This window comes from Copidosoma floridanum, unplaced genomic scaffold (assembly GCF_036245765.1).
Source record: "Copidosoma floridanum isolate Cflo_tuat_1 unplaced genomic scaffold, Cflo_Japanese_pri ptg000020l, whole genome shotgun sequence".
Lineage (NCBI taxonomy): Eukaryota > Metazoa > Arthropoda > Insecta > Hymenoptera > Encyrtidae > Copidosoma > Copidosoma floridanum.
In genome coordinates this window covers 30,696,037-30,984,394 of record NW_028321897.1, presented here as the reverse complement: position 1 = coordinate 30,984,394, position 288,358 = coordinate 30,696,037, and the positions used below count along the sequence as shown (strand labels likewise).

The following is a 288,358-nucleotide window of genomic DNA, read 5'->3' as shown; positions in this document are numbered from 1 at the left end:
CGCGGGAGACTGCGGGTTCGTTTCCCGGCCAGTTTGACTCTCCCGAGCAAGTACTTCTGTGAATTATCACATGTGTTTTTTCACCACGCAATGCTCCTCGTGAAGGGTTTGAGCGACTTTCTCGCAGCAAAAATTGCCTACCACATAGATCCTTCGCTCTCGAGGTGGTCTATGTGACATCATCACTGAACCAACAAAAACTACAAAGTGTATCCAATAATGTGTAACTAATAATGTAATATGTAACCAATTACTTGTAATATGTAACTATTATCATGTAAAATGTGCCTTACTGTACCAAGACTGTATGTACTCGCTTACAATAAAGCCTAAAAAATAAATATACTAAGTAAGTAGGTATTTATTCAAAAAAGAAAAAAAAAAAAAAAAAAAAAAAATTAAAGACAATGATCTGACAAAAATTTGTTTAAGTTCTATTCAAGATCATGCTCCTTTAAAATTTTTGTTTAAAGTTATTTGTCAATGTTTGTATCCCTCAAAATCCGTATCATTCTAGGAAAGTATACGTCTTAATTTTTCATGCTATTACTTTTTGGAAAAAAATAGTATTTGACAAAATGTAAGAATGATTCGTGACTTCAGATGATAAAGTTTAAAAAAATATGTAATAAACAATAATACAAATGTTTCCAATTAATTAGTATGACATTATTTTGGTGATATAAATTATAAATGTTTTTTTTAAACAAAAGTGCATTCAGCAAAAAAATTATTAAAAATCACGTCAAAATTTTCTTACAGAATCAAAATGAAAATCGGATTGCCATAATTTATGAACATTTATTATATATTACGAAAACATATTCATTACCAAACTAAGGAATGTATATTTTACGTAACAAAAAATTAAAAAAGAAATGAATAATGAACTGATGGCAGCTAAATGAAGTGCAATGATAGTATCAAAATCTGACACAATTAGAAATTTTGACGTTTGTTATTCCCTAAAAGATAAGCCAAATAATATTCCAAATCATGCATTCTGGAATAAGTTTTCATGGTTTGTAGGCTCAACGGTTTATCTCTCATTGTTTTCGTTGGGATACCTGCGTTGGACCTCAAACATTTTGAACAATCATGAGTAAGATAAAGATATTTTGATTTATGCTTATTGTGACTACTCTTAAAAACTAAACAAAATTGGTTCTATTAACAAGAATTTATATAGATTCATAAAGCTTATAGCAGTAAAAAAAATATTAATATGTCTTGCAATTACCCAGTAATGAAAACACTAAATTTTCCTACCTCGGGTTGTTTTTTTTTGACTTTTGGACACTTACAGTGCCCGTTGTAGGAAAAATAGCTCCAGTGATGATGGCGCTTGTATAACGAAAACTATTATTTTTTAAATATTCTTATCTCTCTTACAACTATATTGCAAGAATAAATATCCGTGAATATAACCTTAATCATCAATGTACGTTAAGAGTTTAAGGAAGGTAAATATCTGACATGTTTCTGTGACCCTCTGACATAAGCCTCTAGTATTTTTATATTATTATAATAGTTAACTAGTTTAACTAATAACAGACCTAAAAAAGCAATTATAACAAAGCAATTAAAGCAATCAAGTATACGAATCCATAATTTGTACAGATAAATGAAAAAGCATAGATGAAGTGAGATAGTGTGAGAACACACTGTAAATCAAAAAATTGCAGTTTTACAACTTTTTTATAGTACCTCGCTTTTCTTTGCTAACAGTTTAACACTACTCATCCGTAGTGCAACACATGACTTATACTTATTAAATAAGAGTTTGAAACAAACAGAACAAATTTTGATGTACTACATTTTGATACACTATTTTTACTCGTAGTACATTACTAAAAATTTTAATAAGCATTTAGTTTAGACTACAAAAAATTTGTACTCATCGAGTGTTAGTTGAGAAAAACAACAACAACAACAAAATTACAAATATTGAATGCCACTACAACAAAAGTAGAGCCCACAATGCTCGAAAAAAACACCTCTACACCTATTGACAGAAATCAAGGACTGACTGTCGCACACTAAGTTCGACGTGCGATTGATAAAATACAGCCTAATCTTTCGCAAAATAGGTGTCAGTTATATGCTGTCATTCTTGCAGATCATGACAATATTGATTGTTATTTACAGAATCGTATACTGCTGGTCTGTGCTCTTATTTCGCTGGAATTGGCATATCTACTCTAGAAGACAATATATTTACCGTTACCGAAAGTGTGTTCAACCACGAGAATTTGTCAACAAAATTAATAAATGAAACAACCATTAATGCCTTCAAAAATTATATTACATGACTGCTGCCATTATTATTTCACAAGCAAAATCTGGGTGGTAATGTAACACCAACTCCGTGTTTATACGCCTACATATATCTGCTTCCAGATACCAATAGTATTCTCAACAATTGACCTTGCTTTTCTTAGTGCAGTTGAGAAGCAAAATTTTGCAGTTCCACGTTGTGTATCGGCCACAGCAGTGAGTAGAATGGCAGAGGGGGTATAACTATCATCCGCTGCAAATAATAAGCATTTTATGACTCAAGCTTTTATCGTTTCAAGAGGTACGTAATAACTGTAAGCTTTTTTTGAGTTATCTTATGACATTATATATTTGAAACAAATATTTTTATTCTTACCATATAGGGTATACGAAGCCATACATACCAATCAAAAAATATTTTAACTCCTCTTGTGTGCTATTGAGATTGATTCGTAAATCATACTTATGAGTTCGCATATTTTTGGGGATTGTCGCGGGTGAGCCAATTCCCGGTGTTCGAGGAAGTCGGAGGAAGCAGCTTGGGTCGACGAGAGAAAAGATGGCAGTTACAAGCTCCACCATCCCATTCGACTGCTGGTGATAGGGCGTCGTACGGATGCGGTTCGAACCAATCATCTTGGCCAGCTCTGTGAAAAAGGCCGACTCGAACTGTGCGCCTTGGTCCAAGGTGATGGTGAGAGGCGTTCCGAAGCAGGCTATCCAGTGACTGTACAGAGTCCTGGCGACAGTCGAAGTCTGATGGTCTGATATGGGCTGCTACGGGCCATCTGCTGAACCTATCGATGACGGTCAGGCAGTATTGGAAGCCCTGCTTCAGAGGCAGCTTCACGAAGTCGATGTGGATGTGGTCGAATGTGGAGCGTCAAAGTCACCCAGAGCTGTGCGATTGTGCCTGTGGACCTTGGCGCGCTGGCAGGGCTTACATCACTGGGCCCAGTGGGACACGTCTTTGCGCATCTTGGGTCACATGAACTTCTCAGCGACAAGACGCACAGTTACTCTGATGCTGGGGTGAGCGAGGTTGTGTAGAATCTCGAAGGCGGTTCTGTGGAGACTTTTGGGCAGGTACGGCCTCACGTTCCCCGTCGAAACGTCGCAATAGATGCTGTGACCGTCGATGATCAGCGACTGAAGACTGAGTCAAGGATCGTCGAGCAGATGGTCGAACTCGGTGTCGATTGCTTGTGCATTGGCTATGACCTCCGGTTCCAGGATCTAGGGCATGGCCACTGCATTGATGCGTGACAGCGCGTCGGCGACGACGTTTTCCTTGCTCTTGACGTGGGAAAACGTCACCTGGTGCTGCAGGATGTAATCGAGCTGTCAGGCATGTCTCACCGAGGCCTTGTCGGAGCGCTGGTGTGCTGCAAACAGGAGCGGCTTGTTGTCCGTATAGACGGTGAAGGGGCGTCCCTCCAGGATGCGCTCGAACGTCTTGATGGCGGCAAAGATTGCCAGCAACTTCCTGTCGTAGGTGCTGTAGCGCTTTTTGGTTTCTGACAGCTATCTGGAAAAAAAACTTAATGGCCTCCAGGTACCACGTGGGTGCTCCTGCTCGAGGACTGCGCCGATTGCAGTGTTGGAGGCGTCGGTTCTTAGGGGATCGAGGTGTTGCTCCTAAGGAATGTGGTTGTAGAAGCCTTGGCTTGTGCATCCTTGCACTGCTGGAAGGTGCTGTCAGCTTCGGGCGTCCACGTGAGTGAAGCCTTCTTCCTTTTAGAAGAAAGCTCTCGCAGCAGGTCGTTGAGTGGGGCCATAACGTTGGTGGCTATAGGTATGCAGCGCCTGTAAAAGTTAAGCATACCCAGGGATCGGTGGAGCTCAGCAGAGTTTTCTGGTTTCGGAAAGCCCTGGATGGCCTGGATTTTGTGCGTTGGCGGCCGGACTCCATCGGTAGAAACGATGTAGCCTAGGTAGTCGACCAGGGGTTGTCCGATTGCACACTTCTGCGGGTTGATGCGGAGCTTCACTTTGCGCAGGACGTCGAAGAGCTGGCGCAGGTGCTGCAGATGTTTTTTGTGGTCCTTAGAGGCCACGAAGATATCGCCGAGGTAGCATTTGGCGAAAGGGAGACTGCGCAAGACGTGATCCATCGTCCGCTGGACAGATTGAGCGGAGTTTCGTTGACCCATAGACGACATCGTGAGCTCGTACAACCCGAACGGAGTTGTTACCGCCGTCTTGGGGATGTCTTCCTCGGTGATTGAAATCTGGTAAAAGGCTTTTCTCAAATCTACGACAAAGAAAATCTTTCCAGACGCCTCCTGCAGCAGATCATCGATGATTGGCAGAGGGTAGTGGTCCGGAGTGGTGCAAGCGTTCAGACGCCTGTAGTCTTCGATGACTCTCCCTCCAACCTCCTTTAGATTTCTCGACGAGGTGGAGATGGCTCGCCCATTGGCTGGACGAGGGTCGAACGATGCTTTGGTCGAGGAGCCGCTTAATCTCGTGCTTGGCTGCCTGCAGACGAGGTCCAAGCAGGCGTCGAGGTCGCTCGAAGACTGGTGGGCAGGCAGGTCCGGAAGGGCTGCGGCCGTCGCTTCCGGTGAGCAGATGTCAGCATACTCGGCGAGGATATCCGAGTAGCAGCGCCCTAGGTCTCCTTCAGATACATGTGCTGGAGCGGTGGCCACTGCTACGCTGTTTATATCTGCGGGCTCTAGCGAGCCAAGCGAGGAGAGGTTAGTTGTCGAATCGATAAGACGCTTACCCTTTACGCCAACGAGATATCCGTAGTGAGTAAGAAAGTCGCCGCCAATGATGCCGATCTGGGTGTCTGCTACGATGAAACTCCATGAAGCTGCACGTCGGAGGCCTAGCTCGATCGTCATGTTGTGGCTGCCATAGGTAGCGATCGGTGAGGCATTGGCCGCTGTGAGCGTCAGCGGTTGAGGCTGCAACTTGCGGTCCTTCATGAGGTCCTTGGGCAGCAGCAAGACGACGGAGCCGGAGTCTACCAGGAACGTTATCCAGGACTCATGGTCGTAGAAGTGGAAGCGGTTCTCCGAGGGTTTATGTTGGCCCACCTCCGCCACTGGAGGCAAGGGGGGCCTTACGGGTTTCTCGTATCAGTCGAGGCGAAAGTACAGGGCGCGCGGCACTTCCTGGCAGATGTCCCGAACTCCTGGTGGAACCAGCACCAGTCGGGCTGAGAGGCTGGATCGGATGATTGGCTGGAACGTCGTTCTTTAGAACGAGACCTGGATCGGCTCCAGCTGGATTGATGCTGCTTGTCGGAGAGCAGTTAATTAAACATCTTTCACATCTCGGCGACCTCTTGCGCGAGGCCGGATCTAGCAGGGTACACTGGCGCCGTCATTGGCGCAGGTGGAGCGACCACGGCGTTGACACTAGGCAAAGAGCACGTGAGGTCATCCACCATGGTGCTGAGCTTGTCGAGGGAGGTGGCCTTCATGATTCGGAGAATACCGCCAACTTGCTGTGGGAGGAGATCGAGCCACCTTACCTTGAGGATGTCGTCAGAGACCTTGCCAGCGGCCAGGCTCTTCATTTGACGAAGGAGCTGCGACGGCTTCGAGTCAGCTAACTGAAGCTGCCCGAAGAGTTTGCGCAGCTGCGCGTCAGCTGAGTCCTGGAAGCGGGACAGGATGGCGTCCTTGATCACCTTGAAGCGGTTGGTCATCGGAGTATTGGCGATGATGTAGGACAGCTCCAACACCGCCGGTCCGGTGAGAGCGCTGACAAGCACGATGTACCACTACGAGTCGTCTGTCGTGCCGTTGGCCTCAAGTATGACCTCGGCTTGAGCCACCCAAGCTGCGGGAGCTTCGGCCCAGAAACGAGAAATTTTTTGATCGGTCATGACGGTCGCAGTTGGATGCTGCGCATTAACGGGAGCGGCTTCCTGGGTTGTTAATGTCGTTGCTTGCTCGTGACTTTCCTCTCCCTGCTCTTGTTGTTGCATGGCGAGGAGGGCTTGTTGAAACTCAGCCTGCTCCCTCTGCTGCTGTTGACGCTGCCACAGCGTGGCCGAAGGCCGCTTTCCGTGGCGAAAACTCCAAAATAAAAGTTTTTAGTCAGGGTTTTTTTGTCATCAAGTTGGCTAAAGGAGTCCCCTAAAAGACGAAAAATGTTCGGAGTGAGGTCCCTTGCCTCGAATCCCTTCCATAATCTTAGTCTGAATGTGGCCGTTACAGCACGTGTAGCCACGTGTAGGGAAAATCGAATAATAAACGCTTGCAGTGAACACGTGTGAAAGTTTTTACTGCCAAGTAAATCTTAAACAAAAAAATGAATTCTATATCTGAAGGTAAGTACAGTACTTTAAAAAATTTCTGCTCATGAAATACAAAATAGTAAATTGTTAAAAAGAAATATGCCCAGACTATGTTTTATTATTATTATTTTTTTGTTATCTACATAGTCAAGTGAAAACTTTTTTATCCTGATAGATCCTGCTCTCTAAGTTATTGAAAGTTGTTAATAATATCATTATGTGCCAAAAAAAAAAAATTAGCTACTCGTAGCTGCCCGTTGAGTTTTTTTGTACATTTATTTACAAGAATCAGCAAGTGAGACGGCGCATATACGCACCTGGAACTACCTAATATAACTGTGATGTGCGTGATAGAATAGAATAGAATAGTGATCTAATAAAATAGAAGATAAACAATCTTATGACAGTTCTTCCGCTTCTAAAACAGACATGGATGAAGATGACTGTGACCGATATGAGATAGGCAATAAAAAAATTTTCATGTAATATTTAATAAATTATAAATATTTTATTAATTTAAATTGAATACTGTACTTCTAAACTAAAAATTTATAAATTACTCTTTAATTTCAACAAAAATATATCAATACATAAAAAGAAATGTTTTTTCATTAGATAACATCACCATAATGTCTTTCATCGTTTGGAATTTGTTAATTTTTTATAAATTTTTAGCTACTTAACTTAAAAATTTAAAAAATAATTTTTATTTAATTGTCAAAATTCTGTGATTTTTATAAGTTTTTTCATATGACACGACGCTATATTAGGTCGGTCATTTATAATTCACTATTTCTGATAACAGATTTATGATAAACGACCTTAAGAACCCCTATATACCAATTTATAGATCATTGCAAGTTATAGATCATCATCAAATTCGTAATCACCGACCCCTAAAACCGATAAATTGACATGCATCTTGATTATGTTAAATAATATACGCTATTTCATGCAAGGAGGTAGTCAATAGGGGAGGAAGGGGATAGTTTTTCAAAATTTTAATATCAAATTCGCAATCAGCAACTACGCAAACCGATAAATTAACATGCATCTTGATTATGTTGAATAATATACGCTATTTCACGCGAGGGGATAGTCAATAGGGAAGGAAGGGGGTGGCTTTTCAAATTTTTAATATCAAATTCGTAATCAGCGACCCCAAAACCCCCCAAGCAAGGAATTTTAAATCAATCACTCTGCTCGTGGGATGAGTTGTTGCTTGCGGCGCGAAACTTTCTGAGAGTTTTGGATGGGGCAAGACGCCACATATCTGAATACTGCCACATGAACTGATCACCCATTAAACCATTGGTCATTCTAATATTTATAATGTGGTAGTTCATATCCAATACCTTAAGTACAAAATTGTTTGATAAATAAAATAAATAATATCACACATTTACAACCAAAAAATTATTTTCAACAAGTCATTACCTTAATACCTTGCTTCAATAATTTCTCTTTCCTTTCTGTTTTGTGAAAAAGCAATACAGTCATCTGTGCAATAAAATCATCAGTACTAACAAGTTGATAAGATTTCTGGCTACATATGTTAGCAAACGATACAGTCTTATTCTACACGATAAAAATATACGACTAGCGCCCCCCCCCGCCCCCCGCACAGTGGTCCCAAACGCTGAAAAAATTATCAAAATTCGTGCTTCACACGAATTTTCAATCAATTTCATCAATTTTGGGCTTATTTTACTCCTAAGGCCATAACCTTCAAGAATCCGTTTCCCTCCGTCCTGTGACGACTTTGTATATGTATGATTTTTATGTATATATATAGCGAATTTCGATAGTCACATTACTGTGTATACATAAAAACGTTGTTAAAATCAACCAATTTGTACCAAACTTAGTGTACGGGGGTTTTTGGGGTCACTGATTACGAATCTGTAGTTGGATTTGCGAAATTCAAAATGGCGGATCCAAGATGGCCGACAAAGTTTTCAAAAATCAACCGATTCGCACCAAATTTGGTGTACGGGTGTTTTTGGGGTCGCTGATTACGAATCTGTAGTTAGAATTGCCAAATTCAAAATGGCGGATCCAAGATGGCCGACAAAATTTTCAAAAATCAACCGATTCGCACCAAATTTGGTGTACGGGTGTTTTTGGGGTCGCTGATCACGAATTCGCACACTGGGAGAAGGATTTATTAACTGTTAACATTTACGTATATTGGAAGAAAATTAGTTGGCATATTCATAACTACCATGATATATTTTTTATCTGAATAGCCAACTGTTACTTTACAAATTTTCAAACTGTAATGGTAAACAGACGGTATCTTAATATTTAATACACCAAAGTTGAGTTGCACCTGGATCACGCTAGGTACGGTACGCGAGGCAGCAGAAAACTGGCTACAGTGATTCAGGAAGCCGAAAAAATTATCAAAATTCGCGCTTCCTGTGATTTTTCACTCAATCAATACGAATTTGGGCTTATTTTGTTCGTAAGATCATAGGTTACAAGGATCCGATTTCCTCCGAAGTGTCATCCATCATTATATATATGTAATCAAGGTATATATATAACAAATTATAACAATTCGCATTATTTATTGTAATAAAACAATGAAAAAGTATAAAAACGACCAAACACATGAGTTTCATTCTGTATATCGATGAAAACATCCCAAATTATGACTTAAGCGGGCTACATATACATATGTATGTAATAATGGACACACACACACTTACATACATATATGGGACGTTCTTTGTGAAACGGAACAAAGATCTGCCCAAAATTCTATAAGTCGTAAGAAATGTTTTATGGGCGCAAACTGTAGCTTAGTTAGGAGGCTTTCTTTTGCCGTCTGGCTTTTTTCCAAAATTAAAAATGGCGGACCAATATGGCAGCTGCAATTAGTCAAAATCACTCTAAGGTAGCTGTTTTACTTGATTTAAAATAATTTTGGACTTTCAAAAATCCAAATTAAGGCTTAATCATATGTATTTTTCATCGCTGATTACAAATTTATACTTATTTTTGATCGAGCACATCACTAATTCTTCCTAACCTCAATAAACTTCGAAAAAAAGTAGTTTTGCGTAGTTTTTCAACGTTTTGAACGTTAAAAAATTCTTAAAAAATGATTATCATGCGTATTTTTTATACCAAAACATGAATTAATACTCTTTGTTTGTCTACCTTATTGCTGAATTTTCCTAACCTCAAAAAACTTCGAAAAATGTCGTTTTGCGTAGTTTTTCAACGTTTTGAACGTTAAAAAATAATTATCATGTGTATTTCTTATACCAAAACATGAATCGACACTTTACTTTAGTCTAACATATCGCTGAATCTTCCTAACCTCAAAAATCTTCGAAATAAAGTAGTGTTGCGTAGTTTTTGATAGTATTATGCGTCAAAAAATTCTTTAAAAAATTAACCATCATGAATTTTTCATAGAATGATGAGAAACATTTATTATTTTTCATTGCGCTGATCACTGATATTTCCTAACCTCAAAAAACTTTAAAATAAAGCAATTATGCTTTGTCTTTGATTGTTTTAAAAGTAAAACAATTGGGATCTTGCATGAAAAATTCCATTTTCAGCTCGATTGGTGCCTGACCGTGTTCGGAAGTACAGCCATTTTTTTTTTTTTTTTATTGAATGATATTCACACTATTCGTTTGTCAATAGGATCGCAACAAATACGGACATTTTCCAGAGGCTTATGATACACTCAGATCCGTTCTTTTCCATGTGTCGATCAAGTTCGAAAAAAAGCCATAAACATTTAACAGAAGAAATGCTTTCCTTGCTAAATTTTGAAAAGGTAACAGCAAATGAATCTTCAAGGGGAAAAGTGAATAATGATTTGTTGATTGGAAAAAAAAACATAAGGAATGTGTCAGACGATCGAAGCGATAATGATTTTAATTATGAAGGGAATAGTAATGATGATGATGATGATGATGATGATGATGATGATGATGATGATGATGATGATGATGATGATGATGATGATGATGATGATGATGATGATGATGATGATGATAATGATGTTTAGAACAAAAATAAGATGTAAATTAGATAAAATATTTATACAGTGGAATTTTTTATAAAAATACCAGAAATATAATTCATAATAAAAATGGTGTGAAAGCTTCAGATAAAAAATATATCATGGTAGTTATGAATATGCCAACTAATTTTCTTCCAATATTCGTAAATGTTAACAGTTAATAAATCCTTCTCCCAGTGTGCGAATTCGTGATCAGCGACCCCAAAAACACCCGTACACCAAATTTGGTGCGAATCGGTTGATTTTTAAAAATTTTGTCGGCCATCTTGGATCCGCCATTTTGAATTTGGCAAATCTAACTACAGATTCGTAATCAGCGACCCCAAAAACACCCGTACACCAAATTTGGTGCGAATCGGTTGATTTTTGAAAACTTTGTCGGCCATCTTGGATCCGCCATTTTGAATTTCGCAAATCCAACTACAGATTCGTAATCAGTGACCCCAAAAACCCCCGTACACTAAGTTTGGTACAAATTGGTTGATTTTAACAACGTTTTTATGTATACACAGTAATGTGACTATCGAAATTCGCTATATATATACATAAAAATCATACATATACAAAGTCGTCACAGGACAAGGGGAAACGGATTCTTGAAGGTTATGGCCTTAGGAGTAAAATAAGCCCAAAATTGATGAAATTGATTGAAAATTCGTGTGAAGCACGAATTTTGATAATTTTTTCAGCGTTTGGGACCACTGTGCGGGGGGGGGGCGCTAGTCGTATATTTTTATCGTGTAGAATAAGACTGTATCGTTTGCTAACATATGTAGCCAGAAATCTTATCAACTTGTTAGTACTGATGATTTTATTGCACAGATGACTGTATTGCTTTTTCACAAAACAGAAAGGAAAGAGAAATTATTGAAGCAAGGTATTAAGGTAATGACTTGTTGAAAATAATTTTTTGGTTGTAAATGTGTGATATTATTTATTTTATTTATCAAACAATTTTGTACTTAAGGTATTGGATATGAACTACCACATTATAAATATTAGAATGACCAATGGTTTAATGGGTGATCAGTTCATGTGGCAGTATTCAGATATGTGGCGTCTTGCCCCATCCAAAACTCTCAGAAAGTTTCGCGCCGCAAGCAACAACTCATCCCACGAGCAGAGTGATTGATTTAAAATTCCTTGCTTGGGGGGTTTTGGGGTCGCTGATTACGAATTTGATATTAAAAATTTGAAAAGCCACCCCCTTCCTTCCCTATTGACTATCCCCTCGCGTGAAATAGCGTATATTATTCAACATAATCAAGATGCATGTTAATTTATCGGTTTGCGTAGTTGCTGATTGCGAATTTGATATTAAAATTTTGAAAAACTATCCCCTTCCTCCCCTATTGACTACCTCCTTGCATGAAATAGCGTATATTATTTAACATAATCAAGATGCATGTCAATTTATCGGTTTTAGGGGTCGGTGATTACGAATTTGATGATGATCTATAACTTGCAATGATCTATAAATTGGTATATAGGGGTTCTTAAGGTCGTTTATCATAAATCTGTTATCAGAAATAGTGAATTATAAATGACCGACCTAATATAGCGTCGTGTCATATGAAAAAACTTATAAAAATCACAGAATTTTGACAATTAAATAAAAATTATTTTTTAAATTTTTAAGTTAAGTAGCTAAAAATTTATAAAAAATTAACAAATTCCAAACGATGAAAGACATTATGGTGATGTTATCTAATGAAAAAACATTTCTTTTTATGTATTGATATATTTTTGTTGAAATTAAAGAGTAATTTATAAATTTTTAGTTTAGAAGTACAGTATTCAATTTAAATTAATAAAATATTTATAATTTATTAAATATTACATGAAAATTTTTTTATTGCCTATCTCATATCGGTCACAGTCATCTTCATCCATGTCTGTTTTAGAAGCGGAAGAACTGTCATAAGATTGTTTATCTTCTATTTTATTAGATCACTATTCTATTCTATTCTATCACGCACATCACAGTTATATTAGGTAGTTCCAGGTGCGTATATGCGCCGTCTCACTTGCTGATTCTTGTAAATAAATGTACAAAAAAACTCAACGGGCAGCTACGAGTAGCTAATTTTTTTTTTTTGGCACATAATGATATTATTAACAACTTTCAATAACTTAGAGAGCAGGATCTATCAGGATAAAAAAGTTTTCACTTGACTATGTAGATAACAAAAAAATAATAATAATAAAACATAGTCTGGGCATATTTCTTTTTAACAATTTACTATTTTGTATTTCATGAGCAGAAATTTTTTAAAGTACTGTACTTACCTTCAGATATAGAATTCATTTTTTTGTTTAAGATTTACTTGGCAGTAAAAACTTTCACACGTGTTCACTGCAAGCGTTTATTATTCGATTTTCCCTACACGTGGCTACACGTGCTGTAACGGCCACATTCAGACTAAGATTATGGAAGGGATTCGAGGCAAGGGACCTCACTCCGAACATTTTTCGTCTTTTAGGGGACTCCTTTAGCCAACTTGATGACAAAAAAACCCTGACTAAAAACTTTTATTTTGGAGTTTTCGCCACGGAAAGCGGCCTTCGGCCACGCTGTGGCAGCGTCAACAGCAGCAGAGGGAGCAGGCTGAGTTTCAACAAGCCCTCCTCGCCATGCAACAACAAGAGCAGGGAGAGGAAAGTCACGAGCAAGCAACGACATTAACAACCCAGGAAGCCGCTCCCGTTAATGCGCAGCATCCAACTGCGACCGTCATGACCGATCAAAAAATTTCTCGTTTCTGGGCCGAAGCTCCCGCAGCTTGGGTGGCTCAAGCCGAGGTCATACTTGAGGCCAACGGCACGACAGACGACTCGTAGTGGTACATCGTGCTTGTCAGCGCTCTCACCGGACCGGCGGTGTTGGAGCTGTCCTACATCATCGCCAATACTCCGATGACCAACCGCTTCAAGGTGATCAAGGACGCCATCCTGTCCCGCTTCCAGGACTCAGCTGACGCGCAGCTGCGCAAACTCTTCGGGCAGCTTCAGTTAGCTGACTCGAAGCCGTCGCAGCTCCTTCGTCAAATGAAGAGCCTGGCCGCTGGCAAGGTCTCTGACGACATCCTCAAGGTAAGGTGGCTCGATCTCCTCCCACAGCAAGTTGGCGGTATTCTCCGAATCATGAAGGCCACCTCCCTCGACAAGCTCAGCACCATGGTGGATGACCTCACGTGCTCTTTGCCTAGTGTCAACGCCGTGGTCGCTCCACCTGCGCCAATGACGGCGCCAGTGTACCCTGCTAGATCCGGCCTCGCGCAAGAGGTCGCCGAGATGTGAAAGATGTTTAATTAACTGCTCTCCGACAAGCAGCATCAATCCAGCTGGAGCCGATCCAGGTCTCGTTCTAAAGAACGACGTTCCAGCCAATCATCCGATCCAGCCTCTCAGCCCGACTGGTGCTGGTTCCACCAGGAGTTCGGGACATCTGCCAGGAAGTGCCGCGCGCCCTGTACTTTCGCCTCGACTGATACGAGAAACCCGTAAGGCCCCCCTTGCCTCCAGTGGCGGAGGTGGGCCAACATAAACCCTCGGAGAACCGCTTCCACTTCTACGACCATGAGTCCTGGATAACGTTCCTGGTAGACTCCGGCTCCGTCGTCTTGCTGCTGCCCAAGGACCTCATGAAGGACCGCAAGTTGCAGCCTCAACCGCTGACGCTCACAGCGGCCAATGCCTCACCGATCGCTACCTATGGCAGCCACAACATGACGATCGAGCTAGGCCTCCGACGTGCAGCTTCATGGAGTTTCATCGTAGCAGACACCCAGATCGGCATCATTGGCGGCGACTTTCTTACTCACTACGGATATCTCGTTGGCGTAAAGGGTAAGCGTCTTATCGATTCGACAACTAACCTCTCCTCGCTTGGCTCGCTAGAGCCCGCAGATATAAACAGCGTAGCAGTGGCCACCGCTCCAGCACATGTATCTGAAGGAGACCTAGGGCGCTGCTACTCGGATCCGTCCGTCCATCCGTACGTTCAGTCAGTCAGGTATAGCTGATTCGGAAGAGGAAGATTTCCGTGGTTTCGAAATTCCTATCGAGAATCCGAATAAAGGGTCGCATGAGGGTCACGTCACGTTTCGTTAAGATCGCCTCGATGAAAATGAAAGTGTTATGAGTGCAGGTGAAGTCGACATAAAGGAAGCCTTGAGTGGGCTGGACAAGGCAGCGTGGTTTGAAGCTATGCGCGACGAAATCAGATGCCTTATTAACAACGACACTTGGACCATGGAGGAGAAACCACGCGACGCAAAACTTATAGGTAGCAGGACAGTGCTTCGAAATAAGTATAACCCCGATGGTACCGTATGCCGCCGAAAGGCTCGTCTAGTCGCCCAGGGTTTCTCTCAGGTTCCTGGTACAGATTTCTTTGAGACGTTCGCCCCAGTGGCGAGGTTGGATTCGCTACGCACTCTGTCTGCAATTGCAGCAAAGTACGGATTAAGACTCTATCAATCAGATATCGTGACCGCATATCTTCACGGAGAGTTGGACACGGTACTCTACATGAAACCTCCTAAAATGCTTGCTGAGGTCCTGGAGTCGCTCGTGGCTTGTGAAAACGAAAACGATCGCGTCACTGTGGACAAGGCAAAGACATTGCTAAATTGCTTGAAGAAGGGCGAAAACACTGTCTGCAGGTTGAATAAGGCCCTTTACGGCCTTCGTCAGGCTGGAAGAAGGTGGCATGAAAAGATTGATGCAGTGCTCAAGGGACTAGGATTACGACCTACCAACTGTGATCCTTGTTTATACACAGATCTTCACGATAAACTTACGTTTGTCCTGCTTTACGTGGATGATATCTTATTTGTCTCCCGTAACACTGCTAGAGTCGAAAGGATCAAGAGAGGTCTCGCCGAAAGCTTTGATCTAAAAGACATGGGTCTGGCCAAGTATTGTCTCGGAATAGAGATAGAACAAGCAAGTGAGTCTATATCGTTGTGCCAGAGCGGATACATCAAGGAGCTACTGGCTCGATTCGACATGACGGACTGTAAGCCCATCCCTACACCCTTGGCGACTGGAGCCAAGCTCGAACCCTGCAAGGACTACATGGAGGGCGCTCATCCGTATCGTGAGTTGACTGGTGCCCTCATGTACCTATCTGTCGGAACGAGACCAGATATAGCTCACGCTGTGAGTTGGTTGAGCCAATTTAACTCGTGCTATGGCAAGGCTCATTGGATGGCTGGCAAGCGGGTTCTCCGATACCTGAAAGGGACTTTGAACGCCAAGTTAGTCTACTCAAAGGACGAAGATGGACTAAAAGGATATGCTGATGCTGATTGGGGATCAGACTCCACGGATCGACGTTCTTATTCGGGCTTTGCCTTCTTTCTGTCCTCCGGTGCAATTTCCTGGTGCTCGAAGAAGCAGAGAACAGTAGCTTTATCCTCAACTGAGGCCGAGTACATGAGCCTGTCCGACGCGGCCAAAGAGGGCATTTATCTCTCCACATTGATGAAAGAGCTTGCATTCCCCGACTTGGCCAGGACAGTGATCTACAATGACAATCAGTCGGCAGGAAAGCTGGCTACGAATCCTGTTTTCCACACCAGATCGAAACACATCGACATAAGGGCACATTTCATCCGAGAAGCTCTCAAGAATGGAAAGTTCAAGTTGAAGTATCTTCCCACAGAAGAAATGATCGCGGATATTTTAACCAAGGCCTTACCTAAAGTGAAAGTTGATTTTTGTGTCAAGGGCCTAGGACTAGTTTAATAAGAATTACTTCGATTACGGGAGTGTGTTAAATATATATACTTTTTACTTAATCTCATTCATTCTAAATTCAAGTGGTTTGTTTGTATTACCGCCAGGTGTCGCGTTTTAATTTATGTTTTATAATACTACACTATCTATATAGTTTTCTCTAACCTGACCAAGCAGTTCAGTTAGCTTTGTATCGCTTAACAGAGAGCATGTACCTTAAGAAATAAAGTTTTCCTTTTGCTAATATTCGGTCTCCATTATCCTCGACTACTTATATTATCACTTTAATTCCAGCATAACCTGTTATTTCCCATTTATTTATTGTACGGCTGCACAGACTAAGGCAAATTTAACTATAGCCTGAAAATACAATATCATATGTTGCAAATAACGACTTTTAGTATAATCTCAAAGATTTTACGTAACATACTTTGTACCAATAGCGTTATTTTCTACATTGCTAAGTTTGTTACATTATTTAACATAATAAAAATTTATCTCGCAAATATTTCCGGAATAAAGTTGTGTCGATTTTTACACTGATTATTTGCCTACATTTATTATAAAATTACTATTTAAACTTGATAAGCGATCATTTTGTGATTTTTAACATTCCGTACAAATTTGTCACTCCTTCAAACTTATAAGCTTTTATATGTAATGACAATTCCAAATGTTATTTGAGATTCATTGCTTGACTTTTACGTGATATACAGTGGAACAACAAAACCACGTTCTTGCTGGAGTACAGATCAAACAAACGTTTTACTCAGTAGAACTGACAAAGAGACCCATACTTGCTTCAGGAAATTTAGTTGTTCAAAATGGCACAGTCAATAAAGTCTTGGCCTGAGATGATGAAAAAATCTGGAGTAAAACTCAATCCAGCACATAGATATAAAATACTAGCAATAAAAAGCCACGAAGTATTAAAGCACCAGTCACTAAGTTTTGAGACAAACGCTGGCCAGTTTAAAGATGCTCAAAATAATTAAAACGTTTCCTCTTCAGAACCGTATGCTATAAAAAATCCACGTATTGTTAAAGTGGAAGTAAAGTGTATTGTTTAAGTCATTTATTGAAATACATGACAGGTTATTTCGTGTTTGTAACAAATGCAGCTGTTACAATTGAAGGAAATCTAGTTTTGACCTCTAAGAATACAATAAAATTAGTAAACAACGAACAAACGATAAATTGCACTTTTACTACTCTGACTCCAAAGAGTAGTCATTATAAGGAGTACACCAAAGACTAAAAAATGTGGCATAACAAAAGGGATGAACAGCTATTATTATAAGTATTCTAATGTATATATGTATACATATAATGAAGTATATATAGTAAATATATGGGTGATTCTGCCGTAAGTGGTCAAATTCGTGTCCAGAGCTCATGCTACTACCAGAAACTAAAATTGAATATTTAATGTGCTTGAAGTTGTGTTAAAAGCGTTAAAGTTTTTTGTAAAAAACTTTCAAGCTGATACATTGGCTCCTCAAAGAGATAAACAAGAAAATGTAATTAAAATGTTACTTCTGTGTACTGTCCCAATCTCAATTTCGCACCTAAAAGCACCTACTAGAAAAAAAGTAAGCTTTTCTGACATGTCCTTGCGCGTACATCGTCAAGTAGACGTCGTATGTTCCATTTATGTCATAAAAACATTTTTTTTAACCTATACGAAAGAGTTTTAACCAAATATCAAATGTCCCACGATTCGAACAAAAATGTCGGTTACAGTGAAAATCGCTTTGAAAACCACACTGTTATATTTCGTAACACCTTTTAGTGATCGCTTTTTTAGTCTCACGTTATGAGAAGATAAAAACACAAGCCAAAGCTGTTGAAAATTTTTATCTCATTAATTGACACACATTTCAATTTTCGTGTACAAAAATTTTAGTTACTTCCGTCCCCCCCTGGTTCTAGTACTCTGTAACTCATACAGGCGAGGAAAAAAGGAAGAAAAATTTTCTTGTACTATTTATTGGGGAAAGATGTTTTGTAAGCGGAGAACTTTTTATATTAACTCTACGAGCCACAACAGTACTCCAAAGCTCTAAATGTTACTTCCGTACCCGTCACTTCCATACCCCTCAGTGGTAAAAGTGTCTCTTCTTCTAGCTTTTATGCATTGGAACCTTACGAAATTTTTTTTTCAGTTTTTTTGGGCTATAACATGGGATATGTGTCTCGATGTTTAGTCTAATTGGCCTTTTTTCGGGAGATACATCGATGAATATCAATTCGACTTCCGACACTAGTAAAAGGAGTACGACGTTTTAGGTGGTCCAAAATAAGCTCAGATAACTGATAAAACTAAGCTCTATTAATTGAAAAAAAATTTGGCAAATTGGGTGCCAGTAATCAAAAGTTATAAGGATTTTTTTTTTTTTTTAATTACGGACTTCAGGCAAAAGTCTACAAAATCTCATTTTTCGCGATTTTTGTTGCTCCTCTTTAAACAGCTATTATTTTGAATGGAGGCACTAAATGGAACTAAATTTTTTTTCAATGGATTAGGTTTAATCCTAGCTTTAATTTAATTTGGGTTAGAACACTTTAACTATAGCTTAGCTACACGCATCAGAAGCAGAGGTATTTTTTTCGAAACTTGACTGAAATTTACTTTTAAGAAATACCATTTATCTTTTTATCCAAAAACTTTGTAGTAGAATCACTTTAGATATTTGTTATGGGTGGTATTGGAGGTAAAACAACTATGAAAAATAATTTTTTCAACTAACTTTTTTTTTTAACGATTTTTTGAGGCATTTTGAATTAAAAAAAAAAACATATAGGTATGACTACAGCTGAGCAATGTTGCCACATTCTTGAACTTGAAGGAGCGTACCGATACAGTTCATCAATTAGAGCAGCATAAAACTTTTGTTTTTTTATATTTACTCCCTAAAGTAACTGATAAAATGTAGAATATGGCTTACAACAGTCTCTACGATAATTTTATACCATATTTTAAAGAAAATAATGATTAATTTTTAGTCTCCCCATTTTGATACGGCACTAGGCGCAGGAGCCACCTTAAATATTAATAATTGTTCTTATTGTTTTTCTCAACTTATACTGGATAAGTACACATTTTTTTTTAGTTTTACATATAAGTAATTAGACATAGTTTCCAGATGATAACGGAGGTTGATAGTTAACTGATGATGCTGTTAAACTCATAGATTTTCATTGCAAGCTCTTACTTGCTCACTTTGTCAATCTTTATTTATTTGTCTTAGTGAATTATGCGTTTCCGTGCTGTTTTGTAATTAGTCCAAGCTAGATGTTTATTGAAATTTATATTAATGTACCACAAGTAAGAATAGTGTATCAAAATGTAGTACATCAAAATTTGTTTTGTTTGTTTTAAACTTTTATATAATATGAACAAGTCATGCGTTGCATTACGCATAAGTAGTGTTGAACTGTCAGCAGATAATAGCGACGATTATAAAAAAAGTTGTAAAACTGCGATTTTTCGATTTATGCTCTCGTACTAGCTGACTTTGTCTATGTTTTTTCGTTCATCTTTATAAATTATGGATTTGTATACTTAATAATATATTTACCTTAAGTTAAATCGTACGTTATCTTTTACAAAAGCAATTAAAAAGTAAAACACTTTTTATTTAAGTTAGTATTACTTAACTTGTACTACAATCAGTAAAGAAAATCCAAATGTACCGACTTTCATACTAAAGCTTTTTCATGAATTTCTTTCCATCTTGAATTCTTCCTCACTGCATGCTGGTAATGAATTTGTACTTTTTCCTATTGGGATTATGCCTCTACCACGTGACCTCAGTATATATATGTCGACTAATATAGAGGAGATACATATAACACATGGGAAGAATCTTGTTTTTATTTTTTTTCGCACTTAAAAAGATATTGAGCTTTAAAAGGTTGTTAATTCCATGTTACTGACATAATGGGAATTACGTAGTTATTTTTTTCCTTTGGTGAATTCGTTCATGAAGGTTGAAACAGGGTTTTGAACGTATATGGAGTGCCGTTTAACCCTACTTTGAGCTGTTTGTTTATCTCTGAGCATCAGCAGCAGTAGCACAGCAGCAGAAACAGCTGAAACAAACAGCTCAAAGTAGGGTTAAACGGCACTTCTTATACGTTCAAAACCCTGTTTCAACCTTCATGAACGAATTCACCAAAGGAAAAAAATAACTACGTAACTCTTATAATGTCAGTAACATGGGATTAACAACCTTTTAAAACTCAATATCTTTTTAAGTGCGAAAAAAAAAAAAAAAACAAGATTCCTCTCATAAGACCTGTGTTATTTCTCCTCTATATTAGTCATATATATACTGAGGTCACGTGGTAGAGGCATAATCCCAATAACGATTTGCTCTAGAAAATTTTTTTTTCAAATACATTATTAAAACTAATTTGAAAATTTTTTTTTCTATTTCCTATCGTACTTGCCTACTTTAATTTCTTTACTGTGGGCGTACATGACTTTTGAATTTCCCTATCCATAGTAATTTTTGTATATCGGGATAAACAAATTATAGTAGAGATGTATTTTCTTAACATTTACAATGCACTTGGGCCAGGACAAGTAGATAAACCGCGAATTCTTGTGTGACATCTACAGGAGGACAAAAAACGCATACTTTGAGGAGATTCGGTCGTTTTTCCAGGGGTGGTGAGCGGGTATGCAGGGGCTCCTATAAGACAACGTGTTGAAGTAAGTTGTACTAACCGTGCATGAGAACGTCCGCTCACTCCATCATGGTTAATTTAACCGTGTTCAACTCGTCAATGCTCGAAGGTTAAACCATTAAATGTTACAAAAAATTAACCTTACGTACTTTAAAGCAGCTAAGCTTTCCGATATTTCGTGTAAAAAACTCAAAAACATGTTGTTTTCATTGTAAAAATTAACCTTAAAAAAGTAGAAGGAGACTCAGTTTTCATCAATAAAAGTGTGTTATAAATTTTCTAAAAACAAACTTTTTTGCACAGCATTATAGTTTGAGGTCTTGAGAAAGGCTGTACCAAGTTTCAGATCATGGTTTTAAGTTTAACGAGTTCTAGAAGCAATTTTGTAAGGACGTCTCGCTCCGTGTGATAAGACCAGCTGACAGCAGACGATGCTCGGTTCTCTCCCATACACTTAGCATAGGACCTGCTCGTGACTTTGTTTACGTTTGTACAGATATTTTTTCCAAATGCCTGATAAGATACATGTTTTTTATACAAGAGTCCTCCTTAGGAGTTAAGCTTCCCTCCTAACAAATCTCACCTGAGATCTCATCTGATATCTCATGGGATTTCTCACCTGAGATCTCATGCCAAATTCTTATCTGAGATCTCAGGTGAGATTTTGGAAAGAAAAATAAATAAAAAAATTTTGTGCAACAATTATAATTCATACATCAGTAAAATGATTACCTAAAATATAAACAGTTATAGGAAAAAAAAAAAAATTCGACTATCATGGGACCCGTACTCCAGCCTCCAGTTTCACAGGCAAGCATTTTACCGCTTGGCCAGAGTGAATGAGATACCAGTTCGACAATTTACGTCTATATAAAGTGTAAGTACCATGTGTTATTGTTTTCCTTATTTAAAACTGAATCATACAATTATTAATACATATAATTTTTTCCAATCTTAATTCTGATAGTTATAACCAACTGGATAATATTCAGGAACATTCTTTTCTTTACAAACAATATTTTTCTCTCTTAAAGTGACTCTTGAGGGGGCTTTATATCCAAGTAAGGCATACGTTTTTAATAATTGTTGTAAATGTTTATTTAAATGTAATTATAAAGGAAAACTACAACATAAAACAGGGGGACTTGATGTGTTGTGAATAAATTATTTAAAAAAAAATCCAAATAACTTGCGTGTATATTATTTTATTTAAAAAAAACACTTATAAAAGTTGGAAATATTTAAAGCTATTCATGTTATTTCAACTTTTCAAAGCTTATTATACTCCGTGAATAATTACAGATAAAGTCATCACTGGAAATTTGTTGATACAATTCATGTTTAGTGAGTTAAATGTAATTGTTTTCCAAAAACCCAAAAAAAAAGTGAAAACCGATAGTTTGGTATAAACAATGGAACCTTATTTTAAAAAAAAGCTTATAAAAGTTGGAAATCCTTAAAGCTATTCATGTTATTCCAACTTTTTAAACTTATTATACTCCTCAAAGAATTTCATATAGAGTAATTACTGTAAATTTTATGATACAATACATGTGTATTATAATGAGTTAGGTTTCATTGTTTATATCAAACTGTAGGTTTTCACTTCTTTTTTGGGTTTTCGGAAAACAATTACATTTAACTCACTAAACATGAATTGTATCAACAAATTTACAGTGATGACTTTATCTGTAATTATTCACGGAGTATAAAAAGCTTTGAAAAGTTGGAATAACATGAATAGCTTTAAATATTTCCAACTTTTATAAGTGTTTTTTTTAAACAAAATAATATACACGCAAGCAATTTGGATTTTTTAAAAATAATTTATTCACAACACATCAAGTCCCCCTGTTTTTTATTGTAGTTTTTCTTCATAATTACATTCAAATAAACATTCATAATTCTTTTTAAAAACTTATGCTCTACTTGAATATAAAGCTTCCTTAAGAGTAACTTTAAGAGAGAAAATATTTTTTGTGAAGAAAATAATGTTCCTGAATATTATCTAGTTGGTTAACTATCAGAATTAAGATTGGGAAGAATTATATCTATTAATAATTGTATGATTTAGTTGTGAATGAGAAAAACAATAACACATAGTACTTACACTTTATATAGACGTAAATTGTCAATATGGTATCTCATCCTCTCTGGCCAAGCTGTAAAATGCTTGCCTGTAAAACTGGAGGCTCGAGTACGTGTCCCATGATAGTCGAATTTTTTTTTTTTTCCTATAACTAATGATATTTTAGGTAATCATTTTATTGATGTATTAATTATAATTGTTGCACAAAATTTTTTTATTTATTTTTCTTTCCAAAATCTCACCTGAGATCTCAGATGAGAATTTGGCATGAGATCTCAGGTGAGAAATCACATGAGATATCAGATGAGATCTCAGGTGAGATTTGTCAGGAGGGTTAACATTCGAACTTCTTACTTATTATGAATACATCTCTTGCCTGTGCTACAAAGGCTGAATAATCACTCTCACCCATAAGAGCAATGATAGATAATGCGATTTCGAGAATTTTTTTCTTGAAGATTTAGCTGGTAAAAAGTGTTGAAAAAATGCATGTGTTCTTCAAGCATGTTAAATACAACATTAATTTTTTTCAGAGAGTGAATACATCTCCTCAAAAACGACCGAACCTCCTTAAGCTTTTTCTTTGTTCACAATTGATGCTAAGTCTTGCCACTCCCAACCGTCACGATTTCTGACTGTTTGCGATGTATTGATCCATATCAGATTTTCAAAATTGAACTTCTATTGTATACTGTATAATTAGTTTATTAAATAAACAATTTATTTATGAATCAAACCAAGTTTATTAGTAAACAGGAAATGAATATTTGCATTTAAAATCAATTACAGACTATACCATGAAAAAAAGTAATCGAGTTTCTAATATCAGGACCTTTCATAGGAGAGTGGGTAAAAGCCTGGATTCGTGTGCAGATGATCGCAGGCTTAATTCTGGAGAAAGGTTTGTTTTTTTAGAATCGGTTGGAGAATAAAAAATATAACTCTATAAAATGTAAAATGAGTGCTCTACTATGTAGTGTGGCGTGGCGTGGTATGGTATGGTGTGGAGAAGATTGGCGCGGGGTGATACAGTTATAGTTTAGGCGCCAGGTAGGGTCCCGTGGCCTTTTCAATTAGAACGGACCCACCAAAGTTTTTTTAATGTATTTTTGCCTGCTGAACACGATTATCGATGGTGGGTCGCGATCCGGATGAACAATTTTTTTTATCAACAAATTTTATAAACAAATAAAAATTATTCATTTTTTTCCTATTCTTTAGCTCATTTTGAACAAAAAAGTTTATGTACACACCATATGCCTAAACCCAATACTTTTCCCGTAAAAAATTCGACAACTTTCAAAAAATGCGTTTTTTGCTATTTTCAATAGCTTGCTACTTAAAGCCCGATTAATATTTTTCAACTCAACACCTCTCAAATTGTGAGCCAAACATAGTATTTGATGAATACGTAAAGACCAATTGATTTTATTTGGTTGTTCTTATCCAGCGAGCTTGACGGTCTGTGCCTTTTTAATGTGACCGTACTGCCTCGGCGCAATACAATACATTCTGGCATTAAATGTTTGTTATCTGGACAGCCATACATAGATTGTTTTTTATGTATTTTTGCCTGCTGAACATGATTATTGATGGTGGGTCGTAATATTGAAGGTGATCAATGTTTTTTTATTAACAAATTTTATAAACAAATTGCAAAAATGTAATTTTTTCTAAAAATAAAGTTTTTTCTGCTTCTCGAGCTTATTTTAAACAAAAAGTTTTGTATAATATTTATCTGTTAACCCAATACTATTTCCGTAAAAAAACGTGAACTGTAAAAAATTCACTTTTTCCGTTTTTCACACAGCTGCAACGTGGGGCTTTTCTTATAATTTTTTACTGAAAAGTTTTTAATTCTCCAGTTCATGCAGGGGTTTAAGAATGTCTTATAGTTGATTAATTTTATTCGTTTGTTATTTTTGTTCTGTGAACTTAGCAGCTTCATGCTTTTTAACTCAAAGTAGAAAAATGCAAGACAACCCAACGTCTTTAATACTATCCCCTTCTTTTGTCAAACTTTTTGTCTTACAAAAATCGTTCGAAAACAATTTATTTGTGTTACGTATACAATCAATTAGTAAAGTAAATTGATCAATGTGTCCCTTGACTTGATAGCAAAGTAAAATATTAATTGCAATACAATTTTTGAAACATTGAAATTTTGAATTTTTGTTGTTTTCCCGCGAAACGATGGGAAGTCCCTGTAGCGTTTCAGACTTGTTTAAACTTGTGTTTAAACAAGTGAGCGCGAGTATTTCTGCATGCAGTTCAGAGTGCAGTTCGATGCGTTCTTGTGAGTTCTCTGATAGTGTATTTTCTAGTAATGGCAAATACCAGTAACACCCCTCCCCCAAAAAACATGTTAATATATTTAAAAACATCAGAAGATAGAGCTTATCGATTTTCATGAAAATTTTGACTATATTCTAACGATAACAGTATTCGGTGTTATTTTTATATCACTATATTTTTCAGATTACTCTGAGTCAAATTTGAATGAAACTATCACCAAGGCTGAAGAGTATTTGGTATGTGTTGTTAATAAAAATTCAAAATGCAATAGCTTTGATGAATTGCGTGTATGGTCTTATCATCATCAAAAACAGTGTTTAATTGAAGATCTACCTCCGACCTCTAATTCTATCAATTTGCACATTTTAAGAGCATATTTCGTAGTTCATTATCAAATTAAATGTTTGAATGTTGATGTTAAACAATTAGATCCGAAAGAGTTTGGTTACACAGAGTGTGACGATCTTCTTATGCCACGAAAAATTGAAACTTTAATTCCACCTTACGAAGAATTATTACAACCTTGTTCTTGTAAAGTATGCAGTAGAAAATCCTGCTTATGTGTTGCAGAACAAATACCGTGCTGCACTTTTGTAATTGTAAAAAAGAAAACACATGTAAAAATAAGTACAGTGGAAAATAAAATAAAAAAAATAGTGGTAACTTCGTAAGATATGTATATATGTACAAGATGCAGTATACTATAAAATAGATTCTAAACAAAGAAATGTATCGTACCGTAATAAACTACGTATTATCACATTATTATAGTTTGGAGTAGTCCTGTTGTATTTTCTTAAATTTTATTTTGCACACATTGATAAGATCAAAAACTTTTCATTACTGGTTTATGTTAATTTGTTGACAACAAGAAACTGACTACATAGCTTTATATATACTACCATAAGCCCCTATATAAACTGGAGATTTAAAAACTTTTTATTAAAAAAATATAATAGAAGCAAAAAAAAACATTATTTTTAGAAAAAATTACATTTTTGCAATTTGTTTATAAAATTTGTTAATAAAAAAACATTGATCACCTTCAATATTACGACCCACCATCAATAATCATGTTCAGCAGGCAAAAATACATAAAAAACAATCTATGTATGGCTGTCTAGATAACAAACATTTAATGCCAGAATGTATTGTATTGCGCCGAGGCGGTACGGTCACATTAAAAAGGCACTGACCGTCAAGCTCGCTGGATAAGAACAACCAAATAAAATCAATTGGTCTTTACGTATTCATCAAATACTATGTTTGGCTCACAATTTGAGAGGTGTTGAGTTGAAAAATATTAATCGGGCTTTAAGTAGCAAGCTATTGAAAATAGCAAAAAACGCATTTTTTGAAAATTGTCGAATTTTTTACGGGAAAAGTATTGGGTTTAGGCACATGGTGTGTATATAAACTTTTTTTTTAAAAATGAGCTAAAGAATAGGAAAAAATTTTTTTTTTCCAAAAAAATGAATAATTTTTATTTGTTTATAAATTTTGTTGATAAAAAAAAATTGTCCATCCGGATCGCGACCCACCATCGATAATCGTGTTTAGCAGGCAAAAATACATTAAAAAAACTTTGGTGGGTCCGTTCTAATTGAAAAGGCCACGGGACCCTACCTGGCGCCTAAACTATTAGGGAGGCAAGGTGAAGAGAAAGTAACATACAAAATCCATTTCCGTCACATATTTCCTCAAGGTCAGAATTCTGAAATCATTGATTTACGCTCGTGTATATTGCACTTATAGAAATATAACTTGAAAAAGTATTAGCCTATTTACATTAAAAGGTTCTTGTAATCTTGCATTGAAGTGTAAAATGTATAAATCAAAATGGACAAACCGGTAGAGTACTAAGATTTGAATTTTGCTAAATTTTTGAAAATCCAGTGATCCACCTTGAGATAAGTTTTCATACAAGCTGGTGCCTAGACTTGTTACCTAGACTTCCTGTCGTCAAGAGCTGATGATACTTAGCACTATTGAATCCACGTATGTAGCTGCTGCTACTTTGGCTTAAAAAACTGCTGCGAGATGTTGATTACCAATGTGGCTTGGAAATGAGCCCTAAGCTTTGATACCTTAGACAGAACAAAAGGCTGTATTTTTTCCTATAAACCCCAACCTTCTAAAGCTTGGACAGACTTGAGGCTTTTAATTGTTTCATTGATAAATACCAATCTCCTTAGCCTTAAACAAGAAAAAAGCTTCTGGAATCTTATTCGATTCACCCTTAAGTACTCGACCCTCGACAGACTGGAAACTTATTATTTTTACCAGATAAACTAGGGCGTTTACAATTAGGTCATCAACGAACACAGGTATAATAAACACAACACTATCTTAAAAATAATAGTAACCACAAGTGCCATGCTTGGACTGCTTCAGCTTCATGTAAGTGAGCAGAGCTTGAAGTTTTTTGCTCCAAGCTCGACTTCCCTGTTTAAGCCCATACAGAAATTTCTTAGACCGTCCGTGATGACGAAGCCTTTTCTACTTGGTGTATGAATATCACGTCTTTTAGGTTACCATACAAAAATACGGTCTGAACATCAAAGTTATGTACATCAAGATTGTGCTCAACTGCCTGAGCTAACAGAAGCCTTGAGGTAAAGAATCTTACCTCTGGTAAATAATTGTCTAAATCTACGTATTCTACCTAGCTGTAGCTTTTTGCGACGAGTCGGGCTTGTACCTGACCCTATTGTTGCGGTCCAATAAAAACCAATAAAAAATTCATTGATTTTACCATAGGATTTTTCTATTGGTTTGTTATCGGTATTTGCACCCGTAAATCCAAATAAAATCCGAAATGGTCAAAAATAGATTTTCTATATCATTTTTATAACTAGGACATGATTGAACAAAAATAAATTGACAAATTTATGTCATACCATCCGGATGGTAACACCAAAACGGGGGGACTAAAGTATTTTTTACAAAATTCTAATAAAAATTAATAACTAACTTTTCTTTCAATTTACATATAAAATACTCTAATCCCCCCGTTTTGATGTTACCATCCGGATGGTATGACATAAATTTGTCAATTTATTTTTGTTCAATCATGTCCTAGTTATAATAAATGATATTGAAAATCTATTTTTAACCATTTCGGATTTTATTTGGATTTACGGGTGCAAATACCGATAAGAAACTAATAGAAAAATCCCATTGTAAAATTTTATTGGTTTTTATTGGACCGCAACAACAGGGGATGCTTCTGTCTGCGTTTTTTTTTTTTTACTTGTAGATCCATATAATAATTGACCCCCCTGTCTCAACTGAGCATCAAATTCTTCTTTAAAGAAATATTTTGAAATAATTTTTTTTTTTAATTTTGTTATTAAAAATTAGCTTTGTTTATTATGTTAGGAAAATTAAAAATTAAATTTTTTTCATTTATTTTTCCACATAACATAATAGGTCACCCACGTGAAAACATTAAATAAATTTTATGTGTAGTCAATTCTGAAATAAATTCAGGAAATCCATACGGCATTACGTATAGTTTTACATATAAGGTGTTTTATGCGGAACGTTCCAGGCCTGCCACGCGAGCACTAAAAATTACTGATTTAAGCTCATTTTCTCGGCATTATCCCTATTCCTAAAAAATGTTGCAAATACCATTTTTGATGTATTATTGAGTCAGCTTTCCGATGGTGTGGTTAGTTTTCCGGAAAAATTTTATTTCCACTGAAAAAAAAGCACAAATTATGTTGTGTCTCAAAAAAGTCGTTTTTAATATTTTTTTTTTTTAATCGACTAGATGGAAAGCTGAGGTTTTTTACATTAAAAACGCCTTTTTGCGCAGTGTACTCTCACTGAAAAATTCGAGTTATACGATACCAAAGCTACAATAAATTCTACACCTTTAAGTTTTCCTTCAGTAAGTTAATAAAAAATGATTGTTTCATAGCAAAATAATCATAAGTTTCAAGTTTTAATAATGTTTCTCACAGTAAGTCAACAGAATCATGACAATTGTTCAAAGTTTGTAGAGCAATGATATATATGTTTGTCTGAAACCACGATTCACATTTGATTTTCAAAAATATCATATTTTTCAAAACATTCAAGAAGATATGCTCGTAATGTTGACATACTGAGACAATTTAGACATTCTGCACCTAAGAAACATTTTTCAATAGAATTACTGCACACCATTGCTTTCATACACTCGTGGTAGTTTTTAAAAGGCAGTTCAGTACTCTGCGTTAAATGTTCTAGATCTATAGCTTCAAGAATTGTTTTAAAATTTTCATGATGTACACGCATACATTAAGTGTACTGCTGGTTCCACCTAAAATGCAGTGTGATGGTCTTGATTATGAAAATTTAGTATGATTTTATACGAATATCATACAAAAAATCACAGATACTACCTTAATTGTACAAAACTATATGATACGTTATAAGGTATAAGCATACTTCAGTGTTAAATAAATAATTAAATGTCATAAAATTAATAATATTAGTTTTTTCAGTGAAAATAAAATTTTTTCGAAAAACTAACCACACGATTGGAAAGCTGACTGAAAAATACATGGATAATGTTATTAGCAACATTTTCTTACGATAGGAATAAGGCTGAGGAAATGAACTGAAAACAGTGACTTGTTGTGATCGCGCGGCGAACCTAGGACGTTTTCCTTGAAATGTCTCAATATAGTTGTACAGATGGAATCACATAAGGGGCTTTGGATGGTTGATGTTATACATAATTCCATAATGAAAAATACATAAAATTACAAATTATAAAAAAGAACAAATTTTTGTCATAGTAAAACAGTGGAGTTTAAGTACTACTTCAGGAATTAAAAGAAAAAGTTTTATTAAAATTTTTTTTCTACAAAACGTCATAATAATGTCATATGTAATGTTATATTAGTTTCCTGAAGTTATCACAGAAGTCATTATACTTGTTATCACAGAAGTAATGACACATGGAATTCTGTCTTACTTTTTTCAGCTGGGCAATAGATGCACTTTATACATCCTAATAATATACATAAATTGTGCATAAAGATTAATTTTCAATATACATCAAATATACATTGTGAGTTCCACAAAATCTGGTTAAAAATTTTCATTTTATTAGTAAAAGTATAAATTTTTTGGTTACTAATCTTTTTTATAAATATTATGATGTATCTGTGTGATTTATGCTATGCGATGATTTATAAATAGTTATTTATGTGATATGATGCCAGTTTTAACCCAGTGATAAAGTTTTTAACAGTATGAAATAAAAACCATTAAAACAATCCAATTAATTAGTTTGCTCACACATAGTCTTGAAACTTTTATTTTGACCATCAATTAACTATAAAGATATTAAATTACATTTGTATTTGCAGATTGCAACTTTTTTACTACCAACACTTTGGTTTATATTACTTCATCTTCATATTTACAAATTTGATTTATATGTAGAAGAGAACGGTTTTGTTTTATTAACAAAATCTCCTGTAAAATAATTTTTTATCAGTTCTAAAATCTTGTGCACATTTTTGAAGAATTGTACCAATCGTGTTACACAGGAAATTTCTTGATTTCCATATGGTATGCCATAAAACCAACGTTCTAATAAAATATTTTCATTTTTCTCTAAGAGTCGCTGTCAATAGGCTGATATGTTGCCAATTCGAATGGAGTTCTATACTTCATATGTTGCAATAATCAAACTCACTAGCATTTACAGCTCTTTAATTCTCACGGTTCATCTAGGAGACTAATAAAACATACCGATGCCCTTCTAATTAATTGAACGTCTAGACTGTCCATGTATGTTTTTATATAGTAAATACGAGTGGGTGTTTGTACAGCTTCCAAGTGCGAAAATTCATGAACATGAATTCGTCATTGTGCAGGTAGTTCAGTTGACGAATTTTATGCTAATTTGACATTATAACGTAGGGCATTAACCATTCAAGATTTATTATTACTATCTTTAACTATTCCCAGGTAGCTGCACTATTAGTAGCACTTGCAGCAGGAATTTGTGTTTACAAAACTGCAATGAAATCGGTTATGGATCTTGTGAGTGTGAGTTCAAGCTTCACATTTACATCTTGCAGTAGGTTTCAACAAAACCTAACGTCATACTCAGAGAAATTAAGATATCAAAATAGTCATTATTGCTTGTTAAATTCAGATGATTTGTACTAAATATGAGTATTCGTACTCAGATTTTAAATACTTGGTCACCCTGCATTGTCAGTCAATAAGTCTTAATTAGGACTAAGCGTTAATACTAAGGATTAATCTCATTTTAGATGACTGGATACTTGATATTTAGAATTTCTTTTATGTTTAATGCAATGAAACAAGAATTTGCAAGTTAATTTGTACCAGAGCTTATTATTTTGAATCCTAGACTTTTTAGAAATTTCTTATTTTGATACGTCAGCTTTCAAGATATTTTCTCCGATGACTCTGTTAATTTAAGGTGGTATCTTTAAGAACTCGTTCAGTAAAATCTTGGAACCATCCATAAAATTTTTTGGTTAACTGAGTGGCTACAAGTAATCTTACTTCAAAAAGTATTATTGTTTGGATTAAAGTCAATGGCTGTTTTGTTAGGTTGTAATACACCTATAATCAATACTAATTCAATATCTTAAATTTCGTAGCTGCCAGTTGGAAACGTGACCACTAGATTACCTACGTAAAATTAATTATCACCTTTATCGATAGTTCTAATAAAATTAAAAAGTAAGACTACTACTAAGCCAAGAGCGTAGTTATACTTTGGTAATAACTTGGTTGGTGAAACACTATGCTTCTAATACAGAAGAAGTACTAAATAGACTTAGTGTCAATTTTTCTTGCATAAAAACTGAAAAGCGAATGAGTGATTTTTGATGAAGACACTACCTTATGTAATTTTTGACATCCTCCATGATAGAAATCGTAGGCACAATTGCCGCAATTAAAGGATTTAAGGTCTTGAAATTTTTGATGGTTGTACTTATCCTTAGTTACACTCCCAAGTATAGCATTAAATTTATAGGTGGTTGCAAATTACCAAAGCTTTCAAAATTAGCGAGTTCCAGGTCTATCCTTATCATAAAGACTTACCATGCCAGTTTTATTGTACATCGGCCTATTGCAGATAACTCATTTCTTATAAAAATTATACCATAATTAAGAATATTTAGAATTTCAGCTTACTTCAATAAGTCAACATTTGTTACAGCTCTATCAGGCAATTTTACTTTGATAATCTTTTTTTGGGAGAAAATAAGTGGTATTTTAACAAATTTTTTCCTATTGACTTTTTTTACTTTTTTACGCGCACTTTTTCATGAAGTTCGAGAGTATCATTCAAAAAGGGCGAGAAAAGGGAAGTCCCTCTGTGCGCACATCTTGGCCCCCCTTATCGCGTACCCCCTCTTGCACCCAACAAACTCAATATTTCACGTACGTTTGACGTTGGCATTGTTTAAAAGGCACTACGACATGCCTCAAAATCTTACTTACTAAATTATTAAGTAAGAATTAATGCATAGATAGGCTTTTTGTCAATATCTTTACATTTTTCAAAAACTTTTGTCCTCGTACATGTCAAACTTGAGGTTGTGTCTCATAAGAGCCTATGTTAATCACATAATTCTTGTTTGTATAATTCTTTTAAAAATGAACTATAACATACATTGAAAAATATCATGTAAGTATGACGTATTCCAGACTATCTGGAAAACTCAATAACCCATAACTTGACAGGCACTAATGTTCATAGTCTTCATTTTTGTGAGGCGAATTTTATAACTATATTTAAAGTCGTGCATGGTTTTTTCTATGAACTGCTCTTCTAATGTTTTAAACCCATACCTAATTTACTTCTAAGCTTTATAGTGCTCGTTATTTCTAGAACAACTGATGTCTCTGATTTCTCCAGTAATCAAATCTTCGGCTTTAACTCTTTGCCAAGCTCTCTTAGCCAAAGGTCTATATGCTGCTTTTCTAGCCTCAACGTTATAACGACTCTAAGAATATTAGTTTAGGCGCCAGGTAGGGTCCCGTGGCCTTTTCAATTAGAACGGACCCACCAAGGTTTTTTTAATGTATTTTTGCCTGCTGAACACGATTATCGATGGTGGGTCGCGATCCGGATGGACAATTTTTTTTTATCAACAAATTTTATAAACAAATTTAAATTATTCATTTTTTTGGAAAAAAAAATTTTTTTCCTATTCTTTAGCTCATTTTTAACAAAAAAGTTCATTTACACCATATGCCTAAACCCAATACTTTTCCCGTAAAAAATTCGACAACTTTCAAAGAATGCGTTTTTTGCTATTTTCAATAGCTTGCTACTTAAAGCCCGATTAATATTTTTCAACTCAACACCTCTCAAATTGTGAGCCAAACATAGTATTTGAAGAATACGTAAAGACCAATTGATTTCATTTGGTTGTTCTTATCCAGCGAGCTTGACGGTCTGTGCCTTTTTAATGTGACCGTACGGCCTCGGCGCAATACAATATATTCTGGCATTAAATGTTTGTTATCTGGACAGCCATACATAGATTGTTTTTTATGTATTTTTGCCTGCTGAATATGATTATTGATGGTGGGTCGTAATATCAAATGTGATCAATGTTTTTTTATTAACAAATTTTATAAACAAATTGCAAAAATGTAATTTTTTCTAAAAATAATTTTTTTTCCGCTTCTCGAGCTTATTTTAAACAAAAAGTTTTGTATAATGTATAATGTACATCTGTTAAGCCCATACTATTTCCGCAAAAAAACGTGAACTGTAAAAAATTCACTTTTTCCGTTTTTCACACAGCTGCAACGTGGGGCTTTTATTATAATTTTTTACTAAAAAGTGTTTAATTCTTCAGCTCATGCAGGGGTTTAAGAATGTCTCATAGTTGATTAATTTTATTCGTTTGTTATTTTTGTTCTGTGAACTTAGCAGCTTCATGTTTTTTTATTAACAAATTTTATAAACAAATTGCAAAAATGGAGTTTTTTCTAAAAATAATGTTTTTTTGCTTTTATTATATTTTTTTACTAAAAAGTTTTTAATTCTCCAATTTATATAGGGGCTTACGGTAGTATATATATAGCTATGTAGTCAGTTTCTTGTTGTCAACAAATTAGCATAAACCAGTAATCAAAAATTTTTGATTTTATCAATGTGTGCAAAATAAAATTTAAGAAAATATAACAGGACTACCCCAAAGTATAATAATGTGATAATACGTAGTTTATTGAGGTACGATACATTTCTTTGTTTAGAATCTATTTTATAGTATACTGCATCTTGTACATATATACATACATATCTTACGAAGTTACCACAATTTTTGTTATTTTATTTTCCACTGTACTTATTTTTATATGTGTTTTCTTTTTTACAATTACAAAAAGTGCAGCACGGTATTTGTTCTGCAACACATAAGCAGGTTTTTCTTCTGCATACTTTACAAGAACAAGGTTGTAATAATTCTTCGCAAGGTGGAATTAAAGTTTCAATTTTTCGTGGCATAAGGAGATCGTCACACTCTATGTAACCAAACTCTTTCGGATCTAATTGTTTAACATCAACATTTAAACATTTAATTTGATAATATACAACGAAATATGCTCTTAAAATGTGTAAATTGATAGAATTAGAGGTCGGAGGTAGATCTTCAATTAAGCACTGTTTTTGATGATGATAAGACCATACACGCAATTCATCAAAGCTATTGCATTTAGAATTTTTATTAACAACACGTACCAAATACTCTTCAGCCTTGGTGATACTTTCATTCAAATTTGACTCAGAGTAATCTGAAAAATGTAGTAATATAAAAATAACACCGAATACTGTTATCGTTAGAATATCGTCAAAATTTTCATGAAAATCGATAAGCTCTATCTTCTGATGTTTTTAGATATATTAACATGTTTTTTTTGGGGGGGGGGTGTTAGGGTAATGAATCAATGTATTTACGAATTCGAAATATATCAGTAGATTTATATACTATAGCGTTACCTTTTGCAAAATCTAATAAATAATGTGTAGGATCTCCTTGTACAGCCTTTAATTTCGTGCCAACTTTACTAGTGTAATCAGCTCCAGTGAGATGATGAAGAGCAGGTAAAACTTTACACAACTTTTCACCGTGAGCAGAAGCTAAAGAATGAATAGGTACATTTCTTAAACAACCAGCTGCTCCAGCTTGTACCCATAAAGACTGAAATTAATAATGTAATTAATTCCTAGATATCATAAACTGAGTTCATAGATATTTCAATAAAATTTACCCTTAAGCCTTGTTTTAAAAAGTCATGATAAAAGTATAATACTAAAACAATAACGTCTGTATCTGATGATATCAAATATACGTTGGTGTATCCGCTTATGATTGCATTGTTTACATGAATTATTATTTTTAGATCAGCTTCTTCAATTTCAGTTCTTTGTAATTCTGACTCATGTAAATATCTTATGCTTGATGTACTAGGAAATTCATTGATCGTGCTACATATTAAATGAATATCTGTTAAAGAAGTTTGCCTAATCATGTAATCACGTAAAAATATTTGTAATAATATTTTATTATCAGATGAGCCCCAGAATGTTTCTTCTTGCTTTGGTAATGTAGTACTTGCCTTAATACTATTAAAAATAATACTCGTTGATGTACATCTTCTTTGATGTTCTGATGATTTTAGCGATGCAGGAAAGTACGAGTCAAATACCAAATCAATCCTTTTCGTTTTTTGAAGAACTGCTTTATTCATTACAAAATCATGGAATTTTTTAGCTAGATCATCAAAAGTTTTACAATTTTTCCAACTTATTCTTCTTACAACTAACATTACATCTATGATCAAACATATTTCTAAATTGTTTTCCATTACTTGCGTAGAATCATAAGTTTCCTTTTTTTCCAGTTCAATCAACAACTTACTTTTACTATTTTCTTTTTTAAACAAACCATTTTCATCAAATAGCATATTGTTAACTGTTAGTTCATATTTTAACAAATTATCGATGGGATATTTTCGTTCGTTAGCTAATGCAATAATTCGTTGGCATTCACTTAACGTAGATCTCTGTTGTTTTTTTGTTTTCGTAAGCGTTTTTTCGGAAGCAGTTACTGTTCGAAAATCAGGTAATTTATTTTTTTTTATTGTATCAGATAAATTTTTTATTTTTGTAACAAGACGCTCTTCTACAAATTTTTCTCTTAACTTAATCCCAGTTTCAAATATATTTAAGATATCTTTACATGCAGCACTATTAGCAAGTTCTTCTGTTACCACATTTCTTAGAGGTTGATTTCCTTGCATAAACGGATTGACATTTTTATCTTTAAAATATTTTAAAATTTTTTGTACACTAACTTCCGAATTATTAATTGCAGAGCTAGAAAATTCGTGATGTATATGTAACTCTTCATCCTTATTATTAAAACATGTAAGATCTTTAAAAAAAATAACTATTCCTAATAATTCGTGAAACGTTAGATCCCATACTGCGACAGCCTCTTTTTTTTTGGTGATCCCTATAACGCCATTCTGACTTTTTTTGTGTCGATTTATTGACTGTTCCAATCCTTGATCACTTGCGACAGACGTAAATGGAGTATCTGATCTTTTGACCGTGAATCTTCCTTTAATCATTTGGTCGTATACTTCGGGCGCTTTTTCTGATAATGCAAGCATATCCTCCACATACACGGTACACCATCGTACATAATTAATTCTATTCATTACATGGAATATGGGTAATAGTTTTTTCAGTGTATTAATGTGCAAATTCCAGTCGCCAGAACGATCAGCTCGTATCAAATCGTGCAATAAACTAACCAAGATCAGCACATTGTTCCAATACGAAAACATTTCAGATTCTTTGCATCTATCAGAAACAAACGTATTAAAATCCTTTAATAGATCAGAACTCTTTTCTTTTAATTGATTATATAAATACCGGCATTCTTCAAAATTTTCAACTTCAAAGCTTTCTTTTAACAATCTAATTAAATCAATTTCATTCTCGTACTTATTCAATTTATCGGAAGTAAAAAATTCTTTCAACTGTAATCTTCGTAAAGCTTCAGCCAAGAAAGTAAACGCTTTCAACGATCGAGTGTAATGACTACCTTCAAGTACCTGATCCGTGACATTTATACCGAATAATTCAGTCTCTATAAAAACATTTTCAATGCCACTAGTTTTTAAGTACTTACCTATACAAGATAAAACAACTTTTGCTGTGTGGAATCCGCCAAGACATAAAACGATTTTATCGAACTCTGCTTCATTTTCGAACTTTATCTGCCTGGCGATTTTATAAACGCCTTCATCGCAAAATACCGGTAGGTAACTTTGATTTAACTGGCTTAAAATTTTGTGAAAATTTTGCATGCACGTGTAAACTGTTTTAAATTCTGTTGCGGGCGAAGGAATTACAGGGAAGTAGCCGACTTTTTGTTTCGGACGGCAATCAGTCATAGTTGAAGAATTGAAGGAGCTCCATGGTGGTATGAATTGAGTGTGTTGCTGATAAAAAATTTCTTTTTCTTCTATTTTCATTCTTGATAAAAACCATAAAAAATCTGTTATATTTAAATTGTGTTGGAAATCACTAACTGTTACAAAATTATGGTTTGAGTAAACTTGAAAATTGCTCGGTAAAATTATCTCTTTTCTTTTTTTTTCGTACTCCAATATTTGCTGGCATTTGAGAGACGTATGAAACGACCGTAAACGTTTATCGATGTACGTGTCAGAAATATTTGGTTTCGTTTTTTGATTATTAATATTTTCATCTTGGAAAAGTACAATTACAGTGTCATGTGTTGCATTTAATCCGGAAAGCGTTGCCTCATTGTGATCGAAGTTGTCAAACGATACTGTCACATAGCTATTTCGATCAAAGTGACTTGGTAAAGGTACATTATTTTCACTAATGTTTATTGCGTATGCTGCAAGCCGGGCTCTTATTCGCAAAATTTCATCGTATGAAATGGAAAGTCCTAAGCGGTTTAACATTTCGACAGTATTTTTACTTTTTGTCGTAAAATACACGAAAAGGCCTGTTAGTGTGTGTAAAGGCGTTCTTTTTCTTCCATTTCCTTTTAAAAAATAGATTATTTGAAATAAACTTTTGATCCGCAATAATTTTATATTTTGAGAATGCAAACCACCCATGCCACTGGCTTGTACTTGCTCTTGAAGGATAATTTTTTCATCAAAATCAAACAAATGCGATAAGAATAAACTCATTGGTTTCGGAATGCTAATATTTTCCCATGATATTTTTAAATCATTCGCGTCACAAAATTTGTCTTCCAAATCGAAATCTACATTGTTGAGGGAATTTTTTAAAATTTTAGCACATTCAATTATACAGTTTGAATTATACAATTTTTTAATATCTTCTACTCGAGATGCATAAAAAAGTATAGATTTTTGTTTGTTTTTTGGATAAACGAAACAAACCTTTTCATTGAAGTAATCAATTAAATACGATTTAATTTTTGAATTTTTCACTTTGCAACTTGGATCAGTCATTTTTTCAATGAGAGTGGATACATCTTGAAGAGAAAATATTTCTCCAAGGTAAAATCTTGATTCAATAGATTTAATTGCATTTAGTACACAATCGTTTATATCTATCGATTTATCAATCTCATCGACATCAACTTGATTCTGCACATCGATATTCTGTTCACTCTGTTCATTTTTTTTTTGCAACATGCTGTATCTGTATATGTATGAGTTCATACACGTTCTATGATACTTCAAAGTATTTGATGTAAACAATTCAGCGCTACTGAGATTCGCAGTTCTACTAAAAACTTCGTCTTGAAAAGTACGAGTGGCATTAAAAAATTTTGTCGCGGCATTAAGATCAATCATTACGTGTAAAACTGCATCTTTCTTCATTTTCTTTTGATCACATATTATACACAAATCATTCATAGGAAAATCTAATTTCAGTCTTTTTGAACGTCGCGCATCCCCATGTAACTCTTCATCGTAACTAAAATCTTCTTCGGTCTCAGGATGTGCATTACTAGTAGAACCTGACATACGATTCAATTCTTTTTCATAAGTATAATTTTTATAGCAATTTTCTAAGTGATACTTGAAACAGTCTGAAAAATTACACACAAAATTTTACCTAATTTTACTGTAATTCTATATGAAAAGTAATGCACTGATTTTTTTCAAAAATTTAAATAAAACGTATAGTACACTTAAACACAATAAAAGAGGACTGAACAATAACAACTGAAGCTTAATATAACTATATACTTCGTTTATTTATTTTTTAAAACATGTACCTTCTGCTACTTATATGCTCAATTAACAGAGTAAAAATTACTAAGCTTCGGTTCGAATAATAGTTTTACTTACGGTCCTATTATAAATATGAGTAATTGTAGTAAGTTGCTGACTTACCATTTTCACCTAGTACACAGAGTCTGTGATATACTTCATCATGACGTACACTTGCTGCTTTTTTAATGCTAACACGACCAAATTCAGTGCTATAGAGTTTCACATTTCGTCTTTTTTGACAAATGATGCACGATTCCAAATTAATTTGTAATTGTATTGAATCACTTATACTGGTATTTGCCATTACTAGACAATACACTATCAGAGAACACACAAGAACGCATCGAACTGCACTCTGAACTGCATGCAGAAATACTTGCGCTCACTTGTTTAAACACAAGTTTAAACAAGTCTGAAACGCTACAGGGACTTCCCATCGTTTCGCGGGAAAACAACAAAAATTCAAAATTTCAATGTTTCAAAAATTGTATTGCAATTAATATTTTACTTTGCTATCAAGTCAAGGGACACATTGATCAATTTACTTTACTAATTGATTGTATACGTAACACAAATAAATTGTTTTCGAACGATTTTTGTAAGACAAAAAGTTTGACAAAAGAAGGGGATAGTATTAAAGACGTTGGGTTGTCTTGCATTTTTCTACTTTGAGTTAAAAAGCATGAAGCTGCTAAGTTCACAGAACAAAAATAACAAACGAATAAAATTAATCAACTATGAGACATTCTTAAACCCCTGCATGAGCTGAAGAATTAAACACTTTTTAGTAAAAAATTATAATAAAAGCCCCACGTTGCAGCTGTGTGAAAAACGGAAAAAGTGAATTTTTTACAGTTCACGTTTTTTTGCGGAAATAGTATGGGCTTAACAGATGTACATTATACATTATACAAAACTTTTTGTTTAAAATAAGCTCGAGAAGCGGAAAAAAAATTATTTTTAGAAAAAATTACATTTTTGCAATTTTTTTATAAAATTTGTTAATAAAAAAACATTGATCACATTCGATATTACGACCCACCATCAATAATCATATTCAGCAGGCAAAAATACATAAAAAACAATCTATGTATGGCTGTCCAGATAACAAACATTTAATGCCAGAATATATTGTATTGCGCCGAGGCCGTACGGTCACATTAAAAAGGCACAGACCGTCAAGCTCGCTGGATAAGAACAACCAAATGAAATCAATTGGTCTTTACGTATTCTTCAAATACTATGTTTGGCTCACAATTTGAGAGGTGTTGAGTTGAAAAATATTAATCGGGCTTTAAGTAGCAAGCTATTGAAAATAGCAAAAAACGCATTTTTTGAAAGTTGTCGAATTTTTTACGGGAAAAGTATTGGGTTTAGGCATATGGTGTAAATGAATTTTTTTGTTAAAAATGAGCTAAAGAATAGGAAAAAATTTTTTTTTTCCAAAAAAATGAATAATTTAAATTTGTTTATAAAATTTGTTGATAAAAAAAAATTGTCCATCCGGATCGCGACCCACCATCGATAATCGTGTTCAGCAGGCAAAAATACATTAAAAAAACCTTGGTGGGTCCGTTCTAATTGAAAAGGCCACGGGACCCTACCTGGCGCCTAAACTATATGCTAAATTGTGCTTTTTACACGCTGCATACAATAGAGATACATGAAGTTCACTTCGGGCTAGACAATTCGTAAGTTTTGTCCTAGAATCGCCGTGCTGATAGCGTGGTAAGTGGAGTTCTATCGGTAAATTCAAAGAGCAAAGCGTTAAATTACAAGTCCCAAATTTTAACGCTGTTGTGAAAGTGGAAAAACCTTCAAATTAGTATGGTTAACTACTCCCTGAAAGTATTGAAGTTGTTTTTGTGGTCCACGCCTTGTGGTGAAACGAACAGTTTATAAGTACTAGCTGTAGATTTTCATAAAGTTAGGTTTCAAAGTATACAAGTATATTCCAAGCTACTTAAACAATAAAAATACATGTAAAATATTTTAAAAAATTTTCAAAGCCTGTAGATGATATACTTTTCATTCAGTAAATATGAAGCAGTAGTATAACTTGAGAAAACGCTCCATCTAATTCTATCATGATTTTCAATGACGTGATATGCAAAAAATAAGTTAACGTTAGAGAGGTTTTTAAATATCTGCCAAACATACGCGCAAGTACCAAAAAATAATGTTAGAGATAACATCAATTTTTTAGTTATATTTGGTCAATGTCAGCCTAATTTAAGATACGTGTATAACAATTGTATAAGACTGATATATCTTAAAATAAATTCAAAGATCTGTTATCTGGCTTGAATAATGATGAATATGGCTTCATTGTTATAGACAAGGACAGATGATCAAATAGTGGGCCATAGGAAAAGGGTTTTTGAAAATTGTTCTATAAATATAGAACGTGCGTACCGCACTATTATTAGTCTACTGGGAGACGTTGAAGCATGAACGAATATGAGCAAGAATAAAATCTAGTCAATTAGTAAAGGTAAAAGAATCCGTCAATAAAACCACAGATTATCAAAATTTTGAAAAAGGAAGGTTGAAAAAGTATCCAATGAACGGTAATTACAGGGACTCTGTAGAAAATCGTTACTGAAACAAGAAAAGTGAGAATAACTGTTCTGTAAATCGTAATTACTTCAATAAACTATATAACAATGACAAGTTGTCCATTAATTGAATTTAAAAAAAAATTACCGTGATGATGGAGCAATATTTAAGTCTGCTGTTTTTCAAAGTGATGACAATGATGAAATAAATGTTACTAATCAAAATAAATTAAATACAAGTAATATTAACGAAAATGAAAATTTGCAAGACATTAATTTAAAATCAAAATAATTCGTTGCATATGATTTATGTAGTGCAAAAAAAACGAAAATTATAAGCTAGGTTATTTGCAAATTCGTTTTGATAACTAAATTCGAATAAACGAGTTTAAATATCTAATGAGTGTTAAGTTGATGAAGTTAATTATAAAAAAAGATTCCAAGAAATTACTTATACTAAGAGATGATTTATAAGAATGTGATACAATTTTACAAACTTAAAGTGCACTCAAGAAAGCTATGATAAAATGAGGCCATTCGAACTCATAACAGTAATAAATTTAGTAAATTATTGCTCCACTGTTTGATCATGTTGGTAAAAAAAAGTGTGAATTATTGGTACCTCGTTATACAATTGCTTAAATAATGCAGCACATAGATTATGCGCATTGAGACAGTCCAAATAATTTGGTAGACCACCTTCAATTAATTGTAGCTGAAAGATCAGCAAATAATATTTACCGGAACCATGAGATGATATTGATTACTGAAGAGCTGCGAAAGGGAGGTTATGTGTATACTAATTCACACATGAATTTGCGTCAAGATCAAAATGAGTGTCGTCATCATCAGATGTAAGCTAAGTGATACCAAATGCTGTAGCCACGCCTCTCCTGATATCAGATTTAAAATTATCTCCAGCAGACAGTATGATTTAAGAAATACAAGATTGTGCATTTCATCACTGCTGAAAAAAATCAGCTGATTTCTCAGCTGAAAAATCAGTTGAGAAATCAGCTGAAAAATCAGCTGATTTCTCATGCCAAATCGTCAGCTGATTTTTTGCTAAAGTATTTTTTTCACTGTAGAACTTTTGGGAAATTCCTATTTGCAATCTTACTATTGTGTAAAGACGAAGGCATGTTTTTCTTGTACACGCTAACTGAAAGAACTACCTTATCAATCGGTATCAAACTTGTTTTACATTATTGTGGGTATAATCAAGAAGGACGTAGCATGTCTTATAACGATTTGTTGTTTAATTAATAATTCATGTAATATTTAAACTATTGGTTCCACCGTGTCTAATATTATACATAGTGAATTGACTCTCCGCTAGGTGGCGAAGGTATAAGTGTAAATATAACTGTAAAAAAACAATTTCGTATAGAAAGATTGCAGGGATTTGAGCAGCAGATCACGGGACTTATTTGATTATACAAACCCCTTTAACACTTTTTTCATAAATAATTTTTACAACCTAGATTTAAATAATATATACCACCCTGTCTCTGAAGTCCTTATGGATGCCACGTGAAATCCTCATAGAAATCACCATAATTTCCCGCAGAATTTACTGAATAATCAAAATTATACATGGGATGTACGAAAATTTAATTTGTTTATTTATTATGTTAGTGATTGAGACTTTCACGTAGTTAGGTGAAGCTAGTAAATTCAAAATTAAATAATAGTTCCAATGTATTTATTCAAGAATATCTGTTCTAAGAAAGATCATTACCTGACGTTGTCGAAAAATTACGAATATACTTGAATCTCACCATAAATTTCAGTTTGGGGGTCAGCGTACGAAAAATGCTGAGATTAAAGCCCTCAGAGTTCAGTAAATAACTCAACTCCACGAAAAAAAATCGATTTCAGTTCAGACCACACTTACTGCAGGTTTTCGGGGTTGCTGAATCCGAATCCGACATCTATCTTACTCCTTCTCAACACAATGTTTCATAACCTCAAAATTTGGCCCAAAATCTAAAAATTACCTTGAAATAAGAAACTTTTAAAATAATCAGATTAGATTACACATACTAAAGGTTTTCAGGGTTACTAAATCCGAATCTGACCGTTATCTCATTCCGTCGCGTCACAATTTTCTATAACCTCAAAATTTGTCCAAAATCTTAAAACTCCCTTATAATAAAAAAAAGTCATCGAATCCAACCACATTATCTACAGGTTTTCCGTATCACTGAATCCGAATCCAACCTCTACTTTACTCCATCACGTCATTATTTTTCATGACCTCAAAATTTGGCTCAAAATCTTTAGATTCCCTTAAAATAAAATAAAAACAAATAATAATTGGATCAGACCACACATACCAAAGGTTTTCGGGGTTGCTAAATCCAAATCTGACCTCTATTTTGTTCCATCACGTCACAATTTTTTATAACCTTGAAAAGTTTTTTCATTTTTTTTTGTTTTGTTTTATCCTATGATAAATAATACACTGTTTTAGTAGTTATTAAATATGCATTTAAATTTGAACAGTGCATAAAAAGGTAGAATTAATACACTGACAAATAAAAAAAAAATTACATTCATATAGATGACCAATTGTTATTATAAAATTCTCATATATTTACACCGAGCAAGTTTATAAAATTATTATTGTAAAATAAACGTTTAACGCTTTATTATTTAAATTGTTAATTTTATTATTATCTTAATTGTTAGTAATATTTTAGGCAACAATGCAGCAGCCAGCAAAGATGTACGTAAAAGGTTTCAGATGGAAAGGTCAATTGAAGAGAGCTTCCCAACGTTTGAAAGAAATTCTTTGGTAGATTCAACATCGTCACAAACCGGTATTTTTAATTATATGTCTATAAAGTAAAAACAGTCTGGTAATAATAACGAACTGCAATCGCAAAATTTTTTACAAGAATCACACTCTCAGTCTATCTTACAACTACGTCAACAGCATACAAGTTCCTTACATGGATCCAAGCTTCATATAGACTCTCAAAAGAAGTCAAAAGAGTTTTCAAGTACGTCGCCTGCATGGCATCTATCTCGCTCTCGATCTCCGAGACGCCCTTCTAAATCGCGATCTCCCTCACCACCCCAAGAGAATCGTAGTAGGACACAGTCTCACTCTCGATCTCCGAGACGCCCTTCTAAATCGCGATCTCCCTCACCACCCCAAGAGAATCGTAGTAGGACACAGTCTCACTCTCGATCTCCGAGACGCCCATATAGATCGCGATCTCCCCCACCACCCCAAGAGAATCGTAGTAAGACACGGTCTCACTCTCGATCTCCAAGACGCCCATCTAGATCGCAATCTCCCTCACCACCCCAAGAGAATCGTAGGAGGTCACGATCTCGCTCTCGATCTCCGAGACGCCCATCCAGATCGCGATCTCCCTCACCACCCCAAGAGAATCTTGGTAAGACACGGTCTCACTCTCGATCTCCAAGACGCCTATCTAGATCACGATCTCCTTCACTACCCCAAGAGAATCGTAGGAGGTCACGATCTCGCTCTCGATCTCCGAGACGCCCATCCAGATCGCGATCTCCCTCACCACCCCAAGAGAATCGTAGTAGGACACGGTCTCACTCTCGATCTCCAAGACGCCTATCTAGATCGCGATCTCCCCCACCACCCCAAGAGAATCGTAGTAAGACACGGTCTCACTCTCGATCTCCAAGACGCCTATCTAGATCACGATCTCCTTCACTACCCTAAGAGAATCGTAGGAGGTCACGATCTCGCTCTCGATCTCCGAGACGTCCATCTAGATCACGATCTCCCTCACCACCCCAAGAGAATCGTAGGAGATTATGATCTCGCTCTCGATCTCCGAGACGCCCATCTAGATCACGATCTCCCTCACCACCCCCAGAGAATCGTAGGAGGTCACGATCTCGCTCTCGATCTCCAAGACGATCATCTAGATCGAGAAGTCGCTCACTATATCGGGAGAATCGTAGGAGGTCACGATCTCGCTCTCGATCTCCAAGACGATCATCTAGATCGAGAAGTCGCTCACTATATCGGGAGAATCGTAGGAGGTCACGATCTCACTCTCGATCTTCGAGACGTCCTAGGTCACGTACTCGCCGATCGTACTGTAGAAAACGTAGGCGTACATCAAGGGATAACAATAATTTATCGCTTCTACAAGAGTTAAAGCCAAGGCTCTTCAATATGTACAAGAAACAACAATTGCATAAGCCTCAAGGTAATATTTTTCTTATATATTTTTACATGTTTTGATTAAGTAACAAATACAAACAATAAATTAAAGTAATCATTTAATGTTAACTGTTTAATTTTAAAGTTTTCTTTACAAGAACGTATCGGTTAAAAGAGACAGTATGAAAAAAATTATTATTTCGTATGAATGTTTCAAGTAGTAAAAAATAGTACATTTCGCACCTAGAGCGTAAAGAATAAAATGCGTGCATGAGAGTGCTGTGTTTATATGTTTGTGTCCGAGGTGCGAAGGAAATGTTTTGTACTGAGGGCACAAGGTTGTACTTCTGAGCGCACATTTTTTACATTGTGCCTTAGGTACGAAATATATAAATATATTTAACTGTAGCTGCGATTATACAAACTTTTTTTTTAGTACAAATTTGTTTTAATTATGATTGATTTTTTAGTTATTTTCAGAACAGCAAGATAGTGAATTTATCTTAAAAAATGATATAAATATCGAACATATTGTGATTGTCTGTAAACATTAAATTAAAGTAATGCTCAATTATAAGTCTTAATTAAAATTTAATTTTTTAAATGTATACGTACACCCGTAAAATTATAATAAGTTTTTAATGGTATAATTATACATTTAATTGCTTACTAAATTTATCAAGTCTAGCTTTTATAAATATTTAAGTACAACTTGCACAATTCAATTCATTTCATTTTTTCAGCATTTTTCAATCGTTACAAAAGGTATGCAGAGGTTGGTGATAAGGCAAGTAAATATTATGGTTATACTATTTCCGAAACTCTTGGAACGGTCAACTTATTTATAAACGTATTTTTGTACATAAAATGAAACTTAGATCTATTTGGGTCTTGGAAGGAAAATAGGAAATAAGTCGTGGGCAATCGCAAATCATAGAAAAGATGGACGCTTTTTAAGAGATATTGCAAAAGTAATGTGGGGACCAAATTTAATGTATAAGTGCCTGGACTTAACGAAGCAGACGAGCTCAGGGGAAATTCGAGATCGTACTCAACTCATTGACCCTTTGGAACTTGAAATATACTTAAGTAAGTACATTCTCTTGAATTTCATTTTATACTTTTGTTACCGTTTCACCTTAGTAACCGAAACTCTTTACACCAAGTGCAAAAGAAGGTATCCGGATGACCAAGCAAAAGTGTCCCATCTAGTGGCCAGCACTGGAACCTCTGAAGAGTAGACAAAAGTTTTGATATGATTGGTCATTTCAGCTTTTGATAGCCTAGATAGCCAATGAAATTTAAGTTCTCATTAACCAAGCTATCTTTGTCGTCTGCTTGTCTACGCTTCAGCTGTGCTTACAGCGCCCTCCAGCGGGCTTTGGTCATCCAGAATATAAAACTGGAGTCCTTTAATCAACTTAAGTAGAATGATAAAAATACTTTATTTAATTAAAATCAACTAACTATAACTGCACGAGTCACCACACAGGTTGACCCGATATTCAAAATACATAGACAACAAACGCACACAGCACCTTGCTCCTCGGCTCTCTTTCTTGCGCACGAACTTTATTTTCATTATATATATAGATCACGCACTTCAGCTTCGATAGCTTGGCACGTCCGCCCGAACAGAAAGCTTGTTGGGGCGCTGGTTGGTGCCCAGATAGGCTGCCTCAATAATCTAAGAGGGGCGTAGTTGGTTAATACATGGAGCTGAATGGATGGATGTTATGAGTTGTAAGTGGGGCCCTACCAAGGCATACATGATAGTTAATTAGACCGATAGAAAATCCTTTGAACCTCAAATTTGATTTCCAAAGGGACATTTTTGATATTTTATGTAATCGAATTCGTAGATTACGGGAAAAATAGTGAAACGTGTCAAAGCTCTGTTGGACACCCTTAAAATGGTGTTTTAAAGTTTATTTCACATATTTCTCGTATATTATAACTCTCTGGGCCCCCGTTAACACCCCACTAAAGACCCATTACATTATCCATATAATCCTACTTGGGCAACAACTAGGCAAACCGGCTGGGCCCCGATTAGCTATCAGGGCAAACTGACTAACTTTCTGTTCGGGCGCTCACTTCAAGCATCAACAAAAGAGAGTGAAAGCGCACTCGCTTCTCACCCTATACCTGCTTACACTGTTCCTGTATTTGTCTAACACCTCTCACTACTATTATTACGCACTAGCCTAAATTTACAGCTCTTAAACATTTGACTCACTTAAATAGGAGAATCGCGCTCCAAATGCTTTTCTTATCTCTTTATTTTAACAATATTATAAATATATTAAGATTAAAAATTTTAATGCCAACACTTTGTACAATGAATAACTTTTTTAGTGATGTATATAATGTCTTCTGGCATCATATTATGTAAAAATTTTTTCAGGTTTGTATGAAGATTTTTTATTTGATAGCTACAAAAAAACATCTAAAGAGTGAATTAAATTTAAAGTTAAAGAAGGAACCACGATCTTGCCTAGTATCATCAGAGATGCCAGAAAAGCTTCAAGAACATAATTTATATTTTGATTTCATTTATAATGTTTACTACTTATGTTAGACGCACTTCGCGTGCTCTTATTACTTAGATTTCTGCTATAGTTTACAATTACAAATATTTTTATACTTCTTTATTTAATTCTTATGTATAATATGACAAAATAATATTTGTGAATTTTGTATAATGTCAAAAGTAATAAAAACCCTATTTTTTGCAATTTAGTAATCGGATTTTTTTTCAGACAGTATTTCATTTCACTATAAATTTTTTAATTTAAGGCATAGCCACTACTTTGAAGTTTTAGTTTCTTGAACTAATATACTTGTAAAATAATAGTTATAGATGTAAGAACAGAAAAAATCAAATAGTATCATACTGAAGATAATTCTCACACAATGTTAACCAATTTTTTATTTCAACCATTGCGACAACTTTATGAAATTAATATTTAAAGTATTCAGTAGGATTTCAGAGACAGAGTGATATATATTTTTTAAATCTAGGTTGTAAGATTTTTTTATGAAAAAAATGTTGAAGGAGTTTGTATAATTAAATAAGTCCCGTGATCTGCTGCTCAAATCCCTGCAATCTTGCTATACGAAATTGTTTTTTACATTTATATTTACACTTATACCTTCGCCACCTAGCGGAGAATCAATTCACTATGTATAATATTAGAGACGGTGGAACCAATAGTTTAAATATTACATGAATTATTAATTAAACAACAAATCGTTATAAGACATGCTACGTCCTTCTTGATTATGCCCACAATAATGTAAAACAAGTTTGATACCGATTGATAAGGTAGTTCTTTCAGTTAGCGTGTACAAGAAAAACATGCCTTCGTCTTTACACAATAGTAAGATTGCAAATAAGAATTTCCCAAAAGTTCTACAGTCAAAAAAATACTTTAGCAAAAAATCAGCTGACGATTTGGCATGAGAAATCAGCTGATTATTCACTATGCAAAGCCAATATCATTCTAAAGTCTTTTATTCGCTTACTTGTCATGGAGGATGATAGATCGAAAGAAGGAGACTGTTGTGCAGAAGCTCCATAAACTTGCCCATCGTAACTATCTACGTTAAAAGTATAATATCTGAGGTCTAGATGAGTCATGGTAAGCTGATCTCATAGAGATTATAGTATGCGTACGCTGTACGTGAGAATCAGATACATGTTAACCGTAATCAATGTGTTTCAAAGTGTGCATGTGCTAGACCAGTGGAACACAAAACAGTTTATGACGTCACAGCAATGAAATCTTTGTCAAGGAAGTACACAAAAAAATTAACTTACTGAGAGGAAAAATAATTTTATAATAAAAGTTTTCAAGACCTAATAAAAAATGTATGATTAAACTTTACTCACCACCGAGTAGTCTCCAAGCATCAATATGTGGAAAATTAAATTGCATCCAAAAAAATTAAACAAAGGTCAAATTTAGCATAAACGGTGATTATAAATAGCTTGTTTAATAATCTGATTTCATTGTTGCTTATACCAGCTGAAAATGTCATACAAGTTGCATAAAATCAAAAGATATTCTATTGAATAATAAAACTAAAATTTTATAATGCTGCCAATCTCAAGATTATGGTAAATATAAAAAAAAAAAAAAAGACATAATTTAGAACTAACGATAAAGTGTTATCTTTTCATAATTGTAACAAATTTTTAAATCACGGATACAGGAACGTTCAGATTATACAAACAGATACGTTTGCGGTCCTCTGGACTAAACGTCTTTGTATAGATAAAAAAGATAGACTTAGGCAGGTAATTATTATATGAGAGCTTTATTATACTTAGAGACGTTTACGTTACAACAGCCTAGGTATTACTGCAGCTATATGGAAGGCAGAGCAGCCTTATGGATGGGCGCACAAGTCGATGTTAATCGACACGAAGGGCAAGCGTGCATGTAAGTATCGTTACCGATTGTATCAGCGCGTGAGACGAAAGGTCCCTATGCTTACAATTAGCGAAGGCTTACGGCCTTTTAAAAATAAATAAAGATGGTATCCCATTAGGACCAATTATGTCTTTAATCAATAGCCCAACTCATTATCTCAGCTGAAATACTTTACAATAATTTTAAACACTGCTCACCAAAATCAAAATACAATATAACTAATAGTGCAGATTGTATTAATAGAATTTAAAAAGTAACAATTCCTGATGATTATGTATTGGTCTCGTTGGATATTTTGTCCTTGTTCACGAATATTCTATGCGGCCTTGTTCTTAAGAACCATAAAAGACGTGTACGCTGTAATATTTGAGCATCAAAAATTCGTTCTACAGAAATTATTAACAGAACCAAATTCTTATTTACAAACTTGTATAAGAAATTTAATTAAATAAAAATTTTTATAAGAAATTTTTCTTTCGCTATTGAGGAGCGTAGATTACCCCCTACTATGAGATTGTAGTTCCCACTGAGATATTCCAAAATTTTAATATGTATTGGTCTATGCCTTTCCAAACAAGAGTTACCATAGGAACAAGTCCTGAAAATAGACAGTTTTAGAGAAAATGATTATTTAAACCGCCGATTCTGCAAAAGGTAATTTGACAGGCAATGCAGTATAATCCATAGATGTAGGTTGTTCGACGTACCAACACGTGATTGGAAAGATTACGTCAAGTACGTCTACCTTTCTTAACTATCAAAAAGTGCATCACAATATTATTTTGTTGTAAAAGAGGAGCCTTATGAATTCTTTACCCTAATTATGGAGCTTACTAAATGCTGGACGATCGATAATTGAGTAGACCACAAGTAATATCTCATATCTCATAATATGACAGAGCTCATTTCAAATTAGAGATTTTATGATTTTCAGCTATTAATATTAGCCTAAGAGTGCTCAATCACGTTTGATAGAATACCTTTTAAGTTATAAGAATTATGTTTTTCGCGAACAGACAAGTTGTCTCAACTTTTTAATGTGCATGTATATTATAATTATACAAATTATGAATTATTAACGTTCAGTTCGGTCCAGTTTTCCAAACCTTTTGTTTTGTAGTCCTTGGTACGAGCTTCAGTTTTGCAATAATAGTTTTTGTATGCATTAATAGTATTAGTAAGAACACCTAATTGAAAACGTTGCGACAAGATTTTTCGTATGATCCTAATATACATGAAAATATTCAAACACGTCTTTTTTACTTTGTTGTATGCTTTTATTTTTTTGTTCATCACCTTACTCATGTAACTTTGATAATCACTTACTTATTGTATTGCCGTAATGAAGAAGACTTAAATCTTGTGTCTTTTTATGACCTGCAGTCAAAGGTCAAAATCCTGATCATAAAAATGGAAAAGATCGATATCACGCATTGCCACAAAAAAAATCAATATTACTTTTCTGCATAGGCAAACATATACACCGCTTTTTAAAAGAAAATATCGATATCGTCTTAAGCGAAGATACTTATCGTATTCCTTCTAAAACAAAGAAAAATGACATTTTACTCCTCAAACGCATAATGAAGAATATCACTTTTTGTTTCACGTTGACAAAAAGACTGAGTGGATTGATCGCACTACGTAGTATTGGGTTGTTAAACTATAGAGTACGACTGATAAATTGGCGGCACCGTAATCAATTCGTGCTTGAAACTCACACGCCACTAAGGGTTCAAATTTTCAAATGTGAGTATGTAAAAGTTTTTATCTTTTTTGTCTATCTTTATCCCACGATTCGAATAATTTCTAAAGGCATGGAGTATGCAATTTTTTTAAGCACATGCAGGTATAAAACATCTTATACGTTAACAAATATTCTCATCTTGTCTACGAGCTGCATCGCCTTTGCAAAAATTAAAATATCTGTTTAGTTTATATTTTTTTCTCGCCCACGTCAATGATAAAAGTGACGATACGTGCAATATCAATATTCGCCTAATAAAATAAGAAATATCTTCTTTTGCTTTTCATGAAATTTAGTGCGATATCAATTTTTTCCTGGAAAAATGAGTGATGTCTGTATTTTCATAAAAAAAGAGTGATACTGATATTTGCATAAAAGAATATGTGACATCCATCTTTGCCTCAGAAAAATAGTGATATTGTTACTTCAGAAAAAGTGTTATATGGATTTTTCCTTAGGAAAAAAGAAACGTGCTATATCGATCTTTGCCTCCGAAAAATGATAAATTATTTAATTAATATAGCCTTACTATACGAATTGGTTTTAACCATTTTATTTGTTTCCTTTATCTTCTATAACTAGAATTTTTACCCATGAGTACAATACTAAAGAACACTGAAGCTTTTAAGTGTACTAAAAATACCAACATACACGACAAGATTTTATAATGTCTAAATAAGTATAGTAATGAAGAAAAAATATTAAACTGCAACAAAGAGTAACAAAAATTATAATTTGTTATGTGTATCAGGATTTTGAAAAATCTTTTTATAATATTAATTTGATACTTTAACTTATAATTTCAATAATACATGCAAAAAAGCATCACATATTGCAAAAGATAAGTTTGCGTCACGAAAGGTGAGAAATCAGGATAAGCAGGTTAAACGTGTCAGTGAGTAGAGACAAGATCCAGGCTTACTGCACCTGAAAGCATGCCTGCTCATGAAATAATTATGACATTAAATGGGAAAACTAAACATTAACATTGAGTGATTAATCCAATCAATAAAAAAACTATACATGTTAAAAAGTAGGGATAGTCTTTGCAATTAAAAAAAAATTCATTCAACTTAAAGGATAAAATGATTAACCTTATTAAGTCCTTTTTAGGGTTAGGTCTTTTTACGAGTACGTAGCAAGAGTGTGATCACACGGCACGAGTTACTGGCACTGGCCAAGAGTGCGAGTCAATCACAGTGCGGGAAATCGTCCGCACGAGTTAGGTACAAGATTTTTCTTAATATATGCGAGGAAAATTGATATAAATTATTAAAAGAGTCTATTATTAAAAGAGAGTTGAATCCAAAGTAAAAAATAAATAATTCGCAAGTGGGTTTTGCGGGGTCCAGGAGCAGCAGCAGCCTTGGTGGGGGACTAGAGGGCAAAGCCGGGGGCCCAGGGGGCAGAGCTCCGGTGGGGTGGAGGGGGTAAAGCCCCCCCTCGATCCAAAAAATCAAATGATAGTTTTTTTCAAAAAAATTTTACAACTATTTTCCAAACAAAATAACACACTGATGGAATGAGGGCATCATTAAAAAAAATTACCACCAGAGTGCAGCATTGTACTAGGCTCTATCCTTGTAAGAACCAAACCAACTCCATTATTAATTTATTGGCTATACAGCAATACAAATAAAGTAATCATTCTTTAAAAGAAAATGTTTGTATTTTTTGAAAACTGTATAAATAAACCTAATTTTATTAAAGTATTATAATTTTGTTTTAAGAATTGTGCATTTTAACTGTCTTATTAAATAATATTAAAATTAGATGGAATGTAATTTCAAAAACTTATGAAGAGAGTATGTGGAAGTTATTTTTACTAAATTTCACAGTATTCTCTGTGTATTAAGGGTTTATTAGTTACATTTCAAAAAACGTATGATATTTTTTCAGCTTTCTAAAAAATTTGTGTAAAAATATTTTTAGGAGTGTGGAAAATTATTTTCCACACACTGGAAAATGTTTTCCTCACACTAGAAAATAGTTTTCCGCACACTAGAAAATGTTTTCTGCACACCAGAAAATAGTTTTCCGCACACTAGAAAATAAAAAGTCTTTGCTGCATACCGGAAAATAGTTTTCCATACACTGGAAAATAAAAAATTGCTGCCACACACTGGAAAATAGTTTTCCACGCACTTTTTTCATGATCAGTGGGGGAAATTTGACTAGCCGCACTAAAAATAGTGTAGAAAACACCAATTTTCCGAACACTATTACAAAAAACAATAAAAAAGTTCATTCATCGATTGATTATGAAATGCATTATTTTTTTCTACAAGAAAATGTAGTTATCTCATCAGATATTATTACTATTGACAATTTGTATAGTAAGCTCTATTATCAACCCCTTAGGAATCATAGGTCTGTTTTCCATCATAGAATAATACAATAATGCTTTTTTCAAGTATATTTATCACTTAAAGTCTAGCTATTTGTTTGGTCTAATGTCTAGCTAAAAATATGGCTCAGAGTATGGCTGAATATCTGATTCAATACCTGGCCTAATGTCTGCCCTAAAGTCTGGCTAAAAGAATGACTCAATGTCTGGCTAAATGTCTGGTTTAATGTTTCGCCGAATGTTTGGATAAAAGCCTATTTTAATATCTTGCCGAACGTTTCGCTTAGTGTCTGGCAAATGAGGTTTTTTACCTTTGACTTTCAGGAAAAATAAAGCTGATACGAAAATATAATGTTTCATACAAAAATTGATATCATAGTGTAAGTAAAATAGTAAATAAAATATAATTAAATCATAAACAACAAAAATAAATAAGAGTAATTTAATGGGTACTAGGATTTGAGGTAAAGTCTTATTAAATCGATTTTTTTTGGGTAACATTAATAGTAGTTCTAAGAAATCGTATCAATGTCCTCATAATTCTTGGAAAATAGTAGTTTTCCTACGAGTTTGAAGAGTCTTTGTTTGCGAACCGAGAGGTTTGCGGCCCGAGCCGAAGGCGAGGTCCATAACGAGGTTCGTAAAGGAGACTTTTCGAACGAGTATCGGAAAACTGCTTTTTTGCCCGAGGAAGTACCAGCCTCCCAAAACCACCCGAGGGCGGAAAAATATATTTTCACTACTTTTCTAAATAAAAGATTTGGGGACAAAAATATTATGTTCTGCATGAAATGGTTATTCGTCTTAGAAAAACTCGATCTCGCGTCTGGGAATCAGTTATTATTGCCACAAAAAAAGGTTCAAAACAACGCAGCATATACAAGTATTAAAGATTCGGAACTGGACAGGAAAGAGGTGGTAGAGTTGAGATTAGGACTTTAAATGATCTTATGTATTTGTATAAGAAAAACTATAAATAATACATTATTCTAGTTAACTTAAGGTCTTATAATCAAGATTTTGACCCTTAACTATAGAAGGTAGGAAGATGACAAAAGCTTCAAGTCTTATGAAATATGGCAATACAGTCAATAAGTTGTTATCATAGTTACATGAGTACTTACAATAGCGGAAGAAAGAATTAAAAAATAGAACAATGAACAGATAAAACATGTTTGACAATTTTAATTTATATGAAGATTCTAGACAAAATCTTGTCAAACCATCTTTAATTAGGTATTTTTACGAATAATGCTTATTTTACTAATATATAAAACAAAGTCGCTAAAACCGTTGTAATCGCTAACCACGAAAACTACTAAACCGATTTTGCTGAAATTTTGCAAACTGATTCTTGACACTTCCTAGATGGTTTTAGTATGGTTTTTATCTTGAAAAAGTTAATAACAATAGCAATAAATAAGCTCAAAATTTTGCAAAAATACACCAGCTTTTCACTTCAGTTCGGTAGGATCCGCTAGGTGGCTTCAACATAAAATCGAAGCTACCTGCAATAGAATGAAATAAGTGTGGTTATAATACGCCAGAGCGTCACGGAAATTTATGCGATCGTCTACTGGCAGTTCATCAAGCTGCATCGAGAATGTAGATGATCGTCGTGCAGTTTGGTATCCCGGTTACCGATGACGCTCTTCTCCAATGAGTAAGTAATCTAGATCTACTATCACCCTGTACCTCCAGAATTGACGAGTGCCACCAATAAAAAAATTTTTCTAACCGAAGTCTCCGGCGAAATACCGAGAGACATGTCTAGCCAGAGCAAATCCTGCTCCAACCCTTCAGACTTATGTGGCTGTACCACAATCTGGCCTGGCGCAGTCAAAGAATTTTATACTACAAATGTAAGCCAGGGAAAATAGCCCTTAGGGGCATGAGCAGCCACAACAGTTTCCTACTCAGTGGTCGTGTCCCCAACAGCATCCCCACATTTTCCCGACCAACGATGAGCGGTTGGTGATTCGGGGAACAACCCGAAGACGAAATATTTTTTGATCAGTGGCATACCTCCCCCATGTACGGTCTCCGATCACAGAGACTCCGAGGGTAAGAGTCAAGCTACCCACAACTGGCTCTCCATCATGAAGAATAATAATAAGGAATGACTGGAAATCTTACCACTGGCCCTTTTCAGGGCCAATCTAAGCATTTACGTTCCCTACTTAACCATTAATCTCATCGGTTCTTTTAAGGGCCACCTAAGTTTAAATTACCTTGCCAACAAATACATTTTTACAACGATTTCTGGAGACTATCCGTCAATTAAAAGGTTATGTAAAGCCAGCCACTATTAAACCAAGTCAGTCATTAACTGGCAGACGTCACGAGCTGAGTTGTTCGTCGCAAGGCTGGGAACCTCGGTGACCGACGACCCTATACTACCCTCTCGACTCTAAGCATTCAACCAGGAATCACCAATCCTCTCTAAGGTCTGCGCTGGGCGAACCTAACAGCTATGAAGGAAAAAAAAAACTTGAGCCAACACGAGTCTCTAACGGGCAAGCATCACGAACCAATCTGTACTAATCTCTCTACCTTAGATCATCAAAACAACTGAGTCTGCAAAAAAAAGGTGCTTAATACACCAACGTCTTCAGATTTTGTAATTTTTCTCCCGATCAGTCTGGGGCCTCGGGCTTCAATAGCTGATCAGAGAAGATCACTCTGAGGTATCCAGGCAGTCACAATTGCTGTTAACTTCAGTCAAGAAAGAGTATACTTAAGAAGCTCACCGGTCTTTTTTAGGGCCATCGGATGTTGAACTACCTTGCCAAAAAATATATTACAACTTTATAATGTTGACAGAAAACAGCCTTTAGGCGTCACAAAAGTCGTAAGCACGCCAATAGTCGCAAAAGGGTATATTAAAAAGAAAACTTTAAATGTATCTCATGAATATAATTTGAGGTGTCAAGAAACTGACACAGAAAATTTATCAAGATTGGAACAGCCAAAATCGCCAAATAAAGAATTCATTACGTGAGAGATCAGCTTTTCATTTTACCCTCACAGTAATCTCTTAAATCTATAAAGATCTAAATTCAAATTTTTAAATAAGTAGAAAACATATTTGTATTTTTGTGGCAATAAAAAATGTGGAGATTAAGCTCTAGGACTTTGTTGCTCTGGTAATAAAGTTGTGAGATATGAGAAAAAAAAATTTTTTAATATATATTTTTTGGGAGTTTAAAATCTTAACAGCTTTAAAAAATAGCCCTTTTCGTAAATTATACGGAAGAAACTACAAATCAACCGCTTTCCATGGCCAACGATTATTTTATGGCATAAGGAACGCACGGTACTTTTCAGCATAATTAAAATTTTTTAAATTTACAGCTTATTATTTGACCAAATAAACTGTATGGATTGCGAACAAACATGTTTTTAATAAAAAGATTTTTGTTCTGAGAAGTGTCAGGAATAAATTTACAATTTCTAACTGAAAACGTTGTCAACACACGACGGTGTTTCATTTAGTAAGTCTTGGGTGAAGCCGAGACGGGGGGCCGCTAATAATGCATATTGAAAAGTATTTACACGGTAGCAAAACTTAAACTCATACCAAAGACGGTGACTTTTGCCAAAAAAAAAAGGTTCAAGAAACTAAAATAGAAAGTGAAAGTGGAATGAAGATCTCGGCTTACTGCACCTGTAAGCACGAGTACAGGTAAAAAAATTACTACTGGAAAAAGGAAAATGGATAGTTTATTTAATTCTAAGTTATAATATTAAATGTATATACATATATATGTATATACTAGTGATCTTCACCTGCTGCGCGCGCTGCAAGTCAACCCCTAAGAATACTTTAATTTATTTTAGAAATCACATAAAATTAATTAATTTCATTTAACATTGCTATTAGAAGATTAAATATTGTTTCTCCAAAAGATAATGAACGTTTCTCTTTAAAATTAATACTAAATGAAGTATAAGGTGTGAGATTATTAGAAAATTCAAGAATACATAATGGAATCTGATAAAACATTTGAAGATACTACTGTAGCAATGGGATTCATGAAATATGACACCCAACTTACGATTTATTCAACGAAGCTACTACCATTATATTGCCTTTTCCATTAAATCAATTTTTCGCATGGTTCTTACTTTCAGAAAATATTTTTGGTGAAAATTTTTAGAATAAATATAAAATTTAGTATTAAGGCTAACAAAGTATTTGGTAAAAAAATTGAACAAATAGTTCTTCCACTATAATCACTTTAAATACTGGAAATACACCTTTTTTATAATTGATTCTAAACGGAAAGCAATGTCTTGGTGGTAGCTTTTTTAATGACTATAAAGTAATAACAAGATCAAACTTTTGATATCGTAGGACTATATTTTAAGAACTATTGTTTTCGCATGGTCAACTATATGTTGCCTTATTAAGATGCATGACTAAAGATGGTACTTAAGTACAAAATTTTGTGCAAAATAAAAATAAAATTGACGCTTAGGTAAAAATCATTGTGTGGAACGAATTGACTTTCTCATTGTTTGCTCTGTCTCCCGTGTTTCATAGGGAAGATGAGCTTTTTACGTAACTACAGAAAAGTGCTTTTTCCAAGTATATACATGTGTATATATATAAATATAAACAAAAATATAAACACACACACACATACACATGTGTGTTCATTTTTTATAAATATACTATTATGATTATCATATATATGAAAAAATAAAGGAACACCTAACGTAAGGTAAAAATTTGTTAAACAGCGTTCTACCTTCTAAAAAATGTTTTTCATAGTTTCATTATATTCTACTGGCAAAATTCTTACAAATTACTACCATTTTTTATGTTGCAATACTTTTTTATGGAGTACTTTCGATTTATATATTATGTTACGAATGTCATTTTTCATATATTAGCCACATTTTCATGGTTCGACAAAAAGATTGATTGGCGATGATCTCCACTGTTGTTATTATTTTACTATAGTATGAAATTTTATGATTACACGTACTAAATATATCATGCCATACACATATCTATATACTAACAACAACAAAATGTTCGATCGTGCCTGTCAATTTGCCTCATGGGAGGTGTAAAACAACAGATAATAATATACCAAATTGGATTAATATTGCAAGAAATCATTGTCCAAGATTGTATTAGATAAATCTTACATAGAAATAAAGAAAATTATGACTCCTTACAAGAATGGGCCAAGTAGGAAGCAAAAAAGCGTGGAAAGACAACGAAAAGGGAGGGGGCAAGCAGGCGTAAGAAAAAATTAAGAGGCAGCGAAAGGGGCTAAAGGGGCCAAGAATAGTGTAAAAAGAGGATGAGGGGTGGCAAGTAGGCGCAAGAACAAATTAAGGAGTGGTTGGGGAAGAGAGGACTGTAATCAAGTATTTTATTGGATTGATTTAACATTGAAATAAAAACAATTTTGCCTATTTGTGGAGGGTGAGGGGAGCTTCGGAAGGGCAGAGTAAGAAAAGCGTGTAAAGAGACTAAGGGGGATGAGCAGGCGTAAAAACTAAATAAGGGGTAGTGAGGGGAGCTGAGGGGGGTAATAAAAAATTTTATTAGGCTTACTTTACATTATTAATTTTGCACGTAGGAATAATTTAATATTGAAATTAATTTTGCCTTGTTTTAAGGACAGGCTTCAAGAGGGCTGATAGGCAACTAAGGGGGGAGGGGGAATTATGAGGGGGGCCGAAAAGGATGTTACATTATGACGAGTGGCTAATTTAAAAGCTTATTGGATTAATTTCCCACTGAAATAAAAACAAAATGCTTTTGTTTGAAGAAGTTTTAAGGAAGGGGATGAGGGAAGAAGATCAAATATCAGGTGAAGAGGGCCTTGGACGCGGGTGTTGACAGCCCTACCTTAATTTCTTTATAATATAGGAAGAAATGCTTTCCTGCATTGTATAGTTATTTCATGGGGAGTAGTTGTCTTACCCTCCTCCATTCCTTTCCTAATCACTACATATTCCTTTCAAAAAAACTCTTTTTTTTCTATGGATTACCGCGGCAGCCTATTGGCCTAGTTGCCGGGGCCACCCACTCACCACCTATGTGTGGGAGTGTATTGCCGCACCAAATTCCAAACTGATTGATATCGTACATAATCATATCAAATGAGCACAGTTTAAGTATCTCTGGTAAAATATCTAGCTAGTTAAGCTGACACGCTCTGAAATAATGATCCATCGGGTTCACTTCTCCACTGTGGAGACTTTACGCAAAAAAGACTCCATATTTTAGGACGTCCATTCTTAACCGGTTAAGTTGACGCTCTCTGCCAAAGCATCAGATCAAGGCTAATTAGCATGCTTAGAGAAGCCCTATCTTTCGGAAAGCACTCCTCACCAGTAAGGCCGCAATCCCTGCCCAGCATCAGATTTGCTAATCCCTACCTATAGCCCTAATATGCTAACACTATTTAGCATTCACTTAGGCCCAAAGATCTGTAGGGCAAGGAAAAACCCTAAAATTGCTCTGAAAGAAAATTTCACGGAAAAACCCGCCGCCAAACAGCCAGGGTTGCATGGGAACTTTTTCCGGTGATAAAAAAATTTTTTTTAAGGTGTACTCAATGGGAATCAAACTCACGACCCGTAGAACAGCATTGTATCGGTACCAAGCACGTTTACCACGGAACCAACACCGCTCTTCCCTTTCAAAATAATTTGTTACGTATTTATTTTCTTGCTGTTTTTCATATATGATTACATACCCCTTCATCTTCCTCTAGCCCTCTCTGCTCCTCACGCATTTTTCGCCCATCTCCCACTCATCCCTCTTAATTTCTGATTCCATATTTAACCGTATTTTGGCCCAAGGTTTTTTCACGTAGTTTATTTGATTATCTTGAGATCGGTGTCACCGTGAAGGGGTAAATTTCATGTGCAGTTTTATCAAGGGTTTACTTATGTTTGACGGGGCCAATAGTTTGGGAGATTATCGCGTTTTGCTGGGTAGCTGACGTTTGTAGATTTGATTTCGCCAATCAATTTGAGTGTTGTACAAGAGACGTTGATATTTTGTTCCAGAAATTTTAAATTTGTATAATAATAAAATGTTTTAGAATAATGTTCTATAATAATAAAGAAAAACGAATTATTTATATTACGAAATAATAGTTTATTTTAAAAAATTTAACAAGGTAAATTTGTAAATTGTGAATTTACATATGTGTTTTTAAATTCTCTAGCCCTAATAATCCTCTTCTTTATTTTTTAAGCATTTGTTTAATTTTAAATCTTGTATAAATTTTCACATGTATATTTAATTGTGTACATCCACTTGATTTCTTCTTACACTATATGCATTCGACTGTTATTCCTGAATCGTATATTTCAATTTGTAACAAAATTTTAATTCCAAGTTAATACAATTTTACAAAAATATGTGTTTGTTTAGTGCTAGTGACTTATGCAGTCTTACCGTACTTCTGAGATGTATATTGATAATATGATAAAATTGCGTAGATATCGTCATACTTCAAACCAGCTATTTTCTCCCTTATTTTGACACATTGCAATTTTTTCCAAAAGCCCCCACTGCCCCTCATCCCCAGCAGACCCCCACATCCTCCCACGCATTATTTGTGCCCTCCTCCCTCACATTACTTTTGGGGAACCTGACAGCTATCATACCGTCTTTCTTGGACCTTGATGTGTATACAGACGTGTACATGTCAAATGCGGATTAATCTATTATTTTTAATCTGCGTTAATATTCAATTACTTTAAGACAAAACTGCCTTATCACCATGATTTATCTCTTCGTCAAAAAGAAATTAAAAGTCATAATTGATTTATAGGGGATCGTTGCGCTAAGCGTCCTTATTATTATGTATAAAATTATAAAGTTAACTTTTATGTTACATAGTTAACTGTGTGGGCATTCCAAGCAACGTTTCACCATATAAAACCATTTATATTGGCAGTTAAAAGATTATTTATTCATTTGTGTTTTACTCAAAGTCTTTCAATGGAAATATAACTTAATCTATCATAAAAATAATATGTCATATACATTTTTGTACTGTAAAAATGTTCATTTGTGAAGAATGTTAAGTAATAAGAACATGTTTTATTTTTTTTAATAAATATTTTTTTCATCTATTTTTCCACATTGCTCGAATGGCAAATGGACTTCATACATACGAATAATTATTAACCATTCCATTTATACAACTAATAGCACGATAAGAAACTAATTTATATCAGTTGTATTCCGATTTATTTGTAAGTATACAGTTCTTAGTACGCTAAGTTTTTTTTTGTTAGTATTTACGATGAACTATGTGTAAAATTTTTAAGTGTATGTATTATATTATTTTGTACATGAGTTAATAGTACCAATACGTACATAAATTTAAATTACATTTAGTTTATCATTAATTTAAATCGTGGAAGTTTCGCATTAAGAGGACTCATTTTATGAGTCAACTTTTATGTAGCCCTATCACACCACAAAAACTTAGGTCTATTCTTATTCTGTTTTAAATGAATGTTGAAATTGGTACAATGGACGAACACAATATACATTCATAGGATGTAATAGTAAGTAATAAATTATGTCCATACATATAAGTATATTTAAATAATGTTGTTATTATTCGATTTATTATTACTTATCAAAAATTTCTTTCGAAACTATATTTTTAATATCTAAAATGCTTTCTCTGTCAGTTTGAACAAAAATTCCATTTTTATTTTTGTATCCTGATAAAGCCTCGTACAATTGATCATAAAAAAATAAACGCTTTTTCAAGTATAATCCCACATTATCAAAACCTTCACCTTGAGACTTGTTTATAGTCATAGTAAATGCTACAACAAATGGGAATTGTTTTCTATATAAAATAAAAGGTAATGATGACTACGTCCAGTATTTAATGTAATTCTTGAAATAAAAACTTAAATACCAATTTTTTCTTTCGTAACTATTTCGCCTTCTACGTTATATTTCAACAATTTAGTAATTCGCAATCGTCTATACCGTTACATAATTCATCTGATGTACTCAATTTTCGAATTAACATTACTATTGTTCCTATTTTTATTTTAAGTTTATGAGGTGAAAGCCTTCACGAATCTTGTTAAAAATTTTCATGGAAAAATTTATATAAATATTATCATCTGATTTATCAACACCTTTAAAGGTTGTAGTATCGATGCTGTAACAAGCTTAAGTTTCTCCAGTTAATTTACTTAAAATCTTATTGTTTAAAAAAAAAGTATATTCATTATATGAAGTTAGTATTACCTTATTATCAAAACAGTCGCTATAATTACCGAATATTTTGGTACAGCCATTATCTGTTATCCGGGACTTAGGAATGTTCAATGTTTCTATGTCCCCTTCTCCATTTCTTAAAAACAATTTTGAAAATTTTTTAATATTAAAACGAATATTATTATGTAGTCTTGAAATTCTATACAGGTTTTGATAATCGAGTTATAAGACAAAACTGTTAGTCAAAAATCTTTTTTTTTCAAACCTTAAAGTTAAGAAATTTCAGTTACATGATTTTAATTATAAGTTTATCCATAATAAACTTTTGTTAACAATGTTTACTTACCTGTAGTCTTAGTTAAATCTCTTCATACCTCTCAAGTCTTGTATCAATCGCAGCTTGATGATATTAAAATATTTACATTATAGTAATATTTAAAAGAGTACCCTATAAACTGCAAATTTTAGGCTACGGTTACATACAGCGGAAACAGCATTAACGGCTTGGTTTGAATTAAATAAAATAGATAGTTACGGTGTTTGTTGAACGTGCCGTTCTGCTCCCAATTGTTTCCATGATTTCTTGAGGTTAAGTGCATAAGCACACGATCATGTAATGCTGTTGTAATCCTGCAATGTAATTTATGAAATTTGTTGTGTTTTTTCTGTTAATAAAGTGAGCCTGATGAGGTTGGCGTTAAGACCAGCGAAACGTTGCTCAAACTAACACACACCTGACTTTGGAGTTTTTACTCTCACTCCTAAATAAGCTCTTACTGATCGTGTGCTTATGCACTAAACCTCAAGAAATCATGGAAACAATTGAGAGCAAAACGGCACGTTCAACAAACACCGTAATGAAATCCGCCCCCAGATCAGAAAGGGGTCAACTCCAGGAAGGATTTTTCACATGAGTGGAACACCTTCATGGATCATCGTTAGCTTAAAAGCTGAAGACCTTGCAAAAACTATACAGCAACTTGACTCATTGTATGGGCCAATTGTCCTTTCTAAGAAAACGTAGGACACACAACTATTTGCCTCAACACATAGAAAATCTGAAAAGGTACTTTAATAATTTCTTCTTTCACAAGTCGTCGAAGACTTTCTTTCGAAAACGAATTTACTCTTTTACCTGCAGTTTGCTCAATATTGAGATTGACGATTGTTATGCACATGTGTCCGTTCTTAAAAGAAATATTTTTACTATTAGACAAATAATAAATAATCTGCATCCTAACGATCTATTAGTTCAAAGTTTCATATGTAATATATATTTTAACAATAGACAAAAAAGACAGAAACTCAATCGTATATATAATAAAAAATTTTTATCTATACAAAAGTCATGTAACCAGAACCCCTACAATAATAACAATAAAAAAGAAAAAATGTTCCGAAATCTAACAGATCTTGATGTACCAGAAAACGTAAGAAATTGCGTAGTTTTAGGACCAAAATTTGCGTTAAAAACACAATCTTTGTCAAATGGTGAAATTATTCAAACAATTAAGAATGTAGAATATAGCTTGCGGAAAATCAACGATCTTAATAGTGAATTAAAAAGTAAAATAAGAACAAAAATTACACAAGCCATGAAAATGTATAATAGCAAAAAATTAAAACTTGACAACGTTGAACATTCAAATGCTTTCAATTTAAAATGTACAAAAGCGTTCCTTAGAGAGAACAAAAATATTATGTTTACTCGTTCAGATAAAGGAAATGTGACTGTTTGCCTGGACAGAAACGTATATGTGCAGAGCATGGAGTTGATGTTAAATGACAACACTACTTACATAATGATAAATAAGAATCCATTACACAATTTACAATTAGATGTCCACAAAATTTTAACGAAACTGAACGACAACGAATTTTTAAATTTTAAACATAATAACAATCAATTAACGCAAACCAATACAAATTTACCTAGATGTTATGGGTTGTAAAAAATACATAAACGTTTCCTTTCATTTAAACCAATTATTTCATCCATTGATTCTCCTACACACACACTCGCCTCAATTCTCTATAATTCTCTTTCTAAAGTATTCGAAAAACCTTCTTCACATTTAAATAATAGCGTTGAACTTATAAAACAAATTAAAAATCTTAAAACACCGGAAAATCATATTTTTATTTCTTTGGATGTTATTTCTCTATTTACCAATATTTTGTTAGAATCAGTCATGTATAGTTCGGAAAAAAGATACATGCAAATCCACAGATTATCAAAAATTCCTTTTCATGAAATTATAGAATGCACAAAATTTTTGTTCAATAATGTTTACTTCACCTTTCATAAAAAATTGTGTAAACAGATTTTTGGTAGCCCTATGGGATCTCCTGTCTCTCCACTATTCGCTGACTTAGTTTTAGAAGATCTTGAGACGGAAGCCCTACGCGTGTTAAAAGAAAATCATAATTGCGTTCCCTTCATATATAAAAGATACGTTGACGACACTCTCATATGTGTACATAAAGATCAGGCACAATTATTTTTACAGATTTTTAACAAACAGGACAATCACTTAAAATTCACCTGCGAAGTAGAGAAAAACAATTGTATAAATTTCTTAGACATAACATTTACACATAAAAACTTAAAAATAATCACGAATTGGTATGTCAAGCCAATTTCATCGAATAAATTAATTAATTTCAATTCTAACCACCCCCGATCTTTAAAAGTCAATGCAGTATACAGTTTGGTTAATCGAGCTATTCTTTTGTCTGATAAATTACACCACAGGAAGAATATTCTCATGGCAAAAAGAATTTTACGTGATAATGATTATACTGAACTTTTCATACAAAAATATATCAAGAAAAGACTTTACCAAATAAAAAATACTAATAATGATAATAACAACCTACTAAATGACAACCTACGTGATAAAATAAAAATTTCTATTCCATATTACCAATTATTCTTTAAATTTTGTTCAAAAATTTTGAAAAAATTAAATATACAAATTTATCCTATTATTCAAAATAAATTGGACAGTGTTATCATTCTTGGGAAAGACAAGATTGATAAGCTCGATCAAACCAATGTTGTGTATCATTTTGCATGTGATTCTTGCTCTGCATCATATGTAGGTGAAACAAAGAGAGCATTGAAAAAACGCCTGAATGAACATAAAAGTAGTAACATAAGAGAAGTAATGTCATTATTTGGGACGAAGCTTTAATAATCTCTAAAAAAGCTTTGAAAATAGTGAATAAAACTTTAAAAGATTTATGTAATAATAATATTCCATTTAATGGAAAATTATTTATTTTAGAAGGCAATTTTAGACAAATACTTTGAGTGATAAAGCATGAGTGTAAAAGTTCTATAATTAGTAAAACTATGAAGTATTCATTTCTATAGAAACACTTTCAAATTATGAAATTAAAAAGTAATATGCGGTGTACAGATTTCAAATTTTTATTATTGGTAATGGAGATTGGAAACGGAACAGTAAAGTCTTTTGAAATTCCACAGGAACGGTAAACTCATGATGTTTCTGAAAAATTTTGTAGAGATGGTATAAATAGCTGCTTATACAAAGTAATTCTAACAACTTATAACGAACTTTTGTACATTTCAAGTAATAAAAATTTTGAATTATATTAAAGAAAAAGAACATACTTATTACAGCATAGATTATGAAAATGTAAAGGTAGTAATTGCACTGATGAAAATATAAACATAAATTTTTCTATAGAAACTTTAAAAAATATACATGAAGGATTACCGCCACATGTCATAAATTTAAAAGTAGATGCTATTAATATGTTAATAAGAAACTTGAGAATATACAATAGGTTGTGCAATGGCACTAGACAACGTAAAACAAAATTATTTGAAGATAATTTAGAAACAGATAAAATAACTGGTGAAAAATCTGGTAATAAAGTTTTTATTTCAAAAATCTTGTTAAATACTAGTAATAATTTATCTTTACCGTTTATTGTATACAGAAAACAGTTTTCAATGACTCTAGCTTTTTCCATGATAATTAATAAATTGCAAGATTAAAGTTTTGATAAATTAAGATTTTACTACAAAATACCTTTGTTTTCTTGTGATCCACTATACGTATTAGTATCAAGAAGTTAAAATCCTGAGAATATGTTTATACAAAATGATTCGGAGAACAAAGCAAACATTAAAAACATTGTATGGCAAGAAATTTTTGATCATTGACAATTTTATTATTTGTTTGTGAAAGTTTATTCTTTATAATTTTTTTTTTTTTCTAAGAAATTTAGTTTTCCAAATTTATGGAATGCATTTTGAAAGTTAGACTTTCAACAAGTGACAACATAAGAAAACTTATATATAAAGGCACTGTATTTCCAAATTCTTACACTAAAAAAAAAATAGAAATGCTCATACAAGAAAATTTTTTATGCATTTTATAACTTTGAAATTCATTTTGAAGATCTTGAATTTTGGTAAAAAATTTACTTTACAAAATTGAAGAACAGGACAGCCTTCAATTTCGTACTAAGAATCTTATAATTACAAAAATCGTCGTATATTTTTAAACGCCCATTTTATAATCATAAAAGTTTCACACTTTTATTTTTTGTGAAAAATACCATATCGCTGCTACCTAATAATAATATTATATGTTAATTACTAAATGTTTCATTTGTATCATTATACAGATTTGTATATTTCTCTCTTACAAAAAATCCTTTATAATAAAATTTCCATCTCTGAATGCTTCAATTGCAAATATAAGTTGTATTTATCATATAATAAAATACTGTGATACAAAAATATATGTTGTATGTATATTTTAAGTATATTGGAATATTAAAAACAGCATTAAAAAAAGTAAACAAACTGAGTAACAGCTGATTATTTTGCTAACAAGTCTATTATTTTGTAGATATTAAATTTAAATGAAATTATTGAATTCTTAAGTTTTAAATACTTCTTGGGGGTTCGCGGGTAAAGCGCGTAAAGGGGCAAAGCCCCACTAATATATGTTCTAGTAGGGCTCTGTGCACCAACCCCACAATTTTTTAGCTTGCTTTTTAAAGGTAAAAAAATAAAAAAATCTTTGTGAAGTACTAAAAGAGTCGAAACAAAAGTTGTGTAAATTTAATAAATACCATTTCGTAAATTTTTGAGACAATTTTTGCCTCGATTCTAATCACAGAAAATATCTAAGGGGAAAAAAATGGAAAATTTTTTAATCACTTCAATAATTATTAAGTGTTTCCGGAAAAAAGCTCTAATAAGTTCTTTTTACTTCACTGTAACATTCTAACATGGGATTCTGATTAGGCCTAATATTAAGTACAATTAAGAACATTCAAAAAACTAATAAAAATGAGAACATGTTCGTTACACTTTCTAGCCGTAATGAATCCCACTAATTATAAATCACGATTATCAAAATAATATGTGAACAAACAGATAAAATTTTGTTTTTATTTAAGGCCCAGGAGGTTAAGAAAATACTTTTTTATGTTAAACGTTAATTTGTTATTTTATTTTTCGTGGAACAAAAATTTTATCTGTGGCATGGACTCGTATAGCATCAATGTTACTTTCCAAAGGAATGTCCAGTCATAGAACATTTCGTTTACCGTAGAAAGTTTGTTCTTGGAATTCGAATCTGAAAAAAAAATCGAAAGAAGTAGATTCAATTATATGGGAGGAGGCTTCTATCATCTCAAGAAAAACATTAGAAATAGTGACAAGAATATAATAGTTAATACAGATTCTTCTAGTTTTAAGAAATAGTAATAGAAGCATGATTATACAAGAAAGTATTTAATCATCATATCTTTGCTTGTTGTTTCGTATTCTTAAACTTAATACCATTTATATTCGTTCAATTGACAAAATGTTTTCAAAATTATTATAAGATATTAGAGAACTAAAAATTAAATCATTTCAAGCACCAAATAGATGAAAATAACTGATGTTTGTTCCGATATTGTGGTAAAGATATAAACAGTTCAATAAATAGCGTTATACTTACTTCTCATAACGAATATACTTACTTTTTGAATAATAAAACTCTAAATCACGTAAAAAGAGAAATGAAAACATATGACAGAATAGATCATACTACTTACAAGGGTGTAGATAAATATGATAATGATATTTATGTAAATTTTCCAATTGAATTTCTAAACAATATTCGTAAAGGGTTATTACCGCATGAGGTTAATTTTAAAAATTGGAGCAATTGTTATTCCATACGAAATTTAAGTACAGTTGATGGCCTACGTAACGGTACGGGATTACAAATTACAAAATTACTTACATACAATATTAAAGCAAAAATTATAACTGGGAAAAAAATTAGATGGAGACTTTTTAAACCAAAAATAACTCTTAATACTGGAAATTCATCATCATTACCGCTTATTTTATACGCAAAATAATTTACTTTAGTTTTAGCATTTTTAATGACAATTAATAGATCTCAACGTCAAAGTGTTAATAATATTGGATGATATTTGAAAAAATCAGTGTTTTCGCATGGTCAATTATACGTTGCGTTATCAAGGTGCAAAAATAAAAATGGAATTGATGATATACGAGTCCATGCCACAGATAAAATTTTTGTTCCACGAAAAATAAAATAATAAATTAACGTTTAACATAAAAATGTATTTTCTTAACCTCCTGGGCCTTAAATAAAAACAAAATTTCATCTGTTTGTTCACATATTATGTTGATAATCGTGATTTATAATTAGAGGGATTCATTACGGCCAGAAAGTATAACGAACATGTTCTCATTTTTATTAGTTTTTTGAATATTCTTAATTGTACTTAATATTAGGCGTAATCAGAATCCCATTAATTTATTGAAGGGGGGTGGCACGGGAATTACGGAGGGGCGATCTCCACAAATATATATCTATCTATATTATATTGTTGTTTGAGTGAGGCACTCAAGACACCACCTACCGCGCCCTATATTCCTCCACACCATTTTGTGGAATCTTACTGATACTCTCCAAACATTCACAGATCCTGGCTTCTTTTGACTTGCATTCACATATATATATAATTCTATTAACAAACATCTATGAGACATAACCTTTAAAAGGAAATCCATAGACACATGCATCAATGTTAGTGGACATAATTCGCTGGTAAAATATACATATTAATAACATGGTAAGTGTATACGAACATCGTTTTCGTTAATCTGACTGATATTACTTTTTCTCAGACACCCCATCAGCCTTCACCAACTTTGTACATACCTGAATATTTACTTTTAAATACATTTTTCTCCTCACTACCATGGACGCAAATTAATAGACTCCATGAATATGACAAATTGACTGACATATTAGCAGTTCTTAAGATGTAAAATAAAATTTTTTCATGACAAAATATCAAAAACTGAAAAAATCTATTTTTCTTTGTGTATTATTATTATTATTCTTATTATTATTATTATAATAATTATTATTATTATCATCGTTAAACGTAAAGTTTGTATCAAAATAGACTGTCAATAATCTGACACTTAAATTGGTAACAACACTTTGAAAGTTTGGTTTCAAAAATTAGTTAACAAAAAACAAATAATTATTCTGTAATTCAAGGAGCAGTTTATTATTATGCAACGAAATATTTATTTTTTTATGGTTTATATCGATATAGTAGTTTATTATGTTGATCTAAAGTTTTTCAGAATCAAAAATTTTTTTTGCACTTTTTTGACGTTAACGTCTTATTAAAAATAAGTAATAGATTAGTATATGAGTTTATTTTGTAGAAAATTTAATGACAAAAAAATTAACGGTCAAAAAATTGCTTTAGGAGAAATACAAGTTGAAACAAAAAGAAAAAATTAATTTTCGGCACGCCATGAGCGGGGACCTCGATTATGAGTCGTCTGTTGTAGCTCTAAAAACCTCGATTTACACACGCGATTCTTAACTCGTCCTGGTCACTCGATCGAGTATGTGTGTACATCGAGATCTTTAGAGCCACATTAGATGGCTCATAATCTCGCTCCGCGCTCACGATGTATCGAAAAGTTGTATACACCACACGTGCGAGAGGTTAGGTGATTGACACAAGCGTGTCTTCGCGTACTCGCTAACGCTCGTGTGCGAACTGACACACGTGCGTCAATCGCCTTCCTTGCGCACTGGTAACGCAATGTACTATGAAGAAATGGCTTTTGTTCATGAATTTTAAAACAAAAAAACAAATCCGACTTCTGGTTTGGATAAAAGTATTTTTTTCGTACTCCTGGAAAAATTCTATTAGAAAATAAACAATTTTTTTTTCTGCAAATAACAAGATCAAAATATTCTTCAGGTGATGGACTATTATAAAAAGTAATAAAAGCAGAATATTATCGGAAACAATAAAATTTTTACCATCATAGTCATTATTTACAATATAATATTAAAAATTATAGTTTAAAATATACAACAAATGTATAAAATCATGCATCGCCAAAAAATAACAAACAGATGAGGTATGTTAAAAAATTTTTCATAATTAGTCACATCCAAATTTTCATAGAGAAATTCTTATAACGCATATTAAGTATATATATTTTTAGACTAATGAAATTTTGCATTTTATTGAATGGATCTGTTATCTAATATATATACTGCGTGATTTGCAAGCTAATAAAGACGTTGACATGAGTAAAAATACAGCAGACTCGTTAGTAACAGTATGTCGCCACGTGGTAGCACGTGGCACGAGCGACAACTGCTCGCCTCGACACCGTGCGACTTACTCATGCTACTATCTTCATTTGGTAGTAATTCACGCATTTTTTCACTCTCACTTTAAAAATTTATGGAGCTAATGTTTTAGCGTTGCTTTTTCGACTCCTGCAAACTTTATTTTTTCAAACCATGGCGAATTTCGAAAAAATATTCTGAACTTCTCACTCATTTTTGTCCATGAAAAAAAAAATTTGAAAAAAAATAAAGAGCACCATCACAAAAAGCAGATCAAAATGTATTGATACGTATTTATTTAATTATTTTATTACCTATAACCAAGCTGTTACGAGCTAGTTGAATACAGCGTGCTTGGGCAGAAAGCCCAGCACGTACCAGGTGGCCTGCTCTCAATGGACAATCATTCGCATTTTTTCTCCTTATGAATTTAACTGATGAAAATTTAGAAATAAAGTATGTAGCGTACGTATAACTTTATTTAAATTACATTTAACAGTTTTTAATTTATTTTTTAACCGTTTCTCAACGTAAAAATGTTATGTTGCATTTATTAGATATAAATATCGAAACAGGTTTACATTCAGTTAGAGTTAAAAAATAATTGGTGGATAAGAAATGTACAGATAAAAATTATATTAGGTTGATTTTTTTTATCAAAAATATTTTTGTATCTAACTCACTTACATTTTTTATCAACTATAATGTTGCTGTGTATTTACAAACAGTAGTTACTATTGAGACAGATTGAAAATATCTAAACCTTGCATTAATTGCTTGAAACTGTATAAGATTCAATGTATTAATATAGATTCATAAAAATTTATAAAGTGTACTGTCTTAGGAACAATTTTAGGATTAAATACATCACTATTTGATGTATTACATCGCATAACTCTTTATTTTAGTTAAAATAGTAAGGGTTATCTTGCAACGTCTACAAGGAGTACAGATCCACTAGAATATATGTATACTAGTTGGGCTTCATCCTTCTCTACTTCTCTAACCTCGCCCTCTACGTGATTATCCTCAATCAGCTCAAAATTAGAGGGAATAAAATATAGCCTTCGCAGATGTGGATCTTTTTTTAACTCTGTTTATGTATACATCATACTTTTATGAACAGAAACTGTTGCTTTTGTGATAAAACAATGCTTATAAGACTAAATGTATCAACTACTAATATATCAACGAACTTATTGAAATAATGCTAGGGGTAACGGGTACAGTTGTTGACCCTCTAATAGTGATTGACCGCCACATGCATTTTTAAATGGAGCCTTTATATATAGATATACAAATTATACAGGGGTCAATCACCACCTTAAGGTGTCAATAACTGTACCGTTTACCCCTATTGTGCGGTAATATACGTAAATTTAGTTGCACATAATTGTTATGAAAAATTGGGAAGTAATTTTGTTATTTACAACAGTTAGATTTTTAATTGATTAAGTAAGCTTAAATAGCACTTTAGCAAACCTTGAAAATTATTACAAATATTCGAAAACGTACCAGGCAATACAATTTTAAAAAAGCATAAAAATTATTTAACCCAAGATTTCAGTTATAATAAAAAAAACCGTATTTTTCAGCACATAAGCAAAATCATTTAACTTTAACATAAATTTTACAAATTATTTAATTTAATTACACTAAATAAAGTTTACTTACAAGTCAATGATAACACTGACAAAATCGCATTTAGGAAACTTTTCGATTGATTTAATATACTCTCAGCTAAATAATGAGCAAAAAAATATTTTTCAAATTACACTTCAAAACGTTAATAAAATTTATTTATTTTATTTAAATTATTCTAAGTTTCTGTTAAAAATTAGACAAACAAAAATGACATCACTAAACATTCTTAAAAAATAGAAAGTTGATAATCCATGTTTGAAAATATTAAAAAAAAATGAATTTATATTGAATAGTATAATTCTGACTTCGCTTCCTAACATGAGTACACTCTTTTTAAGTAACAAAATTTTGAACCGAATAAAAGGAACTGCGACACTTATGACAAAATAGTTTTTTCTACATACACAGATGTCGATAAATCCAATGATAAAATTCAAATAATAATTTTTCGTGAAAACTGACATCCTCTAAACTTAAAGCAATAGCTACGTTAATTAAAAATTTGAGTCCAGCCGATGGTTTGTGCTACGGCACATAATTAAACTTACTGAATCATTTAAGTATAATATTAAAGCTGAAAGTATAGCTAGAGGAGGACCACGAAATAAAATCTTTATTACCAAAAACACTGCTAAATATACGTATTACCTTGTGATAATCAGTTATACTCTATAGATACAAATTTCCTTAGTTTTAGTATTTGCTATAACATTTAAGAAAACCTTAGATAAGATTTTTGATAAAGTAAGTTTATACTTGAAAAGGCTTTTATTTTCTTGAGGCTAATTATAAGTATCCTGGTCAAGATATAAACTGATGAAGAGATATTTATGCCAATCAAACGGCAATATAAATTTTAAGAAGAAAATGTGGTTTGGGAAGATAAGTTTGATTTTTTTAAAATTAGTCATAAAACAAAAGATAACACATTGAAAGTAATCAGATAAATTATAATGATATGATAGAATTTATGATATAATGGTTTGTTTACAATTACTGAAATTGAAATTTTGATTTTGCATACTAATAAAACCATTTATTAAAATAAAATTTTTTTTTTTTATCATTCTTTACTAAAATTGGTTTGTTTACTTGAATATTACATATTCGTATTAAAAAAAGATTTCTAGGTAGCACATTTAGAGATCTTCTATTATAAATTTTATCCAACATAAATTATGGTTGTATGGAATATTTACCTTTATACGATAAATGATTGTTTTTTAGTTCATATGCATAAAAATGAATAAGTTGAAAACTGATGATTTAACAAAAATCCATCAACTGCTAGAGGATTGAGAAATTATTATAATACATTAACAAATTAATGTAATAGTTGATTGTAATTTTTTTCTTCGAAACTGAACGTACGGTTACTGCCTATTATGGTTCCCATTAATTTTTTACTACTTTAGTTTAAATAAATATGAATGGTTACATCATATTGTACGATAGCACGTTTCATGATTTAAAACTTATTGTATAAAATAAATAACAAAAACAAAAAAGGTCACTGCATCTTAGATATTACAGTTTTCAAAATTCATACAGTGTAATTACTATATTTGATGTATGTTAATTCAATTTTATTTTTTTCTTGTATTTTATCACCATGAATGCTTTATAAAATTAAAAACCATGCAAAGAATTGTCGTAATTGAAGAAAAGACTATTTGTTTTTTTCCAATTTTTGGATTAAAGAATCATTATTATATGAAATTATAGAGATTTTAGCATCTTTACATAACTTTTACTTGATCTTGTTTTAAGTTTTTAAATCTTTGAATGGCGTTTGCACCGTATTTTTGATTTTATTCTAATTTTAAAAAGAATCACATATAATATAGAAGAAATACTATTTTCAATGCTCTTTATAGTGTATTTTCTTTAAAGGTTTTTTTTTCTGTCTCCAATTTTAACGTTAAAATTAAAATTATAGTCTGAAGGAACACTCATGTACTTTTATGATTGTGCAAAACCGCTGATTGTATTAAGGAGGTTTGGTACCACCTTGTTTGCGTGGAAAGGGGTAGGGTGCGTTTCTACTTTACCGATATTTTTTTAAGTTGGTACGGGCGTGGTATATGCGTATATATGTATACTATATATACTAGTATATAATCATATCGCTGCTCTCAAGTCACGAGCGCTAATGCCTTCAAAAAGACAGAGATACCAACCTTATAACTATATAAGATCGAAGCACGTGTAGTGAGATTTGTGTTTATTTTCCAAATAAATAAACGGTAAAGTATAATTTTTCTTACAGATAATAGTAAATCTAATACTTATTTCAAACTAGAAACAGTATCATAATTATCTGCAATTCCGATCTGTATTTTTTTCAACAACAAGATGGCTCCCAGAAGAGGCTATGTTATTCTTACATATTTTGGTGATCAAATACTCAAAAACGGGACGGTAAAAAATTTTGAAAAATTCATGTGGGCTCAGATTTGTTAATAGTATATCATATTACAATTTCGAATTTCAGTTTCTTCGAATATTAATGCCTCCTTATTTTGAAGATGTATATGAAATGAATTCTTGTTGAATGATTTTCATTGTCTTCGACCCTAAGATTACATCATTTTTTAAATTATGTCAAGTCCTCGTAAATTAGCAGTTATCTGGAAATTTAAAGATTACAGAAGTATGATTGACACAAAAACAATAATTATCTGCAACAAATAATTGACAAAAAACAAACAATGTAGTTACATACGTGTGTTCAATAGTCTCTTACAAAATCATGATTAATCAACACAAATTATCCTCATTCAATAACCATCTTGATATCACTAAGAAAAAATGTATTACTTGAATGAACATAACTTTTTTGAGCAAAAATTTTCCATTTCAAGCATTTTTTCCTTGAAAAATAGAAATAATTTTTTCTTCAAAGATAGAAGATAAAAGGTACAGTGAAGCTAATTGAAGAGGATCAAGAAAAGTAAAGTAATTGTAACTTGGTTGACAATAATTAATTTTTGGAAGAGACAAAAATAAATAGAAGAAAAATTACTCAAAAATAATTAAATAAGGTCCCATTACAACAAAAATATAAATATGTGATCTTAGGGAGAGCTAATCATGAGTGTCTGGGAAGGGGATGATAACAACAAGCGTGAAGAAGCAGCGAACCAGGAGAAGGAATGCAGCAACTTATTTTTGTTAATACACCACATAATGAAGGGAGATATTTCTACGAGTGTGGATATGAGAATTGCTCTACCTCTCATGCTCTTTGTGCGCCAACTCTTGGACGTCAATAAGAAAATCTCGAAATAAACTTTTATGTAAATGAAATTTATTCAGATTTCTATACCTCTTGTTTTTGTAAAAAATACTTATACACTTATTATATTCTTTTTTATTTTTCTACTATTACGAAAATAATAAGTAAACTGAATGAAAATATCTCACTAATATATAAAGTGAAGTCCCAAAAACCGTTATAAGTGTAAACGCACCATTTACCATACACCCTTAAACTTACTCTATTTTGTTTCCATGATTGTAAGACTGTTCGATACTAAATATTGAAAACACGAAAAAATTGAAAAACGAAGTCTAAGAACAAAGTGAAGGGTCAATTATACAATTCAAAAGTGATTGAAAAAAAAAGAGAACGAATTGTTTAAAAGAAAGTTTTATACAAGCTCTAAACAAAATCAAGAAAGAAGGACTATCAACACAGTGGCAGTTAAATATGGCATACTTTTTTTTACTGAATCCAAAAGTACAGTCATCAATAGTAAAATAGGCATCATCTTGTGGTCATGCCTAATCTTTAGAAAAATGAATGGTGAAGCCAATTGAAGTATCTTATTTGGAGCTTGTATTAAACTTTCTTTTAAATAATCCATCCTCGTCTTTTTTCCAATCAGTTTTAAATTACACAATTAACTCTTCGTTTTGTTCTTAAATTTAATTTTTTCATTTTTCCCTGTTTTTGACTATTGCATTGTGATTAATGTAATAGATAATTAGATCAACTAACAGTTGTACACAAAACATAGGTTACAGTCGTATCTCTGTTATCAAACGGGGAATAAAGTTCAGTATTAGGATTACGTACGGTACATAGGATCTGGAAGATAAGGAGATAAGAACAGTAATAGAGTAATAGGATGACGACAACTATGTAATTTGTTTATTATAAAATCATTATTATAAGCTTCAACAGTTAAAAAATTTTCTGGATTTTATAGAGACCCTAAACAACAATTAAAAATATACTAAGCCAATGTTTATTGTTAAACTGTCTTACAATCATTGTATTGCAATAACGTAAGTTCACGGGTGTACAGTAAATGGTGCGTTTACCCCCAATCGATAACCACGAACACCGTTCAACTGATTTTACTGAAATTTTGCATATTGATTCTTGACACGTGATGGATGGTTTCTGTATTATTTTAATTTTTAAAAAGTGAAAAACAATATCCATAAATAAGCTTAAAGTTTTGCAAAAATATGCTATTTTTTCACTTTAGCACAGTAGGATCCGATAGGTGGCCTCGAAGTAGAATCATAGCCACCTGCAACCGAAGTAGTCATTCATCGGCAGTACATCAATAACATGCTTGTTAGTCGTGCAGCTGGGTGTGACCAACGTTACTTTTTCCTAATGGACAAGTAACTTAAGTAACTTACGTTAAATGTCACTATGAACCTCCAAAATTACCAAGTACTACGAAAATAGGTATTCTGAATGCCAACGTCTCCAGCCTAATATCAGGAGACGTCCAGCCAGAGCACAATCTGCTCTAAGCCCTTGAAGTTCCATGACCGTTCTTCCAACCAACCTCATGCTACCACAGAAAGCCAGGAAAAACGACCTTGAGGAGTTCGAGCAGCCACGTCGGCTATAAATTTTGTCAGCCTCCTCCTCAGTAGTTCGTTTTGAAGGCATACTCACGGAGAAGGTATTCTCCAGGCCCGCTTCCCTGACTAGCAGTGAGTGGTTGATTATCTGGGGAACAACCCAAAGACGAGATGTTCTTCGTCCAGCAGCGTACCTCCCTCCAATATGATCTCCGTACTCAGAGACTCCAAGGGTAAGAGTTAAGCTACCCTCAGCTGGCTCTCCATCATTAAGAATAATAATAATAAAAAATGACTGAAAGTATTACCACTCTCAAGTATCACCTTTTCGGGGCCATCATAAGTTTTTACGTTCTCCAATGGACCATCAATCTCATCGGTTCTTTTTGGAGCCAACTAACGTTGAACTACCTTGCTAACAAACAGATTTTTACAACTATTTTCGACGATTCGTCCACAAAAAGACTATATAAAGCTGGCTGTTAGATTGTGACTAATAAGATTTGCTACAGAGAAGTTTATAAAGTTGTCTAATCAAGTGTCCAATTTATAAGATTGAAAATAAAGATAAAAACTTGAAATGAAAATAAAGTAGTGGAAGTTGCTTTTCATGATGTAACAAAGCAGAGAGTCGGGCAAGACATTCATCCAATTATCAAAGGCCAATAGGCCGGTTCAAGCGATGGGACCAATCCAATAAACTCTACTACTTTGGCGAGACTGAAAATAAAACGTTCGAACAAGGGCCAAGACAGATGTTGACCATTCGCAGAAAGGCAGGCGAATGAATTCTTGACGCGAACGACAAGCCCACCAGTTTTCGACTTCACACAAGGCAAGGGAAAAGACTGACGTACACTATGTATCAGCTTCAAACCCTCAAAGACAACAGCCAGCCCTGAAGTCTGGAAAACTCAAATTAAACTCTAACACCGGCCACTGCTCAATCAAGTCAGTCATTCACTGGCAGACGTTACAAGCGGAGTTGTTTGTCGTGAGGCTGGGAACATCAGACACTGACTACCCTGTATTATCCTCTTGACTTGAAGCATTCAACCAGAAATCACCAATCTCTTCCAAAGTCTGTGCTGGACGTACCCAACAGTGAAAGTATGAAGGAGATACAAACTTGAATAAACAGGAGAATCTCTAACAGGCAAGCGCCATGAATCAATCTCCCTACGTTTAACCACCAAAATGTCTGAGCTCGGAGAAAAAAGAAGGCGCTTTGAATACCAACGTCAATTTCTATATTTGATTAAAAAATTTTTATAACGTAAGTTTCTGTACATGAAGTCAAGGAATTAATCAAAGATCCCTGGTCCTTGCACAATGTAAGTTCATTGTAATATCGCTTTATTAGATCGGTTAAATCGTTCGACTCCTTTCAATTTCTGCTCTCTATTTATAAATTTATTCTAATACAATTCAATACGAAATGCATTCACTAATGCAACAGTACTTATTGTTTTCGGTCAGAAATTAATCATACGTAAATATATACATATATACTGGGTGTACAAATTAGTTTGGTCCGTTTGAAAAAGCTGGCTCTGGCTGTTTTTTGTTGACTAAGCAAGATGTGCGAGAGGTTTTATTTTTTTACTTCAATTGGAAGAAAAATACAGCAGAAGCGCATCGAATGCTTGTGGAAGTTTATGGTGATAATGCCTCAACTGATAAATCATGTAGGAGATGATTCCAGCGTTTTAAAGATGGTGAATTCAACGTTGAAGATAAACCTCGACCCAGAAAACCAAAAAAATTCGAAGACGAAGAGTTGGAGGCATTGTTTGATGAAGATCTAAGTCAAACATAATAGGAGCCTGTAGATAGATAAGGAGTGGCTTAACAAGTAATTTCTGTACGATTAAAGTCAATAGGAATAATTCAAAAACAAGGATACTGGGTTCCTCATGAATTGAAACCAAGAGACATTGAAAGGCAATTTATCACTTGCGAGCAGTTGATTCAAAGGCAAAAAAGAAAGAGTTTTTTACCTCGAATTGTTACTGAAGATGAGAAATGAATATTCTACGATAATTCTAAGAAGAAAAAATACTACGCTAAGCCTGGTGAATCGTTACCATCGACCTCCACTTCAACAGCAAAGCAAAATTTGAGTTCATAAGTTATGCTGTGTATTTGATGGGGCCAAATAAGTGTTGCGTACTATCAGTTGCTACAAACTGGCGAATCTATTACGGGAGATCGGTATATTCTACAATTAACTCGATTGAGCCACGCATTACGAGAAAAACGGCTGAAATACGAACAGAGATATGATAAAGTTATTCTTTCGCACGATAACGCTCGACTTTATGTAGCAAACGTCATCAAAAAATATTTAGAAACACTCAAGTGGGATATTTTACCACACATACCGTATTCTTCGGATCTTGCTTCTTCTGATGACTGGTTATTCTAACGAATGCAGCACGATTTGGCAGGTCACTGGTCCACTTCCTTCGCAGAAATAGAAAATTGAATTAGAAGTTGGATTGCCTTGAAAGACGAAACATTTTTTCGAGATGGAATTCGAAAATTACCTAACAGATAGGAAAAAGTAGTAACTAACGATTGATTATATTTTGGTTAATCTATTAATTCGTTTTAATTTAAAAATAATTATATTTGTAACAACAAAAATGGACCAAATTAATTTGTGATGAGGCATTCCCTGTCAACCTAGCCAACCCCCCCCCCCTCCACCCTCATCCAACCTCAATCATTGAGATAAATGATTGATATTGAGCTCCTAATCTCCTTACCTCTTAGACACTACCCCCACTTACTCAAGCAAGCGAATCACTTAAAATAGCGAATTTAGTCTTTTTTTTCTTAAAATATGTAAATCTCATACCACAAGCTAGCCATACCACCTAATTAACCAACCCCTTACCAACTTAACCCTTAAGAACCAGCCTTATCAAACTAAAAGCAGACTGACTCACCTGACCCTAAGTAGAGCTAGTTTATTCACTCATTTTTCTTAGAATAATTAAATATTACCTTGCAAGCGAACCAAACCACCTACCCCCAAAACTATCTTACCCCTAACTCCTAAAAACAATCTCCTCCTAAGCCACTAGCAGCCTAACCATTTATCCTTTAATTAACTTACCTAAGCCATCCACGCTCTAATCAACCGGCCCTTACACCTAAAAGTCACTTCGACTAAACTACAAGCGACATGCGCCACCGAAAGCTACCATTTCCTACCTCGGGTGTTTTTAAGAGGCTGGTGTGCTCTCGGTAGGAAAAATAGGATTCGCCACGTGAGCACTATCGCTCCGCGGCTCCCTTAAGGCCCTCGGGTCATGCTTTGCAGATCCCGTAAGCCGCTAAATATCCCCGGAAACGATGACAAAAATCCGACGGAAATTACCATTATTTTTCTTATAGCGTTTTTATTTTTGAAAAATTCTTTATTTAAATACATATGAATGCGACATTTAATTGGTTTGTTATGACTAGTATTTCCTATTTTTTCTTCAGCTTTTTTGGTGCGGAGTGTATATACTAATTGATTGGATACACTGTTAGCGTGCTATCATTATAATTTTTTTCATAATACGCAGCCTCTTACAAACGTAATCGATGCAAATACTACATTAAAACGTTTGAAAATCATTGGTTTTTCAAAAATAAATGTAAATTTTTTTTGTACATGATTAGTTAAAAATGATGTGTTGCTGGAAAAAATATTTTTACACAGAATAGATATAAAATTGATTTATTTTTAAAAAATTATCAATAATTCACAAATTTCAGAAGGCTAGAACAAAAAGATAAAGGTTTCACAAAAATTTAACGCAGAAACTTTATGCTCAACTTTTATACTTTTATTTATTAAATATATAAACTTTAATCTTAGCAGTCAATCCTCAGTGACCTAATATGCATACATATCTGAATTTATCATCAGTTTCAATGTAAAAACAACCACAAGGTATCAGTCACCAGTGACTCAACATGCTTACAGTCAAATATTTTTTGTTTTTATCAAAATAAACTAAATTTTATTTGTTCTCAGTGATCTACACGTAGTTAATAAACAAAATTATGGATTAATGGTTGTTGATATTACCTTATAGTTCAGCAAGAAACTAAACATTATCATGTATTTTAATTCTTAAAAGAAGAGTTAATAGATAGCCGTTACTAGAAACATCCAGTCTTCGCATTTGTGGCAAATATGAGTCAAAAACTGTATACAGAAATCCTACTTATAAATATAGTTTATCTATTTCCTTAGCCAAATGCTAAAGGAAACTCAAAAATACCATTGAGTTAGCTGAAGCTACAAAAACTTAACAATACAACGTACTTTGAAGCTTTTTCTTATCAAACTAGGAAAACTTATTTATTGAACAATTGAGTAGTGCTTTGATCATGTTGAATTAAAATAAAATCTTATTATGAAAATCATCAGGATATGATAAGTCAACGTACGATTAATAAATGTAAATAACTGTCACTCCCTCTTTTGTGTTTGGTAAGTGACCTCAGATCGTTGGGTTTGTAGTTTCGAAACCGATAATGGCAATTTCAAGACCTTCTTTCATCTTTTTTTTTTTTTTTTTAGTAATTTTTAATAAAAATAAAAATTCTCTCAATACATTTGCATTAGTTTTATAGCGCTTAATACTTGATTATTAAATGTTAAAATATGTCTTTAATATTTAATATGGCAATTGGTCACATGCGCTATAAGTGCATTCATTGTTTTTTTATAATACGTAGCCCCTTACTTATTGAAGCAATGGGTTATAAGGTATTATTTTCTTCGGATTAAAATAATTAAAAGTTAAAAAAATGTGAAACTGGTTTTGTGACTATAAATTTCTATGTTTAGATAAAATTTGATCTCATTTTCGATGACTTTTCACTTTGATAATAATTGACTCCTCTTTAGTCCTCTTAATTCCTCTCTACTTCTCTTTACTCCTCTTTCGTCCTCCTGGATTTTCTCCAGTACTTCAACATCTTCCATCTTTATTTTGTCTTACTAAGTACAAACAGAAAATCAGAGAGAACTGCTGTGAACTATATACAGTGGAGTAGACTAATAGAGAACTCGAAGTGTTGAGCCTCTAGTGCATGTCAGTATTTTTTATTTAATCTAAAATTGATTAAGATTAAATTTTTAGTTACCTGAAGAATCCATGCTAAAAAAAATCATTACACTGTTAATTGGGAAAAATGCTAAAAAAAAAGTATAAAATCATTATAGATAACGCCAAAATTCTAAAAACTAAGCAATACAACGTGCTAAAAACATTTTCTTTGCCAAACGTAGAAAAGTAACTTATTAGATAAGTAAATACGACTTGCAATTAAAATAAATTCGTATTATCCAAAACGTTCAAAGGTCACGCAAAGTAGTTAAGTTAGAAAATCTAGCCAGCTTTCTTGACTCTTCAGCTGTCTTAATTCTATTTAGATGGTTTTAAACCAGGATTGGGCCTGCTGTTGCTTTTTTGAAGTCGTCTTCTTAAAGAACTAATGAAGAATAATGATTATCAATGATTCAGAAACAGTATTTGTACCCTATTGTATATGAATTTAAAAAAAAAAAAAAAGAATTTGGTTGAAATCTTATCTAGTAAATTATGTCAACACTAGATATATTTATAAAAAAGTTTTTGCTTTAATAGATGTAAAAAATATCATGATTTGAATTAATTTTTTTTAACATCTTTTTATAAATTGAAATACTTCATTATACCTAAGCATAGATCTTTTTGATGCATCATAATTTTTCCTTAGTCTTACACGTAGTTAATAAACAAAATTATGGATTAATGGTTGTTGATATTACCTTATAGTTCAGCAAGAAACTAAACATTATCATGTATTTTAATTCTTAAAAGAAGAGTTAATAGATAGCCGTTACTAGAAACATCCAGTCTTCGCATTTGTGGCAAATATGAGTCAAAAACTGTATACAAAATAGGGAAATTCCAACTTATGGTCGTTCAAAAAAATTAGTCAATGAGCACTTGGTAATAAATATATTCAATTCTTAGTAACTAATAATTAAAAAATAATTGAAAGTTAAATCTTACGTTTACTTTAAATAATAAGCAGCTGCTGTAAATAGAATTCTAAAACACATGCTTGCCTTATAACTTTTATTTTAGCTAGTACACTGGAAAAATTTTAGGCACGCAGCGCCCCCTAAGAAGCAGTTCACAAGACGCCGCCACCTGTAATACCATAGCTCGCCCGTTTTGAGCATGCAGCTCGCTAGCTGTGGGCGCGTGGCGTGCCCTACACGCCAGGCGGACAACGCGATCGAACGTAGGGCGTGCAACGTCCCCACTAAAGCAGTCGATAACGCGCCACGACCTGTAATCATACAGCTTACCCGTTTCAGGCGCACTACAGACAACGTAAACGTGTATCAGCAGACTACAAGCCATTACTACTATGCAGTAAAGTAAATTCATCAAAAATAAAAGTACACAAATGTGTAACACAAATATCATACATGTTGTATTCACTTAAATATCAGCATGCATATATATTGACACATATATGTACTTACCTGAATATTGCGTAATTTTGAAAATGCATAAATAAGTCAATACGTGTTAAAACACTCTGCATGAAAAAAAGTTGGATAAAAAATTTTGCTTTAGTAACAAAATAGTGAGGTCTAAGCAAATTTTGTATTAAATACATTTAAGAAAAAGTAGTAATAAACAATAAGGTGCTCAAACATAGTTTACTCCATCTACTTGTACTAGTGTACATAGTGCTAACTAGCATAAATACGATCAAACTGATGTGCTATGATGATCAGGCATAATAATCAGATATGACCAAAGAAAAATTAATGACTCGCCTTTTTATCTCTAACGTGCTGCAGACTTAGGACATAATGTTTGAACTACACTTACCTCAACACTAAGCTCGAAAAAAAAAAACGATCAAGCAAATTATTATATAGATGTGCTTTCCATACATGATGAAGGTAACAAAAAACACGCATGTAACGGTTCGTCAACACTATCGTGCGATCTGTATGTAGAGTATAGAGCTGCAAACAGGCAAGCTGCACATGCATGTTGATATTTAAGTGAATACAACATGTGAGATATTTGTGTTACACATTTGTGTATTTTTATTTTTGATGAATTTACTTTACTGCATAGTAGTAATGGCTTGTAGTCTGCTGATACACGTTTACGTTATCTGTAGTGCGCCTGAAACGGGTAAGCTGCATGATTACAGGTTGCGGCGCGTTATCGACTGCTTTGGTGGGGACGTTGCACGCCCTACGTTCGATCGCGTTGACCGCCTGGCGTGTAGGGCACGCCACGCGCCCACAGCTGGCGAGCTGCGCGCTCAAAACGGGCGAGCTGTGGTATTGCAGGTGGCGGCGTCTTGTCAACTGCTTCTTAGGGGGCGCTTCGTGCCCAACATTTTTCCAGTGTAACTTCTACTCCAGAAGGTGAGTTTATGAATTTTTAAACATGATTTATGCAATACTTAAAAGATAAAAGTCTATGGACGTTTCCGTACCATCAGCAATTCGTTGTCATTTGCTGTCATCTAATACTTTTTCAAGTATAGCTGACCAGGAAAACTTTTATCTGCACTTCATGTTGGGAGGTATGAGCGGGCAAGCAAAGTTCCACTTGCGAAGGTATAGACCTTCCTTATTAGTAACGTAGATTTCTGCTTTTGTGGAATATAACTAGAAATTCTATCTTAGCTGCTGACCGTGCACTGATAATGTATGGATATTAAAATAAAAAGCTTTACAAACAGTTCAAGGCTTAAGGATTTTGCCATGTGCTCACCAACACCGCTGTTACTACCACCAATCAAATACTCGTGCGTTCTAAAAAAAATTTTAATGTACCAGACCACAAGTTTTTGAATCGCAAAATTTCACGTACGTACAGTAGTAATATTGTTTAAAATATGCAGAGTACCACAACAAGATTTAAACTTAAATACCTTTGTAAAGGATCGAAGTGTGACACTACATATCTGCGAGTGCCACACTGTAATTTTTGATGTTCTAGACTTCCATGAAACGTTGAACTGTACGAGTGCAAGATTTGACGCACTGAACATTAACAATTATTAGTAGATAGGCTAGGCTGGTTCTGGACTAAACCCTCCTAGGGTGGTAAGGGGGATGGGGAGCTCGTGCTGTTGTAAGAGTGCGTTTGACCATGGTGATGGGGGGAGAGGGATAGTGCAAGAGCTCGACGACTGCTCGTGGTGTTGTACAACATCTCTAGGGAACGGTGGACGGGTAAACTACGTGAATAAGTTATTTTTTGTCTCTAGCTCCGATGTAAGATTTGTGGATTAAAACACAACGTGCATGAGCTCTCTCTTCTCACTCTTATCCCTTTCATGTTGATCTGTTGAAGACTTGAACTTTTAATTTTTTTGTTTTAATTTATAAATTAACTTTATTTTTTTTTTTAATAATTTTCAATTAAGCAAGTAACAAGAAAAGGTTGCATATAGGTAATTTAAACAAGACCATAATGTGCTTATAACAATTATTGATTATAACTTTACTTCAACAAGAAAAAGTAAAAATTTTATAGATTATTTCTAACATTTTACTGCACAATCAACATCTTTACCAATAAACCAGTCTGGATTTTTTTTCTCTAATTCATAATGTTTGTATGCACTATAACACTCATCACTATCATACGTCGAGGTTTTTGAAGATAAAGTCTTGATAAACTGTTCTTTCAGTAAGTACACTTTATGTAATACACAGAATCGCTGTTTGTTAAAGTGATTAGTAGTTTATTATAATCAACTGATATAACTGAACGCATCAGTTTATTACGTTGGAATTGCATAGAAAATTATGTTGCTTGTTTTTGCTTTGAAGCGTTCTAAACAACAACTTTTTTAAGGGTAAACTATGAAAATGGTGTACAAGTTATTTCCTTTTCTTAAGATAAGTAACCCTTTTATAGTTGATATTAATTATTAACCAATTAAACTCCACATCCAGGGTTATTTTGTTTAAGCACTTAAGAGTGCTTATTTCACTACAATTTTAATGCAAAAAGTGCTAAGAACAACTTCGAGTGTCACAACTTTAAAACTTTTACAACTACTGAAGTTAAATTGTACAAGGATAAGTAACTTATAAGTCCAGTGAACTATTTTAGAAGAGTGATCTTAAAATATGCAAGTCATTGAAATATTAGTTTGCCATAATTTTATAGACATATTCTTATTAAAAAAAAATTGAATTATGATCTTCTTTGTCCTAGATCATTGTCTAGGGTAAAAGCACTTGGAATAAAAGAAGCTTAAGCGCTTCAAAACGAGAAATTTTATTTTTTAATAACTTTTATTAATAGGAAAACCAAGTTACTTCAATAATCAATATTTTTTTTCAACCTACAAAGATTATTCAAATGATTTATAAGTTATTTATTTTTTTTTTTTTGTGATGATTAGCTCTTTTATTGTTAGTAAAAAAATGAAATTATTAACAAATTTAACTCCACAGTTCGAGTCGTTTGGTTTAAGGGCTTAAGAGTACAGGGATATGGGGTTAAAGTACTTGGGGTAAGGATTAAGTTAAGGGTCATAAGTCATAAGAGCTTGAATTTAAGTTGATTGGTTTTAGAATTGGTCTAAGAACGTTTGAATTTGCCGCTAGGCGGCGGGTGTCCGTTTTGTTTGTCAGTGCAGTCGCTGTCGCTGTGTCGCTACTGTCGCTCCTCTTTGGCTCTTTCTCTCTCCTTTCACCCCGAAGTAAATTGTGGTTAGGGATACAAGTCAGATAATTCAGACAGAATTCAAACATTCCCGACAAACTCTGATACTCTGATCAGTTTTCGTGTTAGTTTGGTTTTACGAAAAGGTATTCAATAATTGCAAGGACGAGAAATGTCGCGAGAAAATAGGCAAAGGCGCGTTCAGGAGATGGAACCACGCATAAATTATGTGCAGTGCGACGGCCTTGTCGTCATGAAGATGGTGAAACACTGTCACGAGGAGTCGTCGAGCAACATGGAAGTGGCACATGGTGCGCTTCTTGGTCTCAACGTCAACGGACGCCTCGAAATCACTAACTGCTTTCCTTTCTTCAAAAATGATGATGCCGTCGATGGAAAGGACTACCAGCTGAGCATGATGCGAAGGCTTCGCATGTAAGTTTTGCAGGATTTTTCTCTACATTTCAAGTTCTGAGTATATCTACTTATCTGGGTGTGGACAAATTTTACATCCCATAAATTGGACCCCAAAGATGCGTTTCCTTCAAATCCTTTATTTACCATTCTTTGCTGTTGTGCATGTGTAAGACATATGGGTGAAGAGTTATCCTCAATTTCTTCCAAGGAAGGACAAATTGTTGATAAATTATAAACTTCACGTGCTAAGAATGAACTAACGTACTTGGCTTTAGCACTACCACACACATAAGCTCTTTTTCGATTTTTAGCAAGAGTAGCAAGGTGATACTTTAAATCATTTATTGTAATGCCACCATCATACCACTCAATACCATGCACGTCCAGCGTCTGATGATTATTATATAATTTCACATTGTGCGATAGTTCATTGTAACCGCAAGGTGGCTTGATCATCCAATGCCCAAAAATGTTCCCTTGTAATGATACCACTGCAACTTTTTTCGGTATGTAATTTTCATCCACACCGCTAAAGCCTTGAATATCTATGATGCAATCCATGATTTTAAAACTACTACACTCTTTCATAACCTTTATTTTCAGAAAAAAATTTTTCATTCGATGAGTATCTATCAAAAATGAGAACAACGATTTATTTTTCTTCTCCTTGTCTTAGCTGTTGACGATGGGTTTCTTTTCCTCTTTGCTGCCGCTCTTACCACTTTTCCACATTGCGAAGAACTGAGGGAAATATGTTGAGCAACCACTATTTATAACTTCTCTTTATCAGAGCTAGTGATATCTTCCCATTTCATTTAAAAATGCAATTTTCTTATTCTCTTAACATTGTGAATGGTACACATAGATTCATACGAACCACTATAATGTGAGCATGTGCTTGCCAAAGATGGTAGCTCAAATGGTGGATGGTCTGACATATCAGCAACCTAAAAGTTAAATCACTCGAGCTATGTTTTTTTTTATCTTACTGATCACAAAAATATTTGAAGTATCTTTAAGATTCTCCCGAAGCTCGTTACCAATTTCTACGTAGTTTATATCACCTGACTGCCAATCTAGTCCATGATATTTAAGTTCAAGCCATAAATTCAATTGTTTGTATTTATCACTGAATTTACGCCAAGAAAATGGTGGCTTGAAGGAAAAAAATAAGGCTCAACATTTTCATTAAGCGAAAGAATTGCCAACTCTTTTAACACATAATCATTACCAGGCTTCTTGAAGCCCTGCATGTCTACTACGTACTCCATCACGATAAAGACTAATTTAAATGACTCATGTTCAAGTATTTTAATTCCCAGACAAGTCTAGACAAGTTTTTTCACGTCTCCACTCACAGGAATATATTCAACTATACGATCGTGTAAAATTAGACAATATGCAGCTGTTGCTTGCGGGAAATTATCTTTTGACTCAAATTCCAAACACACATTGACCAACGAAAAACGATGAGGGGCATGTGTGTAATAATATCTTTTATAAAATCTTTTTTACACAAACATAGGTTCTATTTCTTTACCATAGTATAAATTTTAAAAATTTGGATATATACTGCAGAGTAATGCAAACTGATTGTTCGCAATATTGAGATTGAGATTGAGATTGCCGTAGGAATTGCCTGTAAATTGAGGAATAATTTAACATTACTTATACTACAATGATAAAAGTGGCTAGCATTCATTGCTTTTTGACCTTTACGATTTGTTTGAAACCCCAAAATGACGAAGGGCTGGTTTTCAAGCTGATTTAATGTTTTGACACTCCAAACGTATTTTGAAATTGATAGGAGAAAAAAATACTCATACAGCTCCCAATTACAAAAACTCATAGAAATAGGTCGGTTTTGTGAAATAACATCAAGCAGGCGAATTTTTCGCCAGTCTGGCGCATTGAGATAAGGCATGAGCCACACTATACGGATCAATGAAATTTTAAAATCCTCGTAAGCATCATCTACAGCTTTTGTATGACTCCATTTAAGTTATTTCTCGATCTTGTGAGAATAAATTCATGCTTTGCGTTTACAACAACTTTACGATAGTCTTCAGTAAAGCTTAGTATCATACTCAGAGGTATGAAAACGTCAAAACAACCTGCATCATTTATCAGTTTGCTTGTCTCTGCAATATCTGACCAGCCAACGTTTTCTAGCATTGAACTGTGAGTGGGATAGTGTGACACCCAACCCTTTATCAATGTTGTTATGCCAAAATTTTTGCACTTATCTATTTCAATGCCATTAAGTTCGTATCGTATTTTTTTACATAAATGACCAATAGCATTACTAAAAAATGCAGTTCGTGTAATTACAGCATCATTGGTCAATGTGAGCCTTCCTCAAATATGTAGAGCACTGTGCGAAGGTAACAGACATAAATCTTGATGTTGAATCAAAATAAGAATTTCATCGCTATTATTAAACGCTGATGAAATGTATGGGCATGAATTTTATAGTGTGAAATGGACTTAAATGTGACACTCGACTGAATGTTTAGAATTTCTTCCATCTTGAAAGCAGCAGGAAAATGTGCAGATAAATTTTTGCCAACGATTATCTTGAAACCTAGGCTCTTCAGGAACTGTGCATTTTGATGTGTTAATGCTTTGTTTGATCGTTGACGACTAATTGTTTTTCCCCATGTTGGCTTGCTCATATATTCTCTCCCAATTTTCGGCACATTATAAATAATACCCATATTTAATTCGATTGTTTGATGTGAAGTCTTATTGTTATAACTTCTCCTCAAAAATTTACCAAATTTCTATCCTGATCAACAATACGCACTTGAAGATAATCTATAGTCTTCACTTCAACAGGTAAGCAAATTATCTGTGATGAAACTTTAATGATTTTATAGCCTGGTGGAACTGTAGGAAAAAATTCGTTAATCGTATGAACTTTATGTTAATTATTATATGCTCTAGTGGTTTTGTTGCATTCAAGTGCATTTATTTAAAGTATTGCTACGGGCTGATCCGACTCATGAGTTACGTCTGATCTAAGCATACTTTTTGTGAAATCCAATACTGACCCTAGTGAGTCATGTAGTCGAAAATCAATCGGATGACTGCACTTGATTAAGCTGCAAAGCATATTATTGTTTGGCCTTAAACTTATTGAGATATTTTTTGATGTGAGTTGATTAATAAGATACGTTTTTATGACTTTGATTTCATAACTATATGTTGGTGAAGTAATTATCTCATCACCCACGTAAAGTTTATCATTACCCTCGTGAATGTTACGTATAGAATTAAACGTAAGTAGTTCTACTAATGCAAGAACATAATTTCTATGGGGTGAAAGTTCAATCGAAAGACAATACTGTGCTTCGAGAACGCACGACGAACCAGTCAAACTGAAAGTGAATGTTTCTCCTATGACGGTTAACAAATAAATGATAACTTGACGTATATTTATAGCTTATATAGATTTGCGGTTAAGGTACTTAGATGAAAATCTGAGACATAGGTGACTACAGTTATATGTATTAAACTCTTGATATCTTTCGTAATTGTACCTAACATAATCAACTTTGAGATATAAAATTTAATCTAAAAGTGGTTGAAGATCATCAAACTATTAAAATATGTAACATCATTCCCGCGTTTTCTGTAGGCAACCCTGTGAATTCCGGGGCTGTTTTTATCATCGACATTAACAACGGCTATTTCATTCTTAAGTGGACCACTAGATGGCATATTATTCCTCATGTACACCCCTTGAAAATGTGGAATTTTCAAAATTTGCGCGTATTTCATAATATCTTGATTTGTTAGCGCTCCATTGGATAGTTTTACTTTAAAATTTTTTTTTTTTTTAACCCATGTTATGGTTTCAAGTAGAGGCCCAATATTTCTTTATAAGGTTTTAAAAAAAGACCTTACCAAACAAAATAGCTTTCATTTCTCCATTATGCCTCACACTTTCTTCGAGCTGTTTTTTAGCTTGTTTGGCTTCATTGATTGCCTTAAATATACCGCTAAAATTTTTAGAGGTATAGGTAGTATACAAGGTATTATAACTTTTTTTTTACCACCAGCTTTTTTTGTAGCGTCTTGAGCCCCTTTAAAAGCCGAATTTATAACTTTGCGAGCACATTTACTTTGAACTATAGACTAATTAGTACATTGAATTAGTTTTTTTAAAGTAATTACTTTTCCAACTATTTTCTAAGCAATTTTTTTCATCTTATTCTTAGATAAGCCCATTTTGAGTTTTGATTTTGCTTTCATTACACCAGTTACAGCAAAAGCAGCAGCCTTCTCACCAATACTTGAATCTTTTACTTTAAAGCATCGCCAAACACTTTCTGCAAGAACCTTGTCTGCTACGTTTCTAGTCGTAATATCTTCAAAATTTATAGGATACGCTATATCATGCTGCTTCCAAGCTTTATCCAGAGGATTGATGCCAGGATCACCACGAGCAGTCTTTTAAACAACTTGGTTCTCAGGCCACATTATCGATAACCTAGTGTGTGTAGCTCTACACACACTAGGTTACTTATTACCCAATCGTATTAACCAAGAGAAAAAAATAAAACGGCATGGAGATCTACTCCCTGACACTGTTAGAGCTGTTTTTTGTGGCCCTTTAAACTGCGGGAAGACAAGCAGCTTACGTAGTTTAATAACTTATCCTAATGGATTAAGATTTGAAAATGTATGTATTTACTCAAAATCATTGAATCAACCAAAATACAAGTTTTTGAAGGACCTATAAGAACCTGTTAAGGAAATTCGATCTTTTCCATTTAGTGAGCTTGAAGTTGTATTAGCGCTAGACAAAGCACTTCCTAATTCTATTATACTTTTTGACGATGTAGCATGTGCAAAGCAAGACAATGTTAAAGCATTTTTTTGTATGGGAAGACACAGAGATGTTGATTGTTTTTATCCGTGTCAATCTTACGCACAAGTTCCAAAATATTTGTTTCGAGAAACTGTCAATCTGTTGGCAATATTCAGACATCATGATATGAATTTTAAACACATTTATCATGATCATGTAAATACAGACATGTCTTTTGTAGAATTTCAAAACTTACGTATAAAATATTGAAAAGACAAAAAAAATGGATTTACCGTGATAGATAAGAATAGAGATGTTAAGGGGGGTAGATATAGGAAAGGGTTTGATTGTTTCGCATTAATATAACACACACACACACACATCTTAAAATTATTTTAGTCTTTTTATACTTAGTAAACAAGCAACATGTCCTAATTTCGTCGGGAAAAAGAAGTTCTTCAACAGATTAAAAAGTCTAGAGAAGCTATAAGGCATAAGCAACGATTGTTAAAAAATGAAAGATCAATTTCAATAAGTCCATCAGCGGAACATTTAAATCAATCACCGATCCTCTTCAAGAAATCAATAAAGAAAGCAAGAGAAATATTACTTTTCATAAGTATATACCCTCAGTTGGTCAAAAGAAGTTAGATAAACGCATACAAAAAAGAAAGCGATATGCTCATAAATCTCCACTGTTACAGTCATCCATTATTTATGATAGTGATACTGAAGTTTCTAGTGATGGTACTACCAATTTATCCAAGCATTCTTTCCAAACTTTAACGTCTTAAACACCTATGAGTCATAGCACTAATTACGTTAATGTTTCTCCGGATAGTGCTTTAGAAGGCTACGCCAAAGTAGTTAAGTATGATGACTCTGAACATAATTTACCTAATGACGTCAATTTGTATTTTCAAATATTAGATAAAAAAAAATAGACCAATTACATTAAATTTATAGTGTACGAAAAGAGAACGGAGTTTGCATGCTTGGTAATTCAAAAGTAAGTTTTGATAATAATCAAATTCAAATAAATAAGAAAACATTTCCTAGAATAATTGGATTAATAGAACTGTGAATTAAAAAACATTTTGACATAAATCTTGTCATGATTGATGATTTACTAAATTATCATCTTCTTTTGGAAACTTCGAGCGTTCGTGAAAAAAATTTAACAAAAATGAAAGTATACGAAATCAAAATAGTATGAAATTTGATAAAGTAATTGGACCAATATTTGATATAATTATTACAAAAAAACGAGGTGGTGCATTACCACAATCAAAAATTGCACGTTTAAATATGCAGACAGACTATGTACATTGGGATGATCCCAATGACTTCGATTGTTAATTGCTGAGAGATCAGCTGGTAACCCTAGCCAAACAAATAAAATTGATTTTATCATCGAGGAGTTGCGAGATGGTGGTATTACACATTAAGCTAATAATCAATCTTGACTTCAGTATCAGCATGAGTGTTGACGTATTCGGACGTAAGTTGAATAAAATTGAGGGTGGTAGCGTTCGAGGCCCTCCGGACATTAGATATGAACTTACTTCAGATGGCCAGTATGATTTAAATAACAAAAGATTGTGCAATGTTGCAAAATAGCTTCAGGATGCAGTGAATTATGCTTATTTGGATAAGAAACTTCAAATTATTGTTGAAAAAATTGACAGTATTCGAATTTTTACGGACAACTTGGAAAAAGAATTCTCATTTATTCGGGTTTGACAGCAACTGTTAATCTAGAAACTTTAAACGTTGAGGGAGTTGTTGAGGAACCTTAGAAGCCCGCTAGACGTAACTATCCTCGCCAAAAATTCAACGTGCGTGGCTTGGATGAGACTTGGCAAGCAGATCTGGTTGAGATGCAACCATATGCCCGTTAGAAAAAAGGCTATAGATATATATGCTTACTGTCATCGACATATTTTCGAAGTATGCATGGGCTGTGCCAGTAAAAAATAAAACTCGTGTAAATGTAACGGTACCTATGAGATCTATATTAATTAGAGGACGAGTACCAAAAATCTACAAACTGATAATGGGAAATAATTTTACAACTCAAATTTTCAAAGTCTTATGCAAAAGTATAAAATTAATTTATACTTTACTAATAGTAATCTTAAAGCATCGATATGTGAGAGATTTATTTACACTCTAAAACATGATGTGTGAAAAAAATTTAGCTATCGTAGTAGTTATAATGAGTGTATTGATATTTTACCCGAGTTAATTACAGCATAAAATAATCACAAACACCGAACGATTTTAAGTGGGTGATAAAGTTCGAGTAAGTGATTCTAAGCAAGTTTTTGAAAAGAGGTATACATCTAGTTGGTCGATTAATGTATTAACTATTGTGAGAGTGACAACTACGAAACCGACAATTTATCATTCGAGAGATTACCAAAAGCAGCCAATCTCTAGAGGCTTCTACAAGCCGGAGCTGCAGAAGACTAAGTATCCTGATACCTACCTTGTAGAAAAAATCCTTCTACTACGAGGAAATAAAATTTCTTATTAAATGGCTTGGTTTTGACAACACTCATAATAGTTGAATCAACAAAAATGATGTTATCTAAATAAGATAAAAAAGTTGATGAATGAAAAATAATTATATTATGTAAAAAATAAATAACAGTTGAAAGTAGTATGAGTTGTGTTTTCATTATGACAAGACTTTTATTTTTTTTTTAACTATTCAATTAAAAAAAAAAACATATTAAATTTATAAAATATTTATAGTTTTTCATATGTAATGAATTAATAACAAAAAAGTTTTTCAACAAAATTCAAGATATGTACCATTGAAGTTACCAAATGACTTTATTTTATTAACTAAATCTTCCAAATTATTGAATCTAACTTCATTCGTTACTAAATTTTTCAAGACGTGATCTGGCAAGAATATTTGGAGTTTATCCTTTAATGCTTCTACAACTTTTTCACCGCATTTTGTTTTAACTTTTTTAAGTTTTGTGACCATAAAAGATTTACTAATCGTCATTTCGCTGACTTTTTGTGTTGAAAGAAAACTTCCTCTGGCCAGCTGGTTAAGTTCTGCTCAATCTGCCATCTGCAATGATAAAAAAAAAAAAATTACTAAAATTTTTTTTAAAGATTCATTTATTTATTTTATTTGTTTAAAAACTACATTTTTAAAAAGAATATGATAGTAAAAGAAGAAAAGTAATAAAAATAATTTATCATCTTTCTGTGACTTTGATTCAGCAAGCTCTTCACCTTAACAGCTGAAATTACCGTTGCTTGTAGATCCTGATTGATGCTTCTTACTGAACTTATCTGAGATGGTTTTAGCAGCTCCTTATAAGGAGAGCTCCCCACCACTTTGCAAATTTTTACTGCGCTTCCATCCATGTCTTCTTCACTTCCTATATTTTATCATTTCTACTTTCTTCTTCTTCATTTTTATATTCTCCTTGACCGTTCGCTTATTTCAACAGCTTCCTAGGTACTAATGAGTAAGGCGACCTAAATGCCCTTGTTTGATAAGTCACTTCCATGTCATTTGGGTTCAAACTGTGTGGAGATGAAGCGTGTTGTTGCATAGTTCTTTCTCTAACTTCAGATCAATTTTCTGAAACGAACTGGTTTTTATTACTCTCCTTGTGATTATATATTCCATGAAAACTTTCTCATACATTTTTTTTCTCCTTTCCTATTTTTCTGTTTTCCCTTCGTTATCTGATAATGTTACCAAGGTAATGTATCAGTAGAAGTAGTAAAAATGTATCTTATATCATCATATGAGCTGAGAGCTATTTTGTTTTGTTTCTTGGTATAGATTTGATGATGGCAGAATTTAATACTTATTTGCTCTCGTGTAATTTTTTTGTGAAAGTCGCGTAGACACCCATCGTAATCGTTAAAATTTATTGTTGTTTTTACAGTATTAGTCTTAGCACCCTTTTTTTATGATGCTTTGATCCTGCATGAGGATACTATACATCTTAATTCTTAGACTTGCGAATTTTGTTGCAATATTACGATTACACTAGTCTTTTATAAGTTCTAAAATTTTTTCGTTTTTCTGAGGTATATTAAATTTGTTTTCTGGGTAATCAGAAGTATGAAATTCTTGAATATCCGTTTTCATTAATTTATAAATGTTGTGATTCGTTATTTCGTATAATAAACTGTGTCAGTGTTTAAAAATTTGCAGTTATTATGCAATTTAGAAATCATGTTATCGTAATGAAAGCGATAAACAAGCGTTTTTAATAAGTCTAATACACTAAGTTCAATGTATATGGGCTTTCTCATCATAACTTCTGTTTGTTAAAGTTGAACTGCTACAAAACTTTCATCAAAAATGTCACAGCTATGGAAATTTGATTTTGAAATGTAGGCTCTAGCACCATAACGTCCTTCCTAATGATTAAAAAGTTTGACATCTACTCTTTTCCGCGGATTTTCCATCGTCTTGCAAAAAATTTCATTATTAAATAATTTAAAAAGCTTTTTTTCAAACTTTTTCTTAGCTGTTTTCCGTTTATTGTTATTTAAGTCAATGTATGCAAAATATATTTCTGCATATTACCTAATGTAGTCATCAACTTTTTATGGTTTGATCCTGAAGCTAAAATGTGCTCATGAGCAGAACGGTAGATCTTTATGGAAATCGTGAAGATCTATGGAAAATTCTAAATCTACCTCTAAAATATAACCGTAGGCACTATCTTTGCTAAGTTTATAAGAGTCATGTGGTAGTTGTTCGATACTTTCAACCCATCTGAACCCACTACAGGGTAATGGTTGAGTCATAACCCAACCATACAAATTGTTTATATCATAGTAAATAATATATTTGTCTACTTTGTCTTTTCCGTAATCATCCATGTACTGATTATTTGCCTCCAACTATTTGTAACAATATTTACTTATTTCCCTCTTATACCTTTTTCAAGAAATATAAACATGTGAAAGTCTGTAATAAGTTCAAGCGAAATCTGTAAAAGTAAGAAAATTATAAATAAAAAATTGTCTTGTAAGTTATAAGTTTAGTATTATAATTTGTTGTAAAAAATAAGTTATATGTGTATGTATGAAAACTTACACTTGTTTTTTTAACATAGCATCCCATATGAAGTCTGGTGTAGTATAGTAGTAGGCATGATCTAATTGATATACTTTGAAACAATTATCCCTAAAGTTTTCGAAAACTTTACATAACAGAGGCACATCAGTTTTAAAGTATAAATCAGAATATTATCCAAGATTTTTAATATTAAAAGTTTTCCGTACAGTTTGTGCATGAACGTAATCCTCTTTATTTATGTGTGTATTATATAATTTGATGCAAAAATGATCTTTTGGTAGAAGCATTGTTTCTTGGAATTTTTTTAGTGACGTTACATAATCGTATGGGAATACACCTTTTCTCTTAAGAAACTGGATTTGTTCTACAGAGTAGCAATCATCTTGATTAAAAACATTTTCTAAAATAATATGCTGCTCCAAGTGAGATGCTCACTTTTCTAGAGATGTTGGTAAGAATTAGAACTAGTCAATAAAGTATAAGTTGAAACTTGCTCCTTCAACGTTTTTTGTAAAAGAAATACACTTTTCTTTTGTTTGAGGTATGACGCATACTCGATCTGGAAAACAACTGACTAGTTCTTTTATGAATAAATGTGCATCACTAAAATTATGAAAAACTATTGGTATCGATTGGGAGTCTCGATATTTTAGATTGCAATCGTTATGAGCAGGTCCTCTGTATCTGAATAGAAAAAGTAAATTTTAAAAGTAAAAAAGTAATAAGTCAGTAACAAAGTTTAATCTTTAAAGGAAAATATGTAATCCTTACTCTCCACTTGAATGACAATGGTCATGAACTTTGTCCATATTCTAAATTGCTTTTTCACATTTGTGGTATCTATCAACATTAAAAAAGTCAAAATCTTCCTTATCATTTAGTGGTTTCATAGGTACTGGATTATCATATAGGCTTTGTAATTCTAAGGCAATATCGATTATTTTTTTTACAAACCATGTAGCCGAATCTTCGTTATCTTTACATGTTTATTTATAACACATATATCTTGATTCAGTACCATCAAAACTACTCTTCACATACGATCCTATTCTTAGAGGATTATGATGTTGTACAGCTCGTTCATTATTTTGCACTGATTTTAACATGCACTCAAAATCTCCGTAAATAATAAGTGGCACTATATTATTATTCTTGTGATTTTCAAATCTTAATATACTGCCATCATTTCACGGTATAATTACTTAAGATTTATTTTTGCATTTGCATTTTTGGTAATCAAGAGGGCGGACAATTTTAGACTTGATTAGTACAGCAGACTTTGTCACGGCGCTTTATGCACATAGACGTGCTCCCCTTCACATCCCCGTAAAAGCGATCCAATTTTCTTAATTAATATCATGTCTTTGTTATTCAATGGGAACAGTGGCAATATCTCCAGTGATACACCGTGCTGGTTAAACTGGAACTCTCTGGACCAATGGTGCTTCGAGGCCACTCTTCACTGTGTAGCTTTTTCTCAATTTCATCAACGAAGACTCCGTATTTCAGGACGGTCACTTCTCGCCGGTTAAGCCAGACAAAAGCAGTGGGTCAAGGCTAATTAGCATCCCTGAAGAAGCCCCATATTTTAGGGACTACTTTTCACCAGTAAGGCCGGTGATCCAGTCCAGCATTTGGCATCGGATCCGCTGATCACTACCTACATCCTTAACACCGTTTCGTATTTACCCTATCCCGAAGACCTGTAGGGCAAAGAAAAAACCCTGGAAATAGTCTGAAAAAATAAAAAATCTAAGAAAAAACCCACCCCAAAAGCAACGGAGGTTGCATGGGAATTTTTTCCGGTGCTCATAGTTTTATAAAAAAATCTGCATTGACCAGGAATAGAACTCACGATCCCGAAGCGACGTTGTATCAGTAACAAGCACGTTTACAACCAAGCTGAGTCCACTTCTACAAGGCTATTATATTATATTAAAACTCAATTTTGTTCAAAAAATTTAAGTAACCATAGGCGTCTTATAATGTTTCAGAGCAAATTTTTTCGAACAAAAAATTTTTAGCATAGAATAAGAATACATCCTGTTATGTATTATTATTGAATAAAAGAACAATGGTTAAGATAATAACGTTTAAGTAGGTAAATCTGAAAAGTCATGTCTATATGAATATATTAGAATTATTAGTTTAATAACAATTTTTTTTTTTTTAATTTCGTTTCAAACAATATTTTTAATTTACTAACTTTTATCTTCCAACTTGAAGAAATATATTATTCTAACTTTTGTAACTTCATAAAACTACAGATAATAAGTTGCTTTTATTGGACCACCGTATCTAGCATCAACAAAACTACTTATTTCGTTGAATATTTCTGTTTCTTTGATTTTTCATTTTTGAAATTTAATGTACGGTCTAACACTATCTCTATGGAAGTAGTCATAAATATAATGTATGCTTAGACAAAAAACACTCTTCATAAGACTCTGATGAAGATATAATTTGTGGCTCAAAGGAGGTAACTCTTGCGAGAAAACCCCTTAAGAGGAAAATAATAACCAATACAAAATTAAATATAATAAAAATAACGACGTTGTTTCAATCAGTGCGCAAATGTGGAGGTGTAAATGTGTAAGCGTGGGAGTGTACGTGTGCGTCCGCACTGTTCTCTTTTTCGTCTCCGTACTACGGTTCTACGAGTGCGAAAGTTCGCCGTTAGGGCTCACAGCATGTGAGTGTCGACGTGGCACGCGGCTTTTGTTCAAAATGCGGACGAAAAAAAAGACAAATTTATGGAAAATTATGTTAACGCGTTGCAACGCAATAAAAACTTCTCAAAAACTCAAACGAAAAAAAACCATCCAAGACAAGCTACGTACACGATTTATCAGAAACAACTGGAGATAGCTCTGTACAGAGGCAAGTATCAGACTGGACAAGACCCACTAAATTTTCTCAGCGGCGGTACCTTTAATCTCTCCCTTCTCCTATCTAATGATGTGCGCCAATTAGAGGTCGTGTTGTTCATCTTGAATGTCAATTGGGCGTCAGGACCCAAACAATACCGAAGATGGGCGAGACAGACTAAGAAGTCAGTTTTGAAAGAGGAGAGAGAACGAGACTCTACAACAAAAGAAGAAACGTGCGTAACGAGTGTGTGAGAAGTAAATAAACTTAGGAGTGGCGTTAGCTCAGTGGTAAGCGTGTTTGTTACTGATACAACGCTGTTCTAGGGGTCGAAATGGGTGTGGCAATACACCCCCACACATAAGTGGTGAGTGGATAGCCCCGGCGACTCGGCCCTAAGAACTATCACGGTAACCTGGTAAAAAAAAAAAAAAAAAAAAAAAAAGTAAATAAATTTCAGCGCAATTTTTATGTGTTGTTAAGAACATACGTGCTGTAAGCTTCAATCCTCCTCCACTCATGTGGCGGTACTCTATTTAGTTGCGTTGGGCTAAACACTGTATACCTGCTTCTGCAATCGCAAAACTCAAACTACGAGTGCAATCTCCAAACAATAATTATAGAGCGCTCATCTTACATCAATTCGCACTACTACATCCAAGAATGTGAACAATCAACAATTTCAACATTCTTTATTGCGTATATCCACAAGGCATATCGTACACATTTTTAACAACTTGTACTTGATGCAAAATCCGAGATATCAGCAGTTTTAAGCATCCATTACTGTATAATTATCACACCACGACATTCTTAAATGCAAGAGTACAAAAACTCTTCACACATAGCAATATTCGCCTTGTTTCTTTTATCAAGTGTTTTAAAGTAACCATAAAGGTTGGAGAGTAAGTTCTGTTGCTTTTTTAAAGCGAATGTGAGACTTAGTTCGGTGATTAGGCTACGTGTTTGAAGCATGCATTTCAAGCAAATGTAAGACTTAGTTCGGTGACTAAGCTGTGTGAAAAAAGCTAGAGCAAACCAGGCCACTGTAAACTCACCTAAAAAGTGAATCAAAGAAGAATAAGGAAGAAAGGACCGTCGACTTGGGTTCTGACGTTAAAAGCAGCAATCTAATTATCATCATCGTCACGAGTACTCTCGTGTAGGATTAGAATCATTGTTGCAGTTAACCTTGTAAGATCTTGCGACTGCATATGCGCAAGAAGTGGCTAACCAACGATCATAAAAGTAAGTTAAGTTTAGAAAAACTATTAATTGTTAAAGCTCTGTAAATGCAAACTTGATTTTTATAATTTATGTTATTTGTAAAAATCGATTATTTTCGGCTTTACCAAACTTATAAGATCATCAGATAAGACATAACTAAGTTGTTAATTAAATTTATTTTCTTAATTTAAGTATTTCAAGATTCAAAATTCCAGTCGATAGAAATAAAATTTTAGCGTTAATGAATAAATTAAATATCAAGCAAAAGTTAAATAGATATCGTGAGATGAAGAGATGAAAAGAGTACGCTACTACAACATTAAACATAAGATATAAATTCAAACAGTAGGTCAGCGGCAGCTCAGCGTAGGACACACTAACACCACTTCATACATACCTTTTGTAACACCTCACACTACAACTCCGAGTTAATGGTATAAAAATTTTAAGTAAAAGCAAATAAGGCCTTTTGGCCGACGGCTGATTTCTGACGAACAAAAAGTAAATTTGTTTGTTTTTAGAACGAGTCTACGAGTTCCACCCGTTACTTAAAAGTGCGGACGTAACAATATCCCTAAAATACAACATGCCTTTGATTGACAATTTTTCATCAATTTTTATTTGTTTACTTACGATAAAAGTTATGAAAAAAGAGCGTCAGTAACTCAGATTATTACAGTTATAATTTTTTTATAACCAAATTATTTTTGTTTTTGAACATTATGGTCATTGGCTGTTGTTATCTCATTGTTATTTTTTGAAAGAAAAAATTTGAATTTACTTTTAATCCTAAACAGTAAGATTTTAAATATTGCTAGAACTCATTTATTTATCAACATTGAAGAATTTTTAAGTTATAAGCCTGAAAAGAGCCAGTTAAAAACTAGTCAAATTTTAAATAAGCAGGCTATAAAACCATATTTGAAATATATGTTTATAAAAAAGGCAGAAGTCGTTTAAATTATTCAAGCGAATAAAGTTGAATTACTAACTATGTAGTAGTATAGGTAGTGTTATCACTTGACAGATTGAAAAGATGTTATACTGCCGTATATAGCTTAAGCTGTGAACACAGACTGTACCAGTATACATTCAAATAGTTGTATATATAATATTTAAAAAATACAGCAACACAGAAGTGCAGCTCAGTATACTTGCTAAGTTCATCCCTCACAATAACAATGCATGAATTTTACCTAAGGTTTCAAATAAATTAAGTCATTATGATTGAGGTATTTAGTGGATCAGTAAATATTTTGTGCAGTCTTAGTTTTATGACGCTTAATTAAAGTATTAGCTTTATAAATTTCTTATTTATTACAAAATATTTTAGTACTGTAGCGATCTTTTAGTTTGAATGTCATCTAGTATAGTTCTTAGTTCTTCATCTTCTAATCGGCCTTCCAAACTTGGTATCAATGCCTTAGCTTCCTCTGGAGTTTCCGGACATAAGTTGGCAATGGAAGCCAATTCAAATTTATGAAGCTTCTTTTGACTCAATAAACTGAAAATTAATTGAAATTGTGAGCAAACTAAATTCTTATTAGTTTAAAATTTAAAACATTGTAAGAGTTATGTAATCATATTATTATAGAGGAACTTTGATGAATAACAATAACGTACAGAATAACATTAACAATAATAAATACTATGATAATGATGAAAATAACGATTATTTTTTTAAATAAAATTAACTGCAAACAGAACTATTGTAAGGATAACAACAAGAATAATAATAATAATGATAATAATAATAATAATAATAATAATAATAATAATAATAATAATAATAATGTTACCATCTGGGGTATTATTTTATTTATTGTTATTCATTAAAATAATTTTTTTTTCATTCAATCGTTTTACATAAATTTGATTTTTTAAATATCGAGGGCAGCTCCAACTTCAAACTTTGGGCTTAGTAGTACTAGCTACCGCTCGCTAGGTGGCAACTACTAGTTTCTGGCGAACATCACAAGTAAAAATATAGTTAATAGTATATAAGAAGAGCTACGCAACGACCAAATGAGGTAGCTTAAAGATCTTACAAATACGTATAATGCATGTATCTCATTCTACCTACCGTTAGTCATAAAAAGCAGTAGTAGAAAATCGTGCAAATTAAATAAATATCACTGTACCTAAACTCTTGCCTCATTTCTTTCCTTCTCTACTCTCCACTCCTCCTCACATCTATAGTCTGTCCCCGGTGCTCATGACCTCTCCACCGCCCAACCAAGAGTGCAGGAAATTGACCCTGGCTCAGCGCATTGACGACTGCCTTTCACAGGGATACGTTGTAATCGCCTCTCTAGAGTTCCTTCTGAAGAAGCCTACTGGGACGTAGTCATTTAATTCCCGGAGAACTGCTTCAAGACTACCTACTCACATCCCCCCGGTCCCACCCAAAGGATCAGGACCACCCCTATCAATCCAAGCGCTTTTACTCACCCAGGGCCACCCCCCTCTACCCCCTAGCCCAGAGCTGATAGAAGGGCTGAAGCCCCTCGTACGCAGTATGGTCCAGGTGTTGCTTCCACTCTAGGATCCTGAAGCATCTCAGCATCGGAACGATCATCGAGACGAAGCAAAACGACCCCGGTAAGGGTAGATAGGTTATAATACATACATAGATACGAAAACTTTGTAAAAAAAAAAAAAAAGTTATAAAAGACATATCTATACACCAATCACCCTGGTGGCTAGACCTTTCAGGTCTTAAGGAATTACTGCACAACCGCAACACACCTACAGCGATCCAGACTTCGACGGGACCAGCGAAACTACCACTCCCACGGCTTCGGGTGTGATACCACCATCGCTATTTGGTTTAAAGGGATGTCTTGACTCTCCGGAAAACGACACTGATCACTCCTCACTCCCCCTCTCAGTTCAAAGCCGCCCACCCCAACAGGCTGCTTTTAATAAATAACAATAACAATAATAATAAAGATAACAATAATAATAATAATAATAATAATAATAATAATAATAATAATAATAATACTTATAATAATAGTGATAATGATAACAATAATAATAAAAAAAAATAATAATAATGATTATAGTAATATCATAAATCCCGCATAAGGATTTGTTAGTTTCTCTATCGAAAGCCAACTCAACTATGGGTAGAACTATGCTTTTCAGATGTGAGGGGCCCTAAGCAATTTGAATACATGGGGTGGACCAAAAAAACTAGCTAATCGTGGGATTTTTAAAAATAAAACTTAACATAAAGAGAATCAGTAATTGGATCTTTTCGTTCAGGAAATATCGAATCCCTAAGCACCAGTGATAGTGCTAGCAAAAGAACAGGTGTGGACATCATGTAATTACACAGAGGCAACGCTGGACTGGGTTTTTTATTGACACTGCTACCAGAAGGCTAGAGGAGACAACTTTAAATAAAAAATTCCTGGGTGGAGTAAGTCCAGAAAAAAAGCGCATTCACGTATGGCGTCGTAGATTTTTAAGTATTTGGAGTAGAGTGAGTGACGTTCGTGCAATTAGAATTTTCAGCAGTTATACTGAGAACATCTCAAAAATGCAAGCAGGATGCATATGGAGCTACTTTTTAGATTTTAAAAGAGGATTATAATTTTGTTAAACTCTACAAGATCCAAGATATGATAAAAGCGGTAACGTTAACTTAGTCCCAAAAACGGCGATGCCTACTAAAGAAAGTATCAAGGTGCTAAAAAAACTACTTACTCATCTAAAATACAGTTATTAAGCAAACAAAAAAAAGTAAGCATGTCTCTAAGCAAGTCAGTAATATCCTGATAAAAATAAATTTTAAAGTTTATATAAAAATTCTGCTGGTGTGTAAGTGATATATGAGTCTTGAAGTACTAAACAAGGCATTCAATTGATCTAATTTAAAAAAAAAAAAGAAAGTCAGGGAGGACCAGCACCAGATTTCTAAGATCATCCTTGATAAAAGTAAAAGCAACAAGTAAAGACACACCAGAAAAAAAAAAAATTTGTAAAGGTCACGAAAGGATAATGTTTCACAAAAGTCATCAAAAAAATGAGATTCAATATTAAGCCAAGAAAGCGGTAATCATTGTAAAAAGAGTTAATGCATTTAAGAAAGAAGATTTTCTAAAGCTTGGAGGTGTCGAGGATGAATGAGTTTTCATCAATAACCTGACGAAGACTTTGGAAGGTATTAAAGGGGCGAAGGAAGAAAAAAAATTACACTTAAGATACAGGACCTAGATTTACTAACGGAAAAAGAAGAAGATATTTCACTGGACCTGTGCAAGGTTCATGAGTACTCATTACAGAGGGAAACAGTGCTGATACTATCGGCCAATTTAAGAAAGTAAAAGGGAGCTCTAGTAAGCACTGAAGAGATCAATACCCATAAAATAAAAGCAATAGGGAACGTTGAGGAAGAGTTTACTAGCTGTCGAATGAAAAAACGCGTCGAAGCCCTCAGATTCTATAGATGCTTAGAGTGCTGGCATAAAGCCCTAAAGTATAGTATAGAAGACTGGTTAAAGTTCGGTTTTCGATGCAGTTGCAGTAACTATCAGAAGAAAGTCTGCAATAAAGAAGCCTAACGTTTTGTTTGTAGATCAGTAGAGCTAGAGTCAAGAATAACTGTCGTGAACAAAATGTATTGCAGATCCAAGATAGGAGAAGCAACATGAGCTAAGACACACCCGCAAAATACAAATAAATAGAATGGATGTACTGAAAAAAAACAGAATTTGAGTTCCGCACAAGGGAGGGACTGTGCATGCTGCTATCATGCATCATTGAATTCTAGACAGCTTTGTGAAAAAAAAATCAAAAAAAAAAAATTGTAGTAGTAATACTCCACGTGGTAGTTAAAGAAATTTTTTTACTAGAATTAAAGGTGTTAGGGAGATATGGAAGATATAGTAGGTATGATGACGTTTGTACTACGTAGAACTCTCAGTCAAATTCTCCAAAAAAGCTAGGCAGCAGCAAAGGAAAAAAAAACAAAGAAAGTGAATCAAGCAAGAGATGATCAGAAGACAATTAATAGCAAAAGGTCTCTAATAGAAGTTAGGAATACAAAAAAATAGAATGGATACACTGAAAAGATCAGAGGAGGATACGATAAACATAATAATAAGATAAAGGCCACGCTTAGCCGTCCCGGTTTAAAGTTTTATGCAAAAAGATATTAATATGATCCAATTTGTCGAAATAGTTTTATTAAATCAAAGGAAATAAAAGAGTTATCATACCTTTAGCCATACCCTTACAAATACCATCTAATATTCGCAAAAGAGCTGTTTTAAAACAATATAGCAATAAACTATCGTGTCATTAACACTCACAAAAAGTGTCACTAACAATCCGATCGATATTATACATAGATCAAGATGTAAAGTATGGTTACATGAGACGGATAAATAGAATACACTCAGCAAATTGGGAAGGCCCGCTGATTCCAAACCAAAGTGGCGCAGAGTACGCAATGAAGATTGTGGAGACACAAGACCTTGATAACGTCTGCTAGAGAGATCTCTTCCGAACAGGTCTGGTGTCCCCCTTAATATTCTTTCTCAATAATCTATACTTTCATAAAAATGTATGCTGTTGATGTACGTTGCTCTTTTAGACAAGCAATGACGAATTTTACACCGATTTTTAAGATCCTTCATAAACCACGGCACTGGAGGCCTACAAAAAATCGACATCAATCTACTGAAAGTTTGCAAAAGCAGCAATAACATCGTTACTAAATAAAATATGCGACACTTGGCTCATAGCTGTGGAAAGCTGAGTCGAAAACTTCTTAGCTGAAAATTTTTGGAAATCAGATAATCTAGACTGGACCATAACCGTGATTATGATTTTGTAATCTACATAAATTTGATTATGCTTGAAACTGGCACTGGCGATTGATCAGTCACAACTATTCATCAAGAAAATTAGCTAAAAAATGTATCAGTTCAAAATGTCAACATTCTTAAGATTCATTTATTGAATTGAAGCACCAAATTATTATGGAGATACAAACACTTCAAACTTCTAGGATAAGGATTCAGACCAAATGAAACGAGAAATAAAATAAGAAATAAAAGTTGTAAAAAGAATAGTAGTGATTCAGTCGATGAAGTAAGCGTGGAAAGGTTTGAATATGACGTGTGTGTGTGTGTGTAGGTGTGGTGGTTGCATCTTGGTTAATGACCAAGTACGAACTGATATCAGTGTCACGCCACAACACCTAACGAGCAAACTGCTGCTCATTTTATAAGATTTTGGCTATCTATAAAGACACGGTGGCACGGCGTATTGCTATTAGATATTCATTAATAGATTAACTTAAACGTACGCAAACTAATCCCTTACTTTGATGAGGTAAGAAGTGATAAAAAAACCAGTGGACAGTTGGTGCTTGGGTACCCAAGTAAGAAGTTCTACTTCTATAAAATCATATGGCAGATAATATATGAATATAAACATGTCTTCTACGAAACGGCATATATTGAGTACGAAGGTGATGAAATTATCAGTGGAATGAGTAAACATACGTTTATTGGTTGTGGTTTCAATAAATATTTTAATATTTAATAACCCAACAATTATAAACAATATATTATGGCATAATACAAAATAAACAAAATATAGGCTAGCCAGTACAAGACTGTGCGCTTTCATCGAATCTTATGATGATTTAAAAACAACTTCCTATCACCTACGCTGATTACATCTCTAACGTCACTCTCGCACCAGTTAAATACGCTCAGAAAATTATTCATACTCCATATTCAATACCCAAAATTTAATTGTATCTTAAAAATTAGGACAAACCATCCTGTAGTACCACTTTCGTTAATAGTATAGTAATACATGCTAGTGAATATCCCTTCAGGATGTTTATCACACAGAGATTTTCTTGACAGACATTATTCAAACATCAAACGCATATTCAAAATAGCATAAAAAATATTCCAAAAAATTGCAGATCGTTTAACTGTACCCTTTTTCAAATGTTTAATTCTATAAATTTGGAATTTAACATGCAACCTCATGGAAAAATAAGTTAAAATTGCATTCATAAGATCTGTATGGACCTCCCCATTTTCAATTGTATGAAAGATTACTTTTAGATAAACTTGTTTTATTTTTAAGTAGAATTGTAATTTTTTTTTTTTTAACAATAAAGAAAATTATTTAAAGCTTACATCAGAAAAAAAATACCACTTAGGATTCTTCAGCAAAACTTTTTTTATTAATGTGAGTCAATATTTCGTCTCATTATGGAGACCTTTTCTAGACTCTAACAACGATATCATATATATTAGCTTATTATACTAAATTATAAAATAAAAGAAAATAAGAGTAAACATGTAATACGTATAGTACCTCTCCCTTTTTCTCAACGTAAAAGCCTCACGCACTATAAACCGTCAGTTTCGTTTTATGCAGAGACCATATTATAATAAAGGAAACATTTTACAATAATAGATGGTAGGTAGACTATTCACGTCAACGTACAAACAAGCAATGTGATTACAAGATGCGCATTCTTTATGTACATATATACTTAGTAGTCAAGTTTGATTATCAAGCTATTAGTGGAATGGTATATAAATGTGTGAGCATAGATATAGTTACAAGGAATTTGTAGGTATGGGTTAATACACTTGTGTGCGCTTCAACTTAAAATACTATTATTTGGTTTTTCCTATTTAATTAAGATATGGTATATTTGTATGCATTTCATAATTTATTGAAGTCGTTTTTTCTATTAGTGTTATAATCAAAGTAAAAAATGTGTAACATTTCTATGGTTTCTTTTTGTAATTAGTTTTGTTCAGTACCTATTATTTTAATATTTGTGTCAATATTACGGTCAAAACTACGGTTATATTCTCTCACACGTAGGAAAAAGACAGATTTTTCAGATTTCTTTTTGTATAGTGTCTCAAGTTGTTTTAATCTGGTCATGAGTTTTTGTGCACTTTGGCCTATATAAATTTTGTTACATGTTCGACATTTAATTGAGTATACGACGTGTGTTTTTTGTCCTATGTCAACGGTATCTTTGCTTAATCTTATAATTGAAGATAATTTATCATTAATACTGTTTATTACATTAAAATTTTTAGATTTCAAGAAATTATTGCATTTTGAAGCAATAATTGGATGGTACGATAAAATTTTTAGCGGTTTTTTGGATTTCTGAATAACAGTTTGTTGATTTTTATTACTGTATGAATATTTTTTAAATCATTTTTTATTATTTTTGTAACGAAGTCTTTTGGGTAACAATTTTTAGACAACACTCGTCGCATGTACATAATGTTCTCAGTTCTAAATGTACTGCCGTAAAGTTTAAAAATTCTGTTAATCATATTTATAACCATGCCTTCTTTTACCGATATCGGATGGTGTGTGTGGTAATTTAATACACGATTAGCACTGCTAGATTTCTTGTACCAATCAAGTAAGCACCTTTTACTTTTACGTCCAATGATTAACGAGTCTAAAAAGGGTAAAGTGCTGTCGACCTTGTTCTCAACTGTAAATTGTATGTAACTATTACGACTGTTTAATTTATTAAGAATGTTGTGTACTTGTATTTTTTTACTATTGCTAAGATGTCATCTACATAGCGATTCTATAGCAAAATGTCATCTTGTAGTTTAGACAAGACACTCTCTTCAACTTGTTCCAAAAATATATCAGCAAATACTGGGCTCACACATTTGCCCGTAAGACTTCCTATGATTTGCTGAAAAAAATTTTTATTGAACTAAAAACAAGTCGAGGCAAGCAACAACTCAACACCCTCCATAAATTCGTCCATGGACATGTTAACGTAATTTTGTAGGTACTTCGTACTTCCACTTATTTTTTATACCTCTAATAATGAGATCGTTGGATAGATTTGTGTACAGAGATGAATAGACCTGAGAAAACTCATGACCAGATTAAAAGAACATAAGACACTATACAAAAGGAAATCTGAAAAATCTGTCTTTTTCCTACGTGCAACAGAATATAACCGTAGTTTTGACTTTAATATCGACATAAATAACAAAAATAATTAAAAAATAGGTACTGAACAAAACCAGATAATGGTACTTTAAGTTGAAACGCACACAAGTGTTGTGGGGTTTTTTTCTTATTTGGGATACGATGGAACCAGGAGCACAATGTATTAAATAACAAAAATACGAATGATTATAATTCAATTCCAAAATATATTCAAAGCTCTTGTCTTATAAAATAGTTACAAACTTTGGTCTCAACGCAAAGACTAATTTATGTATTTAATAAAAAAGGAAATGAGAACATAATAAAACATAACGCAGTTATCAAACACCATTCAACCCCAATTAATCGTGGATTTAAAATAAACTAAATAATATGCTTTTATTGATTCGCACAACTCACTTTTTAGTATCTTAAGATTATATAACTTTTTGAATAAACTCGCTTCATAGAACATCAACGCTACTTCTCCTATAATAATGATATAATATTCAACTAACGAGAAAACGCATTTTTTTATATGAGTCTTACACAATATTCACGATTGACGTGGCTCTAAGATCAATAAATCATAATTTTAATTAGTTCAATGACGCACTTCAGACTTTCGTTTTTATTTTTGGATTAATCGCCATTGAACGTAAAATAATAGTTGTAACTAATAATCGAAATTAACCCATACCTAAATATTCCTTGTTACTATATCTATGCTCACACATTTATATACCATTCCACTAATAGCTTGATAATCAAACTTGACTACTAAGTATATATGTACTGTAACGGTGCCCCACCGTTAGGCCACGTTAGTAGGCTAGGGCAGGTAGAGAAAGGGGGAAAAAGAGTTCAAGGGCCCTAAGTGGGAAAGCGGAATGGGAAAGTAGGGGTAAGGGAAAAGAGAGGAAAGCCAGGAAAGGAAGCGAGGAAGATTAGATTAGCTTGGGCAAGCGAGCGCGCGAGAAGCGGAGAATCTTTGGAGTTCTCTTGCGATCGGTTTGTTTTCGTTCTGCACGATAAGTTTCGAGTACCAGAAGAGGCGGAAGATTTCCCCAGCCAGAGGGTAACGCGAGGCTAGCGTCAGCGACCTCGACCTCCAGACGCTACCAGTAGGGACGCCTACTGGCCCCAGCGTTGGCACGGCAGCTCCTTGGAGACCGAGAGAGAGTCGTCCACCCTGCGACCGTGAGTACCGGTCCTTAGACGACCGCTTTATTGTAAGGGCAGCGGCCCTCGTTTAGCCCGCGTAAGTCTGCCCGGTCTGCGTTTTCGCGCCGCGAGCTCGTCGAGCAATCGCGCTCGACGAGCGTGATCTCACACGCACACACACACACTACACACCCGCGAATACCTCTTTTGTATAATTATTTTATATTCACTGAATATATATTTTTAATTTAAAAATACCCGCGAGTGATAATTCTTTTGTTGTGCCTCAACTTCCCCCTTTATTTATAGTTGCAAGCGATCGTCGCGAAAAGCGACGAATCACACTTTACAGCCGCGATACCTGATTCCACAGCGGTGTCTCAGCGCACGAGACCCGCGAGATATTTTACAGGGAGTACCACAATGTTGGGTATCCGGGCAACACAGGCCCGGTCGAAGTGGAGAGACTCCGCCTCGTTGATCCGCGTTGTATACCCCGTAACATTGGCGCCCGACACATAAAACCCACGGATAGGTATCGCGCGACGTCGTCTACAAGGTAGACGACCTTCACTATTATTATCCCTATAATAATAGTAAAGTAGGAGCTGTAGCAGTAGCTACAGCAAAAACAAAAACAAAACAGATCGCGGGTATAACGCGGAGAACGTTTATAACACATACGAGAGACACCGGCAGACTCGTATAGGTCGCGCGTGTAAACAAAGCAGCGGCTTTGTTTACGTGACAATTTTGAGTCGTTGCTGACTTCCAGCACTCAAAATTTTTTGTCCACAAGTGCGAGCGAGAAAGAAAATAATATTTCGAGACGAAATATTATTTTCAATAGCTAACGAGCCTTGCCTGTGAAATCGGATTTTCACAGGCGGCGTACGCTGATACACAGCGCATATACAGCATAGTATACACCGGTATACATATATACACGGCTGTTGGCTTCTCGCGGCTTGTAGTGCGCGAAGCAGTAGTGTACGTGTGCAAGTACACTATACATAACTGTATTTACATTTGTACAACACACATATACACACGCAAAAGAGAGAGTTGAGGGAATTGACTCCCTACAGCTGATAGCTTTAAACATAAGCTACAAAAATTAAAATTTTAATTTAAAGCCTCAAGGCACTCTAGGTAGAAAAATTGCGTCCAGCTAACGCCTTGGCGCAAATTCTCCCTAACCGTCAACTCTCTCCTCCCAAGCTAATCTCTGCGCTGCGGCACAGTGCACTTACTGCCAGTAGTTTTTTTTGTATAGTGCGACCTTAAGATCATGGCACCGATACCACAGGATCAAGAGGATAAATTGAGCGATTTCTGCAGGTCGTTAATAAAAGAAGACCTAGGAATCGATTTTCTAGAAAATCTCGAGCTGCTAACGACTGGTAGTAAAGCAGCCAGATCACACCGCCTTTACCAGTGGCTGACGGGGAGATACGTCCCCGAGAATTTTGAACCGGCGGAAGACGTCGACGCAGCCATTGAGCGACGTGTAAAAGCGCGTCACCTCATGGTCACACAGGCCTGCGAGGAGTTTGCAAAAGCAAACGATGACGAAATTGACGTCGAAGCCGTGCACCCGCTACAAATAGTGCGGGACAGTGAGGAGGTGAATAACCTCCTAAAAATCACAACGACGGCGGCAATGAAAGCCACGCAGGTCGAAACCCTGGATATCCAGACATTGGGGACAAATAAAGATGAGCTCCTCATCAATACGTCCTCGCTTGTCAGGGACTCAGACGAAATTAGAGCAACTCAGTCAGAGCAAGCTCTCGAAAGGGAGAATAGATGGCTGCAGGATAGGCTATTAAAAGCCAATGAAAAGATCGCGAACTTAACGCGAACAAGTTCGGCTATCACATCGAACCAGAATCAGCCACAAAGGAGAAATGTGACAGCCCCAAACGAAAACGCGCCGGCGAAAAGGCGCGAAACTATATTTGGCGAACAAGCGTTTGCAAATCTCGCAGGTTCACCGGCCATACCATTCGGAAACGGCCGTTACAGCGTTGACTTAGCGTCGGCGTCGGCACACACCATAGCGCCACCGCCACCCTCGACAATGGGACATGTATGGCCAACAAATACAGTCAGCTGGATACAAGCGATATGCCCATCATGCGCAGCAACTAGCGCATATACGCCTTCGGTAAGCTATCCGCAAAGGAGTGGATACTCAACAGCACCACCTGCTTGTACAACGCAGTCACAAGCGTTTACGACGTGGCCCCACACATACCAGGTAAGCTCGTCAACACGCCCGACGTATCCATACCTACCCCCACATACGGCTGCACCGGTTGACCCCACACGTTCAGCCTGGTCGGGGGGGAGTCTCCCGCCCGCGGCGGAAAGACAGTCGGGGTTAGGTAGGTCATACGCCGACCCCGGATGCCGTGACTTAGGACAAATTGTCCGTCGATGGAACGTAAAGTTCACGGGAGAAAGTCATGACAACTTTGACTCCTTCCTCACGCGCATTACGGAATGCCGCACAACTTCGGGGCTTACGGAAGCAGAGCTTTTCCAAGCTCTGCCAGAGCTTATGACTGGCATCGCAGCGACGTGGTTTCGCAACGAATGCGACCAGTGGATCAGCTGGGCTGATTTTGTAGCCGCAGGACAGGAGTGGTATGGCTCAGGCGAAGAAGTGCAACGCCGCCTGATTTCGGATGCGCAAATGCGTACCCAGTACGCTGGTGAGCCCATACGAAATTTCTTAACGCAGATTAAGAATATCGTGCGGCGGATTCAACCTCCATGGCCGGTAGAACGTCAGTTGGACCTATTCCACAGGAATATGCGTCCTGAGTTACAGGATCGAGTCCGACGAGACGAGGTTCACAGCATGGCAGATCTGCTGCGAAGGGCCACTGAGGCTGAACGCCTCTTGGAACTCAGGAGTGCGTTCCGTGAGCCACCCCCACCGGAACATTTCTACTTGCCAGAACCGGCATACAAGCCCAAGGCTAAGGCTACTGAGGCCAAGAAACAGCCCAGGGTTGCGGGTATAAGCGAAGCCCAACCTTTGAGCGCTAGCGTACAGGAAATAGCGGCCATCCGGAACGAGCAAGCTGCCCTTCGAAAGGCAATTGAGGAGCTGCCAAAGAAGCTGGCTAATCCTCCAAAAATTGCGGGGTTCGGCGTGATGGATGAATACTCGGCAGAAATAGTCGATGAGCTGACCAAGAAAAAGGTCAAAAAACCGGAATTGGACGAAAACATGCTGAAGCTGCTGCTTGACCTTCTCTACGTCGAGAAGCGTCGAACAGGCCTGGCTAAATATGCTAATGAGCCAAAGCAGAGTTCTCGCGCTTCAAACGGGCCCCGTCAACAGGGGCGACGATCACCCACGCCTCCTTCGCCCAAGGCAAATAGACGCCGAGATTCGGGCTCACGCTCACCGAGGCGAAACCCGAACAAGGGGTCAGGCACGAAAAAGTCTGGCACCCGGAGAGACAGGTCTCCCTCACAGGAGTCACAGCCACGTTGCTACGGGTGTAATCACCTAGGCCACTATTCGCGGGACTGCCCTAATAAGAGGCAGGGAAACGAGAGGAGGCAGTCGTAAGCGAGGGTATTACGCCGCCTCCCTCTCCCGAACCCTCACAGGCCGCGGTTACATCGGAGGACGCGCGCCGGTGGTGGCTACAGCTGGAAGTAGCCGGGTACAAGCTGCGAGCGCTATACGACCCTGGCGCTACGCACACGGTCATGCGAGCAGTCGGGCTCCAGATAGCCAATTCCTGTCGTCGGCAACTACGCCCCACGCTAGGAAGCGCGGCTATGGCCGACGGGCGACCGTCACGCACCTTAGGCTTCGTCACCCTACCCTTCGAGTTGGGAGGGGTGAAACGGGACGTAGACGTCATAGTGTTGCCCGAGTTAGACGCTGACTGCTACGTCAGGGCTAACTTTATCAACGCTTTTGGGACCGTCCATGATCCTGTTGATAGAGTCCTGGTGTTGAAAGGACCAGGTACCAAGGTTCCTCTAGAGGTGGCGGGCGTGACGACGACCAGTGAGGTCCGACTCGCTGCCGTCGGGCTGGACGAAATCTCGTCCACCCAACAAGAGGAATTACAGACCCTCCTGGACCGCTACGTGGAGTGTGAAGCTCCTTTAGGTTGCACTACGTGGGTCGAGCACGAGATTGAGGTCACGAGCTTGCGACCCATCAAGCAGAAGTGCTACCCGGTATCGGATAAGATCCAGGAGGTCATCCATGCCCACGTGAGCGAGATGCTCGAAAGTGGCGTGATTGAGCCATCCAATAGTGGATGGGCCAGCCCTGTGGTCATGATACGCAAGAAGGATGGCAAGTATCGGTTTTGCGTCGATTACCGGAAGGTAAACGCGGTGACAGCACCCGACGCGTATCCACTGCCACATATGGATACCATCCTGCGCAAGCTGAGGAAAGCACGTTTTATTTCGACCCTTGATCTCAGCAGCGCGTACCACCAGATACCGCTATCCGAGAAAGCTAAGCCGGTGACAGCATTCACCGTACCAGGCAAGGGGCTCTTTCAGTTCCGACGGCTACCGTTTGGCCTGAGTAATGCGCCGGCGACGTTTCAGCGGCTAATCGACAGCGTCATTGGGCCGGAGCTCGAGCCCTATGCCTATGCCTACCTCGATGACATAATAATTGTCACAGAGACATTCGAGGAGCATCTCAAGTGGCTAGAGCATGTGCTGAAACGCGTGCGCGAAGCGGGACTCACCCTCAACCGAGGAAAGAGTGAGTTCTGTCAACCCGAGGTGAGATACCTTGGCGTCCTCGTAAACCGAGATGGCTTACGACCAGATCCGGCTAAATTGGAACCAATTACGGCGTTTCCGGCTCCGAAGAATCTGAAACAACTTAGGCGGTTCCTAGGCATGGTTTCATGGTACCGGAAGTTCCTGCCAAACTATTCGACGGTAGTAGAACCGATCAACAGGCTGTTGCGTAAGGATCAGCCGTTCGACTGGAAAGATGAACAGCAACGATCCTTCGAACAGACAAAGGCTTTGCTGACGTCTTCGGTAGTGTTACAACGACCCGATCCCAAGAGTCCGTACGTGGTGCAAACGGACGCCAGCGACTCCGGACTAGGCGCCGTATTATCCCAGATAGTCAACGGTCAGGAAAGAGTACTGGAGTTTGCAAGCCGTTCGATGACTCCGGCTGAGCGCAATTATAGTGTGACAGAGCGAGAATGCCTCGCGGTCTTATGGGCGACGCGAAAGTTCCGCCCTTATATCGAAGGGACACGCTTTAAGGTTGTGACCGATCACAGCAGTCTCCGGTGGTTGGATAGTATTAACAACCCGACTGGACGACTGTCAAGATGGGCCATGGAACTTCAAAGCCATGGCTTCGAGGTTGAACACCGGAAAGGGACGCAAAATTGCGTACCCGATGCCCTGTCACGACTGTATGAGGATGATGAGAGTGGCGCTGTGGCAGCGCTCATGTGGGAACCCCCGGCTGGAGATCCTTGGTACCAGGAGATGGTACAGAAGGTACGGGACGACCCACGTGGTCAACCGCGATGGAAAATCGTCGGGGGATACCTGTATGCATATCGTCCCGATTCCACGGTTGATGAAACTCTCGGTGACCTGGAAGCCTGGAAGCTGGTGGTACCTAAAAGCCAGCACGACCAAGTGCTTCAGGAGTGTCATGATACACCATCTGCCAGCCATCTTGGCCGCGAGAAGACGTTCGCGCGTGTCTCCCGGTTGTACTACTGGCCGGGATACTACCAGGATGTTGCCCGTTATGTGCGGAGCTGCTTGGTTTACCAACAAACCAAGGTAGACCAGCGGCTACCCCCAGGACTTATGGGGCGTAGGATCATCACCGCTCCATGGCAAATAGTGGCCGCTGACATGATGGGCCCCCTACCAAAGACAACGCACGGCCACGAATACATCCTCGTGATCGAGGATCTATTTACGAGGTGGGCCGAAGTCGTACCGCTACGGCGAGCCAATGGGAAGGCTGTTGTGAGCGCACTGAGAGAGCGCGTCATCTGTCGACATGGTACCCCGGAAGCGTTGTTGACGGATAATGGCACCGAGTTCCGGAACAAAGACGTCGATGGGTTTTTGGAGAGCCTGGGCATACGGCACATGCTTACGCCGCCGTACCACCCGCAGGCGAACCCGGTTGAACGTTTGAACCGTACCATCAAGACCATGATTCGAGCTTTTGTCGAAGCCAATCATAGGTCATGGGACGAGAAGCTGCCCGAACATGTGTTCGCTTACAACACAGAGAGGCACGCTTCCACAGGCTTCTCCCCCGCGATGCTTAACAGCGGTAGAGAACCATACGCCCCAGGTACAATGCGCCGACAGGTCGATTCGACGGCCCAGCAACGCCTAGAGGATGAGGCAATAGAGAGCTGGAAGCAGCGTATGGAGCGTCTGCCGATGCTGCACGTAGAAGCAAATCAGCGAAACGATAAGGCACAGGCCAATGCCACTCGGCATTACAATGCCAAGCATCGCGACGTGGTCTACGCTCCTGGCGACCAGGTATGGCGGGAGAATCATGTCTTGTCCTCGGCAACGCAAGGCGTGGCAGCGAAATTAGCCCCAAGGTACGCCGGCCCCTTTACCGTTCGGAGGGCATTGGGTTCTAACACGTACGAGTTGGAATCCGAGGAAGGCACGCAATCAGGCCCCATTCACGTGAGGCAGCTGAAGCCCTACGTGAGCAGACGCTCAGCGACGGCGGGAGAAGATCCTCCTGAAGATTCGGGGTCCGAAGAAGAAGAAGTGGCTAGCGCTCCTCAACCACCGTTGGAAAGCGGCGAACAGGCGAAGCGCGACCCGCCTTTAGCGAATTCATCCGATGTAAGCGAGGCTGCCGGATCAGCCAGGCCAAAGCGAGGCCGCCCGCGAAAAACGACCGTGGCGTCGAAGCCATCCGCCGTGGCTAAGACGCCTGCGATTGAAGGCAGACCACGCGACGACGCCCGAACATGCGACCCAACGACGGGTCAATCGCCGAGCGATATGCGATGGCTGCGGCCCCGTAGAATATAAAAAAAAAAATGTAATTTTGTAAGCGCCTCCATCCCAACTAATTGTGTTTTCTTCTTTTTCCCCACTTTTTTGTTTCTTTTATTTTTTGGGGGCAGTATTGTTACAGAGATGGAGGCAACACACCTTAGCCTGGGCGGTCTTATCAGACGCCTCAGGCACGCCACTGATGAGCAGGAGAGGACCGAGCTGGTCGAGGCCTTCCAACGAGGCCTCAAATCCCAAGTGGGAACAATTCCACGACTGGCCATTGAGCCCCGAGGCGAGGACGAGGCCGACCCATCGTCGGCGGTCCAACCTACACCAGAGGCCACGGAGGCGCCACAGCTCTTGGCCATCGAGGCCACGGCCGATCCAGACGACGCCTGGGAAGGCATCCTGGAGCGGCTCAACGAGGCCCGGGAATGTGTCGTGGCGAGCCGGGAGAAGGCGCTCGCCGCCTTCACGGAGGTCGAGGCCTATGTTCGGGAGCGCGGCTCCACGACCAAGACCGTCAAGGCCGAGAGGACGGCCCTGATCGGCCGCAAATGTTTTGCGGCCTTCAATAATACCTGGGTCGAGGCGCGCCAACTCCTCGCAGAGGAAGAGCGTCGTCGCGTCGAGGAGGCCCGACGCCTTGAAGAGAGGAGGAAGGCGGAAGCCGAGGCTCGGCAACTCCGCCAGGAGGCTGAACGCCTTCTGACCAGGGCCCACACAGTGGAGGCACAAGCGACGGGTAATTCCCTCAGACCCGTCCGCTGCTACATGTGCGGGTTAAAAGGCGTCAAGCGCTCCAAGGAGTGCCCAAGGCGCTTGGAGCACTACCGCTTCAAGCGCGTAAGCGGAGACTGGGTCCAGGAGTGACTGTAGTCCAGGACCAGCCGATCCATGGCACATCAATATTTTTTTTTTTTTTTTTTTTCTTTCTCTTTCTCTTCTTTTTCTTTTCTTTTCTTTTCTTTAATAAATTGTACCCCACTTTCTTCTACCCTCCGTGTTTTCTTTCTCCTCGCCCACAGACATCGTCCTTGTAGCCTTCCTGAATGGCGCCTAGGTAGTAGAGTTGGAGACCCCGGTATCCAACGTCTAGCGGGGGGGTGTAACGGTGCCCCACCGTTAGGCCACGTTAGTAGGCTAGGGCAGGTAGAGAAAGGGGGAAAAAGAGTTCAAGGGCCCTAAGTGGGAAAGCGGAATGGGAAAGTAGGGGTAAGGGAAAAGAGAGGAAAGCCAGGAAAGGAAGCGAGGAAGATTAGATTAGCTTGGGCAAGCGAGCGCGCGAGAAGCGGAGAATCTTTGGAGTTCTCTTGCGATCGGTTTGTTTTCGTTCTGCACGATAAGTTTCGTCAGCGACCTCGACCTCCAGACGCTACCAGTAGGGACGCCTACTGGCCCCAGCGTTGGCACGGCAGCTCCTTGGAGACCGAGAGAGAGTCGTCCACCCTGCGACCGTGAGTACCGGTCCTTAGACGACCGCTTTATTGTAAGGGCAGCGGCCCTCGTTTAGCCCGCGTAAGTCTGCCCGGTCTGCGTTTTCGCGCCGCGAGCTCGTCGAGCAATCGCGCTCGACGAGCGTGATCTCACACGCACACACACACACTACACACCCGCGAATACCTCTTTTGTATAATTATTTTATATTCACTGAATATATATTTTTAATTTAAAAATACCCGCGAGTGATAATTCTTTTGTTGTGCCTCAACTTCCCCCTTTATTTATAGTTGCAAGCGATCGTCGCGAAAAGCGACGAATCACACTTTACAGCCGCGATACCTGATTCCACAGCGGTGTCTCAGCGCACGAGACCCGCGAGATATTTTACAGGGAGTACCACAACGTTGGATATCCAGGCAACACAGGCCCGGTCGAAGTGGAGAGACTCCGCCTCGTTGATCCGCGTTGTATACCCCGTAACAGTACATAAAGAATGCGCATCTTGTAATTACATTGCTTGTTTGTACGTTGACGTGAATAGTCTACCTACCATCTATTATTGTAAAATGTTTCCTTTATTATAATATGGTCTCTGCATAAAACGAAACTGACGGTTTATAGTGCGTGAGGCTTTTACGTTGAGAAAAAGGGAGAGGTACTATACGTATTACATGTTTACTCTTATTTTCTTTTATTTTATAATTTAGTATAATACGCTTATATATATTTTATCGTAGTTAGAGTCCAGAAAAGGTCTCCATAATGAGGCAAAATATTGACTTACATAAATAAAAAAAGTTTTGCTGAAGAAAACTAAGTGGTATTTTATTGCTGATGTGAACTCCAAATAGTATTAAATTTACCAAAAAACGAGCAAATGAAAGTCCTGAAGAAGGCATATTGTTTAAATAGTAAAGAAGTAGTCAAGTATGCGTTAAAGTGTGTACGTAAGTATATGCATATGAGAAAAACAATTTGCAGAGTTGCTGCATATATTTGTGCTCCTCCCACCTCTCTGAATTTTTGACTGAACTTTTCCCCCACTAACTATGTGATAAGCGTCCTTAAGTCAAAAAATCACCTCAATTACAAGGGAAAAATTGTAAAAGAAGAAAATGCTATAAAAATTAATTATTGTATTGATAGAGTACAAAAATTTTTTTCTTTTCATAATGAAAATCTTTAAAAAATGTGAAAAAATTGTAGAAACAAATATTTATTTATTTTAAAATAAACAAATTAATGATAAGTAAATACATTTTTTTTTATATGAATGAAAGCTGCTCTGCTATTATATACTAATTTTTAAGATTTCGAAGAAAACATTGACTTAAGACATATAATTTATTAAATAAATTATTTTTGTATGTAATTTACAATTAAATCAAATGAATTAATGCACAGTAAATAAATATTTACATTAAAAATAAGTTACAAACTATAATATAACATGAAGTAATCAATTTTTCTACCGTGACAGCAGAGAGGGCAAGGGCCTCGGCTAGTGTACAAAAGGTCGGGGGATCAAATATCATTGAAAACTGTTCAGAAATAAAATTCAAAATGTGTGCTGTGCTGTAGTGCCATGACGTCGTGTGGTGTACACGGGACCAGAAGAACGTCAAGAGAGGTGGGGCAAAAAGGGAGAATCAAGTAAAATCGATTTCTGGTACACTTTTTCTCAAGGTCACCAACCTGAAATCGTTGATTTACTCTGTAGTACAGAACGCGCCTATAGAAATATAACTTCAAAAAAAGACAATGAACACTCTAATTAATGACAACTTACACTAAGTGCTCTTCTAAACAAAAACCTCATTCACTCATAAAAGGACAAGTTTTTTAATTGTTCGAACAAGGGTAGTGGTAACAGTGCGACCTCTAATAGTGTTAACTAATGTATTAGGACCTAGAAAAGTTTTCTCAACTCGAGCTAACACCCAATAACTAGGAGTGTGGAAGTGAGTCATTTTACAATAGAAGTTTCTGTCTGCAATGTGATAATGATAAGAGGTGACAAAAAAAATTTTTCGTTATACTGTATCAGATGAAAAAACAAACTTATAGGATCTTGAGAAAGAGAGAAGATAAAAAAGATAACGCAACAATGAGCCCACTTTGAATGAAGCTGACCGATTTAATATGCTGCGGTGTTTTGTAGATAAACTTGAAAGCCTAATCACTCCATGGTGGGGTAAGAATCAACAATCATTGATCTTATCAAACTTTCAATCCACTATGTGATTAAGATCAATATACTCATATATAAATAAACTATTAGCATAAAATAATACTGGATTATTAAATCCACGCTCTAAATATTTTTGCAGAGTGGTAAAGTCTCGGCAGCATTACATTATTTAACGAAAGGTTTCGGATCAGTTTTAAATAGAAGTTTAGTTACATATGTACTTGTCCTATCTCCATAATAGTTATCAACAAAATGTTGTTCGCAAACTTTGTCATTTCTTGTCAAAAGAGAATTTGGGTCAACAGGGAGCTTCTCTATTTTCCAATAACGCTTTACCAAGGGAACAAGTTGATCTTGTTATGCGTAACATAAAAAAGCTGCACTTCGGCTAATGAATCTACTGTACTAAAAGAACCTGAAAGAATCCATGCTAGTAAAGAATGAGTAGTAACCAACTTAAAAATTTAGATGTCCGAAAATACATCCTGTTTTTTACTAGAACAGGATGTAACTTAAAACGTCATTTATTGCGTACTATAGTACATCGCAAATTTTTTTTTAATACAAGAATAATTACTAAGCATAAAATTACAAAAAGTTATTTATTTTATGTTTCTAAGTATAAATATTTATTTAAAAAAAAAATTAATGGTGGGATTCAAAAAAAACTTCGATTGTAGAAATAGAAACCCGAACACTTTACGAAGCTGACACCTTAACGACTTTGACAGAGTGGAAAAGGTACTTACTGTACAATTCGAAGCTGTATAAAGTAAAAGTATCGTATACTATAGTACTGTATAGTAAATAAGGAAAACGAAAATATATGGCACTTGTGTTGTACATGGACCTCACTTGCGTAGCAGGTACCATCTTGCGTAAAATGCTTTTCTCCTATTTTAAGTGTTCTAGTTTTTTTTCCAGTCGGGGTTTTTTTCCATCTAATCCTGTTATCATTTTTAAAAATTATTTTCCTTACTCGCGAACACAAAATGAATGAATGTTGGCAGCTCAACACATAATTAATATCTTTTACTAAACAAAAGAAATTTAAGATGTCGTAAAGTATATTATATTATAATCAAAAATAAGATATCTTTTAGTACGTTCTACAGGATATCCTACAGGACATTCTTGAATATGTACTTTAGGATGTCTCAATTTGCAAGTGGGAATATGCTAATTAGGTTTTCCTTCTGCACTGATCCTTTAACTATTTAAGCGTTGAAATCAGCTCCAAGTATGATATGAATATTATCGATACTTAGGTAACAAAGATCTGCTAACTTTAAATCTATTGAAAAATGTGAGCACTCATTTCAAAATTATTACTCAGATAGTTAAAACAAACCTTTCTTATGTAACTAAATCTTTTGTAGAATCCATTACCGATAATTTAACTTAAGTTTGGATCCAAACGATAAATCCTCTCAAGTTTCTAGTTTTATGACTCATGAATTTACAAACAGTCTTAACTAAGCTATAAAAAAATTAAGACCCACTACCAAGAAATTTTTGCCATTTTTTATTTGTTAAACTATCAACCCTACTAATTATTAAGACAATGTAAGGATCACTACTCCCTAAATCACGGCCCATAGTTTGAAGTGAGCTAATTTCTCAAAGCTTTCAAAGCAATTGTTAATCTTCGTATGAAATTAAGTCTATGAGGCATACAAGTTTTCGATATTTGTGAGCAGCGCAATCATAGTTTTTAAATGAGAAACTTAAAACCAGTAAACGGTACAGTGGGTGCTTAGGTACCCAAGTATAAAGTTATACTTCTATGAAGTTATATAGCAGACAATATAATTATATGTATAAAAATGCCTTCTATAAAACAAAGTTGTGTACGAAGGTGGTGCCATTATCGTGGAATAAATAATTTAACTATTATGAACAAAATATTACGGTACAAAACAATAAACAATATAAGCAATGTATAAGCTGGCCAGTACAAGACTGTGCGCTTTCATCGAATCTTCCAATAATTTCCAAACAACTTCCTACCACCTACACTGATTACATCTCTAATGTCATGCTCACAAATGTCATTAACGCTCACAGAATGATTCCTATTCCATATTGAATACCCAAAATATAATTGTATCTAAGAAAATAAGAAAAACCATCTTGCTGTATCGCTTTCTTCAATAAGTTAGTATTACATGCTAGTGAATTTCCCTTTAGAAAGTTTATTACACATAGATTTTTTTCACAGATATTTTTCAAACATCAAACGTAGATTCAAAATTTTAGAAAAGATACCCAAAGAAGTGCAGATTGGGTAACTGTATTCTTTTTTATACGTTTAATTTTATAAATCGCAATTATACATATAACCTTATAAAAAAATTACGTAGTACTGCATTTATATGATCTGTAGAAATCTCCCAATTTTTGTTTGTATGAAAGATTACTTTCAAATAAACCTATTAAATGTTCAAAAACATCCACAAGTTGTTTTTTTAGACCTATACAAGAAAAAAGGGGTCAAGTTAGCGTAAGAGCGTGTATGTAAGTACATGAATATAAGAAAAATAATTGCAACCGTTGCTGCATATATTTGCGCTTCTTTCACCTATCCAAACTTTTCACTCGGTAACTATGCGATAAACGTCCTTAAAGTGGCTTGGGCGGTTAATACCGTACCTAGGGTAGGGTGCCATAAGGGCTCCTAAAAAATCAACGCTTCTCGACGGTAAATTTTTCAATAAAGATAAATAATTCAATAAAACGAAAGTACAAGATTACGAAATTGCCAGAAAAGAACCGTGAAACTATAATTATAAAAATTGGGAAATGTTGCGAGGCAAACTAGATTAGTATTTCAAACTTTTCTTCTGATTTTCTCTTATACTAAGTCGTTGACCCTATATTTTTAAGAATTTAATAGATTCTTAGTAAAAAAATACACAAAAACTATTTTCAATTTTCAAGGTTAATCAAAGAGTTCTGAAGATATAGTCGATTTTGTGACCACTGTATATAAAAGTGGATGTTAGATTGGTGAATTTTCAGTAGCGATTTTCGAAAAAATTAAGTCGTTGATCCCAGTATTTTCTTTTCGCAAATAAATTTGGCATAATTTATTTACATGATTCCAGAATTTCAGAGGTTTTGATCAAGTTGATAAAAATTTCTTAAGCCACCTTAAGTCAAAAAATCACTTTAATCCCGAATGAAAATATTGTAAAACAATACAATGTCACAAAAATCTACTATTGTATTTATACAGTACAGAAAAATTTTTTTTTTTAGTTTTTAAAAATTATGAAGAATTGTATAAACAATTATTTATCCATCGTAAAAGTAAAAAATTGATAATAATTAAATAAATATTCATTAATACATTGGAAAGCTGCTTTGCTACAGTAAACTTACTTTTAAGTTTTTGAAAAAAATTATTAATTAAACTACTTAGTGTATGAAACAAATAATTTATTTATTTATTTATGAAATTTATTATTAACTTAAATGAATTAATAAACGGTAAATAAAAATTCAAATTAAAAATAAGTTACAAATTATACGATATTATGTCAGAACTACAGGGATCACTGGTTCATGACTCATAGAAAGTTTTTTTTTTCCTTTTTTTTTTTTTTTTTTTTTTTTAAGAATTTGAGAAAAGAAAAAAAAATGAAATTCAATGTAATAAAAAATGTGTGCTATACTGTACTATGGTAGCATGGCGTTATGTGGTGTGGTGCGGAGGTGACCGACACGGGACGACATAGCAAGGGGCGATACGATACTTATGTGCAAAAGAGATCGTAGTTAAAACTCGAAGAATCTTTACGAAGAGTTACGAATCCCGTATTGACACCAAAGAAGGTTGTGTTAAGTGTTTTATGGAATTGGGAGGGTATCGTTTATCATGAGCTACTCAAACTTAGCTAAACCATTTATTTGACTGTCTACCATTCAAAACGAATACAATAAATCAGTCAATGGGAAAAAAAGCTAGAATGGATTAATATCAAGGACAATTTCTTTTATTACAACAATGCTAAACCATACTTATCTATAGGGGCGCTATGCACTTGAGCCCATCTACTGATAAGAATGACAGAAAAAAGTGGCAGTTGAGCCCAACTAATCGACAAAATAAGTTGCAGTTGAGCCCACCAAAAGATGAATTTGGTGTGTAATAATGTAAGTAAACATTAAAAATAAGATCATCTATTTATTTGGGTACCCACACTTTCATAACTAGCTACAATTTACCTTTAAAAAATACTTTTAATACTGTAATACAGTTACATGTCATTTGTCAAATATATATTCCGATCATTGACTAATAGAAATAAGGCCTCGTAGAAATATCATCACACGCTTTTCTTTTGCACGAATTCGAAAGGAAATGCACATCGAGATTTTTGTCGGGCTCGTGATCATGCGATCCCGATGTTTCTAGAAGTATTTCACCGGCAACATCTGTGAGTATTGCTATTTTACAAAAGTTTTTTGTGCATCGCCACTTCTGTCCAGTTTTGAGTAAGCGTGCTTTTTTAAATTTAAACTTATTAAACACTAACAGTGGCTTCCCTTTACTACTTAGCATTGTAATCAACGACATAATAGACACAATAAGATGTTTATTCACGCAACGTCAATACGCAACTGATTTTATTTACGAACAATGGTAATTTGGTCGCGCATTCGTTCTGTGATTCGACTAAGGTGCGTAACTATTTATTCTCTATATAACTTTGATTGTATATTCATATGTGTACACATGTAGGTATACATCAATCTTATTAACGGTCCTGATGTAAAACGAGTATCTATGAAATAGATAATATTACGTTTCGACGGGCTCAACTGTAACAATCATCTGGGCTCAAGTGCTATGCAGAAAAGATCGTTATAATGGGCTCAACTACAACATTTTTAATCAGATGGGCTCAAGTGCAATCGGCCCATCTATAGTGACTTGGCGCGGTTAGTACTTGGATGGGTGATCGTCTGGTCACCATTCAGGTCTCGCCCTTTTGCCTGTGCTCTTGATTCTCGAAGGTCGATCAACTGTTTCTCTGATGCTTCATCTACGTGATAAAAGGTGTGACTGAGTTGGTCCAGATGTTTATATACGTATATAAACATCTGGTCATAACTCAGGTGCACCGATGGCTAATTAACACTGTTATTGTGTAAAAAAATGCTATGTCTGAGCTTACGGGCGATGATGAATAAAAAAAATTTTTTTAAATCTACAGTGACTCGCCAAAAACTGAGAGTTTGGCTAGAAAATGTTAATGCATCCACCGAACAGCCTTAATCTTGCCTTATTTGACTATCATTTGTTCTGGCTTCTATGTAGCTCTCTTAATAATGTTAAGCTTGCTTCCAAAAAAAGGCTTTTAAAAATCTCTTTTCACTGAGTTTTTTGCATAGTATCTCAAAATCATACACTGGTAAAATTGTGATTTTATCAAAAAAAGTAGCAAAAATTTATTGATCATTACGGCATACATTTCAACAGTGATTCAATTAATAATACTTGTAATTGTTAGTGATGCGCCTTGTTCCCGTTAAATCGACTTGCGTCAATAGGTTGCTGACGATAAAACTTATAAATTAACAAGCCACGTCAACGGGATAACAAGGCCCGAACTTCCATTGGCAAGCAGTTCATTTTCAACTATGGACATACTACGTGCAATATACGTAAGTAGTGTATATACCACGGTAAATCAATTACAAAAAGTAAACGCGAGAAATTTTCTGGTTAAAGCGAGAGTATATCTCACTAACAACGCCAAGAAGAAAACCACCAAGTAACAAGGCAATACAAACTAGATTTTTTCTGGGACCCATCACACTTCCAGGAGTAGCGAAAATATCTTAAGCCTTCTTCTCACACAGAGCATACATATCTTGAACGCAGACACTAAGGAGAGGTATCAGACAGTGCCCGATACCCACGTGACCCCGAGATACCACCTGTCACGAGGGAGGACTTTTTGTCAGTGTGTCAATTTGTTATGACCGGACTTGTTTAGAGTATGGTCTTAACCGTTTTTTCAAGTCTTATTCGTGGGTTAATTAGGACTCAGTTCGTCAGCATTAATTGTTTTTTTAGTTAAGTAAAAATATTAATTTATATAAAATAGATGCTTTCAATTGATAATTAATGTTTAATTCTTTTATTGAAAAAGTTTGAAATAGTTATTCTTTTGAATATAATCTATTCAGATCACTTTAACAAGGTAGTGTTGGTTATATTACTACTAAACAACTTATATCTATCACTGATTACTGTCACTGCTACTCCGGAGTTCCCTCAAGCTTAGTGCAGTAATTTCTTATGGTTCCTCAAAATACACGAATAAATTCGTGGCCAGTAAGATGTTGCGGTTTCTGTTTTCTCTGCCATCGACAGAATCACTTTCAGCGGGCCTCCTTCATTGTACCTCGCTCATTAGAATAGTCCAATACTATTGATGTTCCCGAAATACACCCGAGTTTCCTTAGCCAACCCGATATGCCTCACGTGTATAAGGTACTCGCGAGTCACGGGAGTTAAAAGTAGACTAAAACCTTAGAGGACAGGTGACAGACGTAAAAAGAGCAATTTTTTCTCTAGATGGTGCGTTTTCATAGCACCAGAGCGAGTAAAAGAGGCCTTGGGTTAAATTAGGTTAACCAATGAGAGATGTTCTTGCAGACTGCGTTGACAGCAAAACAGTAGGCTTGCACGATAATATTTCATGTTATGCTTTCGTGAATTAGGAAATAACAATATAACAGTACCAATCACATCTTTCTGACAAGTGCGATTAAGTTTTTTGGATCAGTGATGATAAAAGCTCGTATCAGAAATGAAAGAACGCTAAATACAAGTTTAAGTGTGACCGTAAGTTTACAAATTTTGCAATTAATCCTTTTGGGAATTTTACAATAAATTTTGAGTCCAATAAAATAATATGTTAATTACAATTTTTAAATTGGTATACATTATTATAAATGGACAATCAATGCGCAAGTAAACTATTCATCTATACAAACAACACGATTCATGCATTCATACATGTTAGGTACAATTTCAATACATACATGCATTTTTACAATGAGGCTGGCCGTACTATATGTCAGCATACTATTAAACATTCACTTTATCACTTTAAAGCTAACACACACACTTACGCATATAAGTGACGTATGAGTTTCACTTGTCATATGATCTTACTGCATACACACAATACGTCTTGTATAAATTTTACGGATGAATTGCGTTTTTACTTATAATATAATTTGTATGTTTTAACTCAGGATGTAACATTAGATACATATCGCCTGCACCTGCAACCTGTAAAAAATGCTATCACTGTGGGATTTAATGTAATGATTTCTTGGTTTGATAATATTTTTGAAAAGGCTAGTGGCATAATGCATCTTTTCAGTTGAAACTTTTTTGTTTGTTTTTAGGTGATAAGGTTACAAAAATTGTTTGACAGAAGATTTTGATATAAAAAACTTAAGTTCTTAACGTTTTCGGGAAAATAAAATTCTTAAATTACATGACGAACCTTTTTACTTACTTAACGTATTAACAGAAAATATACACGCTTTATAGCCACATGAAAACACTATGAGAAATGAGTTTCTATAGATGAATTTTTTATTTATTGTTAATTTCTTAAAACAGTAACTAAAAAACATTTTTTAAATCGTACGTGAACAGAATGATAAAACTTCAGGTATTGACAGTCCTGAATAATCAGGCAAAAATAATTGTAGGAAAATCTGAAAATATCATTTTACTTTTTAAGAAAAAAAATGTATTTATGACTAAGACTAGCATTACATTTGTTTAACTTATAAAAAGGATGACCAAAATACAACTTTTCATGTAGCTTTAGATTTAATATTAGTATAAACGTTTTAAAAAAATTAGAATAGAAAAAAAATAAAAAAAAGTTTAATTACAGCGATAAAATTTGTAAGATTTTACAAAGAAGTTTTTAAAATGTAGGATAAGATTTAACATGATCTATTTATATTAAAATTTTCAAAAGAAACAACCTCATAGTTAAAGAGAAATATTTTTTAGAATAATTCTTTTGTTAAAAAGAAGTTATAGAAGCATAATCATTCAAGAAACTTCAATTGCGCGCATTAGAGAAGAGGATTTTCTATTAAAACTTTTAGGTAGTAAGTTTTAAGTCCCACAACTTAAGCAGCGTTCAAGTTTTAGGTACAATCCATTTTGGTTTTATAGAATGCGTTAAAATATTTGCAATTATAACTGTAACATTTTACATCACAGAAAAAATGAAAAACTCATAATTTTATTTTAGGCGTCTCTTATCTACAAATTTTTGAGTAAAATACGAGGCAGTAATACATATTCAGCCATTTTTCTATCTAAAACCAAAGCAGCACTTGTTTAAGATCTAAATTATTTTGTAATTTTAACAGAAAAACAATCTTTATAAAAATTTAATATATTAATAAATTTTCAAATAAATGTCTTCTTACACACCGTTGCAATTTATTGGCTAAGATATAAAGAGGCCGTTTTTAGTAAAATGACCCATGTATGCACAAATACCTCTGCTGCTTCTCCTCTTGCCACATGCCTCCATCTCTGCTCTGAGCATCATCGGTGTTACAATAAATGAGCACAATAGTTGTGTCAGAATTTATGTACAGTTTTCCTGCATCGTACCTTACATAAAAGTTATTACTCCAACTTGTCTGCTGAATCTCAGCACAACTTTATTATAAAATTACATTAACAATAAACGAAATAAAATTAACAGAAAAAGTAACAATGAATTTTTTCTACCAGGTTGCCACGACAGTCTATTGACCAAGTCATTGGGGCTACCCATTTACCACCTACGTATGGGGGTGTATTGCCACACCCATTTACCAATCCTCTAACTGGTGATATTATACCTATCATACCATGGGCACAGTGGAAATATCTCCGGTGAGACACTTTGCCAGTTAAACTGGCACTCTCTGCACTGATGGTGCATCGGGTTCACTCGCCACTGTGAAGCCTTTCCCTGGAGAAAACTTTATAAATTAGGATCGTCTATTCCTCTCCAGTTAAGCTAGCGCTCTCTGTCGAAGCATCAGATTCAGGCTAACTGACATCCCCGGAGAAGCCCCATGTTATAGGGACTGCAGGTCACGTGACCATTTATTTTGCCATTCAACATTAAATTTACTTTGTTTTAGACGGTCACTTCGATTTTTGCTAGATTTCCGCTTCAAACCAAGTTCCGACAACACGTTTCAATAATAAAAAAAAGTACAAAAACAAAGCTTACTAGTACTAATAAACACGGAAGCAAACGTGAAACTGAAACATAGATCTGATAAAAAAAGTCTACGATTCAGAAAAATGTACATGCAAAGGATAATCGAATCAACACAAAAAAACTATATAAGTCTACACGAAAAACACTACTAATTGTTACTAATCTTAAAAAATACAAAGCACATATAAATAAAGCTAAAGAAGAGTATATTTATAGCTAGTCTAAGACAAACAGATTAACTGAGTTCGAACATCAACACCATAAGCACTAACCCAATGACAAATATCGATGAACATACGATAAAATTGATACTTCTAGATCAACGCGTGCTTTAAAAGATATATATACACATATGTATACACAAAACGATAACGTTGGTCGACATTCACATGCGCTTCTCCACTCTCACAGATTAACAGAGTTTTTCACCATATTTCTATTTGAAATTCATGTCTTACAAAAACACAATAAGGTTTGCCGGAAAGAGCTGCCCCTACGTTTTCAAACAGTAAAAGCATGTTTTTTGGATTTCAGCCTCTCTGAACGCTCATAACTTTGCCCTCTCAAAATTTATCAAACTTGCATGAAACACATATTTTTTATATCCTTATGACAAACAGAGTAGATACCTGTTAAAGCAAAAAAATTAGTATCAGCCTAAGTTATAGTCAGTAAAACATGTCCATTCTTCAAAAAATGGCGTTTCTTACGACTTTTAGACCTCCGTAACTTATTGTATACTTATTTTTATCCATAAATTAACAAATTTTACCTGTAATATATATATATATATATATATATATATGTGTATGTGTGTCCTTTTCTCTCTGATTTTGGCTTAGCTTACTTTTTGTCCAAACCCCCCTTGCCCCCATAGCTCCATAGTGGCCAATCTACATACCCTCTACGATCCCCCACATAATGTTTCTTGGCCCCCCCTTCTTATTAAGGAGGCTTGGGCGATTTTGAATTAAATGCTGGCTAGGTCTGAAATTCAGAGATTATATAGATAAAGTTTGCTAGATTTTTTTAGGAAAACAAAATAGGTAGGTCAACACATTTATTTTCGAGAAAATCGCTTGTGAAAATTCGTCATTTTAACACGTAACCTTACGGAACCCGAAATTCAATAGACTACCGTACCGCAATAAAAAGCTGTGGGCCCACACATTAAATTGGTACATGTACTTGAAAGTATAAAGAATCTATTATTTAAAAAAAAGAATAGGATCAACACGTTAAATTTTGAGAAAATAGTGAGGAAAACATCGAACATGAGAATTGTTTTGATCAGGTACTGTAAGTGCGCTTGCGCTGTACATTCATAAACATACAAGCATGAAAATTTAAGTCTAACACAAGTATAGGTATATAAGAGCAGATGAGAGCAAGAGAGTACAGTGTTGTCAGCTTTATCGTGGCAGGGCCGTCATCTTTACACAAGGTACCTTGGGAAAACTAATAAATTTTTTAATATCGATTTTCCGAATGACTTTTCCGCGTTTTATTGCTATTTTGTTCACACATCTGTATAATCAAAATGATTATAAAAAAAATATTACAAAGAATCATTTGTATGACAAGTACCCCACAGGGGCCCCTCAATAGATACGACACCAAACGCCCAAGCCTCCTTAAATCAGGTAAACAGAATTTATTTTTAAGTTCACTAAGCAAATTACATGAGATTGTACGTATTAAAGTCCTGGAGCTTCCTATTAGTATGATAGAATTAGCTAAAAATTATAATGATATCCCGAAAATTCTGACTAGCTCAAAAAACTACGGTAGTAGTTTTAATGTATTTTAACAAATTGAAACAGAATTTAACAAGTAGAAATGGCAGCAAGAGCCTAAAAAAAAAATTTTAAACAACGTCCAATGGTGGTACTGTCAAATTTTGTATTTATTAAAAAACAAACGACGTTTTGGCCGTTTGGACAATGTCCTGGCCCTCATCAGGTACATGCACACATATGATGGTCTATTGGTATTCATATTATGGTCCATGAAGATCGGTAAGGTCTCTGTTAAGTTTTTCAAAAGTGGTGTTTTGGTCGGAGAGAGTAAAAAAAATACGTGGGGGGCCATGGGAGGTCTGTGGGGGCCGGCGTGAGCACCACCACGCCCCACTATGAGTCAAATGGGTTTTTTTTTGTTTAAAACCTAATAACTTGAGAAGGAAAAAAGATTAATCAAAACTTTTTTTTGGAGCTTCAAGCTGAGATAATAGAGAATAGAGGAAAACTATAGAGAATGTCTCGTCGTTGAAACCTAACCTCAAAATTAATGAGAAAACTCAAAAAAACAGTATTTTTAGCCGAAAAATCACTCAAATCACTATATAACAACACTGTCACTTATATTCTTCAAACAATTCTAACTTTTATCACTAGAGTTTGAGTTTTATACTTCCAACATAACCTTAAAATTCGAGATTGCAGGTAACAGTGTCAGAAACCTGATATTATGTTAAGAATAAGGAACACTTCGAAAATTCTATTTAGAGCTTTTAAATAAAGTAATAGAGGATAGAGAAGTAGTATGAAAAAATATCATATTGTTAAACCCTAACCTCTTATTTGATTAAAATACAAGAAAAAAATATTCTGAGCCAAAAAATCGTAAAAATGACTTAATTTTTACTTCATAAAATTATTACTTTCATGGATAGTAAACACTATTACTAGAATTATATTTTTGTACTTCTAACATAACCTCAAAAGTCGAGATTACAGTTTACAGTGTGAGAAACTTAATATTATAATGAGAATGAGGAATAATTCGAGAATCCCATTTAGAGCTTCAAACTAAAGTAATAGAGAATAGAGGGATAGTATAAAAAATATCATATTGTTAAACCCTAACCACTGAATTGATTAGAAAACATAAAAAAAAATTTTTGAGCCGAAAAAACATTGAAATGACTTTATTTCCACTCTATAACATTTCTATTTCACCGATCCTAACTACTATCACTAGAATTTAATTTTTGTACTTCTAACGTGACTTTAAAATTGGAGATTATAGGCGTGTAGTGTCAGAAATCTGATGTAATGAGAAGGAAAAGGAATAATGGGAGAATTATTTTTTGAGCTCAAAGATGAGATGATAAAGAAAAGAGAAAAAATATTAAGAATCTTTGATCGTCAAGCACTTTCTTAAAAAAAAATTAAAATAGCGTTCTCACTAAAAAATTTGTAAAATGACTTGATCAACTTTTTTTTTTTTTCAAACGGTAATAACTATATCCACGGAATTTTTAAGTAAATTCCCCTAAACTTACCTTATAAGATTTAGGGTTGATATAGATTAATGTTGTGCATCTTTGAAGTCAACAATAATTAACCTGTATGATTAACTACCTTGCTGTAATCCAACATTACACTCATACTGAACATTATATCGTGTAACTATTACTAAAATGAAGTTTAATATTGTAAGTTTTCAAGAAATTTTTCCTCTTGTTGAAGTAAACTGTTATTGCTAATAAAAAAGGATTCAACTACACGAGACTATTCTACTGCACTTGACATTTAACAGTAGTACATATATATGCATAGTACTGTGCAGCTCGACATGGCTTGTTAGTTTTGATACAATAGCATATATACCTACCATAACGGCAAAAATGTACATAACGAATGTATTATATAAATACTATTTCCCATCATCTTAGCTTAATACTTTTTACGTATTTTAGAATTATTTCTTTTCCTTCTTAAGATATCAGGTTTCTGAAACATCAAACCCAAAATCTTATAATATAAGATAATGTTAGGGGAATTCAATTGAACATTCCGTGGAAATAGCTATTAATGTTTGAAAAAAAAAAAAAAAATGATCAAGTCATTCCGAAAATTTTTAGTACACGGAGAGAACTCTGACACTACGTTAGTATAGGACTCTGCGTACCGCGTTTGTAAACAGCAGCGCATACTGTAGTAGGCTGGTATGACTCCCGAGCAAACGCAGCACGGCAAGATGCTACAGTAGTACAGTACGAGTCTACTACAGTGCGCGCTGCTACATACTCACGTAGTACACAGAGTTCTATACTATCGTAGTGTCAGAGTTCTCTCCGTGTAAGAACGTTAACTAGATTTTTTTTTAAGGTTAGTGCTTAACAATCTGAGATTCTCAATATTTCTTCTCTATTCTTTATCGTCTCCTCTCGGAGCTCAAAAAATAATTCTCCAACTATGCTTTTTCCTCCTCATAACGTCAGATTTCTGACACTACAAGCCTGTAATCTCCAGTATTAAAGTTATATTAAAAGTACAAAAATTAAAATCTCATGATAGTAGTTACGATCATTCAAAATAATAATATTATAAAGTTAAAATTAAGTCATTTTTAAGATTTGTTGGCTTAAAATATTTTTTTCTTGTATTTTAGTCAAATAAGAGGTTAGGGTTTAACAATATGATATTTTTTCATACTACTTCTCTATTCTCTATTACTTTATTTAAAAGCTCTAAATAGAATTTTCGAAGTATTCCTTATTCTTAACATAATATCAGGTTTCTGACACTGTTACCTGCAATCTTGAATTTTAAGGTTATGTTGGAAGTATAAAACTCAAACTCTAGTGATAAAAGTTAGAATTGTTTGAAGAATAAAAGTGACAGTGTTGTTATATAGTGATTTGAGTGATTTTTCGGCTAAAAATACTGTTTTTTTGAGTTTTCTCATTAATTTTGAGGTTAGGTTTCAACAACGAGACATTCTCTATAGTTTTCCTCTATTCTCTAGTATCTCAGCTTGAAGCTTCAAAAAAAAGTTTTGATTAATCTTTTTTCCTTCTCAAGTTATTAGGTTTTAAACAAAAAAAAAACCCATTTGACCCATAGTGCGCCCTTCCACACCTTACTAACCACTTGCCTACTCTTGCCTGCATTATTCAACAATCATTTGTACATTATAAATGGAATATTTTGCACATACGTTTACATTACTTATTACTAACATTTATTTACAAATACTTTGCACAGTTGTATTAGAATCATTTGAAAAAACTTTATAAACTAAACTTTTTTCATCGAATGGCTTAAAGCAATGGTACAACCTAGTTCCCTATATTGTTTTTGCATGGGAAAAACATTTTTCTAGTTTTTTTGTTGTTTTCATACTTATCTTTTGAAAAAAATAAAAATTTATTTTATTACAAAATCAGAAGCCCATCCAAGAAGTTTTCGTGTTGTTACAGTCGTTTGATCTTATAAACTGGCTCTGTACGCACTTCTTTTTACGTATTCATCAATGCCATCACAAGCTCCATTGCCATGTGCAGTGGCTAAAAAGTGCCATTCAGCTTTCACTTTAAATTCCTTTTTGTGATGTGATAAATTTAAAAAGTTAAAGCTATTTTTGTACTGAGATGCTGCTCCATCCGAAAAGTAATATATTTTTTTAACATTTCGAGTGCCGAATTTCATTTTTTGATACTTCATCATTTTGGAGTTATATAAGTGCACGCCAATAGCATATCGTAATTTTCGCTTGCAAATAAAACGACGTTATTTGTATTGTTATTATTTATGTTGTGGATGGTATTGTTTTGCTTGTAATATATAACGTACACGTGTAGAATCACCTAATCTTTGCTCCAATGCTGCAATTGGATTACATCTTGAAAATGAAAAGAATAATTTTCTAAAAGTTGAGCGTCACAAGAAACTCACCGTCTTGAAAGAAATTTTTTAACTTTTTCAAGTAAGCTGTTTGTGATTTTACAAGAAAAAAGTGTTTTAGTACAGATGGTAAATCATCAGCAAGCTTTTCCATAAAAACGTGATTGCTGTCAGTCTGAGTAAGCAATTGACATCTAAAGTAAAAAATTTAAGTAATAAAAATTGTTGTTTCAAAGATTTGTACATACATAAGCATAATAGATAAATACGTATCAGTTGTAAGCCATTGATTCAAAGAAGTATTTCAATTTTGTATTTTTCTAACAAAGTTTGTAGGTCTCTTATAGATTTTATAGTTCCGGGACAATCACTGCAATTACCTAAGTAACAATATGCTGACAAAACACTGCAAATCATCATCTTGAAAAATCGTGATAATTAGTATAAAAAATAAACTTTTGACGATTAAATTCCACTTTGAGTCCCTTTAATTGTAATTTGATATTTCCATGAGGCTAACAAACACAAACGTTATGTGTACCCTAGGCACCTACTGGAATACATTGTTTTGGCCTTGAAGCTCCGAATACTGACAATGAAATCTTAACGTCATGATGTTCCTTTAAGAATTCAGCAAATAAATTATCTATATTTCCTAATAGTAAGCGTTTCTGAAAAGAAAAACAAGTTTTGAGTTTGAAAATTTATAATTATAGACACGAATTAATCATTTTCATAAGAAATATAAAATTTGTTAATAAATCGAAGTTTTTCTTCAAAATGATTTAATAAAATTTTTTCTTTACAAACAAATTTTTAAAAATTGAAAATAAATTTTCTCAGAACGATAAATACATCGATATTATATATTTAATCAAATAAAATAAAATAATCAACAGATAGAACCACTTTAAACATGTTCAAAATAAACAAGTTCAGTAAGTTCATATTAAAAAAAATAAATTAATAAAAAATCGTTCGTATTACTATTGTAGCAAACCATCTTAAGTTGACAATTTCCATTAATAATAATTGATTTTACATCCTTCACTCCAGACATGACTCGATTAACATTGAAACTGGATTGACAGAAAAATTCTTAACATTTTTAACTAGATCAACGTTCATAGCTCGGCCTGTCTTTTTATCACGGTAAGCGCCAATACCATGATCGTCGTGCAATTTTTATGCATTTGAGACCAATCGCCTGCTTACACCAAATACTTTAGCTATTTTTCTAGCAGACTACTGATTTCGGCATAGTGGTGAAGAGAGTAGTTTTTTTAATTCGAGTTTTTGCACGAAACAAAGATTCTTTAATATTAATTTTTGCAGGTAATTCTACCATCGCTTCTTGAATTGCAGGCGTTACTTCTAGTAGTCTGTTTTTATCGGCGAAAACTTCATACAGATAATCACGATCATTTTATTTTTTTTTTTAACACATGAAATCCTTTTTCTTCCACTTCTATTTCATCTTCTTCCTGTTTTTCTTTGTCTAAGTCTGCATCTTCTGTATGCTTTTCTGTTGTAAAGTTTTCTTTTACAACCGTAACTAAATTTTTATCGTTATACATCTATCTCTTGCACGATTTACATATTTACAATACATACAAATACATTACGTACACACAAGCCATATATTTCACTGAAACTCGTGTGATACTTTCCAATATGAAAATCAAATTTTTTTTCACCCAATGTCTCTTCTTTTTAAAAGGGTTAGCACATTTCGGTGAAGTTGACATGACGGTGATAAATAAACTGTACAGACTAACTACATGAACGCACAAATCAAAAGAAACAATTGCCTTTTGGCAGAATGCAAGTTTGTCCGTGTTTTACGCTCGAGATTCTTATTTGTTTATCGATGCGCGGTATTTTAAAAATAAGTTTAATTCTAAGTGATTCTAATACATTTGTACAAAGAATTCGTAAGTAAATCTCAATAAAAAATAATGTAAAAATATGTGCAAAATATTCTATTTATAATGTACACATAATTATTAAATAATGGAGGTAAGATTACGCAAGGAGTTAGTGAGGCGTGAATGCGCGTGGCAGCACCGTGTCAGTGCTACGCTGATCCGTAAAAATTCATAACTTTTTTCTTTTCAAGATCCTAAAAAACTCTATGTTGAAAAAAAGCTTGTAACGTTGCGAATAAAAAAAAAAAAATTTTAAGTGGCGGACAAGTTACTTAAATTTTCAACTGTTCTATTCAAAAATTCATAACTTATAGATAATTATTCAATTTTTAAAAAAATTTTTATTCTTGTTATTTATTCTGATTATTTTGCTATAAACTATAATTGAACATACCAAATCTGGTTGATTTTCATCCACTTTTTTATGAGCTATTAACATTTAAAATAAAATAGTTAAGAAATTCAATTGCTTATAATATTGTTAAATAGTCGAAAATCACAACAATTAAAAACACTTTTTTTTAAATAAACGAACTAAACTAGCCAAAAAACCGATAGTTTCTGGTGGCACACTTTAAAAATTTTGATTTAATTCAAGATGTAACCTAACGGAAAAATCACGTAAAATTGTATTGATATGATCTGTAGAAATCACCAAGTTTCTGTTTGTATAAAAGATTGCTTTCAGATAAACCTATTCATTAAAAAAAAAGATTTAAAAGTTGTTTTTTTTTCAATAACACAAGAAAGAAGGGGTCAAGAATGTGTAAAAGCGTGTATGTAAGTACATACGTATGAGAAAAGTAATTGCTAGCACTCTTGCATATATTAATGCTCCCTTCATCGCTCTGAACTGTTTCCCTGCTAGCTGTGGTTAACGTCTTTAAGTGGATCATGATTTCAATCAAGAATGGACGAATTTGCGAAAGAATAAAACGCAATAAAAATCAATGAATGTATTCGCTGCGTCAATTCGCAACGTAAGCGGATGCGCCTCACTGGCTTTGCTCACTCGAAAAAGACAATAAACTTGGACCCTACAAGTACTGGGCAGTAGAGTTGCTAACCACGCATTTGAATCAACGTATATTCATATACTTACGTAGATATAAGATTCGAATAGACAGTGCGTAATGTATTTATGAAATAGAAGAAAAATTTTAAAAATTAGAAAAAAAATTTTAAAAATATTACAAATGGTTTTCTTTCTACCCATACACCACTCAAGTTGATTTTTACGGACGCCCTCTACCACAGTAGTGTAAAGGATGTTGATCCTAAGTTCCGAGCCCCCAGGACCCAGTACCCAACATTGCCGTAACCCTTACCCCCCTTACTATTATTTGAAATTCTTTTTTGCCCCTCTTTCGGCCCCCTAGTCCCGCAATTCTTCCAGAGCTCCGCATCCGTTAAAAACGCCCACAGAGCGTATCTTCAGATCACACAGATCTCACCATAAATGGTCCCGCATCTACTAAGGACGTCCGTGAAAAATAACCCTCGCGTCATCCTGTGGCATGGCGTAAGACTAGCCGCAAGGCTTGAGAATGAATATCGGGCAGAAACAACTCTTAGAAAAACTTTCTCAAAGATTGGACCGACCAAGATTTAAACCCGCGCCCTATTTTAGTAGCTATATCTCCACCGATCAAGACTTGCACCTAATTAAAATAAGCTATAACCACTCTTATAAGCAGTTATTTATTATTGTAAGAGTAACAAACTAATAACATATAAATAAATATTTATTGATAAATAAGAAAGCTGCACTGCTCAAAAATACTAATTTATTAAAATTCAACAAAATTGTTTAACAAAATAAAATTAGATCATTACGTAAATTGAACCACAGTAATCAATAAATAGTTAGTAAATATTTTCTTTAAAAATAAGTTACGAATCGTAGCATAATAAGAAGAAATCAAGTTTATAAAAAAGTGGTAAGGGCTTCCGTTTTTAGGCAGAAAATCAAGGTCTTACAACTCGTAAATTTTTTATTTTTTATTTTTTTCGGTGTGGTGTAGAGGGGACTAGCACGGAGCGGTATGGCAAAAAAGGCGGGGAGAAGGAAGAGTAACATGCAAAATACACATCCATCACATATTAATACAAGGTGACAGAGCGGCGTTGGCTCAATAGTAAGCATGATTATTACTGGTACAATGCTGTTATAGGCGTCGTGGGATGAATTTCCAATGTGTGCAGATTTTTTCAAAAACTGTTATCACCGGAAAACGGTGCTATGCAATTCCATCTGTTTCGGGGCTAGTTTATCCGTGGAATTTCTCGAGAGTAATTCTAGGATTTTTCCTTGCCCCACAGGTCTTCAGATTTAGGTAAATGCGAAGCAGTGTGAGGGCTACAGGTAGGAATTAGCAAATCCGATGCCAGGCCACCACGCAGAGATCGCCGGCTTTACCGGCGAGAAGTGATCCCTAAAACATAAGGCATCTCCAGGGATGCTAATTAGCTTGGATCCAATACTCCGGTAGAGAGCGCCGGCCTAACCGGCGAGGGGTGCACGTCCTGAAATACGGAGTCTTTTCCCGAAAAAGCTGCACATTGGCGAGTAGACCCGATGCAACGTTGGTGCAGAGACTATCAGCTTAACTTGCAAGGCGTTTCACTAGAGACACTTAGACTGTGCCTAGGGTATGATTAGGTACGATGTCAATTAAGAGTTTGGAAATGGGTGCGGCAATACACCCTCACACATAGATGGTGAGTGGATGACACCGATGACTAGGCTAATTGGCCGTTGCGGTAATCTGGTAAAAAAAGAAAATGAAATAAAAAACATACAAGGTCACCTTTATAAAATTAAAATAAAACCAAGCAAAAAGTTGTCCTAATTAATATTGAAACATAACAGCCATTGTAATTGTAACATTTTTAAAAATTTAATACGTTATTTTTTTTTGTTCTAATATCTTTAAACGATGTCAAACCAGTTACTACATTAAACACAAGTTAAAGAAAATTTTTTTCATGATTTTTTTAGAGATTAAATGTTTAATCTACCTTTTAAAGTATTTCTTACACTTTTTATTTTTTCCTAAATTTTTTATTTACTATTCAAACTTTTGTATTTTGTAATGTTTACATACTTCATGGATTTTGCAAAGTCATCATGTTCATTTAGTTCAAACCAAACTGTTAACTGTGTATCGTATTTTTTTATAATAATTCCAATATTATTTCTTTCAAAGACAAGTTTTTGATTGTGTTTAAAGTGAACAGCTAAATTTACAACTGTATGACTTTCATCACAAATTGAAAATTCCTGCAATCTTCAAGCTGCTTCCATTGGACCAACATATATGGCATTAATGTAACCGTTAATTACATTCATTATTTCTTTGTCTTGATCTTTTAACTTTTGAATTTCAATGTATGCTCTATCACTAACTCTATGAATAAAGTCATAAATATATGTTATGCTTTTGATTGATAAACATCATTTAACATTCATTTAACATTTAAGTTTTATTAATAGAAATTGATTCTAAGGTACAACCATTAAATTATATACTAAAATTTTTGCTTTTGTCCAAGTTTTGTAAGTATGTATATCAGATATGTTACTTGTTTTTTTTTTTACATTGTGGGTAACAGTTCGTTTGAAATGTATTTTAAAAAGTAGTATGTTTGTAAAAGGTTTTCGGAAATTTTTTGTGTACTTCTGATAAAAATTAACCATACGAAGACTGTGTTTTGTGTGAGAGACATGAAACATGTGTTTAATGACTAATTTTTTAAATTTCACATTATTCGAAGAAATCTCACCAGAAATAAGTGTGTCAATTTTTTCAACCGGATGTAGAGTTTTTGAAACGTGTGCATGAGATAGACCACGTCCCTGAAATTTAATTGTCTATACTACATTTTGTAAAAAAATTATTAATAAAAATTTGATCATACCAATCTCATTACGGTTTTTTATTGTTGGAAGACTTATAGTATCAAACTGAAAATAAAAAGAAAATGAATTTGGTTTTACCGTCAATTTTTTATACATAATTAATTTATAACACTTAAACGTCGAAGAATCAGGTAATAGAAGAAGCTCTTATTTGTAAGTTTTAGAAATAACTATTTCTTCCTATAAAAAAAAATTAGTTAATCAAATGAATATTTTATTATTAAATATATTAAGTAATAAACAGAAAATAAAGATCAAAATGAGAGAAGTTACGAACCACACTAGAACAAGGAGGAAGAGATTAATTTAAAATAGGGGTCACACGTAGTATAGTGTATAGGGTGCTCAGCTAGAGTGCAAAAGGTTGCTGGTTGAATGCTCGAGAGAATGTTTTTTTTTCATTTTTAAAATTTTTTTAAACAATTTTTTTAGAGCATCACTGGTAGGACAAACATCAAAATATAAACATTTCATTTTGTAGAATTTAAGCTTTTGTACGTTGTTTGGACGAATTGTAAATCTTTTTCTGAATTTACACAGTTATTTTATTTATTTTTTTTTTTTTTCAAAAAGTTCAGAAATCAAGCACTCATTTACTAATCCCTAATTAATATCGTACCTATGTTCTACCACACCATGGGTACAGTGGGAATATATCCGGTGAGACACCTTACCAGTTAAACTCGAACTCTCTGCACTAATAGTGCATTGGGTCCAATGGCCAGTGTGTAGCCTTTTCCCGGAGAAGACACCGTATTTTAGGACGTCCACTTCTCACCAGTTAAGCCGGCAATCTCTACTAAAGTATCAGATCCAGGCTTACTAGTATCCATATAGAAGCCCCATCTTTTAGAGACCACTCCTTGTCGGTAAGACCGTCGATCTCTGCCTAGCGTCTGGCAACGGATCCGCTAATCCCTATCCATAGCCCTCACACTGTTTCACATTCACCTAGGCCCGATGATCTGTGGGGCAAGGAAAAAATTATGAAATTATTCTGAAAAAAAAATTCACGGCAAAACCCTTTTTGAAACAGCCAGAGTTGCTAACGAAATTGTTCTGGAGCTAACAGTTTTTAAAAAAAATTTGCAATCACCGGGAATCAAACCCACGACCCGTACACGGGGTTGTATCAGTAACAAGCACGCTTACTACTGAGCCAACGCCGCTTCCAAGCCAAAGAATTGTTTTTCTCACTACTTCTATCCGTGTTCACGACATTATTAGTGTGTATGTTATTGGTATCTCCATCGAATTAGGCATATTCCACATAGTGATATTTTTGTACATTTTTTCAGTTAATAACAGAGCCTACTTTTCTATTCCACTTACTGTAAACAAAATTTTTTTTTCAATTTAGACGAGGATTCATTTAAAAGTAATCTTATATTATATTATTCCGACAACTTACTCGCATACTTTTCGATAACTCTTCTTTCTCTCTCACCCATGTATTAAAATAGGTGTCTCACTTATGTCATCTCGCCTTCGCGATGAGCAGTTTCACACAAATATAGGCGTGAATATCTCAGACATAGACATAATATTGAATATATAATAATTGCAAAGCTCATTCTATTCATGTAAAATGAACAACGAGTATCATGAAAGATGTGTAGTATTTTATTGCTGTAAAAATATATTTAAAAAACTCACTTTCTAACGGCGGCTATAGTTTCCTTATTCTTAAACTTCCTAAAACGATTTGTATACGTCAAACTTTTCATAAAAACTTCTGAAAATTCTTGTTCTTCCTCAGCTGATTCATTCTGTGCCTTACGATGTTCAAGAAGCATATGCACTTCAGAAATTAAAAGTGTTTCAGCATTTTCAAATTCTAAAATAGATCAACGTAAAAAAATTTGTAGATTAATGTGTATAAAACTTATCGAATATCTAATAGTAATCTAAAAAAGTTTTGCGACATAATTTTTCATTCAACAATTAAGCTATAGTTATAATCTGTCGAGTACAAGACTACCGTTATAAAAATTTTAGAAACAGACAAACTAAACAAGGATAAATTAAACACCTATAACTCTTAGAAGTTACGTTGATTGCAAAATAATATGAATTAAAAAAAATTCTATTTTTTTAGATTATATTTCAAATTTGTAGAAAAAAAAAAAAAAAGTTATGGTTTTAATTTTAATAACGAATTGTAGAAGATAGTTTTGAAGATCCCTGAGAACAAATCTGTCATGAGTTTTATAAAAATTTATTACTTTAAATGCCTTAAAATCTTGCATTTATCGTTCAAAAAATAACATTTTTTTAAAACATTCTCAGTTACAAAAATTGCTGTAAAATATAAAAAATTTTGAAATAGTTTTTTTGCTAATAACTGACAAATACAATTAAATTCTTTTAAGGATTCAATAAATTATTAGAGGTAAACAAGCCCGCCCATAAGTGTTAAATACTTTCATATAATAACATACAATATTTAAAAAAAAAAAATAAATATTTTATTAATAGTATCCCTAACCTCAACCTTTTATGTTTTTTTTTCACTAATTACCTTTTTTTTGCTTAAGTATCAAGTTTTTCGTAAGGGCCCTTTGCAAAGTTTTCTTCAGACCACACGGTCATCCATCTTACTAGTTGCCTTTTACAGGGCACAGCAATAGTGTAAAGCACCCCCCAGCTGTTATCAACTTGAATAAGAGATCTTTTCTCATAAACTATCTAACTCACTGTGCCCACCCTTTTCAAAACTGATAGTGACTTTACCTAATAAGCTGGCCAATTATTGGCTTTCCTTTGAAAAGATAGCCCCTGGAGGTACCGACATCAGTGGAAAAATTCACTATTTCGTTTTAAAAATTGGATAATTTGTTATTCAGCACCTTAAGTAGTCGTCTTATTATGACCAGACTTGTTTAGAGTATTGTCTTAACCGTATTACTTTAGTGACATTTATGGGTTCTTTTGGATTCAGCTCATCAGCTATATTTATTATTTTTAATTAAGTCAAAATATTTATTTAAATAATATAGACAATTTAAATTAATAATTGATGTTTAATTCTTTTGTAAAAACAATTTTAAATAAAATCTACTCAGATCACTTTAACAAGGTATTGGTGTTAATTATATTACTGATAAATAACTTACATCTATTAATGATTGTTGTTACTGCTGCTTCGGAGTTCCCTAATGCTTAGTGCAGTAATTTCTTATGGTTCCTCAAAATACACGAATGAATTCGTGGCCAGTAAGATGTAGCGGTTTCTGTTTTCTCTGCTATCGACAGAATCACTTTCAGCGGTCCTCCTTCATTGTACCTCGCTCATTAGAATAGTCCAATACTATTGATGTTTTCAAAATACATCCGAGTTGCCTTAGCCAACACGTTATGCTTTACGTGTATAAGGTATTCGCGAGTCACAGGAGTCAAAAGTAGACTAAAACTTTAAAGGACACGTGACAGACGTAAAAAGAGCAATTTTTCCTCTTGATGGTGCGTTTTTATAGCGTCAGAGCGAGTAAAAGAGGCCTTGGGTTGAATTAGGTTAACCAATGAGAGATGTTCTTGCAGAGTGCGTCGACAGCAACACAGTAGGCTTGCACAATGATATTTCATGTTATGCTTTCGTGTATTAGGAAATAACAATAGAACAGTACCAATCGCATCTTTCTGACAAGTGCGATTGAGGTTTTTCGATCAGTGATGATAAATGCTTGCATCAGCAATAAAAGAAACGCCAAATACAAGTGGAGGTGTGACGAATAAGTTTACAAATTACGCAATTAATCCTTTTGGAGATTTTACAATCAATTTTGAATATATTGAAATGATGTTTTAATTACAATTTTGAATTGGTATACATTATTAGAAATGGACAATTATTGCGCAAGTAAGCTATTCATTTATACATACAATAAGATTTTTGCATTTATACATGTAACATACAATCTTAATACATACATGCATTCTCACAACAAGGCTGGCCGTATTATATCTCAGCATATTATGAAACATTCACCTTGCAGCTATTACACACACGCGCATATTAGTAACGTATGAACTCCTTTTGTCATATGAGCTTGCTGTATACATACATTACGTCTTGTATGAATTTGAAATGATATGCATTTTTACTTATAATATGATTCGTCTGTATCAACTTGGGATGTAACAATCTCATTGAAAAAGCCCGAGAAACAATTCTGGATAATTTTGAACGGAATTCAAACTCACCACCCTTCGAATTTCTATACTTCTATTTTAGTTATAATATAAAAAATACCCACAAAAAGTGATAGATTATTTAACTGTAAAAATTTTTATATGTTCAAATCAAAAAAAATCTTAATTTATTATGTAACCGTATGGAAGCATGACGTAAAATTTCATTTATAAAGAAATGATGTGTAGAAATCACCTAATTTTTGTCTGTGATATACTACTCTTGGATAAATCTATTAAAGGTGTAAATCGATTGACAAGTTGTTTTTTTGATATAATAAAAAAGAAGAGGTTGAGTAATCATAACAGTGTGTATATAGGTATAACTATTCGCTGTGAGAGTGAAAACAGCCAGTGCTTTAGTCGGCAATTTTTGCAACGCTGGCTGGATAGCGGACGATTTCTGTGATTACAAATCTAGAAAAAATGTGTGTTACAATTAATATAATTTCTGTATGGTTAAGAAAGTATTATTAAAAGATAATGTGGGCAATCTTCTTGACTACAAAAAATATGTTAAGTAATGTTAGTGCGTCTAAGAAGATGCTCACATCATCTTTTAATAACTTTTGCTTAAATATACAGAATTTAAATTAATTGTATTAAATATTTTTTCTAGATTTGGCATCGCGGAAGTCATCCACTATCCAGCCAGCGTTGCAAAAAATCGTCGAGTAGAGCGCTGGCTGTCTTTACTCTGATAGCGAATGTGGGAAAAATAATGACCGAAATTGCTACATATTGAAGCTCCTCTTACCCTTCTGAACTTTTCCCTACTAACTGAGATGAACGTCTTTAAGGTGGCTTGGGCGATTTTGACAGTGGTCACAAAATCGACTATATATTCGAAAGTCTTTGATTAGCATTAAAAATTAAAAATAGTTCTTGTGTATTTTTTTTTCAAAGTATCCATTGAATTTCTAAAAATATAGGATCAACGACTTAAGAAGAAATCAGAAGAAAAGTACGAAATATTTATCTGGCTTGCCTCGCAACATTTCTCAATTTTTTTATAATTATAATTTCACGGTACTTTTCTGGCAATTTCTTAACCTTGTACTTGAGTATTATCAAAATAACTGTATTTATTGAAAAATTTACCGTCGAAAAACGTTGATTTCTTAGGGACCCTCATAGCACCCTACCCGAGATACGGTACCAACCATCCAAGCACCTTTAAGTCAAAAACCCGCCTTAATCACGAATAAAAAAATTGTAAAAGATATGAACGCAATGAAAATAAATAAATGTATTTACAGAACTTTGTTTAAATAAGCCATTGATGGACTATTATTGAAAAAAAGGCGGAAAAAATTTTGAAAGGAAAAATGAAGAAATTGCATAAGCAATTATTTATTTAACTATTCTTAAATAAACTAATTAATTAAAATGAAATGAATATTTATTCATACATAGATAAGCTGCTGCTAAAGAATTTTTTTACTAAATTTTGGGAAAAATTATTTAATCAGAAAAAAAAATTAATTCAATAGATAGTTTATTGAATGACAGGATTCATAATCAAATCAAAATGATTAATAATAAGTAAATAATAAAGTATTTGTAGTAAAAATAAGTAACGAATCCCACTATAAAAAGGGGTTATTAATTTCCTTGAATCAGGACCAATCATAGCACAGTAGATAAAAGACTCGGCTTATGTGTAGAAGGTTATCAGTTAATATCTCGAGAAATAAGAAAGGAAACGAGGGGCTACCCACTGTCAGTACACTAACAGTCCATACTTAAAATCCACTTAGTCCACTCATCTTTCTGTTAGTCCTTTACGTACTCTTTATGTACACATTACTTTTGCTAAATCATAGACGGCATAGATGAGAATGAGTATGGACGAGTGGACTAGTGGACTTAGGAGAGAATACGTATACTTTTGAATGGACAATAAGTGTACCGAGTGTAAATGTAATACAAAGATTGTGTATTTATCAGAAGCAATAAATATTAGACTTTGACGAATAATACTATTAATTTAAATACATTTTATTAAGTATTAACAACTATGTTATACATAAAAACTACACATTTATTTATTCTTTATGAATTAAAATAACAATTAAGAATAATAATATGGCTATCGTTACTGTAAATATTCAATGAAAAATAAGACTATGAAATACAATAAATTAATGATCCGTCAAAGATTGAAAGATTGAACAAATAACATATTTTTATTTTGAAAACTATAACATAGCTCATGATTATGAGGTGTTTGTCAAAAGAACAAGCATCTGCGATCAGCAACTGAACTTTTTAGCATTATTTATTAATAAGATATACTTTTAGGCGAGCACGTATCGAGGACTAGAAACCAACTTTCTTTTCATTATTACTAATCAATCAAATGAAACCTTAAGCAAGCAAACATCAACGATTAAAAATCCAACAGGTTTTAAGCATTATTAATAAATAAAATGTGCTTGTAGGCAAAAAAGCGTCAGTGATTAGAAGCCTAACGATTTTTTAGCAATATTTGTTTATAAAATGTGTTTTTAGGCAAACAAGCATTGGCACATGGAAATCCACAGGTTTTTATCATTATTTATAAATTGAATGTGACCTTCGGCAAGCAAGTATCAGCGATTAAAAATCCAATAGATTTTGAGCATTATTTATAAATTAAATGTGCTCTTAGGTAAACAAGCATCAGTGATTATGAACCCAACGATTTCATATTAACGTTCCTAGCATGCATAACAAAATCAATATTAAAAATTTGATATAGCCATACTGTGAGGTCTAGGGCAGGCATACTAATTTTTAAATTTATAATCGTCATGTTACGTTCTTTTTCATGTTAGACCAAAATTGTGGTGCATGCTAAAAGATCTCCATAAGAGGTATCAAATTTCTACCTTTGAGGAATTGTTATAAAAAAAGTAAAAGCCTATAATAATGACGAAATAAAACTTACACGGTGATTTTTGCACTTTTTTGCTGTATAACTTCGTGAAAAGTAGGTTACAGATAATCTTACAAGCACTAATAAAAAAATAATTAAATAACGAGCAAACTTTCTTCCGTTATTTTTGCAATGGATGCCCCAAAAAGTTATGAGCGAAATTCGAAGAAAAAATTTGGTCGATTTTCACTATTTGTTTTGAAAAAAAAAAAAAAAAAATAGCCGGCACAATTAAACCTCAAAACTCTTTTTCCATGTTTCCATGTATTATGATCACAATACAAAGCGATTAAAACAATTTTTGTTGTAGTCACAGAAAATTCCTTATTATACGGTTTATCTACCCATCTAAAACCTTAACTATTTAAAAAATGATTCAACTTATTTAACTAATTTTTCTACTTTTATTCGACTAAACCACGAAAATTATGTAATTTTATGTTTAATAAAAAAAAAAAAAATAATAATTTATGAAGTTGTTTTCTAATACTTTGTAATATTTTAATACTTTAAAAAGTAAATCTAAATTAAATGTTATTTGTTATGTATTGTTGTAAGACTGTTCATTTTGTTCAGTTATTCATAACAGTTGTAATAATTAGCAGATTTTTACACCATAAATGACATACTGGCGAGGTATTAGCCATCTTATACATAGTTATTATACTTTATTAAAGTGTAACAGACAGAGTCTATTTTCTCGTGATAAGTACGGCTGCTGGCTAGGACCTTGTATTAAATTTTAAATTAATCGTTTGATTATTGGTTATCTTATTATACTTTTATTATGTAGTAGTTCCTCAATTAATTAATTAATGAATACTAAATTCAAGAAAAACAATTCAATGTGCCGTAAGCAACAACTTTAAGGTGGTGTAAAAGTTTTCGAAAAAATTCGTGTATGGAAATTAGAATGTTTGAAAAAGTGTATCTAATTTATCGAAACAATCTGCCAAAATAACCGTAAGTTAAAAAACTAAAGCATTTATTTTTATAGATTTTCATAGAATACATATTTTCAACGTAATTAGTGTAAAAGGTTGTGAAGGATATTAGATAGGTAGTGGAGAATAGATTAGAAAATGTAACTTAATAAAAATAAGAAAGAAATTGAAAGAAATTTTTCCATACCCTTACCGAAACACGAAGTTTCTTTCTTGATGTAAGGGACAAAAACACAACATTCACCTTAGGAAGAACTTCCATTCTTTGCCAACTGAGAAAGTATTTTTTCATAGTCTGCCTGTTTGCCATCCTTGCCCATGGCTCAGAAGACAATGCCCACGCAAATTATACCAAAATACTTTTTTAGTAGAAAGAGAATGTAAGTTTTACTTCGGAGATTATGATATGCTATCTACCCTGAAATAGTAGAAAAAATGTTTCCAACAGTTCAGTCTCATTCTTTACGTTAGAAAGTATGTGACGGAAATTACCACCTAAAATTATAAATTTATTAAGGAACAATATATTATTATTAGATAAGTCTAGTAAAGTACAATCAACAATTTCTAATGCTTTTTTGGTGTCATTGAAGCGTTGTCACAAATAATGACATCAGTGTGGGTAATTTCAATTAAATGATTATGATTTAATGGTGACGTATTTCATTAAAAGTATCCAAATCATCGAATAATTTTATTTACGTTATTTAATAACAAGTTTCAATACAATCATTCTTGATTCAGTGGTAATGCAACATATAATTTACCTCTAGGGTTTTTTTTAAATATATTTGCTGTTAATCCGTCTTTTAAACTGATTATTAAAAATTTTCCCCTACCTCCCTCCCAGTAATGGGAGGCCAACCATCCCTCTTCCCTTCCTTCTCCCAAGTGCTAAGTGCCCATAGTAGTGCCCTTATTAAGGGAGCCGGACGTTAGAGTACTCTAATACATAAAAAAAAAAAAATTTATATATGTGGGTGCGTTCAAGCAGAGCGGGCCAGCCAGCGCTCGCGGTGCATTTTTCTTGTGAAGTGCGCTCTGTTCAACTTGCTCAAAGTCGACGGCAAATAGCTAAAAAAATTATCAAAGCACATAGATCGATAGATTTTGACCTGATATTCACGATAGTGTGGTCGGTTTCTGAGGAAAAATCTTTTTTCGTGGAGAAAATCGACTTACAAGTTCAAGTCTTTATTTTTCAAGGTTTGACTTTATTTTTAATCATTTAATTTACTCTAATCGAAAGAGTAACTTTTAAACTACATCTTCTCAAATTTTCAGAGTAGGATGAGTATGAGTTTTCGAATAGCAAGCAAAAGAAAACCATGTTGCGTGATCTGACGCCACTGCCCGAGCTCCGCACCACCATACTGAGCGCACTGAGCGGTTTTTTTTGCTTACCATTCGTAAACCCATGCTCATCCCACTCTAAAAATTTTAGGAGATGTAGTTTAAAAGTTGCTCTTTCAATTAGAGTAAATTGAATAAATAAAAATAAAGTCAAATCTTGAAAAATAAAGACTTGAACTTGTAAGTCGATTTTCTCTACGAAAAAAGATTTTTCCTTAGAAACCGACCACATCATCGTGAAGATGAGGTCAAAATCTATCGATCTATGTGCTTTAATAATTTTTTTTGCTATTTGCCTTCGACTTTGAGCGAGTTGAACAGAGCACGCTTCACAAGAAAAATGCGCCGCGAGCGCTGGCTGGCCCACTCTGCTTGGACGCACCTATATATATCTATACTAGTAGGGCTTCGCCCCTCTGCGCGCTTCTCGCGCCAACCCCCTACTGTTCTAACTTTAGAGGAGAGTCTTTAAATTTTATCTGTTAGTGGGGAGAGGTTGGTGCCCAGAATTTTGTGAGGAAAAAGAGTTTTTGATCTACATGGATAAGCATTAGTTATATATTTATCAGTAAATTTCCACACCATCCAGAAGTTACTATTGTGGTACGTGGAGAGTTTTTTTTTTATACTTTCCGTTATGTTTAGAGAAAAAATGTTGGATGTAATGTACATAAATTTAAATCAAGATCAAAAGAAAATTTTTTAAACTATCTGTGAACAAAGAGAAAAAGTATATTTCATAGATGGTCCTGGAGGATCCGGAAAAACCTACTTATATAAAACACTTATTTATTATTTTTTTTCTAGAGGTGAAATATTTTGTCAATGGCTTGGACAGGAATTGCATCTGTATTACTACCAAAAGGTGTGACCAGTCACAAAACTTTCCGTTTACCTTTAGATTTAGATAATATTGAGAGTGTATTTTTAGAATTTGAAACTAAAAAAGAAAATTAAGGGAAGTTAATTTAATTATATGGGACGAGGCTTCTATAATTCCGAAAAAAGCTCTAGGAATCGTTAATAGGACGTTGAAAGACTTGTGCAATACAAAACTTTGCTTTGGTAATAAATTAATGGTATTAGGGGAAGATTTTCGACAAATCTTTTCAGTTATACAAAACGGTAATAGAACTATAATAGAAGAAACTATTAAATCATCATTTTTATGGCAGTATTTCAAAATTTTAAGATTACAAAATAATATTTGTTCTAGTGATAAAGAATTTTCGAAATTATTATTAAGAATTAAAGAAGGAGACATAGAAACATTTAACCTTCCTAAAACCTAGATAACAGATGATGTGTGTACTAAAATATTAAATAATTACAACAACTGTTTTGGTAATAACGTAATACTAACTTCACATAATGAATATACTTTTTTTTACACAATAAAATTTTAAGTAAATTAAATGGAGGGACAAAAACTTATTACAGCATCGATACTGCAACCTATAAAGGTGTTGATAAATCAGATGATAATATTTATATAAATTTTCCCGTAGAATTGTTAAAAAATATTCGTGAAGGCTTGCCACCTCATGAACTTAAATTAAAAATAGGTACAATGGTAATGTTAACTCGAAATTTGAGTATATCAGACGGATCATGTAACGGTACACGATTGCGAATTACTAAATTGTTGAAGTATCACATAGAAGGCAAAATAGTTACGGGAGAAAAAATTAGTAATAAGGTTTTAATTCTTAAAATTACATTAGATACTGGAAATTCTTCATCATTACCCTTTATTTTATAAAGAAAACAATTTCCATTAGTTGTAGCATTTGCTATGACTATAAACAAGTCTCAAGGTCAAAGTTTTGATAATGTAGGATTATACTTAAAAAAACCTCTATTTTTCATGGTCAATTATACGTGGCTTTGTCGAGATGCAAAAATGGACATGGAATTTTCGTTTAAATTGATAAAAAAAACATTTTAACTATTGCAAATATAGTTTGGAAAGAAGTTTTGGATTATAAGTAATAATGTATTTAATAATAACAAAATGATTTTGATATTCCTATATGTATGGACAAAATTTATTACTTAATAATACATCCCATAAATCTATATTATGTTGTACCAATTGTATCAATTGTACCAGTTTTAACATTGATTTGAAACAGAATAGGAATAAACCTAAGTCTTTATGATTTGATAGGGCTTTAGAAGTTGACACATAAAATAAGTCATCTTAATGCGAAACTTCCACGGTTTGTGTATGAATGATAAACTAAATGTTATTTAAATTTTTGTATGTATTGATATTATTCATTCGTATAGAAAATAATATAATACATACACATAAAAATTTTACGTATAGTTTAACATAAATGATAACAAAAAAAAGCTTAACGCAATAAGAACTTTATACTTACAAATAAATGGAACTACAGTTGATATAAATTAATTTTTGGTTGTAGTGAGTTTTATAAATAAAATGGTTATAAATCATTCGTATGCATAAAGTCCATCTATTTACCTCCTGGGTAGTGTGGAAAAGTAGATAAAAACAAAATATATTGTAAGAAACGAAACATGTTCTTATTTGTTAACATTCTTTACAAATACACATTTTTACGGTACAAAAATATATATGACATATTATTTTTATGATATATTAAATTGTATTATTTTTTAAAAGACTCTGAGTAAAACATGAAAGACTAAATAATCTTAAAACTCCCAATATAAATGGTTTTATATAGTGGAACGTTGCTTGGAATGCCCCACACAGTTAACTATATAATATAACAGAAGCAGAGCAGTGGAGAAGGGTGTCCACCGAGGCTTCGGTAGCGAAATTGGTTAACGCACCTTCCCGGCAAGAAGGAGGCCCAGGTTTGACTCCGGCCAAAGCGGATAACTTTTTTCACTGCTTTGTAATTTTTAATAGACAAAGTTTTTCGCACTCCAGCGATTTTCACTTTAAAAATAAGCGCGACGTTTCTATGAAAAATATACATAGCGCAATTTAGATGGAAAGAGGTCAATGTAAAATAATGCGACATATATAATATAACAGTTAACTTTATAATTCAATATATAATAATAATGATGTTTTGCGCAATGACCCCCTATAACTCAATTATGACTTTAAATTTATCTTGACGATGAGATAAATCGTGTCGAAAAGACAGTTTTGTCTTAAAGTAATTTAACATTAAAGCAAATTAAAATAATGGACTAATCCATATACAACACGTACACGTCTGTATACACATCAAGGTCCAAGAAATACGGTAAATACGATGTGATCCACGGTCTCCAAAATAAGGGTGGCAGACGGTGGGGGGTCACAAAAATGCGCGGGGGGCTGTGTGGGGTTTCAAAAACAATTGCGATATGTCGAAAGAAGGGAAAAATGACAGGTTTTTACCTTATTTTGTGGGGGTCAGTGGGGAGGGGGTGAATGGGGGGCGGTGGGGGGTTGTGTGGAATGCCCCACCAAGATAACTATACAATAAAGGAAGATATGTGTGTGTGTGTGTGTGTGAGTGTGTTTATAGAAAGTGATTTACGCAGACTTTACGTGCTTCCAACATATACATCAATAACATGGTGGAATCATGCGGACGTCCGCATAATTCCTCTTTTGTCCACATAACCACGCTCTCACGCATCTAATTGTTTGCATAAGTAATCTTTGCATAAACACACACACGCATGTATATATGTGTGTGTGTTTATGCAGAGGGTACTTATGCGGGCAATCAGATGTATGTAAGAGGAATTATGAGGACAAAAGTGAAATTATACGGTCGTCTGCATAATTCTACCATGTTATTAATATATATTCTAGAAGAACGTGAAGTCCACATAAGTCACTTTATGTTAACATATATATACTAGAGTAGCTTCGCCCCCTGCGCGCCAACCCCCCCCCCCCCCCATCAACATTGTAATAATGTAGTATCAGCAGTAATTTTCTCAGTTAGAGGTGCTTGTGATGCCACTTATTGATTTAGAGGTTCATCAACCTTTTTGAATTTCGTTTAATTGAACTCGTGAAAAAAACCAGATCATCGTTAAGTTCCAAAATATTGTATTTAATGTGCTCACATTGCATACGCTGAAATATCAAAGCGATGAAAAAATGTTAAAAGCAAAATATATTTACTTCTTCATTAAAATAATAATTTGGGATTTAAAATTATTATTCTCTTTGGGAAAGTAACAACCTATGATTCTACTATTAAATTTAAACATGCACATGCACATCTTTTCGTAACACTACAGCCTAATACAAAGTAATTTTACCTTAACATAATAATGAAAATATATCAACTAAACTACCTTTAAATAATAGAAAACTTGCCAAATTGGTTAGTAAACACATGCTTTACAGTCCTCACACTAAGAAAAAACCATGTTCAAATACATCCAATAGCAAATGTATCAAAAATTTTCCTAAACCATTTGCTGACATAACATTGTAAAAAAATGGGTATGCCGAACAAATCAGAAAAAAAAAATTTTAAATAATAACGTATAGAAGACTAAAAATAAACATTCAGTTATAGTTGACAATGTATGTACCGTATAATAAAAGTGTTAAATATTGTGCATCTATTTAAAGCATGATAGTACATTACGATACTAGTGCGCGAGGAAGGCGGATGTGTGGTGTATACAATAACCTTTCACACGTGTGGTGTATAAAACTTTTCGACACATCGTGGTCCCCACGCAGGGCGTGTCGAAAAATACATTTACGACAACATTCATAAAGGTAGTGATAAAACTTTTATTAAACTTAAGATTAAGTAGTTCTGACGATGAAATTCTAGATAAAATTAAAAAACTATATTGATGGTAGATAGTTCAGTCTTATGGAAGCACGATGAAGATTACAAGAATATCCAATTTGTAGTAGTCCAAGTTACAAGGTTGTAAATCTTGCTGTGCACCTTGAGAATGATGAAATTTTCGAAGAAAAAAAAAATTAGAAAGATAATAACGAAACGGCAGGCACATCCAACAGCTTGGTTTTAGTTAAACGAAATTGATAATTTTGCAAAAATCTTCAAGGTATCCTAATATCCCAAATAACTATTTTTTTAACAATCAACTAAAAATTTAGGTGAAAAGGAAAAAGAAGAACAAAAAATATCGCAATAGGTAGATCGAATACAGTATCATCAAAAAATCATGAACGATTTTTTTTTTAATTAATATTAAATAAAAATAACTGAGCAACTTCATTAAAAGATTTAAAAAAATATAAGGACATGAAATGTAAAACATTCAAAACTACTGCGATTACCATGGGTTTAATCGAATATGATTCACAGATTGATGATATTTTCCAAGAAGCTAGTACTACCATGCTTCCTAACCAATTAAAAAATTTTTTTGCATCGTTTCTAATATCAGAGAATATACAAGGTGATAAAATTTAGAATAAGTATAAGAACTTTTTTTGTAAAGATTTCATTCGTAATAAAAAAAATTAAGCTCTTCTGCACATCAACAAAATTCTTGAACTTGAAGATAAATCATGTAAATCATTCAAGTTGCATTCTGTAAACATATGTTCAATTCGATGGATGTTCAGCTAAACAATAAACAAAAAAATATTTTTTAAATTATATGTAAGAACGTTAAGAAGACTTTTTTTATAGATGGTCCTGGAGGGTCAGGAAAAACCTTTTTAAATAAGAAATAAATTTATTACTTCATGTCACAAAGAAAAAAAAATTTTGTCCATGGCATGGACTAGTTATGCGTCAGTACTCCTACTAAAAGGTATGTCCAGTCATAGAATTTTTTTCTTACCATTGGATTTGAATAATATTGCGACGGAATTTTTTGAATTCGAATGTGAAATAAAAATTTACGTAGAATCAATTTGATGATTTGGGATAAGGCTCTTATGATTCCGAAAAAAGCTTTAGAGAAAGTAGACAGAACTTTGCGTGATGCATGCAATACACACATAGATTTTGGAAATACATTAATAATGTAGGGAGGAGATTTCCGTCAAACACTTTCCGTTTTAAAAGTAGTAGTAGTAGAAGAATGGTTTCATCAGACAATATTAAGTCATCACTTCTTTGAAGTACTTTTTGTACTTAAAAATTAAATACAAACATTCATTCGGTTAATGAAAATTTTTCTAAATTACTTTCAGAAATTGGAGAGGAAAACGTAAAATCACTGATCATTCCTAAAAAGTAGGAATTCAATGATGTATGTTTGGAAATAATTAGTAAAAAAAAATTTATCTTCATTAAATAGCGTCACTTTGACTTTTCATAATAATTATACTATTATTTAAAATATAAAAACTTGTAGTTCAATGAAATGTACTACGGCAACTTATGATAGCATGGATCATGCCACGTACAAAGGTGCCGATAAATCGAATGATAACATTTACATAAATTTCCTCAATAAAATATTAAATAATATTCGTCAAGGTTTGCTGCCACATAAACTAAATTTGAAAATTAGAGCAATGGGTACATTAATAAAAAAATTGTTTGTGCAACGGCACACAAATAAAGACTAAACAATTATTTAAGAATAATATTAAAGCTGAAATTATCACAGGAGAAAAACTTAGAAATGAAGTATTTATACTAAAAATTGCTTTAAATACAGCTTATACCTCGTCGTTGCCTTTCATACTTTACAGAAAGCAATTTGTTTTAGTCTTGGAATTTGCTCTAACAATTAACAAATCTTAATGAAAAAGTTTTGTTAAACTGAAGATATACTTAAAAAAGACTGTATTTTCTCATGGACAACTATACGTATTGTTATCAAGATGCAACACTAAAATAGGGATATTTATGTAAACTAAACGTAAAAATAATTCGGAATTAAAAAATGTTGTTTGTGAAAAAATTTTCGATAAAGAGAAAGTACACTTTTTGGAAAGAAAAAAAAAAACGAATTGGCAGATATCACATTAATTGAAACAACATTATTTAGCAGTAGCATATGACATGATATTTTTATATCTTATTATGTTTCAATTTTGTAAGAAGTCATTAAAGATCAAATTTTAGTTCAGGATCACTATTTATAACATTTTCCTTAGTAAAATCGTTACTAATATATATATATATATACTAGTGGAGATCCACCCCCTGCGCGCTTTGCATGCCAACCCCCCAACATTTGAATCGGTTAAGAACTTCACTGTAGGATGAATCATATCGTGATGCTTAGGAGTAGCGGATAGTGGTTAAGGAATGCTGAAATTAATTAACTAGGTAGAAATAAAAAAAAATTAGGATGATTTTTTAAATATTTTACAACCATTTTGACGAACGGTATAACAACTCTGCTTTGCTGTGTTACTATGCACGTATATGCTATTGTCATTGGCATAATAAAAAACCTCGTCAGATTTAATTGTGACATCAATGACTTACACAACCAATGGGTGTGTAATCTTTCATTCAGTATGCTGTAATTTAATTTAATTTCAAGTCGTTTCTTCGCGTCGTATGAAATATACATATGCCAGGAGTATGATATAGTACTTCACTAACACATGCTGTCTTATGGTGATTAATTTTTTGATTAGATCTCAACACTACTCAACACTACTTTTCCACTCGGTAACGGAAGTCAGAGCATAAACGTGTATTTTTATTAAAATGGAGGTGAGGGAACTTTTTTCTTTTTCTGCTGTGACTCTGGCTACTTCCGCTGTATGTACTCGTAGCCTAAAATTTGCAGTTTACAGGGTACTATTATAAACATTATTATAATGTTAATATATTTATATCATCAAGCTGCTACAACTGATGTTAGACTTTAGAGGTATATAGAGATAGAACTAAGATTATAGGTAAGTAAACATTGCCAACAAAAATTTTATGACTTATAAGCTTCTAATTAAAATCATATAACTGAAGTTTTTTGAACTTCTAGGTTTGGAAAAAAGAATTTTCGACTAACAGCTTTGCTGTGCATCCCGATTTGTGCAGTAAGCATCACTGTTGAAATATAATTACTAGCATAGTGTGCTGTTGTGATGTTAAAAAAGTAAAGTTTATAGTGCAAACGATAATAATTTAATGTTATTTTTGTATTGCACGATTATAATATAAAAATATTATTGTTTTATGATACCGAGCTACGATGTATTGTTTTTAGTATTTTATAAAAAATATATTTTCTAAATTTTTGTATTTATAATTTTATTATTATTTATTCTTAACTTTTTCAGTTATACAGTGAAGTAAATGTTGGAAAATAACATCACCAAGTCAAATTTTGTTTTCGCCTCAATTTATGATTCTTGTAAAGGTCATAGTAACATAAAATTATCATAAAACATTTAATCTATTGTCTGAAATAAAAAAACACGTAAGCCTTTTACAAAAAACCCAATATTCTATTCGTGTTAATTAACGATATTAAACATCTTTAAACTTACAGTTTTGTAAATATTTCTGCAATGTCTTAATATCTCAATGCAGATGTCTGTACCAAAATATTTGGTAATTACAGCAACTGTTTTAGTAATAACGTAATACTTACTTTACGTAGAAAAAAAAAATTTTTTTTAAACAACAAGATTTTAAGTAAATTTAATGGAAAAATTAAAAACTGTTACAGCAAGGATACTGCAACCTACAAAGGTGTTGATAAATAAGATGATGATATTTATATAAATTTTTCCATAGAAATGTTAAACAATATTCGTGAAGACTTGCCACCTCATGAACTTAAATTAAAAATAGGTACAATGGTAATGTTAATTCGAAATTTGAGTATATCAGACGGATCATGTAACGGTACACGATTGCGAATTACTATATTGTTGAAATATAACGTAGAAGGCAGAATAGTTATGAAAGAAAAAATTGGTATTTAAGTTTTTATTTCAAGAATTACATTAAATACTGTAAGTACTTCATCATTACCTATTATTTTATATAGAAAACAATTTCCATTAGTTGCAGCATTTGCTATCACTATAAACAAGTCTCGAGGTGGAAGTTTTGATAATGTGGGATTATACTCGAAAAAACCTTTATTTTCTTATGGTCAACTGTATGTGGCTCTATCAAGATGCAAAAATAAAAATGGAATTTTTGTTCTAATTGATAGAAAAAGCATTTTATATATTCAAAATATGGTTTGGAAAGAAATTTTCGATTATAAGTAATAATAAATCTAATAATAACAATATTATTTAAATATACTTATATGTATAGACATAATTAATTACTTACTAATACATCCTATGAATGTATATTGTGTTCGTCTATTGTACCAATTTAAACATTAATTTAAAACAGAATAGGAATAGACCTAAGTCTTCGTGGTTTGATAGGGCTTTATAAGTTGACTCATAAATTGAGTCAACTTAATGCAAAACTTCCACGGTTTGTATTAATGATAAACTAAATGTAATTTAAATTTATTTATGTATTGGTTTTATTAACACATATACAAAATAGTATAATACACAGACATCAAAACTTCACACATAGTTTATCATAAATGCTAACAAAAAAAAGCTTAGCGTACGAAGAACCTTATACTAACAATTAAATTTAAATACAATTGATATAAATTGGTTTCTGGTCGTACTTAGTTGTATAAATAGAATGGTTAATAATTATTTGTATGTATAAAGCCCATCTATTTGCCTCTTGAGCGGTGTGAAAAATAGGTGAAAAACAAATTCATTTTAACAAAAAATACGTGATGCTATTACTTAACATTCTTCACAAATAAACATTTTCACAGTACAAAAATATATATGACATATTATTTTCACTAAGAAGAATAAATTACTTATCTATGCTCTATTAACTAGAATAAATAATCTCTTAACCATCAATATAAATAGTTTTATATGGTTGATCGTTGCTTGAAATGCCTAGACAGTTAACTATTACAATGTAACAGTTAACTTTATAATTTAATACATAATGATAATGACGCTTTGTGCAACGACCCGCTATAAATAAAGTATGACTTTAAATTTTTTCTTGACGATAAGATAAATCATCGTGATAAAACAGTTTTGTCTTTAAGTAATTTAATAATAAAGCAGATTAAAAATAATAGATTAATCCATATACGAAACGTTCACACCTGTATACACATCAAGGTCCAAGAAAGACGATATGATCCCGGTCAGGTTTCCCAAAAGTAGTGTGGGGGGCGGTGGGGTCACAAAAAAATGGGTGGGGGGCTGTGGGGGTCTGTGTTGGGATGGCTTTGGGGGGTTGTAGGAAAAACTGCAATGAGTCAATGTAAGGAAGAAAATGACTTTTTTTTTATTCTGTTTGGGACAGTGGATGATGTATTGGGGTCTATGGGGGGGGGGTTGTGGAGAACGCCCCACCAAGATCACTATATAATATAGGAAGATATACAGAGGGAGAGATAGAGGACAAGTTTCGTATACATTAACATGTAACTATGCTCTTATCAGTTGACTAATGTATTACGGTAAATGATTTCTTGTAGAGAGTGTGACATGTAAAAAATGAGTTTTTTTAAGGAATTTTAATGTTTAAATAAGTCTGTTATGATTTGGAGAAAAACATTTGTTCGCGTTAATTATAGTTATGACTATCAAAGGCATGATTGATAAAAGGTTGTAATTTGATGGCATAGTATATTTCTGCTGTCTTGGCTGGTGTCCAATTCGTTTAGAATCGTATAGAATTGTCTTTTGGCATACGATGTTATCTGGTTGAGGTGCACCCTGACCAAGGGTGAGAGTTGTAACAGGGTTTTGCGTGAGCAAGCCCATCTTCAGAGATTACCGTGTGAGAGTAGGTGTAAGAAGGGGCACGAACTGGTCAAGAGCCCACAGCTACGTCAACAATGATCAGGGTTCAACAGTCAGTAATTAAAGAGAGTCCATAAAGCGACTAAGTTTAGCCTCACTCCCCTCCACTCCTACGAAAGACGGGATCACCAAGATACCTGGTGGTTCGCCTTCCTCTGATTAGTGAGGCGTCCTACTTTGGGATTAACCGAACTTAAATCCAAGACGACTGCGAGAAAGCGTGAAGCCCAAAACAGACTAAGACCAAGTTACGACGCAGATTCAACATCGGCGAATGCTCTTTCCACGCGCTTGGTCCGACCGATATCACCAACGTCAACTGAGTGTTCCCCGATACCGCTCTTCCTTAAGCTGTCTTGCTAGGTAACTTCTTGCCAAAGGTCACGTCTCACATTCCTTTAACAGTGTCTAAATGTAGCGGCAGAATAATCCGAGCAAGAATCCCAATCTTACAAGCGAGCACTTAATTTGAATATGTAAGAATAAAAGATGAATTATAAGAATGACCTAACCGTGTTATGTCCTCTTGTATACATGTATGATTTTTCTCTGCACGATCCTGATATAATTAAATATAATAAGGTAGTCAACTAATAAGAGTTTTATAAGTTATATATAAATTAGTCAAAATGTATGTCAAGCACAGTCATGTTATGTGTAATATCCGACGTGAGTAATTTCTAAGAACACTTTGCTTCCATTTACGAAAGAATTATGTAGCAGACATTTTAAACGAGTATGAGAAACAAACCTACAATTTATAAGATATTTTTCTCATTAACATCAGTAGAGGATTGGCACTCGCAACATGCAGGTGGCGAGATCCAGCTATGTAAAGATTTCTATATTATATAGTTCTCTGTGTAGGACATTTCACACAAACTCCAAAACCTCTTTTTGACCCATAACAGCACCCTACAACATAAGATAAAATTTGTTTTTTTTTCTCCCTTATTTTGGTGTAGCTTACTTTTTATAAAGAACCCCCAACGCCACGCACACCATTTTTGGGAAGCCTTACAGAAAACCTTCTTACCTACACGGATACTGAAACCTACCCAGACACATGCATGTACACATATTTATTTTTTGTTTTCAATTATATCGTTAACCAAATATAATGAGACATAAGCTTTGAAAATGAATTAATACAAATAAATGTATATTATACACACTCACACATGCGCGCACTCACACACAAAAACACACACACACATGTCGCTGGTAACATGTATATCAAAAAATAGGATCATAAATAAATTTATATCGATACTATCAAGATTGATACGTAAGTATAACATTTTTGGTAAGCTAAGATTTTTTTTTGTAATATTCGTGATAAACTGTGTTGGAAATTTAATGTTTTATTTGTCTTCATATAACAAGATACAAATACTTAATTAATTGATATGAATTTTATTCTATTATTTATGTAAGTACAAAGTTTTTGGTAAGCTAAGTTTCTTTGTTCTTAATGTTAGTGATAAACTATGTAAAAAAATTTTATTCTTTGTATGCTTTTGTATGACATAATACTAATACATACATAAATTTAAATAACGTTTGGTAATGCAATAATTCTTATCGCAGAAGTACTGCCCTGTTAAAGAGGCTCATTGTTATAAATCAACTTACAAAACCTGTCAAGTAATTTGATCAATGTTTTTTGTGCAGTTAGATGTACACATGTTAATAAGAAAGTTTTGAAACAGTTTTTATTTAAAAAGAGTGTGATGAGATAAAAATTAAAAGCATGTTTATAAAGCTTCGAGCAAAAGCTTGATTTGAGAACCGTCCATTAGTATTCATTTAAATTTAGTCAAGGGTCGTAGAATTCTCCATACGTAGCACATCATTTAAGTGGAAAAAGAATAGAATCAAAGAATGCTTTTTATACCATCACCAAGGAGATATCAGGATCTGGAAAAGTTTAAAAAACGGAAGATACATTTAAACAGTTTTTATTGCACCAATTGAACGTATTTCAAGCAAGAATTGTCCTATATAGCCAAAACATGTTTTCTATAAAAGTATATTTTTTTTGACTTGAAAAAACATAGAGTAGAAAATAATTGTGAGTGTTGGCAAGCAAAGCACGGAAAGGAACAAGGTCTTACGAGTATATACATACACAAATATATATCTTCTTAAATTAAATAGTGATTTTGAAGGATCAGTCCACACATCCCACTCTTCATCTACCTCCACAACTCCTCGGTCACCTTTTAGACGCCCTTAGCCCCATTCTTAATGAAGTAAAATTCTATTACTTTTTACGTTATTCTTTTAGAGCTAAATAATTGTGTGACCCTCTCTCCTTTGATCTTCTTCAACCCTTCTTCAAACTCCCTTACAATATTCAAAACCTCCTTCAGCTTTCTTTTCAATCAAGGTAAAATTCTATCGATTTTTACGTCATTTTAATTTTTTTATTGGGTTTGATTTTTGTTTGCCCCCGCCCCCTCCCTCTCAACCACCTTTATAATCTCCCTCACAATTTCAAAAAACTCACCCTCAGCCCCCCTCCTAAGCCTTCAAACTTAGCTATACCCACTGATTAGTTTATGTCTTTAACGTTTGCGGCGCTTGTTTACAATTTTAGTTGGATTCGTTACAAAGATTGGCTAGAATCTTGACAGACTTGCTTGAATCATGATTAACTTTTATCGTTAGCACTTAAAAAAAACTATTACTAATTTATTTCCTTCATTAAATTCTGATTTAAGTAATTCGGTGAACGTAAAATAGATATTTTTTTTAATATCTAAATTTTGACCATAAAATGAAAATATTTTCTTTTTAAAGTTGTGTTTCTAAGTGGACGAAAGAAATTCTGGTTTTTTTTGTAATACTTTCGAATGATAAAAATTTTTGTATCAAAAAAATTTCATGTGTACGCACATACACGCGCGCACCCACACACACATACACATATTTACTAAAGGGAATTGTTTATCTTAGTACTTTTATTAAAATGTCATAGTTATTTATAAAAAATGTCAGTTGTACAATTAAATTATACATTTTATACCTAATTTCTGAAATATTTTGGTATTCAATGCTGTAACTCTTCATTTGTTGACAGTGACTGTTTTAAATAAGGCATCTACAAAAAATCGTAAATAGCTGTTCAGTATTGTTTTTTAAACTTAGTAGAAAACCAAATATTAGTAAGTAAAGAAACATTTAAAATGTTCACAACAATAGGTAAGTAAGTAAATATGTAATAAAAAGGTATTACATAGACAATACTTGATAAAATTTAGTTAAACTCTATTATCTAAGACGAAGATCTATCAGAGCATATTATTTATATTTTAAACAAAAATATTAAATGTATCTTTTTCAGATCTTTTAGTCTGTTACAACTTTTGTATATTATATTATAGTCCAAATGAAATTAGTGTACAAAATGAAAATAGAAAAAAGTCATTTTTTTTACATAAAATAATTGAAAATGAGGGGTTGGCACGCAGAGAACACAGGAGGGGCAAATCCTAGCTAATATATTTATACATGGATACAATAGCGGCCCCCCGTCTTGGCTTTGCCCGAGACTTACTGAATGGAACACCGTAGTGTGTTAACACGAAATAAAAAATGTTTTCAGTTAAAAACCTTATATATGTTCTTGACACTTATCACAACAAAAAACTTCGTATTCAAAACATATTTGTTCGGAATCTATATAGTTCATTTGGTCAAATAATAAGCTGTAAGAATAAAAAAAAACACAATAATGCTGAAAAGTACCGTGCGTTCCTTATGCCATAAAATAATCGTTGGCCATAAGGAGCCGTTGATTTGCAGTTTCTTCCGTATAGTTTACGAGAAGGGCTTTTTTTAAAGCTATTCAGATTTAAAACTCCAAAAAAATATGTATTAAAACAAAATTTCTTTCTCTTATCTCACTACTTTATTACCAGAGCAACAAAGTCCTGGAGCTTAAACTCTACATTTTTTTTGCCACAAAAATACATATACAATTTTTACTTATTTATAAATCTAAATTTAGATCTTTAAAGATTTGAGAGATTACTGTGAGGGTACAATAAAATGCTGAACTCCCACGTAATGGATTCTTTATTTGTCGATTTTGATGCTGCTGTTATAATCTCGATAAATTTTTTGCGTCAGTTTCTTGACACCTCAAATTATATTCATGAGATACATTTGAAGTTTTCTGTTTAATATACCCTTTTGCAACTATTGGCGTGCTTACGACTTTTGTGACGCCTAAAGGCTGTTTTCTGTCAACTTTGTTAAGTTCTAATATATTTGTTGGCAAGGTAGTTCGACGTCCGATTGCCGTAAAAAAGACCGGTGAGCTTCTTAAGTAAACTCTTTCTTGACTAAAGTTTATAGCAATTGTGACTGCCTGGATACTTCAGGGTGATCTTCTCTGGCCTGCTGTTGAAGACCCAGACTAATCTGGAGAAAAATTACAAAGTCCGAAGCTTTGAAGCTAGTTGTAGTGCTCTTTCCCAACGTCTCCTGGTATAACGTCAAAGACGTTGGTGTCGAAAGCACTTTTTTTTTGCAGACTCAGTTGTTTTGATGATCTAAGGTGGAGAGATTAGTAGAGATTGGTTCGTGATGCTTGCCTGTTGGAGACTTTCGTTGGCTCAAGTTTTTTTTTCCTTCATAGCTGTTAGGTTCGCATAGCGCAGATCTTAAAGAGGATCAGTGATTTCTGGTTGAATGCTCAGAGTCAAGAGGGTAATGTAGGGTCGTCGGTCGACGGGGTTCACAGCTTTGCGAAGAACAACTCTGCTCGTGATAACTGCCAGAGAATGACTGACTTGGTTTAATAGTGGCCGTCTTTAGTTAATATAGTCTTTTAGTCGATAAATCGCTTCCGGAAATAGTAGTAAAAATTTATTTGTTCACAAGGTAGTTTAAACTTAGGTGGATGCTAAAAAGAACCGATGAAATTGATGGTTAAGTAGGAAACGTAAATACTTACAATGGCCCTAAAAAGCGCCAGTGGTGAAACTTCCAGGCTATTCTTATTCCTGACGATGAAGAGCTGGCTGCGGGTAGCTTGACTTTTACCCTTAAAGTCTCTATGTACGGAGACTGTGATGAAGGGAGGTACGCCACTGACCAAAGAACACCTCGTCTCCGGGTCATTCCCCGGATAAGCAACCACTCATCGGTAGTCAGAAAAATGTTAGTATACAGTTGGGGACACGACCACTGAGAAGGTAGCCATTGTGGCTGCCTGCGTCCTTCAGGTTTGTCTTCCCGGGCTCACATTTGTAGCCAAAAATTCTCTCATGGCACCAAGCGGAGTGGTGGAACGGCCACATAACTCTGAAGTCTTAGAGCAGGTTGTGCTCTGGCTAGATACGTCTCCTGGTATTTCTCCGGAGACGTTATCGGTTAGAGTAATTTTTTGTTGGTGGCACTCGTCAATCTTGGAGATTCAGGGCGGATGTAGATCTAGGTCACTTGCCCATTAGAGAAGAGTGTCGTCGGTAATCGGGTTACCTAGCTGCACGACTATAATTTACATTCCCGATGCAGCTTAATGAACTGCTGGTAGACGACTGCAGAAATTTTCGAGACTCTCCGACGTATTATAACCACACTTTCTTAATTCTGTTGCAGGTAGCCTCGATTTTATGTCGACGCTACCTAGCGGATCCTACTGAACTGAAGTGAGAAGCTGGCGTATTTTTGCAAAACTTTGAGCTTATTTATTGCTATTGTTATTAAATATTTCAAGATGAGAACCATGCTAAAATCATCTAGGAAGTGTCAAGAATCAGTGTACAAAATTTCAGCAAAATAGGTTCAGTACTTTTCGCGGTTAGTGATTACAATGGTTTTAGCAACTTTGCTTTATATAAAAAGTACCTAATATTTAACTACTGCAGTATTAAGTTTAACGAATCTTTTTTTGTCGATCTTGACTTATGGTGATCCTAGCTTTTTTACAAAATTTGTATGGTATATCAATGAGAAGATTAAGTGTAGTAAAATAACAAAATTTTCAACGCAATTAACATAAAGAATAAAAAGTACATATATCATTGTATGATTATTTTTACAATACACAAGAAATATGGCGTTAAATTCGTTTTTTTAAGACAAGAATGTAATTATTTCAGTGTATTGTATTTAATAAAACACAAGTAAAAAATCTGCCATAATAATTTTTAAAATTCGTTAACTGCTAAATGTTTAACTATTTTATGATTTATGGTTACGAATATTTTTTTCAAATTATACAAAAAAAAATAATGTCATGAGTGTTTATAATGCAATAAACGTCTGATAATGATAAAAAAAAAAAAAAAAATACATATATATATATATATATATATATATATATATATATTCAGGTTAAGGAATACATTATTTGTCAAATATAGTTAGAAAGCAAAACACATTTAATTAATGTCTAGTATCCCATAAAATAATAGTTGCTGAATCATTATTATCGTTGTCATCATTATCATTTCTCTCATTATTATTTTTTATCACGTTCATCACTGTCTATATTATGATTATCATCATCGTCATTGTCACTGCACTCCCAATCGTCGTCGTTATCATCATCATTACTATTATGATCATCACTACTATTATTATTGTTATTGTGATCAACATAATTATCACTATTAGTATACAGCCTTATCTTTGTTCTTACAGATTGATTTACAAAAGTCTAATGTAATAACTGTCTAAGGATAATTAATGATATGTTTGCAGAGAATTTGCATTCTCCCCTAAAATTTTTTATCTCAATTTTTTGTGTGTGTTTGCATAACTTAAAACCCACATCACGTAAGAAAAGTTTATTCTTTACTGTTTTCATCCTATGACTTGTGACACGATAATTGGACATGTCATAGGCTCTCCCGAAATGAACGGTCAGTGTCAAAGGGTCTCTCAGTTAGAGGAAATATGTCTCCTCGATACGACTTGCTGGGTATGGTGCTGGTAAAGACAACACGCCTGCATGACAAATATGTATAAAAAAAGTATCCTGCGCGACTCTCCCACACGTTTACTGCCCCCAAACGTAATGACCCAAACCTGAATCAACGCTTTTTTCGAAATCCCTCCTTTATTTAAAATGATACAAGCGTTTATGAATTTGGCTTTATGCTTTGTTGGTTATTCTTCCCCTACGGCACCGAAGTCGTAGTTACTCACACGTAGGCATACACCGATGAGACACGCATATCGGCGCATGGCACAAACACGCATACATATCGGCAATGATCGCCACCAGCTGTGAAAGAAGAGGCTGTCTCCGACCTACTCAGTAGTCGAAGGTAGGGCTCTTCCCATCGCGACGCCGCGTTGGTAGACCCTCGCCGCACCTGTAGCTGACAAGAACCACAAAAAAAAAAGCTGAAGTACAGCCGATTTTTAGAGAGCTTCCTAGTGGTGACCTTGCTGTATGTGTGACCTCACACCTTCCTTGTGCCTGAACGGATATCATCGAGTGAACTACAGTCTGGTAGGTGCAGCGTGCTTACGGTAGCAAATCAAACGATCGACGAGCAGTTGAGCCATACCCATCCCCTAACGTTTCGTGAGAGCCACGCGAGAACAGAGTAAATAAAAGTTTGAGATTCTTCACCATTTTGTGGGCTGTATCGGAGAGAGAATCGTAGCTCATGTGGTGTGCACTAACAAGCCAAGCTGTACATTACACGATGTACATTACATCTGAAGCATGTATCAACAAAATTAAGTCTGCCTGTAGTCATATTTTTTTCTGTTTGTTGTCGTTTTCGTTTTTTCATTTTGTTGTCAAAAATACAATACTCCGGAACGTTCAAATAATTTATTTATTTTCAAAATCGTCAACTTTACTTAATTCAAATTAAGCCATAAAGGTGGACTTCAACCACATATTAAAAACTCTTGTCATCTTCATGCAGCTTCCACAAGACTTGAATATCTACTATCAATGTACTTTTTTTTTAATCATAAATATCCTGACTTGTATTTTCTTTCTGAAATTTTAAATACCCATTAAGTTCAAAAATTAAAGATTTAAGTATCTATTTTATAATTCTAAGACATGTTTCATTGTTTACTTTTGAATTTCCTTTTAAGCATGCATACGGAAATAAAATTACATTCTTATAAATCTAACTATGAGGAAGGTGAGGGGGTGGCTATGTTAAATTGCAAGTGTGGCAAACAGGGGCAATTAGGGAAATATTTCCTATGAACCCCTCACAGAACCCACTGGCCACTCCAAAGGCTCCCCCCCCCCTTGCCCACCGGTCTCTCAGCCTCACAAAATAAGAGAAATCAGTCGTTTTTCGTTATTTTAACCAAGAAAATTTATTAGCCAAACCTTCCACCACAGCCCGCAGCCCATAATAAATTCACACTGCCCTCCACAGATCCTTTACTACCACCTGCAATTTTTTCTTGACTCCAAACAGCCCCCCCCCTTCATCATTCCATAGATCCCACACCATTTTTAAGTAACTTTACTCATACCTAACCAATCTTTATGGACAGCTTGACACACATATGTTTACGTTTGATGTCTCGTTCAAAATTATTTCGCTACGACGAAACATAATTTCCCCATTACTATTTTTAATTAGATGTATTATATTAAATCTAAGTACAAATTTTTAAAATAATTAACACACAAATAAATTATAAGTGGACATTACTTGCTTGTAACATATATACCAATAACATTGTGAAAGTATGCGGATAACGTAAAAGTTCAAATGACATAAAAATTATATTTAGATAAACATTTGCTTTTAGAAAAATTCATCTTACTATACATAATATAACCATATAATTTTAGTCAAAGGATTATTGGAATATTCATTTAATCAAGAATGTTTTAGGTTTCCAGGTATAAATAGAATATCAAATATCCTTAAATCTAGGACTTAATATTGAACATGTCTTGTAATTCGGAACCACTCCATTTACATTTATAAAAAAGTTTCAACTACTAAAAACATATTTTTTTCCTTAGGAAAATTATACGAAGTAACCGTGTTAAGCAAGGACATTATTTGTGATTTCTACAAATTTAAAATGTATGGTACGTATAAAAATAAATACACTGTGAGTACACACAATACAGAATAAAACAAAAATAAGGAAAAATTAATTTTTTTTCTCAACGCTATTTCAACTTATTTTACTTTTTATAAAGATACCTAACTGCCATTCACTGACTAGAAATATACTTCAACTTTTACTTTTAAATTATTATTTTCATATATTTTTTGACACCTCCTAGGATAAAAAATGATAGACTGTACACATACAAACAGTTAATAGTTTTTGCACTTTAATTATTAAGAGTAAGATCATAAATCAATTCATATCAGACATATTATCTTTTCTAAAAAAGTATAAGGTTTTTGTAACAATGAAACTTTTTTTGTTAACATTAGTCATAAACTATGAAATAAATTTTATAATGTTGTATAATTTGTATGACAATACAAGTGCATACACATATTGAAGTTACACTTTGTTATGCAACAATACAAACCATATTAGTATCGCTTGTTATGGTGGCTCAACTTACAAAGCCAGGCAAGTAAATTAATAAATATGTATTTTGCTATTAGATATACACATATTTAGATAAAAGAGTCTTGTAATTATTCGTATTTAAAGCACAAAACTTCTAACATGAAATAGTTTTGTCTTATGTAGGTTAAATAATTAAAAACATAAGTGTATAGCTGTTAAAAAAGGTTTATTTGAAATCTGTTGTCTAATCAGCATCAACTTGGAATTTCATAAAGAGGGAGAGAATTCTTCATACATAGCCTATTATAAAAAGTAGGAGAATGTCAAATATCACTGCATTGTTGAAATAATATATTATCATATTTACGAACGAGTAGCATCTTGCAAGCCAAATTATTTTTCTATTACACATATACATTTGCTATGTAATAATATTTCTTATTACACAGAAAAGTATGGAAACACAAATAATTCTGGGGGTTGGCGCGCAAATCATGCAAGGAGGAGACCTTTACTAATATATACACTAGTAGGGCTTTGCTTCCTGCCGTGGTCAGCACACTAACCCCCCTCCCCCCACCGAAATAATTACGACTTCAGAAGTTTTTAAGCTTTTATAGAAATTTTCCTTTCTAGATTTCAATTACCTCATTTACTTCTACTGTAATATTTTCTTTAAAATAATCATGTATGATACATTACAAAAATAATAAAAAAATTTCATCAGATTCTTATGATTCATTATATAAAACTTGATCACTCTATTTATGCTGTCTTATTTTGGTAAATGTCTTAAAGTAGTTAATCTAGTACATTTTAAACGTAAGCAAAAATTAATAATCAGAGTAAATAAAACTCATAACATAATAAGAAATGACAGTTACTGTTATTGTTATTGATCATTATTTTTATTATTGTTATTGATTATTGATGAGTTGTTACTGATCATATACAATTATTTAATTTCATTTTCGAATTAGAAAAAAATCGTCCAAAGTTTATGGTCTACCAGAACCAACTTTAACTATAATTTCCAAAGATTATTAAAAAAAACAAGCTAAATGTAAATTTAGAAATATGTTTCTCAATAAGATCCTATCGTTAAACTCAATGGTGATGAGAAAAAAAAAGGGTCGTGAGACCCACGATAGAAGTGAAACTTCAAGTATCAAATATTGAACTCATTTTATACAGAAAATTATATGAGAAGCAATCATATGTGCTATTGCTACCAGTTAAATAAGTAAATTTCTTTAAATAACATTAAATAAGTGAAAAAAATTTCGTATTTGAATTGGCTGAAAATCATGTTTTCATCAAACCAAATTGTACGCTTCGATTGTTTTTTCCCCTTTAGTAAAGTCATGAAAATTAGTATTTTCAACTAATGTTGCTTTTCCTTCGAGATATGGCGATTTTTCTTATTTCATGAGGTTATGGTGTCATGAAGACACTTTAAATTTCTTCGTGCACATCTGTATTATTAATGTTTAAAGTATACTGTAATTTATTCGCAATTTATAACTCCAATTTCATAAAGATAGAGCGAAAATACGAATTCAAGGTTATGTTATCACAACAAATGACATTTCTGTTTGTGCGTCTCGATGTTTTATTTCCCCTTTAGGATACCCGTCAAAAATCGGTATTTTTGGCCTATTTTGCTTCTCCTTCGAGATATGACGATTTTTCTTATCTTATGAGGTTATATTGTTATAAAAACACTTTAAATTAATTTGTGGACATCTCTATTAATTTTCAAGGTATACTATAACTTTTTCGCAATTTATAACTCATATGTCAGAAAAGTACAACTAAAATACGAATTCGAGGTTATTTAAAAACAAATAATACCTCATTACACACAGACACACACACACACACACACACACACACACACACACACACACACACACACACACACACACACACACACATATATATATATATATACGTAAACATTTGAACATGCAGTAGCAAGGGGAGCGAGGTAGAGAGAAAGGCCGTCCCACGTCCCACTCTACGCGTATATGCACTGCTCTGGTAGCAAGGGGGACGAGGCAGAGAGAGAGAGAGCGGCGTGAGTTTGAGTAGTAGGGATGCCTGTTAGTATAGCATGTGGTGGCAAGGGGGATGCGGAGAGAGAGAGAGAGAGAGAGAGAGAGGATGGAGTGGTGGGGGACTTAGAAATTTCGTGTCGCTCGAAAAAATTCACAACGTGCCATAAGAAGTTTCACTTCAAAAAATTTTTAATGTAATAATTTGAAGTACAATAATATTTTTATTTATTAATAATCCAGTAATTTCTAGGAAATCTTTTGTGTACAAAACATCAATTTATTTATTTATTTATTTTTTGTAAAATATTATATGGCTTGGAATATTCAAAGCCATAAAGCTTGAAAATTTAAAGAAATAAGAAGTCATAGATCGCTTCGATTGCCATTAGATATTACTAACAATGAAAGTATTTTTTAGAATACGAAACTTATTGTCATAAAATAACGAGAACTAGATGTAGTTATTTAGGATGCAGCTTTAGCCCGAGGGACGTAATGTAGACATGGAGCGATAGAGCTTATGTGGAGAACCTTACTTTTCCTACCGAGGGCACAACAGCCTCTCAAAAACGTCCCCGGTAGGAAAAATGAAAAACAAAGTTATGTTTTAATCATCCATCATCTTATAACTTATTTTTCTCTTTGAGCTCAAAGTTGTGTTACAAAATATAGGCTTGATTGATTATTTGAAAAAGTTAAATTAAGTTATACCTTTTTCAATTAAAATGGCTATTTATTTGATTACTTCCGTCATCTAGCTTGATAATTAAGATGATTTAATTATTAGTCTAAAAAATTGTAATTATCTACTGATTACCCATCGTATATCTTTCATAATTTATACTTATTAAAAAATTAATTATTATCTACAGTTAATTCATGTTCACCATCTAAAAAGACTAATATGTGGTGTGCAACTGACGTCAATTGTCAATGAACAACTATTTTATTTTTTCTAATAATAAATTTAATTATAAACAACCTTAACTTTAACACGATTTTTCACTTTTCTTCTTCACATTTTAATATCATTTCCCAAATTAAACTACAATTGTTTTTGTAGATTAAAAAATCAGCGTTTATCTTATTTTTTTTCAAAAATTGTGCAGCGTAAATTACTGACGTAAATAACATAACCTAATAAAATTTGGAAGTAGATATATAATTGCATAAATTAGTTTCCTACTCTACTGATTAAAAGGTATTTTACTTAGTTAACAATTATCAATTGATTGAAACATTTACGTATCAGAAAAAGAGTAGACGCACATTCCTAGAACAACAAGAAATAAGTACAGCTTGATTTTGAAAATAGTTAGGTGTTGAATACATAATGTATTAAAGGTATACAATCAATGAAAAACTTATCAATAAGTTAGGAAATTTTAACTATCTCTAGACTGCCCTAAAAAAATAAAATGTTAAAATCAATCAACACTTAACACGATGGTTTGAGCAGAAGTATTTATTTGCATATGTGCGTGTGCTATTATATGCAGCAACTAAAGCCCGTGGTTCAGATAATTGAGCCGGTTTAGGGAGGGTGGCAAAGAGATAATAACTAAATTTGGTCTTACAACTATATAATATTTGATCGTATATATTATAACTAATAGATTACCTTTGACTAATACTGTCGAGTGCGGTGAAGGGGGATAGGACTAGAGGAGAGATCAGGGGGGAGCAGTTGAAACATAAGGGCGGCTTAAAGAGGGTGAGGGGGTTGTGACTGAATCTTGTCTCACAACTGTATTATATAAGAGATGCACATGGATGTATATATCTCTTTATGTTAGGTCACTTATACAAACTACGCGTGCTTGTAGAATGTATATACAAATGACATTTGAAATTTATGCGGATCGTCTGCATTTGTACGATTTTGTCCTTATAAAAACCTTATAATAACATTATACTATCTCATTTTTACCAAATAATGTCCACATAAGTCATCTTTCAGCAACACACACACACATACACACACACACACGTGCGCACGCGCACACACCTACCTATATTGTATAAATTTTCGGTGGGGCTGTTCAAGTGTTCTATGCCCCCCCTGCCCTTTGCATAATAAGGGACAATTCTATTATTTTCATCCTTACTTGTATACACTTCATTTACTCTTGAGCTCCAACCATTCCAACCGCGAATTTTTAGAAGCCCCCTGCACCCATTTCAGTAACCTTCTCGCCATATCCTATGTCATGATGAATCCATGATAAATAAAAATTTCCTTTACTTCTCTGCCTTTCACACATTATATTCATTGTCTTAAAGTTTTAATTCAAATGACTTGAGTATGAGTATCAGTTTGCTTTTAATTCTAAAATAATTCCTGTTAATAGTATAACAATATCAATTCTATCACACCACGATAGAGACAAATAGATTTACTTTATATTTATGGATTTAAAACGAATCAATACATTATTTTTGTTATTATGGCTTTAATCAGTTGTTAAAGGACTTTTTCTATAATTTTCATAAGTACATATTTTTGGCATGTTGACCTTTTTTTAGACTTTTGTGTAGTAGATTGTTATTTAAATTTTCAAAAAAAAAAGTGCACTAAAAAATTTTGCCTTATTTATAATCTATTCAAATTCAAAATTTACTTTACGAAAAATACTTTCTATAGCTACTAATTTCTTAAAATTTATGTGAAAATTTTGATACTTGAGTTTTCAAATTTCGGTAGTATGTATCTACCTAAAACTATTTTCTGGAAAACAGTATGAATAATTTGAAAAAACATAAAGAATTAATAAGATCCAGTATATTTCTTGAATTTTCAAAATTAATTTTTGTAAATAAATTGAACATTTCAATAGAACTTGGATTTCAATGAAGGTCCCATATACTTCATCTTGTGACATTATGTCTAAAAATTTCTTACTATGTTTAATATTTTTAAAGCAATGATTTTCAGAAATAAAACTTTCATAGTAATCCCATTTACTAGTTATGTTCATAACTATCATAAATTGTATTTTACTACGAAAATAGTCATTATTACAAGAAAACTTTGAAAAAATTATTTTCCATCATAAGGTAAGCATGTATGATAAATTGTTGACTTAATCTTTTAGCATATTAGTATATTACGCACCTAGTGAGCGAGGTTAAGAATGTCGCAGATTTCAAGTGAATAAACGGTTAACGTGAAATCTAGGACATTTTTCAACCTCCAAACGTGGTGCATATACTATTTTTCGTACCTCTGTGGCCGTAAAATGGTTAATCATGGGTTGAGTAATAGGCCTTCACAAATATTAGTTATTATCTTAAAGTCTCCTGATGAAAAAGGTAATGGAAAAACTATTCGATCGAAAAACGGCACAATTTGTTCAAAATTTTATGTAGGTGTTTGAACTTTTTAGCAATCAGATTTTTTTTAATGTTTAAAAAAACTTAGTCACAATTTTTGTAGGAATTATTGGCTAGTAGAGCGCACAGGGGATCCACTTATATACGAACTAGTGGGGATTTGCCTTCTGTAATGATATTTCACATATGAAGATAAAGGCTGTCGTATTCCTTAATTTTGTTTAATTAATTTTCCACCAAACTTCTTAATTTTCAACATAAAGGTCAAAGTAATAATACGTATGAAAAATTTCGTAATGGTCTTTTTTCTATTTTTTTTAATTTTACAATTTTCAAATACCGTATCGTGATAAATAATTTTTTTTCTTCACGTTTTTACTCAGAGAAAAAAGAAGGTATTATAAGGAATAAACTTTGACAAAAAATAATGAATTTATTAACAATCCAAAAGTTCTAGTCACATAATATTTTCAATGTTTGATTGACTCTCCGAATCATTTTGTAAAAATATATTTTCAGGATTTTTTTATTTTGATACCAATAAGTACAGTTTACCACGAAAAAAAGGGCCTTTTGTAGTAAAATTCTAATGCATCAAAATTTTGACCTGATTTATTGATTGTCATGGAAAAAGCTAAAACCAATGGAAACTATTTTCTGTTTTTAATAAACGGTAAAGATGAATTATTACCGGTATTAAAAGAGATTCTTGGTATAAAAACTTTATTACCAGATTTTTCACCAGTTATTACTTTTGCTTCTAAATTATATTTGAATAGTTTTGCATTCAGACTGAGAAAGGCGGCGAAAGGGAGAAATATCAAAAAAGAAGAGTGGGAAAAACAGTTCAAGCAACTGCTAGGACCTGGAATAGACAATGATAAATACAAAGAAACCGAACCAATGAATGAAAAGGGATCAGCTGCGGAAGAAAGAAATGAGGAGGAAGAAAGCCTGAATAGAGATATAATGGTAGTAGAAAAAATTAGCGCGTTAAAGCGAATGAAAAATAAAAAGGCAGCAGGGGAAGATGGAATAGCAGCTGAATTTCTGAAGAATCTACCACTAGATTGGAAGGTAGAACTAACAAATATTATTAACGTAATGTTTAACAAGGCGGAGCTAGCAAAGGGATGGGAAATAGCAAGGATAAACCCAATATTTAAAGCAGGAGATGAGGCGGATGTTATAAATTAAAGGGGGGTAGCGCTATTAGATGTAGGCTACAAAGCTTTGGCAAATATGATAGCGAATAGGATAAGAAACTGGGCAGCAGAGGAGGAAGTTTGCAGATGACGTAGTGGCCCTGGCGGACAGCAAAGAGAGGTTAATGGGGATGATTAAAGATCTGGAAAGGTTTAGTAGAAAAAGCAAAATAGAGGTAGATACGAAAAAAAAACAAAGATACTGGTCTTTAGAAACGGAGGAAATTTGAAAAAAGACGAGAAGAAAAGTGGATGTATAGGGGAGAGGAATTAGAAATCGTGAAGAAGTACAGATATTTAGGCTTCTGGTTTAATGAAAGGAATAACTTCAACTTTCATACAAAAAAGGTATTTGAAAAAGCCCGAAAGACGATGAATACAGTGTGGGGAGTATATCAAAGAGCGAGGGTAGGGAACTTAAAAAAAGACCCTACTTGCTTGATACAATAGTGATGTCGGCATGCCTGTATGGGGCTGAAATATGGGGATGGGAAAGTAGAGAAAAAGTTGAAAAGATACAAAGTAGGTATGTCAAAACAGCAATGGGGGTAAACATAAACACGCCAAATTACATATGGAGGCTAGAAGCAGGAAGGAGAAGCTGGAACATAGAGGCAAAAAAAAGAGCGGGGGACTATTTAATCGAAATGCTGAAAAAGAAGGAAGACAGATGGGTGGCAATATGTCTGAAAGAGGAGCTAAGAGGAATACTAAATGGCAACAGTTCGAAGTGGGCCAAAAATCTGCTTAAGGCTTGGCAGCAAGTAGGAGATGGAACATTGATTAAAAAGATGTATAAAAGGGAGAAGATTGAGAATATACAGGCACAAGTGGCAAAGGGTACATTAATAAGAATTGAGCAGGAGGTTCAATGGGATTGGGGAAAAGTTGACAAGTCTACATCTAACGTAAACTATAAATTTATCAAACATGATATAAGCCGGGCAAATATTGGGAGGAAAAAACAAATGCAAAGTTAAAAGAGCAGTGGGCAAGAATGAGATGTGGAAACGTAGGTAAAAGCAGGAATAAGGGGTATGAGGATAGTGTGTGCAGACTATGCAAGGTCAAAGAGGAGAAGCTAGAGCATGCATGGAACTGCGAAGCAGCCAGGGTAAAAATAAAAAAGGAGTTAGTGGAGGGAGTGGATGAACTAGGACTAACGGGAGAGGAAAGTGAATCAATTCTGAGAACTAGAGAGTTACTGATGGGGAAGATAAGGACAGAGATTTGACTTTTTAGTAGAGAGTTTGAAGAACTACTAAGATCAAGCACGGAATCAGGGGATAAGGGGTAAGAAAGTACAAGACTTAGAGAAAACCAAATAGTAAAAAGACTAAGACTAAAAGTATAGAAGAATAATAGAATACTTGGTGACGACATTAGGTAATAGGGCTAAAATAAGATAAATAGTGACAGAAAATCAAATTAGGTAATGGAAATGGTGATATATGATGTCATGATAAAGCAAAAGAAGGAATGCAATATAATGTTATTTAGTTATAAGAGACGAGAAATATGTTGGGAAAGTAAAAAGATTGTAAATTGATCTGTACTTGAAAACAAATAAAGAAATAAATAAATATATAGTAAAAAAAAAATAAATAAATAAATAAATATTTGAATAGTTTTGTTGTACGTAGTCTAGTGCCATTGCACAAGTCATCGAATATACTCAAGTTTCAAATTAACACAAAATTAGTATCTATTTTTAAATTTAAAACATGTGGCAGTAATACTCTATGTAAATTATTAAGAGTTTCTATAGGAAAAATTAAGTTTGTATTATCATCAAAGAAATTACTACCTTTGTCTTTTAAATAATCTATGAGTTCAAATAATCTATAATCTTTACATTATTTTCTTAGAGCTTCGATGTCTTAGTATTCAGCGTGCTAGCCTCCTAGCCAGAGATACTCAAGGGGTCATGGGTACAAAACCCATAAAAAAACTATTGAAATTTTTTTCCCGTTATTTTCCGATGAGATTAGTACCTAGGATGCCAAAAAATCACTTATCCAATTTTTAAAATAAACAGTTGATTTTTCTGATGATGGCTGGACCTCCGGAGGCCTCATTTTTAAAGGAAAGCCAAAATCTGATTAGCTCAATAGGTAAAGTTAGTGTAGGTTTTAAAAAGGTCTGAGTTTGCTAGTTTTCAGGTAAAAAAATCCTTTTATTAAACTTGATTATGTGCTTAAAACAATCATTGCACCCGCTAAATAGTACCCAGTGGTGTATACGACCGATTTTTACGAAGCAATTTTAAACAATGCCACCTGCAGGGGAAAAGTTGTCGATGCTAACGAACAAGAAAACACAGAATCTTATAGGCAATGCAATAATTTTTTACAAGCGTTTATTTTAACAATAACGTATCTTTAACAACTGACGTAATTTTTTTGGGGGTTGAGTATACTTTTAAGCCGAAAAATACCTATTTAATAGTACCTTATTAAAAATTTTTTTTTTCCTCCTTTTGTGGTTGTACTTGGTAAGTAAGTATTGCTACTTCTCTCGAAAATAAATTTATTTTGTAAAGTACTTTTAAATTAGCACATTAAAACGTAATATTAATTAGGCTTACTCATACATTATACCCATTTTATACTAAAAATTTCCTTTTTTTATGAAGTTGTATAAAAAAGTATTAGTTGCTAGTTATATGCTACTGACGACTGACAAAACTTATTTTAGTTGTAAATATTTATTATTGTTGAAATAAACACTTGTAAACTATCATTATCTATCTGCTGTTGTGTATTCTTGTTAGTTATCATCGATATCTTTTTCCCTGCAGGTGGAGTTGTTTCAAACTGCTGCACAAAGTGAATAGTACTACCATTGAACCAAAAACTAAAACTTTCATTAATACTTTCAGTTCTATACTGTAATCATTACATTTACTATTACTAATTAAATATGTAAATTGAATCTGTATAAGACTAAATAATCAAAACTGAGTAAATGTAGTAAGATTTGTCAGATGTCATTAATACCATTACATTCTAGTGGGTGGCCGAAGTGGAAACTAAAGGAGAGACCTCAAAATTACAAGAGGGCTGAGCGAACGTGAAGGATTTGAAAAAAATACAAAATTTTTAATGGGTTAAAATATAGAAATAGAGATTTTTACCTTATTTTGAGCGCAGCTAAAGAAAAAATTCAAAATTTTGAGGGGGGTCAAAGAGGATTGGTGACTGAATTCGGCTTGCTAGAGTAGTTTTTTTTTTACAATTTATCGAAAATTAAGCTCATTAAAACTATAAATGCGCTGAATTTCAAGATAAAATATTAAAGCATGATAATTTTTATAATTTGAGCTATGTTTTTGACAAATTAATTATTTTTTATAAGCTGGTCTTTGTACGCTCTGCAAGTCATTACTATTACCAAAAAATGGTGTAAAGAAAATTAAAAATACTATTTACATAGTATTTTCCATACATACTACATAGAAACACTATATACTACATGGAAAGAGTTAAGCGTAATGTAATTTGATATACCATTAAAACTTTTCACGTTATCAACTACTTTTGTTTGAAAAGTTTTCTGTATAAATAAATTTGTTGTTATTTAGACAGAAACTGATAAAACAGAAGAAGCACCAATTGAAGTTATTGTACAGTGGAGGTAAGGTGTCGATAAACATGAAAATAACAGGTATCTAAAAAAAAATTCTAATTTTTTGATAAAAAGGAGTAAAGTATTAGCCTCTTTTGTCCCTATCATAAAGTAATCTCACAAAAAGTTAAAAGTCAATTTAGAGGGTGCGGAGGGGCTGTGGAGGTCAATATTGTACAATAACAATATGATAAAGTATCTTTTTATTACATTCTAAGTTTTGTGAGAAGATGTGAGGTAGGGTTGTGGGGTGGGCAAAATTACCTTATATGTACCCTTCTTTAACATATTTTTATTAAAACAGGATTATTATAACATTTTCTAAAATATTTCAAGTTGCTGTAGGGGGTAGTGAAGAGGTTGTGGAGGACCACTAAGTTCACGTGAGGGGATGGGGAGGGTGGTAGAGGAGATGTGGAGGCCACTAAATTTACGTAGAGGGCTGTGGAGGGTAGTGAGAGCGTGGGGGGTCACTTATTTTGGTTGGGTTAAAGTTACAGAGAAATAAAGATGATTTTCCCTTGTATTGTGGGAGGTTAAGAGGAATTGGTTGTAGAGCACTGTGGGAAAACCATCGGCGTGAGGGGAAAGTGTGTGACTAGCCCCACCAAAATAACTGCATAATATAGGAATGTGTGTGTATGTGTTCGCACGCATGTGCCTATATATGTGTGTGCATGTGCGTGTGTAAACGTAAAGACTGGCTTATGTAGACTCTACGTGCTGTTAAGATACATACTTACAATATTAAAAATTTATTCGGACAGTCAGCATATGTCAGTATTATAAATAAGCTTTCCGTTTGTATGGTGTCAGCATAAATTAGAATAATTATGTCTACTTTGTTGTATGTCGGGATTGCAATAAATAACAATAATTATTATTATTATTATTATCATTATTATAATTGTTATTTATTGCAATGCCGACAATAATTGTGACATACATTCAGTCAGGAAATGAAAATATGTAATATCTATTACAAAAGTACTAAAATTTGCAACAACTAGTAGAATAATTTTCAGAAGTACCGTTTTTCCATGACTATTATTATTTTTATTAATATGTCGATACGCGTAATCTCAATATTATTGAAAGCTACCCCAGATTAAAAAAAAAAAAACATCAATTTCTGATGCTTAGTTCCGGAGATATCGTTGGTTTTACAACGCGTAGTCATTTTAAACCTACACGCTCGAAAGTGCGCCGAGTGCTCAGCGAAAAAGTGGGCGTGGCCTAATTCGGCGGCTCGCCCCACCACGCGCTGCCGACGGCCTCCTGCGAAAATCACTGTTTTTCGATGCAATTTTAACAGTACTTCTAAACAAGATGGGATTATAAAATTTCAGCATGTTGAACACTAACTCTTGACGAAGAGCAGCGCGTTTGAAAAATGGCCGTAAGTGGTCTCAAAACTTTTTTTAGAGCCATTTTTCGAAGGGACCATTTTATCTTCAACACGACGGTTTGCAAAAACTATTATTTGTATCATCTTGAAATTTGGAGCATATGTTAAGAACTACGAAAGGACCATTGCATAAAATTTTCAGCTCTTCATATCCAAATGGGACTGAGTTATGAATTTTTTTAAAAAACGGCCAAATTTGCGGTTTTCTGCAATTTGCAAAAAAAATGTTTAATGAAATTATTTTCAACAAGGCTACTTTTGTGCGGCTTGGAAAGGCGCATCTTTTTTGTATTCAACTTTTTTTTTCATCTATTACTGTTTCCGATTTATTAGCGTTTTAGGTGATTTTGGCACTTTTACCATTTTTTTGGGCACTTTGCTGACAAATTTAGAGGTTCGTTTTTGGTTGCAGCAATTTATACCACTTTTATCTCGCTAATCTAATTTTTTATTTGCTTATAGGAATTTTTTTTTTTCAATGGTGTGATATCTAATTCTATCAGTCTATAAGTCAACTTACAGAACCCGTCAACCAATTTGATTAATGTATACATGGTTATAAGGTAGTTTGGTGACTATTTCCATTTTAAGTAGAATATAAAAAAAATTTACATAGATTATTCTTTCGAAGGTTAAAAAATTAAGTGCATATTAAGAAACTTTAAAGCACTAGGTCTATCTGCAAACTGTTAGCAAATACCTGTTAAAGTTTTATCAAGGAAGAGAGAGTTCTTCATACTAAGTACATCATTACATATGCGAGGAGAATCGGATCGAAGATTGCTCCTTTTTTTTATAAGGAAAGAATATTAGGATCTGAAACAGTTGTAGAAAAATAAAATACATGCAAACAGCTCCTTATTATTGCACGGTTACAACGACAGCCTACTGGCCTAGTCAACGGGGCCACCCACTCACCACCTATGTGTAAGGGTGTATTGCCACACCCATTTCCAACCCTTTTTACTGATATCATACCTGAATCCATGGCTACAGTGTGAGTATCTCCGGTGGAGCACCTTGCCAGTTAAGCTGACACTCTCTGCATCAGGTCCACTCGCCACTGTGTAGTCTTTCTCCGCAGATGACTCCATATTTCAGGCCGCCCGCTCCTCGTCGGTTAAGCCAGCCATGATTCAGGGACCACTCCTCGCCAGTAAGGCCAGCGATCCTTGCCGGGCACATCGGATCCGCTAATCCCTACCTATAGCCCTAATACTGTTTCACATTCACCTAGGCCCGAAGACCTGTGGGGCAAGGAAAAAACCCTGAAATCACTCTGAAGGAAAATTCCACGGAAAAACCCGCCCTGAAACAGCCGGGATTACGTAGGAACTTTTCTCAATGAAAACAGTTTTTGAAAAAATCTGCATTCACCAGGAATCGAACCCACGAGCCCTAGAACCACGTTGTATCAGTAACAAGCACGCTTACCACTGAGCCAACGCCGCTCTGTCAATATATTTGTTATTATCGGACGAAGCAAGGAATAAAAAATAAATAAGGGGCTATGTGCGCAATGCGAGCAGGGGTAGAGTTTGATGAGTATATAACTATACATATATATATATATATATATATATATATATGTGTGTGTGTGTGTGTGTGTGTGTGTGTGTGTGTGTGTGTGTGTGTGCATGTAAGTTTGAAGTTTTTTTTCAATTTGAAACTTCTGATGGTTAGAAGTTGTGTTAAATAACAAAAAAATAAGACACAAGTTGATACAGGAGAAAAAACTGTAATTTTAATAGCGATAATAATTCTAAATAACAGTACACAATTAATCAATTAAAATAATATTTAAATGTTGATTACCTTAATTAATAATTATGTCACTATTAGTATTTAGAGCTTACAGTAACAGTTTAGTATTGTAACATATTTAGTGGCAAAAGTGCTTGTAGCTAACTGACTAGAATACGTAGAGAAAGCGAGGCAAAAGTAGTGATGACGTAATGACTCGCGGAAATTAGAAATCTTAGAAGCGGCTAAGTTTGTGCGTAAATGCAACAAAGTTACACCTTTTTTTCTCAATAAGGTTTGCCTGCAACATGATAGTAATGGATCATTTTACTTTTATATAAAATATGTAAGCTTTTCTTTTTGTCATCAATATTTATTTCGGAAATGGATTCTGATAACATTTGTACTATTTAGAATGGAACTGTCCAAACTTAGTTCAACTTTTTTTTATTTATCTTATGGCGACTCTTAATATTATTCAATCGTTTTGTTGATTTTTTTCTGAACGCTTATCATAATACTGTTTGTTTACAGTACGTAATCTGTAAGCAATTTTTGTGCAACAAATCTATTAGAGTCTTATTTATTATTCATGTATTAAGTTCTCTGGAAATTATTGAGTTATCTTCTCTTTTTAAAAAATAATTAGGTAAAAAACTCGTCGAGCTATGTGATATAGTGTTGTTATATCTGTGAAAGCATTGTTCTGCAAAAATCGACCAAGGATTATCCTCATTTTAATATATTCTACAAAGGAGCTTATTTGCCAACGTCTGGTTGGTTTTTTTAATTTTATCCATCGAAAAATGCACAGTCTACTGCTGTGAGAATTAATTAAATACTTTTTTTTTAAAATAATTTCTAAATTCTGTAGAGGTTATCCCCAGATATTGATCCGTTAAGATTATCTCTATGTAGCCTTTGGTTTCCCCTTGCCTCTCAAGATTAATGATATCTCATGCTACTTGTGTTTTCAATGTGAAAATAAATGCATATCGAGTTCATTGGTCTACTATCAAGTGTAAATAATTTTTTGAGGATCTATTTCTGCTGAAACTTCTTATCGTATCTAGCGATATTATTTTTACTGGTTTTCATGCAGGAACTAACTGCTTATAAAGCTTTAAGATTTTCAAGTCTTGTTTTCGTTTTCATATTTGTCTCACAGGTCCTACAAATGACTTTAATATGTTCGTACATCTTTTTTAAATAAAGGAGAAGTTTAATCGTTAATGATATTTGTTTGACACCAAAGTGAACTAGTGAATCATGCAGTTGTCAAGTATAGTTGTACCAAATTTTTCTGGTAAATATAATTTTTCTTTTTTTTGTTACTTAAATTTTTATGCATAATTTTATATTTAATGTTGCATTATTTTTCACGAATTAAATATTTTGATTATTCAGAATATTTCTCAGTGTTACCGAATTCACTATCTTTATTTTTTATCGTTACTGTTGTTCCCTTCAGATAAAAATGGATCTCTATAATTTCTTTTAATCAGCCATAATACTACTTTTTTAAAACATAAGCTCATAAGTTTATTTCTCAGGAAAAAAAACGTATCCATGGGTTGGACTGGCATTGCATCCGTTTAACGTTGAAAAAGTATGACCAAGTATTCTCTAGCAATACCTCAATGGTGGTTTGGTAATTTATCTTCAAATCGTAGAGAAAATAAGGTAAAGTATCCAGTAGTTGGATAGAAATAAAAATCGGACCAGTAGTTTGACAGTCTGATATAATTAACATTTTTGAATAGAAGACGTTTTCAAATAGGAAAAACAAATTTATTTATAATCTATCAATGCACAATAATGCCTGATAAAAAAATTATCTTTAAAACTCTTTTTCGTTTTTAAGTGAAAAAATATGGTTTAAATGCGAAGCATGTAAGCTTGCTGTCCAACAATAGATCCCTTTAATAAAATAGGAGTGTCCCTATATTCAGTACTTGGACACGGAAAAAATCGCTAAAAATTATAATTTATAGTTGGGCATAGAACGTTTAAGTTATTTTCTAACTAAAGTTACGTTGCAAAATGGATATTATTATAATTTTTATTGATGTTTATCAGAGTTAAACACATCAAAAAATATAAATAATCTGTCCAAGAATAGCTTCCATTCGATAACATAAGATTTTTCCTATATCTGGTACTTGGACAGTAAAAAACACTGAAAATTATTGATTATTACTAAATATAATATGTTAATGTTACTGTTGAAAACTAAAATGAAGTTGAATGATGATCAGAAACTATACCATGTAGTGAATAAGGTTATAATCATTGAGTTGTTGAGATGTGAGAAAGCATTTTGAAATTAGGTCTACCCTAACCTCGTTTCCATTTAATTAACACGGGGTATCCAACTACTGGTCCCAAGTCTCATGTTGATCCTAGTACCTGGACACTGGTGATTTTTCCTGATTATTTTTCTTTGATATTAATTTTTTGTTTTAAGCTGATATTTTTAATTTCTTTTTCCTAATAAATAACTAAAAATTTTTAATAATTAATGCAATGTTTTTTTGAAAATCATTTTTTGTTAGTTTTTTATAAATCAGCAAAGAAAATTTCGACTGTCAAAAGTGTTCAACTACTGGGTACTTTACCTTAATATGAAAGTAAATTTTTACACTAAATTTTGACCAAAAAAACCAGATTGTTATGAAAGTCATGCAAGTGAGGATACACTTTTATTTCGATATTTCGAAAACGTTAAAACGGACTGAACAGAAATTTAATCCGTTGAGCAAAGCAAAAAAAACAAAACAACTTTATCTTATAATAATTAAAGAAAAAGTTGTAAGGATAAGGAAATCAAATAAAGAATTTAATATAATAAAATAACAAACAAACGGTAACAGTTTTACCTTATATTGAAGGTGACTAAGGCGGGGCCAAAAGGGTATCACAGAGCAACAGAGGTGAAAGATAAGTTGGAAATCTTACCTAATTATATAAAAAAGTTTTAAATTGTCATACATAGCAATTAAAAAAAAGTGCCATCTCGACTATGCCTCGAACCTAAATCTCTTTCTTGCCAGGAAAGCAGGTTATCAACTTTGTGATTGAGATCTTGGCAACTGCCTATTCTCAAGTGCTTAATTTAAACTTTTCGTTTTATTGCCTTGGCAAAACTTGTCATGAATGGGAAATGTCAATCAATTCAATAACACGCATTAATGCTTCCACATCTATATGTAAGATTAATTTCTTATGTATTTATATTTATCCTATGAGCAAGCGTAACTGAAAAATCGCTAAATAGAAAAGTTTAAATGTAGCAATTGAGAAGAGGGAGTCACCGAGACCTCAGTAGCAAAATTGGTAACGCGTTTTCTTAGCAAGAAAGAGAACCAGATTCAAGGCACAGTCAAGGTGGTACTTTTATTCAACTGCTAAGAGTGATAATTTTTTTTTTTCTATAAGCTGGTAGTTAAAGTTAAAAAATAAGTTGTTGAGGCAAAGCTCGTCATGCATGAGGAATGTCGATAAATTTATTTTCACGTATTAATACTTACCCATTGATGTATTAGATTGATTTTCAGTATTTATGTTCGTCATAAATATATTTTATTTATGTTTTAATGAAAAGTGTCTTTTTACACAACATTTCCTATTTTATAATGGTTTTTACTTTCAATTTACATAAGTATACTATTTTTAGTACTGCATCCTGATGACATGACATACAATTATCTACAGAAAATGTAGGTTTATTTGAATATAAACTAACACTGTCAAAACTTTGTCCTTGTCATTGCAAATGCTTAAATTACAAGAAATTGCTTCCTGTCGGGTATGATCGGTAAAGATGATAAGCCTGAATTTACAGTTATTGTTGGTATAAACCCTATTTTTCCAGTTTTCATTCAATTATGGTTTCTGCTTTTTTGTCAAGTTACTGTGAAAGCCTACTAGCCCAGTCACAGGGGCCATCCACTCATTATCTTTTTATCGGGGTGTATTTCCGTACTAACTTACTAATCACCTAACTAATATCATACCTATTATACCATAGGCACAGGGGGTATCTGTAGTGAAACACCTTGACAGTTAAGCTGGGACTTTTTGCACCAGTGGTGTATCAGATTCACTCGCCACTGTGTAGCTTTTTTCCGGAGAAGACTCCATATTTCCACTCCTCACCGATTTAACCGGCGCTTTTTGTCGAAGCATTGGATACAAGCTAATTAGTACCCCCGGAGAAGTTCCATAGTTCAGGGACTACTCCTCGCCGGTAAGGCCGGCAATTTCTGCCTGGCATCAGATCCACTAACCCCTACTTTTGTTTCTGCTCCAATATTATACTGAAAGAATTTTGTATTATGTAATCACGTACTATTACACATAGTCGCATGTACTTTAATTTAACATAAATATAGCCATAGGTCTAACTTATGAATTAAGATTATGGTGTGTAGAACCTTTACAAAAACCAACTATAATTCAGTTGGAAAAGTTTAGATAAATGTTACTGTCAGGAATATCGTCACCTTCGAAAGTTGTACAATATACACTTTAGCGAGTTAATATCTTCACGTTTAGTTGATCTAAAATTTTGTTATTTAAGAAAGAAGTGTATTTATCATGAGAAGTCAGTATATGACTATAAATCGAACAGTTATCACATTCACCTAATATTTTTGAACATACGATGTTATTTTTCTAAGGTCTTCGAATGTTCTTATTTTTCCTTCTGCAATCTAAAATAACGATTTGGAAAAATTTGTATTGATCGAAATAGTATTTGTAGATGATTTGGAAACGTAAAAAAATTTTTAGAAAAATGATGATTTAGTAGTTTAAGCTATGACTATACTTTTACAACTATTTTCTTATGAAAAAAAGATGTTGGCAGAAATATCACCATGAGAAAATGAATTTGTTTCCAAAATAAATGTTTGTATTACATAGACCACGCAATGTCCTATCAACCATTCGTAAGGCTTTTTTTGGTATCATGGAGACCTTATCTTTAATTATTCAATGATCTTCATGTAATCATTTTTTCGGATTTCATCTTTCAAAATACACCTTTATATTATGTAAGAACAATACCAATGTGATAGCAGTCTAAGTCGTTGATACAATTTTTTTACCTCAAGAAATTGAGTGATTATCAATTAATTTGAACAAAATTTTTTTCCAACCTACGAGATTATCAATAAGAAGAAATTTTATTTGTTTTTTTCTAAGTGATTTCTAAATATTTTTTTGATTACATTCTTGAACTAAAAATAAGTTAAATTAATCATGTGTTTACAGAACGCAATTTCGTTAGTGCTATTATTTTAGTAACATTAAATTTTTTCCTCTAAAATTCACCATGATTCATCTTTAAATTTAAAAATTTGGTGTGTATGTAGAAAAAAACTCTTTTTTTCATTATACAGATAGTCTTCTCTAAGAAGACTTGTTTTTTCTAGATCTTTATAGATATCTATCTATCACCGCTTTGAATGTTTTCTGAATTAAAAAACGATGCAAAAATTGTCATAATTTAAAAAGATGCGTAATTGTGCAAGCTTCATTAAATATTTCGCCAATTTAAGTATAATGATCAATCAAACAGAATCTTCAAAAGTCTTATATTTACTATTGTTATACATTTTTAAATCTTTGAATAATATTGCTACATGCTATTTACTTAATGATAACTTTGAAAAAAAATCGATTTTGATTTGTAGGAGAATCATTTTCAAACTGCTTTTTATTGTATTTTTGTAGGTTGTTTCGTTTTTTTTTTTTTTTTTTCAATATTCAGGTTATTAGAAAAAATATAGTTTTCTGGAACATGCACGTACTTGAATAATTCTGCAAAATCGTCGAATTTATTTAACTCAAACCAAGGTATCAACATTATTTTACTGCATTTTTAATTTCATTCCCTTTAAATATTAATTTTTGTTGATTTTCAAGATACATCGCTACATTCACTACGGAAATATACTCAGTTGAAAATTCGCGATAGTTTTTGTTATTTAAAGATGACTACTCAAGCTACCTTACTATACATTCTACAAAATGTAAATGTAAATGTATAAGTGATGTATAAGTCTGTTTTTCTTGTTTTATGCAACGCGTTAAAAAGGAAACGAATATGAAAATCAATATTTATAGAACCGATAACGGTTTAGAATTTGTAAATAAAGAGTTAAAAGATATTTTATCTAAAAACGAAATTAAGCATCAACACTCAGTTGTTGATACTCCACAACAAAACGGCAAGGCTGAGTGCGAGAATCAAACGCTTGTTAAAGCAGCGCGTGCGATGTTGTTTTCTAAAAACTTACCAAAACGTCTATGGGCTGAGGCTGTTAACACGTCCGCATACACTTTAAATAGAAGTAAAAAAACAAACGTACTTAATAGGACTCTGTACGAAATTAAGAAAAATAAAAATAACATTTTTAAATATTTCAAAGTATTAAGTAATAAAGTGTATACTTATATAAATGAAAGCCACCATCATAAGTGGGATGCGAGATCCATGATGGATATTTTCGTTGGGTACGACGATTGTACAAAAGGCGTTTGCGTTCTTAATTCTGAGAAAAATAGAGCTGGAAAACACCGCGATATTTTGTTTAAAAATTAATTTAAAATCGATAATGTTGTGAAAAGTCTTAAAACCATGAATAATTATGAATTTTGTCCTTTGAAAGTGCCAAACAATGAAAAGTTTATTAAAGAAAACTAAAATGTAAATGTTCCTATAAATGCGCGAATACCTGCAAACGATGTAGAACATAAAAATCTGCATGGTAATAATAATTTAGACAATGTAAATATTCAAAATAATTCGGAAAGAAATTTAAATGAAAATATTGAAGAGCCTGTAGTAAGGCAAGGGAATATATATAATTTAAGAAATCGTAGTTATATTCAGCCACTAGTAAGGGCAATGAATTCTGTGATTATACTTTTGATTCAGAAGATATCAATGAATTATTTATCACGCAAATAAAAGAACCCAGTGATTACAATGGAGTAATGAAAGGTAAAAATTCAGATGCACGGAAAGTAGCTGTGAACGAAGAAATTTTAGCTTTTAATTAAAACAAAACTTGGATCTTCGTAAATGCTTCTTTTAATGCTAAAATTTTATTAAATTGTTGAATATAAAAAATGAAAAACAACCCCACGTGTAGAGATTAAAATTTTAAAGGTAGGTTTGTTATGAAAGGGTATTTTCAAAAAAGAGATATTGACTATAAAGATGTACTTAGACCTCTAGCGCGATATAAAATCAGCATTTTTTAACGGTGACTTGCGAGAAACAATTTATGTGAAACAACCCAAACGCTTTAAAGATGGTACAAATAAGGATTTTCTACTGAGAAAAAGCTTGTATGGACTTAAGCAATCGACTAGGTGCTGGAGCACAAAGTTTGTAGATTGTTTAAAAAGATTGAATTTACATCTTACCGGTGCATATCCTTGTGTTTTTACAAGCAAAGGATTGGGAGATCAATTAATTTAAATTATTAATGTTGACAACACAGCCGTTGCTTCTAAACATTAAAAAAAAGTATATGAATTACTCAAATATCTTGAAAGCAATTTTTATATTTTAACAAGCGATTTAAAAATGGACTTAGGAATTGAAATTGATTGTTTGCCTGATCAATAAATGCTTATTCATCAAAAAACGTATACTGAGAAAGTTGTAAATAAATTTAGTTTTCAAGATGCATATAGCGTACGTGTACCAGCCAATCCTAATAGTTTTACTTCAATTTTCAAAAATAATAGTGAAGGCAATTTCAATGTACCATATAAAGAGGCATCGGAAGTTTAATGTTTTCAGCGACAGTTACAAGTCCAGACATTACATTTGCAGTAGGAGCTCTTAGCCGTTTTGCCGAAAGTCTATCAAAACTTCACTGGAATGCGATTAAACTTATCATAAAATGTATAACAGAAACATAAGGATATGGCTTAATTTACAAAAATAATGACTGTTCAAAAATAAAAGCGATCAGTGATGCTGACTACGCAAGCGATCATGCAACGCTAAAACCTGTTTCTGGATTTGTTGTAAGATTACGACATAGTTTAGTATCAAAGGGATGGCATAACCAGAGCACCGTTACTCTGTTGACTACAGAGTCTGAATTTATAGCTGCGTGTACTGCGGCCTAAAAAATTATTTGGGCAGAACGATTAATCAAAGATAGCCTTTATAATATCAAAAAATCTACATTGTACGTCGATAACTAAAGTGCGATACGAATTATGAAAGACTTGTGTTACCTTTGTCGCACCAAACATATCGATATTAAATGTAAGTTTATGGAAGAAAATTACACAAATAGATTATTAATGATTGAGTACGTATGTTCGAATGATCAACAAGCGGATATTTTAACTAAGGCATTGCCAGTAGAATTATTTGAATATTTAAGAAGTTTCATCAGCGTAAGTTTTAAATGATATACATGTTCTTTCAAGATTCATGCGCCTATTTAATTTTGTGATTTTATAGGTCAATAAAAAGAAAATTTATTAAAATCTTGTGTGCTTGCATGTTTCTAAATCGGAGTGTTGTATGTTAGAAAGAATTGCAAGCGCTGTATTTGTGTATCTGTTTATGTATATGAGTACATGAGTATGTGTTGTATGTGTGAAGACCCTCGGTCTACACACGTGCCCTCTTTAACTTTTGCGTGACTATGTTCTCGTTTGATCGCAGCAGTTGTAGCTGCTCAATCTTTTCCTGAGCTGCATCTAACGATGGTGGTCAGACAGACCTTACTTTTGTATTCACTGTATATCTTTAAATACACTACTTTCCTTGAGAAACCCGCTATTTTGCTTTTTAAGAAAACAGAACAGTAAAAATCTTCGGTACAATAAACCTGTAACAGCAGAATGTAGAGCAAAATTATTTTCAAATTAAAAAATATTAAAAATTAATACTCTTCAGTAGATCCAAATGATTTACCAAGTAAGGTTCTACGTCATACATATTTCAATATATTATCACTACATGTCGATCTAATGGTTTTTTTAAAACTATTTCTATCAGAAGATGTAGGATAAAGCACTTGCTATAAGCATAAAAATTGTATATAAACATTCAATCTCACGTTATTTCGATATCTTTTGTCTAGAACTTTTATCTTGTAAGCAGTAATATTTTCTGTCCTATATATACGATAGAAATCATATTATAATAGGAAAAAATACAGTGAACTTTTTTTATTATAACCAAAAAATATTAAGGATTGAATGTTACCAAGTAAGATGAATAAGCGATATTTTTGCGCCGTTTAAGAACATCACGTTTACACATATTCCAGATTGGAAATTTCAACTAAGCTACCCACCTAAAAAATGGATGACAAAATTCCATGTGTAACTACTTTGAAAAAGCCATACGGCATTTGATGTGGCTTTGCATATAACTTTACATAAGGAGTTTTGGATTGGTGATGCTCTATGTAATGACATATGGAAAAACAGATGAAATTGCAAATTGAAAAAAGACAAAAAATTTGTCATGTAGAAATAACTGCAGAGTACACTAATCTACCATACATTCAAGTTTAAGTAGTTTTCTTATTATTTGCATAAACAGAGCAATGTCCTTAAAGATATTGCCTAGTTAGTGTTTTTCTTAGTAGGTAACTATATTACCGATACCTGGACTGATTTTTAAAGGGGTTTTTATCATTTTAGTTTTAAAATCTGTAAAAGTATTATAACATATGTGGAAACTTCATACGATTACTCTTTAAATAGTTTTTTACAAGTCCTGTAAGATTTGGTCAAGTGTATTATTTCTATCATAGTTTTTAATGCTGATTCGGCAGCCATCTCATAAATGCCCATGTTAAACACGATTTTTTATCATGTTATTTCTCAATATTCGATATTATAATACATACTATGAGAAAATGAGTGAATTTGACAGTTCTAATACTACTATTTTCTATTTTCGTAAGATTTTTTTTTTTTAACTTTTTTTTTACCGGGTTACTGCGACAGCTCTTAGGCCAAGTCGCCGGGACCACCCAAACACCACCTATGTGTGGGGGTGTATTACCGCACCTATTTTCCAGTTCTTTTATTGATGTTATACTTAATCTATGGGAACAGTGTGAGTGTCTTCGGTGAAACATCTTGCCAGTTGATCTGACACTCTCAGCACCAACGGTGCATCGGGTCCACTTGCCACTGTGAAAAGCATTTCCCCGGAGAGGACTTCATATTTCAGGACGTCCACTCCTCGCTGGTTAGGCCGGCGCTCTCTGCCGAAGCATCGGATCCAGGCTAATTAGCATCCCCGGAGAAGCCCCATGTTTCAGGGACCACTCCTCGCCAGTAAAGCCGGCGATCCTTGCCGGGCGCATCGGATCCGCTAACCCCTACCTATAGCCCTAACACTGTTTCGCATTCACCTAGGCCCAAAAACCTGTGGGGCAAGAAAAAAACCCTAGAATTACTGGAACCATGGAAGAAAAATTCCACGGAAAAACCCGCCCTGAAGTAGCCGGGGTTACATAGGAACTTTTTCCGATGAAAACAGTTTTTGAAAAAACCTGCATTCACCGGGAATCGAACCCACGACCTCTAGAACAGCGTTGTATCAGTAACGAGCACGCTAACCACTGAGCCAATGTCGTTTTTAAGCCAGCTGCTTATTATAAGAATTCAACATTAATTTTAAGGAATTTTTTGAAAAGATTTTTAGAAACTTTAAGTCATCATACAGTTTTGGGGGTCAGCGTGCGAAGCGAAATGGACGAAAACATTCACAAAGTGGAGAAAACAGTATTGGCTTATCACCAAATCACCATAAGATGCTAAGGACCTAAACATATCGTTTGGCTCGGGCCATTCTATTTTCACCAAAGATATAGGTATGCGATGGATTCCTACCAAATTTGTTTTAAAATTGCTTCATTCTACTTAAAAGCCGCATTACGGTATCATTGCTCAGGAGATGTTCGATTCGGTTTGCGACTACTCAACCTTGCTCCAGAGAGTCATTATGGGTGGAAAATTGTAGGTTCATGGTTTTGACGTAAAACTCAAGCTCAGGTATCCTAATGGAAGTTGCAGCATAAGCCAAGACCGAAAAAAGTGCGATAAGTTTGGTCGAATGTAAAGATTTTGATCATAGTTTACTTCAATTGCAGAGACGGACTGCATTATGAGTTTTTGACACAGGGTAATACCGTCAATAAGGAATATAACTTGCAAGTTATGCGCAATTTGCGTGAAGTAATCCACCAGAAATGCCCGGATTTGCGGAAGAACAAAAATGGGCTATTGTACATTGATAAGATCCCTACTTACACGTCGCCAATTGAGCACGAAAAAAACAACACAGTGTTACATCAGCCACAGTATTAACTAAACCTAGCTCTTTGTGAATTTTGTCCGTTCTTAAAACTAAAGAGGCCCACGAAAAAACGATGCTACCTCACGATTGAGATAAAGACGTCATCGGAGGAGGAGCTGAACAAGATCACAAAAATAGTTTTCAAAGTACTTCGAGAATAAGTAAAAACGTTAGCATAAGTGTAAAACATGCGAAGATGACTATTTTAAAAGAGAAGACATAAATATTTTGCAATAAGTCAATACTTTCAGAAAAAAAAAAAACCCTGCTACACTCCTCTAATAGCCCTCACATACATACTTTTTTTTATTTATTTTTTCACACTGCTCAAAAAACAAGTAGGTGGACTTTTAAAATGCAGATAAACTATGAAGAGACAAGACAGCCTTTATTCCGTCTTTAAATTAGATTTATAATATGGAACTTATGTAAAAATACGTACAACAAATAGACACATACATTCTTTATCATTTAAATTTCATGTCAAAAGGCAGCCAGACTCCTGTTTAACCCTTCAATCTGTCATAAAGAAACACAAATAAATAAATAAACTAACAGATTAACGTAAAAACTAATAAATAACTATCATAAATATTTTTTTGTACAACAAAAGAGTTTTTATTCCTCTTCAATTTTTTAACTAGAAATATACTTTAAACCTTAAATTTTAACATAGAAATCATACTTAAATTATACATGTAGATTTGAAAAAATATAATAGTAACATACATAAAATAATTCCACAATTGTAGTCAATGGTTAATCTAATTTTATATGTTACAAAAAAAAATAAAATTTTTTACATAATTATTTCATTTAAAATATCTTCCGTTTATTACTGCATAATGTGAGTTACAACAAATTCAACAAAAATAGAAGTTTTAACTTATAAAAACATGCTTCTTTCTTCGGAAGGATTTTTACGAAGGGACTGTATTTAGCAGAGGTACTACAAAAGATTTTTATTAATTTAAAATTTATGATGTACGTAATAATAAAAATGCAGTTATTCCTTAATATTATGTCATACCTGTCATGTATCAGAAAACAACTTACAAACACTAGATACTTTAAACAATTTACTCTTTAAATTTTTACTTTATAATTGAGATCAACCTACGGTTTGGACTTTTAAAACTTTTCATCTTGTTTTTTTGCTAAGCCACTGGCGACTTCAGAGATTTCATCAGAAAGAGGATCAATTCAACTGTTTCATTTAAGTTTTTGTGACACATAGCGCCAAAATAGCCTTTTCTGGCAGTTTTTATCTTTTTGTGGAAAAACATGTAGACCAACTTGCACTCGTAAAAATTATATTATATACTTGGTTCCATAAAAATTAGCTTTCCAACAATATAGTCAGCTATTTTTACTATTTTTCTTATTATTGTTCTGTCAAAAAAGTGAAAACAGAATTTCTCTTAATTCATAAACAAACCACCTAGACACCATTATCCTGGAAACCTGCCTTCTCCGGTGATTGTTCTGGCTTGGCTAGAAGTATTATCACACCCTCTCCCTCATACTCACTAGACCATCCTAACCCCTCAGAAAAAATTACGGCTTAGCCAGCAGCATTTATTTTCCAGGACTAAAAGTTCCATGAAAAACCCCCTGTTCTCCAACCCAGATATCCTCATGAAAACAATAAAAGAAATACCATAAGGTCTACAAATCATAAAAACTTATTCAAGTATGTATGATTTGAAACATTGTTCGGCATATTTCTTGTAAAATTATAAATGTCTATATTTTTAATCGTTTCAATGTTTATTACTATTATTGCACCACATTTAGCAGCCATTAGTTGATTTTTTTTGTCTCATCTTATGTTTTTTGCAGAGAAAATACATATTGCAGTTTGGTAGTTACAAAACGTTAGTAATTTATAATAAATCTTTATTATTTTTTGACATCAAATTTGTTTTATTTATTTTTTTTATAAATTTTAAGGTGGTTTTCGAAATACTTTTTCTTCAATATTTATATCTTTTGAATAGCTGCAAAATAACCATAAATTTCCAACTGAATTCTTGTAGGGTACTCATTACATTGAACCTCTTAAGTAATACGATATATCTGACGTTGTAATTTTAAATTACCAATTGCTTTGTTTTTTCGCAATATTTTTCCATTAAATGTTGCAAAACGAAACAAATTATTATAGGACCCAATGAATTGTCAAAAGTTTTCATCATAAAATAACAGCTGCTTCATACATTCATTGTACTGACCTAAAGGTGATAACATCATTTTACCTTTGTAAACACAATTACTTTAAATTTTTTCGACTCTAATAAGCTTCTGAATAATAAGAACATTTAAACATGGTTAAGTAAAAAAAAAAACATTCGTAATTTACATCGGAAAAATAATTTCATTCGGATTAAGGTGGATCATCTCACCTGTACTACCTACTTACATGATATCAGACTATCACACCTAAAAAATCGGGCGATGAAGGTGCCACAGTTTAAGTAACCTGTATCTTTTCATAAATTATTAACTAATTAATGAAAAATTGTGCCATATTACATTTTCTTAATATCATTCGAAAACTTATGATTTCTTTTTTCAGAACCTAGTTTTATAAAGAGAATAAAATTATAATTTATAACATATTGGATCAAATGTTATCAAGATTAAATGGCTTTTAATACCAGACCATGTTAAACATAAATTTTTTAATAAATCACTTTAAAAAAATTGCCTGCGAATGCGGTTTAAAATTTTTTGAAATGTTTCAGTTGATATTAAAGTGTGATTCCTGCAAGTTTCATTCATATTTAGAGTATTAAAATTTAAGTATGAGTCGCATTAATAAAAAAGATTTGTAGTATGGTGTAATGTTGAATTTTGCCAGCCTTGATAACGTTTTTACGTCGACGAAAACCTGTCCTGATACAACGTACAAGAGTACTTTTGAACACATCGCACACCACCTAAAATGCCAGAGTACTTTCACCTGATACACTCTTCAACATCGCTGCTTGGCTCAGCTCTACTCTCACGATAAAAATTCCTTACCTAGAGGAAGCCCTGCCACGAACTGTCCATCAGGAAGCAGACAGTTCCGGAGAAAAGTGACCAGGATATACATTACGCTTGTACCAATAAATACACATAACACATTATTAACTTTAAGGTTGACTCCTTTATTTATTTACAAAAGATAAACACTCCAAGAGAATCGATGCTATATCCGGCCCAAAGTCACAAATCGCAGATTAGTATATGCACTCCTGTACTCACACACCCACACCTACAAACCAAAATACACGCACACGCACACAAAACTCTAAGTACGTGACCCAGAAAACGGCTGACTCCAAGTTTACGACAACCCAACTCGATCACAAGAATACCCGGCTACCACGAAATTCCTTCGATCGCGAGCTAACTCACGCATCAACTCGCCGACTGTCGAGACTCAAACAGCACTACCGCGAATTTCACTACACTCTAATACACCTCTTTAACGTGCAGTACTACAGCTTCTCATCGTTCCAGATACATCGGCTCGCGTACGATTCAAGTGGTCACGCCCACCAAGCTCTTTTTCCCGACCCAAACGTCCTCCTATCGGACAACCTTATCCGCACCCTCACACACGCGTCTCTCGGTTCTTTTAACTTCACTCTCTCTCTCTTTCTGCTTGATTTCTGATGATTTCTGCTTCTACGTCAGTGGGAATGCGGGTGAAGCTAGGAATCTTATCCTTAAGGCGAATCGTATTCTCCAAAATATTTCTATGTGGGCCAAGCTAAATGGCCTTATCGTCAATGAGAAGAAAACTCAGGCAATTTGGTTTAGTACAAGAGGCTTTGATACTAGGATTTTGGCTGCTGGTAAGCTCCCTGACTTAATTTTAAATGGCATTACTATTAATTCCAGCGACACTATCAAACTACTTGGAGTCACACTTGATAGCTCCCTAACATGGAAGTCGCACTGTGCCCTCGTGGCTAGAAGCTGCTATTCGACTCTGGCTCGTCTCAAACGCTTTGAATACAGTCTACCAAATGACACTAGATTACTTCTGGTTCGCTCATTAGTGTTCCCACACTTAGATTACTGTGTGTCCCTACTATATGGTCTCTCAAGTGAAATTGAAACGAAGATGAACCGATGTTTGAATGCCGCACTTCGCTATGTTGACAATCTACGAAAGTCAGATCATATCACTTCTACTTACAAGAAATACAGCATCACATCTTTTTCCAGTCGAAGGCTCTACATCATGCTGTGTCTCCTTGAGAATGTCCTTAGAACTGGGTATCCTGGTTATCTAGCGGAACTCTTCACCTTCAAACCCTCTTCCTCTCGACTCAGGCAGTCCGATGCTCTAGAACTGCAACTGGCTCATACTAAGCTCGACATTTACAAACACTCGTTTACTATTGGCGCTGCCAGGGAGTGGAACTCCCTTCCTGCTAACTTGCGGATTGACTCCCCGCTTGCTAGATCTAAAAGTCGGCTTTTGCGTGCAATCAAGGAAAAAGATTATATACTGAACTCATAACCAATTAGCTTTCTTTGTTTATTATTATTATATATCACTTATTTAACTTTATGTATTTATTATACTTTTACTTATATGTCTTTCAATACTATTAACTGCGACTATTTTGTATCTTGGACCTGCGTGTCCTCTAAACTTATCTTATGTACTTAATGCTAAGGCTACTATGGACCTTTGGTCCTTAGCCTAATAAATCTACTCTACTCTACTCTACTCTACTCTTTCTTTCGATTTCTCACCCTCTCTCACTCTCTTAGTGTTGTGTAATTCCAAACATGAACAATCTCACACCGGTACCACCTGCTAAGTCCCTCTCCCACACTTTCCTAACAGTCGCCAACCTTACCTTACAACATGCTACTACACCTCCAGACCAGTCATTTCCAGGATGGATCCCTGCGTCGTACCCTTTTGGTGTTGCCCACTGCCCTCAAGCCTCTCGTGACGTCACAATGAGCTGCTGGACGGAATGAGGTTAGACATCTTGATGGCTCGTATGGTCTTCATCCTTTCCTTTTGAAAGCCCGTCAAAGAGTCCTCAGTCTTACTGCTCGCGACCCACTCTCCACGAAATCCCCTCTATCTCTTTCTTTCCCCTTCTTCTTTCATACAATCTAGCTCGCACATATGACTCACATCTCTCTCAACGGTACATAAACACTCGCACACTCTTATACTTACTCATAGGATTTACAAAAAATACTCTTAAAATACAACAAATAATTTTGATAATGGCTACAAATCGACACACCATATTAACTTCTACTTTTCTACCAAATCACACTAAAATATACACGTATAATTATGCGCACAGTTACAATATTATCACCACTTAGAGTTCTTGAATACATGGTTCTTCTTCATATTCTCGCTTTTTGCTGTCATCCTTCACTTAGCTCGTCCCACCGGCTGTATTTCTCGATTCTCACCTCTTCCTTCGCATACAACATAACGAAAAGACAATCACACGTACACGAGCATTAAAAACGAGACTCAGGTATCAAAATTGGTATCGAGTCAAGTTTTAGAGTTTTTGGCTCAAAAACAAAAATGACTCTGTCATAGTTGTTGCGGACATTGTCTTTTAAACTTCATGATTAAAATTAGAATCATTCTGACATTTTCTCGAATAGTATTTATTTTTCTGAAGAGTAATAGCATAAAAAAATTAAAGCAAATACTTTTTTATGATGTAGGTGTTAAAGGATACAAACATACACAAATAAGTTTTCACAAAAATTTTACAGGGGCAGGAAAGTTATTCACAAAAATGTCAATATCTAGTTTCAAGACACGTTGATTTACATATTTTTCAATTCTGAGCCATTTCTGCAGTAATCAAATTATATTTTACTGGACGAATCTGTTAGAAGGGTGATGATGGCTTCATAAAATTTTAAGGGAGGTGAGGAGGTGCAAGGAAAAGGTGAAAAAATTTTCACTTAAAACATAAATGTGCATAAAATATTTAACATTTTCATGAATTTATATCGACGCCCCGGGCGAAGACTATGCCCTGCTTCGAAGCCTGGACGAAGACTATGCCCTTTTCTCGCGCTCGGACGAAAACTATGCCCTTTTCTTGAGTCTGGACGAAAACTATGCCCTTTTTTCTAGTCCGTGTGAAGACTATTACATTTTTTTCGAGTCTGAACGAAGATATTGACTTTTTCTGGAACTCGGATGAAGTACAATTCATTTAAGGGGGCTCCAGCGAGCACTGGTACCAACCCGAAAACTATTCGGTTAGTTGGTATCACTTCTGTGAGTATATATCTATATATACGTGTATATATAAGCGAGCACCATCATCTATATATATGATGTGTCCGTACCTATGGTAAACAAACAGCAGCTTCTGTCACGTACAGAGCGTTTTATTTAGAATTAGTTTTTTTGTGTTATAAAAAATGAAAGAAATCACACATCACTGTAAGAGTCATCAAGACTTGCAGGATGCTGAAATGATTTTGCAACAGCAAAAAAGAAATAAAAAAGTAATTGATGATAACAAACAAAAATTAATTGTATTAAAATGTATTATTAATGATAAGATAATTTATAAAATGGCCAAAGAATCGATATCAATAGAAGTATTAGTAGATGCATATAAAAAAGATCCTACAAATGGCATCACCTCATTATTATCTATGAGTGTAAATAATAAAGTAAGAGTTATTTCAAATAAAAAAATTATTGACGCCATTTTTGATAAAATAAAAAATAATTGCAGTTAAAATTTTTCAATGTTCTATTTTATTTAAAAAAAAAAATATGTGTAAGTAATCCATAGGAGAACACGATTAAAAAAGAGTTACAAATGACATGAAACTTATGTAAGTACTTGCAGTGTAATTCTGAAATATTCAAAAGCGCGCGCCTTACAAACAACAAGATGGCATCCCGTCATGACCCTGCTAATTCAATGACTTGATCAATACTTTACAAAATATCTCAAATATTTCCAGGGTTACCTATATTTTTGAAGGTACCATCTGAAAGCTGAGATGTTTTTCTATAAAACAGTTACAGTCCTGACATGTAACTCCTTAATTATTGTTAGAAAATACCGATGTTTTCACGTTGCTCTATGAGAGGCTATGTATAATGTACGAACTTTGAGAGCAAATATCTCAAAATTTTCCAGGGTTAGAGGGGTAAATCAGGACACCGTTGGAATCAGCGTGTTTTTATCTATCAATTAAGCTACCTGTGACCTCCTAACTCCTCCCACTGGAGCCCCCTTAAGCTTACCTTACATTTGTGTTTGTGTTTGTAATTAGATATATAGTCAAATATACTTATATAGTGGTTGTTGTTTACATTTATATAAATAATACACCATTATAAAATAATAATAAAAACTCAGGAATGTTTTTATAAGCATGGTAATTTGCATTCAATGAAAATGAAAGACTTTTTCATGTTTCATTTCCAAATTTATTATTTTTTCTACGTTTTCGTTGATTATAATAAGTAACTAATATAATTATTGTAACTTGAAGTTAAAAAATTATTAAAATCTGTACAATTCGTGATATAATAAAATATAATATTCGAAGAAAATTGAGAAAAAAGTAAGCTTTTTTGTATTAATTAATGTTTGTAAGACATGCATATTTGGATTACAAAGTATTTTTTAACACATGAATAAATTAGCAAGTTTTAATTAATTACGGTTATTGTTATATACAATTTACGGAATCTTTAAAAAAAATATCAAAAAACCCTTTTTTTAAACACTTACCAAAACTCCAAATACTTAAGCCGTTGGACCTGCTAAGAATTATGATTATATATTGTTTTTTTACAAAGGCGTCTGTAGATTCACGTACATGTAAATCTTGATGTGAAGATAAAATTTATATCGATATAAATATATACACAAGTATCGAGAAATCTGAAAATGTTAAATCGTTTTCAGAAGCTTCATATTCGTGAGCTTCTTCTAGCGTACTAGTAGCTAGTAGAGGGGATAGTAAAAAATGTTAGTGTGTTTTTTAATTTAGTTTTCGTCTGGACGCGAGAAAAAGACATATTTTTAGCCCAGACTCAGAAAAAATGGCATAGTTTTCGTCCAGACTAGAAAAAAGGGCATAGTCTTCGTCCGGGCGCGAAAAAAGGGCATAGCCTTCGTCCAGACTCAAAAGAAAGGGTATTGTCTTCGCCCGGGACTAAAAAAGGGCATAGTTTTCGTCCAGACTAGAAAAAAAGGCACAGTTTTCTTCCGGGCTTGAGAAAAGGGCATAGTCTTCACCTGGACTCGAAAAAAACGGGCATAGTCTTTGTCGGGGACCAAAAAAGGGCATAGTTTTCGTCCGGACTAGAAAAAAAGGCATAGTCTTCGTCCGGGCGCGAAAAAAGGGCATAGCCTTCGTCCAGACTCAAAAGAAAGGGTATTGTCTTCGCCCGGGACTAAAAAAGGGCATAGTTTTCGTCCAGACTAGAAAAAAAGGCACAGTTTTCTTCCGGGCTTGAGAAAAGGGCATAGTCTTCACCTGGACTCGAAAAAAACGGGCATAGTCTTTGTCGGGGACCAAAAAAGGGCATAGTTTTCGTCCGGACTAGAAAAAAAGGCATAGTCTTCGTCCGGGACGTCGAATGGGCATAGTTTTCATCCAGGGCCAATTAGGGCATAGTCTTCGTCCGGGGCGTCGATATGAGGAAAGGTTGAAAAATGGCTAGAGGGGCCTTAATGGCCTTTCTAACGACTATATATGTAGAAATATACGGATACATACTTATATACACCTCCTACTACCAGATAATAACTGAATTTACGAACACTGTCTACAAGTTCTGATGTCTTCATTGAGTCATACTATTTTAGCATTTTCATGTGTAAGTACAAAAGAACTTAACTTTAACACTTACAACTTACAAAATAAGTAAAATTTAAATTATCTTTCATAATAAGGGACAGATGCAATCGATTATGTAAATTAAATTTTTTATTTGTGTAACTACTTCCCAAACTTAATTTTCAGTTTTCTCCTCTATGAAATTAATTAAATTTTTAATAACTTGTTTTATACATGCTCAATAAATCTAGTAATTCTATTTATTATATTTTTTTTACAGCAATGTTATGAATTTTAATTGTTTCCACTTACTAGTAGCCCAATTTTTCAAGCCCTCCATCGCTCCTCTGAACAATAAAAAAAAAAAGAAAAATTGCAATCAAAATTAATTTTTGTTAGACGATGATTAATAACCTTATTTTGCACTGCAGCAGTACAATTTAAGTAATCGCGTCAGTAGAATATTTACGACTTGATAACTATACATGAACCGATTTATTTCTTTTCAACTTCTTAGTTTTCTTGGAAAATAAAATCATACAAATAAACACAGTAAAAATTACGTTTTGTTTAATTAGAGTAACTATTACAGCTTATATTAAAACATCAATCATAACTCACATCTTTTTAAGAAACTTGAACTTTAATATGATTAATAGAAGTGTTGTGAAAATATTTTTAAATACAATTTTTGTTATTTTTACTCATGAAATATATGTCTTGACTTGTTTTCAAAAAGAAATATTTTAAAGACTTATTCTTTGACACTTAGAGGTCACAAGTTACAATAAGACACTGGAAGGTTCCTGAAATAGAATATGCAATGTTAAAATGTAAGTTTAAGTTTATAGAACGAATTTTTACACTAAATTCATGATATAAATTTTTTTGAAATAACAGAGTGTTACGTACGATTTGCAGGGCATATCATACTGACCCTCCTTGACAACAGCGAGGCGATCTCAGCAGGAGACCATCGACAGGAGGGGGACGAGGTTATATACGGCCCAGCGAGCCTCTAATCGCGTCACTCGGGCAGCAGTCGGGCAACCGGCAGTCAGGCAGTTCAAGGGGCTCAGGCAGTTCAAGGGGGTCAGGCGAACCAAGGAGATCGGACAGACCAAGGGGAGTACACGACGAGCCCTAGAGGAAAATACACTCGCTATTTTGCTTTTAATTTCGGTACCTTGAATAAAGCTCTTGATATAATCAGTGTTGGTCAATTCCACGACGCACCTCCTCACCGATATCATTCCTACGTAACAGTTTTGGTGCTAAGTGTGGGGTTTGGTGAGAATCAGAATTTTTTATTTTACGCGTTTCAAAAAAATTCCGCCGAGAAGCACACATAGTGCAGTGCCGCGAGAATATGACGATTTGAAATCAAGAAGCCGAGGGTCCAACCAGAAGCGACAGGACCGATTTACGAGCATCGGTGACAGCAGCCCAGAAGCCTGTACTAGGGTACTAATTGTTGAAAATAAAGGGATCAATCAGACAAAAGGCGAGGGAAATGGTCTCCAAAACCTTATTTCTATTGGTGTGCATAGCGACGTGCACGTAAGTACATTTGTAGTAAATTTTTTCTTCCCTTACTCCCGAGGCATTTATTAGGAAAAGATAGGGTTGGGAAAATTTTTTAATTTCAATACATATTTATTATTTCGCCAGCTACCCTTTTTTTTAATGGTTTTTCTCTCGAGACTCAAAACAAAAACCACGCGGGATAACAGACTTAAAAATACAGTAGACTCGACAAATTTTTGAATAACAAACGGAAAACAAAGAGATTTTATTAGTACGGTTGGTACAGACACAGGGAACATCCGTAATTAATTACTTGCACCCATATCGGCTGAGGAATTTATAACTATCTTTATTATTATTATCTTTTTAATGAAAATAAACGACAGACAGCCCCAAAAGAATATTTCCACTAATTACCACCAAACAAAAATATAGCGATAAAAAGGAAAAGTCAAGTGAAAGACGAACGCCGCTCTTTTATCGTCTTATCTCGCCACTTACGTTTCTATTCGTCGAATTATTATTGAGCCGCCACGTAGGTAATGAAATACAGCCCTGCAGCTAGGAAAACAAACAAGATTTATTACAATCAAAAAAGGAAATACGACACATATATAGATGTAAGAAGTGAAAAGAAAAATGACTCAGTTCGGTGACTTTATTGACGAGCTGGAAGGCGATAACGAAGGCCTGGGTAATGATATAGCCGACATGGGCAGGCCAGGGCCTAGTAGAACGCAGCAAAAAGATAATATGACGGAACAAATGTTAGAATTGGAGCTCGAACGAGAAGGGTGTGAAAAACTTGACGCCCTAGACGAAAAGACTAAGGCTATAGTAATGGGGTTATTTTCAAAGATTAGAGCAAAGCTAAAGAAGACACACGGAAAGACCGAGATCATTGAAAATCCCCTACTACAATATTTGATCGTAAGAAATACTACACCAACGTTATATTTGTTGCTTACTAACACAAGAATTTTTCGTGTCACCTTAAGTGGTCTTAAATTTCGTGCCAAGTATATAGGTTTTAAGATATCAGTACAAGTATTTAGTGACGGTGGTACGGTTTTTTCCCTTACCAACTGTAGCTATGAAAAATAGATGTATCCAGTAGGTGTTTACGTTTTACATAACATACTTGAGCGTAGGTTTTAGACAGACGTGGTACGGGAAAAAACCGTACCAAGCTATGAAAAACTCATAACTAAGTATAATAGAGGATTTTCAATGAACTAGGTCTTTCCGTGATAGGTTTTAGACGGACCTGGTACGGGAAAAAACCTTACCAAGCTATTAAAAACTCGTAACTGAATGTAGTAGGGGATTTTCAATGAAAAAGGTCTTTCCGTGCAGAGGAGGTGGAGGTCTCGCACAAGATGGTCACAGAAACCATCCGAAATTCGTCACCGACAAATGGGGATTACAGGGATATATCTTGTGACAGAGATGCAAACACAGGATGTACGAACAAAGAAGCGGGTCTTTTTTCGAGTGGATTAGTCAGCGAGTAAAATACGAGAAGAGCTGAAGAAATACGTGGAGCTCGAACAAACAAAATCGGAATGCTATCGACACAAGAAGGCATACCGGAGAAATCAGAGCGGTCGGTTTCGGTTGCATCCGGTTACGAATATAAAGGATCAAGTAACGCCGTGATAAGAAACTTGTACAATCAACAGCTGTGAGACATAATGAAAAATATGAGCGAAGAACTCGAAAGAATGAAGGAAGCCGCATTTATAGTAACAGTACTACCGCCAAATAATAATTACGCAAATCGAGTCGATTCTGAAGTAAATAGGGATAGAACATGGGGTGATTTAGCACTTACCAGGGCCCAACACACAGAATACATACAGGCTACAAACAACCATAACCACCGACGCAGACCGCAGAAAGCGCAACTAAACATTCTGCCCACGCTCAGTCATATGGCAAGCAATATCCCGTTCTTTGATAGAAACCCAATCAACCTGCCACTATTCGAAAGGATGGTTAGGATGACTGCGGAAAGGGTGGGCCCAGAAAATGAATTATTTTTTCTCGGCACACTTGCGAGCAGACTAAAGGGAAAAGCGGCTGAACATTTCGCGCCCAGACTGGCTCAATTTATGACAGTTCAGACATTTCTTCGGGAACTTGCGAGGAGATATGGAAGCATAAATAATTCGGACACGCTGATGGCACAGCTAAAGATAATTAGACAGCAAAACCGGGAATCGATAGAGAATTACGGCGGAAGAGTACAAGGATTGTACAATAGGCTGACGATGCTGCATGATTCTAATCTAAGCCTACTCCCTATTTAGAAGCAGGTTTTGAAAGAAAGTGCAGAGGCAGAGGCAGTAAAACAATTTACATATGGCCTGCACCTAACATATAGATGTAAAATTACATGTTTAAACCCAAGGCCCCTCTGCGAAGCAATTACAGAGGCGCTGAAAATAGAGAGCGATCTTAGCTTACGGCATGCGATACCAGTACGTACACTGCCCGCACACAATAAAGCAACAACCAAATGGGGGCCAATAATTAACCTGGCAAATATAGGAGAAAGAACAACAGAAATCACTAATGGGGCACAAGGAGCAGCAGCAGCAGCAAACGTAAAATGCTGTAAATACTGCGACGGCTAAACCGGGCATTCAGTCGAAGAATGCCGAAAACTGTTAGCAGTGATAAACGACAGAAAAACGCTAAGAGATAACGGGAGAGAACCAAAGGGAAACTGCAATTATTGTCAGAGACCGGGACACTATGCGAGAGACTGCCGCTCGCGTAAGCAAGACAGGGAGGAGGAGGAGAGACAGCGAAACGAGGGGCACAACCAACCCGTAGATAATACCAATACCAACAGAAACGCCTATAATTACGGGAATGGAAATAACCATGCTCACAATTACAATGATAATAATTATAACAGGGACTATAACCATGGCCCAACAGAGCCTTATAACAGGAATAATAACTACAATAAAAGAAACAACAATTACAATAATGGAAATAACAGAAATAACAATTACAACAATAGAAATAACAATTACAACAATAGAAATAACAATTATAATGATACGAATGATAAAAATAACAGGTACAATAACTATAATCCCACAGGCAGTAATTATTACTCCAACCACGGCTACGGTGACCCGTATAATAACAACAACGGGGAAACATTCAACCGTTATGGAAACGACAATAAGAATCAAGACAGCAGGAACGGCTATAACAGGGACCCAGTTAGGAACGGGCCACCACAGGATGGGGGCCCACAGCAGCGAGAAAACGGAGCATACGGCCCTGATAACAGGAGAGACGCACCAGCAGCTCTAAACTCGCAAGATGTTCGGCGTACTCCTCAAACGTCGAACATGAATTAGAGAAAGAAACGGAGAGAAGCGTGTCCGGCGAGAGAGAAAGTTGAGAGAGAGGCTACAAGAGGCAGAGCAAAAAATAGTGGAGGCAGAATCGCGCATCAACAGTCCGAGTACTTACGCAGTGCGGAGACGTATAGAATGCAATATTGCAAAGTGCGAAGACACTCCTACACAACAGAGAAGCAGACGCACGAAGAGAGGCAGGAGGGCCCACAGAAAGAGTAATCGGATAAAGGCGCCGGACAAATTTATAGAGAATAACAAACCCAAGCTTTCAGAGTGTGACGAAGAAATAGAGCAGCTTCCCAGAAAAACTGTTAAACTCGCGAGAACAGGGCATATGCCACTATCGGTCCAGTTACGGGGACCACAGTTAAAGAATGGAAAGGCGACTTTTTATGCGGATACAGGCGCAGAGATTTCGATTATGAAGGAAAATTTTCGTAGCACAGACATGCTAATTGACAGTAGGTATCGAGTGGCTATTATCAGCGTGACTCACGGAGCACGCAAAACACTGGGCGCAGTACAGGCTTAGTTGAACGGATTGGAGCGCACGTTACATGTCGTCCCCCATGACTTCCCTATTGACGCGGAAGGAATCATAGGGTGGGATACTTTTAAGCAATATCGGAGCCAGATAAGCGCCACCGAGAATATGATTAAATTAGAATATGTAGAGATACCACTGTTAAAGCCAGAGTGTTTTAAAATTCCTGCAAAAACGAAACAAATTATTTTTGCGCGAGTAAAAAATGGTAGAAATAAAGCAGAAAATAGCTGGATATTCCTCTAAGAGATGGAGGAGGGAATATTATTTGGGAACTTTACAGCGAGAAATATTAACGGGAAAATAATTGCAGAATGTATTAATATGAGAGATGAGATAAAATATGTGCCTGTTCTGGAAGTAGAGATGCTAAATTACGAAGAAATTTACCAGGATCACTCGAAAGACGTTGAAGGGGGCAATGTCGAAAGCTTGGGGAAAGCAGCGATAAGGTTATTTAATGAGAGAAAAAATTGTGATAAAGAAAAAACGGAAAATTTTTCGTAAAACGAAAAGGAGTTAGAGAAAAAAAAACGGGTGGACAAGATAATGCAACTTGTAGACACAGCTGGTTGCAACGATGAAGCTCTAGAACATGTGAGAAGACTGATCGAGTCAAACCCTTACGTATTTGGCCTTGATGGGGAACCTCTCAAGGCAACACACCTATTAAAACATCGAATTATAATGACGTCGAACAAACCCATCGTGGCGAAAAGATTTAGATATTCACCAGCGATAAGGAATCAGATGAAAATCGAAATAAAGAGAATGCTTGAACAAGGGATAATTAAACCCTCCATCTCGCCATATAGCTCGAACACCTGGATAGTGGCAAAACAACCGGGGCCAAACAATGAAAAAAGGGTAAGAGTAGTCACGGATTTTCGACTACCAAACGAACGTGATGAGCAGCTAGAAAAAGTAACCCCCCAGATAAATGGCTAGAATATTTAGAAGACGAAACGCGAAGGGAAACTTATGAATGCACACAACCTGATAGTACTCTGGCAAAAATATCGGAAATACCATCCAACCCACCCGGAAACTGTTTGTTTCACAGCCTTATATGGTTGAACGAACTCGATATCTCAACTACTGATTTACAAACGATTCTGCGCAATTCTAATTTATTACAAAAATTCAGAGCCAGAAGAAACAAAGGAAATTTTGGAGTCACAAACAGTGTATGGGAACAGCAATTGTACTTATCTGTTCTCTCAAGAATTTAAGAAAAATGTTTGTGTACATTTTGCATTAACCAATGTAAATGATATTTATACTCATTACATTGCTACGACAGACGGTAAATTAGGCCATTTACATCTAGAAGGCGTAGGTGAAAATGCACATAATACGCCTATTATACAAGTTTCTAGCACGATAAAAACAGAACTTGAGTCAGGGGTAGAGACCCCACGAAAAAACCGTAGTAGTAGTGAAGGAAGTGAGGAGCGTAAGCATAGATCCGAACTAGACAAGAGATTGGACAGAGGCAAGCGAGGGAAGGAGGACAAAAGTCATTCAGAAAAGGAGCAAGACATTTTCGAAAGTGCAGCGGATACAAGTAAGCATACGGAAAAACGGGGAGAGAACAGACAGCAAACAAGCAGCGACGATGACAGCAATGAAAGTACAGTAGAGGAAGAAGGAGAACAAGCCAACGAGTTGAATGACACGCTATACGAAACAGAGAGTGAGAACGAAGCCAACACAATTATACACTTACCATCGATGGAAAAATATATAGAGTGTGCAGAACACGCCTACCAACGGCAAGGCCACCATGGGCACCAAAAGAGGGGGAAGACCCACTCCTTCTACAAAAACTAAACAGGATCGAGGGCCACTCATTTAAGTACTTAGACAATCTAGCGTTTATGACGATAACAGAAGCAGTACCCAACACAGAGGTCATAGATGCGCTGCACGAGAGGGGACACATTAATCTGACACGCATGAACAACGAAGAAAGAAACGTAGGAGAAGCCAAAATGACAAATGCAAAAAAAATAAAAATTATGCACATGTATATAAAGGAGCACTTTGAAGAAACGGCGCTTAAGTCAAACATTAAAAAGATTATTAAGACCCTTAAAGAGGTAGTAGTAGCAAACGAAATAAAAACCATTGGAATTGTTAAGGATCTAACGATTCTCAATCCAACCCAGTGGGGAGACTTTGTCGATACTTTTGAGGAAATATTCGGAAATATTAGACTAGCAGCGGTACTCTACACGAACACTCTAGTAATCCCACCAGCAGAGCAAAGATTTAAAATTATCAGAGAATACCACGAGGCGGCAATAGGCAGACATAGGGGAATGAATAAGACATATAACAGGATTACCAAAGACTACTACTGGAGAAACATGCGCCCAGATATGAGACAAGTCATTCTGAGATGTACATCATGCCAAACAAAAAAACTCGTCCGAATTAAAACAAAACAAGCCATGCTCATCACCGGCACACCGAGTAGACCGTTCAAAAAAATTTCTGTAGACTTCTACGGGCCCATCAGTAAAACCTCATCAAATTAGTATACACATATTTTATCTGTACAAGACTGGCTAACGAAATTTATAGTTCTCGCACCGGTGAAGAGAGCAACAGCCGAAGAAACGATAAGAGCGATAACAGATAAGTTTATAGCGTACTTTGGGTCACCGGAACACTTATTATCGGACCAAGGCACTCATTTTATGAACAAAAGTATGGATGAACTTGCAAGGCTGTTTAAAATAGACAAAATGGGCAGCACAGCATCCCACCCACAAACGAACGGCGCCATCGAACGTATGCATCATACTCTCACGGAGTACATCAAGGCCCATGTAGAACAAAATGATCACTGGGACGAACATTTACCTATGTGCATGCACTCGTACAATACCATGGACCATCAGAGTACGGGATACTCACCGCACGAATTAGTTTTCGGACAAAGGGCTAGAACACCATCTAGTATCAAACTGCCACTTAAGGGCCAAACTTCGGATGAACATTTCAAACAGTTAGTTGAGACCCTGACAGAGATGAGAACCATCGCAGCAATGAACCAAGCTCAGGCTAAATACCGATCAAAGTATTACTATGACCACCAACTGAACACAAGATATTTCTTAGAGGAAGAAATGGTTTATGTGCTGAAAGAGCTATCAAAGGGCAAACATGATTCGCAATACGAGGGCCCGTATGAAATAATAGGCATTGATTATATCAACAAAAACGTAAAACTTCAGAAAGGTGACGAAGTAAGAGTATCCCACGTAGATAAAATCAAAAAAGCATGCATAATAAAAGCCCCACCAGAGAATGCAAACAGGGTGAGGCACACGAAAGAACCTCCTTAAACATTTGACTGCACATAAAATTTTCGCGGCCCCCAGACACCCCACGAAAATATAACAGAATATAGGAATCAATTAGGGTTACGATAAAAATTTTCGCGGCTTCCCGACGCGCGCGAAAATACAAATAAAAGATAGGGAAGGAGATGCAGGGATTAGGTCAGAAAACTGTACAGGCAATGATAAAAGCAATATTATTGAAAAAAAAAGAAAATATTGAATAATTATAATAATAACAACACGGGGCATCAATGTGTCAAATTACGCGAGTAAACAAAAGTAGGGCGTATGGCGCTATCTCGATTAGTAAATTTTTTAACGGCAGAAAGTGCTTAGAATTATGAGTAAAGAAAAAGAAAAGAGAAGAGAAAAATTTTTTTTAACTGTGCAGGCGAAAAGGAATTTTTTTTATATATGACAAATACGCATATCATAGCGAACCAATGACTGCTAAACAAACGGCACGTTAAATATATATAAATGTGGTCGCGGTGGCGCAACTGTAGAGTTGCAGTTTCGTCGATCTCTGAGGTTAAGCTGCATTTGGCGCGGTTAGTACTTGGATGGATGACCGCTTGGTCACCATTCGGGTCCCGCCGTTTCGCCTGTGCTCTTGATTCTCGAAGGTCGATTAACTGTTTCTCTGACGCTTCGTCAACGTGATCATAGGTGTGACTGAGTTGGTCCAGATGTTTATATATGTATATAAACATCTGTTCATAACTCAGATGCACCAATGGCTAATTAACACTATGCTTGTGTAAAAAAATGCCATGTCTGAGGCTACGGGCGATGATGAAAAAAAAAAATATACATATATTTATAAATATAGGAACAAAAAACATGTACAATGTAAACAAAGGAAAAGGATAGTAGACTGAAGTGCGTGTCCTGTTAAAATCAATATATAAGTTATCTGAAACAAAAAGAAAAGTATTTAACAGAACGGCGTGGGAAAAAAAGGGAGAGGCAGCACAATAAAACTTGGAAGCCGTCAGTTCCAGGATTTTTCTTTCATTTTTTTTAACCGGTTAACAAAATATTGCAATTGCTATTGCTCTCCTCTCTTTCACATGAACGGGATCTTTCACAGATCCCAAATCTCAATTACGGGTTTCCGTTCTCACTCCCGATCGCGTTCTCGCCACCATCCCCGCCTACGAGCCCGAAGCACAGCAGGGGCACCCTGCACCCCTTTCATTGGCAGAGCGAGGCCAGGATCAGACACCGCTGGCTGAGGTGCAAGGACCGCACAAGGGAAAAAGCAAATAGGGGAGATAGAGTTAATTGAGGAAAATCCGGGGATAATAGTAGAGGACTTGGGCCCGATCAGCCACATCAACGTGAAGAGTTATATGGTATATAGATTGGAATCAACTAATGCAGGAGTCAATGTAGTTTTTACAGGCACAGAAGCAGGCTAGCTGGAAATGCACAGTAACACTGAGGAAAAAAAAGGAATGTAGGGAATAGATCAGGCCACAATCAAAGTTTTACAAGCAGAAGGAAATGTGCAAGAGGCATATAGAGCAGTAGTGGGCCAGGGAATTCATAGCCGAACCGCAGCCGTGCAAGTGATCCAAGGACAATTAACGGCGGCAGAAAAGGGAAAAATACGGGAATTAATAGTTTCAAAACCGACTACTACAATCGACACGAACAAACATCTAACGGAACAAGTAATAATTACAACGTTCGGGAACCATGAAAAAAAAATACTAAATATGAAAAATTTTGAAGTAAGAGCAGGGAAAATAACAGAAGAAGGGTTAAAAATATTCGCCGACTTAATAACAGGGAAGGAAGAGATGTCAGGCATGATAAAAGAATTTGAATAAATAGCCAAAGAGCTCGCAATAAAATTTAGAAAAGCAGCCGATATAATATACTTAGCGTCGATGCGTGACACACCTACCGGAGGAAGCATTAACAGCTGTATCGGGAGCCAAAATCTTAGCAGGACAACTAAGATCGGACATCAAATTCGCAAGAGAGGAAAATACAACAACAGAAGAAGAAATCAGGGAAACTTCAGAGATAACTACTGTAGCATTTAATGGTAACATCATGTATTATATAGAGATACCCTTGGTAACAAAAGACGATTTCAATCTTCTTAGAATATAGAAGCACTAGTGCGAAGAGTTTTGCGCCATCGCTATCGCAGGGAATGGTTAACGGATGCAAAAGAATGGGACGAAAGCGCAATTAGCAAATATTATAGCCAACACGGGTGAAAAAATATTTAAAAAGTTACAAACAAATTGAACAGGCAAAATATCGAATCTGAAATTGAGATGGGCCAAGTGATTGTCAACTTTTTGTCTAAATATCGATAATTTTACTTATTTGGATAGTTTGCGTAATTCAAAATAACTTTTCACGCCTGTTAGCCTTTATATATGTTCTATAATATAACAATAATACAATATGTATTTTTAATTTCAAGAGTCTGGATCATACTGGGCCGAGTTATAGCCAATTTTTTAGTAAAAATCCATATTTTACTGACTTACTTCGTTTATGACGTTTTAAATAACTTCTCATACGTATTGTGGACAATATGTGCTAATTGAATGATATAAAAAGAGTACGTATATTTAATTTCAAGTGCTTGGAATAATGTTGGGACAAGTTATAGCCAATTATTCACTAAAAATCAATATTTTGCCTGTTTAATTTGTGAGTAACTTTTTAAATATTTTTGTATCTGTGCTGGCGATTATATTTTCTTTTAATATACCAATAAATTATCAAATATGTTTAATTTCAAGTGTCTGAAATTATGCTGGGCCAAGTTATAAACGATTTTACATATTAAAGTGATATTTTCATGTTTGGTTAATTTGTTCCTAACCTTCTTATTTGCCATATTGTGGCATTGAATAAAGTTAAAATTTTTATCAAATATCGTTAATAGTTGCTCTGAGCAGCAGCTGGTTTTTTTTTTCTTATTTTGTTAAGGTGCGGGGCCTCTCGACACCACCTATTTGCCCCTGGCTGGCCGCTAACTCTGGCCGCCAATTTCAGGTTCATGAGCCAGGCAACGCTCGACTATATCGGGGGGCACAGTCCGTAGGACGTAGATAAGAAAGAATTTTTCGTTCCCTTAATACTTGTAATAGGAAATCTATATAAATTTTTTTTATTTAAAATAAATGACAGTAAATACATGTAGTTAAAATTATAAAGTAAACAGTTCACGTGAAATAAAAATGTATATTAAATGTTTAGTAGTTCTAAGCAAGTACCAAATTCACGGCAACTTCATATATAACTATCATTTAAGGCAAAGCGCGCCCACAACCAATATTGTTACACACTTAACACACAAGAAAAGAAGACTGAATGAAAAAAAGGGAGAAAAAGCAAAATATTAATGTAAAGAGTACAGCGGTTCTCTACAATCGAATGGAAGGATAAGTGTGGTACATAAACACTAATGCTACACAAATGCTACATAAACAACACAGATAACAGAATATAGCACAACACACACACATGCACGATGGCAATCAAGCCAACAGGCTCAACACAGCATAAACTGAAGTCAGCGTCGTCGAGGGCGACGACGTCGGGGCTTCGGACGTTTTACGTACGATATGCAGGGCATATCATACTGACCCCCCATGACAATAGCGAGGCAATCTCAGCAAGAGACCATCGACAGGAGGGGGACGAGTTTATATAAGGCCTAGCGAGCCTCTAATCGCGGCACTCGGGCAGCAGTCGGGCAACCGGCAATCAGGCAGTTCAAGGAGATCGAACAGACCAAGGGGAGTACACGAAGAGCCTTAGAGAGAAACACACGCGCTACTTTACCTTTAATTTCGGTATCCAAACAATTTTTTTATAAGTTATTGAAAAAAAATTAATCTTTGTGACAGTAAAAATTAAATATTTCACATGCAGTTGCAGTCTTTATATTTTAATTTGAAACTTTAAAATATTAAGTTTTTATTGTGAAAAAGCCAATAAACCATTCATTAATTATTTTATTAGTATCAACATGTTAAAATGTATCCATACGAATTTTTTTCAAGATTTTTGCAGCTAAAAAACGAATTATAAGTATTTAATACAAAAAGGTCAGTTTCAACCCCCACCTAAAATCATAAAAGCTGTTTAAGTTTTGACACAAATAGTTTGTAGTGAATTCATCGTAGACAATTGTTTTTTATGTACTGACAAGCAATAATCAGCCATAAAATATTTATAAAGTTCAATTCGGAAAACCAAAAATTTTTAACTGAATTTGAGACAGTCACGGCGAAAATACCCATATATCCCTATATTATATAGTTATGCGAGTGGGGCATTCCACACAACTCCCCCCCCCCACAGCCCCCTATTCGCCCCTCAACGTCACCCCACCACCCCCCAACAAAATAAGGTAAGAACCTGTCATTTTCTCCCTTGTTTTGAGACATAGCAGTTTTATCCCTACCCCCCACTGCCCCCAACCACTGCACCACTTTTTTTAGTGAACTCTTACCTCTCCCCACCACCCCCACACTACTTTTGGAGAACCTGACGGGGATCATACCGTCTTTCACGAATATAGATGTGTATACATACGTGTACGTGTCGTATATGTAATAATCTCTCATTTTTAATCTGCGTTATTATTAAATAAATTTTTCAAAGATTTATCTCATCGTTAAGAAGAAATTTAAAAACATAATTTATTTATAGTGGGTCGTTACAAGGAGCGTTATTATTATCATTATTATATACTATATTAATTGTATTGTATAGTCAACTGTTATATAGTTTTTTTTTTTTTAATAAAATAAATACGTACTTAAATTTAATAAATACGTAGTGTATTTATTTTTAGGCTTTATTGTTAACGAGTACATATTGTATTCTTGGTACAGTGAAGCACATTTTTACATTAAATTTGTTACATATTACAAGTAATGGTTACACATTGCATTAATAGTTATACATTGTGGCATTCACTTATATAGTTTGTTGGTAGACGGTGATGATGTCACATAGACCACCTCGAGAGCGAAGGATCTATGTGTGGTAGGCAATTTTTGCTGCGAGAAGGTAGCCCATTCCTTCACGAGGAGCTTTGCGTGGTGAAAAAGCAGATGTAAGAAATCACAGAGGTACTTGCTTGGGAGAGTCGCACTGGCCGGGAATCGAGCCCGCAGTTCCCCGCGTGCCGTCTCACAAACCAGTTTACCAAGCCACCACGCGCTTTGTTATACAGTTAACTGTGTGGGAAATTTTAAGCAACCTTCCACCATATAAAACCATTTATATTGGTAGATGAAAGATTATTTTTTCATTTACGTTTTAATCAAAGTCTTTCAATGAAAATATAATTTAATATATCATATAAATAATATCTCATATATATTTTTGTACAGTAAAAATGTTTCATTGTAAAGAATGTGAACAAATAAAAACATGTTTTTTTTTCTTACAATAATTTTATTTTTTATCTTTTTTTCCACACCACTAGGAGAAAAATAGATGGTGTATATACATAAGACTAATTAATAACCACTCAATTTATACAACTAGACGTGCGATCAGAAACCAATTTATATCAATTGTATTTCAATTTATTTGTAAGTATAAAATTCTTGGTGCACTGAGATTTTTTTTTAGCATTTACAACAAACTATGTGTAAAATGTTAATTTTTATATGTATGTATTATATTATTTTGTATAAGTGTTAATAATACCATGACATACATAAAGTTAAATCACATTTAGTTTATCATTAAAGCAAAATGTAGAAGTTTCGTATTACGGTGACTCAATTAATGAGTCAACTTATGAAGCCCTATCGAACCACAAAGATTCAGGCCTATTCCTATTCTGTTTTAAATTAATGTTGAAATTGGCACAATAGATGAACACAATATACATTTATGGGATATATTATTGAGTGATAAATTTTGTCTATACGCATAAGAGTATTTAAATCATGTTGTTATTCTTAGATACTAACTGAATATATAACCATTATTACTCATAATCAGAAATTTCTTTCCAAACTTTATTTTCAATATCTAAGATGTTTTCTTTATCAATTTGAACAAAACATCCATTTCTTTTGCATCTCTATAAAGCCACATACAATTGACCATGAGAGAAGAAAGGTTTTTCAAAGTATAATCCCACAGTATCAAAACTTTGACCTTGCGACTTGTTTATAGTCATAGCAAATGGTACAACTAATGGGAATCATTCTCTACATAAAATAAAACGTGATGATAAAGTATTTCCTGTATTTAATGTAATTCTTGAAATGAAAACTTTGTTATAAATTTTTTCTCCTGAAACTATTTCGCCTTCTACGTGATACTTCAACAATTTAGTAATTTGTAATCGTGTACCATTACATAAGCTGTCTGATACACTTAAATTTTGAATTAACAATACTGTTGAACCTATTTTTAATTTTGATTTATGAGGTGGCAAGCCTTCACGAATATTGTTTAACATTTCTACGAAAAAATTTATGTAAATATTGTCATCTGATAAATAAAAACCTTTATAGGTTGCATTGTCAATGCTGTAATAAGTTTTAATTTCTTTATTTAGTTTACTTAAAATTGTTAGAAAAAAAGAATACATTCACTTTGTGAAGTTAGTACTTAATTACTAACTTAACAGTTTCTGTAATTACCAAATATTCTGGTATACACATCATCTGTTATCCAGGATTTAGGAATGTTCAATGTTTGTATGTCTCCTTTTAAATTCTTAACAATAATTTTGAAAATTCCTTATCACTAGAACAAATATTATTTAGTAATCTTAAAATTTTGAAGCAGTTTCATTGAAATGATGATTTAATAGTTTCTTCTATTTTCATAGTTCTATTACCGTTATTTATAACTGGAAGGATTTGTCGAAAATCTCCTTCTAATACTATTAATTAAATCAACTTCCCTTAATTTTTTTTTTTAGTTTCAAATTCTAAAAATACACTCTCAATATTATTCAAGTCTAGAAGTAAACGGAAATTTCTATGACTGGTCATACCATTTAATAGTAATATAGATGCAATTTCTGTCCAAGCCATGGACAAAATATTTTTACCTCCAGAGAAGAAGTAATAAATGAGTGTTTTATGTAAGTAGATTTTTCTGGATTCTCCAGGACCATCTATCAAACATACTTATTCATCTTGTACACAAATAGTTTTGTAAAATTTTTTTTTATCTTGAATTGAATTTATGTACATTATACTGTACTAATATATATCTTTTCTACTGAAAGATACTTCCCCAATCTTTTATATAGTTTCTAATGGTTGGTGTTGGTAAATTAAAAGACTCACATGATTTACCTTCCGATCCTAAAATTTGATTAATATGTAGAAGAGCACAATTATCACACCATTATGAGTATTCCGTAAAACATTTATTATATTCATTTCATACTTTATCTCCTTGAATGTTTTCTGGAATCGTAAACCAAGCAAAAAATTGTCTCCACTCGTATGGAAACACTACTGATATTGCTTCTTTCAAAATTATATCAATTTTAGAATCATGATAAATTAAACCCATTGCAATTACAGTATCCATGAAATTTTTATGTTATTCCATTATGTTTTTTAACGTCTTTGAATGATGTAGCCCCATATAATTTATTTAAAATAGGTTTTAGAAAAAAGCACTTATGATCTTCCGAAGATTCTATGTTTCTTGAAATCTAAATTGTAACCACAGCCAATTAACGTAATTATACTCATTTCCAAGATAATTACACCACCTTCGTACACAATATTCTTCCTTAGAAGGTACTTTTATACTCATAACTATGTTGTCTGCAATATAATTTCACAGAAGTATAACTTCTTACTTGGGTACCCAAGCATCCATTGTCCACTGGTTGTGACTACCTGTATCTCTGTAGATTAGAAATATTCTCTTAGACAACATTTTTTATTTCCGAATTATTTTAGTTCACATTAAAGTATCGCCTTAAGTTTTGCATCTTAATAAATATACGTCTAATTGTCAGTAAAAAAAAGTGTTTCAAAAGAAAATATAATTTTTTTTCATTACGATTGTTAAAAAGCAATTCTTAAGCAAAAATAATTTTTTTGTTGTAAATGAGTAGGTATACTGGGCGGGTTCTGGCTTACCGCCCACCTTCCCCGTGACAAGCTGTAGCACGAGGCTTCTGGCTCCCTACCGCTGGGGGGGAAGTGTAGCGCAAGGGTATGGGGCTCCCTCCTCCGAGTTGTCGGCTGCCACGGAGGGTGAGGGCCACACGTACGGTATAGGAGGTCGCGAATCAGCCATGCTATTGCACGAGCTGATTCGCGCTTTCCTGTTTTCTAGTGTCGGCCTGTTGCCAGACTAGCTTTCAGATAGGACCACTTACCAACACGCATGAAAATGAACACATGTGTACGCACATGTATGTGCTCACGCTAATCCGAGTGATCATATATGTAGACATCAGTGAAATAGAACGAGTAGACGAATGAAGTTAAATATTTTGTGAAAGAACATTTTTCACTTGTGATAATATTTTTTTTACTAAAAAAATGTAAATAAATATTTTTTTTGACAATAATACGTGTTATTTATGGCTTACTTAATTTAGACACTGTACCTTTCCAATGCAGCTAATAAATGTAAGGTTCGAAATTGTTAGGACAACATGTTAATGAATAATATGCATATAGATTTTAATAATGATGATAAATTTTTTATTTGATATATATATGTAGGTTCAAAAAATAAAAAAAAATTTTCATAGTCCTAGCAAGGACTCATTATCTTTTTTTAATTATATCACATCCATCTTTCTTTGGATGAGAGCGAATATTTTCAGAAAAATAATTTCCTCTCACTTTTCGTTGAGATGCTTTAGCGTTCTTTTCTGTAGGAGATTTTTAGCTATTTTTATCCTCCTCCTCCTTCCTGAGGCTTTCGTATTTTGGTTTGTTATTGTAAGGACCCATGTTTTTTGGTGTTGACTGCTTAATCATCACAGGCTAACTGAAGCTATACGGAAATTTTCATCAGTTTATAAAAAGGCACTAATTGAAAGATATCTTTTTTTGATCCCACTTTTTACACTTTCTTTTTTCTTTGCCTAGGGTATCTGTCCCAATTATGAACCCCTTAAGAAAAATTTCGAGCTCAACTTTATTTTGTGTCTAACGGTCAATAGAACTACACCTTGTATACTAACGTATAAGTCGTTTGATTCTTTTTTAACAACATCAAATTTTTTTTTTATCAAAAAGTTTTGTTATTTTTATTTTAATGATGAAACAAGAAAAAAAAAATTTTGTCCGTATTACGGACCCCCTCGATGGACTTTGAACCTATCGTGGACCCCCCTATTACGGACCCTGCCGATACTGTGGACAAATTTTTATATAAAACTAATTTTGTGATAATGACTATTACTTTTTTTTATTACAATAATCTTATATTTTTTATGACTTTGTTATGGTTGTATAGTCTTCTTGGTGCGTTTTTTAAGAGGCATTTTTTGTTGTTCTTTCTTTACTTTTAGAATGAAAACAACAGCTCGAAGTTATAAAGTTGAAGGTTATGTGTGCACTCAATACTGGCGGAATAAAGGGTCCATAATAGAGACAAAGCCGATAATCATGGCTGTATTGTGGACCCTCTAATAATGTATATGAATATACTTTTTAGAAGTATAATTTGTTTTTATTATTTGTCTGAAACTCTTATTGATATATTAAATAATTTTTTGAGTTCAAATAATACTCCTAATTTTTTATACAACATTTCAAAAATATGAGTATCTTACGGTTTTCAACAAGGCATGATGAAGAAAATAGTCAAAAGCGTTGTGTAACTTTTTAATATATTATTTTAATGATATAACATTATTTAAATGCTATTATTTGTCATTATTATTGTGAATTAGAGAGAAAATAACAACTTAAAAAATAATTCATTGTGCTATTAAAACACTCGTTTAACTTATTATTAATAATGTGATAATGGGTCCACGATAGGGACAGGGTCTATAATTGGGACAGATACCCCGACACAAAGTCATCGTTTTTGGCATCAATATCATTATTAGTTTCAGAGTCACTATCAGTATTAGCAGTGGTAGGTTCATCAACGATATCCCAACTGGTAGGCATTTTAGAAATTTTCTTTTTATAACTATTAAGTGCGTCTATAAAACATTCCGTGTCTGGTTCAATGCTACTTTCTACCGAAGAGCACAGAAATAATTTAATTTTATGAGCTTTACCAAGTGCACAAAATTTCTTTCTACGTAGACTTTTTGTGCCTTATGAGTACTACACATTAACGCCTTTGTTGAACATCCCATACTAATAATATGGGCAATAAATATCATCATATACTGCTGAATATTAATCACAGCACACTCTATGACAGATTCTAAATACGCAGCTATATTATCTTGATAAACGTAAATTCAGTGTGCATTTTTTGCTACAGCGTACAAGGGCTGCAGTAATTTTCTAATGGAACAATCACCCTCGAACCAGCGAAGTCCATGCACTTCCTTCGACTGATGATGGTTATTTCGGCGCACATCCATAGGTAAGGTAGAAAAATTGCACGGGGACCGCACAAATCAATGGCTGATGGCTGGCGTCATAAGAGACACAACATCCACTTCTATTGGTAAAAACTGTCAAGAAGCGTCGAGAAATCCTTTTATCTCTATAACATAATCCGTGTATAAATCCATTTTTTTATTTTTTAGCTTAAACACGTCGTACTAACTATGACATAAACGCGTGTCCGTCAAGTTTGATGCTGCATGATAAACTAAGCAGTACTCTGCGCTGAAATTCGTTACTATACGTCCTACTCTGTACTAGTATATGTACATGTTTTAAAAAATTAATCATTGGTTCTTAGTATTTTAATCTTACGCTAGTTGTAGGAAACCGTTAAATAAATTATAACAATAACACAAATTCAATATATTTATTTGTGGTAATTATTTTTTTTTAAATGCACTTTTATTAAGATTTAATTATAAATCATCTTAAGAATCAGCGACATCTTTCCGCTTCATAGCAAAATAGAAATTTTTCATTAGTTAGACATTGTGGATGGCACATATGGATTTATACGCACCGTTATGATAAGAACATATAGTTGCTAATGTTGGGAAATCAAACTTTGAATAATCAATCATGTTATTAACTTGAAAGTTGAACCTTTTTAGTCACTTTTTCTTCAATTCTCCAATTACAAAAATCTTTTTGGGATCTTTGAGATTTTGAGATTTTCTCGTAATACATTCCCAACTTCTGTATAGTTAATATTACCAGATTTCCAATCTAATCCATGATAGTTAAGCTCAAGCCATAAATTTTCTCATATATATTTTTGACTTAATTTACGCAAAGGAAACGGTGGTTTAAAAAGAAACACAAGTGGTTAAACGCTCTCACTTAACGAAAGAATTACTAATTATTTTAACATATAATCATTGCCAGGCTTTTTAAAGCCTTGCATATCCACTACATAATTTATCATAGCATAGAATAAACTGGCTAAGATGACTAATGCTGTTTTATTTTTTATAAGTAAGTTTAGACAAGTTTCCTCACATCCCCACTAACAGATTATACTCGACTATGCGATCATGTAGAATCAGACAATCGGCATTTGTTCCTTGCGAAAAATTATCTCTTGACTCGAATTACAAACGCACATCAACTGGTGCACTTTTCAAAGCTTCATTTTATTTTGAACAGTCAATAACGATAAGTGGCATGTATGTAATAAAATCATTTTTATTGGTCATACGTTCTGTTTCTTTACCATAATAGACATTTTGAAAATTTGCATACATATTAAAGGGTAAAGAAAATTGATTATGATTAAAATTAAGATTAAGATTGCCATAGGGGTAGTACTGAGAGTTAAGAAATAACTTAATATTACTTATACTACAATGATCAAAGCGACTAGCATTAGCAGCTATCTGACCTTCACGATTTGTTTGAAAGCATGAAACAACAAAGCGTGGCTTATCCTGTTGATTTGATATTTTACGGTCAAAACATGTTTCATTGTTGTTGGAAGAAGAGGATATTCATACAACTCCCAATTGCGAAAACTCATGTAAATTGGCTTATCTATTGCAATTACATTAAGCAGACGAATTATGAGTCTGTCTGACATACTCACATTAAGCATGAGCCATTATATCAATGTGACAATGCAACTTCTCGAGTATGAAACGTCAACTGAGCTCGTAAACATCAGTTGCACGCTATTTATGTTCAAAAAAAAATAATAATAATGAATACAAAAATAAAGGACTAAATGTTTAAAAATATGATGATTACACTATTATTATCAGTCCCAGTTCAGTCAACATACAAGTAACATGAGCTTTATGGAACAGAATATCAAACTATTTAACTTCCCGTCGTAAATTTTGATGATATTATTGAACAAGGTAAGAAAATAAAACACCACGGTGATTTGCTACCCGATACTATGAGAGCTGTTGTTTGCGGTCCATCAAACTGCAGAAAAACGAATATCTTACTATCTCTTATTGCTCACACCAATAAATTGAGATTTGAGAATATTTATTTCACTGCTTCTATCATTGTCAATCTTATGATCAAGTTCTAAGGCATTTAGCCAGGGACAATTAAAATCTCTTCGTAATATTTCGACAAAATGATGTGAATCTAAAACACATCTACAATGATCATGTTAATACCGATACGACGTATAATGACTTCAAAAAGTTATGTGTTAAATGTAAGGGAGTTGGGAAACATGGATTTGTCGTCATAGACAAGGAAAGATATGTAAATAATAATAGATATAGGAGAGGTTTTGACTCTTTCGCAATAAATATTACTTATTTACATTAAGTATGCATCAGTCTTTTGTTAACTATCAAGCGGTAGATATGGATGCATTTCATAAAGAAAAACACGTTCTTCATTAAATTTAAAAAGCGAGAGAAGCTGTTAAACGTAAGCATCGATTGTTAAAGTTAGGAAAACAAAATTTTAAAAACAAGATTTTGAGACTTTCAAGCCTATTACTGATCCGCTTCATAAAATCGTCTATAAAACAGATGAGGAACAAAATGTACCGCAAAGCTTCGAATCTCAATCCAAAGAATTTTTCAAGCCCTATCAGCCTTTTAAACAAAAAAAAATATCGACACATCAATGTTTAAATCAGCTAATAGTAAGAGTGATGATAAAGATACTTTTTCATCCAACGATGTTATCAAAGACGATGATACTGATGTTGAAAAAAGTAATCATAATGATGATTCAGCTCATGATATTAATAAAACTTTATACATAAATTTTTATTTAAAAATACTTGATAAAAGTAAGCCAGAATTGGATCGAGTTTATGGGATAAGATGAGAAAAAAAATAAACAATATGTACTCGATGATTCACTTATTCATTTCGAAAATAATTAAATTCAAATGAAGAAGCAAATAAAGATGTCCAATAACTAATAGGTTCATGGAGTTACTCATATAAAAAAGCATCCTGATAAAGCATACATGACACCAGACAATTGAGCTCAATACAAACATACCTTGGAAACTTCAAGTGCACATAAAAGAAAATTTGATAAAAATGAGACTATTCGTCCATACAACAGTAAAAAGTTTAATGATATTATTGCTCCATAATTGAATCTTACACATGTAAAGAAATAAGGTGGATCCATACTTTCATTTAAAATTGCTCAACTAAACACGCAAATGGACTATGTTAACTGAGAAATCCTTAACGAACTAGTAAATTGACTAAGATTGATAGTGGCAGAAATATCAACAGGTAATCCTAGTCATACTAATGAAATTAATTTAACCGTTAACGAGCTTCGTGAAACTAGTATTATATATTAGGCTTGCTAATTTAATTCAACGTCAGTATTAAAATGAGCATTAATGTATTCGGACGTGGATCAAGTAAGTTTAAGGATGGTAGTCAAGATTTTCCTGGAATTGTGGAGATTATACCTTATGTTCGTGTAAATAAAGGTTACAGATACTTGCTCAAAGTCATAAATGTATTTTCCAAGTATGCATGGGCTGTGCACGTAAAAAATAAAACTAGTACTGATGTGACTTCAGCCATGAAAACTATTAAAACAGAAGAAAGAGTTCTAACAAATTTACAAACCGATCGTGGTAAAGAGTTTTACAACGCAAATTTTCAAGGTCTCATGAAAAATTACAGAATTAACTTATACTTCACAACAGTTAATAACTTCTTACAATAATCGAAAACATCGAACGATTAGTGTGAAGCCAAAAGATGTTCCAATAGTGAATGAACAAAATATTCTACAAAAATTTATATATTCGAAAAAAGGAACAAAATCGAAATTGAAAATTTGTGATAAAGTACGTGTGAGTAATACTAAACAAGTCTTTAAAAAAGATTATAAGCCTAACTGGTCAACAGAAATTTTTACGTTACCCCCAGTAGCACCAACAAAGCCATTCACTTGCCATTTGGAGAATTATTAGCAACAGCAAATCTCTGGTGGCTTTCACGACCAAGAACCGCAGAAAACCAAGTATCCTAATACTTATCTTGCAGAGAAAATTCTACGCCAGCGAAAAACTAAAATTTTCGTTAAATGGTTGGATTTTGATAATACCCACAATAGTTGGATTTCAAAAGATTAATTGTTATTAAAAAAAAAAAAAAAAATGATGTATAGAAGATGTATGGAAAATGCATGGAAAAAATAAAGTGAATGAAAATATTTGAATTGTGAAGAAGGAGGATTTATTACAGAAATTTTTTATGAAAATATACAATATATGGCTGTTTTTTTGTTGTTTCCACAAAAATTATTTAACCTATACACTTAAAGATTGAATATAACAACCATTATAAGTTATAAAGAGTTCCATTTTCTGTATGAAATCTAATAAACTATTATACAGCACTTCATTATCAACAATATTCTTCGATACTGCACTAGGTAAACATATTTAAAATTCGTCATTGAGTTCCACAACTGCCTTCATTCCATATTAAGTGTTAACTTTCTTTAATTTGGTAACCATATAGCTGTGGTTTACTGTCATTTCGATGATTTTCTTGCATGGAAGAAAGCCTGCAGAAGCGGCTTTATTTAAAGCTGCTAGATCGAGCATCTGTAACAGAGAAACACAAATTTTTTTATTAGTTTTAATATTCATGAAAGAAAAAAAAGGTAACAAAATATGAGTATGAAGAAAACAAACTTATATTTATCTCAAAATTATGTTTTACCCTTTTTCTTAATAAGGATTCTTTGAAACTGTCCATCTTGACACTTGTTCTCTTGTGAGGTTGTTGTTGATCGATACCCCTTGCTTTAAATACTAAACCGTCAATGACTTAATGTTGCTGTCTAGCAACTCTGATCAAACTAGCATGCAGTTGTTGGTGCGATTTTTATATAAGGTTTTTACTACCACATGAGGTAGCTATACTATAATAATCTCCCTTCAACTCGTTTCTCTTTGACAAGTTACTTTTTGCCCGCTGTCATCACCTTTTTGTTCTTCTTTATTACGTTCTTTATTTATTGCATCATTCTCGCTAAATGACGAGTCAGTCATGGAGGTAACATTACAATGCTCGCTATCGTGAAAACTAAAAGTTATCACATTGTGCGCTCGTTTTGCATTTGAAAATTCGTACCCTTATTTTGCAGTTGCTCCAGATGTGAAGGTTCCTATATTTCTTTTTGTGATGTCACCAAGTTTATCCCTTTTCGTTAGGAAATCGTTGAGTCATAGCCCAACCATATAAACTGTTCGCATCCAAATAGATTATATATTTATCAACATTATTTTTTCTTTAATTATCCATGTAGTGGTTATTTGCTTCAGCATATCTGTTGCAGCACTTAGTCATTCCTCCTCTTATGCCTTTGTATGTAATCCTCATATATATCATCCTCAGAACTTACATGCGCGTCATATAATTTGCTATGAAAATCATTTTTCAATGAAAGCACAGTTTCTTGAAGTTTTTCAAATGATATTCCATGATCATATAAAAATACACCCTTGCTTTTAAGCAATTTGATTAAAAATATGGTGTATGCATCGTCTTGACTAAAAATAGTCTCTAACATATTATGCTGTACCAAATAGGATGCCAACTTATTTAGCAATGAAGGTAAATAATCGATAAGAGTCAATGAAACGTAAGTTGATTCTTGTTCCCTCGGTATATTTTGTGAAAGAAATATATTTTCCTTTCATCTGAGGTATTACTTCTACTCTTCCTGAAAAACATGTAACAAGTTCTTGTATAAATTATGTTTTACCCTTTTTCTTAATAAGGATTCTTTGAAACTGTCCATCTTGACACTTGTTCTCTTGTGAGGTTGTTGTTGATCGATACCCCTTGCTTTAAATACTAAACCGTCAATGACTTAATGTTGCTGTCTAGCAACTCTGATCAAACTAGCATGCAGTTGTTGGTGCGATTTTTATATAAGGTTTTTACTACCACATGAGGTAGCTATACTATAATAATCTCCCTTCAACTCGTTTCTCTTTGACAAGTTACTTTTTGCCCGCTGTCATCACCTTTTTGTTCTTCTTTATTACGTTCTTTATTTATTGCATCATTCTCGCTAAATGACGAGTCAGTCATGGAGGTAACATTACAATGCTCGCTATCGTGAAAACTAAAAGTTATCACATTGTGCGCTCGTTTTGCATTTGAAAATTCGTACCCTTATTTTGCAGTTGCTCCAGATGTGAAGGTTCCTATATTTCTTTTTGTGATGTCACCAAGTTTATCCCTTTTCGAAACCTCTCTCCTGTACAAGCTGTTTTTTGTCTGTCCTCGTTATTATTTTTTTTCTTCGTCTTCATGTGTTGTGAATCTCAATTCTCTATTTATTATTTTATGTCCCTCTGTGATACATCAGCAGGACTCTCATTTCTTGGAGTTTAGACTTTTAAGTGGATGGTTACGTTTCTATAGTCCTCCTTTGCGTTCTCTTCTTCTACCACTCCATCTCGCCGTATTTGATTTACTTTATAGTGCCTCCAGGGTGATGTGTCAGTAATATTAGGGAAAATGCATCGCTTATCGTTACGAGAGCTACGAGATGTTTTTTTTTTTTTTTTTTTTTTTTTTTTCAGTATAAATTTTGTACAGACGAGATCTTATATTAATTTGCTCTCAATTTATGTTTATGTTTCGAATGCGTAGGCAATCAATGTAATCATTAAAATCAATGGTAGCTTTAACAACATTGGTCTTGACACCCTTTGCTTCTTTAATTATGTCTTGATTCTGAACAAGAATGTTGTACATTTTACTCCTACAACCAATGAATTTCGTAATAATATTGCCATTACATTTATCCTCCATAAGTCCCACATTCTTCTTTTATTTTAAGCGGTATTCTATACTCTGGGGGGGTAGAGCAGGTGTGGCACCCTAAGTTTATTTGCAAATTGCATTAAGAGACTGTGAATATGCAACTATTAAAAAAAAAAATGAATAGAAGCAACTGCTTAAAATTAGTAGACGTGAAAAAAAATTTTTTTTTTATTAATTATTAATGGCAAAAAATTGCTCAAAATAAGTTAAAAAACTTTTTCACTCACCCCATCGGAGGGCACAAGATGGCATAAGGTAGGGCACGCGGAGCACGGTGGTTATGAAGTGCCAAGTGTATAGTTTAGTTGTAAGCATTTTCGTGATAAAACTAATGTTAATTTTAACAAAATAAAATAATTAAAAATTATCCGATTAGGTAACTTTGTTTTATTTCTATTAGTCATGTATCGATGTATAATTTTTAGAGAAACACTTGATACAATTTACCAAGTGTAATCAACTACGTAAATCACTAAACATTGTAAGTCGGCACTCAAAGCATCTTGTATTGCTTACGTACGGATAAGGTTAGGCATAAAATCAGCAGACGATCCACGCAGCCAACTTACAAGCCTTATGGCAGTTCACCGTACTACGCCTGCCTCATTCTAATACAATTTTATATTGTTTATTACGGTACTTATATAAACTTTTGAATAAAAAAAATCGTTGGACGAGAAAGTTAAAGACCTGAGCTATCAAATTGACTTCTGTTGTTTACAAAACATAAAACTTTCGACCTTTTTAAAGCTATTGAGAAATAAAGAAAACCTTTTTTCAGCATAGTATATTCAAAAATTACAAAATAAATAGAAAACATTCTTTTATGATATTAAAAACTCAGAGGAAAATCGTAAGAGCATATTTTAATAAATTTCTATAAAAATCTTATTTTTAAAATGCATGAATATTATTCTTATTAAAATGCCATGCTTTGCAGCCTTGCTCAATGTGCCCTGCCCTCCCCTATTATCTTTGGGATGGTTAGATGTATCAAATTTCTGAATGTCAGTTTTTATAATATCATAAATATCATGGTTTTTAATTTTATATATTAAACTGTTTGTATCAGTATACAACAGTTTACAATCATTTTTCAGTTTAGAAATCATATAATCGTAATAAAAGCTGTATACAAGTGTTTTAGACAAGTTCAATACACTAAGCCTAATATGTATGGGCTTTCTTATCATTACTTTCAATCGTTGTAGTTGAATCGCTACAAAATTTTCATTAAAAATATCACAGCTAAGAAAGTTGGATTTGGTAATATATACGCCTGCACCATAACGCCCATACCAGTGGTCTAAAAGCTTAATATTCATTCGCTTTCTCTCATTCTCTATTATCTTTCAAAAAATAGCGTTATTAAAAAGTTTAAAAAGCATTTTTTGCAACTCATTTTTAGCTCTTTTCTTTTATCACTATTCAGGTCAGTATACTCCTTAATCCATTTACTTTGCTCAAACTTTAAAGCCCGATGAATTCTTGTTACTCTTAATCCATGATTTTCAGCTTGCTTGAGAGCTTCATAATAAAATACATATTTATGCCGATTGTGTAATGTTGTCGTTATTTTTTTCTGTTATAAATTTGGAGCTGAAATGTGTTCAGAACAGAACGGTAAGTCTATATGAGAATCATGAAGCACGTCTGAGTACTCCAAATCTACTTCTGAAATACATTCATAATCACTTTCATTGCTAATTTTATAAAAATCGTGAGATTGTTTCCAACCTTCTCGAGATCCACCACAAGGAAATCGTTGAGTCATAGCCCAACCATATAAACTGTTCGCATCCAAATAGATTATATATTTATCAACATTATTTTTTCTTTAATTATCCATGTAGTGGTTATTTGCTTCAGCATATCTGTTGCAGCACTTAGTCATTCCTCCTCTTATGCCTTTGTATGTAATCCTCATATATATCATCCTCAGAACTTACATGAGCGTCATATAATTTGCTATGAAAATCATTTTTCAATGAAAGCACAGTTTCTTGAAGTTTTTCAAATGATATTCCATGATCATATAAAAATACACCCTTGCTTTTAAGCAATTTGATTAAAAATATGGTGTATGCATCGTCTTGACTAAAAATAGTCTCTAACATATTATGCTGTACCAAATAGGATGCCAACTTATTTAGCAATGAAGGTAAATAATCGATAAGAGTCAATGAAACGTAAGTTGATTCTTGTTCCCTCGGTATATTTTGTGAAAGAAATATATTTTCCTTTCATCTGAGGTATTACTTCTACTCTTCCTGAAAAACATGTAACAAGTTCTTGTATAAATAAGTGCACATCACAGTTACTAAGGTGGTGGAAAACTATGGGTATTGTTTGTGAGTCTTGGTATTTAAAATTACACTCATTATGTGCAGAGCCTCGATATCTGAAATTAAAAACAAAGTTTATAAAAAAGTTTGAGGAGAAAATAATATTTATCAAAAAAGTCGAATATTTGCTCTCCAGTAAAATATCAATGATCATCAATTTTATCATCATCTTTATTACACTTCTCGCATGTATGACATTTGTCAGCGCTGAAAAAATCCAATTCTTTTTCTTTAGTTAGTAATCTTATTGGCACTGGATTGTTAAACATACTTTGGAAATTTATGGCAAGATCTGGCAATTCTTTAACAAATCAGGTAGCCAAATTTCACAGCATTCAGTTTCTTTTCTATAGGAAACGTATCGTGATTTAGTGCCGTTAAAACTGCACTTTACGTTGTATCCAACACTTATTGCTTCAAGGTGTTGCTCTCTCAATATTGTGTACAAATTTCAACAAACACTCAAAGTCTGCATATACTATAAATGCCACTTGATTTTTATTCTTATAACTTTCAAATTTTCAAATATTACCGTATTTTGGCAAGCTAACTTTACATTTATTGACTTTAACGCACTCCATTGTGTGTATTATAAGTATTACATTAGTTTTGAAGTAATACAGGCAACGATCGCAAATGTGTATTTTACGTTTACATTTAGTAAGAGAGCTTCTTACAAGCCAAGATAAATCTTTAACCCACACATAATGGTAATGGTATTCATTATTATCTGTACGACTACCCCTGCTCTCCAAGCTTTCCTCTGACTCAGCATATTCTCCTTTGTGTACCTCTTCTATAATCCTATCAGTAACACGGTTAAGATCGTATTTCATCTCTTCACTCCCTTCTATATCATCTTCTTCTACATTATCTTCTACCTCTCTCATTATTTCAGAATAATTAAAATCATCATAATCTTCATTATTAAATTTTTTTGTTTTACACTTGGTTTTTCCTTATTATCGATTTCTATGAACTGATTTTCTATGAGTAATAAATTTACATGTTTAGCCTTTTTTTAGCTGTCAAATAAAGGAGAAAAGTTTTAAAAGTATTTTTTCTCTTTTCTAAGAAATATGCATCAAACGAAATATCATTTTGTTTTTCAAATTTTGGTACTTGCTTACGTTGCACTCAGAATGTTATCCTAGTGAAATCGTAATAATTTAAATTTTTTTTTTAGTTCGAGATTCCATACACATTTTCACTTGCAGGATGTACCACCGAAAAAATGGCCCATTTAAAACATTGGTAATCGAATTTCTTAAGATTAACGCAAGCTTTGTTTAGTAATAGAAGTGGGTAGTTCTATGTAAGAACTATCATTAATAGCCTGATATTTGTTTATATTTATTACTAAATTTAAAATAGAGCGCAGAGTCCACTTGGAATATCGTTCTTGAAATTCATCAATGTCGGTAGCAACGGGTTTCTAAACATTATTTTCCAACCATTCATGCAAATCAGTTGTATGAAAAATACATTCCGACTTAGTATTAAAGTACTTAACTTCAGTAGTCTCCGTATAATTTTTTACTAAGACAAGTTCTGTTCTAAAACTGTATTAATTTTTAAAACACGCTTTAAAAAAATATTTCTAAATAAGTTGTTATTAGACACTCAATATTTAATAATTTTTGCTTAATGTGTGGTGACAATTTCACAGATTGCTGATAGTTTTTAATACTTTCAAGCACTATCACACTATTATCAACTATACCTTGAATTTTTGTTTCATTTTTACCATATAACAGTCGTTGATGTTCTACTCGCACTATTTCACAAAAAATTACAAAATTTTCTACAGTCAGCATTAACAGAACTATCAGAAAGTTTCTTCATAATGTGGACACGGATTGCTAACGTCCTTAAATGATTGTTACAGTGCTTTGACATTTTTTTTTTTTTTTTTTTTAAATAAATACCTACTATCGTAGTGTATTTATTCTTTAGGCTTTATTGTAATCGAGTACATATAGCCTTGGTATAAGTAAGGCACATTTTACATTATATTTGTTACATACTACAAGTAATGGTTACATATTACGTTATTGGTTATACATTATTGGATACACTTTGTAGTTTATTAGTACGGTAATACTGTCACATAGACCACCTCGAGAGTGAAGGATGTACGTAGTAGGCCATTTACTGCGAGAACGTCGCCCATCCCTTCACGAGGAGCATTGCGTGGTGAAAAAGCACATGTGAAAATTCACAGAGGTACTTGCTCGGGAGAGTCGCACCGGCCGGGAATCGAACCCGCAGTCTTCCGCGTGCCATCCCACAAACCAGCCGACCGAGCCACTACGCGCTTGCTTTGACATATGTTTTAAGGACATATGTATTGGCGGTGCAATAAAAAAACTATAATACTCGTATAGGGTATAAAAAAGGGATGTAAATAAAAATTAATATTAGTTGGCTGTAAGTTGTACTAGCCCGACAATGACTAAATATGTGATTGCTATTCAAGGTTTTAAAACTGTATTTAACAAATTCATTTTTGAAGAGGTCGAAATTTTACCTGTAAAGGAAAAAAATTCCACACCAACAGTATTTTTTTGTGATAAGCACGAACCGTCTTGGGCGGTGGGGGGGGGGGGAGAGGAGACCATACGGCCTAAGTAAAAGTTGAGAAAATTGTTTATTTTTTTTATTTTATCATTTTTCGATAAACAATTGTACGGCTCTTCCTACTCTCTCTTAACGCATATAGATAAAAAAATTAATCAATCAACAATTAAATAAATAATTAAATAAATAAGTAAAGTGCCATATGCCATATGCCATCCCACCGGTAACTTGATTTACTAGCTACTTGCAAATTTCAACAAACAGTTCGATACGTTATTTAAATACCATTTGATAAATTATTCATGCAAGCAAAATAGTATACACTAGTTAAAACATATATGCAACGCATACATCATTATACGCACACACAGACATATAGCCACGTCATCGATCACTATCATTCTCCCTCATCAGAAGATGATCATTGAGTGCCGTCTTGAAGACCGCCAATGAGTCAATCCGCTTAATAGCTGCTGAGATAAAATTCAATAGTCTCATAGCCTGTGATGTGAATGCGGAGGCATAGGATGACAGTGTTGCACGGAGAACGCGAAAAGCTGGCGGATCACGACGGGGACGACTAAGATCATACGTGCACTGCGGGAAAAATCCAAAAAGGTAAGCCGGTTTTCCCATCGCCAGGAGTTTGTACGTGAAGACACTAAGAAGATACTCCTGTCCTAAGGCTAGGACGCAACCACCCCAGCTTCGTATAATACTGTGCAAGTGAAGCGTTACGCCTCAGATAGAAAATACATCGAACCAATGTGTTGCATAGACGATCAAGCTTGTCGCCAGACAATCCCATATAAATTAAACAAGCATAATCAAAGTGTGGTATAACGAGACTTGTGGCAAGCATAGCTCTTAACTGGTATGATAAAAACCTACCCCTATATCTGAATCGATAAATAACCCCATGGACCCAAGAGCAGATGGACACAACATGCATTCCAAGGGAGATCGCCCGACAGATGCCCACCCAGATCCTTGACCGTCTTAACGAATGGAATAATTTAACTATCCACCATCAAAAGAGGCAACGACTCAATGTCAATCCACATCAGATTTTGACACGTGGCTAAAAGCAAGACATGCGTTTTCCCATGAAGCTGTAGGCAAAACTCATCCACCCAGGCAACAACCCCACCATGTTTGCCACCAGGCACACGGTGGAGAGCGGAACAATAATAGACTGCCACCAAAGAGAAGAGTATGAACCAATGGCAAATTAATGATTAATGAGCTGCGTAAAAAAAAAGCACTATTGCAAGAAATGAGCGACGAAAGTAAGAGATAGACAGCCCATCGAAGCTGCTGCCTCTCAATCGCACGTTACAGTGGACCATTGAGGCCACATATGACACACCTCCACGGTCGATACCGGGGACATTAAAAAACTCTCCAGACAAGTAGACACGAGATCACGAAGCTCTCAGACAGTGGACGGCAGGTGGACGCAAGACATGGCGGAAAAGTGCCAAGATAATGTCGAGGACGACATCAAATGCAGCAGCGAACGCGGCATCCCACCAATAAGGCCGAATCTCCGAAGAATACCCTAGCACCAAGACAAGTCGTGAATACACTCAATGGCTCCCCACAAATACGCATCACGAGCCGCCCTTATATCACGCTTTAGGGTCAACCTCATTTCTTACTATCGTGTGTAATAAGATTGTTCACTCGTGCGTCTAGTTATTCCATACATCCGATCACGTGCCCTGCAGCGCCCACGCAGTTCAGCGGTAAACCAAGGGGCAGGTCTACGACGCGATCAGCGCTCAACCAGAGGTGCTTTATTTGTTTTCACTAACAAGTATCGGGCACATTTTTTAACCGAAATTTGTCTATGCTTTAAAGTTCCATTATCGGATTGATTGATTCTAATGAAATTGAAAGTGCGATGGATGAATTAGGTAATGAAAAAGTTTCAGATGTGTACACTAAAAATGAGGCGAAAATGAAGGCAGCTTGGGCAACTTTGGATAAAGTTAAAATAATAGGATCTTAAACAATTATTGAAATTGTAAAGAAATTTGGATTAGATGAAGAAATTGTTTTACGCAAGTTAGCTAAATATGAATCTGAGAGCAGTTTTTGGAGCCATGATTTTGTTAAAAATTCTTTGAAAGCATTAAATTTACAGCTTTGGTGAAACCGTACATGTAGCAATACAAAACTTAGTCTTACTTCTAGTGGAGTAGGAAAAGTTTCTTGTACTTCTACTGCAACTGAACGATCGTTTAGTACTCTAGGTGGATTCACAATTCCAAAAGAGATAGATAAACGAATCTGCGAACAGCTAAAATTTTATATATTACTCACAACTAAAGAGTTATTGATGATTCAAAAGCTTTCGATTTAAAGTATTTGAGCCATTCTGAGGATGCCTGTTCAGACAATAATTAACTAGTCATTAATCTATAGAAAAATAAGTTTTTTATTATTTTTTCATGATCTTATTAGTAAAAATAAAAATCATTGAACAAACCAAATTTCATGACATAATTAAACTGATGAGTTAAAATAATAATACTCCAGAGGAAACATAGTTGTAGAGTTGCGGAAATATAGTTGCGGTGCAATCTTATGGTAAAATACTTTCTTTGTACTAATAAAATAATAAGTGGATGATCATGTCTGTTTTTGTTAAATCAAAAATGATTTATTTAATGAAAATAAAGGAAGAAATTAGGAAAAAATTGCTTTTTTTATTTAGTAAAAACTTTTCTTTTTTTCCAAAAAAGTTTTACAAAATTGACCGTCAGTCAAATTTTTTATTGTCTTGCAGGTCAAAACCAAATAAAAAAAAATTTTTTTTAAGAGTCCTGACATGTGATATGACGTGTCAGATGACACGTACCTGACAAAGTTAGGCCGTGATAGTCACATTTGAATCACTGGTCGGGACTACCACCATTAGCAGCATTAAATTTTCCTCTCGTCGCAATGTATCACATTTAAAAAAAATTCTCATAAGGATTCATGTAGTATAGAATTAACGTGTTATTGAATATGAACTATTTTGCAACTATCTACTTAAATAACTAAATTTAAATTAAAATCTTTACAAATATTTATAATAATTATATAATACGTCTAATAACAGTTGGTACATAACTGAAAACAACGTCCAATGTTGGTACTGTCTTATTTTGTATTTATTTAACAAACAAAACAACGTTTCGGCCGTTTTGACTACGTTTCGGCCCTCATCAGGTACAAAAATCTATGTGTAATTCTTAAAATAAAATTCTTTACAATACAAATTTTAATAAATTACAACAAACGCAAATTTAATTGAGTGTATAACATACCTCTGACTCTTACGAAAGGGATGTAAAATTGTAATGTAGTCAGAGTTTTAAGTTTAGCAGCTTTTATACTCTACACATACACAAATGACATAATACACGCACACAATACAATCAAATAAGAATCGCAAGCGGTTTGTTGTGAGAACCACATAAACAGTACATGTGTTCCTAAGACTACAAATAAAAAAGGCTCCGCAAATCATGTACATCAAGTTTATCTTCTTTTCTCATTGACTTAAAAAGATACTTCTAACAATTTTTCAATTTCTCTGTATCTTGTTGTCTATTAGATCTCACCAGAGATGTTAGCTAACTTGAAAATTATTCTTATTAAAAAAAATTTATTTTACAGCATTCAAAGTTGAGCACAATGCTACAAACACTTGTGCAGCTCCGGCCTTTCTGGTACGACCGCCATAGCCCAAAGTGCCCTGCACAGCTGTTAATTTTTGAAATAAAACTTCTAACGTTGGGCCGTGAACAGCTACGTGAGGGGAAATGCATTACGAAAAAACATAACCACCCACCCTGCGGCCTACGGCCTCTCCTCAACTTCCTCTCTTATACACTTCCTCCCACTCCATCTCTCTCTTTCGCAGCGCGCGCCGCTCTACAGTCTACCGTTCCGCCTCTGTTTCTCTCACATGTAAGCCGCTTGCTCCCTTCCCCTCATGCTAATACTATACCTATGTATGTATGTATATATTATAGTTATGTTAGTATGTATGTTTTTAAGTTAACACGACACCGATGCGCTTGCTCAAACTGAGGTATAGGTATGGAGAAAAGAGAAAAGAAAAGAAAAATAACGGCATTACCTACGCTGAGACAAAGTATACATATGTATTTCATATACATATATACGTGTTACACGTCCTGGTCATTACATACATTTTTATGAGCACGACTCATAGCCTGAGAGGCTTACCCGAATGCACCGAACACACACACTGGCACGTATGCTAAAGCTAAGGGATTTACTACAGCCATACATCTACGTGCATGTGCTCGACGCTGCGACTCCGTCAGAAACTTTTCGATTTGATCTCATTTGATATTTTATTTAAAAAAGCACCTGATGTCTCATTTGATAAATTAAAAAATTAATTCCACTTTTTTTTTTAATTGGCATAAAATACTTTTAAAGATGTGTTTTTTGTTGTACTATCCAAATAGTAGTAACACTGGAGTAATCTTAAATTCTGTCAATTCAATTTTTATTTATTTTTGTGGTGAGAATGCTTATTAAGCCATCTCAGCTAATCTCAGGTAAGTTTTTGGCATTGGATTGACCTGACATCTCATTTTACGGCCATACAAAGAGAAAGATGTAAAAAAACAAAATACATGATACCATTATATACAAAACGCTTTGAAACAGAACAACTATTTGAATACTTCTGCAGATGGCTTCGATAAAGAATTAAAATTGTCTGTAATAAAAAAATCGTAAAGGTCTGTAATTTGCATCCAAAACCCTAATTTACATTTTTGAATCTAGTAGGCGCTGTAATCTTTTTTTTTTTTTTAAATCGTTACCCCCTAGTATTTTTAATGATAAGAACTACTACTTACAGCAGGAACGTTTCAATGGTCATTTAAATAATTTACTTGAACAACGTATTAAAATAATATTAATTTTCGATTAAAACACGAAGGTGATGTACTAAATGAAATGACATAAAGGTGTCTGCATGATGAATAAGAAATTAACTATAATTCAAGATTATTAATTTAAGATTATACAAAATATCTGTAGAAGCTTTTCATATATTAGTGCAAGACATTTATTTATTATTTGTTTCACTTTTTGTGATAAATGTTTGTGCACTCACAAATTATGGTTTAAAGTTTTTATTTTTTATATTTACAAATTTGAACTGCATGCGGAAAGCCAATAAATAAAATCCTTTTTCTTAAGCGGAAATCATTTCAAATTGGTGGTGGTGGAATTTAAAATCAAGGAAATGGACGATTGTATTATGAAAATAACAAAAAACTACGAAAAGAATACATCTTACAAATGACTTGACACGACAACAAAGAGAGACTCAGAAGATGAGATTAGGCAAAGAAACAGAGAATCAAAGCAAAACCTGAATAAATTATGAAGCTAAAACTATCCGCTTCTCCCAGCCAACTGACGGTCACAATACCGCAAAAAAAATTAAAGTGTTGAAAGGTCAACTAAACGACTTCTCATTGATTAGTAATTAACTGTAATTAATAACTTATGTAAAATTTGCCTCACCAACTCCTTGTTTTGCAAAAAAGAATTAGTTAAACTGCAAAATTCGGCTACATTCGTGAAACTAAGCCTGGGTTCCAAACTTTTAAGGCTTTAAAACAATCTAAAAATACAGCTACTTTCATTAAAACGACGAAGTTTTCCACCTTTTAAGGTTTCCAAACAGAATTTTAGCACAAAATGAAATATTTTCTTCATTTACCACACGTACAAAAAAAGCTCCAGAATCTTTTAGGAGGGTAAACTTTCCCATTTTACAATAAATAAATAAATAATCTGCAAAATATGGCTATTCTCGTAAAAACAACAGAGCTTTCCACCTTTTCAGAATTCCAAACAGATATTGAGCACGAAATATAATATTTTGCTTGTTTATTACACGTACAAAAGAAACTATAAAAACTTCAAGGAGGGTACACTTTCTCATTTTAGAATAAATAAATAAATAATCTGCGAAATATAGCTACTTTCGAGAAATGACAGAGTTTTCCACCTTTTGAGGTTTCTAAACAAAATTTTAGTATGAAGTAAAATATTTTCTTTATCTACCACGAGTACGAAAAAAACTTAAGAAACTTTAAGGAGGGTACACTTTCTCATTCTACGGTAAATAAATAGATAATCTGCAAAATATGGCTGTTCTCGTGAAAACGACAGACATTTCCACCAAACAATAGTTTAGCATAAAATAAAATACTTTGCTTATCTATTACACGTACAAAAGAAGTTACAAAGACTATAAGAAGGGAACACTTTCTCATTTTGCAATAAATGAATAAACAATCTGCAAAACATAGCTACTTTCGAAAAATGACAAGGTTTTCTACCTTTTGTGGTTTCTAAACAGAATTTTAGCACGAAATAAAATATTTTTTATATCTAATACACGTACAGAAAAGGCTTTAATAATTTTTAATAGGGTACACTTTTTCATTTTACAATGAATAAATGAATAATCTGCGAAATATTTCTCGTAAAAACGCTGAGTTTTCCACATTTTAAGAATTCCAAACGGAAATTTAGCACGAAATAAAACATTTTTCTCATCAACTACACGTACAAACAAGGCTTTAATAATTTTGAGAAGGGTACACTTTTTTATTAAATAATCTGCAAAATATGGCTATTCTCGTGAAAATGAAAAAGTTTTCCACCTTTTAAAGTTTCTAAACAATATTTTAGCATCAAACAAAATATTTTCTTCGTCCATCACACGTACAAAAGAAGCTTCAAAATCTTTGAGGAGGGTACACTTCCTTATTTTACAATATATAAATAAATAATCTGCAAAATATGGCTATTCTCGTCACAACGACAGAGTTTTCCACCTTTTGGGGATAATGTAATCAACCATCCAAGGACCTTTCTTTTCAGTTACACATGTAAGCTGGATACTTTGTAAATGGCTTGCTTACATCAAGTCTGACAACTTTTTCCTCTTCGACTTTTTTTGGAAATGGCACGTATGCGAGCAGAGGACTCGCAAACATGTCAATCTGACGTAGTCATGTTTCTTGATAGATGTAAATCTAATTTTACGTAAAATTTTAGATTTTTATGTGCAAATCACGGAAATCAACTTGTCCGACAAAAATAATGGTAAATAGGGGGAGTCCGACAGCCCAAAAATGTCGATCTGACGTAGTCGTGTTTCCTGATGCTTGTAAATATAATTTTACGTAAAATTGTAGATTTTTATGTGCAAATCACGGAAATCAACTTGTCCGACAAAAATAATGGCAAATAGGGGGAGTCCGACAACCCAAACATGTCGTTCTGACATAGTCGTGTTTCCTGATACATGTATGTCGGACAAAAGTAAGTCTTAATCAAACAACATTTTCTGAGTGCTAAATTAACGTTGTCCGACAAGTCCAACAGGAAATAAAGCTTAGATGAACAAAAATAGACTAACATCGTAAATAAAAATTTTTAATTATTTCATGAAATAAATTTGAAGCAATTTACCTGCAAAAAAGTGGTTATTCAATGTAAAGGTATATGTTAATGATTGTTTTTTCATACTAAGTAATTTTATTTCACAAATATGGTAGTTAAATCGAAAAAAATTATTTACAAGACTATACTGTGCAACATTTATTTCATATAATTTTTACGGATCTGAGTCGTCATCATTTTCATCTAATTCATAGTTTTCATTTTCAAAAACTTCTTCGTCATCACTGCATTTCATGTCGTCATCTACAGACTCTTTATCAGATTCTGTAATAAATAAAACAATAGCTTTTAATGTATGTAATAAATAAACTTTTTTATTTTCATTGGTAAACTGATTTTTTTATGTTTTTAGAAGCCCAAAAAACAATAATCAACAATCAACTAATATATTTCTCCGATTGCATCCAATAGCATCGTTGTCACAAGTATCTGGTAAAATCACATTGCTATATTTGTGGCCATGGTGTACACGAGCTTTTAAATACATTTTACACAGATTTAAAATTTCAGGAGTAAACTGTTTCACTTCTTCTCTTTTTTTGCGAAATTTTGGGTTTGCACTATAAAGAACATTACACAAAAAACACGCCATATTAAAAAAATAATAAATTAAACGTAAATTTTCGTACACGTGGTTCACAGCGAAATACTTCTACATATGTATACAGAGCAGTTGCCGGTTCCTATAAGATACTGTGAAAGGCGCGTTTTTATGCGTCAGGCAACCGTTTTACCGCGTAAATTCAAATAAAATTTGGGAGCTTAGGTATATATTTTAAGGCTAACAATTGTATTTTTAATAATTTTCAAGCTTTTCCATGATATTCATGAGTTAAAGTAGTCTATAGAACATTAAATACCGATTACAACAAAATGTATCTTTGGTATTAATATTTATTCGATTACATATAAATTTTTTCAAGTTTGTGCCATTTTTTTTGTCGGACACATATTTATTTATAATAGAGGGGTAATTCAAGACCGAAAAAAAGTTTTAAGGGAATTTACATGTATCAGGAAACACGACTACGTCAGAACGACATGTTTGGGTTGTCGGACTCCCCCTATTTGCCATTATTTTTGTCGGACAAGTTGATTTCCGTGATTTGCACATAAAAATCTACAATTTTACGTAAAATTAGATTTACATTTATTAAGAAACATGACTACGTCAGATCGACATGTTTGCGAGTCCTCTGCTCGCATACGCATACGTGCCATTTCCGAAAAAAGTCGAAGAGGAAAAAGTTTTCGGACTTGATGTAAGCAAGCCATTCACAAAGTATCCGGTTTAGATGTGTAACTAAAAAAAAAGGTCCTTGGATGGTTGATAAGGATCCCAAACAGAATTTTAGCACGAAAAATTGTATTTTCTTCAACTACTACAGGTACAAAAAAAACTTAAATAAATTTTAGAAGGATGTACTTTTTCATTTTACAATAACTAAATAAACAATCTGCGAAATATGGCTATTCTCGTGAAAATGACAGTGTTTCCCACATTTTAAGTGTTTTAAACAAAAGTTTAGCATAAAATTAAATACTTTGCTTATCTATTGCACGTACAGAAAAAGCCACAAACACTTTAAGGAGGGTACACTTTCTTACTTGACAATAAATAAATAAACAATCTGCAAAATATAGCTACTTTCGTGAAAATGACAGTGTTTCCCACATTTTAAGTGTTCTAAACAAAAGTTTAGCATAAAATTAAATACTTTGCTTATCTATTGCACGTACATAAAAAGCTACAAAAACTTAAAGGAGGGTACACGTTCCCATTTTACAATAAATAAATATCCAATCAGCAAAATATAGCAATTTTCGAGAAATGACAGAGTTTTCCACATTTTGAGGTTTTAAAACAATATTTAAGCATCAAATAAAATAATTTTTTAATATACGAAAGGTAAAGAAAAAGCTCTCAAAACTTTAAGAAGGGTTCACGTTCTCATCTTACAACAAATAAATAAATAATCTGCGAAACATGGCTATTCTCGTAAAAACGACAGACTTCTCCAACTTTTGAGGATTCAAAACAGAAGTTTAGCATAAAATAAAATACTTTGCTCATCTATGACACGTACAAAAGGAGCTACAGAAACTTTGAGGAGGGTACACTTTCTCATTTTACGATAAATAAAAAAACAATCTGCAAAATATAGCTACTTTCGAAAAATGACAATTTTCCACCTTTTGAGGTTTCTAAACAACATTTTAGCATGAAGTAAAATAAATTCTTTATCTACGACAAGTACGAAAAAAGCTCCAAAAACTTGTAGGAGAGTGCACTTCCTTATTTTGCGGTAAATAAATAAATAATCTACAAAATATGGCTATTCTCATGAAAACGACAAAGTTTTTAACCTTTCGAGGATTCCAAACAGAATTTTAGCACACAATAAAATGTTTTCTTTATTTACTACACGTACAAAAAAGGCTTCAATAATTTTTAGGAGGGTACACTTTTTTACTTTACAATAAATAAATTAATAATCTGCAAAATATTGCTTATAAAAACGCTAAGTTTTTTACCTTTTGAGTAGTTCAAACAAAATTTTAGCACGAAATATAATATTTTTTTCATCTACTACGCGTACAAAGAAGGCTTTTATGATATTTAGAACGGTACACTTTTTCATTTTACAAAAATAAATAATCTGCGAAATATGGCTATTCTCGTAAAAAGGATAAAGTTTGCCGCCTTTCAAAGTTTCTAAACAATATTTTAGCATAAAATAAAATATTTTTTTTATCTACCACTCGTATGATAAAACTCCGAAAACTTTTACGAAGGTAAACTTTTTTATTTAACAAAAAATAAATAAATAATCTGCAAAGTTTAGCTACATTCGTTAAATGGACAGAGTTTTCCACCTTTTGAGGTTTCGAAACAACATTTTAGCAAGAAGTAAAATACTTTTTTATCTACTACAAGTACAAAAAAAGCTCCCAAAACTTTAAGGAGGGTACACTTTCTAATTTAACGGTAAATAAATAGATAATCTGCAAAATATGGCTATTCTCGTGAAAACCACAAACTTTTCTACCTTTTGAGGATTCCAAACAATAGTTTAGCATAAAATAGAATACTTTGCTAATGTATTACACGTACAAGAGCGGCTACAAAAACTTTAAGGAGCGTACACTGTCTTATTTTACAATAAATGAATAGACAATCTGCAAAATAGAGCTACTTCCGAAAAATAACAGAGTTTTCTACCTTTTAAAGTTTCTAAACAATATTTTGGCATAAAATAAAATATTTTCTTTATTTAATACACGTACATAAAAAGCTTCAAAAACCTCATGGAGGGTACACTTTCTTACTGTACAATAAATAAATAAACAATCTGCAAAATATAGCTACTTTCGTTAAAACGACAGAGTTTTCCACATTTTTAGGTTTCCAAACAATATTTTAGCATAAAATAGAATATTTTCTTTATTTACTACACGTACATAAAAAGCTTCAAAAACCTCATGAAGGGTACACTTTCTTACTGTACAATAAATAAATAAAAAATCTGCAAAATGTAGCTACTTTCGTGAAAACGACAGTGTTTCCCACATTTCAAGAGTTTCAAACAAAGTTTAGCATAAAATTTGAAACTTTGCTCATCTATTACACGTACAGAAAAAGCTACAAAAACTTAAAGGAGGGTTCACGTTCTCATTTTACAATAAATAAATAAATAATCTGCAAAACATGGCTATTCTCGTGAAAACGACAGACTTTTCCAACTTTTGAGGATTTAAAACAGAAGTTTAGCATAAAATAAAATACTTTGCTCATATATTACACGTACAAAAGGAGCTAGAAAAACTTTAAGGAGGGTACACTTTTTCATTTTACGATAAATAAATAAACAATCTGCGAAATATAGCTACTTTCGAAAAATGACAATTTTTCACCTTTTGAGGTTTCTAAACAACATTTTGGCATGGAGTAAAATATATTCTTTATCCACCACAAGTACGAAAAAAGCTCCAAAAATTTTAGGGAGGGTACACTTCCTTATTTTGCGGATAATGAATAAATAATCTACAAAATATGGCTATTCTTATGAAACGACAAAGTTTTTCACCTTTTGAGGATTCCAAACACAATTTTTGCACGAAATAAAATATTTTATTTATCTACTACACGTACAAAAAAAGCTTTTATAATTTTTAGGAAGGTACACTTTTTCACATCACAATAAATAAATAAATAATATGCGAAATATTTCTCATGAAAGCGCTGAGTATTCCATCTTTTGAGAATTTCAAACAGAATTTTAGCACGAAATAGAATATTTTTTTCATCTACTGCGAAATATGGCTATTCTCGTGAAAAAGATAAAGTTTGCCGCCTCTCAAAGTTTCTAAACAATATTTTAGCATAAAATAAAATTAGCATAAAATAGAATACTTTGCTAAAGTATTACACGTACGAGAGCAGCTACGCAAACTTTAAGAAGGGTACACTGTCTTATTTTACAATTAATGAATAAACAATCTGCAAAATATAGCTACTTTCGGTAAATAACAAGAGTTTTCTACCTTTGAGGTTTCCAAACAGAATTTTCAGCACGAAATAAAATATTGTCTTTATTGACTACTCGTACGAAAAAGGCTTTAATAATTTTTAGAAGGGTACACTTTTAATTTTACAATAAATAAATAAATAATCTGCGAAATGTGGCTATTCTCGTGAAAATGAAAAAGTTTTCCACCTTTTAAAGTTTCTAAACAATATTTGAGCATAAAATAAAATTTTTTTTTATTTACTACACGTACAGATAAGGCTTTCAAAACCTTATTAAGGGTACACTTTCTTACTGTACAATAAAAAAATAAACAATCTGCAAAATATAGCTACTTTCGTAAAAGCGACAGAGTTTTCCACATTTTAAGGAATCCAAACAATAATTTAGCAGCAAATAAAATATTTTCTATATCTACCACACGTACAAAAAAAACTTCAAAAACTTTAAGAAGGGTACACTTTCTCATTTCACAATGAATAAATAAACAATATGCAAAATATAGCTACTTTCGTGAAAACAACAGTTTTCCACATTTTTAAGTTACCAAACAATAATTTAGCATGAAATAAAATATTTTCTTTATCTACCACACCTACAGAAAAAGAATCTAGGATTTATAGACGGGTACGTTTTCTTATTTTACAATAATAAATAAACAATCTTTAAAAAACAGCTACTTTCGTGCAAACGACAGATTTTTCCACGTTTGAGATTTCTAAACAGAATTTCAGCATAAACCAAAATACTTTGTTTACCTATAACACGTACAAAAGGAGCTCCAGAAACTTTTAAAAGGGTACACTTTTTCATTTTCTAAAAAATAAATAAATAATCTGCAAAATATCGCTACTTTCGTGAAAACGACAGAGTTTTTCACATTTTTAGGTTTCCAAACAATATTTTAGCATAAATAAAACTTTTTTTCTATCTTCCTTACGTACAGAAGAGGCTTTTAAACTTCAAGGAGGTTACACAATCTTATTTCACAATAAACAAATAACCAATCTTTGAAATACAGCTACTTTCGTAAAAACGACAGATTTTTTTACGTTTAAAATTTCTAAACAGAATTTTAGCATGAAATAATATACTTTGGATTTCTATTACACAAATAAAAGAAGCTATTAAAACTTTTGAGAGGGTACACTTTCTCATTCTATACTAAATAAATAAACAATTTGCAAAATATGGCTACTTTCGTGACAATGAGAGAGTTTTCTACATTTTGAGGTTTCCAAACAATATTTTAGCATTAAATAAAATATTTTTTTTATTCACCACACGTACAGAAAAAGCTTACAAAACTTTTAGATGGGTACACTTTTTCATTTTACAATAGATAAATAAACAATCTTTAAAATACAGCTACTTTCGTGAAAACGGCAGAGTCTTCCACGTTTGAGGTTTCCAAACAGAATTTGAGCAAATAATAAAATACTCTATTTATCTATAACTCGTACAAATGAAGCTCCAAAAACTTTGAGGAGGGTACACTTTTTTATTTTACAATAAATAAATAAACAATCTTTAAAATACAGCTACTTTCGTGAAAACGACAGAGTTTTCCACGTTTGAAATTTCTAAACAGAATTTTAGCATGAAATAAAATACTTCGCTTATCTATTACACGTACAAAAGGAGCTACAAAAACTTTAAGGAGGGTACACTTTTTTATTTGACAATAAATGAATAAACGATCTGCAAAATATAGCTACTTTCGTGAGAACGACAGAGTTTTTCCTAATTTTTAGGTTTCCAAACAACAGTTTAGCGTAGAAGAAAATACTCCGTTCATCTATTACACGTACAGAAAAAGCTCCAAAATTTTCAAGGAGAGTTAACTTTTTTTTCTCAAAAAATAAATAAACAATCTTTAAAATACAGCTACTTTCGTGAAAACGACAGAGTTTTCCGCGTTTGAGGTTATCAAACCGTATTTTAGCATGAAGTGAAATACAATGTTTATCTATTACACGTACAATAAAAGCTCCATAAACTTTCAAGAGGGTACACTTTCTCATTTTACAAATAAATAAATAAACAATCTGCAAGATATAGCTACTTTTGTGAAACCGAAAGAATTTTATCCAACCCATAAATAAAAGTACCACAATAAATTTATTATGATCCATTGTTTTTTGTAATTATTTATTACAAGACAGCGTTACGTGACCTTTTAAAAAAAATTGGAGTTTTCTGTCGTACAGATCCATCAGAATACACCTAATGTACATATCATTGAAATATTGTCTGCAGTCTTTCGAAAAGACAAATTTGTTATCATTATTTTCTGCTCCGTAGCTAAGTATTTTATTCTTAACAAAGATACGTACTCATTAAAAAAAATTTAAAATTAAGTTAAAGTATTATTAAAAAGATGTATGTACTCCGTTTGTTGACAAAACATTGGTTAGAGTCCTAATTATCAAGAAAATTCGTGAAAACTAAAAAACATTATTTCATATGGCCTTTAAATTAATCAATTACTGCTAAACAGCAAAGTGCACTCTTCTAAAAATATAAACAATGCTACTTGTACACGATTTCAACATAATGCGTGTTGTACTTTCAAATGCAATATTCTTTGAAGCTGCTTCATAGCAAAAAATCTCAGAAGAGCTTGAGAAATCACTTTAATTTCGCTAATTAACTTGGCAATTATTGCTCAACAGCGGTGTGTACCCTTTTAAAAAGCCTTAAAATATTTTCTGTAAACGTTGTTCAAAAAATGCGAGCTTTCTTTATTAATAAAATTATGTCTGGAGTTCTCATTGGCAAGCACAATCAAAAAAAACTTAAGAAATCATTTTAATTCCTACGACTTCGCTAAGTAACTATTTACATCCAAACGGCGTCCTCAAAAGTTTTGGAGCCTTTTCTGTACGTATAGTAAAAAAAATAAATAATTTATTTTAATTCTATTTGGAAACCTCAAACGTCAAAAACTCTGCCGTTTTTCACCAAAATAGCAATATTTCGCAGATAATTTATTTATTTACTGTAAAATAAGAAAGTGTACCCTCCTAAAGGTTTTTGACGCTTCTACTGTACGTGTAATAGATAACCAAAGTATTTTATTTCATGCTAAGATATTATTTGGAAACCTCAAAATGTGGAAAACGCTATCGTTTTCACGAACATAGCAGTATTTTGCATATTGTTTATTCATTCATTGTAAAATAAGAAAGTGTACCCTTCTAAGAATTGTTAAAGCCTTTTTTGTACGTGTAGAAGATAAAAAAATATTTTATTTCGTAAGAAAATTCTCTTTAGAATCCTTAAAAGGTGGAGAACTCTGTCATTTTCACCGGAATAGCCATATTTCGTAGATTATTTATATATTTATTGTAAAATGAGAAAGTGCACCCTCCTAAACTTTTTGGAGCTTCTTCTGTACGAGTGGTAGATGAAGAAAAAATTTTATTCCACGCTAAAATTCTGTTTGGAAACCTTAAAAGGTAAAAAACTCTGTCATTTTCACGAAAGTAGCTGTATTTTGCGGATAATTTATTTATTTATTGTAAAATAAGAAAGTGTACCCTCCTAAAAGCTTTTGGAGCTTTTAAAAATTGTTAAAGCCTTGTTTGTACGTGTAGTAGATAAAGAAAATATTTTATTTTGTGCTAAAATATTGTTTGGAAACCTCAAAAGGTGGAAATTGCTGTGGTTTTCACGAAAGTAGCCATATTCCACAGTTTACTTATTTATTTATTGTAAAATAAGAAAGTGTACCCTCCTAAAAGCTTTTGGAGCTTTTAAAAATTGTTAAAGCCTTGTTTGTACGTGTAGTAGATAAAGAAAATATTTTATTTTGTGCTAAAATATTGTTTGGAAACCTCAAAAGGTGGAAATTGCTGTGGTTTTCACGAAAGTAGCCATATTCCACAGTTTATTTATTCATTTATTGTAAAATGAGAAAGTGTACCCTCCTAAAACTTTTTGAAGCTTCTTCTGTACGTTTGGTAGATAAAGAAAATATCTTATTTCATGCTAAAATATCGTTTGGAAACCTCACAATGTGAGAAACTCAGTCGTTTTCACCAAAATAGCAATATTTCGCAGATAATTTATTTATTTATTGTAAAATAAGAAAGTGTACCCTCCTAAAGGTTTTTGACGCTTCTACTGTACGTGTAATAGATAACCAAAGTATTTTATTTCATGCTAAGATATTATTTGGAAACCTCAAAATGTGGAAAACGCTATCGTTTTCACGAACATAGCAGTATTTTGCATATTGTTTATTCATTTATTGTAAAATAAGAAAGTGTACCCTTCTAAGAATTGTTAAAGCCTTTTTTGTACGTGTAGAAGATAAAAAAATATTTTATTTCGTAAGAAAATTCTCTTTAGAATCCTTAAAAGGTGGAGAACTCTGTCATTTTCACCGGAATAGCCATATTTCGTAGATTATTTATATATTTATTGTAAAATGATAAAGTGCACCCTCCTAAACTTTTTGGAGCTTCTTCTGTACGAGTGGTAGATGAAGAAAAAATTTTATTCCACGCTAAAATTCTGTTTGGAAACCTTAAAAGGTAAAAAACTCTGTCATTTTCACGAAAGTAGCTGTATTTTGCGGATGAGTTATTTATTTATTGTAAAATAAGAAAGTGTACCCTCCTAAAAGCTTTTGGAGCTTTTAAAACTTGTTAAAGCCTTGTTTGTACGTGTAGTAGATAAAGAAAATATTTTATTTTGTGCTAAAATATTGTTTGGAAACCTCAAAAGGTGGAAATTGCTGTGGTTTTCACGAAAGTAGCCATATTCCACAGTTTATTTATTTATTTATTGTAAAATGAGAAGGTGTACCCTCCTAAAACTTTTTGAAGCTTCTTCTGTACGTTTGGTAGATAAAGAAAATGTCTTATTTTATGCTAAAATATCGTTTGGAAACCCCACAATGTGAGAAACTCAGTCGTTTTCACGAGAATAGCCATATTTCGCAGATTATTTATTTATTTATTGTAAAATGTGAAAGTGTACCCTCCTAAAAGTTTTTGGAGCTCCTTCTGTACGTGTGGTAGATGATAAAACTATTTGATTTCTTGCTAAAATATTGTTTGGAAACCTAAAAATGTAGAAAACGCTGTCATTTTAAGGAACGTAGCTGTATTTGCAGATTGTTTATGAATTTATTGTAGAATGAAAAAGTGTAACCTCCTAAAAGTTTTTGGAGCTATTTCTGTACGTATTATAGATAACCAAAGTATTTTATTTTATGCTAAAATTTTGTTTGGAAACCTCAAAATGTGGAAAACGCTGTCGTTTTCACGAACGTAGCTGTATTTTGCAGATTGTTTATTTATTTCTTGTGAAATGAGAAAGTTTACCCTCCTAAAAAGTTTCAGAGCTTCTTTTGTATGTGTCGTGGGTAAAGATAATATTTTATTTTAATCCAAAAGATTTTTTGGAAACCTCAAAATGTCGAACTCTGTCGTTTTCACGAAAGTAACCATATTCTGCAAATTATTTATTTATTTATTGTAAAATGAGAAAGTGTACCCTTCTAAAACTTTTTGGAGCTTTTTCTGTGCGTTTGGTAGATAAAGAAAAGAATTTATTTCATGCTAAAATATTGCTTGAAAACCTCACAATGTGGAATACTCAGTCGTTTTCACGAGAATAGCCATATTTCAAAGATTATTTATTTATTTATTGTAAAATGAGAAAGTGTACCCTCCTAAAAGTTTTTGGAGCTCCTTTTGTACGTGTGGTAGATAAAGAAAATCTTTTATTTTATGCTAAAATATTGTTTGGAAACCTCAAAATGGGGAAAACACTGTCGTTTTCACGAAGGTAGCTGTATTCTGCAGATTGTTTATTTCTTTATTGTAAAATGAGAAAATGTACCCTTTTGAAAATTGTTAAAGCCTTTTTCGTACGTGTAGTAGATGAAGAAAATATTTTATTTCCCGCTTAAATTCTGTTTGGAAACCTCGAAAGGTGGAAAACTATGTCGTCTTCCCGAGAATAGCTATATTTCGCAGATTATTTATTTATTTATTGCAAAATGAGAAAGCGTACCCCCCTAAAAGTTTTGGGACCTGCTTTTGTACGTATAGTAGATAAAGATTATATTAGATTGCCGAATTTTGCAGTTTAACCAATTGTTTTTTGCAAAAAAGGAGTTGGTGAGGCTAATTTTACATAAGTTATTAGTTACAGTTAATTCCTAATTAATAAGAAGTCTTTTAGTTGACCTTTTAACACTTTTATTTTTTTGCGGTATTGTGACCGTCAGGCGGCTGGGAGAAGTGGCTAGTTTTAGCTTTATAAAAAAATTGGAGGCATGAAATTAATGTTCCATGATGAATGGTATAAATATAACAAATGAAATTAACATTCAACAGATTAAAGACACAGAAAAAAAAAGAAGAGAGATCACAAGAATCAAGAGAACAAGATGGAAAGAAGGAGAAAAAGAATTAATATTTGTGTTTAGAACAAAGCAGGAGTGTCAAATAAAGACATGAAGTGTGGAAATATTGATGTCTTTTATATAGACGTGTTAGTAAAAACTCGGTCAGAGAAAGGCAGATGGAGAAGTATAGGAAGTAAGTTGTCAAATATTTATAAATGAAAATTCGTGGGAACTTTTAGAGATGACAAAACAAAATAGAGCAAAAGAAAGAATAATCATAGAAACTGATAGAAAAATATGATATAAAGAGGATATAAAAGAGACAATAAAACTTATGAATGAAATATAGGAACGCAGAAAAATTGAAGTGTTATATACTAGCGGGAGATTAGAACGCAAAAACAGGCAAAAAAGGTAAATAGATCAATAAGATAGCCTTTGGAAACACAAAGGCAAAAAACAGGAAATCAAAAGATGAAACAATACTTGAGGAAGGAAAAAAAAAGATTACTTAAATATCAGATAAAGAATGGAGCATAGTCAATGGACATAATGAAGAAGAGGGAGACTTCACATACGTCGCATTAGCCATAGAGGTGCGTCAGTGATAAACCATGTTATAAGTAATCAAGAAGCTTTTGATCAGATATAAAAGTTGAAGATAGGACAAAAAACATAACTAAATCACATGCCACTAGATATGTATTTAAAAAATTAGAGAAGTAATGGAAGGTAAGGAGGAGAAAAATACAGATATGTCAAAAAGGGAGTGGTTACAAGAATGGATTGACTAACATCAAGAGAGGTGCAAGGACTGGAATTTGAAATAAGATGAGATAGAAAAAAAGGAAGATATAAAAGCAATAGAAGTATTGGTGCCTTAAATTAAAAAACAGTAAAAAAATATGGAAGTAGGAAGAAATGAGGTGGTATGACAAAGAATAAAAAGAAAAAAATTTGGAAACTACGAAGGAAAAACAAAGTAGAAAAAATCTATTAGATTAATAAAAAAGAGAGTGTAGAAACTGTTGCAAAGAAAAAAAAAAAAAAAAAAGAAAAACTAGCGTGTGGGACTTGAAGTCTCCCGATAAGAACGAAGTTCTCATATGTATGTAGAAATCACATTTATACTGTAAAATACAAGGTTCGTAAATACATGTGAGTTCAATATGTACTTTTTTCGCGGGTTACGGCGGTATATTGATGTCTTTCCTGTACATTTGTCATGTACAAAAGGCTCGGGAACTTTTGAAAATAATTTTTAAGGTTATTGTTGGACAAAAAACGAGAAATATATACATATTTGTAATAATTTTGCAAATATGCTATAATTTCCCCAAAAATTTTCCATCTTCATTTTATAGAGAAATATTGAAAATATTAAAATTTGAGTTTGTGTCTTTACATAACTCAACGCCTCTGTTTTTGTGCATCACAATATTCTTTTTCCCTTTAAAAAATCCGTAAAACTCGTTATATTTGCTTTATATTTTTTTCTTTCAAAGATATGGCGTATTTTGTACTATTTGAAGGTTGTACAATATTATAAAAACCCGTTTAATCAATACTGGCTGTCTGCATCGATCTGCCATACATGCAAAAATTATTTTCTAATGTACTTTATTAAAATAATAATATTAACTGGTGTATGTAGTATACATGTTAACTACCATATTTTATACCCATGCACGCAGGCAAACATGTACACACTTACACAGTAAAAGTAGAAAGTACACACACACACACTTATCATACATGCACACTTTCATGGTTGCATCCATAATTCAGTAAACAAGTTACACGCACATACATACGTGCATGTATATACATTGCATGTACTGCCCACAGTAACAAATTACGACACGGCAATAGGAATATACATAACACTACAATTGGCATGCACGTCCACACTTGCTCTCTCTATTTATTTTGTTAATTTTAATATTAAAATTTCCACCAATTTCCCACTGGTTATGTGATTGTGGCACCTGAGCTTACACGAATTTGAGAGTCGTGAGTATGCATGTCGGCCAAAAAAGTGCTCCCATTTATTTAAATAATATCCGTTTGCAAAAATTCTTTTTGCATTCGATTTTTTACCAAATACTCTTCAATTTAGCTTTTTTTTTGTTAGCCAGCAAAAATGGGAGTGCACCCTTTTTCCTTACGCTTTTTGGCTGATAAGTCCCGGCGCTGGCTGGCTTCCTCACCTTATCTTTCTGTGTGTGTCGCCACTACTGCTGTGTCTTCCCCCTCCCCAAAAGTGTACACTTTTTCGTTACGCTTTCTGGCTGATGGGCCCCAGCGCTGGCTAGCTGGCTCTCTCTCCCTCTCTGTGTCGTCACTACTGCTCTGTTTTCCACCTCTCTACAAGTGCACGCTTTTTTCTCACGCTTTCTGTCTGACGGGTCCCCGTTTTTGACTGTCCTTATAGGCAGGAAATACACAGGGAGCATATATCCCATCGTAATCCGATAAAGAACTTCGTTCTAAAAATAGAAGAGCATAAGAGATTAAAAGAAATGCAACATTAGAAAGAAAAATCTAGAATTCTATAAATAAATTTAGAAGAAACAAAAGGCGAAAATGATATGGCTGAAATAAGTAAATAGAGAAGGCATTTTATGATAAAGCACGCAAAAAAAAATTGTAACGTGAGAGTACAGGGGTCCAGCTTAAGAGAGTACAAACACGCAATAAACGCATACAATACAGCTGTCTGCTAGCAGCTATCCCAACATTGGACTCTTACAGTTCAAAGCAACGCTGTACTGTAGAGGTCTAGGGAGGGGGCTGTCTGAGCCAGCGATTGGAACGTATACTTTCCAACCTCCGAGCTCGAGCTGTAACTACCGATGTATAGTTATGGCGTATATAGTCAGCTCCTGCTATATGTACATATGTCTGCCAGACAGCATGTCTGTTATTACCGTATATATATACATACGTTTCAATCGCTGGCTCAGACAGCCCCCTCCCTAGACCTTTACAGTACAGCGTTGCTTTGAACTGTACGAGTCCAAAGTTGGGATAGCTGCGAGCAGACAGCTGTACTGTATGCGTTTAATGCGTATTTGTACTCTCTTAAGCTGGATCACTGTACTCTCAGGGTACAAATTTTTTTTGCATGAGTAAGGTGGTAAGAACGAAAAAGCTCTAAGAATAGAAGAGGCAGAAGAAGGAGACAAAAATTTACAGAAGCGCAGGACAAAAAAGATTTCAAGAAGCTACAAACAAAATTAAAACTGAGGAAAGTACCAGGAGAAGATACACTAGAAAACAGTGTGTGAAAATATATTCCAAAAAAAGTAGATACAACGATGTGAGAACTACTGAAGAAAGAATGGGAAGATGGAAGGATACTAGTACAGTGGAGAAGAATAATATTTATTAAGGAGGTGATAAAGGGGAGCTGAAAAACTTTAGAAGTATAACATCAACATGCACGGCATATAAAATACGTAAGTTTGCTAAATTAATCACTAAAGAGGATGAAGAAAAACTAGCAGAAAGCTTTGATTTAAAGAAGGAAGAGAAGTAGTAGAAGCAATTCATACACTGATACGCATAATAGAAGATAAGTGGAATAAACCCAAGGAAAAAATATTTTCATACTATGTTGATCTTAAGGAAGCATTTGACAGAGTAGACAGAACGGTACTAAAGAAACGATTACAAGAGATGAAGGTGAGTAAAAATTGATAAGTAGAATTATGGATACATACAGAGAAACATTAATATAGTTACAGTAAAAGAAGAAATATCAAAAAGATTTTTGACAAAGAGAGGAGTAAGGCAAGGACTTGCGTTGAGTCAGACATTATTTAATTTTGTACCTGGTGGATTTAGAAAAATAAATAAAAAATAGCAAGTGGTAGCATGAAGAATAGGCAATTACAAAGTATGGAGCTCATTTTACCTTGATGATATAGTTTTAATCACAAGTGAAGAAGTAGAGCTAAGAAACATGGTAAAAAGGTTTCTAAAGTATTTAAAAAAAAAAAAAAAAAAAAAAAAGATACTGAGCGATAGAAAAACAAAAATTCTAGTGTTTGAAAAAAGGACAATAAAAAATATGGACATTGGAAAAAATAACTACAGAACGTGAATAGAATTAGATATTTTGTATATATTCTAGAAAAAAATGGAAGAAATAAAAGGCATTTGACAGAAAGAAAGAATAAAGCTATAACCACATGGATATGCATATCGAATGCATGGAGTGAAGGAGAAAATATATTCGAGTATAATAACAAGAAAAAGTAAGTTATCTGTAGCATTAGTATAGTACAGCATTATTTGCAGCAGAAGTATGAGGATGGTTAAAAATACAAGCAGCCAGACTGATTAACTATTTGTATGCTGTAATATTTTAATTCCAGATATTAGTATTGGTTTGAAACCTCTTAATTTTCCATTATACTGAAATAAGCTTCATGAGTTAATTATTTATTATAATTCACACCATGAATCTAATCTTTTTTTTTTAATATAAATTATAAATTACTAACTAGCTGAATTTTTAGAAAAAAAATACATTTCTGATTTCTTGTTTACTTTTAAGTTGTATGGTTTAACAAAACGTTGATGTTAAATGCAAAGGTAAGTGTAAAATATATGTAAATGTAATAATAAAAATGTTACGAAAGCCTTAGAAACCCAAAAGAGGTGGAGTATAAAGTAAGAAATAAAATGAAATAATTAAAAAAATCGTTTGGTGTGTATTGATGATGCAAAAAACTGTTGAAAGTGTATAAAATCAATAACCAAACTAATTTATAAAGAAAATGTTAAGTTAAATAAAAACTTTCGGAATTTCAAGAGAGTTAAATTTATTTCATTTAAAAATCATACGTAATATGCTTAAGTGAAGTATTCTGCGTTGATGCTACTAAGAAATAAAACATTAAAAATGTAAGCCATAAATTTAAGTTGTGTTAGTGTCTATAGTTTATCATTTTTAATCGATAAGAAAAGTACCGATGACATATCATTTGGATTACATGAGCTTCTAGAGCTGGATACTGAGTTTTACAAATCATTGATGACAGATTAAGTAAGTATGTTCTAAAGAACATATCTTATTAAATCAAAAACAAACTCTCTTGGTTTTAATAAAATACCTGTTTACTTCTAATGTTTTTGTTAACCTTAACCTCTTTAATATACAACAGTCTGGCTCTTGAACTTTTAGACTTCTAATTGTTTTTAGCACTACATACACTAAACTACATACAAAACATACATAACGATGTTTATAGTTCCATTATTAACAATTAAAACTGCTGTTATTTCATAAAGTTGACTGTAATTCATTGTACAATTTAAGTGTTACTGAATAAAAAAACAATAATATCACAGCAATTAAAAAAAACTACTTTTTTCTTGTGCCAGCTTTTACATTTTTCTGTGCTTATTACCATCTTGAGGACGATAAAATTACCACTTAGCGACACTCATGATGGGTGCAAATAGGTCAATCCTTATTACATATTAACCCAAAAACTATGCCCACTTTCTATATAATTTTTAAATATTTGCATTCGTTTAGATTTAAATATAACATCTATTTATCATACTTTTGTAATGTCGGTAGACTAAAATTACGAACAAATTTTTTCCCTGCTCATTTCTTAGGAATGTTGTTTTAAAAGTATTTTTAAAAAGCAAGGTCCAACGTGCCTCTGAAAAGAGGTGAATCATCTGCAAGTTACTCGTACCTGCGGCACAATGATGATTTATGTACATGCACGCTGACCTATGCTGACTGGAAATGGAAAACAAACAAAACATTTTTCGACAAACGTAGATGAGAAAGTTTAACTGGAAACAGTTGAACTAAAGGGTAATATAAAATGGGAAAATAATTTTAGATTAGGATTAAATAACATAAATTTAAATATTAAGATAGCTTAGAATTAAAACATATAAATAAGCGAGAAAAATATAAGATGCCAGAATTGCCACATACAGTTACAAACAACCCACTGTTAACAAGCAACAACACGATGTATCAACTACGGTAAACTTAATGAAACAACATTATTAACTTTTGAAGAATTATCCAATTTTTACTATTCATGTTCGCAGGCTCACGATTTAGCGAGTAACCCTTTTTTTACTTCAACAACTTCTCAAACATACTGCAAAGGTTTCATTTGTAATTTAGTTAATTTCTAACACTTTTTCAAATAAAAAAAAAAGCGGAAAAGTTAACCCTTTCCCTTTTCTTAACTTGGAGATGTCTAAAGAGACAGAGAGAGTATGTACGACTGCCTCCAATAGGGTTAACGGAATTTCCGATTCCCTAGGGTACCATGAACCGACTCCCTCTTCAACGGCTAACAGCAAAAAACGTGTTAACTAAAATTCTACCAATATCCTGTATTATTTTTGCAACATTATAAACATTCAAAACTACCTGTAAACATAATTATGTGAACTCGTGACAGACAAAGTACTATTAGCTTTACTACAACAATCATTATTATTACCGTTATTGTTATTGATATCAATCGTTTTTATTATCATTTTTATTGATATTAATTATTATTATTATTGATATTAATTATTATTATTATTTCTGTTATTATTATTATTTTTATTATCGTCGTCGTCGTCGTCGCCGTCGTCATCATCATCATCATTACTATTATTAATATTATTATTATAATTAATATTATTATTATCATAACTACTACAACTAATACTATAATTATAAGTTATGGCAACGGCCACCGTCACTACTGTTTAAGTATTAGTGTTAATTGATATTTCGTAACCCACCGATCGTATATTTACCCAAGCATTAATTGAATTGTTAAGCGATTTTCACCATTCTTTTTGCAACGAGCTTAGATGAGTAAACGAACGGTGATTAGCATAATTAAATATCAATAATATTCTATCTTAATGTTAATATTAAATTATATTGAAATTCTGTAAAATTTGGATGTAAAAGAGAAAGCAAAGACAAGAGTAAGTTCCCCTCCCCTTCTCTCGACGCATGTAGGAGAGCAAGCTAGATGTGGGAAGTGCCAATTTCTTAGTGGCTGAACTGGAGCAGTTCTAGCTAATTAGATTTTCGGCTATTGTATTTTCTTCAAGATTCACCCCCAGCAAGTTTTTCTGCGTTGTTCTCGAATCAGCGCGTCACTGAGATCCGCTACTTCTTATAAAAAGATCCGGATGCTCTGAAACTGCAGACTCTCTTAATTTTCAACCCTCGAACGGTAGACTAAGTAGTAAGAGTCCGCCTCTGCTACTTGGTCTTCCACGAGAACGATTTTCATTTCGGATACGGACACCTCGCTGGTTCGCTGCGTGCATATTTAGTCTCGAATAAAATTAAGTGTTTAAAGTTTATAACATTTTTAATTTCCCCTTTTCTTTCCAGCGTGGGCATAAACTCTGACGCGTACAGTAGTGGTACCCGCGGATCATCGGGAAATAATAAACTCTAACACGCACACCATTATTCGCTACGATAGTGGTACTATCCGAACACCGAAGAATAATTGAATTAACATGCACACCATTACTCGCAACGGTATTGGTACCCGAGGACCTATGGGAATTAAATAACGGATTGAATCAACGTAAAAATCTAGAACGAACACCAATACTCGTTACGGTATTGGTAGATTCTAATTGGGTTGTAAGTTAAAATACTATCGGTCCCCCCTACGTAACCCCTAGAAACAATACCTTTGCTCGTAACGGTACTTGTAGTTTCTAGGCCGCGAACGGTTACCCATTCGATAGGCCGCTCCGGGTGACTTCAACAAACCTTAGGCGTGCCGTGAGTAAGTGCATCGGAATACTGCACAGCAGTCGCTCCAAGTCGTGTTTAAACAGTCGTAACCCTTTTGCAAATACCCAATATAGTTTAAATTAACTATCCTGTAGCCCCACGTCCCACCTACGCTCCCAGTGCGTGTCCCGAGTTATTAAGCGCAAGCTTGGACTCAAAAATAAATCGTCGTGCCGACGTAACACTTTACAGCACTTAAAATACTTTTAAAGTGCACAACTAAGTATCATTCGTTTCTTAACCAGCTACCTATTCAACAATTATTCAAACATTTAATTTTGTTATTCTTAAAATTTGATATTTTTTTATAATACGCTATCAGTAGTGTTAACCAAAAATTTAAATTTTAATGGGAGTATTAAAGATTTAAAAATATACGAATGTATTGATAAGCTGTATGTATATATATGTGGGTAAGTCTGTACTAAACTGTACTCAAGGTTGGCAGTTACAAAAACTACAGTCAGTGCTTTCGTAATTGTCGTGCTGCTAACATCTCTCTTGTTTTCGTTTCGTATTGATTAAGTCTACATAAAACTAATTTATGAAAAGTCAGTCTACGTCTGTGTCGTTTCAATAAACGTTTCGATTAAACAGACTATCTTTTTATCCTGCGCCACACACATATTGTCTTTAGATTACGGGCACCAGCACGCCATCACTTCGCATTTATTTATTTATTTATTATCTTAGTGATTAATTTTTTCTGCTTCGCATCGTGAGTGATGCTAGGATAAAGAGGAAGAATCTTAAGTAAAAATCTTCACCTGTTGATGAAGACAAACGACAACTTGAAGAGATGCTGAACGGTTTAACAACGGAGAGTCCAACAGTGTCTGTCACAAGGATTTTTAGTGCAGTGACGTCAGAGGCTATGCTTGGCATTAGCAGTGTTGCAGATGCGTCCGAGGAGTCGGATGAGGTTTTTAAGGAGAGCGACGGTAAGTTGGTCATGTTTTTCCCTGTAGAACCCCAAAATCGGCATACTTAGTGATGGGTGGCATAGCAGGATTCGTAGATAATTCCAGGTAAGAGCATCAGAAGGGGGGGATTTATGTATGTATCTCTCACAAGTGGTGCCAAAGCACCACAGACATCTGTGGAGAAGAGGGAAGAGGGGAAACGGCTGTTGATAATTTCAGCTTTCTCTATCTTTTTATCGTTTTTCCTCTAATATAGTCGTGTTGCTTCTATTCCGAGCGTCAGAGATTTTTTATCGATCTTTTCCGCTATAGTATCTACTAAGTTGTTCTGGCATGACGTCCCTTTTAGTGTTTCTGCTATTATACGTGTGCGTTGCTGTTTTGTTTATATTATGAAGGCAGAATAAAGACTATCGTTGATTTATGTATAAAAAAGAAAAAAAAAATTAACTAGAGACAGATATCAATTAAAGGCCTAACCATTAAAATCTAATAAGACTAGAAACTCGATTATCTAAATTTCAGTTCAGCACACAATCGACGCATCATAAAATCTGCCAGGGAATTTTTTTCGTGTAACGTCAGAAACATAAGGATTAAATGTCATTATCAAAATTGACGGGAAAGATATTGTAGCGTGCGTTGAGCATAGAAAATAAATGTTAAAAACGAAAGTTTAATAAGATGATGTAATTTAATTGGTGATACAGGGCTTGTGTTTGGGCACGTGTGGCTGCGAAAGTGTCTATCATACAATCGTGCTTTGTATTCGAGTACGAGTGCATGCACCGGATCACGTCGGCGGGACTCGGATCTGTTTGAAAACGATAAAATGTATTTTTCAATTCCTCAGAATTAGAGGAGGAAGTGTTACACTGCCAGCAAATATGTTCAGGGACGACGGTGAGGACGTGGAATCTTCACGTAATAAGCCCGGGTAAATATATCGGTACAATGGAGCTGTAGCCGTACGCCAAAGTAGCCTTATCCACGTTGAAAATGAATGGGACATGTTTCTACAACTTTTACAAACAATCCCTAAAGATTTTCCAAGTCGTCAAAAACCGACAGGCTCGTGAAATACAGAGTTTTCCGTAGATACGTCTATAAAAGTATACGAAAAAAATAAAAATAAACAAAAAATGTGAAAAGCCGCCAGGCTCGAAAAATACATAGTTTTTTTTTGGATACGTCTATACGAGTATATAAAAAAATAGACAAAAATTATAATTTTTTTTAAGCTCTAGCACCAGGTTGGAATAAATAGAAAACATTAAAATTACTACTACACTCAATCCCCCGGAGTATTCTAAGCCGTAAAAGATCACTAGGTTCGAAAAATACATAGTTTTTTATAGATACGTCTACACAAGTATACGAAAAAATGGACAAAAATTGTATAATTTTTTTAAGCTAAGAAATATTATGAAATACTGAAATTCGAAATGAGAGATTATACTACAGCTTGAACAATCTCAGAAATAACATCACGCCTAGAAAAATTTATGCCAACCAACCAGCTTTTAAACCTGCTAACACCGGTGGACAGGTAAAAACACGTAAAGAAATCCCTAATTTATTTCAATCGGCATCTAAAACACCCATCAATGATAATTCGAGTATCAAGGAAACTGTTCAAAAAGAACTCGATGAAGGGGAAATTATGTAAGACTCATTAAACCAATCGATTACAACTGATTGAAATCCAGTAGAACTGACCAGACGCAAAAATAATATGAGAAGCGATTATAAACTAACAAATAAAATAATGTTCAAGCATTTCATAGATCACTTTACATCCGAACTCAGGGCTTTAAATTTATTTTACGTTACAGATTCTAAAATAAAGTCACCACACAAACTGAATTCGGAAACGCAAGAAAGACGTAAATTTCAAGTTCGTGATGTACTTATAAATCGAATCAATATCATGTGAAAACATTGCACATAAAGAAATCAACTAAACTTCTGGAAAAACTTAAGGAACTTAAAAAGTATGAATTTAATTTAAATCCCACTACCATTCGTCAAACACTTGATTAAATTAAATATAATTAAAAAAAAAAATAAAACTACATCACAATTCTGGGATAAATTTGAAGAAAATTTTCAAAGTTACAATGCAGTGTCCAAGAATGGTCCATTGAGTGAAGCAGAAAAACAAGACATGTTTTATCATGCGATTGTATTCGGAGTTCCAGAATATCAGGCCGTTGATTTCTTAAATTGCACGAGTTCGGGAGAGGGTCCATCTAATAAAAGACTAGAAACATACATTTTAGAAAATAAAGCTAATAAAAAACTTGTACTTAAATTAAAAAAAACACGACGGCTTTGCAGACTCGATCATTCGATAGGAGCAGTCAGTGCACGGCATGTGAAGTCGTTAGACACTTGACTGCGAACTACCCAAATGAAGAGCTAATATTTTGCTTTGAATGCAAAGAATTGGTTAACCATACCGCCAAAGACTTTCCTCTACGAAGTTAAGATTCAAATTGAGGCCATGGCAGAGGCAGAGGTCACGAAGCCGTACGCGGTAATTATAATAATTCACGAGGGTCTAAACGCCAACATAATTTGTCTCAAAATCAAAACAATAATGGGTCTAAGAGTGGTGAATACGAAAATCAAAATTCAAACAGAACAAACAGAGGCCAGACTTTTCATAACTCGAATAAAAGAGGTCAAAACAATAATATCAATAATAGGCCTAAAAACAAAAATTCGGACACTAACTCCATCAGCTTTAATACCAATCCCAATAGCAACACAACGAACAACGAAAAAGGTCCGAGTACCAACAGTGACATCACCACCTATTTTTTTATTTTGTATTCAAATCAAACTCTACAAAAAGTAAACTCAACATAAACAAGATTAGTTGCCGATACTAGTGCAACAGAGCCCTTAGTAAATTCTAAAATATACTTCAAAACATTTGATAATACAAATATGGGTCCCATCCGTTGTGCAAACAGTGACTCATCGGCAAACTTGGAAACGGAGGGAGGAGGCAGCATAATGGGAATTAATGACGATAAACTAATAGAGTTTGAAAATGTCATCTGTTCTAAAGACTTAGCAGAAAATTTATTATCATTTAGAAAATTCGTAAACATATGTTTCTTTATCTATTTAGACAGCAAAAAGTTAAATATTTTCGATTCTATACTAAACAACGTAGTTATTTCTGGAATTTACAATCAGCCATACTGGCTAGTTGATGTAGAAATTAATAGGGAGGCAAAACCCTAATCTCTAAATAATTTAAGCTTGTCAAAACAATTAGCGACATGTATAGCAACAAGTTCATCAAACCCTCCTAAGTACAGATCAGGTAAAGTAGCAGCCAAAGAAAAGAACACAATTGAAATTGAAAAATCGGTAACTCCTGTCCCAGAAGTAAGATCGACGAATATCGATAAAACGAACAAAAAATAAAATAACTTCGATTTTTAAAATACTGTTTTTAAGAGGGAAATACACGACGCAGACGAACTTTCAGTTGTAGAAATTTCAAAAAATGAATATCCATTCGGTGAAAAGTATGAAAAATTCAAAGAAAATAATAGAGCAATGCTCTGGCGTTCGGACACTATGAGTGCTCTCAGTCCTGTCTTCTATCCTACTAAATATGAGTACATTTCCGTATTCATCGATCCGTATTGATCGGAAGAGCATTCATTGACCCTAATATGACATAATCAAATGCATATTTGCGAGAACGGATGCTGATTTTAACTATGACACATATTCGGATCCACACGATAATTCGGGAAATCACGATGAAATCTATCATGCTCTATTAGCTAATATCAACAACGATCCTTCTTCTTATAAGCAAGTGATAAGACCAGCTGAAAGTTCTTTGTGGTTAGAAGCCATTAAGAAGGTTCTCGATGTCAAGGAATGAAGTTTGGGCAATAGTGAACAGGTCTACAAAATCTTCCGATGGTAAAAAGCCGAACATTATTGACACAAGATGGAGTTTAAAGTAGAAGCGGTCTTTAGATAATGCAGAAATATACAAAGCGCGTTTAGTCATTCAGGATTTCAAAGACAAAAATAACTACGACTTACAAGAGACTTAAGCACCAGTATCCTGAATGGCATTGGTTAGAGCCGTATTAGCAATTATAAATACATTTGATTTGGAGACTGCTCAGTTAAACGTAAAGACTGCATTTTTAAATGGAATGTTAGAGAGGAAATTTATATGGAAATATCCGAAGGTGAAAATTACTCACACAAAATTCGATGTACAAAAGTCTGCAAGCTGCATAAATCATTATATAGTTTAAAGATAAGCCCTAAGAAATGGAATAAGTGTTTTACTGAGACAGTTGTGAAAATCGGTCTCACACTCATCTCACATCTTCATGGACCATACTTTTTCGCGTGAAGAGGAGGAAACGAATTTCTTATCTTACTGCTATATGTAGACGATATAATTATTGGTAGCAATGATTCGGAGGAACTTAACGAAATTAAGACAAAACTTAAGGAGAAATTCGAAATGTCAAATCTTGGAGAGGCTGCAAATTTTCTAGGCATAGATATAGCTGGAAACAGACACTAAAGATCGATGACACTTATTCAAACCAAATACATAGAAAAATCTTTAAAAGATTTAGTTTCGAAAAAGAAATCCCACAATGTACACCTATGGTGTCAAAACAAGTGGCAAATCACAAAAGACAAGATCGCGAAAACTCCTCTGTTAAGAAGCTAGATTTGAATACTGCACTGAAAATGAATGTCCCTTACAGAGAAGCTGTAGGTAGCTTGCTCTATATAGCTAATACTACATGATCCGATATCACTATTACGGTTAATGTACTTAGTCGACACCAATTAAATCCCACTGAGGATGATTGGGCTATGATAAAAAGAGTATTTAGATACCTGATTGTTACGAAAGACCGCGGTTTAAACTATAGAGCACGTTTCAGTGCTTTAGAGGCATACTCCAACGCTAGCTTCGTGGATTTTAAAAATTCATTAACAACTAGTAGGTACGTGGTTCAATTATTCGGAAACATGGTCACTTGGAGAACACGCAAGCAAAACTATGTTTAGTTATCAACATGTCAGGTCGAATAAGTTGCGATAAGTGAGGCTTTCCAAGAACTCGTGGCGCTCAGTCTTTCGGTACCTTTCATTTTAAATCGGTCGTTTATACCAATGAGGCTCAGATGTGATAATCGCACGGCAATAGCCAGTACCAAGACCGGAGGTGGTGGCAAGTTGCAACATATGATTGACGTGCGTGAGCACTACGTAAAAGAATGCGTTACTAGTATAGAGGCTTGGTAGATGTGGTGTAGGTAAAATCGCCAGAACAACTATCCGATATTTTCACGAAGCCATTAACATTCGAGATGCTTAACAATTTGACCCAAGTGATGTTCAACGATAATTTAATTCAGTAATCTCATTCGAAATTTGCATGGATTTAAGGGGGCTTGGGCGATTTTGAATTAAATGCTGGATAGGTCTGAAATTCAGAGATTATACAGATAAAGTTTGCTAGATTTTTTTAGGAAAACAAAATAGGTAGGTCAACACATTTATTTTCGAGCAAATCGCTTGTGAAAATTCGTCATTTTAACACGCAACCTTACGGAACCCGAAATTCAATAGACTGCCGTACCGCAATAAAAAGCTGTGGGCCCACACATTAAATTGGTACATGTACTTGAAAGTATAAAGAATCTATTATTTAAAAAAAAGAATAGGATCAACACGTTAAATTTTGAGAAAATAGCGAGGAAAACATCGAACATGAGAATTGTTTTGTTCAGGTACTATAAGTGCGCATGCGCTGTACATTCATAAACATACAAGCATGAAAATTTAAGTCTAACACAAGTATAGGTATATAATAGCAGATGAGAGCAAGAGAGTACGGTGTTGTCAGCTTTATCGTGGCAGGGCCATCATCTTTACACAAGGTACTTCGGGAAGACTAATAAATTTTTTAATATCGATTTTCCCAATGATTTTTCCGCGTATTATTGCTATTTTGTTCACACATGTGTATAATCAAAATGATTGTAACAAAAATATTACAAAGAATCATTTGTATGACAAGTACCCCACAGGGGCCCCTCAATAGATACGACACCAAACGCCCAAGCCTCCTTAAGACACATATTTATATTTGCATATTAATTTCTTTTTGTGTGTAAAGGTGACTAATTCGTTAACGGATATTTGGAGGATGACAAAGGTTTATGACCCAGCAAGATTGATAGGGTTCCAGGTCGGATGATTAAATATATCGATACAAAATAAAATGTAGCAAATAGGTAAAATACGTTTATGTTACTTCTATGCACAATTTGCGAGGATTTTGTAAGCCATAAAAGGCCGCCAGGCTGGAAAAATTCTCATAGATAAGTCTATACAAGTACACGAAAAAATGGGAAGAAAATTGATAACTTTTTTTAAGCTATTGTGTCACCTTGGAAATAAATAGAATACGTTTCTTATTACTTTAACACATAATCCCTTATGCTTTTTAAGAGGCTTAGGAAATACAGCTTAGGTGACGTAAAGCTTTTTTAAAGAACTGTGAGAATTTGTCATCAATGATCCGATGCATGTATCTGCGTGCAACTGAAGAACTCATTATTTTCCAATACGATCGGCCTGTTTTGGCTTGAAAGAATTTGAGTTAAGTCAGTATACGTCTGTGCTGTTTAAATAAACGTTCTGTTACAAAAATTTTGTCTTTTTATTCTGTGCCATACGCACAATAATATTACAATTTATCAAAATAAAAAGTAGTCTTTACGCGTAAGGAAAAATTTCGAGTATTTTTGAGGGAGCGTGTGCCATCAACATTATTTGTCAAGTGCACATGTAGTGCACTACGAACTTATGATGACTACCGTTTTCTTGCAGTACAAATGACTTTGAAAAGAAGAAAAAGTGCGTTTCCAAAGGATAGTACACAGTTACTGACATTGTCAACAGTGAATTTATAAAAAAGCACTGTGGCTATGACAACTGAGTAGCGATTTTTAATTACTCCTTGAAAATTAATTAGGCATACTTAATTTACATAACTTCGAATTATCAGATTTTTATTGTTCCAGTAAAAATCACCTCAGACACCTTAACATTCTCTTAAAAACAAACGCTTTCTCTTTATATCTACATCCAGTTCAACCTTATACAACGTCCATGCGCTCTCGCACAGAACCCTGAAGACCCCCAAAATACTCTAGGTCTTCAATCCCTCTTGCTTCCATCAGATGCATCTCCATAATCTCACCAAATAACCGCGACTTCAATCCGTACGCTCCCTTCAGGAGCACCCTTCTATCCACCGTATCCTTTACGGCCTTAACCCTATACAACACTTACACTAATCACAAGCACGCTTCCAAATACACAATACCCAGTGGACTCACAGACCTACACACACGCACAATAACACCAAAATTAAGCTTCTCTAACTCCTATTCCGGCACAAGCCAAGATTCGAGCTTCGCCCAGATGCGTAAGTGCCCCTCCTCTCATCCCTATGAGAGCGAACTAGCCTTTCAGTCAAAAATTATTAGCTAAAAATTTAACTATTAATTGTTGCTTTAATTATAGCTATAAAGACCTACATCTTACTAATATATAAAGCAGAAGCGCTAGAACCGTTGTAATCACTAACCGCGAAAACTACTGAACCGATTTCGTTGAAATTTTGCACACTGATTCATGATACTTCCTAGATGGTTTTAGCATAGTTTTTATCTTAAAAAATTTAATAACAATAGCAATAAATGAGCTCAAAGTTTTGCAAAAATACGTCAGCTTTCCACTTTAGTTCAGTAAAATCCGCTAGGTGGCGTCGACATAAAATCGAAGCTACCTGCAACATAATTAAATAAGTGTGGTTATAATAGGCCGGAGCGTCTCCATAGTGTTGTAGTCGAGTTTTCGGCAACTCAACGAGCTGCATAGAGAATGCTTATGATAGTCTTGCAGCTGGGTATCCCGGTTACGGACGACACTCTACTCTAAGGGGGAAAGGACCTAGGTGTCCATTTACCCTGAATCTCGATGAGTGCGATCAAAAAAAAAAAAACTAATTCCAACCGATGCCATCTCTGCCACAATACCAGGAGACATGTAGCCAGAGCACAATCTGATTCAACTCATCAGAGTTGTGAGGGAGTCCCACCATCCCACCTGGTGCAGTAAGAGAATTTGTGGCTACAAATGTAAGCAAGGGAAAACAGCTCTGAGCTCTGAGGGGCATGAGCAGCCACAACGGCTACCTTCTTGGTCGTCGCGTCCCCAATCCGCTTACCCACATGTTCCCGTCTAACGATGAGCGGTTGGTTATCCAGGGAACGACCCGAAGACGAGATATTCTTTGGTCAGCAGCGTACCTTCCTCCATCACAGTCTCCGTACATCAAGACTCCCAGGGTAATAATCAAGCAACCGTAGCCAGCTCTTCATCATCAGGAATAAGAATAGCCTGGAAGTTTCACCACTGGCGCTTTTTAGCGCCATTATAAGTATTTACGTTCCCTACTTAACCATCAATTTCATCGGTTCTTTTTAGGATCCATCTAAGTGTAAGCTACCTTGCCAACTAATACATTTTTATTACCATTTCCGGAAGCGATTCGTCGACTGAAAGACTATATTAACTAAAGACGGGCACTATTAAACCAAGTCAGCCATTCACTAGCAGACGTCACCTGCGGCGTTGTTCTTCGCAAGGCTGGAAAACCCGGTGACCGACGACCCTATATTACCCTCTTGACTCTAAGCATTCAATCAGGAATCACTGATCCTCTCCAAGGTCTGCGCTGGTCAAACCTATAACAGCTATAAAGGAAAAAAGACTTGAGCCAACGGGACAGCCTCCACTGGACAAGTATCACTAACCAATCTCCCCATCTAAGATCACCAAAACATCTGAATCTGCAACTAAAAAAGGTGCTTTAGACACCAACGTCTTCGACCGTTATACCGGGAGACGTTGGGAAAGAGCACTACAACTAGCCCCAAAGCTTCGGACTTTGTAATTTTTCTCCCAATCAGTCTGGGTCTTCAACAGCAAGCCAGAGAAGATCACCCTGAGGTATCCAGGCAGTCACAATTGCTGTTAACTGCAGTCAAGAAAGAGTTAACTTAAAAAGCTCACCGGTCTTTTTTAGGGCCATTGGACGTCAAACTACCTTGCCAAAAAATATATTAGAACTTAACAAAGTTGACAGAAAACACACTTTAGGGGTCACACAAATTTTAAGCATGCCAAAAGTCGCAAGAGGGTGAATCGGAAGAAAAACTTCAAGTGTATCTAACAAATACAATTTTACTTAGGCGTCAAGAAACTGACGCAGAAAATTTATCGAGATTGAAACAGCAGCGTCAAAATCGACAACTAAGGAGTCCATTACGTGAGAGATCAGCTTTTCATTTTACCCTCACAGCAATCTCTGAAATCTTTAAAGATCCTACTTCAGATTTTTTAATGAGTAGAAAATGTATTTGTGTTTTTGTGGCAATAAAAATGTATGGTTTAAGGTCCAGGACTTAGTTGCTCTGGTAATAAAGTTGTGAGATATGAGAAAAAAAATTTTTTTTTAATCTAAATTTTTTGGGGGTTTAAAATCTTAACAGCTTTAAAGCTTTAAAAAATAGCTGTTTTCGTGAATTACACGGGAGAAACTGTAAATCAACGGCTTCTTATAGCCACCGATTATTTTATGGCATAAAGAACGCACGGTACTTTTCAGCATAATAGTTTTTTTGAATTTTTACACCTCATTATCTAACCAAATAAACTATATGGATTCCAAAAAAATATGTTTTTAATAAGAAGATTTTTGTTCTGAGATGTATCAGGAATATGTGTAAAATTTCTAACTGAAAATGTTTCACATTACATGTCAACACACTACGGTGTTTTATTTAGTCAGTCTTGGGCGAAGCCGAGACGGGGGGCTGCTAGTTTATAGATATAATTAACTACAATGTACCTATTAATGTAGCTTATTATTGGCTGTAAAATGTAGGTGTTTATAGCTATAAATTTTGCGCAAATTTAAAAGAAAAAATGTTTCTAAATCTGATTTTTTTTAAAAGTTATATCAGCCATGAAAGGTGATATCATGTGAATGATAACTTAAAAACTGGGGGATTAATTAATTTTCGGACAATATTTTAAACAGTTTATATTAATAAACGAATGTTTTCCTATTTTTTACTTTGTTTAAAAGTACTTGAAGCCCTTAGCTTTGGTATGATCATTTCGATGATAACACCACTAGTGGCTATCATGTTTACAAAAAAATTAGATTAAGAAACATTTTTTCTTTGAAATTCGCTCAAAATTTATAGCTATTAACTCTTACATTTTACAGCTAATAATAAGCTACAATTATAGGTACATTGTAGTTCACTATAGCTATAAATATAGGTATTTATAGCTCTAATTAAAGCTACAATTAAAAGCTAAATTTTTAGCCAATAATTTTTGACTGAGCTCCTAAATTTTCCGTCATTTTCCTTTTTTTTTCTTTTCTTATGCCCTTTTGTCTTTTAGGGTAACTTGTCCTCACACACGTGTCCCATGCGGGGAGGTTAGTTTTTAGTCGGTAGGCACACCAGGTAAATCCGACACTATCACCGAATTAGCTGGGGTGTCTATGAAGATTTCCTCCTCCCCGCTATAACAAAAAAAAAAAATCTACATCCAGCTTGAAAAACTTACAATAAACATCAATCAAAGTATAAGAAAAGGCCAAAAAACGTGCACGTTTTACTTTGCTACATCAGAGAATATAGAATATATCTCTTTAAGTACAGAAGGCCAGGGCAGGCCTTTTCTTGTTTCCAACTTTTGAGGCACATAAATTTAGTTAGGTATCCCATAAGGCAAGTGGCGTTAGCGTTGGGGGTAGTGTACCGAAGCAGAAACTGTCGTTACCATGTGGGTCAGTGCTGTAGGAAACAGTTACCATGTGTTACAGATCAGCTAAATCTATTACCATATGCATCGACGCAGTAGGTAAACCAACTAAAATGTCAAAAAAAGCTCCTTTTGAACGTCTTCAATTTTTTATTACCACACTTGATTTTCCTAAATAATAATTATGATTATTCCACGTGTGGATGCAAAATGTTACGTATTATATTTATGTGCATGTAAATTATAGTATGATATATAATGTATAGCGTTGCAGATCAAAACTGGTGTAAATTCGATTAAATAAAAACTTTTCTTTGCGATGAAACAAATTTGTTTTTTTTCTTTTGTAATCTTTCATTAGGATTACACAACATTTTTATGTTAAACTATTTTGCCTGCGCATCTATATACTTTTTTAGATAGCAGACCGCTTGATATATGATATACATGCATAATTGCATTTGTTTTTAAAGTCATAACCTGGATCATAATCAGGATTAACGAGATTAAGGACTTTGATCTCAGAGTATCAGATGCATCACAATCATCTTCTTAATTACTTTTAGTGTAAAAAAAAAATCGCCAACAGTGATATTTTACTATTAAAAATTTATTATTTGATGTCGAAAATCATCAATTACTGATCGGATGAAAAAAAACATCGTCCAAATGCCTAGAGTGAGTTGTTCGTACAGGGGGTGTGGCAACAGCACCATGAAAACGCCAGACCGGACATTTCATCGCTTTCCAATCAAAAATGAGATTCTGTAAGTAAAAAGAAGTTGTGTACGTTACAAATAGCTTTTTACTCGTTTTTAGCATATACTTGTATAGTTTTTGACGCTACATGTCACCGCGGTGTTAGCTAATTGTCATGCAAATTTATGCTATTTGCGAGGTTCATATATAATGACATGACAACAGCAATTTTTTTGTTTTTATCAGTGTGCATGGTTACATACCTTAGATGTTTAAATTGACATCACTTACTCACTTAGCCCATATACGTTTGACAGCTACATTATAGTATACATGGGTTATTCTACGAAAAAGGAAAAAATGTCAAAAGCCGGAATAAACGAACCTCTATTTAATTGTTGAAATATTGTTTATTTAGCCGTAACCAAAATAAGTCAAATTGTCTGGGGCCCTGCTGGATCTGGACTGAAAAAATAATTTCAACGACTTTCTTATTTTATTTAAGAATAATAGTAGTGTTATTGGCTCATGTAGAATTTTATTATTACTGAGAAGACGGCGCTCTCAATAAAAATTTGAGTTAGTCCTTGTATTTGTACAATGTACTTACCTTTGATATTTATACGAGCTTAAATACAATAAACATATAAAAACATACATAAACAACAGACTTAAAAAAAAACTCACGACCCTTTCATGTTCGTTGAAAAATCTAACTAATATTTTCGCAAAAATTTATGAGAAGTGATATAATTTTAAGTTTTCGAACTAAGAGTTGCTATGTTTTTTCGAAGAATTCTTTTCTCTATACGTATATATGGTAGTTTCTATCTTTCTTTCCCACTAGCGCTATCCCATTGGTTGGGAGTAAAATGCATATAGCCGAATGAAAACAGTCAGAATTCTTTCTAAACCACTCCCCATATTATCTCGTGAGGCGGATGGTTCTTCGCTTGTGAACGATTAAATTACAATAACCGGGCGGTCCTTATCACTCTTATTCGACCTTTTTTGAAAAGAATAGAGAATTTTGAAGGCTGATAACTGATGTGAGGACGGAGAATGCTAATAGGAGCGCCTCTAGGTGATTAACACCTTCATTAACACATACAATTTAAGATAAGCCCCGCCTACTTTTTAGGAGGTAAATACTAAAAATTCTCTTGTAGTGAATTTAAGTACGGCGTAATAGTTTATATAATTTTATTCCCATAAAATAAAGTATTTGAAACTCTTGAGTATGCAGAAGCTCTCCTCATTTTTATTAGACATTATAGAGAAGGAAATATATTAAACCAAAATCTTTTTTTATTAAAAAAAACAAAATCCATGCAATTTTCTACACTTTAATCCCAAAATTTTCATGTAAAAAGTTTACTGGGGTGTTTTTATTTATTTGTGTAAACCAAAGAAAATATTTCAAACTGTCGTAGAGTGACTTCTTATTTATAAGAAAAGTCTATTGAAATATAGGGTGCCTCATTAAAATGTAATATGTAATCTACAAAATCTGTTAATTACAGAAAAAGGGTTTCTTGTATTATTCTATTATGCGAGGATTATTCACATAAAAAGTTTGTAGCCAAAATATATAAGGTAATAGACTTTTTAGATAAACTTATCTAATTTGTAATATTATTGTTTTTTTTAATTTGAGTTACGTTTCAAATATTTAATCAGAAAATTGAAAATATGAACAGCACGGTTTTTTTGGAAGGTGATCCATGTGCTGGATGGTTTTGTCTATAATATGGGTGTGTACAGATACACTGCCATAGTTGGAAAACTATTTTGATAAGAAAACATGAACGTATGTATTTTTTTACAACACGAAAAACTTTCAATTTCGTATGAAAAAAATGAATATTGTGTGTGTGTGTGTGTGTGTGTGTGTGTGTGTGTGTGCAGTAATACTTCTACACCTTTTACTTACGAAACGCATGGACTTTCTTCATTGTAATGTGGAGCAGATTTATGATTTTGTATTTAGTATTTAAGATTGTTTTAACTTGATTTGCAGTGGTTTTTTGTATTGACTAGCGAAACAGATAACTAATTTTTTTTCTCTTTTCCGTTGTTTGCGCTTAAAAAGTTTTTATTTGTACACATCTCTTGTTTTTAAAAATTAACTAGTATGAAAGAATGGGTTCGACTATCTGGAAATGAAAGCTTCAGCGAGATGGATGAGATGACTTTGGAAAACAAACGCCTCTGCTCTGACCACTTTAAGCCGGCTGATTTTTGTATCCATGGAGTTGGTAAAAAGGTTTTACAAAATAATTCTGTACCGATTGGCATCAATGCTATTGTTGAAAGAGTGGTTACCGATGTTGATACACTTGAACTTCAACAAAATACAATAAGAATCAATGATTTGAACGTAACTCTTTCACAATGTAATGTTAATGTCAATTTTGGAGGTGTTGGTAGCTGTAGTGAACCGCTTGATAATTTTGGAGGTGTTAGTAGCTGTAGTAAATTGCTTGATAATTTCGGAAACGGAGATGTTGCTAATGACAATTTACCTGTACAGAACGGCACAAATGATAACGAAAAAGAATGTCAAAAAAATTTTACCCGTAAAAGGAAATCTCGTGCTAATGTTCGAGTAAGTATTTATTACTTACAAAAACAAAAAAATAAATTATTAACGAAATTACAGCAAATGCGGTTGAAAATGAAAGGTCTTCAAGTAAAATTGAACAGGTTAACGTCAAAACCAGTGAAACCGTTAACTAAAGACGAAATCGTTACGCAGGCGTCTAATTATTTGAACGAAAACTCTTTGATTTTATTGAAAATGCAGTTGTATCATAGTAATCAGGTTCGCAAATGGGACGAGGACAAGAAAAAGTTTGCTCTGGGATTGTATTTTAAGTCACCAAAAGCTTACAAATATCTTCGCCAAGAAAAAGAGATCGCGTTGCCTTGTATATCGTTAATGAAAGAGTGCGCGAATGAACTAAGTTTAAGTTCGGGTATAAACAGCGATGTATTTCGATTACTAAAAATAAAAGCTGAGAAAATGTCAGAACTTGAACGGGAGTGTGTTCTTATTTGGGATGAGGTAGCTATTAAACCGTGTTTAGAGTACAATCGAAAAGAAGATTATATCGAAGATTTCGCTGACTTAGGAAATTATGGGCGTAGCGATAAAATGGCTAATATTGCGTTAGTTGCTATGGTATCGGGTTTATCGTATTCTTGGAAGCAAGCAATTTATTTTTCGTATTCTGCGGGTCCTGTATCTGGGGAATTTTTGAAATAAATTATTCCGGATATAATTAATGCAGTTGAAAAAACGGGTTTAAGAATTCGAGCGATGGTTTGCGATCAGGGATCTTCGAATCAAAAAGCAATCGGTCTTTTAAGTATTACAGATGAGAAACCGTACATAGAGTACAATGGACGAAAAATATTTTTTTTATACGATCCTCCACATGTGATGAAATGCTTTAGAAATAATTAGATCGGTCATAATTACATGATAAATTGCCAAAATATTTCATGGAGTTCTATTCGCGAATTGCGTGATCTCGAGCGTAATAAAAAATGCAGAGCGGCTCCTAAATTAACTGACAGGCATTTGAATCCAACGAAATTTGAAAGAATGAATGTTAGATTAGCTGTTTAAGTTCTTAGCGCCTCAGTAAGTAAAGCAATGTTAACAGGATGGAGTACGGGAGAGTTAAAAGATTCTTCATGCGTTGCAACTGCCAATTTTTTACTTATCATGAATAATATATTTGATTGTTTAAATGCCCGGCATCCACAAGATAATAATCTTTTGAGACGTGGCTTAAGTAAACATAACCCCAAAACCGAGGAAACTTTGCGTGATGCTCTTCCTTATATTGCTAAAATTGTAATGTTTACTGGTAAATCTTTTAAAGTCTTGGATTGTTTTGTAAATTTAATACTAACCATTATTAGTGTATTGTTATTGTGGGAAGAGCTAAAAGCACAACGTAGAAGCTATTTACTTACCGGAAAGTTAAACCAAGATGCATTAGAAAACTTTTTTGCCATAATTAGATCTTTACTTGGAAAGAATACCCATCCTACAGCATTGCAATTTCGAAAAATTTTCCAGCATACAATTGTAACGACTTTTTTGTTTCCTCCTAAAGGAACTAATTGTGAACATGATAGGACGATAAATTTATTAAATGATTGCTCTGAAGTTGTTAATAAGAATAGGAAACAGGAAGTAACACTAAATGAAGTTGAATCGAATATTGAGACCTGGGCTAGCCAGGAGTATTTTGATGTTGAAGAGAATAATGATGATGACGTAAAAGAAAATTTTGATTCACAGGTCACTTCTCAACAAAAAGTTACTTTGGAAAAATGTGCTATGAAGTATGTTGCTTGTTATCTTGTTTATAAGTGCAGAAATAAATTTAGTTGCGAATCTTGTTTGAACGTGTTTGCCAGAGATGACAAAAGTTTTTGTGATGAAAGTGATCTTTTAATTTTTTTTAAAGCATACTCTATACCAGAAAATGAGCTTGGAAACTTAATTGTGCCATCTGATGAATTTTTTTCTCTTATTCAACTTGCTTATGAAATTTTTTATACTGAATTTCGAAATCACATTACAGAAAAGTTTATTGCTAAAAATTTAAAGTGTTGTATTGAAAAGATAGTTAAGCAGAGGTTCAGCTGTATTTGGTCGGAAGAAACGTGTACAGAGCATCGGGATTACGTTATCGAACTCTTTGTAAGAATGCATATTTTTTATTATTTGAAATGGATGTCCAGAGATGCACGAGATAATGAAAAAAAAAGAGCGACAACTTCATATTCGTATAAACCTTGCGCCAAATTACAAAAATTGCAGCGGTAACTTTAAGGGGGCTCCTACGACTACTGCTGAGGTCAAAGACAAACAAAAAATAAAGTTTTGTTTTTCAATAAACAAATGTGTCTGAAAATCATTATGATATTTTTAATAACGTATGAAGTGGGAAAAATGATATTAATGTGTGCAGTTTAACTTTGTACGAAAAATTAATTATTGTTTTGACCAGTCTAGTGCATACGAGGGTACACCACCAGAGTACCAGACCAGACCACCAGACAACCTGTGTTGGTGTAGTATAGCGATGTAATATATAGATATATGGTATATATATGTCGTGAACAAGTACGTCTGCTACCTACGTGACCTCCTGACCTCCCGGACACTATTTATTTATTTCCATCACAAATATCTCGCTAAAATGGTCCTTTATCCACAATTTTTAATACAGCATATTACAGAGGAAGACTTCATCTACAAAACGTACATATTCAGTCTGCTGGGACATTTAATTTAGGTTTATTATAAACGAAAACAAATTGTTTTTCACGCTGCCCCATAGGAACACGTGCTAATAGTTACAACTTTGAGCTCGGATTTCTCAAAATTTTGACCCATTCGAAATATAATTTAGACTACCATTAAATTCAGTAGACTTTTATTTACAAGAAATAATATATCTCTGTTTGGGGACTTTCGCGAAGGAGCCCCCTTAAATATTTTAGAATAAGTATTGAATCCAAAGAAATTAATTCTTACGTAGTAACAATGTTTCGAAGATATCTTTTATGATGTAAACCAAGCGAGCAATTACTATTAATAAATAACAGTGACGATTTCTTATTCTAAGGTTTCTACCCACTAATCGGTTATTTAAGCGTCGAGAATGTTTATCCAAGTTTTTCACTAGAACACTATTTAAGTGGTATTTATTGTTCATTGTACTTATTAATAATTTATGGACCAAAACATTCAGTGTATTGGCTCATTGCTGTAATTTTAGTCAAGATTTATTAGATCATATTAATAGCTTTTTCGTTATCATTTAATTACTGTAATTTTACTGTACTTCATTAATATATTTTTGCATGCATTATTGTGCACACTGATTTAATATTTGTATATAATTAATATTTTCCGTTTTTATAATAGTTGGCATGTTAAGCAAATAGTGATTTTTGTTTCTGGAAAATATGTATTTGTGATAAGTATGTATCTAGTAATATTTGTAGTATATAATAATTGTTGTTCCTAGAAATTATGTATTGGTGTTAAATATCTATATAGTAATTGTTACAGTTTATCGTACATACATTGGAGTTGATTGTATTGAAGAAAAAATTCATTCCATTTTTCGACTGTGCATGATGATAATTGCTGTTTGCTCTTAACTAATTGTTCCCTCTTATCTTATTGCTACAGATAGTATCTTAATATCTTTAACTTATAGCATAGTCATGTAATATATACATACATAATCACAAAACCATATAAAAATTTAAATTTAAAGTTTTCAAATTACTTATAAACTTGTGGCAATAAGACAACTAATGCACCTCTTCCCATCCCATCCTGATGGAAGAAACTGCCGCCTTCACGTTGGCTTCCATTGAGTAATTCCAGTAATTTAGTCAAACAATAATCGTAGATCTATATTTTCATAATTAAAATCGTCAAACACTTTGTTTTACTACATTTTTTACTGGAATTAGCTGAGAGCAGACGAACTTTGCCGTAATATATAATAATACGTAACATTTTGCATCCATACGTGAAATAATCATAATTATTATTTAGGCAAATCAAGTGTGGTAATAAAAAATTGAAGACGTTCAAAAGGAGCTTTTTTTGACATTTTAGTTGGTTTACCTACGACGTCGATGCATATGGTAATAGATTCAGCTGATCTGTAACACATGGTAACTGTTTCCTACAGCACCAACCCACATGGTAACAACAGTTTCTGCTTCGGTACACTACCCCCAACGCTAACGCCACCTGCCTTATGGGGTACCTAACTAAATTTATGTGCCTCAAAAGTTGGAAACAAGAAAAGGCCTGCCCTGGCCTTCTATACTTAAAGAGATATATTCTATATTCTCTGGCTACATCGCTTCTTAATTTGGTATTGATAATACAAGTTCGAAATTGTATAAAGTAAAGAGTATTAAATACGCAAGCAATCGATTCTTGAAATTTTTTTATTCTATTTTTTTCATTTAAAAATTTGTAGTCAGAGTTTTTTGGAATTAACATGCATATGTAACATTAAATAATAATAGTGGATGACTTAACAATTAAGATAATAATCACTAGTTAAATTTTAGAAGGAGCTTTTAATGAATGAAGTCAAAGTTACAAATCATTCAGTGCTTCGAGTTCTCCAACAAAATCCCACATGAGCAGCGCACCAAATATAAACTACAGAACGTTTTTCATTCAATACTTCGTTCATCATCATTCAATACTTTGCTTTAAAAACCTTTAATATATCCTTCTTTTACAAGTAATTCATGGATTTTTTTAGTTTTATTAACATCAATTTTCAATAATTGCCTTGCTTCAGCTAATTTTACAAAACCACATTTTTTATTTTCATTCATCAGTAGGAGTTTATATTTAATGTATGCTTCAGGAACAACTCTAATTACTGAGCAAAGATTTTTTTCATTTGATGATAACTTGTTGTAGCCAAGCAATCCATATACTTTAATTGGTGAAGCTTTTTTGCGACGTAAGAAATTTTCTTTATAACAGTTGTACCCAGCTTCTGGAACTGCATTCTTCAATTTAAACTGTAAAAGGCTAATTTTTTTTTTCTCTGCATAAAATTCATTTTGTAACTCAGAAAGTTCTTCAAACAACAAAATACAACTAAAACATTTAATTCCATTCCTTCTATAATAAAATAGTTTCTGTAAATAAGCACGTACTTCACCAATTTGATTTATGCAATCAACAATATAATCAAATTGAATTCCATTCAATGTTTGTGTAAATATACTAAATCTCTCAATAAGTAATTTAGTAACAGATCGATGTAAAGTTGACATTGTTTTTTGTAATGAAATAAGACCATGTTCTTTAATAATTTTTTTTCTTCTTTCTCGTTCCCTTAGTTTTGTGTTGTAAGCTTCAACTAAAGATATTTGTAGGTTTTGAGCTAATTTATCATGCGAATGGTAAGAAAAATTTTTATACTGTAGGTGAGGAATAAGGTGTTCAGCATGGTTATCAAAGTCATACTCAAAATCTGACCTAGCAGCATGATAGCCAGACATTAATTTGTAATTTAAACACTCTGTAGCATATCTTGGTGGATTTTCTGTTTCTTCTACTTTAAACAGGTAAAATACTGGTTCCATACCATAACGATAAGTTACAGTATCTTTTAATACAGGTAGATTCGGTAAAGACTGATTATCAATGTAACACTGTAGATAATGCTTTTTACAATCATCAGAAGACCTCCCTGTTAGTCTAAGTGATACATCCATCCAATTCCCAAATCCACATTCTTGTATAAGTTTTGTGAGACTTTCTTCTTCTCTAGCACTCCAGTTGGAGGAGCCAATCATTGAAAAACTATTTTCAATAATTGTATAAGTATGATAATTTTTATGGTGTACAGTTTCACGTCCCTTGGCAAAACATGAAATGCATAGAGTTGTAACAGCACAAGTTGTGCAACGAACGTAAGGTTCAGAAACTAAATTTTCACAAGTAATACAAAATACGTCTGACGTAAATATTTTCTTTCTCTCAACTGATATGTCAAGCTGCTTACAATGTTCAATACTTGTCATCCAGTCTGAAAGTAAGAAAATAATTACTAACAATACAGAAGACATAACATTGCACACGTTATTTTTTCAGTGCAATAAATTAAATAATTATTTTTTGGACCAATGAATAAGTCAACAAATTTACTATTTTGTTACTCCATAATTAACACTTGATGTTCCTGATCTCATTGTTTGTTATAAATAATGAAAATCCTACACAATAAATAATGAACGAATATTTAACAGGTTACACATTCGCGAAACTATTAAATGTACGCTGTTATTGAGAAAACAAGTAAACATTTTAGTTATGGTCATTACGGACGAATATGCAGAATATACAGAAAAATGAAATTTTACTCTATTAATTCAATACTATTACCTTTTGGAAATTGTAATTCTGTGGCATCTTCTTCAACTGCATCAATATTGAGGTGTGACATGTTTATATTCTTGAATATGGCTAATTATACAAACTGAGGAGCAAACAATTAGTTTATTTCTAGGTTTTAAAGCACTATTTTCGGCAATTTTCTTAAGCACTGCGTAAGATCGCAGTTACACCATAGAGATCTCTATGGGTTACACGGCTGCGGAAGTAACCAACGGAACGTCACTGCGTCAGAAAAAAAGGTTCCCCCACTATCGGTTTAGCAAGTGACGCTTCCGCTTCCGTTGGACTGGTTGGACACAAAGTGCATCGTGCACATGGACGCGGAACTGTACGTTGCATCAGAGTAGCAGCCAATGGTCATGAAGAGTTCAAGCGAGAATAGTTTGATATTGTGTATTTAATCAAAATTATTATCGGATGACTGTAATTTTTTTAGCATTTACTGACAGCTAACACTGCTATTGAACCAAGAGCCAAGGCCGAAGGGAGGTCAAAATTTTAACCAGCCGCCACTCTCACCAGAATTGAGGAACCTTACAATCAGGGCTCCCGAAAGTGGCACCCAAAGTAGCGCAAAATTCAAATGGGCTATATGGAGCAAAACGCAAAAACCCACATAACTCAACAGAATTATCTAACATAATAAATAAATAAACCCCAAGCTATTAAACCCAAAAACCCAATGCTAAATAACCCAGTAACACGGAACGCCTACTGGCCACTTTTAAATTTAATGCTTTAAATAATAACAAAAGCGCCAATCACCACACAACCCGGGGCGCTTACTGGCCGCTTTGTTTATTAATTGAATAAATAAAATAACACAAGCGCCAATCACCACACAACCGGGGGCGCTTACTGGCCGCTTTGTTTATTAATTGAATAAATAAAATAACACAAGCGCCAATCACCACACAACCCGGGGCGCTTACTGGCCGCTTTGTTTATTAATTGAATAAATAAAATAACACAAGCGCCAATCACCACACAACCCAGGGCGCTTACTGGCCGCTTTGTTAATTAATATAATAAATAAAATAACAAAAGCGCCAATCACCACACAACCCGGGGCACTTACTGGCCGCTTTGTTTATTAATTGAATAAATAAAATAACACAAGCGCCAATCACCACACAACCCGGGGCGCT

General features: G+C 33.7%; 3 protein-coding genes across 4 annotated transcripts; 1 reads left to right on the top strand and 2 right to left on the bottom strand.

The window, feature by feature from the left end:
* Positions 1-3,893: 3,893 nt before the first annotated feature.
* LOC149374435 (uncharacterized) lies at positions 3,894-5,941 on the bottom strand. Its single transcript, XM_089593717.1, has 3 exons — positions 5,604-5,941; positions 5,400-5,524; positions 3,894-5,332 (listed from the first exon to the last, which is right to left on the bottom strand). Exons 1-3 carry the CDS (start codon positions 5,939-5,941, stop codon positions 3,894-3,896), a joined length of 1,902 nt encoding a protein of 633 aa, XP_089449843.1.
* Positions 5,942-13,502: 7,561 nt separating this feature from the next.
* On the top strand, positions 13,503-14,611 carry LOC149374434 (uncharacterized). Its single transcript, XM_089593716.1, has 3 exons — positions 13,503-13,840; positions 13,920-14,044; positions 14,112-14,611. The coding sequence occupies exons 1-3, from the start codon at positions 13,503-13,505 to the stop codon at positions 14,609-14,611; spliced, it is 963 nt and encodes a 320-aa protein (XP_089449842.1).
* A 90,152-nt stretch (positions 14,612-104,763) lies between these two features.
* Ada2a (Transcriptional adapter 2A) lies at positions 104,764-287,473 on the bottom strand. Of its 2 annotated transcripts, XM_089593826.1 has the most exons (3): positions 287,199-287,473; positions 146,723-146,903; positions 104,764-105,003 (listed from the first exon to the last, which is right to left on the bottom strand). In XM_089593826.1, exons 1-3 carry the CDS (start codon positions 287,257-287,259, stop codon positions 104,829-104,831), a joined length of 417 nt encoding a protein of 138 aa, XP_089449952.1. In that variant the 5' UTR covers positions 287,260-287,473; the 3' UTR covers positions 104,764-104,828. The 2 variants fall into 2 exon arrangements, with proteins under 2 accessions (XP_089449952.1, XP_014216906.2); XM_014361420.2 differs by lacking the exons at positions 104,764-105,003; positions 146,723-146,903 and adding an exon at positions 285,350-286,842.
* Positions 287,474-288,358: the final 885 nt, after the last annotated feature.

Coding starts and splice junctions, on each gene's coding strand:
- LOC149374434 (XM_089593716.1), top strand. CDS start 13,503: ATGACCAACCGCTTCAAGGTGATCAAGGACGCCATCCTGTCCCGCTTC. Junction 13,841..13,919: donor GCGCCAATGACGGCGCCAGT/GTACCCTGCTAG, acceptor TCCGACAAGCAG/CATCAATCCAGCTGGAGCCG. Junction 14,045..14,111: donor TTCGGGACATCTGCCAGGAA/GTGCCGCGCGCC, acceptor CCTTGCCTCCAG/TGGCGGAGGTGGGCCAACAT.
- Ada2a (XM_014361420.2), bottom strand. CDS start 287,259: ATGTCACACCTCAATATTGATGCAGTTGAAGAAGATGCCACAGAATTA. Junction 286,843..287,198: donor AGAATTACAATTTCCAAAAG/GTAATAGTATTG, acceptor TCTTACTTTCAG/ACTGGATGACAAGTATTGAA.
- LOC149374435 (XM_089593717.1), bottom strand. CDS start 5,941: ATGACCAACCGCTTCAAGGTGATCAAGGACGCCATCCTGTCCCGCTTC. Junction 5,525..5,603: donor GCGCCAATGACGGCGCCAGT/GTACCCTGCTAG, acceptor TCCGACAAGCAG/CATCAATCCAGCTGGAGCCG. Junction 5,333..5,399: donor TTCGGGACATCTGCCAGGAA/GTGCCGCGCGCC, acceptor CCTTGCCTCCAG/TGGCGGAGGTGGGCCAACAT.